Source organism: Hemitrygon akajei, chromosome 2 (genome assembly GCF_048418815.1).
Source record: "Hemitrygon akajei chromosome 2, sHemAka1.3, whole genome shotgun sequence".
Classification (NCBI taxonomy): Eukaryota; Metazoa; Chordata; class Chondrichthyes; order Myliobatiformes; family Dasyatidae; genus Hemitrygon; species Hemitrygon akajei.
The window spans coordinates 37,314,895-37,603,252 of NC_133125.1; the positions used below are offsets into that span (position 1 = coordinate 37,314,895).

The following is a 288,358-nucleotide window of genomic DNA, read 5'->3' on the forward strand; positions in this document are numbered from 1 at the left end:
GATGGACAATGAAATACACATTGGGTGATGGTACGAGAACAGACCCATCCTATATCGGTGGATAAAGATAAACTGACTAAGAGGGAATGAAAACAATTCTAACTATCTCTCTGCATTTGTTTTTAAAGCTTCCTGCCAGAATGTTGCTTTATTCTATTTTAGTATTTGTCTTGTGTTTTGTTGGAATTCAGACTTCTGTTGAGATTCAAGAAGCCACTTATAACCTTGTGATTTGTGAAAATTATATTATTGTTTTGGAAAAAGATGTACTTTATTTGATATGTACTAATTGTGGGCCTATAAGTGTGAGGGAATAAACCTAGAGTGCCAGGCCTCATAATTTTTTCTGTGGAACAAGTAAAATGCCAAATTGATTGTAGTTTGACTCTTGCATCCTTAATCACAATGTAGTGCTTATAAATCTTATTCATTTTGTTCGAATTGACAACAAGATGTTGTTAACGCCCCCTAGGGATAAAAACATATATTTTAATGTGAATGTTGAAGTTAATCATTGGATCTGTATAATTTTACATATTTTAATAATTGTGATAATATTAGTTTTAATCATCCAAGGGATATTAACATGAAGTCTTTGTTTTAAGCATAAGGAAGAGTTCTGTATGTTTTTCATCTGCCATACATTCAAGAGGGTGGTATGTGTTACATAAAATTTTATACTGTTCAAAATGATGATGTAACTGAATCCCTTAGCATGTGGGGTCTATATGTCTGTTAATGTTTGGAGAATGTTTGCAGATAGCAGCTGGACTCTTTCTTAGTATCAGGCACCATTAACATGAGGATGTCCTGTAATGACTAAATTTCTGTTGGTCACTTTTAGAGCTAGGTTGATGAATTATTTTTTCATGTTTGCATTCGGTCTTATTGCTTATGTGTGTAAACCATAATGCCCTTTTGTGAGTTGGAGGAATATTGTGCCCAAAGAATTGGTGGACAGATGGATAAAAAGTGACCATTAAAGTGGCTGATCGCTTAACGAGGGAATGCTGAACACTGTGTTAATGGACACAGGAAGTGTTTGTAAAAAGACGGGCTGTGTTGTGCCAAAAGAACAAAGATTTTGTTTGTCACTGCGTGGCTGTCTTGCCTTCATATTTACTGGGGCACCTTCCCCTGGTTTTGTTGGACTTCATCTGAGGACCAGAAATTGCAATCAGGCCTGTGACCAAGGGGAGGTTTCACCAATGAGTCAGAATTTGGAGTTCACCTGGCGACAGCAATAATTAAGTGGTTTCTAAGAATTGTGAGCCCTGTAATCTTTTTGGAAATCATTGTGACTTGCTACATAGTATTTTGTGTCATTTATTTGTGCTTTCTATTTTATGATAATAAATTAGCCTTAAGTTACTTTGTTGTGTTTGTACACTTATTACCATATCTCCTGGACACTCAAGTAGTTTGGTCTGATCACCCCAGCCCATTACACACTCTCAAACCCATTTTCCTGTCCTCTCTTCATACCCTTTGACACCCAGAGCTATCAAGCACCTATAAACTTTGCTTCAAATATACTCAATAACTTGACCTCTACATCCATCCATGGCAATTATATCCATAGGTTCACCAACCGCTGGCTAAAGGAATACCTTTTCATCTCAGTTCTAAATGGACATCCCTCTATTCTGAGGCTGTCTGGTCCGAGACTCACCCACTATAGGAAACATCCTCTCTACATCCACTCATTCAAGGGCTTTCAATATTCGAGATGTTTCAATGAGATTCCTGCTCATTCTTATAAACTTCAGTGAGTACAGGCCCAGAGCCATCAAATGCTCCTCGTACATTAACTGCTGTATGTACAATACTGTACATAATATAGAAAAAAATAAGTAAATCAATTACAGTTACAATGTGAGAGTAAGCAATCGGCACGGACTAGAAGGGCCGAGATGGCCTGTTTCCATGGTGTAATTGTTATATGGTTACAGTATTTGTATATTGAATAGATTAAAAAACATGCAAAAAACAGAAATACTGTATATTAAAAAAAGTGAGGTAGTGTCCAAGGGTTCAATGTCCATTTAGGAATCAGATGGCAGAGGGAAAGAAGCTGTTCCTGAATTGTTAAGTGTGTGCCCTCAGGCTTCTGTACCTCCTACCTGAGATGGTAACAGTGGGAAAAGGGCATGCCCTGGGTACTGGAGGTCCTTAATAATGGCCGCTGCCTTTCTGAGATACTGCTGCCTGAAGATGTCCTGGGTGCGTTGTAGGCTAGAACCCAAGATGGAGCCGACTAGATTTACAACCTGTACACATCAGACTTCCAATATAACTCGGAGTGCCTGGCACAGAGTCGACTGTACTTCCTCAGAAGGTTGGCGTCATTCAATGTCTGCAGTGAGATGCTGAAGATGTTCTATAGGTCAGTTGTTGAGAGCGCCCTCTTCTTTGTGGTGGCGTGTTGGGGAGGAAGCATTAAGAAGAAGGACGCCACACGTCTTAATAAGCTGGTAAGGAAGGCGGGCTCTGTCGTGGGCAAAGTACTGGAGAGTTTAACATCGGTAGCTGAGCGAAGGGCGCTGAGTAGGCTACGGTCAATTATGGAAAACCCTGAACATCCTCTACATAGCATCATCCAGAGACAGAGAAGCAGTTTCAGCGACAGGTTACTGTCGATGCAATGCTCCTCAGACAGGATGAAGAGGTCAATACTCCCCAATGCCATTAGGCTTTACAATTCAACTGCCAGGACTTAAGAACTTTTTTTAAAGCTATTATTAATGCTTTTTGAGTTAGTGATTTAGATGCATATCATATTATTACTGAGTTAAGTATTGTATGTAATGAGTTTTTGCTACAACAAGTGTATGGGACATTGGAAAAAAATGTTGAATTTCCCCATGGGGATGAATAAAGTATCTATCTATCTATCTATCTATCTACAACCCTCTGCAGCTTCTTTTGGTCCTGTGCAGTAGTCCCTGTCCCCACCCACCATACCAGACAGTGATGCAGCTTATCAGAATGCTGTCTTGCCTTCTTTATAACCACATCGATATGTTGGGACCAGGTTAGATCCTCAGAGATCTTGACACCCAGGAACTTGAAACTGCTCACACTCTCCACTTCTAATCCCTCAATGAGGATTGGTATGTGTTCCTTCGTCTTACCCTTCCTGAAGTCCACAATCAGCTCTTTCATCTTACTGACATTGAGTGCCAGTTTGTTGCTGCGGCACCATTCCACTTGTTGGCATATCTCACTCCTGTACACCCTCTCATCACCACCTGAGATTCTACCAACAATGGTTGTATTAACAGTAAATTTATAGATGGTACTTAAGCCATGCCTAGCCACAGCCGTGTGCATATAGAGTAGAGCAGTGGGCTAAGCACACACCCCTGAGGTCCGCCAGTGTTGATTGTCAGTGAGGAGGATATGTTATCACTAACCCGCATGATGGTATTAATTGTTGAGCTATAGTCAATGAACAGCATCCTGATATAGGAAGACAGATGCTCCCTGTTTCTATTGATGATGAGGACACGGATGTGTTGAGGACCGACAAGTACCTGGGGGTGTACCTGGATGATAGACTTGAGTGGAGCACCAACACAGAGGCTGTGTTCAATATGGGCCAGAATCACCTCTACTTCCTGAGGAGACTGAGATCCTTTGAAGTATGCAGGCCTCTCCTGCACATAAACTACCAGTCTATTGTCCCCAGTACAATCTTCCATGCAGTGGTGTGCTGGGACAATGGCGTCAACATGGTTGATGCCAACAGGCTCAATAAACTGATTAGAAAGACTAGCTCTGTTATTGGAGTCAAACCGGGCACACTGGAGTCAGTGGTAGAACAAAGGACCCTACGCAAAATCCTGGCAGTTCTGGACAATGTTTCTCAGCCAATGCATACTATCTTGGCTGAACAGAGGAGCACTTTTATTAACAGACTAAGATAACTGTACTGCTCCAAAGAGCGCTCTATGAGATCATTCTTACCCTTAGCCATTAGGGTCTATAATGAGTCAACCTATAGCCAGGGGGAGTGATGACCCCCTCTTGTTAGATGGTTTGAAGTAATTTATTCTTTATTCTTTCTTACATCTCTTCTATTATTTGTATATCTGTGCACTAGTAATGCTACTGTGACAATGTTATTTCCTTTGGAATTAATAAAATATCTCTCTATTTATCTATCTATAACTATATTATGACATTACTATTTGACAATTACTCAAAAGTATTTCATTAGTTGTAAGATGCATTGAGAAGCCCAGATGTTGAGAAAAATGCTACGTATGTAAATGCACATTCTTTTGTATTTTAAGGCTGAGTTTATGTATGATAGATTCTCCTCCAATGTGAGTCACAAAAACCTCACCTTGATATTAGATGTGTCCTTTGATGATCGACAGCATAACAGACAAATTTTAAAAGGACAAGTTTGAACCTGCTCTAAATACACCCAGCTTGTAGGGACTATTATTCTATTGCAGATTGTCGGCTTATTTACATAATTACTATGTGCAACTGGTACTAACTGTGCAGTACAATGGCTTTTCACCTCTGCAGACAGCTCATTTTCATGAGTGGATGTATCTTAAAGCTTCCCTGCAGCCCATTTCCTTAACTGATCAAGATCTACTTGCAATTTTTTGTATTTGACTTCACTATCAACAAGATCACCCTAATTTATTGCTAATCTGCCATGTACATTCACTTTCACATTATTTAAAGTTCAAAGTTAATTTATAATCAAAATACACATACAGAACCATAAGACTCATTTTCTTGCGGGCATACTTAATAAGGCCATAATAGAATCAATGGAAGACCACACAAACTTGAGCATTTAACCAGTGTGCAAAAAACAACAAACTGTGCAAATCAAAACCAAAGAAACAATAAATAAATAAGCACGCAAGCAAGCAATAAATATCGAGAACATGAGATGATGAGTCCTTGAAGGCGAGTCCATAGGTTGCGGGAACAATTCAATAATGGGCAAGCGAAGTTGAGTAAAGTTATCTCCTTTGGTTCAAGAGCCTGTTGGTTGAGAGTTAATAAATGTTCTTGAACCAGGTGGTGTAGGTCCTGAAGCTCCTGCACCTCCTCCCTGATGGTAGAAGTGAGAAGAGTGGTTATTCATTACATAAATAATGAATGACAGAGGTCCCAACACCACTATTCTCAGGTTTCCAGTTGGAGAATTGTCCATCAACCATTACTCTTTGTTTCCTATGATCAAACCAATTCTCAATACACCTCAGTAGTTTCTCCTGAGTCCAATGGACCTCATCTTACAGATCAGCCAGGCATGCAGGACCTTGTCAAAGGCCCTCCTAAAGTCCATATAGACAACATCTACTGCCCTACCTTTAAGGGAGGGTGAAGTACCTTAAGGATTATTGTCTAGTAGCACTCACATCTGTGGTGATGAAGTGCTTTGAGAGATTGGTTATGGCTAGAATTGTTGTCTCAACAAGGACCCATTGCAATTTGCCTTTCACCACAATATGTCTATGACAGATGCTATCTCATTGGATTTTCATGCATTCTTGGATCATCTGGACAATACAAATACCCATGTCAAGATGCTGTTTATTGAATACAGCTCAGTGTCTAATACAATCATTCCTACAGTTCTGATTGAATAGCTCCAAAACCTGGGCCTCTGTACCTCCCTCTGCAACTAGATCCTCAACTTCCAAACTGGTAGGCCACAATCTGTGGAGATCAGAAATAACATCTCCACCTCGTAGACAATCAACACTTGTGCATTTCAGGGATGTGTGCTTAGCCCACTGCTCTAGTCTCTCTACAGTCATGACTGTGTGGCTAGGCACAGCTGAAATGCCATCTATACATTTGCTTCCAACACAAATACTACAGGTAGTTACGAACAACTCGTACTTACGATCCGAGGAAGGAAAATGCCTTCCGCCATTTTAAGTCGTTGACGTTGACACTGTGTAACTTTGTATTTGGCTTAAACTTTTCTTAGTAAGATTCACCCTGAACCCCCCCCCCCCCCCCACTGCTTTTTCTGGTCAGCTGGTGGCGCAGTGAGATCAGTGCCGGGCTTGAGAACGGAGGTTCCCGAGTTCGATCCAGTGACAGACCGCTCCCGAGCTCACCGGGTTGACGTTGAGCTCGCAACTCGACCTCATAAAAAAAAACCCACTGCCACCTCCTGTTTAAATTCCCACACGGAATATTGAGGAGGATCAAATACCCAAACCCAGCACAGCCCTCACTTGTCCCATTTAACCTGTCTTAGTGCGGTGGACTTTAGGACCCGGAGAATTCAGTGCGGTGGTCCTTAGGACCCAGTGGACCTCAGGAGCCAGTGGCGGTCGGGACCCGCCGCACGCAGTGTTTCTGTTCCATCGACGGGAAGCGATCAAGATTGAAAATAAAGTGGAAATAATAAAGCCTTTGGAAAGAGGTGAAACGCCATCGGTCATTGGAAAGGTGTTAGGCTACAGTCAGTCAATGATCGGAACAATTATAAAGGATAAAGTGAGAATAATGGAGCATGTGAAAGGCCCTGCCCCAATGAAAGCTGCAATTATTACTCAGCAACGCAGTGTTTTAATTATTAGAATACATACGTTTCTTAAGTGTTTTATATGCATATAAAGGTAAAATATATACTATATACTAAGACAAACGTTTGACTAACTGACGCTAAATAATACTGGATGTACTTGTTCCAACTTACGTACAAATCCGACTTAAAGATGGACTCAGGAACAGAACTCGTTCGTAACCTGGGGACTGCCTGTATTGACAGAATTTCAGATGTTGACGCGAGGGCATTCAGGAGCAGATATATCAGCTAGCTGAGTGGTGTAGCAGCAACAACCTTACTCTCAACTTCAGTAAGACTAAAGAACTGATTATGGACCTCAGAAAGGGTAAGACAAAGGCACACACACCAGTCCTCATATAAGGTTCAGAAGTGGAAAGAGTGAGCAATTTCAATTTCCTGGGTTTCAATATCTCTGAAGATCTATCCTAGACCTAACATATTGATGCAGCTACAAGGAAGGCATGACAGTAGTTATATTTCATTCAGAGTTCGAGGAGATTCGGTATGTCACCAAAGACACTTGCAAATGTCTCCAGATGTGCTGTGGAGAGCATTCTAACTAGCTGCATCACCAGCTAGTATGGGAGTCTAATACACGCGATTGAAATAAGCTGCAGAGAGTTGTAAACTTAGTCAGCTCCATCATAGGCACTAGGCTCCGTAGTATTCAGGACGTCAAGGAGAGATGCCTCAAAAAGGTGGCATCAATCATTAAGGACCCTCATCATCTGGGACATGCCCTGTTCTCATTGCTACCATCAGGAAAGAGGTACAACGATTGAGGAACAGCATCTACCCCTCTGTCATCTGATTTCTGAATGGGCATTAAACCTATGTACACTACCTCATTCCTTTTCTTAAATTTTTGCACTACTTACTTAATTTAACTCTTTAGTATATATACATTTACTGCAATTCACATTTCTTGTTCTATTATTATGTATGGCATTATACTGTTGCACCAAAGACAACAAATTTCACAACATATACCGGTGATTTTAAACCTAATTCTGACTCTATTCCCTTAGTTATCGCTTCAAAAAAACTCCAAAAGATTAATCAGACATGCCTTAACCATGAACAAAACCATGCTATTACTGATCAAGCCTTGACTATCTAAGTGATGTTAGATCTTGTCCCTCAGAATTCCTTCCAGTAACTTCACTACAAATGAGTCAGGTACATTGGACTATCATTTCCTGGCCTAGTCTTGCTAACCTTTTTGAATAATGACATCATATTGGTCACCTTCCAGTCCTCTGAAATTTCACCAGTGGCTAACAATGAAGCAAATATCTCTACAAGGGCTTTCATGGCTTCTTCCCTGGTCTCCTTTATGGTCTGAGCCTGGTCAGGTCATGTGGATTTACCCACCTTATTGTGCTACAAAGCTGGAAATAGAAATTCCTCATAACTTACGTCTAATTCAAGACCTCACTTATTAACCTAATTTCTTTGGCATCCTTGATTCTCTTCTTGGTGAACACTGAGGAGAAATAGACATCAAAAATCTTGGCCATCTTCTGTGGCTCCACACACAGGCAGCCCTGATGGTCTTTGAGAGGACCTAGTCAGTCTCTCCTTAGTCATGCTTTTATTTTAATGTAACTGAAAAACCTCTTGTGATGATATTTAACCCTACTTGCTAAATCCATATCATATTTTTGCCCACCTGATTTCCCCTTTAAGCCTGCTCTTAAACTTTTAATATTTGTCAGATGATTCATGAGAACCCTGCTGTCTAAACACAATATGCACTTCCTTCTTTTTCCTTACCAGAGTCTTGATATCACTTGTCAGCCAGGGCTCACTGAACTTGATTTCTCTATCAATCATCCAAACAGGAACATGTTGCCACTGGATTCTTGATATGACCTTTTTAAAAGTCTCCTCTTTGCCAACTGTTCCTTTGCCTTTAAATACATTGGTCCAGTTGACCCCAACTAGATTATATCCTTAATGTCCTGCTTCAGTTCAGGTCTTGAACCTGTGTACATTGTATTTTTCCTATAATTTTTTTAAAGCTAACTCTGATTCAAGTACTTACAACCAGCTGCTACTTCTTAACTAGGAGGTACTCCATTTAATATTGAGTGGATTCTAAATGTGACCTAGAAGACATTACCAAACAGCAGAACGAAGGAGAGAGATTACTTTCTTTGAGGTTGCACTCCATGTCCTAATAGATAAAAATGAAAAGTGAGTATCCTGCATATATGGGGTTCCAGCATATATTCCAGACATACGTTGCAAAAGGCAGTGGGGGTAGATTGCTGAAGCAGAAGAAATTCAAACTCTGAGGATGACGAAAGTTCAAAGATTTTTTTTTCCATACTGGAGGACCATATACAATCTTGTTCACCTGCGGTCCATGTTAGGCAAATTGCTATTTGTTGCTTATGTTAATGATTTGGATGAGAATCCACAAGGCATGATTAGAAATGAATAAACTTGGTGTGGGCTTCCAGCCAGGTACAGGTGTTGATTATAACCAATGTTTCAATGACAAACTCTGCCATCTTCATCAAGGATCATGCCTGGGCATATCTAGTCCGGTGGTATGTATACCTCCCTAGTCCGTCCCTCCTGATTGGTTTGTCCTCATCCAGTCAGGTTTCTGCTCTCCTACCTTGTTTACAATTGAATTCCATTTCTCATTTAGAGTAAGACTTCTGTCTTTGTTAAAATTCTTTTTCTCCAGTTTTATTTCAATGGCTTCCTTTACCAGGCAGTCCCAAAAGCCTTTGTTTTGTGCGGTCAAAGTCAATCCCACGGCCATTACAAATGCAGTGTTCTGCTACTGCTGATTTCTCCAGGTAGCCCAAACAGATACACCTTTTGTACTCCTTGATGCAGGTGTCCACCGTGCAGATGTACTCCTTGATGCAGGTGTCTGACCAATATATGCTGCTCTGCATTCACAGGGAATCCTGCAAGCACAAGCTGACCTGAGTCCCAGGTCATTGGGTCAAAGATCATTCCTATTGAAGATGGCAAAATTTGTCATTGAAACGCCAGTTATAATCGATACCTGTGCCCAGCTGGAAGCTTGAGAAGAGTTTATTCATCATATACAGCGGGAAAGTACTAAATCCCTTATCACATAGTTAGTAAGTTTACAGATATTACTAATATAGGTGATGCTATTGACAGTGAAGATGGCTATCAGGATTTACAGAGGCATGTTGATCAGCTGGGAAAGTGGGCCTAGGAACAGTAGATGAAATTTACTTTGTTTAAGTGGGAAGTAATTGGACAAATTCATGGATGAGAAAGGCTAATGGGATATGGGCTAAATGTGGGCACATAGAATTAGTTTAGAAGGAAATCTTGGTTGGCATGGACAAGTTGGGCTGAACAGCCCTTTTCCATGCTCTGTGTCCCTATCAGATATGGTAAAATCAAGGAATGCAACTACAAATGCCCCAACATTTATCACTTATTTAGTAAAATTGCTATTGATCAGGAACTCTCCCAAATGCTCATAAGCACTGTAATGACATCATACATATGCCTCCTTTCTTTGGAGGTCAAAGTGGTGCATGATCAGAAGCAGCACCAGTTCAATTGTATGAGGTAGATGCAACCACATCATCTTCTGACAGAAATGATACAAAATGCCATCAATGTATTGGCCATTGCTAGTTTGTGATTTGGAGGTTCAAATGACTGAAGATCGCTGTTGTTGTCATTTTCAAATGTTTCCAATTTATGAACCCAATGATGTGAGCAGTGAACCTCTTACTTTCCATGTTGTGAAAATTAAACTACTACTTATCTGTTTCTCTCAAGAAAAACAACATGGCTGGGCAATCCTAGAAGATCTCAAGGCTGAAGAAGATGAAGATATTCCTAATCTCATGTAAGCTCTCTCTTTTAACAGCTCGGATACTGACAACATACATAAGTAGAGGCAGGATCTGTACAACAATCAGCAGATACAAATGAGGAGCAAAGGTGGCAGCTCCCTAAGGGTAAAATTTCACTTGTGTCTGTGAGTATTCTTTTTTTAAAATAAGATTGCTGATTCCCACATTGGTTCAACAAGAGCTGTAGACAGGATGTGCCAGATAAATGACATTTCCTTTGTGTGGCTCTTCCCGATCAGGATTAGGGGTTTCTTGGTTCTACAATGTCATATTGACAGCATTCTTGCTGTTAGCTACGAGATTAACTCCAGACTAATTCAACTCCTGTTATGCATTCTTCAGCCAGTTGTCCAAGATTGTATTACTGGCTATCGGCATTCTCTTCCACTGAAATTCAAATGCATTCCATCATCCAGGCTGGAATTATTGGAATAGCATTGCTTAGACAGACAAAGGTATTAAGAAAGCAGACACTAAACGGATGCATAAGGTGATACTTTTATTCAATGTAACATGCTAACATTTAAAATTTTATCCTCTTTTGGCTTTTGTGTCAGATGGACACTCTAATAGCTACAGAATGATCTGCATCCAGTATTGCCATTTTGAACAATGGATATGCCGGCAAGTCTTATAAAGCTATATGCTTGCAAAAGAAAAATAAAATTTAGGCAGCTCTTCCTGATTAGAGTGCTACAATAACTTTTTATGTGATATGGATGACCTTGAAATATTGGAAATATTTCTGACCTAACCAAGAAATTTATGGCTTAGTGGCATCAACAGCCACTGGTACAGAAGTTCACTCACTACTTTGAAATTGCAGTTGTGATTGAAAAAGATGTCATGTATCAAGCACAGCCATCTCTTAACACAATTCCACACAGGGGTTTTGGTGAGAGAATATCTCCTTGAAAACCTTTTACTGACCTGACAATCTTGTGAAAGACCTTTCTTCTATTGCAGCTTTTTCTATTCCATGTGCACTCATTCTCCCAGTCACGCCGTATTTAACAGTGAATGTTGAATATTTCCCATTGGGAACAATTAGTTTTCTCAGAAGCCTTTAAGTCAGGACAGACTAATTTAACACCTGACATACTATTCCCCATGTAATTTAATAACTAAAGAATTCTAGAAACATTAATCACTGTTTGCGTTAGCAGAGGTAATCAGGAATTAATTAATTCTTAAAAGTAGATGATGATCTCTTTAAATAGTTAGGGTTTTTTTTCCTGTTATTAAATATATCTGTTCAGCTAAGTGAATTTGAGAGAAGGCATTAATTTGAAACACTGATTTCCAAAATGACCCTCTTCATATCAGATCAGTACCTGATCAGTAAGCATTCTTGGCGAGGTACTACAGTGGTGATCAAAAGTGGGTACCTGGAAAGATTAAGGACCGAACTGGACCACTCTCTTCCACTGTGGAGATTGCGTTTGATATCACCTGGGGACAACACTTCGATCAGTTGACGAGCTCAGTCAATTATTGGAGAAAATTATCCAGAGCTGTCAGAATCACTTCCTGCAGTTTCAGAGTCAATCCTTAGAATCACCAAGGAGGAGGCCACATAACTTGAGATTATTTCACAGCCATAAATTGCTCCTGCCAAACAGAGTGAGGCCCACTAGTCGGGAAAGATGTTATCCAACAATAGTTAGAAATCATCCACAGTGATAAAACTTTAATCCTGGAAGGAGTGATTTTAAAAATTACTATGTTGTGTATTTCTATAGAGTAGTTGTATTACATAGTATACTATATATATATATATATATATATATATATATATATATAAAAACTAGAGAGCAATACATTACACATTTGAGTAAGGATGCATTCTCTATTGAGTTGCAGTTCATAGCTAAGCAGAGAGGAGTGCAGTGTATTTTATATTTCAGCATTATTTGAGTAATATTGTAAATATGTAGTTTGATTAAGCATTCTTTGTTTGTTTACATAATTCATTGTTGGTTATATGTAAGAAGAACATGAATGGCATACATTACTACACCATGACATATGTGAGCACTTCACTGAAGTAAAAAGAAGTCAACATGTTTTCCCAGGCTCCTGTGTTTTTCTCTGGACTAATTTCTGGAGTTACAAAGCATAACTGCACTTGAATATTTTGTACATTTCTGTTTACTACACTATAGGAAGAAAGTGATTGTGTTGAAGAGAATTCATAGGTGATTCACAGGACTATGGCCTGGATTGGAGAACTTCAGTTATGGGAGAGATTGCAGGCACTGGGTTTGTTTTCTCTGGCACAAAGGAGGCGAAATCTTTTTTTTCCCCCATGGGAAGGGCATTTAAAAGGCACAAGTTTAAGGTGAGAGGAAGCAGTTTTAAAGGGAACTTGAGGAGAACTTTTGTTTTTCACATAAATACTAGCTGAAATCAGGAATCCACTGCCAGAGGAGGTGGTGTCATCAGATTTTATCACTACACTTGAGAACAAATATTTGGGCAGGCACTCGAATACGCAAGTCATAGAAGGTTACAGATCCAATGTGGGCAAATGGATTGGTGTAGATGGATTAAAAAAAGTCACAGTGTTTGTGTCCTACAACTCTATGACATTGCAGTTAACAACTCAGATAATACAAGTCTGCATTTTTGCCTTTTTGACGAAGCGTGAGGTTCAAACGGTAACTTAACATTACTTCATTTTCGGTAATGGCGTTTCAATGTGGACTGCAAACGATTTGAGATCCTTACCAATTCCTCAATGCTGTACATCGACTCGCATGCAACCGCTAACGCCGCCTCTCGGTGATTCGAGCAGGGGCTGCCGGGAAGGGCAGGCGCCATCTTGAGAGAGGCGGTTGGAAACCAAGGAGACGGCGGGTGCGCGTGCTGGAGCGCGAGCGCGACTGTCCCCGCGAGGGCGGGGGTATTGGGTAGCTATCACAACCTGCACCGGGTGAGAGTGGAGGCATTTTAACGACCTCTGCGACGGGGTTCTTTGTTGGAGCAAGGAGGGAGGCGACGAACAGGGAGCTGCGGTATGGGGGTTTGGGGGGGGGGGGAGGGAGGGAGGGAGATCTTTCTTAAATTTTGTCTCACCTTAGATCACGGGGAGCAGCGTCCGTCCGCGTGTGCGGGCTGAGGACTCTGCTGATGTCGGCAAGATGCCCGCTGGCGTTGCCTGATGCTTGGATGTGGTGGAATGATCCACTTTGCAGCCTGTCCCTACCACCCCACCCATATACCTCGGCTTCCATTTCTCCACTACAGCTGTTGTATCTCCTCTGCGCCCTCCTCCCCGCCTACAATGGCATTTGCAGCCCTTATCGCGGTCTTGGCATCCCAGCCTCCTCCAAAACTCAACCAGAGCATCTCTCAATAGCCCCCAAAGGGCATCTATCTTGGTCCATATCTAATCCAGAGCCCCTCTCGTCCTTTGAGGTCAAGTGAGAGGATCTCCTTTGACCCCATCTCAAATGTGTATGAAGTTGGTTCCTCTCTGCATTGCAATAGATTGAGTAACATGTAATAAGTAGATTGGTTTTGTAGGTTTCAAGATAACAATTGTCCTTTTCTGTCCTCAAAAGAATCTTTCATTTGCTGGTCAACCAAGCCTCAAACTCTTTTAGTTTTTATTGTTTACTCTTTTTATTATTTATACTTTTAGTCTTTATTGTTTTAACAGAATGTTTGCTGCCCAAGCTGCTACATTTGGAGTCTTTTCATATCCATCTTCACTTCTGTTGTGTTTGAATTGACCTTGAATTCATCTACTTTAACAACTTTATTTTAAAATCTTGAAATATGCTTTATCATGCAATTTTGCAATTATTGAAATTAAAAGTATTATGCTATAAGGGGCTATCCATGCTGATACATTTTGGTGTGTATAACCAGATATCTTACTTGAGTGAGAAAGATGGCATCCTGGACCCTGTTCAATTAGGTTGGGAGCCTTGGTTTTTTGATAAAATGCTTGTGGGTAAACAGAATTGAAGTTGAGGGCAAAGACAAAATTTCCTGATCATATGAATACAATTTCACTTCCAAGCTTAATATCCACGTAGTGCTTGGATAACTATGTTATAAAAGATTTTATTTTGACATAATGGAAGGAGTTACATTAATCCAATGTATGGGATCAATTTAAGGCTATGATTTGGGGCGAGAGGCCAAAGGTCAGCTATTATAAGTGATTTTATAGTTGTGTCGACAAAGCTTCAACTCTTACATATTATGGAATTGGGACAAATTAATGTCATCTTCCTCTTTATTCTGAGTCAATTTTGCTCATCTTCCAGTTGTTTTGGGTTTTGATGAGGCCATTTTGGGTTCTACAAACTCGGGTATAAACTGGAATTTTTGGGGTGAATGGTTAATTTTAGAAATGCCACATTGTTTATGCTGATGTGCTTTACGTAGTTCCAGTGAAGTGACTTGATGATCACTGATACTGTATGAATGTCAATGCATTATTGGGATGTTGCACCTTTTGAAAGGGGTTTTGAGAGCATTATTAAGTTGCTTTCTCTGTCCATCTAGCAACTCTTGCTATGCCTCGGCATGTGAGTGATGAGGCATGCTCAGTTGAGCCATTTTTCTGTGATCAAAAAAGTCCATAGGATGTGAGCAGAATTAAGCTATTTGGCCCTCAGTCTGCTATGTCATCTGATTATGTCTGATTTTGTTTGCCTCTCAACCCTAATCTCCTGTCTTCTTCTCACAATCTTTGATGCCCTTACTAATCTGCTTCAAATATACCCATTGACTGCCTCCACAACTATCTGTGGCAATGAATTCCACAGATGCACCATCATCTGGCTAAACAAATTTCTCCTCATCCTATTTTGAGGCTGTGTCCTCTGGTCCTAGATTCTCTCATTGTTGTAAACATCCTCTGCATGTCCACTCTATTTATTCAAATTCAAAGTAAATTAAAATAGTTTTCAATGAGATCTCCCCCTTCATTCATCTAAAATCCAGCAAATACAGGCCCAGAGCCATCCAAACACTCCTACGTTAATTCTTTGATTTCAGAATCATTCTCTGGACCCCCTCCCATGACAGCACATCATTTCTGAGAAACTGGAGAGCAGTTCAAAACTGCCAGCAATACTCTTATGTGTTCTGATCAATGCCTTACGAACTGTCAGTAAGTCAAAGTGTTGATGTTGTGGAATTTGGCTTGAAAGAAATTTTTGGTTCCCTTCCCCTATCTGTAAATTTGAAAGGTTTTGCAGGTACAGCATTGGTGGGATCTCTGCAGTTCTTTGAGGTGTTTTCAGCAAGATGAATATCACTACTGCTTGGTAGACTGTGAACTTTATGCTGACTGAAATCTTTATCAATAATTGCTTTATTTAGACTTCGTTAGTCCTGACGAAGGGTCTCGGCCCGAAACGTCGACAGTGCTTCTCCTTATAGATGCTGCCTGGCCTGCTGTGTTCCACCAGCATTTTGTGTGTGTTGTTTGAATTTCCAGCATCTGCAGATTTCCTCGTGTTTGCCCTGTATGAGAACTACCAAGTTCCTCACCGACTCCTCAGTAACACACCATTAGTCATTGGCAGCCAACCGGAAAATACCTCCTCTATTCTCACTCTTTGCCTTCTTCCAGTCAGTCAATCTTCTATCCATGCTCATACCTTTTATGTAATACCATGGGCTCCTAACTTAAGTAGTGTCATGTACAGCACCTTGTCAAAGGCCTTCTGAAAATCCAAATAAGCAACATCTAGTGACTCTTCTGTTGTCTATCTTGCATGTTATTTCCTCAAAGAATTTGAACAGATTTGTCAGGCAATATTTCCCCTTTAGAAAATCATGCTGACATTGGCCCATTTTGTTATGTGCTTCCAAATACCCCGAAACTTCAACCTTAGTGATAGATTCAAGAATCTTTCAAACCATTGAAGTCAGGCTGATTGGCTGATAATTTCCTTTCTTCTGCTTCGTTCCTTTCTTCAGGAATGAAGTGACATATGCAATTTTCCAGTCCTCGGGAACCTTTCCAGAATCTAGTGATTCTTAAATAATCATTACTAATATCTACAAAATCTCTTCAGCTACCTCTTTCAGAACCCTGAGGTGTAGTCCATCTTGTCCAAGTGACTTATCTACAGTACCTTCAGGCCTTTCAGCTTACCAAGCACTTTTTCTTAGTAATAGCATCAACAATCATTCTGCCCTGACATTCTTGCTTTTCTGGCATTCTGCTAGTTTCTTCCACAGTGAAGACTGATGCAAAATTCTTAAGTTCTGCTATTTCTTTCCAGCAGTCCAATATCCATTCCTGTCTCTCTTTTACTCTTGATATCAGAAAAAAAATTACATTCTCTTTGTATTATTGGCTAGCTTACCTTCATATTTCATCCTTCGAGGATGTGACTAAACACATTGATGAAGGTAGAGCCGTAGATGTAGTGTATATGGATTTCAGCAAGAGCATTTGATAAGGTACCCCATGCAAGGCTTATTGAGAAACCAAGGAGGCATGGGATTCAAGGGGACGTTGCTTTGTGGATCCAGAACTGGCTTGCCCACAGAAAGCAAAGTGTGTTTGTAGACAGGTCATATTCTGCATGGAGGCCAGTGACTAGTGGTGTGCCTCAGGGATCTGTTCAGGGACCTGTACTCTGTGATTTTTATAAATGACCTGGTTGAGGAAGTGGAGGGATGGGTTAGTAAATTTGCTGATGACACAAAGGTTGGGGGTGTTGTGGATAGTGTGGAGGGCTGTCAGAGGTTACAATGGGACATTAATAGGATGCAAAATTGGGCTGAGAAGTGGCAGATGGAATTCAACCCAGACAAGTGTGAGGTGGTTCATTTTGGTAGGTCAAATATGATGGCAGAATATAGCATTAATGTTAAGATTCTTGACTGTGTGGAGGATCAGATGTCCGAGTCCATAGGACACTCAAAGCTGACAGATGTGTTGACTCTGTGGTTAAGAAGGCATACGGTGCATTGGCCTTCATCAATCGTGGGATTGAGTTTAAGAGCTGAGAGGTAATGTTGCAGCTATATGGGACCCTGGTCAGACCCCACTTGGAGCACTGTGTTCAATTCTGATCGCCTCACCATAGGAAGGACGTGGAAACCATAGAAAGGGTGCAGAGGAGATTTATGAGGATGCTGCCTGGATTGGGGAGCATGCCTTATGAGAATAGGTTGAGTGAACTTAGCCTTTTCTTCTTGGAGCGATGGAGGAGAGGTGACCTGATAGGTGTACAAGATAATGAGAGGCATTGATTGTGTGAATAGTCAGAGGCTTTTCCCCAGGGCTGAAATGGCTAGCATGAGAGGGCACAGTTTTAAGGTGCTTGGAAGTAGGTACAGAGGAGAAGTCAGGGATAAGTTGTTTATGCAGAGAGCGGTGAGTGTGTGGAATGGGCTGCCAGCGGCGGAGGTGGAAACAATAGGGTCTTTTAAGAGACTCCTGGATGGCTACATTTAGCTTAGAAAAATAAAGGGCTATGGGTAAAGCCTAAGTAGTTCTAAGGTAGGGACATATTCGGTACAGTTTTGTGGATCGAAGGGCCTGTATTGTGCTGTAGATTTTTTATGTTTCTCTTTTCATAGCTTTTTCAGTTGCCATCTGTTGGTTTTTAAAAGCTTCCCAATCCTCTACCTTCCCACAATTTTTTTTGTAATATGCCTTTTCTTTTATGCTGTCTTTGGCTTCCTTGTCAGCCATGGTTGCCTCATCCTCCCTTTAGAATACTTTATCTTTGGGATGTATCTTTTCTGCGCCTTCTGACTTGCCTTCAATACACCGGCCATTCCTCTCTGTTGTCATCCCTGCTGGTGTCCCCTTCCAATCAACTTTTTCCAGCTCTTCTCTGATGCCTGTTTACCTCCCTTTACCCCACTGTATTATTGATAGATTCGATTTTATCTTCTCTTTCTCAAACTGTAGGGTGAATTCTATCATATTATGAATACTGCCTCCCAAGAGTTCCTTTACCTTTAATCAAATTGGAGTCATTACATAACATCCATTTCAGAATTGCCTTTCTCCTAGTGGGGGTCAATAACAAGGTGCTCTAAAAGGCCATCGTGTAGGCATTCTACAAATTCCCCTTGGATCCAGCATCAATTTGATTTTTTCCAATTTATCTTCTTATTGAAATCCCCCCCATTACTCCCTTTACGTGCCTTTTCTATCTCCTGTTGTAATTTGTAGCTCACTTCTTGACTACTTTTCTGAGGCCTGTATATAGCTCCCAATCAGGATCTTTTTACTCTTGTAGTTTCTTAGCTGTCCCCACAAGGATTCTACATCTTCTGATCTTGTGTTGCCTCCTTTTAAGGATTTGATTTCTTTTTTTTAATATATACCAACAGAGTCAACCCACCCACTTTGCCTACCTGCCTTTCCTTTTGATACAATGTGTGTCTAGATGTTAGCCTCCCAATTTCTTTCAGCCATGACTGTGATGCTGCCCACAACGTCATACCAGCCAATCTCTAACTGCACTACAAGATTATCTACCTTTTTTCGTGTACTGTGTGCATTCAAATATTACACCTTCTCTTTTCAGCACCCTTTTCAATTTTGCCCCCATATCACACTCCCACTAACTGCAATTTTGCCCTGTCATCTGCCTGATCTACCTCAGTCTCACTGCACAATGCATCGACTTGTATAACAACTGTAATCTTACAGCCATGACTCAGATGACCACAACATTATACCTGCCATTCTCTAACTGTGCCACAAGATTATCTACCTTATTCCGTATACTGTGTGCATTGTAATATAACACCTTCAGTCCTGTATTTGTCACCCTTTTTGATTTTGGCCCCAGTTAAGCTTTAACTTAACCCCACTGAGTGCAATTTTGCCCTATCATCCTCCTATCCTTCCTCACAGCCACAGTACATACCGTATCTAGTGGTACACCAACTGCACCATCCTCAGCCTCATCACTCTGGTTCCCATCCTCCTGCCAAATCAGTTTAAACTCTCCCCAACAGTTCTAGCAAACCTTCCCACAGGATTTTGGCCCCCTCTCCCCTTGGATTCAGCTGAAATCCATCCTTTTGTACAGGTCATTCCTTTCCTAGAAGAGATCCCAATGATCTAGAAATCTGAAACCCTGCACTCTGCACCTCAGCCATTTAGCTGTCAAGTCATCCTATTCTTAACCTCACTGGCATGTGGCATAGGCAGCAATTCAGTGATTACTACCCTGGAGGTCCTGCTTTTCAGCTTTCTGCCTAACTCTGTATATTCTCTCTTCAGGACCACCACGTTTTCATACCTATGTCAGTACAGTATGCGACTTCTGCTTGTTCACCTTCCCTCTTTTGAATACTGTGAATCTGATCCGAGTTATCCCTCATCCCTAATACCTGGGAGGCAACACACCATCCAGGTGTCTCTTTTATGTCCTCAGAATCTGCTTTCTTTTCTACTCTTCTAATTATGGAAATCCCCTATCATTACTGCACTTGTCTTCTGTCCCCTTCCCATCTGAGCCACAAACAACCTGTCACTGTGGCTTCCCCTGGTAGGTTATTCCTCCCCCCCCCCACCAACTAAAAGCAATACAGTTATTATTGAGGTACAGGGGTAATCTGAGGTATCCCTAAGATATGGGAAGTGGTCCGCCTTTTTCAGAATGGTTCTTTATTCAAAGGTTTTGTCATACATTAGGCAAACTTGGTTGAGGATATTTTTTGCACTTTTTCTCTGATTTGTTTTTGTGTTCAGTGAATGGATAATGATGACTTCATGCTCATTCTCTGAATGTGGGCAGTGCAACTTGGTAACTGGTTGAAGTAATATCAGAATCGAGTTTATTATCACTGACATGTATGTCATGATATTTGAAAGAGGCACTGCCTCTTGAAGATTTCCTTGATGTGGTGGATTGTGCCCATGATGAAGCTGACTTGAGTCTACAACACTTATCAATCTCTTTTGATCCTGTGCATTGGAGGCTCCATATCTGGTAGTGATGCACCTAGTCAGAATGATCTCCACTGTGCACCTGCAGAAATTTTCAAGAGTCTTTGGTGACATACCAAATCCATTTAAGTTCCAAATGAAATGTAGCCAAGAGAATATCTGCAGAAGCTAGAAATCCAAGCAACACACATAAAATGCTGGAGAAACTCAGCAGGCCAGGTTTTGGGCTGAGACTTTGACTGTATTCTCTTCCATAGATGCTGTCTGGCCTGCTGAGTTCCTCCAGCATTTTGAACAAAATATAACCGATGACATACCTTTTTTTTCATCAATGTGTTGGGACCAAGAAAGATCCTACAAGGTGTTGACACCCATGAACTTGAAGCTGCTCACCCTTTCCACTGATCCTTCAGCCTCTCAGTGAGGACTGGTTTACAGTATGTTCTCCTGACTTCCTTTCCTGAAGTCCACAATAAATTCCTTGGTTTTGCTGATACTGTGTGTGAGGTTGTTGTGACACCACTCAACCAGCCCAACTTTGTTTTCTGTAAGATTCCTCATTGCCATCAAGGTTTTCTGCCAATGTGAATGCTATCATCAGTCAATGTTGAGATTGCATTGGAGCTGTGCCGAGCCATGCAGTCATAAATGTAGAAAGAGTAGGAACAGTGGGCTAAGCATTCATCCTTCAGATGTTCCTTTGTTGATTGTAAGTGTTGAGGCGATGTTTTAACCAATCAGTAGTGACTGTGGTCTCCTAATAAGGAGATTGAGGATCTAGTTACAGTGGGAGATAGAGGCCAAGGTTTTGGATTTAGTTGTATAATACTAAGTAGATTTTAACATTAAAGTGGAAGCTAATGGTTATATATGGCTTTGAACAATGAAAAGGTCTATGACTGTTTATGGGTAGTAATATGTGCATCAACTTCACCAAAGTCAAAGGCATACCAAATCTGAAGAAACATTTTGGCAGGAAATTGAAAACTTAAAGCAAATTGTATTGCATAGTTTCTCATAATGTCAAAAGGTTAAATTGCCAGTCATAACATGAAGAGTTCCATTTGGGAAAAGTTTAAAGAATTAAAAGTAGATTGGAAGATTGTCAGGAACAGTATCCGTGATTTTTTTTCATGGTAGTCTACTTGAGAGGATAAATAAGTCTTGATCTAAATTCTTAAAAACTGGAGCAGTTGGATCCTGTTGCTAGATGAAAAAGAGCAACTTGGCCTAATCTCCACCTTCCCACACTTGACTGCACATTACAACTCTACAAGTGTAGATCTGACTTTTTAAGCTGTGGGCATTGATGTCTTCATCTCCTTTTGAGCAGAGAATCCCAGATCTTTGCCATTCTTAGAGTTTTAAAAAACAATTATCCTGACCTGTTTACTTAAGTCTAAATTATTGGTAAAGTCTAAAGTTCTAGGTACTGAGCTCTCTGTGACTCCTTTGATAATTGCCTTTCCATCTCAAAAAAACTTCTAAAGCTGCTCGATTTTACTTCCTATCACTGGGACAAATTTTGTACCAATTTGACATTCTTTTTATCAGCCTGCCATTAGCATTTGCCCAAAAGTCTTAATAAAATCCATCAAAATACATCAAATACTTAGCCCTGCTTTTACTGCTCTCAAGAATTTCATTAAGTTGGTTAAACCTTCCCTTAAATCACTGCTGAGTAACCTTCATTAATTGATGTCTTTCAAATTGAAGATTTATAGTGTTCCTCAGAGTTAATAACAATAATTTTCCATCCCCCAAAATTGGCAGTATTTGGCCTTAAACTATTTGGTTTAACCTTTCTTCCATTTCTGAAACAATGGTGCAATGATTGGGTTTCAATCTTTTTGCACTCCTTTGGAAGCCTGGGCAGGTTAGAAAAGATGGTCAGAGCCTCTGTTTTCCTTCCTTTTAACAGGCTGGTGATTTATATACTCACCTTAATACATGTCCTCAATCTGTGTTAATCCATTAAAAACTCATGTTCTTCTTCACCAACAGTGGAATATAATCTTTTGTACAATTAGCCAGAAAGTAATTATTAAGTATGTTTCCTACATCCTCTGCCTCATGTGCAGTTTGCCTTTTTGGTCCTTAAAAGGCCTTTCTCTTTCTCTGATTATCTTGTTGCTTATCTATTGATCAAAAAAGACCTAGTGTTTTAGTTTAAAGCATTCTTTTTCCCCAAGGGTGGAAATGTTAAATACTGAAGGGCATAGATTTAAAGTGAGAGGGGAAAAGTTTAAGGCAAGTTTATTTTACACAGAATTTGGAAGATTCCTTTAATGTGTTGTTAGGTAGATGGTAGAAACCAATACAATTAGACAGTTTAAGAGATATACAAGACACGTGGACAAGCAGGAAATAGAGAAATATAGATTATCTGCAGCGGTGAAGGCATTACAGTTGAATACTGGTTGACGTGGTTTGTCTGCCTGAAAAATCCTTGAAAGTGAGTGTAATATTTATATTCAATACATTGAGCCGGAAATTATTTTAAGATCTCAATTGGTACTTTTAGTAACAAAACTATGGTTTAGAATTTTAAAAAAGGGATAGGCTTGTCTGTAAGCACTCTTGACTTTGAAAACTTTGTTTGTTCCATTCTTCCATGAGCATTTTGTTTCTCAGAAACAAGAATGGTGTTATTAAATATAGTCCGTGAGCCAGGACCCCAAATTTGGGCCACCGGTACCATTTGGGGGGAATATTTCTTATAGTGATTTTTGGCAAGGTATACACCCCTAGTACTAGAAAATATGTGATAGCATTGCAGTGGTGGTAGCTTCTTCAAATCATTCTTTTAGACCATGTGAACAACATGGCCAGTGACTTGAACCAACAGAAGTTGAACAATCTGCTGCAAAGTCCACTCTTGGCTGAGCTGATAACCCTGTGGACAGACTTTCTGGAACACCTCCGTCACAGCAATGCAGAGTTATCCGCATTCTGGATATCATACATTAACATGGTAGAGAACGTAGTACTTCGGCTTTTGCGCGCCTCTCGTGAGGGTGACTGGGAGTTGCACCTCCATGCTAAAAGAACCATGATCCCATGGTGCTTTGCCTATGATAAGATGAATTATGCCAGGTACCTGTCCCCTTACTTTGCTCAGATAATGAACCTCCCAGAGAAGAATCCTTCTGTGTATGAGGCCTACAAGACAGCCCAATTCTCAGTGCAGCTGTCAAGTAACAACCCCTTTGGGCAGATCCCTGTGGACCAGGCTATTGAAGCCATGGTGTACAAAAACACACAGACTCCTGGAGGCACATCACGGTTCAGCCTGAATGCTGGAGCTATCAAGCGTTACTACATAACAGTTGAGCACCGCAGTGCATTCCTGGGACAGTTAAGGGAGACGGTGCAAGGCAGCAAATCAGAGCTTTGTCATGCGGAGCTACAGCGGCCAAGAATCCAGAAAGATGAGGAAGCAGTTTCAGCAGTGGTTAGCCTCATGACATGAATGGGTCAACCCATTTGCAGAGAAGCGGGACCTCATTAGCATCCCTACGGCCAAGGCAGCCCCCAAGGACATTGCCTCTGACCTGATGAAGGTATATGGGATTGGTGAGCAATGCTATGCAACCTTCAAGGATGAGAGACTAGAGGAAGACCCAGCAGCAAAGAAATTTCATGACCCAATGAAAATCAACAAGCTGAAAACATTCAGTGATATGTGTAAGAACAGAGAAGTGAAATCAAATGGGAGGGCAATCATCTTGAAAGCAGATGGGTCTTTGTTTGGATGCATCATAGTGATGGCACAAGGGCGCAGTCTACGTATGGAGGATATCCTTTCTCATCCCCTTGGACCATTGCCCTGGGCCCTGACCACACCAGAAAGATTGCTGAGAAAGACAAATAAAGCTACTTTATTTGCACCGGTGACCCCTGTTTCTATCCAGGGGGTCAGTGTGGACATGGTGGAGGATTACAAATACCTGGGGATACAAATTGACAATAAACTGGACTGGTCAAAGAACACAGAGGCTGTCCACAAGAAGGGTCAGAGCCGTCTCTATTTCCTGAGGAGACCGAGGTCCTTTAACATCTGCCGGACAATGCTGAGGATGTTCTACGAGGCTGTGGTGGCCAGTGCTATCATGTTTGCTGTTGTGTGCTGGGGCAGCAGGCTGAGGGTAGCAGTCACCAACAGAATCAACAAACTCATTTGTAAGGCCAGTGATGTTGTGGGGGTGGAACTGGACTCTCTGACGGTGGTGTCTGAAAAGAGGATGCTGTCCAAGTTGCATGCCATCTTGGACAATGACTCCCATCCACTCCATAATGTACTGGTTAATCACAGGAGTACATTCAGCCAGAGACTCATTCCACCGAAATGTAACACTGAGCATTATAGGAAGTCATTCCTGCCTGTGGCCATCAAACTTTACAACTCCTCCCTCGGAGTGTCAGACACCCTGAGCCAATAGGCTGGTCCTGGACTTATTTCCACTTGGCAGGATTAACTTATTATTATTTAATTATTTATGGTTTTATATTACTATATTTCTACACTATTCTTAGTTGCCGCAGCTGTAACGAAAGCCAATTTCCCTCGGGATCGAAAAAGTATGTCTGTCTGTCTGTTTAGCCACAACCTTGCAGAAAAATGTAGCAGTAGAAGAGCAACTCCCAGGAAACTGCGGCAGTGGTTGATGGAATGAACTTGGTTCAAAGAGTGAAAGGTGATCAAGTTACTTTCAGAGATGTTGCCACAACAATTCTGGGTATGGCTCTGAGGGAAGGCAGTCAGAGTAGCAGAATAGATGTTGTGTTCGATACATACAAGGAGAATTTTATCTCTACGGGGTGAAGAGGCTGGTCATGAGTTGCAAGGTATCACGGGCACACGGATGGTGAGGCAGTGGAGGAGCTTCCTGACCAAAGTTACAAAAATAGTCTCATTAACTTCATAGTCCATGAATGGAGGAAGGCGAGTACAGAGCAAAGCTACAGGAGAAGATTCTGTATGCACTTGTGAATGACAAATGTTACAGAGTCACATCTCAAGACAGTGAGGAGGTGTCAGCTCTTCGGTGTCAACAAGAAGAAACAGATGGCCACCTACTTCTCCATGCTGCCCAAGCTATAAGAAAGGGATACCAATCTGTAGTGATCTGCTCAGAAGACACAGATGTCTTTATCATTTCTTTAGCATTTTGTGTCAAGATTGAGGCCCCATTGTTCCAGAAATGTGGTACTAGAACCTGTACAAGGCTTGTAGACATCAGGAAGGTTGCTTCCACTGTAGGGCTCTCATTGGGTTACACGCATATACAGGATGTGACACTGTAAGTACTTTTGCAGGCAAAGGGAAGACAAGTGCTCTAAAACTTCTGACCAGCAATAGGGAAACTCAGAACACATTCTTAGAGTTGGGTCAGGAATGTGACCTCTCCTCAGATCTGATGGACAAACTGGAGGCATTTACATGTCTTCTGTATGCCCCGAAAGTATCGACCACCAAGGTCAAAGAGCTCAGGTGTCACCTTTTCTGTGCCAAAATAGGTGAAATTGAAAGTCATCAACTCCCACCTTGCAAGGACTGCTTAACAAAACATACACAGCGAGCCAACTACCAGGCTGGTATATGGAGAAGATGTTTGGAGAAAGACTCAAGTGCCAAGCCCTGTTGGCAGAGGATGGAAGATGGAGAGAAAAGTGGAAGCTGAACAGTTGTTGGTGCACTGCATGGAAGGCCAGCCAGGACCTGATGTTGTCCTGGATCTACTGACCTGTAACTGTCCAAAAAAATGTTCACTCCCAAGATGTATGTGTGTTGCAAATGGCCTCAGGTGTACTGACATCTGTAGACTGGCAGACTGTGAGAACCAGGCATCCACCTCAGACAGTGTTGAAAGTTCAGATGAAGACGTGGAAGACTTGGAAAATTATTATGAATATTAATAGGTTATGAAAGTATGGAAAACAGTCTTTGATTAAATATATTCATTTTACAACCAAATGAGGCCTTGGTTATGGCCGTGTGGAACCCCACATTTGAATTATTGTACTGTAATTCTATATGCTATGACAAAAGCTTAAGATTGTTTTGATTTGATACAACAATATGGAAAATATCATGACATTGATAAAACTCCAGAATTCTCTCCAAATGAGGTTTTTTACCTTTTGGGGTAACACTTTCTGCTGCACTGATGTTAATATGGAATATATACAAAAGGTGATTACTTATTTGAATTCCTGAATAAATTCTCTACAAATCCATGTGATTATGTGTCTTAGGGTTTTTATTGACTTTGCCAAAATAAACAACAGACAAATATTTTTCTAAAAATGAAATGATTTACTCTACTGAAATTGGGCACTGTACTGCGAGTGCCACCAATGACATAGTTTTCAATGTAGAATTTTATAACAACATTTGATGAAAAGTGCTTGAACTCAGCTATCATTGTGACAGATTTCAATGTTGAGGGATCATTGATGACAAAATACCACTGGGTTGAATATACATGTTGTACTTTATGTTGACCACTTTTCAGAAATGCTTATTTTAGGGTAGTGTTATAAAATGCATGATAGCACACATAAAACTACCACTGGTGCAATGCTATCACACATTTTCTAACTCGAGAGATGTATACCTTGCCAAAAATCATGATGAGCATTATTCCCCTCAGATGGTACCAACCAACCCTACTGGCTCACGGACTAATATAGATATTTTGTGAAGCTTGATAATTTTAACTTTCTAAGGATACTGGGAGCATTTTTTGTCACACATATGCATAGAGGGACATATGAAAGCATTTTCAGAATGCTCCCTGATTATAAAAAGAGACTGAAGACTGCAGTACCAATGGTGAGGACCAAGAAGCTATGGATAAGGGAGGTGCAGGAGCACTTACAGAATGGTTTTGAGTCAGTGGACTGGACTGTATTCAGAGATTCATCTTTGAGTCTGAGTTCGCGACAGTTGTCACTGACTTCATTAGTACTAATTAATACAGATGATACGAAGATACGTGGAAGGGTAGATAGTGCTGAGGAAGCAATGTGATTGCAGAAGGAGTTAGACAAATTGGAAGAATGGGCAACAAAGTGGCAGATGGAATACAGTGTTGGGAAATGTATGATGTATTTTGGTAAAGGGAACAAAAGTGCAGAATATTATCTAAATGGTGAGAAAATTCAAACATCAGAGGTGAAAGGGGACTTGAGACTCCTTGTGCAGGACTCCCAGAGGTTAATTTGCAGGTTGAATCTGTGGTAAAGAAGGCAAACGCAATGTTGGCATTTATTTCAGGGGAAAAGGATATAAAACAAGGAGTTAATGCTGAGGCTGCATACGATTAAAGGAATTATATTTATGAATCTTAACTAAAGGGTTAGTTTAAAAAAAAGAAAAGGGCTGATTTTAATTAAACTATCAAATGTGCACAAGTTGGAGCTCAACTTTTCACCATATTCACCGATCCTCAATCAATCTTAGCCCCTGGCTTCATATAATCACAGTCCCGCTCTGGGTTGAATCCTTGAACCTGTTCTGTCCAGTGTCTTCTCTTCATCTCATGCCAAACAAAAGCCCCAAGCCCAACCTTCACCAGAGAAACCTCCCCTCAGTTCTACCATCCTAATTGGATGGCACATATTCTTCATCATTCCTTATCTTCAACAATAGCCCAGACAGGCTGAAAGCAGAACAGACTGCTCTTACAGAACTACTAAATGAAATATATACAGCATTACAGTAAAAGTGAATCAGGGTATTACATATATGTGCAAGATGAGCTTTTTACAATATCTCGGTTCATGTGACGTTTAATAAACAACTATCAATACCAACTTTCATGATTTAATTTTTACTTGCTTGTTCTTGACAAATAGCTATATGCCATGTTCTGTGCTGTGTTAGGAAAGGGAATGCAGATCTTTAACTTTTCTTTACATTGCTTTGTATTCATAATTTTAGTGCTTGGAAGAGTTTATAAACTTTCAGATGAAAATGACTTTTTTTTCCCTCTTTCTTCCTCTAGACTCTAGCATAAAATGATTGAATCAACTCAGCTTCGCCAGCGGCGGTCTATGGATTTTGAATCGCATTATGAACATTTGTGTGCTCTCCATGACCTTGTTCCTTTAAAAGCAGTAAAAGCAAACTTAAATGAAGGTGTCCTGGATATTAATGGTGATAGGATCAAGTTGTCTGAATGGGCACCGATTTTCAGTTCCATTGGTATTAACAAGCATTTAGTTTTTCTTGCAATCAGGAGTTACTACCAGCCTGCTCTTGGAGAAACAGGTAAGATAACAAGTAGAAATCAAAACAGAAATATCTGAACTCGGTCATTTAAGCTGCATCTGTGGGAAGAGAAACTATTAAACATTTCAGGTCAAAGATCCATCAGCACAAATGAAAAAGAGAGAAAGTTAATTAGTCAAAGAAGGTGGGAAAGGCAGTGGGTTGAATAAAAGCAATGTCAGTAATATTAAATAATAGACAGATAGAATATACAAATAAAAAATCTAGGGGTACGGAAGAGAAGAATGGCATGTGCAAGTGACCAGGCAAGAAAGAGCAAGTTCGCTGAAGTTTGAGAAGATAATATGGAGTTCTGCAGACTGCACTTGTCAAGATGATAAATGGGAGTGGGATGCTGAATTGAAATGCTGGGCAACCAAAAGCTTCAGGTGAGTTCCATGTTTTCAGTGCAGGTGCTCCACAAAATGATCACCAAATCTGTATCTGATTTCACCAGTGTAGAGGAAGCCACGTTGTGAAGCTGAAAAGTCTGAAGATAGATAAGTCATCTAAACTCAGTGTACTACACACCAGTTTTCTGAAGGAGGTAGCTGAAGAGATTGCAGAGGTATTAGTAATGATCTTTCAATATCACCAGATTCTGGAATGGTTCTAGGGGACTGGAAAATTGCAAGTATCATTCCACAGGCAGAAGAAAGGAAATTTTATACCAGTTAGTCTAACCTCAGTGGTTGAGAAGATGTTGGAGTCCATTATTAAGGATGAGGTTTCAGGGCATATGATAAAATAAGCCAAAATCAACTTGGTTTCCTTGAGGGGAAATCTTGCCTGACAAATCGGTTAGAATTCTGAGGAAATAACAGCCAGGGTAGACAAAGGAGAGTCAGTGGACATTGTTTATTTCAATTATCAGAAGGTCTTTGACAAGGTGACACATGTGGCTGCCAAATGAGATAAAAGCCCATGGTATTACAGGAAAGATATGAGCATGGATTGACTAAATGACGCGAGGCAAAGAGTCGAATGAATGATGCCTGTTCTGAATATCTGCCAGTGTCTATTGGTATTCCACAGGGCTTTGTATTGGGACCTTGTCTTTTCATGTTATATGTCAATGATTTGGATGACAGAATTGATGACTGGTAAAATAACATTTTCCTGCATTGCTTTATTCATTTAATATTTGTTATGTATTTGTCGCTCATTGTTTTGGATTTCCAGATAAGTGGAAACATCAGTGGTATCCCACTTGGGCTCCAGATTTTTGTCTATCTTGAGCAGCATTATGATAAATGGGATGCTGAATTGAAATGCTAGGCAACCAGAAGCTCCATCAGTCCCACGAACAGTGTAGATGCTTCATTCACAAAGTGATCAAGTCTGATTTGCTTTCACCAGTGTGGAGGCAACAATGTTGTGAATACCAAACGTAATCAATAAGATTGGAAGGTGTGCAAGAGCACTGATGTTTCATTTGGAATAGGGTCCTTGAATGTTGGAAATTTGAATGTTGAATGGAGCAACACAACTGCAGAAGGACCCCAAGACAGCATCTATGGAGGGAAATTGACAATTGATGTATTAGGTCAAGTTCCTTCATCATATCTGGGGTCAATGACTGTCCATTTCTTTCCATTGATGCTACATGACCTGCTGAGTTTTTCCAGTATTTTGTGTGTTGCCCCAATTTTCCAACATTGGCAGTCTCTCTTGTGTCTGCATTTCTTTGGAATGTGTTAGGAAACGGGAGTTGCTGGCGGAAATCCTTGCAGTCAAAGGAAGGACTTGAAACTGATCAGTGGCTGATTAGCAGGAGGCAAACAGTAGGAATAAAGGGAGCCCTTTTTGGTTGGCTGCTGGTGACTAGCGTTGTTCCACAGGGGTTTGTGTTGGGACCAATTGTTTTTACATTATTTGTCAATGATTTGGATTATGGAATTGATGGCTTTGTTGCAAAGCTTGCTGGTGATAAGAAGATAGGTGGAGGGGCAGGTATTTTTGAGGAAGTAGGTTGCAGAAGGACTAGACAGATTAGGAGAATGGGCAAAGAAGTGGCAGATGGAATACAGTGTCTGGATGTGTATGCTCATGCGCTTTGGGAGAAGAAATGAAAGGGTTGACTATTTTCTAAATGAAAAAATAAAAAAATCTGAGGTGCAAAGGATTCCCTAATGGTCAAGTTACAGGTTGAGTCTGTGGTGAGGAAGGCAAATGTGATGTTAGCATTCATTTCAAGAGGGCGAGGATATAAAAGCAAGGATGTAATTTGCAAAGGGTCTCGGCCCAAAATGTCGACAGTGCTTCTTCCTATAGATGCTGCCTGGCCTGATGCGTTCCACCAGCACTTAGTGTGTGTTGATGTAATTTTGAGACTTTATAAATCACTGGTGAGGCCTCACTTGGAGTATTGTGAGCAGGTTTATGCCCCTTATTTTAGAAGGGATGTGCTGAAACTGGAGAAGGTTCAAAGGGGGTTCACAAAAATGATTCCGGGATAAAAGGCATGTCATATGAAGACCATTTGATGACTCTGGGCCTGTATTCACTGGCATTCAGAAGAATGAGGGCTGACTTCTTTGAAACCTTATTGAATGGTGAAAGGCCTTGATAGACTGGATGTGGAGAGGATATTTCCTATGGTGGGAGAGTCTAAGACCAGAGGACACAGCTTCAGGATAGAGGGGTGTCCTTTTATAAGGGGAGGAGGAATTTCTTCAGCCAGATAGTGGTGAATCTGTGAAATTCTTTGCCACAGGCAGAAGAGGAGGCAAAGTCTGTATGTATATTTAAGATGGGTTGATAAATTCTTGATTGGTCAAGGCATGAAGGGATACAGGGAGAAGGCAGAAAACTGGGGCCCAGAGGAAGATTGGATCAGCCATGATGAAATGGCAGGACAGACTCAATGGCCTAAACACAAAGCACACTGCAGATGCTGTGGTCAAAGCAACACATTCAACAAGCTGGAGGAACTCAGCAGGTTGTGCAGCATCCGTGGAAATGAGCAGTCACCGTTTCGGGCCGAGACCCTTCGTCAGAACTGGAGAGGGAGGGGGTAGGGGCCCTATAAAGAATGTGGGGGGGAGGGTGGGAAGGAGAAAGCTGGTAGGTGCCAGGTGAAAAACCAATCAAAGGAAAGATCAAGGGTGGGGAGGGGATAGGCAGGAAAGGTGAAGAAGGAATGTAAGGGGAAAACACTGTGTAGTAGAAGAAGGCAGAATCAAGGCAGAGATGTTTGTTGACTTCAGGAGGGCACGGAGCGACCACTCCCTGCGGAACATCGACGGCTCCTCGGTAGAGATCGATAAGAGCATCAAATTTCTTGGTGTTCACCTGGCGGAGAATCTCACCTGGTCCCTCAACACCAGCTCCGTAGCAAAGAAAGTCCAGCAGCGTCTCTACTTTCTGCGAAGGCTGAGGAAAGTCCATCTCCCACCCCCCATCTTCATCACATTCTACAGGGATTGTATTGAGAGCATCCTGAGAAGCTGCATCATTGCCTGGTTCGGAAAGTGCACCATCTCGGATCGCAAGACCCTACAGCGGATAGTGCGGTCAGCTGAGAAGATCAGCTCTCTTCCCGCCATCACGGACATTTACACCATTTGCTGCATCCGCAAAGGAAACAGCATTATGAAGGACCCCATGCACCCCTCATACAAACTCTTCTCCCTCCTGCCATCTGGGAAAAGGCTCCAAAGCATTCAGGCTCTCACGACCAGACTATGTAATAACAGTTTCTTTCCCCAAGCTATCAGACCCCTCAATACCCAGAGCCTGGACTGACACTTTGCCCTATTGTCCTGTTTATTATTTATTGGAATGCCTGCACTGTTTTTGTGCACTTTACGCAGTCCTATGTAGGTCTGTAGTCTAGTGTAGCTTTCTCTGTGTTTTTTTACATAGTTCAGTCTAGTTTTTGTACTGTGTCATGGAACACCATGGTCCTGAAAAGCGTTGTCTCATTTTTACTATGTACTGTACCAGCAGTTATGGTCGAAATGACAATAAAAGTGACTTGACTTGATCATGAGAGAGGTGATAGGCAGCTGGAAGAGGAGGCAGAGTGAAACTGGGATGGGGGAAGGGAGAGGGAGGGAATTACCGGATTGGCATGAACATCGAATTCTCCAACTTCCAATAATTCCCTCTGTCTCCCTTCCCCCATCCCAGTTTCACTCTGCCTTCTCTTCCAGCTGCCTATCACTTCTCTCATGATTCTGCCACTTTCTACTACACAGTGCTTCCCCCTAACATTCCTTCTTCACCTTTCCTGCCTATCTCCTCCCTGCTTACCCTCCCCCACCCCTTGAACTTTACTTTGATCGGTTTTTCACCTGGCACCCACCACCCTCCCCCCACCTTTATAGGGCCCCTGCTCCCTCCCTCTTCAGTCCTGAGAAAGGATCTCGACCCGAAACGTCTGCTCGTTTCCACGGATGCTGCCTGACCTGCTGACTTCCTCCAACTTGTTGTATGTGTTGCTCAATGGCCTCATCCTGCTCCTATAGCTTATGGTCTTGTGGTAATCTATGGACAATCAGTGGATGGGATTGAACCCAGTTCCCTGTTACTGTGAGACACTGGCTTTTCTAGTCACAGAATGGATTTAAAAAAAAATTAGTGTTCAGTGGATTCTGGTTAATTGGGACACATGAGGACCAGTATATTTTGGCCCAATTAAGCAGCTACCCAAATACCTGAAGATTCATGGAAATAGTTAATGAAATACAAAACAAATTAGAACACTATCAATACTACCGTGCTATAAACTGTAGTTCTTAGTTGTGCTCAACAGAAGAACTCTTCCAGTATATGCTGCCAAGTTGCTTTGATTGACTGTAAATGAAGAAAGTCAATGGAGACACCGAGTGCAGCTTCTGGACTGCCTTCATACAATGCTTTTGATGACTGCATCCTCCAAATTTTAATTTTCATTGTAACATTCAAGGTGATTGATAACTTCAAATTTTTTTGCAGTTCCTAACTTATTTCATTTTCACTCCTATAGTTTCTGGCACCTTCAAGCCTGAATGGTTGAAATCACTATGAGCAAAGCAGTTCCGAATTGTCTTGCTGCTTATTTCTCACCAACTGTCAGTGACAAAAAAAAATACTGCTTTTTTGAACACAAACACACACAACTGACACTATTTAAAAACTGCTTGCACTGAGCACTGTGTAATGTTTAATGGCCTCATAATTGCACATGACTGATGCTAGTTAAAAACTTTGGCAACGGTCCCCTGTCCCAATCAAATGGCAGCGCCTTCCAAATAAATGAAGGAAAGCCCAGCTACTTTGTTGATCAGTTTTTGTTCTTTCAAGAGTTGTCCCAAATAAGCAAGCTGCCCCGATTAACTGATGCCCCAATTATCTGGAATCCTCTGTATTGCTTTACTCATCTTTTTAAAAAGTACACTCTGCATTTTCTATGTGGAAATTTCTGTTTATTCTTGTATAGATTCAAACATAAGTGTTATAGCTGTGAATGGTTTATAAGTTAAACTAATTTTTAGGTTAATTGAGTTACCAATAGCTCAGCTGGTGGCACCTTCACTTCTACAAAAAGTATAGGTTAATGTCCAAAAATTCAGGCATTTGAGCAGAAATATATACTTGACATTGTTTAGTGAATTATTTGGAAGTGATGTACTGACGTGGCTTATGGGTTTTGATAATGTTATAGAGAAGTTCAGTCCATTCATTCAGCATTTTATAAAAGATCTCTTGACACTGTTTTGAAGAATAAATTGGTCTGATACACTTGCCAATCATGTTTCCATCATGATTAATGGAAGAAATTGGCAGATCATTATCACATAATATTTCTATGATCATGTGCTAAAATGGCAATTGGGTCACATAGTGGGCATGTGACCTTGGATCAGAATTATTTCATTGACTACATTATTTTGAAATGCTTTTTGCTTATGGAAAGACTTGAATGCAAAGCTGCCAATGTATGGTGTGCTTCTGCTTTTGGATAATTGAAAAAAATACTGGATATTGGGATGTTATGTATTCACACATTACATAATGTCCGCAATAAAAAGATTGATATGTAGTAAAGATGAGCAGCGTGAATGCTCAATGGCAGCTTCAACTTATGTAAATATGTGGGATGGAAAAGAAAGAAGTAAATGCAACTGTGCAACACTTTTCAAGTTCTAATATACTTGCAGTGCCTATAAAAAGTAATCACTCCCTTGCAAGTTTTTGTGTTTTATTGTTTTACAACATTGAATCACAATGGATTTAATTTGGCCTTTTTGATACTGATCAACAGAAAAAGACTGTTCAGTGTCAAAGTGAAAACGTATCTCTCCAATGTGATTGAAATTAATTACAGACATGAAACACAACATAATTGATTGCACAGGTATTCACCCCCTTTAATATGACACACCAAATCATCGCTGGTGTAGCTAATTGGTTTTTAAAGTCACATATTTACATGGAGATCACTGTGTGTAGTCAAAGTGTGTCAATTGATTGTAGTAAAAATACACCTGCTAGTGCAATTGCTAGTGAATCAGTATCCTGGCAAAAACTACACCATGAAGACAAAAGAACACTCAAACCAACTCCCTGAAAAGGTTATTGAAAAGCATACTAGGAAATGGATACAAGAAAATTTCCAAGTCTCTGAATATCCCTTGGAATACAGTTAAATCAATCATCAAGAAATGGAAATAATATGGTACAGCTGTAAATCTGCCTGCAGCAGTCTGTCCTGAAAAACTGAGTGACTGTGCAAGAAGGGGACTAGTGAGGGAGGCCACCAAAAGACCCATGGCATCTCTGGAGGAGCTGCAAGCTTTGGTGGCTGAGATGGGAGAGACTGCACGTACAACAACTGTTGCCTGGGTGCTTCACAGTTGCAGCTTTATGGGAGAGTGGCATGGAGAAAGACCCTGTTGGAAAAAAGTCTGTCATGAAATCTCAGCTAGAGTTTGCCAGAAGGCATGTGGGAGACTCTGAAGTCCACTGGAAGAAGGTTCTGTGGTCTGATGAAACCAAAATTGAGCTTTTTGGCCATCAGACACAAAACACTGCATATCATCAAAAACACATCATCCCTACTGTGAAGCATGGTGGTGGCTGCATCATGCTGTGGGATGCTTTGCTGCAGAAGGCCCTAGAAGGCTTGTGAAGGTAGGGGGTAAAATGAATGCAGCAAAATACAGGGAAATCCTGGAGGAAAACCTGGTGCAGTCTGCAAGAGAACTGTGATTTGGGAGAAGATTTGTTTTCCATCAAGACAATGATTCCAAGCATAAAACCAAAGTTATATGGGAGTAACATAAGAACAACAATGTTAATGTCCTGGACTGGCCAAGACAAAGTGCAGATCTCAATCCATTTGAGAATTTGTGGCTGGACTTGGAAAAAGGCTGTTCACTCATGATTCCCATGAAATCCGACAGAGCTTGAGCATAGAAACATAGAAAATATACAGCACAATACAGGCCCTTCAGCCCACAAAGCTGTGCTGAACATCTCCCAACCTTAGACTGACCTAGACTTTACCCACAGTCATCTATTTTTCTAAGCTCCATGTAGCCATCCAGGAGTCTCTTAAAAGACCCCATCATTTCCGCCTCCAGCACCGCCGCTGGCAACCCATTCCACACACTCGCCACTCTTCACGTAAAAAAACCAACTTACCCCTGATACCACCTCTGTACCTACTTCCAAACTCCTTAAAATTATGCTCTCTTGTGCTTGCCATCTCAGCCCTGGGGAAAAGCCTCTGTCTATCCATACGATCAATGCCTCTCATAATCTTGTACACCTATATCAGGTCACCTCTCATCCTCCATTACTCCAAGGAGAAAAGGCCAAATTCACTCAACCTATTCTCATAAGGCATGCTCCCCAATCCAGGCAACATCCTTGTAAGCAGTATTGTAAAGAAGAATAGGGAAAAACTGCAGTGCCCAGATGTGCAAAGCTGATAGAGACCTATCCACACAGACGCAAGGCTGTAATTGCTACCAAAGGTGCATCTACTAAATACTGATTTGAAGAGGGTGAGTAATTGTGCAATCAATTATTCTGAGTTTAATAATTGTAATAAATTTAGACCAATTTGTAGAAATTTGTTTTCACTTGACATGTAGGAGTCTTTTTCTGTTGATCAGTGTCAAAAAAGCCAAATTAAATCCTCTGTGACTGAATGTTGTAAAACAATAAAACATAGAAACTTCCAGTGGGGGTGGGGGGGGTGGAGGGTGAATAGTTTTTATAGGCACTGTACATACCTCCTTCCACTAACTACGTCCATCTTTTGAGACACATTTTCAAACTTTGATGTATTTGGTTATCCTTTCCTGATAATATGGTGCTTTGTCTGTACATATATTGTATTTTAATCCAGTGAAAATATTTGGAATATTTTCTGCACAGTAGCAATTATATCAATGCATATTCTTAGAAAAGTTAAATATTGAGGTCATGGAAATCTGAATTAAACCAAGTTTTGAAATACTCGGGCCAGTAAAAAGGTCCCCTTGAAATTATCAAAAAATCTGATCCAGTGTTTTGATCTGCCTGATGAGTTCCACACATTATCCTATTTGCACTCTTATCACTGTTGCCAGTAGCAACCCACTTAATGTTTTGTGATCCTTAATTCTTGTTTCAGACCATTTGTAGGTCCAATGGACTGAAACAGTTTAAATAACAGGACTAGCAGTCAAGACTTCTCAACCATTAATGTGAAACTCTAATCCTCTTCTCATGTAATCCATTTGAGATTTAGAACCATAGAACACTAACTACGGCACGGTACCATCCCTTCGGCCCTCCATGTTGTGCCGACCCATATAATCCTAAAAATAAAGTACTAAACCCACACTAACCCATAACCTTCCATTTTTCTTTCATCCATGTGCCTGTCCAAGAGGCTCTTAAATACCCCTAATGTTTTAGCCTCCACCACCATCCCTGGCAAGTCATTCCAGGCACTCACAACCCTCTGTGTGAAGAAAAAAAAAACCAAAAAAAAACCTTACCCCTGATCTCTCCCCTAAACTTCCCTCCCTTAATTTTGTACCTGTGCCCTCTGGTGTTTGCTATTGATGCCCTGGGAAACAGGTACTGACTATCCACCCTATCTATGCCTCTCATAATCTTGTAGACCTCTATCAAGTCCCCTCTCATTCTTCTACGCTCCAAAGAGAAAAGTCCCAGCTCTGCTAACCTTGCTTCATGTGACTTGTTCTCCAATCCAGGCAACATCCTGGTAAATCTCCTCTGCACCCTCTCCATAGCCTCCATATCCTTCCTATAATGAGGTGACCAGAATTGAACACAATATTCTAAGTGGTCTCACCAGAGATTTGTAGAGTTGCAACATGACCTCTCTACTCTTGAACTCAATCCCCCGTTAATGAAGCCTAGCAACCCATAGGCCTTCTTAACTATCCTATCAATTTGTGCAGCGACCTTGAAGGATGTATGGATTTGAACCCCAAGGTCCCTTTGTTCATCCACACTCTTAAGTAATTGACCATTAATCCTGTACTCAGTCTTCTGGTTTGTCCTTCCAAAATGCATCACCTCACACTTGTCTAGATTGAACTCCATCTGCCAGTTTTCTGCCCAACTCTGCAGCCTGTCTATATCCTCTTGTAACCTTCGACAACCTACAGCTCCATCCACAACTCCTCCAATCTTCGTGTCATCCGCAAACTTACCCATCCTTCTGCCTGTACATCCAGATCATTTAGAAAAATCACAAATAGCAGGGGTCCCAGGACAGATCCCTGCGGCACTCCACTAGTCACCGACCTCCAAACAGAATACTTTCCTTCCACAACTACCCTCTGCTTTCTTCCTTAGAGCCAATTTTTTATCCATACAGCCAAGGTTCCACTTATCCCATACCTCATGACTTTCTGGATGAGTCTCTCATGAGGGACCTTGTCAAATGCTTTGCTAAAGTCCATGTAGACCACATCCACTGCCCTACCCTCAATTTCTTTTGTTACCTCTTCAAAAGACTCAGTCAGGCTCGTGAGGCACGATCTTCCCTTCACAAAGCCATGTTGACTATCCATGCGTAGGATGTACTTCTCCAAATGCTCGTAGATCCTATCCTTAAGAATCCTTTCCAGTGGTTTGCATACCACTGACATAAGACTCACCTGTCTATAGTTCCCAGGTTTCTCCCTATTACCTTTTTAAAATCATATTTAGGTCACCATATTTGTCATCTTGCTAACTGCTTGGTGTTACCAGCATTTAACTCTCACCAATTTGTTTACAAGATCATCCAGATTCTGGAAAATATAAACACAAGGAAATCTGCAGATGCTGGAAATTCAAGCAACACACACAAAATGCTGGTGGAACGCAGCAGGTCAGCCAGCATCTATAGGAAAAGCGCTGTCGACGTTTCCTGACAAAGGGTCTCGGCCCGAAATGTCAACAGCGCTTCTCCCTATAGATGCTGCCTGACCTGCTGCATTCCACCAGCATTTTGTGTGTGTTGTCTGGAAAATATAAACTTTTTTCCATTTTTATAGAAAACAAAAATACTCTTCATGACTTCTTTCTACTGAGAATGATGTCATATTTTCCACAATATACTCTATCTTGCCCCGTTACTAAATCTAAGTCCATATAACCATATAACAATTACAGCACGGAAACAGGCCATCTTGGCCCTTCTAGTCTGTGCCAAACGCTTACTCTCACCTAGTCCCACCGACCTGCACTCATAACCCATAACACTCCATTCCTTTCCTGTCCATATACCTATCCCAATTTTTTTTAAATGACAATATCAAACCTGCCTCTACCACTTTTACTGGAAGCTCATTCCACACAGCTACCACTCTCTGAGTAAAGAAATTCCCCCTCGTGTTATCCCCCTAACTCTCAACTCATGCCCTCTTGTTTGAATCTCTCCTACTCTCAATGGAAAAAGCCTATCCACGTCAACTCTATCTATCCCCCTCATAATTTTAAATACCTCTATCAAGTACCCCCTCAACCTTCTACGCTCCAAAGAATAAAGACCTAACTTGTTCAACCTTTCTCTGTAACTTAGGTGCTGAAACCCAGGTAATATTCTAGTAAATCTTCTCTGTACTCTCTCTATTTTGTTGACATCTTTCCTATAATTTGGTGACCAGAACTGTACATAATACTCCAAATTCGGCCTTACCAATGCCTTGTACAATTTTAACATTACATCCCAACTCCTATACTCAATGCTCTGATTTATAAAGGCCAACATACCAAAAGCTTTCTTCACCACCCTATCCACATGAGATTTCACCTTCAGGGAACTATGCACTATTATTCCTAAATCACTCTGTTCGACTGCATTCTTCAATGCCCTACCATTTACCATGTATGTCCTATTTGGATTATTCCTACCAAAATGTAGCACCTCACATTTATCAGCATTAAACTCCATCTGCCATCTTTCAGCCCAGTATTCTAACTGGCCTAAGTCTGTCTGCAAGCTTTGAAAACCTACTTCATTATCCACAACGCCACCTACCTTAGTATTATCTGCATACTTATTAATCCTATTTACCACCCCGTCATCCAGATCATTAATGTATATGACAAACAACATTGGACCCAGTACAGAACCCTGAGGCACACCACTAGTCACCGGCCTCCAACCTGACAAACAGTTATCCACCGCTACTCTGTGGCATCTCCCATTCAGCCACTGTTGAATCCATTTTACTACATCAATATTAATACCGATCGATTGAACCTTCCTAACTAACCTTCCGTGCGGAACCTTGTCAAAGGCCTTACTGAAGTCCATATAGACAACATCAGCTGCTTTACCCTCGTCAACTTTCTTCGTTACCTCTTCAAAAAATTCAATATGATTTGACAAACATGACCTTCCACGCACAAATCCATGTTGACTGTTCCTAATCAGACCCTGTCTATCCAGATAATTATATATACCATCTCTAAGAATACTTTCCATTAATTTACCCACCACTGATGTCAAACTGACAGGCCTATAATTGCTAGGTTTACTCTTGGAACCCTTTTTAAATAATGGAACCACATGAGCAATACGCCAATCCTCCGGCACCATCCCCGTTTCTAATGACATTTGAAATATTTCTTTCGGAGCCCCTACTATTTCTACACTAACATCCCTCAAGGTCCTAGGGAATATCCTGTCAGGACCCAGCGATTTATCCACTTTTATATTCCTTAAAAGCGCCAGTACTTCCTCCTCTTTAATCATCATATTTTCCATAACTTCCCTACTTGTTTCCCTTACCTTACACAATTCAATATCCTTCTCCTTAGTGAATACTGAAGAAAAGAAATTGTTCAAAATCTCCCCCATCTCTTTCGGCTCCACACATAGCTGTCCACTCTGATTCTCTAAGGGACCAATTTTATCTCTCACTATCCTTTTGCTATTAATATAACTGTAGAAACCCTTCGGATTTATTTTCACCTTACTTGCCAAAGCAATCTCTTATCTTCTTTTAGCTTTAATAATTTTTTTCTTAAGATTCTTCTTACATTCTTTATATTCCTTGAGCACCTCATTTACTCCATGCTGCCTATATTTATTGTAGATATCTCTCTTTTTCCGAACCAAGTTTCCAATATCCCTTGAAAACCATGTTTCTCTCTAACTTTTAACCTTTCCTTTCAACCTAACAGGAACATAAAGACTCTGTACCCTCAAAATTTCACCTTTAAATAGCGTCCATTTCTCTATTACATCCTTCCCATAAAACAAATTATCCCAATCCACTCCTAAATCCTTTCGCATCTCCTCAAAGTTAGCCTTTCTCCAATCAAAAATCTCAACCCTGGGTCAAGTCCTATCCTTCTCTATAATTATATTGAAACTAATGGCACTGTGATCACTGGACCCGAAGTGCTCCCCAGCACATACCTCCGTCACCTGACCTATTTCATTCCCTAACAGAAGATCCAACGCTGCCCCTTCTCTAGTTGGTACCTCTATGTATTGCTGCAAAAAACTATCCTGCACACATTTTACAAACTCTAAACCATCCATCCCTTTTACAATATGGGCTTCCCAGTCTATGTGTGGGAAAATTAAAATCTCCCACAATCACAACCCTGTGCTTACTACAAGTATCTGCTATCTCCTTGCAAATTTGCTCCTCCAATTCTTGCTCCCCATTAGGTGGTCTATAATACACCCCTATAAGTGTTACTACACCTTTCCCATTCCTCAGTTCCACCCAAATAGTCTCCTTAGACGAGCCCTCTAATCTATCCTGCCAGAGCACCGCTGTAATATTTTTTCAGACAAGCAATGCACCACCTCCCCCTCTTGCCCCTCTGATTCTATCACACCTGAAGCAATGAAATCCAGGAATATTTAGTTGCCAATCACACCTCTCCTGCAACCATGTTTCACTAATAGCTACAACATCATATTTCCAGGTATCAATCCATGCTCTAAGCTCATCCACCTTTCTTACAATGCTCCTAGCATTAAAATAAATGCATTTAAGAAACTCTTCACCTCTTCTTCTCTGTTTATCCCTAACAGTACAAAGAACTTTACTGTCTTCTTTTTCTTCCTTCTCCCATACATCTGTTCCTACACTCTGGTTCCCCTCCCCCTTCATATCTAGTTTAAATCCACTGGAGCCTCTTTAGCAAACCTACCTGCAAGAATTCATGTCCTCCTCCAGTTCAGATGTAAACCGTCCCGCTGGAACAGGTCCCACCTTCCCTGGAAAACTACCCAATTATCTATAAATCTGAAGCCCTCCCTCCTGCACCATGTCTTCAGCCACGTGTTGCTCTGCACTATCTTACTATTTCTAAACCCACCTGCACGTGGCACTGGTAGCAATCCTGAGATTGCTATCCTGGAGGTCCTGTCCTTTTTATTTAATTTTTATTTTTATTAGTTTTTTTAATACATTTTCTACATAGCTACAGATAAAAAAAACCCCAGATCAAAATGAAGAACATTGATACAGTGCAAAAATAAACATACAATAATAATATGATACAAAGAAAGATAATTGAGAAAGCACCCAAATTGAAGACATGTAAAATTAGTATCCTCCCCAAGCCCCGCAACAAAAAAAACTCCAGACCAACCACAACACAGCATAGAGAATATAAATCAGGACAATCAAACCCCCAAAACTGTAAATACACTTAGCAACAGAAGATATTAATGCCTACTACCAAAAAAAAAAGGAGCTGAAAGCAAGGGACTGAAAAAAAACCTTAGTTAAGAGGAAGGTTATGAAAGTACTCAATAAAAGGTCCCCAGACCTTATGGAACTTTAAATTCGAATTAAGAACTGAATAATGAATTTTTTCAAGGTCTAAGCAGGCCATAATATCGTTAAGCCATTGAGCATGCGTGGGCGGGGCAACATCTCTCCATCTAAGGAGGATTAAACGTCTAGCCAGGAGAGAGGCAAAAGATGATATTCGACACTTAGTCGAACTCAGACGTAAATCTGTCTCACCCCAGAAACCGAACAAAGCAATTAAAGGGTTAGGTTCTAGGTGGTGATTCAGAATATATGATAATGTTATGAAGACATCTTTCCAAAATTTCTCCAAGCTAGGACAAAACCAGTACATATGAATGAGAGCGCCTCGCCCCTTTTGCATTTATCACAAAGCAGACTAATGTTAGGGTAAAATCGAGATAATTTAGATTTAGACATATGGGCTCTATGAACAATCTTAAACTGTAAAAGCAATGGCGAGCACAAATAGAGGTTGAATTAACCGATTTGAGAATCGAGTCCCAAGTCTCATCAGATAAGGAGGTATTTAAATCATGCTCCCATGCCATTTTAATTTTATCCACAGGGGCACGTCGTAGGGCTGCTAATTTATCACATATAAATGATATTAAACCTTTACCTAGTGGATTAATAGAAAGAAATGTCCATAACATTTTTCTCAGGCATTTCAGGGAAGTTAGGGATTAAAGGAGTAATAAAGTGTCTAATTTGGAGATATCTAAAAAAAATGAGCATTGGGCAGATTGAACTTCGCAGAGAGCTGTTGAAAAGAAGCGAAACAATTATCAATAAAAAGATCTTCAAAATATCTAATGCCCTTCCTATACCAATCATGGAATGCTGAGTCATAAGTAGTGGGTAAAAAAAGGTGATTATGTAAGATAGGGCTAGAAAAGGAAAAACCATGGAAACCATAAAATTTCCTAAACTGAGCCCATATACGCAAAGTGTGTCTAACAAGAGGATTAACTATTAATCTGGACAAACTACTAGGGAGTACAGAGCCGAGAAGTGCAGAGATAGATAATTCTTTAGTGGAGCTCAACTCCATTGCCACCCAATTAGGGCACTCGGGTTGGCCATGGAAAAAAGACCAAAAGGTAGCACAACGTATATTGGCTGCCCAATAATATAAACGAAAGTTAGGTAAAGCCATGCCACCCTCTTTTTTAGATTTTTGGAGATAAACTTTATTAATTCTAGAGTGCTTATTCTTCCACAGATATGACAAAATAATAGAGTCTAAGGAATCAAAAAAAGATTTAGGAATAAAAATTGGGATTGATTGAAATAAATATAAAAGTTTAGGGAGAACATACATTTTAACAACATTAATACAACCTACCAAATACATTGATAGAGGTGACCATTGTAACAGACTCTGTTTAATAGTATATGAAAGATTAGCAAAATTTTCACGAAAGAGATCTTTAAACTTCCTTGTGACTGTAATCCCAAGATAAGTAAATTGATTGTGGACTACTTTAAAAGGGAGATCACAAAATGTTAATTCTTGTGCTTCTTTATTAATTGGGAAAAGTTCGCTCTTATGTAAATTAACTTTATATCCAGAGAACAGGCTAAACTGGTCAAGAAGTGAAAACATTGGAGGTAAGGATGTAGATGGATTTGAAAGAAAAAGTAATAAGTCATCAGCATAAAGAGAAACTTTATGCTCAACACCCCCTCTCCAAGTCCCGGTCAGTTCAGGACAATTTTGAAAAGCTATCGCCAAAGGTTCTATAGTCAAATCAAAGAGAAAGGGACTTAAAGGGCATCCCTGACGGGTGCCACGTTTGAGGTTAAATAACTGGGATTTCTGAAAATTAGTTAAAACAGAGGCAGTAGGACACAAATACAGCAATTTGATCCAAGAGATAAAAGTTTGACCGAAGTCAAATTTTTCTAAAACTGCAAAAAGGTAGTTCCACTCTATACGATCAAATGCTTTCTCCACATCGAGGGAAATAACACATTCAGGAATCCCAGTTGGAGGTGAATATAAAATGTTAAATAAACGCCGAATGTTAAAAAAAGGAAGACGGTTTTTAATAAAACCAGTTTGATCATCAGAAATAATAGAGGGAATAACAGTTCCTAATCCATAAGCCAAAACTTTGGCCAAAATTTTAACATCAACATTAAGCAAAGAAATCTGCCTATACGAGGAACATTGTGTTGGGTCTTTACCTTTTTTAATAAAAGAATAATAGATGCCTCATTAAAAGAGGGTGGCAATTTGCCATAGTTAAACGAGTCAGATAATACTGAGAGTAACTGAGGAGAAAGAAGTGAAGAGAATGATTTATAAAATTCTACGGGGAACCCATCAGGTCCAGGAGATTTCCCTGAGGACAATACAGAAATTGCAAAAGATATTTCTTCTGATGATATAGGCGCATTAAGTTTGGCTTTAAAATCAGATGAAAGCGAAGGAATATTCAGATTATTTAAAAAATGATCAATAGAGATATTGTCATTCAAAGATTCAGAGGAATAAAGTCGAGAGTAGAAATTTTTAAATGCGTCATTGATTTCTAAGTGATCCGATGTAAAGTCTCCATTCTCCTTCCGGATCTTTGTAATATGTTGTTTGGCTTTAGAATGTCTCAGCTGATTGGCTAGAAATTTACCAGATTTGTCACCATGAATATAAAAGCGACTCTTACTTTCAAGAAGTTGGCGTTCGACAGGTTGAGTAGACAGAAGATTAAATTTAGTTTGAAGTTCTACACGTTTCTTGTATAGTTCAGGATTCTTAGTTTGAGCATACAGTTGATCCAATTCTTTAATCTGATTAATGAGGTCTAGTCGATCTGCACAGGACTTTCTATTAAGATTTGCTGTATAGGACATTATTTGATCCCTCAAATATGCTTTCATGGCATCCCAGACAATCTGGGATGACACTTCAGGTGATGTATTGGTGTTAAAATAAAAGGTTATCTGATCCTTGATAAATTTTAGAAAATCCTCATCCGATAATAAAAAGTCGAATCGAACTGCCAGTGTTTATTCCTCTGAGGGAGACCAGGAAAATTTAAAGACAGAGTAATTGGGGCATGGTCAGCAATCAGTATACTCTGATAATCACAAGAATAGACAAATGGAATGAGTTGATTATCGAGTAAGAAGTAGTCAATTCTAGTAAAGGTATGGTGAACATGTGAAAAAAAAGAATTATCTCTCTCAGTAGGGTGAAGGAAACGCCATATATCAGAGATACCATAATTAGAGAGAAACGATTGAATAGCTAAGGCAGATTTAGTAAGTGGTCTAGTAACAGAGGACGATCGATCCAAACTAGGATCTAACCAACAATTGAAATCACCACCCAGTATAAGAGAGTATGAGTTTAAGTCGGTAGTGAGGAGAAAAAATGTTCAAAAAAATTAACATCATCAAAATTGGGGGCATACAGGTTTGCTAGTACAACTTTAGTATTGTATAGTTTACCAGAAACAATAATAAAACGGCCATTTGTATCAGATATCTTATTATGGAGTTCAAAAGGAATATTTGAGTTAATAAGGATGGAGACCCCGCTAGCTTTGGCGGCAAAGGATGAATGAAAATGCTGACCCGCCCACTTTGACAAAAGCCGGGAGTTATCAAAACAACGAATATGAGTTTCTTGAAGGAAAGCAATGTCCGCTTTGAGTTGTTTAATATGTGAGAAGACCTTCCTTCTTTTAACAGGGTGATTCAATCCCTTTACATTCTAGCTCACAAATTTAAGTGTATTAACCATTATCCATTGTTAGTGCGTAGAAGGCAGCAGGCATATAAAAAGTCAAGCAGTACAGTAACAGTCTGGGAGCAAAAATGTAAACATAGATTCGTAGAATCAAAACAGAAACATGTCCTGAGTAACAAAGGAAAGCAAAAGAAACAGTGAGTAGTGTTGGAGCTGGAGAACCCACCCCTCCCTCGCAACCCAAAACTAGACGGCTACCAAAAAGAGCAGCTAGCTCTACCAAAAAAATTAACCCAAGTATGACTTCCAGTTCTGTGTCGTTAACAACAGTTCCGTATAAATAGTATAGCAAATGGTAACTGGTTTATGCACTAGAAAACATAATTACAAATAGGAACAACTTCAACAGAAGTATAAAACTTAATATGAAGAAAATCAGAAGAAAACCAAAACTAACCTACCCGCGAAAGATTATAGAAGATTAAAAGAAAAAAAAGAGGGAGAAAAGGGAGAAATTATAGATTCGAAGAGAGTACTTATCAACCATTTACAGAAAAAAAAAGGCAAAACTTAAACCATGAATCAACCAACAGGGAGGCCTTCAATTAAAACTCCAAACCTCCAAAACAAGTTAGAGTCAATTGTAGATCTCTATAAATAAAGTTGTACAAGAATAAAATAGTTTACACAAGTACAGTCTAAACGTCTGCAGGGAAACATTAAACTCAGATTATCTATTTAGAAAAAACGCACCAAGTCCAGGGAGAGATTGTCTACAGCCCTTAGAGTTTCAATAGATAATGACTGAGTTATTCAAGTAAAGTATGAGTCCGGAAAAAATAGCTTTACTACGAGAGGTACTTATCCACCATTTTAGAAGGTCAGACCGGGTTCTGAAGGAGACGGAATGGCCGAAAGACTTCCAACAAATGCCTCAGCCTCCTTCACTGATTTAAACCACTTATATTCTCCAGTAGCAAGCGTAATTCGAAGATCGGCTGGGTTTTGAAGGGAGGGTCTAAGACCACGATCAAAAAGCACTTTCATTACACCTTTAAACTCAGCACGCATCTTCAGAACCTGGGGGGCAAAATCCTCCACAAAACGAATGACTGTATTTTGAAGGGCAAAAGTACCTCTGCGGCGTGCCTCCATAATCAAACGGTTCTTCACCTGGTATTGATGAAAGCACAAAATTACCGGCCGTGGGTGGGAACCCAGAATTGCATGAGGAACGTAGATCCTGTGTGCCCTTTCAAGCTCAGGTGGAGTCGGAAGAAATTCTTTCCCAAAAATCTCACAGAGAAAATCAGAAAAAAATTTCACGGGAGAGCCCTGTTTGGTGGCCTCTGGCAAACCAAGAATTCGTAGATTGCAACGTCTGCTCCGGTTTTCAAGATCTACCATTTTGGAAAAAAGTTTACAATTCTTCTCCTCTAGGCTGGAGCAGAGGGTTTCCAGATATTGGACACGGCGTTTTAAATCTTCAGAAGTTGAGTCGATGCGAGATAAATGTTCAGCATGTTCGTCCACTCTAGCGTTGATCCGATCCAATTTGACATCCAGCCAGTTGAAAGAAGTTCTAAATTCCTTTAAAATATCTTGTCGATGCTGTTCCAAAGCAGCGAGACTGTCAGCCGGCAGAGCCGTAGAAGTTTCCTTTTTCCGTGTTTTAGTACTTTTGGTAGACATTATAAGATAGATGTGTTCGCAGGCAAGTAAAAGAAACCTAATAAAATACCTAACTAAGGTTTAAGAATGGAGACATATAGTGCAAAGATAGGGAGAATGATGGAGCAAAAGTTCGGAGCAGCTAAACAGTTGCCATCTTACCGGAAGTCCAGTCCGGTCCTTTAACTTGGCACCTAGCTCCTTAAACGCACCTTTCAGGACCTCCTCACTCTTCCTACCCACGTCATTGGTCCCTACGTGGACCATGACATTTGCCTGACTGATAGCCTTTTCATTTTGCACATTTTTGTAGACTCATGGAGACTTGCAAGCTTGAATACAAAGGATTCCAGGAAAATCAAATAGAGTTACAGCTGTTGAAAAATCTTAGAGGTAAGACGATGAGTCTTAGGACTCATCTTAGAACCCGAGGATGAACCAATTGCTGTGTACAGGAAGTTTTAAACTTTGTAGGTTGGATTTTCCAGATTGTGTTTTGCATAATTCACAATCAGCACATTAAAATGTTGTAGAGAGTTGATGTGGTTTGAGATGAGATAAATAGCGCCACATAAATTAACAAAGGATGGATGTATCAGAGCAGAGGAAGAATTCACCAACATACTTCAAATACTGTGGTAAGATTTGTGAACCAACAAACAGCATTGAGGCCATGATTGCTCTTGTTTTGCTCTGATGAGCAGGGTATGTCACTTGTGTCAATTACACCAATTTCCTGAAACATGCTTTTGTTCATGCTTTGTTTCAGAAAGAGATTAACGGGAATATAGGAGAAGATTCAAGGGTGCAATAATGCCACCTTGAAGGAGTGTATCATTTTTACTGACTCATAGGAATTGTTACAAAGTGGAGAAACGTGCAAAGTTTGAATTGTTTGAATCAGTACATCGGGAGTACACATACGCCAGCATAGATGGTGGAAGGTAGAGAAGGAATCTCTTAAATCCTACTTGTACCTGACCCTTCAAGCATCACATTCCCCATCTGTGGCAACCCTGCCAGTCCTACATTAATCTCATCAGTTATCTTGGAACGCATGGAACCAGAGTGGAATACAGTAATCTTAGAGTCCAACTCCTTTTCTTTGAAAAAGGAAACCTTAAGACTAAACATAGTTTACAATGAGAAAGAGCATTATTTCAAAGTTTGGATTACCGAACAAATAACATGAATGTTGCAATATCTTATGATTTAGATGTAAATATTCTGAGTTAATTATTCATTGTGCTTCTAATTGTGCCTCTAATTGGCCTTATTGTGAAAATGTTTCTTTGCTTAAAAAGTCTCTGAATCAATCCTTTATCACTATCAAGTTTCTTCTGATGAATTAGCTTCATAACAAAAGCTAGAAAGAAGAGGAGTCATTAAATGAGTTTGATCACCAAAAGTGTACTCATACAATCCTGGGAATTCAAGACTGGTTGAGACTACATTCTGTAAAATCAATAGTGATTTCCCATGTGGTAGCTTGCTTATGATTTGTTCTTGGGGTAATGTGATGCCTGCACCTGTTAGATTATATCGGATACAATAAAGTATTTCAACTCAAGAAAGGTGAGATAGGAAGTTTCTCTAAATGAAATGTTACTCAGTCTTAAACCCACACCCCCTTAACATTTTGATCAGTTTTTAAAGGATGGGTGGTAACAAAAGCACATGAAGTGAAATACTGGTATTTGAAATTTCTTTAAAGAAGTTACTTGCCTGTATTTTTAATAATTTTTAACTCAGAAGGGATAACATTTCTGGGGCAGAGAAAGCTTGTCATGAAAGGAAGTGCATCTACACACTGTGTTAAAAGTTGAATCAGGAATATTTCCCTCATTTTCCAGTTTTTTGTTCCTTTATGGGCTGTGTTCTGTTGTTTCATACCCTCCTTCCTTAAACTACCAACTGCTTGCCTGCCAAAATATCTCTAGAGGCACAATGCAAATTACCAACTCAACACAATTAAGAACAAGACTATTGGGTGTGTGGGATGTATACTTAAGTTGATTGTGAAATAGTATATGTTGGCAATATTTTTCCCCAGTTGTATCTATCAAAATAAAAACTGCTGTCATAGATTGAAAGATTTCTTTTTCAGATTAAATCCAAGTGGTTTCCCATTCTTATATCTTGATTTTGTTTCTTGAAGGGAATGAGAGGCAAAAACAACACTTCAGAAAACGTGTGCCAGCAATACGTTCAAAAAGTTGTACACTTCAACTCTGTGGGTCAATTAGAGACTGTCTGATTGTTTCCAGTGCTTTAAAATCCTTAGAGCTGCAAGGATTACCTTTGAGGCAAGGCGATCTCATAGCATTAACAAAGGTGAGAGAAGTGGACCATAGAGGAAAATATAATACTGGAATCACATTATTTATCTACTGCAGAGCACCTCTAAAAATGGTATTTCTTCTGCTGACTTGATCTATGAATACTTGTGGAAGGCAACTGAATAGTGGATAATAGAAATACTTAAGACATGGGCTTGAACCACAAATTTTAGCTGGTATAAACAAACTTGCCTAACTTGCAGTATTGTAATTTAAGAGTAAGAAAATACTGAAATGTATTTTAGTTTAATCTACTACTTGCTTTAGTTCCATTCCATATCTACCATGTCCATTAAAAGTTGGAGCTTGCCCCTTGTGATATTTAATGGTAAAGGGTGCATGACTTGGGTAAACAGGAGGCTTACAACTGCTGAATGGTTGAATTTTGACTGCATTCCTTGTCCAGGCTACCCTGAACCCTACAAATCCAATTACTTATTATAAAAATGCACAGGAACTGCTTAGTTTGATTTGGTTAACTATATAAGAACTGAGTGATTATAAGACAATTTCATTGATCAGTTTCAGTTACCTAGGAAATTGAAGTGAGTAGCCTGCATTATATTTTGCACAGGTAATATATGAAGGCCATATTTTGTGGTTAAATCATCCTTTTTAATAATTGATCTCGCTGATTTTTATTAAAATTGAGATCCTGCTGTCCTGTGCTGCCCCCCCCCAAAAAAAAACTTCTTGTTCTCTAGCTTCATTTCTGGCTTTCTTCTCATAATGTGTAGTTTGCTGAAATTGTGATAAAAGTGAATGAGTTTCAGTTCAAATCTTGCTAGTAAGTTTATTAATTTAGTTTGCATATAGTACATTTTATTGCATATATCATTCATTTTTTATAGGGCTTATCCAAGACAAAAACTCTGCAGCATATTTCATTAGCTTATTGTCCTATAGGGGACGAAGGGCTAGAAAGTAAGTATTCTGGGTCTTGGTTTATTTTTCCTTTATAAAAATTTTATTATCAGCTTTTAAGGTTAAGTCATATTTTGATAAACTTTTCTTTTTAGTCATTTGCAAGAGTTTGAAGAATTCTGTTACAATCAAAACAGTTAACTTCACAGGCTGCAATCTTACATGGAGTGGTGCAGAACACATCACCCAAGTTATTAAGGCAAGTTTATGTTTTTCTTTTATTGTAACTGTTTTATTTGTTTTAGCAACCATATCAGCTATTTATTGTAATTTAAAATTATATCTGCAATGGTTCACAGTTAATTAGGCCATCAGTTAGTTGGGGCTGCCATTTATGTGAGGCAACTCTTAAAGAAGAATACTAATCAATAAAATATCCAGGATACCTCTTTTTATTTCAGGCACTATGCCACTTAATTGGGACAGTGGACATTTGCTGAACAGTTCCTAACTAGCGTCAGTTGCATGTACTTGTTTGGCCGTTAAACAATACACCATGCTTGGAGTGAACAGTTTTTAAATATTGTCTGTTGTGTGTTCAAAAGCAGTGATTCTTGTCAGATAGTTGGCAAGAAATAAGCAGTAAGATAATTTGGAACTACTTTGCTCTCTGCGTTTTCAAGAATTCAAGCTTGAAGATGCCAGAGATCGCCAGGAATAAAGGTGAAACTATTTCTCACCTTCAAGTTAGGAACTATGAAGAATTTGAAGGAATCGACATACATCTTGAATGTTACAATGAAAATTAAGATTTGGAGGATACTGTAGTCAAAAGCATTGTATGAAGGCAGTCCATTATTTGCACTGATTTTGTTCATTTATGGTCAATCAAAAAAATACGGCAGCATACACTGGATGAATTCCTCCATTGAGAACTATTGGGAACTAATAAACAGTTTTATGGTATTGTAGTATTGGTAATGTTCTAATTTATTCTGTGCTGCTTTTAAATACATACATTGTTACTTGGTTAAACAGTAATTTGTCTTTTTATACTTTAACTATTTCTCTGAATCCGGCTAATTGTGGCTGCCACTTATTTGGGCCAAAATGTACTGATCCTGATGTGTCCCAGTTAACTGGAATGCACTGTATTTGAAAAGGTATGATCTCTTTTTATTCAGCATCAAGCAACAAAAAGGCACAGTGAAGTTTGGGCAGAAAGTCTTCGTTACAGGCATCCTGACCTAGATTGTATGACTGGTTTGCGTCGTATTACCATGAATTGTAACACGCTTATTGGTGATACAGGAGCTATTGCTTTTGCAGAAGCCCTCAGAGATGACCTGTGGCTGAAAGGCAAGTTGCATTTAATAATATGCTGACATTGACAAACTTTAAATATAAAGTTCCTTCAGTTGAAAAAGAATTTCATGTTGTGTAAATGCATATAGATGCAGCATAGTTCTTCAGTAACACTTGTTGGTTGAAGAATTTAAACATAGCATCCCTAAAAAATCTAATGGGAAGCTTGCAGAATTTGGTTTTTATTCTTCTGAATTTACTTCGATAAATTGGTTTGCAGTTAGTTACAGTAATTCAATCCTCTTCTTATTTTACTCAATCTTTCCATGATTCCTCACTCCCTGTCCCCTTCACTTTCAGTCAATGATAGATCTGCATCAGTTCAGGTTTATCAACATCATATGTCATGAATTTTTTTTTGCTGAAGCAGTACAGTGCAATATATAAAATTACAGCACTCTGCAAAAGTCTTAAGCACATTTATATAGTTAGGGTGCCTAAGTCTTTTGCATAATACAGTATTTGTCAAAGAGAGGCGAAGAGTAAGTTTGAATCTGGCAGGAGCAATGAATGTTTGGAATGGGAGGCGGAGTTCTGCGGGAGAGGTGTGGGGCAGGTGACAGGAAGAGTGCCAAAGGTGGGGAATGAGGGTGGCACAGATGCAGACACATCCGACCCTGAGATACTAGACAAGGTACTTGATTCCAAACAGTTGGTTTATTGATAATTACAGAATGTCTCTCTGGGTACTTTCCACTCCCTTCTGCTTTTCCCCAATCACGATTTCTCTCTCGCTGCCCCCTTCCCACTCTCAGTCCACAGTAGAGACATATATAAGAATCAGGTTTATCATTACTCACATATGTCTTGAAATCTGTTATTTTTTTGGCAGCACCAGTACAGTGGCATACATAAAATTACTAAGTACTATGCAACCCAGCTATATACCGGTACATGTGCCCAAGACTTTTGTACAGTACATCAGAGTGTTATGCAAAATCTTTGCTTTGATGAATATTGTTGCTGCAGCAGTTAAGAAGCTCAACACTGTTCAGTATGTATGTTTGTTCCTCGTCTTTTGAGCACTGGGTGCAAAATGCACTGCAGCAGCTTGCCAAAGTTGCACACCATCTGGACTGAGATATGTATTATCATTTTTCATCATTACTTAAAATTTTGCACTTCTGAATTCATGACCACTGTAGGAGACTCTGCAGTTCATGGCCACATTTCAAATATTTTTATTAATGTACATGGCTTATCAGCAATATCCACATGTTGTGATTAAGACCATAGGACAGAATGAGGCTATTCAGCCCATCTATTCAGTTACACCTTTTGAGCATGGCTGATTTATTTTCCTTCTCTTACCTTCTCTCTGTAAACTTTGATGCCCTTAATAATCAAGAGTCTATAGACCTCTGACAATTGGGTATAAATATACTGAATGACTTGGCCTCCACAGCTGTCTGTAGTACTGAATTCCACAAATTCACCACCTTCTGTCTAAAGAAATAATTTCTACTCTCTGTTCTAAAGACCTTTTATTCTGAAGTATGGTTTCTGGTCCTAGTTTTCCTTATTATAGAAAACATTTTCTCCACAACCTCTCCATTTAGGCCTTTAAATATTCCATAGGTTTCGATAGAATTTCCCCCCCCTCCCCCCAAATTCTAGTGAGTATAAGTGCAGAACCATCAAATGGTTCTTAAATGTCATCCCTTTCATTCCAGGATCATTCTTATTAAACCTCCTCTGGACCCACTCAAATACCAGCATATCCTTTTGTAGATATAAGATCCAGAACTGCTCACAATACTCCAAATGTGGTCTGACCAATGCTTTATAAAGCCTCAGGATTTCATCCTTTTATATTCTAGTCCTCTAGAAATGAATGTGAACATTGCATTTGCCTTCCTTACTACCATCTCAACCTGCAAGCTAACCTTTAGGGAACCTGTACTAGGATTCCCAAGTCCTTATTTATTAAATCGATCCATTAGGATTAATTGAGCGAGCTAGCACAGAAGCACGAATGAGGAGAGGCCCTCCGTTGGTCAGAGTTGATTTGGAGAGCAAGTTGTTGCCCATACAGTACGCCACACAGCTGAGGAATGGCAGAGACCGATACAGATTGAAACCATTGGTGTTGTTGGAGTTAACAGTCAGTGTCAAGCTCAACGTCACACTGCCTCAGGGATTCCAGCTGCAGATTTTTCCTCAAGATTTACTCCTGAAGCCTTCCCAATGAATGGGTATAGCTGCAAGGCACAGAGGTTTGAGATAAAAATTTTCCTTCTCGTGGATGAGCTGCCAGCCACGGCTGATGAGCCCCATATGTCCAAAGCAATTGGATTTAAAGCACCAGTAACCCGCCTTTGCCCCTTCTTCTGTCTGTAGTAACGGTATTACCAGGCTTAGTAGCTGAGCCGCACATGAAGGCCAGAAGCTGGACTTGGTTGTCAGAGGCTATTTGAGACACATGCCATTGAGAGCATTTAATAGGTAGCGGGAGCTTATCCCCACTACTTTCCCTGGCTTTGAGAACCTTAAGGAGCCACAAATGGTAAAGCATGAAAAGTAATTGTGTTGAGAGGAAGGGAATTGATGACAACAAGAGAGGAGAATATATATCTGTTGTGCATTTTATAATCTCAAGATATTCTTAAATACCTCAGTCAATAAGTTATTTTTGTGTAATACAGTCACTGTTATAATGTGGTTTAAGGGTAGAAACTGACTTGGTTGGGCAATAAGAAGTTTTTGGCTTGCCTGCCTGGAGCATTTGCTGTTACATACTACACAAAGATTATCTTTGGTGGAAGCGATGAGCACTTCACATCTGACATGAAATTCATATATTGGTGTGTTTTATTTTAATTACAGCACTTGATTTACAGCAGTGTGGCATTTCTAATGAAGGAGCCAAAGCTTTGCTCAATAGCTTACAGTCTAGTACGACGTTAATTATTTTGGATGTTCGAAAAAACCCATTAATCGGTGAGTTTAATATTAGGAATTAATTTACTTATGCCTTTGTTTGTGGAAAAGTTAATTTTAATATTTTGGTGCACCTCAATGGTCTGCTGCTATTGGCTATTGAGCAATAAGGCAACATAATGTTGAAAAAGTTTCTGCTAATTTTAAAGTTAGTGCTATACTTTTCTATGAAGAATTTGATATATTTTACCTTATCTGTAATTTTACTGTAGTCTAGGATCTACAGTGATTCTTATTTATTTTAAATATCCCTAAAAAAAACTTGGTAACAGCAAGGGATTCTTCAAATGCTGGAAATCATGATGAACACATGCAGAGGGCTGGAAGAACTCAGCAGGTCTGGCAGCATCTTTGAAAAGGAGTAAACAGTGTTTTGGGCCAAGATCCTTCATCAGGATTGAAAAGGAAGGGGGAATAAGAAGGTGGAGTGAGGGAAGGAGTACCATCCAGCAGATTATAGGTAAAACCAGGTGAGGGGGAAGGTGGGCCTATGGGGGAGGAGGGATGAATTAAGAAGCTGGGAGGTGATTAGTGGATGAAGGAATTTGATAGAAGAAAGTGGACCATAGGAGAAAGGGAAGGAAGATGGGCAATAGATGAGATGTGATGGGCAGGTGAGGAGAAGAGTTAAAAGGAGAGCCAGAATGGGGAATGGAAAAAGAGGAGGGGGAGAAATTATTGGAGGTTAGAAAAATCAATGTTCACGCCATCAGGTTGCAGGCTATCCAGGCAGTTTGAGGTTTTGCTGCTTCAACCTATGTGTGGCCTCAATGTGGCAATAGAGGAGGCCATGGGCTGATGTGCCGGAATGGGATCACTTGGTAAATTCTGAGGTTTTTACTCATACAGACGGATAAGAGACTGTTTTCTCTGACTAGCCAATAAATCCTGTGAACCAAAAGTTATACCAGTTTAGTATTGTACCAATTGTGAAACATCTTACATTTTTTCCCAAATACTTTGCATTCAACTAAACAGAAGGTCCATATAGATTTCAATAGTTGGTAGGGCACAGTACTTCTAGACTGTACAATTCAGGGTGAAATTACAGTCTACAGTATTATGAAATAGTAGATACGCAGTGTGGTAATGAATTATTGAACCTTTTCTGATAATTAATGTTTTCCAAAATCTAATTAAATCGCTATGTGAAGATTCTTGGATCTTACAGTTCAGAAATCGTCAACTGATAGATTCATTGTAGCCACTACACTGCTGCTGTTTTACTTTACTGCTTTTTTTAAAAAAAAAGTTCTTTGGATGAGTGGAATGTTAACAGCTGAACTTTTATGTATTTTCTTTCCTCAAGCTATGTTGGTTGTATGGTTTTGGTTCTGCAACAATAATATCTGATAGGAAATTTCAGAAATTTGATTGAACGTTGAAGAAACGAAGTGTAACCAAGTAGTCCTCTACTTGGAGCTAACTTAAATTCCCATAATTGATGTACAATATTTTTATTTTTTCTCTGTTCTGGTTTGGTTTGCACAGCTGGGAATAACTAAGCACATCTCCCGGACAGGCTGATGCACAGGTAGCATTGGGACACCAATGTTGCATGAATGGCCTTGTGTTTTTCACCTGCACCATAAGACAATAATGGAGCCAATTGCATGGATTTACACCCACTGAGTCTGTGCCAGGTTAAATCCATTAAAATAAATTAGTGAATAGCTTTTGGGATAAGGGCAGGGCCATTGATCTAATTAAATTAAACATTTTAAATTGTTTTTAAATATGTGCCTATGTTCATTAACTCAAATGTTTTTAATTGTGTTTAGTTGTTGAATGCAGTTTAACCTGCAGTTAAAGCTGTTCTGTTGGGCAATTTGGCCATATGAAGTTCTCAGAATCAGGGTTTAATATCACTGACAAATGTTGTAAAATATGCTGTTTTTGCTGCATTTGCTGATGTGCTCCTCCCCTGTTCTCCCCCCAGCCTGCCATGTCTCCTCCACCCCAGAATGATTTTTGAGTGCTTTCACAACATAGACAAAATTGATTTTAGTTGTCTGTAAAAACATCCCTTGTTTGTTTTTACTGAGATAGCATGTTGTTTCCTATACTGATTATTTTTTTTTGGTAGCATCTCTTGTGTTCTATCGTTGCATCATTTACCTTTTTTTATTTTTTCCTTTTTTGTTTTTGTAATTTAGCAGCAAGAATTTTCAAATGAGGGAATGATGGCCAGTGTCTAATTAAAAAATTCTATCCATGAGCTGGTATAAATTAGACATTTTTAAAATGTGTAAATATTAATTCTAAATGTTGAAGGAGATGATGAAATTGAATTCAATATTTTTAAATGATGCCAATAAAAATATTAAGAATTTAATAATAGAATAGTTGACATATTTTAAGATGTAAATTGTTATTAAGTATTTCATGTAAAACTTTTTCATTTTAAAGAATTTTGATCCTGAATGACCTCATTAGTGGAAACTGTTAATAATGGTACTCCCATTATAAATAATAATCACGTAATAAGTTTTCTGTGAACTTTTAAATGCACCTGAGTAAGTTTTTTTTTCTGCTTAATAGTCCTGCAATTAGATACTTCATGGGAGTTGAGATCACAAGTGTTCTAGAATGTACTTACCGTAGATTTCGCACTACAGAGCGCACCTGATTAAAAGCCGCTGGCTCTAATTTTAGAAAGAAAATCAATTTTGTACTTGTACAGGCCGCACCGGATTTTAGGCCGCACTGGATTTTCGGCCGCAGGTGTCCCACGTTGTAATATGAGATATTTACACAGAAAGATATTACACGTGAGGATTTTTTAACTTTTAATTAAATCCATATGGTAACATAAACAAATACATATTGCAAATGCTTTTTTTTGAACCGTGCCTGTAACGCGGCTACTTTTAAATATACGTTGCGTATACTTTTTTACTGAACAACATTCCAATATCTCCTAACGACTGGTAAAAAAATATATATACTGCAGCCTACCAGGAAAAGTTATTGATCGCCTTTAACTTAAAAGCAGCGTTCGCTCAGATCTAATGCCGCTCGCGTAATGCGCTCGCCCCCGCCTTCCCGTTTATCGCAAACCGGTATCCCACAAGACGCGGCGAAACCGGGTGTGATGTCATAGCATCCCGCGATGTAGTACAGAAAACAAATATAGTTAAAACACTTCTAACTTTAACTAGAATAACAAATGAATTACTAAGTGAAAATATTATAAACTAAATAACTGCCATAAAGGCAGCATAATGCTTTTCTTCGAGTGTTTTCCATGTTGATGAGGGTGAGTACAAATGACTGATTTACAATAATTTAATTGTGAAAGTGCGCTTGATTTATCGTACAATTTCATTGGACCTCTGTGAACTACTCATCAATTTTATTGGTCTACTGTTACGAGGCAAAATGTTTTTGGCGGCATGAAAAAAAATCATGGATTAGCCGCACCGTAGTAAAGGCCGCAGTGTTCAAAGCTGTTCAAAATGTGGGAAAAAAGTAGCGGCTTATAATCCGACATCTACGGTACTAATTGTCTGCTTTTGAATTTGAAGCAAGATCAGAGAACTCACTACTGATTTTTTTTCTGAACTGCTGAAGTCACAGTTCACATAGCATAATTTGTGGCAGCAGTTTGTTGGTTTGTGTATATCATTATAATTCATGCAGCTCAAATGGCACTTCCAGACATTCTTTTATTTTTGTTTTGGATCTATTTCTAAGTTTGAATTGTGTTGAGGGTCCTGTTATGTTTCAATAGCAGGTAAGTAAATGAACTTCAAACTCACTTCAATGATTGCAGTGCCATCTGATGGGGAAATTAAGAATTTCATTGAAATGTCACAGCTTAGGATAAATACTGCCATTATAATTTTTCACATTGTGGGACCAGTAAGCAGAAGAAAAACTTAGGTGCATATAAAAGTTCACAGAAAGCTTATTATATGATTAATATTTAAAATGTGAGTATCATTATAAACAGTTCCTACCAATGATGTAATTAACAAACACAATCCTTAAAAATGAAAAATTTTCCCATGAAAAACCTTTTTTTTTACTGTGTAAGCACTATTAAATTCACAGTTTCCACCTATGTACAAAGAAGTGTGAAGGGCCAAAAACTGCTTCTGATGATCTGATTCAGATTCCTAACCATTCGCCCACATCAGCAGCTCCTCTCCACAGCCCCTCAGCACCCATCTTCACCTGTACTACCACTTTACGCTTACACTTCACACCTTACACATACACTGACAGGTACTGTCCGATTGTGTTTTTGTATGATCTGTTGCCACCTAGAAGAATTTCTCTTGCTAGGAGATGACCTACAAAGCTGCAGTAAAACTCTGGTGATCCACTGTTTATTTGTTTGGAAAATCTAATGGGTCAGGATCTTGCTCTTTGGGCGCTGATTTCTACTCTCCATTTAAGCTTTCTCGGTCCCTGCTTCCCAGGCTTGCTGTGACAGACAGGTTCCTGCTTCTCACTCTTCCTTGAACATAATGAATTTGCTGGAAATTTTAATGTGAAAGACCTTTTTAAAAATGGAATCGAAATCTTTTCAGAGTATTAATTAGAACAACATTCAATAACTGTAGAAATCTGCTTGATCAGTATAATCAACCTCGAGTATGTTGGTTATTGAAGTTTTACTATACTCTGATCAAACTGTTATGCAGTTAGCTTGTGGACTCAGTGCTATTTTAATGCTGTAGTCACCAATGAGAGAAATGTTTCAGATCATTTGTTGAAACTGGAGGGGAGGAAAAAACTGTTTTCATTCCCCCTAACTATTGCTGGATGCTGGAGTATTTTTGTTATATGTTCAGTGGTGTTGAAATTGAAGTGCAGATTCAACCACTAATCTTTGTATAGCTATTAGGCCATCATAATGTAGATTATACACATGACACTAATGGCATTACTTGCAGAGTATATAATTAGTGTGATTAGCAGTCTCCATTAGAACTCCTTAAGATGTTATAAGTGATGACTTCTGATTGTTACAAAGGAAGAAAATTGATGGCACCTCTTCTTTGCTGAAACCATTTGGCTGCTGTACTTAAAATTTGCCTCATCTCTCCATGTCCTCCCTATTCATTGTTAGAATTGTGGCATAAATGGCCACTTGGCATATTGTATCTGCGCTAACAATTTAGTGGAGTTTTACACTTAGTTAAATACCCATTGGTTTCCTTCACGGCCAAATAAATATTTTCTCTTGGGCATTTATCCAGTTTTCTGTGGAAGTTATTGTTGGTGCTGTCTCCTTCATCCTTTTGGTCGGTGCATTCCAGATTTTAATAACTTGCTTTAATGCTTTTCCATGTGCTATCATTCTGGTTGTGAATTGCTTGTTTTTCAATTGCTTGGTTTACAAATACATAACATTAAACAACTTCATCAAATTTCCTGGTTCCATTCTTTTTTTTTTGTTGGACAGCAACCTTAATTGATACAGGTTCTGTGCATAATTTAAATCTTTCCATTTTACACACTCATCCTAAAACCATTGCTGAGAATTGAATGCAATGCCCCTTGAAATACTTTGTATTTATCATGATTTCTTTTTGTCCTTTTATCTGAATTTGTAAGGACAATGATTCTATGTGTCTTGAAGAAACTTATTCTCAATCCTTTGAAGATTTTCATGTATATACATGTTCAGTGTTAATCACACATTCTTCCTACCAACATAAAAACCTGTATTTATCTGCATTTGGTTTCATCTGCCATTTGTAGCTACTTTTAACCATTCTGTCATTGTATATCAAAATCTACTCATATTTTCCTTGCTCTTTTTTTTCCAAGTTTTATCTCACTTACATACTTTAAAATGATCTCTCTTAACCAATCATCAGATATTGGTCCCAACATCTTTCCAGTGGGAGTAGCACAAGATACTGAAAAAAACGATTTGTCAAGGTCTTGCTTTGTAAAATGTATTTTTGTTGTTCATGTTATCTTTGCCCCTTAAATGGTTTTCATTTTGTCAATGTTTTATGTGATACCTTTTGAATGTATAGATTCATAGAGAGGATTGAGGAATTCAACCAGGCTTATCACAGTTTTGTTCAGAGATACAGCCCTTCCCACAAATCCAAGCTGTCTAATTACACCCATGTGACCAATGAATTACTAAACTATATATTTTTGGAATGTAAGAGGAAATTGGAGCACACGGAAGAAACCCACGCCGTCACCGGGAGTACATATGAACTCTTTACAGACAGTAGTGGGAATTGAACCCAAGTTGCAAGCTTGTAATAGTCTTATGCTAACTTCTATGTGAACATGCCACCCAGTTACAGTGGCATGTTCATTAGAGTGAAACCTTTCCCAGGGTGTTGCATGCTTTTGGTGTGATCTTTGTAGGATGCCCATTCCTAGGGAGAGTAGCAATAGTGCTGTATTTCCTCCATTTGTAGACAATTTCTTGTACTGTAGACTGATTAATACTTAAGTCTTTAGAAATGCATTTATTGTCATGGTCCGGTCCGTGGACTCCAGACTCTGGGTCTTCCGGCTGTCCCTTGTTTCATTTGGGCTTAATCATAGGCACCTGATTCTCATCTTGGGGCCGGGAATATAAGTGCCCTGGGTTCAAGTGTAGGTGCCGGTTCGTCTTGTCAGTATCCTGTCCTCGCCTCTGTGGGGTTCGTCTTGTCAGTATCCTGTCCTCGCCTCTGTGGGGTTCGTCTTGTCAGTATCCTGTCCTCGCCTCTGTGGGCAACGCACGCCTGAAGCCTTGCCTGCAACCTCGCCTGTATCGCCATCAAGTTTAGCCACTGGAGTGAGACCTCGCCACGCCAACAGAAGGAACTATCGTTGAGCAGGAACTGTCTCTTTGCGTCCCCGTGTTTAGTGTCCGTGTATGAGTCCAGGCCCTACGTCCTGTTCCCAAGGAGGGGTCTTGACTCTGTGTAAGCCCCGACTCTATGTCCTGTTCCCAAGGAGGGGTCTTGACTCTGTGTAAGCCCCGACTCTATGTCCTGTTCCCAAGGAGGGGTCTTGACTCTGTGTAAGCCCCGACTCTATGTCCTGTTCCCAAGGAGGGGTCTTGACTCTGTGTAAGCCCCGACTCTATGTCCTGTTCCCAAGGAGGGGTCTTGACTCTGTGTAAGCCCCAACCCTATGTCCTGTTCCCAAGGAGGGGTCCCGGCTCTGTTCAGTGTTACCGTGCTCGAGTCCAAGGCTCAGTAGGCAAGCCGTTTGCCACTACTCGAATGGACTGTCATTGTTTGTCAGTCCGTGTCCAAGGCTCCGAGGAGGATCCGGTCCGTGCCCAAGGCTCCGAGGAGGATCCGGTCCGTGTCCAAGGCTCCGAGGAGGATCCGGTCCGTGTCCAAGGCTCCAAGGAGGTTCCATTCCTTGTCCAGGTTCCTAGTTCCCTGTTCCTAGTTCCTCATCCAGGTCCCTCTTTCCTAGTCTAGACCTAGCCCAGGCCCTGTATCCTAGTCTTGTCCGGCATTGTTTCTCCCCCACTTCCCTTGCTTTCTGACACACCAGATCCCTAGTATTTCAGTGTCTGTGTTTTGCTTTGGGTCCATTCCCAACGCCCACCTTATGACATTTATAGCCTTTTCCAGCATCATACGTCTCTACAGTTCTGCTTCTTGCGTCATCTGAAAGTTGTTTTGATCAAGGCATGGTGCGCATAAACAGATCTTTCTTGAAAAGAGCAGGCTTTGTCAGTAACCTGACTTTGTGTGTTTTTGTTTTTATAGGGCAGGGCACCTATACAACCCACACCTCTAATCTCATCTCATTGATTAGAACACCTGACTCCAAATAGCTTTTGTAGAAGTCATTACCCAGAGGTTGACATACTTTTTCCAACAAATACATATGATATTGGATCATTTTTCTCAGTAAATAAACAAGTATAAAGTTTTTTGTGTTATTTATTTAATTTGGTTCTCTTTATCTAGTTTTCAGATTTGTGTCAAGATCTGATCACATTTTAGCTCGTATTTATGCAGAAATAGAGAGAATTCTACACGGTTCACAAATTTTCTAGCACCACTGTATTTCCATTCATAAATCTATTATCTCTTTAATTTTTAGGCAACACTATTGTAAATATCAACTAATTCTGTCAGTTCATTTTTTTTTATTGTGGAGGAAGACATTCAGACTTCAGAATGAGGAAATTAAATGGGAAGATCTTGGGGCTATTCCACATTATAACAGGCGGTGCTGAATGTCTGAAAATGTGTGAAATAGTCAAATCTCCAGGGTATACCCAAGGATATCGTGGGAGGCTAGAGACCAAATTGTGGTAATCCTGGCTGAGATATTTACGTTATTGTTAAGCATGGGTGAGGTGCCATTAGACTAGAGGGTAGCAAAGATCCCTTTATTGAAAACCGTAACACATAGGAGCAAAATTAGGCCATTAAGCCCAATAAGTCTGCTCTGCCATTTGTTCAGGACCAATCAATGTCTGCTATAAATACACCCAATTACTTGGTCTCCACAGCTATCTGTGGCAATGAATTCCACCGATTCACCACCTTCTGGCCAAGAAATTACCACTCATATCTATTCCAAAGATGCATTCTTGTATTCTGAGCCTGTGCCTTTTTGCCCAAGACTGTCCATTATTAGAAATCTCCTCTCCATGTCATCTCTGTCTAGGCTGTTCAGTATTCAAAAGGTTTCAATGAGATCCTCATTCTTCTAAACTGTAGTGAGTATGGGCCCAGAACAATCACACTTCTTGTACATTAACCCTTGCATTCCCAGCATCATTCTCATGAACGTACTCTAGACCCTGTCCAATGCCAGCACATTTCTTAGACAAGACAGCAAAAAATGCTCACAATACTGACATTGTGGTCTGATGAATGTTTTATTGGTTCAGACTTGAGTGGAGCAGCAACAAGAAGGGTCAGAGTCGTCTTTACTTCCTGAGGTGAATGAGGTCCTTTGGATATATAGGGTTCTTGTTCACATGTTCTACCAGTCTGTTGTTGCCAGTACAATCTTCTATGTAGCGATGTGCTGGGGCAATAGCATCAGCATGGGTGATGCCAACAGGCTCAATAAACTGATTAGAAAGGCTGGCTCTGTTATCGGAGTCAAGCTGGGCACACTGGAGGCTGTGGTAGAACAAAGGTCCCTATGGAAAATCCTGGCAATTCTGGATAATGTTTTTTGCCCTCTGCATATCAACTTGGCTGAACAGAGGAGCACTTTTAGTACTAGACTAAGACAACGGCGCTGCTCCAAAGAGCGCTCTATGAGGTCATTCTTGCCCTCGGCCATTAGGCTTTACAATGAGTCAACCTGTAGCTGGGGAAGTAATGACCTCTTCCTGTTAGACTGTTTGAGGTAATTTTTGTTTAATTATTTCTTGCTTCTCTTCTACTGTTTGTATATCTGTATTGCTATATATAGCATTTATAATGCTATTGTGACACTAATTTCCCTTGGGATCAATGAAGTATCTATCTATATAGCCTCAGCATTACATCCTTTTTATATTCTGGTCCTCTCAAAATGAATGCTTAAATTCCATTTGCCTTCCTTATTTACCCACTCAACCTGCAAAGTTAACTTTTAGGGAATCCTGCACTTGGATTCCCAAGTCCCTTTGCACCTCTGATTTCTGAATTTGCTCCCCATTTAGAAAATAGTTTGTGCCTTTAATTTTTTTCTCAATCTGTGACCCTACACTTCCTTATACTGTATTCCCATTCTCCTAATCTGCAGACTCACTACTTCCTCCAACACTACCTGCCCCTCCACCTTTCTTTGTGTTGTTTGCAAACTTGGCAACAAACCCATCAATTCCATCATCCAGATTACATTGACCCCTGTAGAATATCACTAGTCACCGGCACCCAACTAGGAAAGGCCCCTTTATTACCACTGTTTGCCTCCTGCCAGTCAGCCAGTCTGTCCATGCTACAAGTTGAGTACCTCTTAACTGAAATTTCTAAATCCAAAAACCTCCAAAATCCAATTTTTTTTTTGAACAATGATGTGACATCACAAATAGAAAATTCCACCAACTACTGGGAAGGTTACTAGATGACACACAGGTTTTTGCACACCATAGACAGTTCTGAGAGGTGACCTCACATACATAATGAACAGAAGTCAATGGAAAACAGAAAAACTGCATAAAGTGAAAAATTAAGATCTCAATCATGTATTGAAAGAATGGATTCATTGTCGTCAGAGTTAATGTGCTGCTTAACAGTACGCTGATCATTAAACAAAGATTTATCATGACGAACTGAAAATTGCAGGTAATCGTGAATATTCAGCAGGCTGGTTGCAGAAATTTAAAAAAAGGCATGGCATTCAATTTTTTAAAATGTAAAATATTTTGAAGAAAAAGCATCTGCTGATCGCAAAGCTGCAGAGAAATTTGTTGAGTTTGTGGAGATCGTCACTGATGAAAATCTTAACACTAGAACAAGTCTACAATGCTGATTATTTTTACATCTTTAAAGAAACCTAAATAAAAGTGAAATACAAGTATGGTGTACTGTAATCTTTTAATCACAACATGCATCATAGGTGGAGAATAAAAGCCTGCCATTGTTTGTTGTTGTTATTCAACAGCCGATTTAGGTATTTCTCCCAATGCTGCTTTTGTTACCCTGCACACATTATGTTGTCATTATATTAATGGTATGTCATAATTTTTACTGTGGGATGAACAAGTGTAAGACAAAAACTGCGTGAATTTAGAGTCGGAATTGATGGCAATCCCAAACTATCTCATGTAAACCAAAATCCGAAACACTTCCAGCCCCAAGCATTTTGGATAAAAGTTTCTCAACCTGTATTATCTTTTCTGTAATAACAATCGATTCTTATCTTGTTTAGCAGTCTTGTGTGCTACCTTGTCAAAGGCCTTTAGAAAATCTAAGTAAACAATATCCACTGACTCCATTTATCTTGCCTGTTATTTCTTCAAAGAATTCCAATAGATTAAGCAAGATTCCCCCTTGAGGAAACTATGCTGCCTTAGGCCTGTTTTATCATATGCTTCGAAGTACCACAAAACCTCATCCTTAATAGTACTTTAACATCTTGGCAACTTATGACATCAGGCAAACTGGCCTATAATTTCCCTTCTTTTATTTCTCTCCTTTATTAAAGAGTGGTATGACATTTGTAATTATCCAGTCCTCTCAAGCCATTCCAGAAACTGAAATGGGTGGTGTAGAAGACAATGAAAACAGTTTTCAAAAATTCCAGTGGATTCTTGATAAGCTGGGTAGGTGGGTCAAGGAATGGCAAATAGAGTTTAATTCAAATAAATATGAGATGTTGTATTTTTTAAAGTCAAATCCAGGTAGAACTTTCACAATGAGAAGCAGGGCCCTGGGAAGTGTTGTCGAGCAGATGGACCTTTGGTTCCCTGAAAGTGGTCACAGATAGATAGTGTTGCTCTCATTAGTCAGGGTGTTGATCATAAAAGTTGGGAGGTTATGGTGCAGTTGTACAGGTCACTTCTGAGGCTGCACTTGGTGTATTGTGTTCCCTGCTATAGGAAAGATATTATTGAACTGGAAACAATACAAAATAGATTTACAAGAATGCTGCGAGCACTTAAGGAGCTGAGTTACAGGGAGAGGTTGGACAGGATAGATCTTTAGTCCTTTGAGTAGTGGAGACTGAAAAATAATCGTACTGAAATGTATTCAATCATGAGGGGGAAATGGGTGAGCGGTCTTTTCCTACTGTTGAGAAATCAAGATTTAGAAGACGTGCATTCAAGGTGAGAGGAGGAAGATTTAATAGCAACCTGAGGGGCAATGTTTTACACAACAGGTGTATGTGGAATGAGCTGTCAGAGGATTGGTTTAGGCAGCTAGGACAACAACTTTAAAAAGACAGTTGGGCAAATGAGATGAGCTTGGATGGAGCATCTTCGTTGGCCTGGAATATTTGAATTGAAGGACCTGGTAAACTGACTGATAAGTACTAAGAGAGTATTAGTACAACTAATATTTATGAAGCCCTAGCAACACACACAATGCTGGAGAAACTCAGCAGGCCATGCAGCATTTATGGAAGAGAGTACAGTCAACATTTCAGGCCAAAACCCTTCATCAGGATTAAGTCTTGCTTGGATTTCCAGCATCTGCAGCTTTTCTCTTGTTTGTTTATGAAGACCTGTGGGGTTAATAGAAAATTTTAATTATTAAAAATTGGAAGTATTTATTTGATTTTCTTGTGTTTGCACCAAATTGGATGTTAAAATGAATTTCTGAAATCTTTGGAAAGTATCTGAAATTCCAGGGTGCTTCAGTGTAAGGTAGAGTAAAATATTGGATGGGCTTGGTATCAACCTGAGTAATATAAGACCATAAAACATAGGAACAGAAATGGGCCATTTGGCCCATTGAGTCCGCTCCACCATTCAATAATGGCTGATCTTTTTTCCTCTTCTCAGCCCCACTCCCTGGCCTTCTCCCCATAACCTTTCATGCTATGTCCAATCAAGAACCTATCAAGCTCTGCCTTAAATACACCCAAAGACCTGGCCTCCACAGCTACCTGTGGTAACAAATTCCAAAAAATCACCACCATCTGGTTAAATGTGGAATAATGGATTGGGAGAAAAAGCAGAAATGAATACTGGGTCTTTGGAAAAGAGATGAAGAAAATGACTTAATTCTAGTTTTTAGTTTTCTCCCATTGTTAAACTTGAATAGGTTGCTTAAACTCTTTCAGATATCTTGTGTGGCAGCTAATGGTGCTAATTTCTACACTGTTTCTGAAAGTGTGTATCACCAAGCTCGAGAACAACATCTACTGTCAATGAGGCGAGAGATTGCATGATAAGATGAGCCCTTTTCAGCTTTACAATCTGCCTCATTGTGGTCTTGTACCTTATTAACTGCCTGCACTGCACTTTTTCTGTAACTAACATGTCATTCTGTAAACACAAAATGCTGGCAGAACTCAGCAGGCCAGACAGCATCTATGGGAGGAGGTAGTGACGATGTTTCGGCCTGAAACGTCGTCACTACCTCCTCCCATAGATGCTGTCTGGCCTGCTGAGTTCTGCCAGCATTTTGTGTTTTCATTTATTTCAAGCTTCTGCAGATTCACTCGTGTTGCATTTCATTCTGTATTTGCTTTTCCAATGCACTATTATGCAATGAGCTGTGTGGCTGGAGTACAAAATACAGCTTTGCTCTGTACCTTGACACGTGACAATAATCAATCAATTTAAATATTGGAAGTTGCATGCTCTGATGTAATCTGATCTAAAGATGCATGCAGGCAGAGCAATTTGTTGAACCTCTAAGATTGCTTTTTACCAATGGTTACCCTACTCTACCAGCATGTTCAGTGCCAAATTCCTGACTGTCCCCTTGTGTGCTCAGCACTTAAAACATCTGAAAGTTTAACAAAGGTTAATTGTACTGGGTTCTATAAGTTTAATAGGTTGTACAATTAGACTGATAGGTGGTTCAAACTAATTTTATGATGTTTTTTTAAAAAATTAAGGTCAGGAGGGATATAATTAAGTCCATTTGTTTAAATAAATTCTAAACCAAGTCTTGAAAACAAGTGAACAGTATATGAACTCACTTCATTACGTGATCAATGAAGAAACTGATTTGTATATTTAAGAGAAAAACTACTGTGAAAATTTGCTTAGATGAACCTTTGGTTAATGTGTAAATTTTGTAAGCTTCATTAACTGTCATTAATCTTTTTTTAATCCTTCTAGATCAGTCCTTAATAAAATCCATTATTGAAAGAATAATGCTGAATGGAAATGGAACAAACTCAGAGGTAACATTTTTGCCCAAAATAAATCTAACATTAACCCTATGCAGTGGAAAACTGCATTATGATGGCTAATTAAATATCATCATTACAATTGCATTATTTTTAAGTGTTATTCAGTATATAAGACCATGCATGTATTGGTTGAACAGCACTCTGAGATGGTTGTAAAACTAAACCAGAAAGTTTCAAATTGATTGTTTAAAAGTTGTAGAGGCAAAAGATTGATTCAGGAATGAGATGGAAGTGAGTATTCTCTCTTGCTGCTTTCATTAATACATTTAAAGTTTATATCTGATTTGTCTTAATTTGTCTCACTTCTGTTATTCATGCACAAGTTAGTGATGAATGGCAGTTATGGTTCAGATCATAGTCTTCCCATTAATCCCTTAGAAATTGTGCTTCTTCATTAATTCAGTGGTTAGTGTATTTTGCAAAAATTGTTCCTCAGCATTACTACATTGCTCCCTGTCAAGGCTCTAATTTAAGCCTCGTTTGTTTCTTGACCATATTAGGTCCATGTCAGATCATGTACCGTAGATTCCGGACTACAGAGCGCACCTGATTAAAAGCCGCTGGCTCTAATTTTAGAAATAAAATCAATTTTTTAATTGTAAAGGCCGCACCGGATTTTAGGCCGCACCGGATTTTCGGCCGCAGGTGTCCCACGTTGTAATATGAGATATTTACACAGAAAGATATTACACGTGAGGATTTTTTTAACTTTTAATTAAATCCATATGGTAACAAAAACAAATACATATTGCAAATGCTTTTTTTCGAACCGTGCCCGTAACGCGGCTACTTTTAAATATACGTTGCGTATACTTCTTTACTGAACAACATTCCAATATCTCCTAACGACTGGTAAAAAATATATATACTGCAGCCTACCAGGAAAAGTTATTGATCACCTTTAACTTAAAAGCAGCGTTTTCGCTCAGATCCAAAGCCGCTCGCGTAATGCGCTCCCTCCCTCCGTCCCGTTTCATCGCAAACCGGCATTTTCCCACAAGACACCGCGAAACCGGGTGTGACGTCATAGCATCCCGCGATGTAGTACAGAAAACAAATATAGTTAAAACTCTTCTAACTTTAACTAGAAAATGAATTACTAAGCGAAAATATTATAAACTAAGTAACTGCCATAAGGCAGCACAATGCTTGGAGTGTTTTCCATGTTGATGAGGGTGAGTACAAATGACTGATTTACAATAATTTAATTGTGAAAGTGCGCTTGATTTATCGTACAATTTCATTGGACCTCTGTGAACTACTCATCAATTTTATTGGTCTACTGTTACGAGGCAAAATGTTTACGAGGCGGCATGAAAAAAATCATGTATTAGCCGCTCTGGATTAAAGGCCGCAAAGTTCAAAGCTGTTCAAAATGTGGGAAAAAAGTAGCGGCTTAAAATCCGGAATCTACGGTACTTCTTTATCCAAGGGTTTCAAATCTACTTTGCCTGCTTTGTGTTATTTCAGGCCTTCATTTTATTGTTTAGTATGTAGTCCTACTTGCAAATTCTGTAACAAAATTGTTAGTGGAATTACCATCTTAAGGTCAGAGGAAGGGAAGGGAAATGGTTGTAGTTTAACAAGAATTAAAAAACTGCAAGTACATTTGAGATAGGAAGTGGATGAAAATATGTTTAAGTAGGGTAAATGGATTTTGAGTGCAGAAAATGGCACTTCGAGGCATCCGATGCCCAGTTAGTTGATGGAATATATGATTAAGGATATATAATTAAGAGCCTTTAAACATGTCAGAATAGGAAGGCACATTATGAAGATTTGTATTTATTTTTATGTAAAAATTTTTGTATTTAAAATCGTATGTATTTAAATTTTTTGTTCTTAAAATTACTTTGTACTTAAAATTTTTTTGCACTTAAAATAGAGATGTATTGATTAGTTTAATTTTATTGGCAGAATTAGTAGAAGGAAGAATGTGTAACAAAAGAATGAATTATTGTGGATAAGGCTCTTGCAAGCCCCATAGTATACAGTGCCAATAGAAAGTATTCACCCCCCCCCCCCACGGAAGTTTTCATGTTTTATTGTTTTACAACATTTAATTTGGCTTTTTTCACACTGATTAACAGAGAGAAAAAAATACTTCTGTGTCAAAATGAAAACATCTCTACAAAGTAATCTAACTTCATTACAAATATTAAAATACAAAATAATTGATTGCATAATTACTCACCCCCTTCAAGTCAGTAATTAGTCGATGCACCTTTAGCAGCAATTAGAGCCTTGGACATTGGACATTTTCTTGTGTTCATCTCCTGACCTGTGCTTCTCAATGACCTTTTTGTGGAGTTGCTTGGAGTGTTCTTTTGTCTTCATGGTGTAGTTTTTGCCAAGATACTGACTCACCAGCAGTTGGACCTTCCAAATACAGGTGTATTTTTACTCTAATCAATTGAGACACCTTGACTGCACATGGTGGTCTCCATTTAACTAATTGTGTGACTTCTAAAACCAATTGGCTGCACCAGTGATGATCTGGTGTGTCATATTATGACTATGATACCTCTTGAAAAGAAGTATTTGAATTTATAATTACAGTCGGCCCTCTTTATCTGCGGGTTCCACATGCGCGGATTCAACCAACCACTGATCAGGAAAACCCGGAAGTTCTCTCTCCAGCACTCGTTGTTTGAGCGTGTACAGACTTTTTTCTTGTCATTTTTCCCTAAGCAATACAGTATAACAACTATTTACATAGCATTTACATTGTGTTAGGTATTATGAGTAATCTAGAGATGATTTAAAAGTACAGGCAGTCCCCAGGTTATGAACGAGTTCCGTTCCTGAGTCCATCTTTAAGTCCGAGCAGGTACATCCAGTATTATGTAGCTCAGTTAGTAAAACATTTGATTTAGTATACAGTATATATTTTACCTTTCTATGCATATAAAAAACTTATATCTATTTCAATAATTAAACCACTGAGTTGCTTAATAATAATTGTAGCTTTCATTGGGGCAGGGCCTTTCACATGCTCCATTAAAATTGTTCCGATCGTTGACCGACTGTAGTCTAATGCTTTTCCAATGACCAAAGGTGTTTCACCTCTTTCTGATCGCTTTATTACTTACACTTTATTTTCAATCGTGATCGTGATTATTTTCGTGAACAGAAACACTGCAGATTCAGAGCTGCGCCAGGTCCTAAAGTCCACCACATTGATACAGGTTAAATAAGGGACTCGAGCATCCGTGTTTTTTGGAATCTACGGGGGGTTCCGGAACCAATCCCCCGCGGATAAGGAGGGCTGACTGTACACAATTTTAAAAAAAATTCTAAAATAGCTGGAAATTTGAAATAAAAAAAACAAAACAGAAAATGCTGGTGATACTCATTTGGTGAAACTGCAAATATGGACTGAAGAATGTTTCATATTAATGACCCTTCATCAGAATAGCATGTTGGATTGTGGTCTGACATTATGGACAGTGTAGGTCTCGAATGTGTCTGCATAGCAAAGCGGGACTAAAATTAGAAATTTATTGTTAAATCTGTTGTAGAATTAGTCAAGTTATCATAACGATTTATACTCAGCTATAACCCAGTGCTATCCATTAATAGGCTTGGCTGTATGGTGCTCCAGTCTCTTCACTGTAACATAACTAATTGATTTTAGTGTTATTCAATGATATGAGCATGGTTTGAAGCAAGACCTCTATGCATCGGTATGTGGTATCTAGAGCTTAAGTTAGACAAAGAGCTGGTCGTAGACATTTCCCTGAAGACAGAACTGCATGCTTTGCTGCTGATGCCAAGTGCAGTCTTTATTGTAGTGCCAAGCATAGCTGGACCCAGAGGATATGATTGATATCGTTAGCCCTGTGGACCTGTGCCCAGAAAATGGCCCAAGGACCATATTTAGGAAGGAGAGTAAAGTTTCTTTGAGGCTTCAGCTGCAGCCTTCTCAGCATTTTTCTAGTCATTGTATGATGCAGGGCTTTAGGTAAACATGTTCATGATGTCTCCAGATTTTCAAGAGCTTCCTAACCTCCATTACTTTGCCTGGTTATGATTTAATATATCTAGTCAAAATTAGAAAGTTATGAGTAATGGCTTCTCCTTCCACTTCTGCATCTTCTCTACAGTATTCAACAATCAAGCTCTGTAATTTCCTTCAAAGCTCATTAGTCTTTCTAATATTATTTGAAATGGTCTTTTAAAATCAGCCTCTTTAACCAAACCTGAAATCATCCACTCACATATAACCATATAACACTTACAGCATGGAATCAGGCCATCTCGGCCCTTCTGGTCCATGCCGAATGCTTACTCTCACCTAGTCCCACCGACCTGCACTCATAACCCATAACACTCCATTCCTTTCCTGTCCATATACCTATCCAATTTTTTTAAAATGACAATATCAAACCTTCCTCTACCACTTCTACTGGAGGCTCGTTCCACACAGCTACCACTCTCTGAGTAGAGAAGTTCCCCCTCGTGTTACCCCTAAACTTTTGCCCCTTAACTCTCAACTCATGTCCTCTTGTTTGAATCTCCCCTACTCTCAATGGAAAAAGCCTATCCATGTCAACTCTATCCCCCTCAATTTTAAATACCTCTGTCAAGTCCCTCCTCAACCTTCTACGCTCCAAAGAATAAAGACCGAACTTGTTCAACCTTTCTCTGTAACTTAGGTGCTGAAACCCAGGTAACATTCTAGTAAATCTCCTCTGTACTCTCTCTATTTTGTTGACATCTTTCCGATAATTCGGTGACCAGAACTGTAAACATTACTCCAAATTTGGCCTTACCAATGCCTTGTACAATTTTAACATTACATCTGATTTATAAAGGGCAGCATACCAAAAGCTTTCTTCACCACCATATCCACATGAGATTCCACCTTCAGGGAACTATGCACCATTATTCCTAGATCACTCTGTTCTACTGCATTCCTCAATGCCCTACCATTTACCATGTATGTCCTAATTTGATTAGTCCTACCAAAATGTAGCACCTCACACTTATCAGCATTAAACTCCATCTGCCATCTTTCAGCCCACTCTACTAACTGGCCTAAATCTCTCTGCAAACTTTGAAAACCTACTTCATTATCCACAACGCCACCTATCTTAGTATCATCTGCATACTTACTAATCCAATTTACCACCCCATCATCCAGATCATTAATGTATATGACAAGCAACATTGGACCCAATACAGATCCCTGAGGCATACCACTAGTCACCGGCATCCAACCTGACAAACAATTATTCGGTTGGAGGAACAACATCTCATATACCGTCTCATATGAACATCGAATTCTCCAACTTCCGATAATTCCCTCCCTCTCCCTTCCCCAATCCCACCTTCACTCTGTCTCCTCTTCTAGCTGCCTATCACCTCTCATGACTCTGCCTTCTTCTACTACCCATAGTGCTTTCCCCTCAGATTCCTTCTTCACCTCTCCTGCCTATCCCCTCCCCCACCCCTTGATCTTTCCTCTGATTGGTTTTCCACCCTCCCCCTCACCTTCTTTATAGTGCCCCTGCCCCCTCTTTCTTTAGTCCTGACGAAGGGTCTCGACCCGAAACGTTGACTGCTTCTTTCAACAGATGCTGCCCGACCTGCTGCGTTCATCCTGCTTTTTTGTATGTCTTGATTTGACCACAGCATCTGCAGCGTACTTTGTGTTAATTATCCATCACTGCTCTCTGGCATCTCCCATCCAGCCACTGTTGAATCCATTTTACTACTTCAATATTAATGCCTAACGATTGAACCTTCCTAACTAATCTTCCATGTGGAACCTTGTCAAAGACCTTACTGAAGTCCATATAGACAACATCCACTGCTTTACCCTCATCAACTTTCCTAGTAACCTCTTCAAAAAATTCAATAAGATTTGTCAAACATGACCTTCCACGCACAAATCCATGTTGACGGTTCCTAATCGGACCCTGTCTATCCAGATAATTATATATACCATCTCTAAGAAAACTTTCCATTAATTTACCCACCACTGACGTCAAACTTACAGGTGGATAATTACTAGGTTTACTCTTAGAACCCTTTTTAAACAATGGAACCACATGAGCAATACGCCAATCCTCCGGCACCATCCCCGTTTCTAATGACATTTGAAATATTTCTGTCAGAGCCCCTGCTATTTCTACACTAACTTCCCTCAAGGTCCTGGGGAATATCCTGTCAGGACCCGGAGACTTATCCACTTTACATTCTTTAAAAGCACCAGTACTTCCTCTGCTTTAATCATCTAGTTTCCATAACTTCCCTACTTGTTTCCCTTACCTCACACAATTCAATATCCTTTTCCTTAGTGAATTCCAAAGAAAAGAAATTGTTCAAAATCTCCCCCATCTCTTTTGGCTCCACACATAGCTGTCCACTCTGATTCTCTAAGGGACCAATTTTATCCCTCACTATCCTTTTGCTATTAATATAACTGTAGAAACCCTTTGAATTTATTTTCACCTTACTTGTCAAAGCAACCTTGTATCTTAGCTTTTCTATTTTCTTAAGATTCTTTTTAGATTCTTTATATTCCTCGAGCACCTCGTTTACTCCATGCTGCCTATATTTATTGTAGATCTCTCTCTTTTTCCGAACCAAGTTTCCAATATCCCTAGAAAACCATGGCTTGCTCAAACTTTTAACCTTTCCTTTCAACCTAACAGGAACATAAAAGACTCTATACCCTCAAAATTTCACCTTTAAATGACCTCCATTTCTCTATTACATCCTTCCTATAAAACAAATTGTCCCAATCCACTCCTAAATCTTTTCGCATCTCCTTAAAGTTAGCCTTTCTCCAATCAAAAATCTCAGCCCTGGGTCCAGACCTATCCTTCTCCATATTTATATTGAAACTAATAGCATTATGATCACTGGACCCAAAGTGCTTCCCAACACATACCTCCGTCACCTGACCTATTTCATTCCCTAACAGGAGATCCAACCCTGCCCCTTCTCTAGTTTGTACCTCTATGTATTGCTGCAAAAAAACTATCCTGCACACATTTTACAAACTCCAAACCATCCAGCCCTTTTCCAGTATGGGCTTCCCAGTCTATGTGTGGAAAATTAAAATCTTCAACCTTGTGCTTACTACAAATATCTGCTATCTCCTTACAAATTTGCTCCTCCAATTCTTGCTCCCCATTAGGTGGTCTATAATACACCCCCATAAGTTTTACTACACCTTTCCCATTCCTCAATTCCACCCAAATAGTCTCCCTAGACGAGCCCTCTAATCTATCCTGCCAGAGCACCGCTGTAATATTTTCTCAGACAGGCAATGCAACACCTCCCCCTCTTGCCCTTCCGATTCTATCACACCTGAAGCAATGAAATCCAGGAATATTTAGTTGCCAATCACACCCCTCCTGCAACCATGTTTCACTAATAGCTACAACATCATATTTCCAGGTATCAATCCATGTTCTAAGCTCATCCACTTTTCTTACAATGCTCCTAGCATTAAAATAAATGCATTTAAGAAATTCTCCACCTCTTCCTCTCTGTTTATCTCTAACAGTACAAAGAACTTTACTGTCTCCACCTCTTTATCCCTAACGGTGTAAACAACTTTACTATCTTCTTTTTCTTCCTTCTCCCCTAAATCTTCGGTCTGAGTGCTTCCCTTCTCTATCACCTGCCTATCCTCCCTCACGCAGTCTACAAGCTTTCTCTATTTGTGAACTAACCTCCTCTCTCCTAGTCTCTTCAATTTGATTCCCACCCCCAACCATTCTAGTTTAAAGTCTCCCCAGTAGCCTTAGCAAATCTCCCTGCCAGGATATTGGTCCCCCTTGGATTCAAGTGCAACCCATCCTTTTTGTACAGGTCACACCTGCCCCAAAAGAGGTCCCAATGATCCAGAAACTTGAATCCCTGCCCCTTGCTCCAATCCCTCTGCCACGCATTTATCCTCCACCTCATTCCATTCCTACTCTCACTGTCGCGTGGCACAGGCAGTAATCCCGAGATTACTACCTTTGTGGTCCTTCTTCTCAACTCCCTTCATAACTCCCTATATTCTTCTTTCAGGGCCTCTTCCCTTTTCCTACCTATGTCATTGGTAGCTATATGTACCATGACCTCTGGCTCCTCACCCTCCCACTTCAGGATATCTTGGACGCGATCAAAAACATCCTGGACCCTGGCACCAGGGAGGCAAACTACCATCCATGTCTAACACAAAGTTCACTGCAGATGCTGTGGTCAAATCAACATGTATAAACAAGCTGGAGGAACTCAGCAGATCGGGCAGCATCCATTGAAACAAGCAGTCAACGTTTCGGTCTGAGACCCTTTGTCAGGACTGAAGAAGGAGGGAGCAGTGGCCCTATAAAAAGGTGGGGGAAGGGGGATGGTGCCAGGTGAAAAACGAATCAGAGGAAAGATCAAGGGGTGGGGGAGGGGAAGCAGGGAGGAGATAGGCAGGAAAGGTGCAGAAGGAATGTAAGGGGAAAGCACAATGGGAAGTAGAAGGCGGCAGAATCATGAGAGAGGTGATGGGCAGCTGGAAGAGGAGGCAGAGTGAAAGTGGGATGGGGGAAGGGAGAGGGAGGGGATTAGCGGAAGTTGGACAATTCGGTGTTCATACCAAGGGGCTGGAGACTACCCAGATGGTATATGAGGTGTTGTTCCTCCAACCTGAGTTTGGCATCATCATGGCAGTAGAGGAGACCATGTATGGACATATCTGAATGGGAATGTGAAACAGAGTTGAAGTGGGTGGCAACCGGGAGATCCTGTCTGTTGTGGCAGACGGAACGGAGGTGCTCGACGAAGCGGTCCCCCAATCTGCGTCGGGTCTCGCTGATTGTAGAGGAGGCCGCACCGGGAGCACCGGATGCAATAGATGACCCCAACAGACTCTCAAGTGAAGTGTTGCCTCACTTAGAAGGACTGTTTGGGGCCCTGAATGGTGGTAAGAGAAGAGGTGTTGGCACAGTTGTACTACTTACGCTTGCAGAGACCATCCGGGTCTCCTGACTGCGTCCACAGAATCGCCTATCTGATCCCCTAATTATCGAGTCCCCTATTACTACTGCCTTTCTCTTCCTTTCCCTACCCTTCTGAGCTACAGGGCCTGACTCTGTGCTGGAGGCATGGCCACTGTTGCTTCCCCCAAGTAGACTGTCCCCCCCCCCACCCCCAACAGTACTCAAACAGGAGTACTTATTGTCAAGGGGTACAGCCACTGGGGTACTCTCTAATGCCTGACTCTTCCCCTTCCCTCTCCTAACCGTCACGCACTTGTCTGCCTCCTGTGGCCCTGGTGTGACCACCTGCCTGTAACTCCTCTCTATCAACTCCTCACTCTCTCTGAGCAGACAAAGGTCATCAAGCTGCAGCTGCAGTTTCCTAACATGGTGCCTTAGGAGCTGCAGGAGCACCTGGCACAGATATGGATGTCTGGCAGGCTAGGAGACTCCAGGACCTCCCACATTGGACACCGAGAACAGCAGACTGCCCTCACACTCATAATTCCCCCTTTCCTCAAATAACAGGAAAAATTGAAAACTAGAACTACCTTCCCTCGCCTGTTTCCACCTAAGCCCATTGAGCCAAAGCCCTTAAGCCTTCACTCTGCTCCCGACTCACTCTGCTGCTGGCAAACTACATGGCCCGCTGTATAAGGCTATGTTCCTTTTAAACCTTCCATGCTTCAGTTCCCGATATCACACGCCTGCGCAGTCCCGTCTCTCTTAACCCCAATGAGAAGAAGAAATCAAAATGGCTCCCACAGCACTCCCGTCCTGATTCTCAGACTTGATATATGGATAGGTGTTAATTTATTGAAACTCCTATGAAATTTCTTTGGAAAGTTTGCTGATTAAGGGTGCCTTTTGTTGGCTTTCTTTGAAGTTTCCAGAATATTTTGAACTAGAAACCTCATTAGAACATTAATGTGTCAACTACTTGGGAAATGATATATCAGCTTTTTTCATGGTGAAATATTGTTATTTTTCTGTTCTGATTGTTAACCTTGTGCACTTTTCCAGAAGCACAACAAGTGAACTAAGGTTAGGGAGCTTAATGAAGTGAATTCAATTCAAAATTGTTTGTCTTTTGATCTGTGTTACTTCACTGTACCTGCCCAGATGAATGACAGTAGGTCTGAATTGTTGGGCTTGAGATGTTGCATAGATAAGGAAGTGTAAGGCAATAGAGGATAGATAAAAGGATGAGAACTTCCATTTGGTAAAATTTGTGGAACCAAGAAACTCAAGGGTAATGAATGAATATGACTTGAGTTAAAGTCATATCTTTTATACAATTTCTTTTTAAAAATGAATTTGCTCCAGCATTTTGTATTAGAACTGTGCTTGTTGAATAGATGTTAATTTAGCGATCATGAAATAATTACATTATGAATATTACATTTGTCTTTTGAAAACTAGTACAAATGGCTGAATCTAGCATCCTCCAGAGAACATGCTAAACAAAAGCAAAGAAGGAAAACGATAATGCTGGGACATGGTTTAAAAGGAAAAGCAACTATTCGTATAGGTAATTACTTTTATTTTCCAATTAAAATAGGCATTTTTATTCCCCTCAGGAATTTTTGTAATGAAATATTAAAAATGTGTCATGTGAATGTAGTATTGTTTAAATGATTAATTTGTCGATTCACATTCACAATATCATGTCAAAATTGCACCATCATTTGTTTATTAAGGAATGCTTTGTTCCGTAAAGTTTAAGTTCAAAGTAAATTTATAATCTAAGTACATATACATCATCATATACAGTCCTGAGTTTGATTTTCTTGTGGACATACCCAGTAAAGCCAAGAAGCATAATAGAATCAGTGAAAGACTGCACCTGAAAGGATAGATAAACAGCCAATGTGCAAAAGACATAAATTGTGCAAAAGGGAAAAAGAAGTTGATACAATTGAAGAATTTTAGCAAATATTGTTATTTGGTTTATCCAGTTGTTACTAGTTTTAGTTTCTAATTGAAATGTCTGAATTTGCATTAAATAGTTGACTTTTCAAATATTTATACAGTTCCATTTCAAAAACCATTTGCCTTGGCTCTAATAGGTCTTTCTAGAATCATAATCAGGTTTATTATTACTGAGACCCTGGAGTCAAGAGATGGGGGAGATCTTAAATGGATTTTTTGCATCTGTATTTACTCAGGAGATGGACACAGAGTCTCGAAGTGAGACAAAGCAGCAGCTAGGTCCTGAACGCTGTACAGATTATAAAGGAGGAGGTGTATACTGTCTTGAGACAAATCAGGGTGGACAAATGCCCAGGGCCTGACAAGATGTTCCCTCAGACTCAGTGGGAGGCGAATGCATAAATTGCAGGGGCCCTAGCAGAGATATTTAAATCATCCTTAGCAACAGGTGAGATACCAGGATTAGAGGGACAGCTAATGTTATTCTGCTGTTTAAGAAAGGCTGTAAGAATAAACTAGGAATTTGTAGGCCTGTGAGCCTGAACTCAGTAGTTGGAAAGTTATTGGAAGGTATTCTAAGAGTCTGGATAAATGATTATTTGGATAGACAAGGATTGATTAGAGATAGTCAGTATGGGTTTGTAAATGGTAGGTTGTGTCTTGTAGAGTTTTTTCAAGAAGTTAACGGGAAAGTTAATGAAGGTAAGGCAGTAGATGTTGTCTACGTGGACTTCCACAATGCATTTGACAAGGTCCTGCAGAGGAGGTTGGTCAAGAAGGTTCAGTTGCTTGTACCCAAGATGAGGTTGTAAATTGGATTAGGTATTGCCTTTGTGGGAGAAGCAAAGAGTGGTAGTAGATGTTGCCTCTCTGACTGGAGGCCTGTGATGAATGGACTCCTGCAGGGATTGGTGCTGGGTCCGTTGTTGTTTGTCATCTATATCAATGATCTGGAAGGTAATGTGGTTAACTGAATCAGCAAATTTATGGATGATATAAAGATTGGGTGTATAGTGTACAGCTAGGAAGACAATCAAAGCTCACCGCAGGATTTGGACCAGGTGGAAAAATGGGTTGAAAATGGCAGATGGAATTTAATGCAGGTAAGTGTTGTGTTGCACTTTGCAAGGACCAACCAAGGTAGGTTTTACACAGTGAGCGGTAAGGCACCAAGGAGTGCGGTGTTGGGATGTTTTGTTGAAGTTGTAGAAGGCATTGGTGAGGCCTAATTTGAAGTATTGTGTGTAATTTTGGTCACTACCTACAGAAAAGATGTAAATAAGATTGAAGAAGTGCAGAGAAAATTGATGGGACTGGAGGATGAGTTATAAGGAAAGATTAGGTTACGACTTTATTCCTTGGTAGGGTAAATGCAAGCATGCCTATTCCACTGAGGTTTGGTGAGACTACAACTAGAGGTCATGTGTTAAAGGTGAAACGTTTAAGAGGAACATGAGGGGAAACTTCACTCAGAATGGTGAGAGTGTGGAGCAAGCTGCCATCACAAGTGGTGGATGCGATTTTGATTTCAACTTTCAAGAGAAGTTGGGATAAGTATGTGGATGAGAAGCATATGGAGGTCTCTTGTCCGGGTGTAGGTTAATGGGATGAGATAGTTTAAATGGTTTGGCGTGGACTGCATGGGCTGAAGGGCCGGTTTCTCTACTGTAGTTTTCTGTGTCATGAAGTTTGTTGTTTTATAGCAACAGTACAGTGCAAGGCAATATACAGAACAATTATGCAAAGTAGTGGTACTCAATATATTTCTGGTTTCTGTCAGAGAACTGTTTTTACTCTTGAGCCCCTATCTTAAAAAATCAATAATAATCTGTTATTTTACAGCCTAGACTGTCTTCCACTTAAGATCCAGCATCTGAGTGGTAAGACTTCCATCAAAATAGGTTAATTTAATATGTTTGTCTCCTAAGTCCCAGCTCTTAGTTCCTAAATGTTGGGAAATGTACAGTAGGTATAGGAAATTAACAATGCAGGTCAGTCCATAAGTGTCAGAGGTTTAACTTTGTGCAAATTTGTGAAATTTATCTTTGTGCAGCGGGGGGAGGGTGTTCTTTGAAGTAGAAAGAGACCATTGCTATTAAGGTAGCACATCTGTTGATAAGATAACCAGAGATCTATTGTAATGAAAGACACCAAAACAATTACTGAAACTTGGGAGTGGAATCTAGTTCTGCCATTTGCACAAATGTTGGACTTTTGAACTTAATAATGTAATTGTATTTGGCTTGTATGTAGGGATGTCCATAAGTCGAACATTAATAACCTGTGGGCAGCCAGTACTTTTTTGATCTAGTCCCAGTAGAAAAAATAATGTGTTGGTTGATAAATGTAATTCTTGGTATCGTTATGTCAGTTTGTACTAGAATAATCTGTTTCACAGCTTTCTCAATTTAGGTTCTGACAGGACTTTATTTAAGAAGTTGAGTTGAAAATAGTTTTATCTTGTTTAGGTACCTTTTTGGAGACTAATGATAAAAATAAGTCAAAATCAGCATGGTTTCTGCAAAGGGAAATCTTGCCTGACAAATTAGAAAAAGTAACAGGGTAGACAAAGGAGAGGCAGTGGATGTCAGTTACTTGGATTTTCTGAAGGCATTTGATAAGGTGTCACACAGGAGGCTGCTTAACAAGATAAAATCCTATGGCTTAATAGGAAAGATACTGGTATGGATAGAGGAATGGCTGACAGGCAGAAGGCAGCGAGTGGGAATAAAAGGTGCCTTTCCTGGTTGGCTGCCAGTGATTAGTGGTGTTCCTCAGGAGTTAGTATTGGGACCACTACTTTTCATGTTGTCAGTGATTTGGATAGTGGAATTGATGGCTTTGGGGCAAAGTTTGCAGATGATACGAAGATAGGCAGAGAGGTAGGTAGTGCCAAGGAAGCAATGAGATTGCAAAGGGACTTAGACAGATTGGAAGAATACGCAAAAAAGTTGCAGTTGGAATAGTGTTGGGAAATGTATGATAATGCATTTTTGGTAAAAGGAGCAATAGTATGGACTATTGTCTAAATGGGGAGAAGGTTTAAACATCAGAGGTGCAGAAGAACTTAGGAGACCTTATGCAAGACTCCCAGATGGTTGAGCCTTTGGTAAAGAAGGCAAATGCAATGGTGGCATTTATTTCAAGAGGAATAGAGTGCAAAAGCAATGAGATAATGCTGAGTCTTTATAAGACACTATTCAGGCTGCACTTGGAGTAATGCCGACAGTTTTGGGCCCCATATCTTAGAACAGGTGTGTTGTCATTGGGGAGAGTCTAGAGGAGGTTCACAAGGTTGATTCCAGGAATAAAGGAGTTAACATATGAGGAGTGTTTGGCAGCTTTGAGCCTGTACTCACAGGAATTTAGAAGAATGTGGTGGGGGTGTGGTGGAATCTCATTGAAACTTAACGAATGTTGAAAGGACGAGATGGGGTGGATGTGGAGGAGATATTTCCTATGGTGGCGGTATCCAGAACTTGAGGGCTCCACCTCAAAATTGAGGGGTGACCTTTTAAAACAGAGGTTAGGAGGAATTCTTTTTTTAGCCAGAGAGTAGTGAATTTGTGGAATGCTCTGCCACAGACTGCAGTGGAAACCAATTCCATGGGTATATTTAAGGCAGAAGTTGATAGTTTCCTGATCTGTCAGCATCAAAGAATATGACGAGAAGGCAGGTGTATGGGGTGGAGTGGGATCTGGGATCAGCCATGATGGAAAGGCAGAGCAGACTCGATGGTCTGTATAGCCTAATTCTCCTATATGTCTTATAGTCTTTTGTGTTATTATTTGTATATAGGTAGTTTCCTCAAACACGGCACATAAAAAGATATAAACTTGTCATGTAATTTGTTGTTGAAGCTAGTTAGATGTGGAGAAAGCCACAAACATTTTGGTCTGATTTGGATATTAGAGCAGGTGCAGCTGTGGTTGGTCCAGGGAAGATATCACGATTTGGTGATGGAAATTAGTGTAATTTGGAACAGCAATGGGTGGAGAGGAAGTAAGCATTGTGATTAAGCCAGAAAAAAATTCTACTGCAGTTCAGGGTTAACCTCCTAAAGAAACATGATGGACATTAACTGTAGGTGGCTCCAAATTCTGGACTGCACAATTTAGGTCTGGACATGCTGGTCTCCATTAAGTCTCAGTGTATTCATTATGTTGACAGGAAGCATTCATTGTTTATCAGAGAGATACAGCTGAATTTAGCACCTATCATGTCTTTATATGTAATTCACAGATAATTGCTAACCTTAGTAATGAACATTGTGAGAACATGATTAAAATTGGGGGTATGTAATGTATTTGAATGATAGAATTTATTTGAATTTATAGCTTGATAGAATTTGAACACCAGTGCTTTTCCGTGCTTTTGGTTCTCGTGATCTTGATCCGGAGGTTCTTCAAACATTGGGAATGAGGTATAAAACTTAGTGGTTACACTGTTTTCTTAAGTGTTACAAGAACAAAGACCAAACAAAGAAAAGACAAAGAAAAATAAATCATTGTCGTCTTATACTCAAACTAGAAATAAGCAATATTCCAGTGACAGCAGTTAATCTATTAATTAGCCAGCTTCAAGTGTCATGACACCTGCAGAAAAACTGAAAAACTTCTAGAAAAATACAGAATTGGCTATGCTACAATTACTAGAAATTTTACTGATGTATATAGGTGGTTATATAAAATTCATAGACGAGTATTGGAAAGTTAAACTGCAAGGAGCATACAAGAAAAATAACAGTTCTACACCCGAATCTAACAGTTCTTGGTTATTTTGTTGACCTTAAGTCCATCTGTTTGGCCAAAGTTTTAGGGTGGTTTTCAGCATTAGAAGTTTTGTATTAATTCTTTATTTCTCTCTCTAATGTTTTTTAGGGTTTTGGTGGTGCCATACATGTTGTAATGAGAAACAATACAACAAAATACACATTCTTTGTGATTTTATACAAAACAGAAGCATTAGTTTCTCAGACAAAGGGAATAAAAAATAATCACTAGTTTTGCATTATTTTTATTTTCACCATCATCAATTTGAGAATTACTTTTGGGTAAATAAATATCTTTTGGCAGTTAATGTTATTGTTACCTTTTTTAATGTGACCTGAAATATGTACCACAATTTCAGAAATTTTCTATCTACAAATCTGTATTAAAAAGTGAGAACTGGTGTCTTTATGGGAAAAGACCAGTCTTTTACTTTATTTTAAAGTTTATTTACAGAATGAGGGTGTCACTTGCAAGGTCAGAATTTATTGTCCATTCCTAATTATGGTGGCAGTGAGCCACCTTCCTGAATAGCCATAATCCCTCTAGTGAAAGTACATTTCATTTTGTTGCCTAGTAATTTACTGGATTTAGCCTGAATGGCAAGATTGGAACAGAGATTCCCAACTCAAGCTATATGTGACCTTCAGAGAAACCTACTTTTCTTTTGCCCTTCATGGGGAAGGGAATTGTGATAGTACAGTTAGAGCAGCCTTGGCAAGTGTTGCAGTACATTTTTGCAGATGATATTTAGTGCAGCCATAGTGGTAAAAGTGATGAGTGTTTAGGCAGTAAGGGGATGCTAGTTGAGAAGTTAGCTTTGTCTTGGATGATGTTGATCTCCGGAGTTTTGGGACTACTTATCCAAGCAAGTCAAGAGTATTCCATTAAATAACCAAATTCTGTCTGGAAGATAGTGGAGAGATTTTGGTTATTTACTTGCTGCAGGATACCTATTCTCTAATTAGCCAATGGTTGGGGCCTCTATGATAGTCATGCCAGTGAATGTAAGTGTAGGTGGGTGTACTCTTATTTAGAGCTGGTCACTTGGTTGACTCTTATGTGATGGAAATTTCACTTAATATTTATTATTAACCCATGCTTGAATATTCTTTGGGTTTTGCATTTATTAACCGGATAATTTTCTAAGTTGTAAATAGAATTGTGCTGTCAATGTGCTATCATCATATGTCCCCATTTCAGACATAATGAAAGTAAGATAAAGCAGCTGAAGATGATTGGGACTTTGTTTTGCTGTCGCCCACTGAAACTGGGAGGATTGATTTACAACACTCACAACTATTTTCTTTTCGTAGGGTGAAACTCCAACCATTGGAAACTTTTTCTATTAAGCCTGCTGACTTGAGTTTTAATGGCCTTTATATTGCCACAGATGATCAAATGCCCTGATGTCAAAGATGTTAGTCTCATCTTTCCTCTGGAATTCACATTTTTGGTTCCTATTTTAACCAAGGCTGTATCAACATTAGAGTTGAGTGGTTCTTGTAAAAATTCAAACTGGACATCAGTTAGCTGATTTTAAGTGCCACTTGGTCGCACCATAAAAATGTTTGTATCACTCTTGTTGAGAGTAGATGGCAATTAGCCAGATTAGGGTTTTAGGACTTTTCCTGAACAATATCTGGAAAAATTTTCACATTGTTAGGTAGATACTAGTATTATAACTGTTTTGGAACACTTTATTTAGTGGTATTGCTGATTCTGCTGCCTAAGTCTTAAATACTACAGCCTGCTTGTTGTTAGATCCATGAATTGTTGCTGTCGCTAATGTTTTCAACTTTTTTTGGTATTACATGGAGTAAATTGAAAAGATTGAGGACTGACTTGAAGATCTCGGTAAGGAGTTCAAATAGATCATTTACTTAGTGCTTCTGGCTGAAGATGGATGCCTTGTCCATGGCATTCACAAACAGGGCCCTACCAATTTTGGTGATGGATATGTTCTTGGAGTTACTTCTTCCCATTAGCTCAGAATCAGGTTTTGTATCACAGGCATATGTTGTGAAATTTCTTGTTTGGCAGTACATTTCAATACATAATAAAAAAAACTATAAATTACAATGAGAGTTTGTGTGTCTGCATATTGAGAAATCAGGATTGCCTTTGCACTTCTAATATTTTCTTCTGCATAGGTGGCAGCAAACTGATTTTTTCAATGCCTAATTTTACTGAAATTGTTTTGTTTCTTTTATTGCTGCAGTCATTTGGAAATATGGTGGTAAGAAAATAATTCTTGGTATAATTTCATTAATGGCAACATTCTTTTCAAATAAACACATGGTTAAAAAGCAAAAGAGCTGCAGATGCTCTGCATTTGAAATACAGACAAAATTCTTCAAGTACTTGGCAAGTCACTCAGCATTTCTGGAGAGAGAAATAGATTTTTACCTTTTACCTCGATGACTTTTCATCAAACTGAAGAAATTCACATGAATAATAATCAATCTGAAATATTACTTCCAATTTGAAAATCTCCAAAGTTTTTATTTTTATTTCATATACTGTTATTTCTTTAACAAAAATACTTGCTGAAAATCTTAATTGCTAAATGCAATGTTATTTTGAACCATCAGTTTTTTAAGTTTAGAATTTAAATATTAATTATTTGCAGCACTGTAGGAAAGTAGATTCACTATGCCTTGATTCTACAATGTGGTTCAAATGATCAGCCATCAGTTATCTGGGTCAATTCTTAATTTTTAACCAACAAGCGTCTCAAGAAATTTAGCATTTAGAGCATGAACTATTTAATCTATAACCGGATAAGCTATCAAAGTACAGAGAGCTTCTTTGAGTACTTTGTACATTTTCCGGTTAACGATTTGCCAGGGCCAGGTCGGTTAACCAATTGTCACGAGCGGGCCACCGGAGGAACTGTCCGAGCCGGGCTGCTGGTTAAGTCTTTGTCTGGGTCTGCATGCTCATCGGATTGTCAGGATGGTTAACGTACCATTCTGTGTTTGCAGTCTCATATAATGTGGAATTGGGCATAAGTAGTGTGAGGATTTCTGGAAACGGTCATTTTTAAAATTTTATGCTATATTGCAAATTGACCAAATAATGGAGTATATTTGAATTTCCAAATACACTTTTGCTCAAGAACTTAAAAATTAGCATAAAAAGTTTCATGAGTATTAATCTTTGAATAATTTTAGATATCATTTAGTGAATTTAAAGTGTGCGCACTTTTGTCCTGTAAAGGCAAATAGCATAAAATATGAATTAATTGGGCAGCAAACAATCTGCTAGAGGAGTTCAGTGGGTTGAGAGAAAGAAAGGAATTATCGTTGTTTCAGTTTGAAGCTGCATATCAAAATTGAGAAGGGAAATGGTCAGCATCAAGTGGAGAGGGGGAAGGTGAGTCGGAAGCTAGTTGCTTGTGATTGGTGGACCAAGATGGAGTGAAGGATGACTGGCAGAAGGAGCTAGAAAAGGAAGGGAGTATGAGGGATGGAATTACGAAATGGAGGCAGACAAGGAAGGGAGAAATTTGGAGCTCAGAAAGGAAAGCTTGAAAGTGGAGACAACAGCTGAAGGGTGATAGACAGAAAGACTAATGATAGCTGTGCTGGAATCTAACAATTTAGAAAAATGGCCATTGGAAACTTCAGGGTGGAATGAAAAGTGGAAGGGGGAGGGGAAATGTGTACAAAACTAGGAAGTAGAAGGGGCAAGAATGGGTAATGACTGGAGGGATTATGAGAAAGACGATAAAAATAGGGAGACGAGCTGGGTGGGGTTATGGAAGATATGTAAGGGCATCTGAGGGCTACTTGAAATTGGAAAATTAGATGTTCATACCATCAGGCAGAAAATGAGGTGGTGTTCTTTAAATTTGCATTGGGCCATATACTGTTGGAGATGGCTGAGGATGGACAGGTCAATGTTGAAATAGGAAGGGAATTGAAATTGTATGTAACGGTGAGTCAGGAAGGCCATTGTGGACATGCTTAACAGATTGGTCTCCTAGTCTGTGCTGTTGACTTACAGGAGGCCTCATGGAGAACTCCAAATGCAGTAGCTGAGGTTGAAGGAGATGCATGTGAACCTTTTCCTCAGAATTAGGTTTATCATCACTGGCAGATGTGAAATTTGTTTTATGGCAACAGGACAATACAAGACATAAAAATTACTGCAAGTGACGAAAGTAAATAAATAGTGCATGAGACAAACAACAAGGTTTGGAAGGGCTGTTCAGATCTTGGATGGTGGTAAGGGAGGAGGTGGAAGAGCATGTGTTATATCTCCTTCAGTTACAGTAGAAAATACCACGGGTCAGGTTGGATTGAGAGGCCAAGAAGTCATGAGGGGAGTGGTCCTTGTGGGAGGTTGGTAAAGGTGAGGATGAGAAAATGTTTTTAGCCATGGTATCTCCTTGCAGATTGCAGAAATGATGAAGGAAGTGGAATATAAAAAAGAAAGGATTTAGTGCTTTCCGGGTGTATATGACGAGTAAACTTTTCTCAGGCTTCAAGTCAGGTACAGGTATTGATTATAACTATAATCAATACCTGTACCTGGCTTGAAGCCTGAGAAGAGTTTATTCAAATTTGAATGTACTTTCAACTTGGAGAGCTTCTGCCTAACCATACTGCATAGGACAACTTGTTTCTGACCTGTGCTTTAACAGTGGAGTGCAAAGTTCAAGAATGAATAAAAGTTCAGATGCTGGTGTATCTGACCTGCTGTATCACGTATTAGTAAACTGAGCTGAGGGGACAGAGACATTTGGTGCATTGTTTTTCAGTTTTAGACCAAGGATGTATGGCAAATGAATGGAATTGCCAGACTTGAATGTAAGTGCAGTAAGTGGATTGGTATGTAAGTAAAAATGATAAATAAGATGCTTGCAAATGATGTGCTCTGATAAATGGTAGGCAGAAAAGATGAAAGCTTTGGATTGCAGAAAGATAAAGGTGGCCTGCTCAGTTGGGCAGTAAAGTGGCAAATAGAATTTATTTCAGAGAAGTGTGGAGTAATTGCCCACAGAAGGCAAAGAGTAGTTGTAGATGGGTCATATTCTGCATGAAGGCCGGTGATCAGTGGTGTGCCTCAGGGATCTATACTAGGACCCTTACTCTTTGTGATTTTTATAAATGACCTCGATGAGGAAGTGCAGGGATGGGTAAGTAAATTTGCTGATGACACGAAGATTGGGGCTGTTGTGGATAGTGTGGAGGGTTGTCAGAGTTTAGAGCGGGACATTGATAGGATACAAAACTGGGCTGAGAAGTGGTAGATGGAGTTCAGCCCAGATAAGTGTGAGGTGGTTCATTTTAGTAGGTCAAATATGATGGTGGAATATAGCATTAATGGCAAGACTCTTGGCAGTGTGGAGGGTCAGAGGGACCTTGGGGTCCGAGACACTCGGACACTCAAAGCTGCCAAGCAGGTTGACTGTGTGGTTAAGAAGGCATACGGTGCATTGGCCTTCATCAATCGTGGGATTGAGTTTAAGAGCCAAGAGGTAATGTTGCAGCTATATAAGACCCTGGTCATACCCCACTTGGAGTACTGTGCTCAGTTCTGGTCGCCTCACTACAGGAAGGATATGGAAGCCATAGAAAGGGTGCAGAGGAGATTTACAAGGATGTTGCCTGGATTGAGGAGCATGCCTTATGAGAATAGGTTGAGTGAACTCGGCCTTTTCTCCTTGGAGCGGTGGTAGATGAGAGGTGACCTGATAGAAGTGTACAAGGTAATGAGAGGCAATGATCATGTGAATAGTCAAGAGGCTTTTTCCAAGGGCTGAAATGGCTAGCACGAGAGGGCATAGTTTTAAGGTGCTTGGGAGTAGGTACAGAGGAGATGTCAGGGATAAGTTTTTTATGCAGAGAATGGGCTGCCAGTGGTGGAGGCAGAAACGATAGGGTCTTTTAAGAAACTCTTGGATGGATACATGGAGCTTAGAAAAATAGAGGGTTATGGGTAAGCCTACGTAGTTCTAAGGTAAGGGCATGTTTGGCACAGCTTCGTGGGCCGAAGGGCCTGTATTGTGCTGTAGATTTTCTGTGTTATGTGTTCTAATACATTTGAGCCAAGGTGGTTACAAGAAATAGGATATTGTGTGGTGTAGTAGAATCTTTGAGTATATGCTCATATTCCTAAAGATATCTAGACAGTCAAACATAGTGATTTACTAAGGAAGACAGGAAGCTATTTTTTTATTGGGCAAGGCACTAAGATGTATATGAACATATGTATGTCACTTGCCTGATAAAGCTACCTGAAGTCTATTCCACCATTTAGCAATTTAATAAACAATCTGATTTTAACCTTAGTTGCACATTCCCTTCCAACTGTGGTAACTTTTTATCCCCTTTATTTAGAATCTATCTACCTCTGGATTAAAAAATATACCTATATAAAAGCTCTGCTTCCACTGTCATTTGAGCAACATGTTTCCAAAGATTCATGATTCTGAGGGGGAGAAAAGCTGCATCACTGTCTTAAATGGATGATTTTATCCTGATGAAGGGTCTCGGCCCGAAACGTCGACAGTGCTTCTCCTTACAGATGCTGCCTGGCCTGCTGTGTTCCACCAGCATTTTGTGTGTGTTGCTTGATTTTATCCCTACCTTATTTTTTTTTAATGATTAGCCCCCTAGTTCAAGAACTTCCCACAAGACAATGGATATTCTACAATTCTAACCTGTAAAGATGTCTCAGCATCTTGTATATTTCAATCAAGACCCCTCTCACTCATCTAAACTCGAGCAGATAAAGCCTAGCATGTTCATCTTTTTCTTTTAAGGAATGTCTCCCTTTTTAGATATCAATCAAATTAACTGTTCCTCAACTGCTTCTAATGAACTAACATCCTTCCTTGAAAAAGGAGGCAATACCATACAAGTATCCCACACACCCTCCACTTATCAAATCCCCAGCAGCAAATAACATTTTGTTATGTTTCCAAATTACTTGCCGTATTATAGGTAGTATATATAGTATGAGCCATTTCTGACTTGAAAAAAGTCTCTTGCTGTCCTCTCTGTCTATGCCTCTTATCATGTACATCTCTATCAAATCATTTCTCATTCTGTTTTGCTCTAAAGAGAAAAGCCCTAACTCGCTCATCCTATTTTCATGAGACATGCTCTCTAGTCCATGCAACATATTGCACTCTCTCTGATGCTTCCACATCCTTCCAGCCAAGTTTTCCTCCTGACTTTCTCAGCCCACCATGGGGGACCTTGTCAAACATTTTACTAAAATCCATATAAACCACATACAGTCAGCTCTCCTTATCCGCGAATTCCGCATCCGTGAATCGCAAAACCCGGGAAGTGCTCTTCCAGCACTTGTTGTTCGAGCATGTATAGACTTTTTTTCTTGTCATTATTCCCTAAATAATGCAGTATAACAACTATTTTACATAGCATTTACATTGTATTAGGTCTTACAAGTAATCTAGAGATGATTTAAAGTATATGGGAGGTTGTGTGTGGGTTATCATGGATCGGGATCGAAAAAAATCGGAAGTTCTCTTACTAAGTAAGTCGGAACAGGTATATCCGGTATTATTTAGTGTCAGTTAGTCAAACGTTTGCATTCGTATATAGTATATATTTTACCTTTCTATGCATATAAAACACTTAAGAACGTATGTTTCAGCTCCGGGCTTGGGAAGTTCCCCAGTTTGATCTTGTGACAGATCGCTATGGAGTGCACTCTCCACCGTGCCGGGTTGAGGTGGAGGATCAAAAAACCAAAACTCCAAAACCCAATGATTAAACCACTGCGTTGCTTAGTAATAATTGTAGCTTTCATCGGGGCAGAGCCTTTCTCACTTTATCCTTTAAAATTGTTCCGATCGTTGACCGACGTGGCCTAACGCTTTTCCAATGACTGATGGCGTTTCACCTCTTTCCGATTGTTTTATTATTTCCACTTTTTATTTTCAATCGTTATCGTGATTATTTTCATGAACAGAAACACTGCGGATTCAGATCTCTGCCGCTGGGTCCTAATGTTCACCGCACTGAGACAGGTTAAATAAGGAACATGAGCATCCGTGAATTTTGGTATCTGCAAGTGGTCCTGGAACCAATCTGCCGACTGTATACTGTTTGATCTTCATCAGTGTGCTTTGTCAAAGATTTCAGTCTGGGTCGTGAGTCATGACCTGTCCCTCACAAAGCCATGTGACTATCCCTAATCAGACCATGCTTCTCTAGATATTCATAAATGCTCTTTCTAAGAATCCTCTCCAATAATTTGCCCACCACTGAAGTAAGACTCACTGGTCTATAATTCCCAGGGTTACCCCTACTCCCTTTCTTGAACAAGGAATAACATTTGTCACCCTCCATACATATACTAATGCGGCTAGTGAGAATTCAAAGATCATCACCAAAGGCATAGCAATCCCTTACCTGGCTCCCTGTAGTAACCTGAGGTAAATCCCATATGGCCCTGAGGACTTTTTCAAAAGTTCTAGCACATCCTCTTTCTTAATATCAATATGTTCAAGTGTATCACCCTGTTTTACTCTATGCTCACAAATGTCAAAGTCCCCCTCACTGGTGAATACTGAAGCAAAGTATTTATTAGGGACCTCCCCTACCTTCCCTGGTTCCAGGCACCTGTTTCCTCTACTATCTCTGAATGGTCCTACTTTCACTGTGGCCATCAGTTTTTCAGAATGCCTTGAGGTTTTTCTCAGTCCTACTCACTAGCCCTTCTCATGCTCCCTTCCAGCTCTGTCCATTCTTCAGCTCCTTACTGGCTGCCTTATAAATCTCTAAAGCTCTGTCTGATCCTTGCTTCCTAAACCTTATGTAAGCTGCTTTCTTCCTCTGGACTAGATGTTCCACATCTCCTGCCAACCATGATTCCTTCTCCCTACCATCCTTTCCCTGCTTCAATGGGACAAGCCCCCAATAAGTGCTCCTGAAACACCTTCCACATTTTTGTTGTGCATTTCCCTGAGTACATCTGTTCTCAATTTAATCTCCCCAGTTCCTGTCTACCATCATTATAATTCCCCCTCTCCCAATTAAATACTTCCCCATACAGTCTGCTCCAATCCCACTCCAATGCTCCAGGAAAAGTGAAGGAGCTGTAGTCACTGTCACTGAAATGTTCCAAAATTACAGTAACTAACTCATGATTTATGTCTTTAATGTCATGTCAAGAGATGATACCAGTCCAAAATAGAGTCCATGACCAGCCAACAGTTGTGGTAGGGTTCACCAGAGCTGCTACTTTCTCATGGAGACTAAATAAATTTGGCATGTCCCCTTTGATGCTCACCAATTGTTATTAATGCATCATAGCAATCCTAACTGGATGCATCAAATATATGTGTGGCCTCTGCAGAAAATTGTCACAGCTCCGCACATCAATGCAAATCGGCCTTGCCTCCATGGACTCTGACTACACTTCTCACTGCCTCAGTAAAACGGCCAACATAGTCAAAGATCCCACCCACTGTAGGCATTCACTTTTCTCCTCCCTTCCATTTGGGCAAAAGATACAAAGGCCTGAAAGCACATACCACCAGGATCAAGGAAGCTTCTGCCCTACTGTTAATAAAACTATTAAATGGTTCTCTAGTATGATGGACTCTTGATAGTGAAATTTACCTTGTTGTGACCTTGCATCTTACTACCTGCATACTTGTCTACCTGCATTTCACTTACTGTAATACTTTATTATACACTCTGATTGTTTTACCCTGTACTACCTCAATCCACTGTTGCACCGAGTTGTTATGTATGGACAGTATGAAAGACAAGTTTTTCACTGTACCTTGGTGCATGACAATAATATTTAATTACAAAAGCTCTCAGTTGTCTGCAAGGTAAGATGTTAGCATCCATCATGTTGCCTACTAATCAGTGCTTGTGGTTTAACATACAAGCTGTTTGATGCAGCTGGCCCTCCAATATGATAGGACACTCAAGAACACAATAAGCAGAATCTGGCTGATTGTATTCATAAATGTCAGGTTTAGATGGTGATTGTATTGTTTTACAAGTATGGAAACGAAGCGGAAAGTGCAGAGAAAAAATTCATGACAAAAAATTACTAAAAAGTTTCATTACATCTAGTACTATACAAATTAAACCTTTTACAAAATAGTTATTGTTCCCCTTTTAAGATAGGGTCAGAATGCAAAAACAAATCCACCAATCTGATGACCCATATCTGGGCATGATTTCCTCAACCAATCTTTGCAATGTATTCCCTGTTGTGTTCATAGGATTGTTAATTGATTAAATTGTTTATATATTGCTGGTTTATGTATTTAAGAAGTTGGATTGAAAGTAAATCATTTTTTTTCTGTTCAAGGTACAAGGAAGCATGCAGAGAATAAGAGTGCTGCTGTTTCTTCAGATTTTATCCCAGAACCAATGCGACCAGGCACAGAGGGTTATGTGCCTTGGCGTACTGCAGCACGTGCAAATCGATTCAGGTGGCACATTTTATATAATATTTATTTATTTTGTTATTATTTTTGCCCTCCATGTTTTATTCGTCAAATTGGGTGTTATAAAAATATCCATGGCTTGTATTACTAATCCATTGAGATGGGTCTCGTACAGAATGTACTGAATTATCATTTGAATTGACTTGTCATGTATATTGTAATTCTTCATGTTTACATTCTTTAGCAACCACCTCCACCATCTGTGTCATTCTTCCTTTTAAAAAAAAGTGGATCTTAATATGAAAAATGTTTGTGCTGTGATGTGGAGCTTTTCCATTCAAGTTTTAAGTCACACCAGTCACCCTTATTTCATCTTCTGCTCACACAATCCAAAAATCTTCATTTATTTTTATTCATTTATGCAGCATATCTAATTTAGATTTTTTTTCTAAAGCACTTTACCAATTTAATTGGAGAAAAAGTGGTGCTAAAACAAAAGATTTTAAGGATGACCAACTGTTTGGACCAAAGGAGAATTTAATGATGGAAATGAATATTTTTGGAGATAATGCCACATATGCAAACCATGCTTCAACCTTCAAGGTATTATAAGAGACCGGGATAAATGTTCACAGATTCTAGCAGGTGTTGAAGAGCCAGAGGTGATTTCCAAAGTAGTGATGAGCAAGGTCAATAAAGGAAATGAAATTTAGATATTCTTTTTAAAATTTGGAGCCTTTAATGCAGGGGTGTCAAACTCATTTTAGGTCATGGGCTGGATTGAGCAAAATGCAGCTTCATGCGGGCCGGATCAGTCAGACGCGTGCGAACGCAGCTTTCGTTGCCTCCGTTTTTTCAGCCTGCTCTCATGTGTCTCAGTCTCTGCTATAACTACAAAGTGTTTCACTTTACAAATTCCGTTTCTTATGAAGAAGACTGCCGAGCAAGACTGCCGAATAAACACTAAAAACCCAGAAAACCTGGTACCTGAATAAACTCAGCATTAGCCATATCATACGCCATAGGTGCTTCGATTACTGGGGCCAGCTTTAATAGTAATTAGATATTATCTCGCGGGCCAAAGATAATTCCACCGCGGGCCAGATTTGGCCCGCGGGCCTTGAGTTTGACATATATGCTTTAATGGTACGTAAGCCAAAATATGCAAGAGAGAGCAATGTTGATAGATTGGCCTTGTGTTGGGAAGCTGTTTTTTGTTTGCTTGAATGATCTTTGGTCCATTAAGTTGGAAGCTACCCGTGAGACAAAGGCAGTCTGGCTAAACTGGAGCCAATGGCTAAGAGGTGGCTGAAATCTATGGCAACGATAAAAGTGTTGATAGCTGAAGATATTGTTTCTGGCATTCTTTTCCTTGAATTACATTTTTGCTTCTTGAAGTTGTTACATATTATCTCTGATTTATTAACAAAATTAGAATTTACTTATGTTACCTTTTTCCTATAATTACAGTTTAGATCCACTACTCTTCTGAAGATATTAAAATTCTGCTGGGATGTGATTTCCTGTCTTAGCTAAGTTTTGGCCTCCTTAGTTAAGAAAGGCAATATTTTTCTTCAAGGGAGTCGATAAAAAGTTCACCGAACTGATATATGAGAAGAGAATCAGAATCTGGTTTAATATCACCAACATATGGTGTGAAATTTGTTCTCATTGTGGCAGCAGTACAATATAATAATAGAAAAAAAAACTGAATTACAGTAAGTGGATCTATTAAGTAGTTGAATTGAATAAGTAGTGCAAAAATAAAAATAAAATAGTAGTGAGGTACTGTACATGAATCATTGAGTGTGTGCCTTCAGGCTCCTGTACCTCCTTCCTGATGGTAATAATGAGAAAGAGGCATGCCCTGGGTGATGGGGGTCCTTAATGATCAATGCCGCCTTTTGGAGGCATTGCTCTTTGAAAATGTCCTGGATACTATGGAGGCTAGTGGCCATGATGGAGCTGACTAAGTTTATAACTCTGTAGCTTATCTCAATCATGCCCAGTAGCCCCTCCCCCCCATACCAGTCAGCAATGCAGCCAGTTAGAATGTTCCCCACAGTACATCTAGAAATTTTCGAGTGGCTTTGGTGACACTTGCAAGTGTGCCAGATTGGGTCAAATGGGCCTGTACTAAATAAAGTTTATTAGAATGAGAGGAGATTATCTTAAAATAAACAATATTTTAAAAGGGCTCAATGAGCTGAATCAGGGAGGATATTGCACCAGAGCTTACAGTCTCGGGTAGCATTTACTACTGATATAAAGGAGAAATTTTTTCACTTGGAGGATAGTGAATCCATGGAAATCCCCATTGTGGAATGCGTTGGTGACCAACTCACTAGAAGTAATTAAGAAAGTAGATTTTGCAGGTATGGGGAGAGCACGGGTATTAACACAGATGGATTTTGAATGATGAAGTGGTCTTATCGTTTACTTCTGCACCTATTTTATAATGTTCCTACAAACTAAGATTTATAAATTTTGTGACAATAAAAAATTCGTAGCTTATCTTATTTGAAGCATCGCTTTCGGTTTTAAGATGGTGCTACTGAAGGGGAGTGACAGCTTGCTGGTAGTTCAAAAGGCAAGAAATTTGACTAAAAACATTATTAATAGCACCTTTTCTGAACTAAATTGTGGTGAACTATCACTGCAAACAATGAAGAGGCAAACGAAGATGAAGCTGATTGGAGGAAGGAGCCATGCTAGTGCGTTGCAAATCTGAAGTGTAATGTGTTTGAAATGGGGTCGCAGATGGAGATGGCGTTAGAGCAAGCGATTCAAAGAGGAAGTCCATCCACCTAACCTGGGTGCAAAGTTGGATCACTCTAAACGCTGAGCTGATTTAGAGAGGTCGAGAACAGCTTCAGGCTGGGTGGCAAGGTCTAGGCTCAGAGCACATCACTGCAACGGGGCCTGGGTCCTCATGTGAGGCACAAACCAGTGTTCGGATAATTTAAACGCCGGTCCAGATAGACTGGAAAGGCAGGGTATTGGGGCCTGGATGTGTGGCTCAGGTAGATTTCGCTCACTCTCGCAATGTTTACTCCTCTGTCCATGGTGCTGAGGCTGTGAGACTACCCCAGCTGCTTCATGTTTGCAAGCTTTGCAGCAATTTGCCTCGTTAATAGGTACTGCGACCAAGGCTTTGGGCCTACTCCAGCTGCTCTAGGGATTTGGATCCAAGGACTCAAATTGGTTCAGTATGCTGTTGCTTGCTTCTTTTGTTTGCCTGTTTTGTGTTTTTTCTCTTTTTCTGTACATTAGGTGTTGATCTTTTTTTAAATTAGGTTCTTTCATGTTTCTTGCTCTGTGGCAAGCAGACAGATCTCAGGGTTGTGTAATTTATATATACTTTGGTAATAAATGTACTTTGAATCTTTTTGAATCATATGAAGCATTACTTTTTTTGTCACAGCACCCTGAGTGACTGTAATGAGGATAGTGTAACTCCAACAAATGTTATCAGGCCTATTAGAGAGGTTATTTGCAGTTGAGCTGGTTGCTTAAGTTTATTGTTTTGGCTTGTAGATTAAGGATTGTTGTGTGGATGTTTTAAAGTCAAAGTTGAGTTTGTTGTCATATACACAAGTACAAGTATGCATTGTTGCAATGGAAAACCTTGCAGCAGCGTCGTTGGCACACAACATTGGAAACCTTATGCTCATAAGAAAAACAAATCAACTAATACAAGAAAAGATCAGCAAACACAGTAGTGGGTCATAGTATTGTTTTACTGAGGTGGTGATTTGTGCTTTAGTGTTAGTTCAAAGAACTGAATAATTGAAGGGAAGAAACTGATCTTGAATCTGGTGGCATGGAACTTAAAGCTTCTGTACCTCCTGCCTCTTAGTAGCTGTGGGAATTGCCACTTTAAGGGAGCACCTCATGTAGATGCTTTCAATGATGTGGAGGGTGTACCTGTGATCAACTGGACTGAATAAGCTGCAGCTTCTTGCATTCCTGAGTACTTTACTTGCCATACCAGACAGTGGTGCAACCAGACAGGATATTTTCAGTAGTATATCGATAGAAGATTGTTGGAGTGTTCTGTGATGTGGCAAAACTTGACCTTCTAAGAAAATAATGATGCTGGCATGACTTCCCTGTGATTGCTTCGATGTGCTGGCTCCAGGTCATTCAATATGTTGACCCCCAAGACAGGCCATAGTGGGGTGTGTCAGGAATGGACAGGAGGAAGAGTATAGGAAACTGATACAGGACTTTGTGATATGGTGCAACTCAAACTACCTGCGTCTCAATATCACCAAGACCAAGGAGATGGTGGTGGACTTTAGGAGATCTAGGCCTCATATGGAGCCAGTGATCATTAATGGAGAATGTGTGGAGCAGGTTAAGACCTACAAGTATCTGGGAGTACAGTTAGACGAGAAGCTAGACTGGACTGCCAACACAGATGCCTTGTGCAGGAAGGCACAGAGTCGACTGTACTTCCTTAGAAGGTTGGCGTCATTCAATGTCTGTAGTGAGATGCTGAAGATGTTCTATAGGTCAGTTGTGGAGAGCGCCCTCTTCTTTGTGGTGGCATGTTGGGGAGGCAGCATTAAGAAGAGGGACGCCTCACGTCTTAATAAGCTGGTAAGGAAGGCGGGCTCTGTCATGGGCAAAGTACTGGAGAGTTTAACATCGGTAGCTGAGCGAAGGGCACTGAGTAGGCTATGGTCAATTATAGAAAACCCTGAACATCCTCTACATAGCACCATCCAGAGACAGAGAAGCAGTTTCAGCGACAGGTTGCTATCGATGCAATGCTCCTCAGACAGGATGAAGAGATCAATACTCCCCAATGCCATTCGGCTTTACAATTCAACCGCCAGGAGTAAGATATGTTAAAGTGCCGGGGTTAGGACTCAATGTATTTAAGTAAACTACTTAAGAACTTTTTAAAAGCTATTATTAATGCTTTTTGAGAGGGTGTTTTTTAGATGCATATCATATTTTTACTGAGTTAAGTATTGTATGTAATTAGTTTTGCTACAACAAGTGTATGGGACATTGGAAAAAATGTTGAATTTCCCCATGGGGATGAATAAAGTATCTATCTATCTACTGTTGACCCTCTCAGCCATTGATGCACCAATGTAGACTGATGCATGTTCATCCTCCTTCCTTTTCATCAAGTCAACACTCCATTCTTCAGTTTTTGCTGACGTTGAGAAAGAGATAGTTGTTGTAGCACCACTCAATCAGGTGTCCTAGCATGCTCTTGTGTGCTGACTCATTAACATCTGTAATTCATCCAACAATGGTGGTAATGTCTGGAAAACAAAAAATATATATATTTTTGGAAAGGTGGATATGGCTGATGACAAAATTTGCTAAGTGGTAGATATGTCTGTTTATCAATCTGTTTATGTGATTTCTAATTGCTTTCCTTATTGTTAATAGGAGTATTCATCAGGGCTCGTCACTCCAAAATAGAATGTTTCAGGTAATAGTATAACAGTAAATTATAGCAATTCCTATATTCTAAACATGTATGTTATCAAGTTCTTTGACTGTCTTTTGTGCCCTGAAACTATTGTCAAATAAGGTCAAAATTAACAATGACCCTCAGCAAAGAATTGTTCCAACTCTCAAACAAAATGCTGCTGAGAAGTGTACATTCTGATAATAACATTTTTATCACAGTACAAAGTACTATTGGATCACAAAAATGGCATTCTCAAAGTTAATGCCGTTTAGATAAATTCTTGTAAGTGCTTACTAATTTGGAAGTTAGAAATACACCACAAGAATCTTTAGTGAGATTGAAAAAGGTGTAGTGTCTAAATATCAGAAGCTATGGCCATCAATGTTGGGGTGTGGAAAGAGTTATTGCAAAAACAATTCATGTCTAACAATTGGAAGCTTTAGAGCGATTTGTTTTATAGGTAGAGGAAACTCAATATATATAACAAGTCCATGAAACATTTTGAGGGGGAAGGGTGAGCAGCCAGAGACCATTTCTATGCCTTACAAATGACATAGGCAGGAGCAAGGATAAAGCCGTGTGAAGGGATTTTAGGGAGCTAGGTACAGAGTTTAAAAGTAGGATTTCCAGGGTTATAATCTCAGGATTAATTTCCATCCCGTGTGTTAGTGAGATAAAAAATAGATACATACTGCAGTCTAATACATGGCTAAGGAGCACATGGCAGCGAGGAGAAGTTCAGTTTTATGCATCATTGGGTTCTCTTCCAGGGCAGCTGGGATTGGTACAAGCAAGATGGTTTTCATCTAAACTAGAGGGGAACTACTGTCCTACTCAGGGTTTAAACTGAAGCGACAGAGTGATAGAAACCACAGCAGTGGGGCAGTAGGTGGTAGGGTTGAGGGCAAGAAAAGCAGTATGACAAGTAGGATTGAAAGGAAAATCAAAGTTCAAAATACATTTCTTGTTTAAAACATGTATATAACACCAAATACTAACCTGAATCTCAGGGCATCTGAAGGACAGCAAGGGCATCGTAATAAACATGGTGGAACTGATGGACTAAAATGTGTTTTTGTTAATGCTCAGAGTAATTATAGAAAAGGATGATGAACTAAAAATCTGGATCAGTACATGGAATTATGATGTTGCCATTACAGAGACCTGTTTGCGTGAGGGACAGGACTGGTAGCTCAAATTTCTGAGTTTCATTGTTTTAGACATAGTATGGAGTTTAAAAAAATAGAGGGATTACATTACTGATAAGGAAGAACATCACAGCTATACACAGAGGATACACTGGAGGTCTTATCACAGAGGCAATTTAGGTGGAGCTCTGAAATGAGAAAGATGCAGTTATGTTAATGGGATTATACTGTAAAGCCCAAGTGGGCATCGGGAAATGGAGGAACAGGTATGTAGACTGATTATAGAAAGGTGCAAAAACAACAGGTTTGTCATAGTGAGGTACTTTAACTTTGCAGTGTTGATTGGAAATTCTTAATAGAAAAGGATTAGATGCACGGGGATTTTTTTTAGTGAATGCAAGAGGGGTTCTTGAAACAGTGGAAAGACCAACGAGGGAAGTAAATGTACTGGACTTTATTTTGGGAAATGAGCCTGATCAGGTGATAGACTTGATAGTGTGTGAGCATTTTGAGAATAGTGACCACAACTCATGTTTTAGTATAGTTATGAGTGAAGATCAGGTATAGTGAAAAGTTGCTATGTTGGGGGAGGGCAAATTTTGACAGGGCAAGACAGGATCTGAGGGACATTGATTGAGAGTAGCTGCTGCCGAGCAAGTGCACTCTGGCATGTGGGAGTTGTTTAAAGATCAGCTGATCAAAGTTCAGGATCATCATATTCCAGTAAGGTAATGGAACACTGGATGAACAAAGAGGTCAATAATTTAGGCAGGAACATAAGGGAAACATATATAATGTTTAGAAAACTGAAATCAAGCTGGGTACTTGTGGAATATAAAGAAAGCAGGAATGTGCTGAAGAAGGCAATTAAGAAGGCCAAAAGGGGCCATGAAATGTCCTTGGGATACAAGGTGAAGGAGAATTCCAAAGCATTTTATAATTGTGTTAAGGAAAAAAGAGGATAACTAAGTGGCAAGTAGATCCACTGAAGGATAAAGGAGGGAATTTGTACTTGGGAGTCAGAGCAAATGGCTGAGGCATTAAATGAGTACTTTGTGTTAGTATTTATTGAGGAAAATGACTTGGAGGGTAGTGAAGGCAGAGTGTGGCTTACTAATGTAGTGAAAAATTCTGAGGTTAGAAGGTAGCGCTGGGTCTTTTGAAAAGCATTAAGATGTTTCAGATCCCAGGGTTTGATAGTATATATCTCAGAATACTGAACGAAGCAACTGAGGAGATTGCTGGCGCTTTGACAAATATCTTTGTGCCTTCATAAGCAATAGGTGGGGTCTCAGAGCACTGGACGGTAGCAAATGTGCCTTTGTTCAAGAAAAGAAATAGGATAATCCAGGTAAATTCATGCCAGTGAGCCTCTTGTGAGTGGTAGGGAAGCTGTTTGAGAGGATACAAAGTGACAAGATTTATGTGCATTTGGAAAGGTGTGGCCTGCTTCAGGACAGGCAGCATGGCTTTGTGTAGGGCAGGTCATGCCTGACAAATTTTATCAGGTCTTTTGAGGAGATGACAAACACATTTGAGGGTGTTAACCTCTGTGGATTTCCGTAGGACATTTATTAAGGTCCCCTGTGGTAGGTTGATTCAGAAGATAAAGATGTATGGGATTCAGGGTAAATTGCAAGTATGAATTCAGAACTGGCTTCCCTTTTGAGGACAGAGTACAGATAGAAGGCTGTTATTCTGACTGGATGTCAATGACCAGTTATGTTCCACGAGGATTGGTGCTGGGCCCTTCTTTTGTTTGATATACAATTGATGATTTGAATAAAAATTTAGAAGGGTGAACAACAAATTTACAGATGGCAGCAAGATCGGGGGGGAGTTGTGGGTAGTGTATGAAGGACTATGAATGCACTGGGAGAGAGATCAGTACAGATTTGGGCAGCAAAGTGGCAAATGGAGCTTAATCCAGAGGAATGTGAGGTGTTGCACTTGGGGTGGTCAAATGAAAGTAAAAGAGTACATTTAATGGTAGACCTATTAATAACACTGGACAACAAAGATTTTGCTTCCTCAATACTTTTGCATGTATCTTATGGATTTTCTGCTGCTGATCATGAAAACCACCACAAAATTTCCCTATCACAGACCATTTTTAAAAAAAAACACCTACATTTCTTAATTCCTAATTCAAGTCAATTAAAATGTTGCCCACAACACAAGATGAAAATTTCCTATCTTGTCCAGGCATGCCTGGGCATGTTTAGACAAGACAGATGCTGCATGGCAGGACAGATTTTAGAAAGGCTTTAAATTTCCATTAAGGATTTCAATATTTGAAACAGTAATTCCCAGAATAATTGATGCCAAGATTAAGGAGGGCATTTTTGTTGGCACACAAAACAGGTCATCAATGACAGGCAATTAGGACCAGAGAAAATCACATAGAAGGCACTTAAGGATGTTGTTGACAATTTTTTGGCAACTACAGAGCTCCAGGTTACATGGAGCTGGTTGACAACATGCTTCAAGCAAACAAAACCATGAAGTGCAACATGTCACTTAAGGATTCATTTTTTGCATTCCCATTTAGACTTCTTCCTTACAAATCTTGGCGCTGTCATTGATGAGCATGCTGAAAAGTTTCACCAGGATATGGCGGTCATGAAGAAATGGTATCAGGCAACGGGAATCCATCAGTGCTGGCTTATCATTGTTGAACACTTAAGCAAGAAGCCTCAGAAACTAAGTACCAATGAATATCATCCACAGAACATTTTTAGTTTAGTTGAACTATTGCAAAGTGTCAGCACCATTATGCATTTAAAACACATTATATTCAATATAAGTTAATTTCTTGTTTCTCCAAATTCCTACCTGATAAAAGTAGTCTGAAATTGTATTTGTGCTCAGCTTCAAAGAATCTATCATAATCATCAAAAAATTTCTGAGGAAGCAACACTTTCAAAAAAATTTTGCTGTCCAGTGTAATTGAGGTACAGAGGGGTTTTGGGGTCTGGATCCTTAGTTCATTGAAATTGGCTATCCATGCGGCATGCTAGCCTTCACTGGTAGGGCTGTCGAATACAACAGGTTTTTAGATAAATAAATGAAATTGAAGGAAATTAAGGGATATGAGTGACAAACAGCAAGAGGACATTTAGTATAAATTAGCATCAGGATCAACAAAACCTTGTGGATGGTATTGGCCTATCCTGTGGTGTAGTGTTCTGTGTTGTAGAACAACACTGATTATGATACTAACTTCACTGAACATAGCAGTTACTGGACTTGTGCTTTTTTTAAGGATATAGGCTTAATGAAAAGGAAAAAGACTAATGAGGGTCTGTGGATGAATTTACTTCTGATTACTGCGATTTGAAGAGAATGGGGTCCTGATGTGTTTATTGCAGCGGAACTTTATAGGAGCTAGCTTCTTGAGTTTGAATGTGAGAAAGCTCAAGCCAATAAATGAATAGCTCATTTTGGGCAATATAGTGGCATGAGTGATGACATCTGTGGCAGCTGTTTTGATGTGATTTTGTTACAATAGACTTGCGTAGTCCTCAAAACCAATGAATGTGTTCAGAAATTCAGCTTGGATTGAAGTGGACAAAATAATATTGTCTTGACTGTGATTAGGGAAGGGAATGGAATTGTAAAGGTGGTTGCTGATGAATATTAATCAAAGCATCAATCTTGTTGAGGTGAAGCTAAATTGAGGCTCATCCAAGACTGGATAAAAACATTGCCTTTTTTCTTGTATTTGATTTTCTTTTATAATATTAGTCCTAACTTTTCTTTTTAAATGCTCTGTTCATTAAATTACTGTCACTAACATTATGTTAAGCCTTCTTTGACATATTAAGCATAAATCATGATCTGAACATAAATCATGATATTGTTTGTATTTTCAGAAGTTGCTAATTTACTTTGAGTTTGTATCCAGTATCTAATTGGCCAGCACAGAAGCAATTTGAATAGTGTACAGTAGCAAGATAGCGTAACTCCTTTTATTTCCCTCCAGCAAATTTTTTTTATTGCAGTAGGTAGCACGGAATGAATTGGGTTGGGGTTATGTGCTAATCTCTAATTATTCTGAACTGTAAGTTATTATTTGTTAAAATAGAATTATAGCTTGTTTGTTCAAGTTTTATTTACCTAACCGTAGTAAAGTTTGAAAAGATTCTTTAAACACTAGACCAAAATTTAGGTTTTCTTGTAGCAACGGTATAAGAACAATTAAAAATAATGGCACTATTTTGTTAATAATCACTTGCTTTGATTTAATAATCATACTGAATTGTCAATTCTTTTAAGTGCAGGCTAGCAATCCAGTGAAGGTAACTTTGGAAAGTGCATCATCTTCAGATACTGAAGAAACTGTCTATACTCCTCAGCAATTGTTGCAAATGAGTACTGTGGGAGATTCATCTGATGCAATCTCAGTGCAGCAATATAATTGCTTAAAGGTATTTGCATATCTCAAAACAAAAACTCATTATTCATATTCTTAAGACAAAATTTCCTTGTTCAAATATTTAAGTCACTTTTTATCTATGCTTATAATCTTCAATCTTCAGTCTTTGATATGGATTACTGAACATTTTTGTAATTCAGAAGTAGGCAGAGAATTTGCTGTACACTGAAATAGTCATGGTAAGATTTTATAGTTTACTAAGCTAATGTTAAAACTTAGATTAACAGTTTTTTTTAGAGTTAGAACTCTCATAAGTACTTGGGTGCTTTTTGTTATTTGTAAGGGTTTTTCAAGAAAGTTACTCTTGATATTTATTAAAATATTAAAGTAAATGCAATTTGTTAAATACTATAAATTTAGAGATCAGAGAATTAAATGGACTAAAATACAGCAGAAGTATTTTTGTTAAAAATGAGTTGCTAACTTATGCCACTTCAGATTCGCGTCTTAAATGCATTTTCTCACAGTAGCTCATGATTTGATAGACAGCAGTTTCAAGGTATCATCCAATTAGCTGTTGCATGTTTGTACTTTGTTCATCTGCTGACCTAATTCAGCTTTGTTAACCTGTACTTCCTAGCGCTGGCATGTAGTTTGAAGTCAAGGCTGCTGGATGGCTGTTGGATTACAGGACATGTATTGCTTTGTTTGTAATATGCGATATTTGAGTTAGAATTTATGTTGGGGAAATCTAGATAATCCAGTTAACACTTTAAACTTTAAGGTACTAATTTTAGTCTGAGAAGCATAAGGGAAGGTAAATGAAATCCATAACAGGAATTGGATTTCTCTTGAGAGCAGGATAAGGTCTTTGTTGTCCTGGTTGAGTGAAAGAAATATTTGGTTTATCCAGGATTTGTATTTGTTTTGTTGCTGGACAAGTAGGTAAATGATACAGAACTGAGCCCAAGTACAATTGAATATTGACAGGGCATAAAAGAGTTACTTCTGTAACTGGTTGGTGATGTTGAAGTATGATTTATTAACTTGGAGCAGAAAAGGCTAATTTAAAAAAAAACTGAGTTTAGCTCTGATTAGATGACCCACAACCATATACAGAATTGTGTACTTGTATAGAATAGATAGATTATTGTCTACTATGAGGTAGTATTACTTCTTTATCCTCAGCTTTAGAGGAAACCCAAGCTACTGATTGGAGTATCTAAATCAAGCCTAAACCAGCCTTTTTTATGCCATGGACCAATACCTTTAAGCAAGAGGTCCACGGACCCCAGGTTGGGAGCCCCTGATCTAAATTGTCTTCCATCTGTTGATACCATCAAGACCTGTCAATTTGATCATTGAATTTCTTAAACTTTATTATTGAACATTCAAGAATCAGTTACAACATTTTGTTTCAGATGGAACTGGAAGAATGTCATTTAAGGCTGGAAGAAGAAATGAGAGCACGAACAAAGGCTGATGCTCGATTAATGGAGGTAATGGGAAAGTGAACTTCTTCCTATCCTCTGGTAAATTACTTTGTAGTTCATTTAGCATGATTAGCAATTGGAATTTGTAATTGTTTTCTTTAGCCATGCTTGTAAGTGTAAGCATCTGGGATTTGGATGAAGAAGGAATATGATTGAGCACAGTTTCTATACTTATGATACTTGTTTAATTTTTTGTCTCCTGTCATAAGGCCAAAGCAGAGTTATGAATTTTGAATTTATTCTTGTGACCAATATTATCTTGACTCTGTGGAATTTTGTACATACTTAATTCATTTTCAGCACATCAGGTTTTTAAAATGTTTTGCATTCAAATTGATTAACAGTAACAAAGTTGAATCAAACTTTTGACTGTAGTTTCAGAATACTCAGCGTTATGCTCTAAGAGGATAACTAAGGAGCGAGTAGATAACTCAGGGAAAATGGAGGGAACGTGTGCTTTAAGGTGGATGTGGGTCAGGTCCCAAATTAGTACTTTGCGTCAGTATTTATCAAGAAAGACATGAAGGATAGGAGCACCAGTATGGAGCATGCTAATTTGCTGGGGCATAAGGGAAATAGGGATAAATCTGGAAACTATTAACTTGTGAGCCTCAAATTACTGTAAAGATTTTTTAGGGATAGGATTTATAAGTGTAGCAGCCTGGGAAAGATTTTACTGCTAATGTAATGGTCTTTCTGTAGAAGCGGTGTTTGGGTTATGGTTAGAGATAACGGTTGCTTTGGAATGTGAGCCATCCCATGAAGGGGGAGTGTTTTCATGTTGTGTGGTTGACACTGGGGTGAGCTAGGTCTTTTGGTTTGGCAGGAGATGAAGGGAGAAGATGCTGGAGGGAAGAGGTCATAGGACTCGACCCAGAATGGGGTCATGATCCGAAGTGCGGGGAGATCGAAGGAGGATGGGCGAAGGGGAAATTGTGAGTTCCAACTTGTGCACATTAGACTGTTCCATTAAAATGGGCCCTTTTGTGTTTTTTTTTTGCTTTAATTGTATGTGGCGTACTGTCTGTTACTTTGTGGTACTTATTTGTAACAGGGTAGCAAATCACACAGCATCCACACAAACAGGGAGTTTCAAGGTGGGCTCGCGCCTCAATCTCACATGCTTGGCAGGGCCAGAGATTGTTATCCCTAGACTTGCGCAGCTGACGGAACCAGAGTGTTTCATAAGCATTTGGAAAACCACAGCCTAATTAGGGAAAATCAGCATTACTTTGTATGGGACAAGTAAGTCTTAATTACTTGATCGAGTTTTACAAGAAGGTAACAAAGGTTATTAATGAAGGTCGAGCTGTCAGTACTGTCTATGCGGATTTTAATAAGGCATTTGACAAAGGTCCTCCATGGAAGGTTCATCCAAAATATAAAAATGCATTGGATCCACAATGAATGACAATTTGGATTCAGTATTGGCTTGCCAATAGAAGACAGGATAGTGATTGATGGAACTTTTACCAGCTGGAGGTCTGTGACTTGTGGTGCTCCACAGTAATCCGTGTTAAGACCTCTGCTATTTATCGTCATATACAAATGAGTGGGTTAGTAAGTTTACAGACTGTTGTGGTATCACGAGAGGGTGAATAAACTTGGGTTGTTTTCTCTGGAGCATCAGAGGCTGATGGGAGATCTGAAAGAGTCTTACAAGAGGCACAGAGTGGACAGAGAGCATCTTTTTTCCCAGTATTGAATTGTCTAATACAAGGAGGCATGCACTGAAGGTGGGGGGGGAGGTGAATGGGGTAATTTTATTACTCAGTCGTGGATGCCTGGAATGTGCTGCCTGGTATGGTGCATCAGAGAATTTTAAGAGACGTTTGGATAGGCACATGAATGTAAGGAAGATGGAGGGATACGGACGTGGTATAGATAGGAGGGATTAGTGTTTGGGTGTTTTTGATTTGCTTCTTAGCTGGATTGGCACAACTTTGTGGGCCGAATGTCCTGTTCCTTTCTGACTAACAGACCCCAATCTGTTAAGTTAGACAACCTCTCCTCCTCCACTGTCACCCTGAACACCAGTGTGCCTCAAGGCTGTGTACTGAGCGCTCTTCTGTACTCCCTTTTCACCTATGACTGTGTTCCTGTACATGGTTCTAACTGCATAATCAAGTTTGCAGACGACACCACGGTGGTTGGCCTGATCAGAGGGGGTGATGAGACGGCTTACAGTGACGAGGTCCAGCACCTGGCCGCGTGGTGTGCCAACAACAACCTGCCCTTGACACCCAGAAGACCAAGGAGATCATTGTGGACTTAAGGCATGCTTGGAGCCACACTCACATCCCCATCTACATCAATGGAGCTGTAGCGGAGCATGTATCAAGCTTCAGATTTCTTGGTGTCCACATTTCCGAGGATCTCATCCGGTCCCTGAACTCCTCCATCCTGATCGAAAAGGTACAACAGCACCTTTATTTCCTGCGGAGCATCAAGAAAGCTCACCTCTATCCCAGGATACTGATGGACTTTTACCGCTGTACCATTGAGAGCATACTTACCAACTGCATTTCAGTGTGGTATGGCAATTGTCCCGTATCAGACCGCAAAGCACTCCAGCGTGTGGTGAAAACGGCCCAGTGGATTATCGGCACCCAATTGCCCACCATTGAGAACATCTACCATAAATGCTGTCTGGGCAGGGTGAAAAGCATTATCAAGTTCAGCATTCAACACCATAATTCCATCCAGACTCGACAGGAAGCTCAGAGACCTTGGCCTTGACCCTGCCTTGTCCAGCTGGATCCTGGACTTCCTGTCAGATCACCGGCAGGTTGTAAGAGTGGGCTCCCTCACCTCCACCTCTCTAATTCTCAACACAGGAGCCCCTCAGTGCTGTGTACTAAGTCCCCTCCTTTACTCCTGTATACTCATGACAGTGTCACCACTCACAACTCTAATCTGCTAATTAAATTTGCCGACAACACTACATTGATTGTCCTAATCTCAAACAATAACAAGGTGGCCTACAGGGAAGAAGTCATCTCTCTGGCACAGTGGTGTCAAGAAAACAACCTCTCCCTCAGTGTCACAAAAACAAAGGAGCTGGTTGAGGATTACAGGAGGAATGGAGACGGGCTAATCCGGATTGACATCAATGGATCTGGGGTTGAGAGGGTAAACAGCTTTAAGTTCCTTGGCATCCACATTACCGAGGACCTCACATGGTCTGTACGCAACAACCATGTGGTGAAAAAGCCACACAGCGTCTCTTTCACTTCAGATGGTTGAGGAAGTTTGGTATGGGCCCCCAATTCCTAAGAACTTTATACAGAGGCACAATTGAGAGCATCCTGATTGGCTGCATTGCTGCCTGGTGTGGGAACTGTACCTCCCTTAATCGCAGGATTCTGCAGAGAGTGGTGCAGACAGCTCAGCGCATCTGTAGATGTGAACTTCCCATGATCTAGGATATTTACAAAGACAGGTGTGTAAAAAGGGCCCAAAGGATCATTGGGGACTGGAGTCACCCCAATCACAATCTATTTCAGCTGCTACCATCTGGGAAATGGTACTGCAGCATAAAAGCCAGAACCATTGGGCTCTAGGACATCTTCTTCCACCAGGCCATCCGACTGATTAACTCACGCTGATTTGAGTGCATTTCTATGTTACATTGACTGTTTTGTTTACTGTGAATTATAAATTACTATGATTGCACGATACACATTTATACAGAGACGTAACATAAAGATTTTTACTCATGTATGTGAAGGATGTAAGAAATAAAGTCAATTCAATTCACTACAAGATCATCTACCTTATTCCATATTCTGTGTGTATTCAAATATAACACTTTCAGTCCTCTATTCATCACCCTTTCCGATTTTGTACCCCTGTTACAATACAACTTATCCCACTGTCTGCAATTTTGCTGTATCATCTGCATGTCCTTCTTGACAGTCTCACTACACGTTGCATTTAGTGGTATAGATTTTCGCTGATGTTAGCCATTATCATCTTGGGAAAAAGGCTCAGGCTGTCCATTCTTATCTATGTCCCTTATTATCTAATCCACCTAAATCAAGTTGCCTTTCCTTTGCTCCAAAGAGGAAAAATCCGAGCTTGAGCAACCTTTCCTCAGAAAGCATTTTCTCTAATGGAGGTAGCGTTCTAGTAAATTTCCTTTACACCTCAGAATCAGAGTCAGGTTTAATATCATGGACATATGTTGTGAAATTTGTTTTGCTCGTATACAATAGTGAGGTACTCTTTCTCTTAGAGATCACAGGTCACCAGATGCTGCAGAGATTTGCACAAGTGTAGTTTTATTCTCCCTTTCAAGCATGCCTAAAAGGCATTGAGCTCATCTGGGAGTGAAGCATCACAGCCATTTGTGATGTTAGGTTTCACCTTGTAGGAAGTAATGGCCTACAAGCCCTGCCAGAGTTTCACTCTTAAAATAGCCTTCTGTAGTCCTTACCTGGACATCTTGAAAAGTTCTGGATCACCGGTCTTGAATACCACAGGTTTAGCCCTTAGCAGACTACAAATCTCCTGGTTTATCCACAGCCTTTGGTTTGGGTATATTGTGTATTTTCTCACAGGCACACACTCATCCACATAGGTGTTGAGGAAGTCAATGACAACTATGGTGTATTGAGACTTGAAGATGAATCCCTGAATATTGTCCAGTCCACCGACTCAAAGCAGTTCTGTAAGTGCTTCTCTGCCTCCCTTGACATTACCTTCTTGGTCCTCATCACTGGTGCTGTGGTCTTTAATCTCTGTCTGTACATTGGGAGTAGAAGCCTAGCGAGATGATCGGATTTTCCAAATTGCAGGTGTGGAAAGACGGTAAGCGTTCTTGATGGAGTGTGACAGCTGTCAAGTACGGTGGCTCCTTTGTTTCCATAGGTGATATGTTGGTGGTAGTTGGTCAGAGATTTTTTCAAGCTGGCCTGGTTGAAATCCCCACAGTGACAAGGAAGGCATCAGGGTATACTGTTTCATTACCCCTAATCACAGCTCAGCTCCTCCAGGGCCTGCCTGACATTGGCTAGGGGTGGGGTATACACCATTACCAGATGATGGAAGAAAGCTCCCTCAGCAGATAGATGTTCCAGATCGGGTGAGCAGAACTGAGACAGAATTGCTACGTCTATGCACCATGGTGAGTTAATCATGAAACATACTCTGACTTAACTATCCTGTCTTTGTGGGAAATGGTGAAGCTCTTTGGCTGCAGTGTAGAGCCCAAAATGGTGGGGGTAAGCCTTGTTTCTGCGAAGCAAACTGCACAGCAGTCCTTGATGTCCCTCTGGTATTGACACCTTCTAGTATCTGATACATTCTATAAAGCTTCCACATCCTTCCTCTGATGAAGTATTGAGAAATGAACACAATATTCCAAGTATTGTCTAACCAGAGTTTTATAGAGTTGCAATGTTATCTTGCAGCTCTTGAACACAATCCTCTTCACTAATGAAGGCCAATACACCCTGCGAATTCTTAACCACCTTATTAACTTGCATGGCAACTGTGAGGAATCTAAGGACTAGGACCCCAAGATCTCTCTATTCTTCTAAAATAACATAAATCAAAGGAAGTCTGTAATTTACTAGTTAAATTCTATTAGGTAAGCATTTACATTATGGGTCTAAAGGTATTGCATATGCTGGAAAGCCCAAATGTTCAGTGGTCATTTTAGACCTCATGAGTGGTTTCAAAGAAGAAGACTGTTTATTTCCTGTCTCTCATCTGATCTTTGTTCTGTATTGTGCTTCCCTTTTCTCTTAATGAATTAATGCAGAAGTTCCATCATGGATTAGATCTGAGCTTTGTTATACGTACACCAATCATATACCAATTTGTGATGGAACTATGTACTATGTATCCTACAGTAGATTTTTGATGAAAAACATGTTGAAAATAAAGGAATTTAATAATAAATTTTAACTGTAAATGTTCACAAGTGCTAAACCTCATGACTGGATTGAATATTTTAATCTAGAAAGGAAGTTTTAAGAAAATCATTAAATAAAAAGAATAGAATAAGCAGTACAAAAGCAAGCCATTCAATCCAATGCAACTTGTATTCTATTTCTTTGGTATCACCTCCCATCCCATCATTTACTTTACCCCTTTATATCTGTTCTTATTTTTTTTCAATCACACATATAGTCCTTTGCTCCTTGGGCTGTTTGACCACGGTAATACAATAGCTGATTTGTCTTGGCCCGGTATCTTTCAATAACTTAGCAATATTGATATAGTTCACATTTAGAAATTAGTATGGCAGATTGTTAGTTAATAATTGCAAAAAAGAAAAATTTGATGCTCTAATCTCCAAACTTCTAGAATGAATTGTAAAGTAATAAAACCATAAGACATTGGAGTAGAATTAGGCTATTAAGCCCATGAAGTCTGCTCTGCCATTTCATCTTTGCTGATCCATTTTCCTCTCAGTCCCATTCTCCTTTCTTCTCCCCATAACCATTATAATAAACTGATTTCATTTAAAATTAACAGTTGATCTGAAAAGCAAACACTGCTTGTAGAAGAGAGTACCAAGCTTCTACCAGTTAAAAGTTGTATCCTTGTTTCAGATTTGAAAAGCATGGCTCAAATTATAGTTTAAAATCTCCAGATGCTCAGCCAGCTGAATTTCCTCTTAGAAGAGTCTAAACTATCCATCTAAACTACTTCCTGTGACAGGAATTTCTACATTAAAACATTTTGTAAGGAAATAAATTTGTTCATATTTCTGTATTGGATTTCTTAATTGAACCAGCTATTCTTTCAATATCAACCAAAATTAGTTTACTGTTTCCTCAGAAGTAGGCCATATTTGCCCAATATGTCTGTCTATTTGCCCAATATGCCAGTTTTTGGAACAATTTCATATCCTACTACTTTTCTCTGTGATCTATTTTCCCCTATTTCCATCAAAATACCCCAGATTCTACCACCGGGGCAATTTACAATATCCACTTAATCTACTAACTCATAGGTTTTTGGGATGTGGAAGGAAACAGGAATTCTCTGGGGAAATGCATGTGGTCACTTTGTTGCAAACTGCACACAAAGCCAGCATTGGAGGTCAGGACTGAACTTGGGTTCACAATGTAACCTTAATGTTTCCAAGAAAGTGTATTGCTTTTCAGTTGAATATATAAGACCATAAGACATAGGCTGAATTGCCTAATTCTGCACCTATCAAGTCTGCTACACCATTTCATCATGGGTGATCCTGAATCCCACTCAACCCTATACATCTGCCTTCTTGCCATATCCTTTGATGTCCTGACCAATCAGGAAACTACCAACTTCCGCTTTAAATATACCCATTGACTTGGCCTCCTCAGATTCACTACTTCCTGGCTGAACAAATTCCTCCTTACCTCTGTCCTAAAAGGTCACCCCTCAATTTTGAGGCTGTGCTGTCTAATTCTGGATACACCCACCATAGGAAAAGTGCTCTCCATATCCATCCTATCTAGTCCTTTCAACATTCTGTAGGTTTCAATGATCTCCCTGCATCCTTCTAAATTCCAATGAATACATGCCCAAAACTGCCAGATGCTGGTCACATGTTAACCCCTTCATTCCCAGAATCATCCTCGCGAGCCTCCTCTGAACCCTTTTCAATGACAACACATCCTTTCTGAGAAATGGGGTCCAAAACTGTTGACAGTACACCAAGTGCCATCTGGCTAGTGTCTTATAAAGCCTCAGCATTATCTCCCTGCTTTTATATTCTATTACCCTGAAATAAATGCCAACATTGCATTTGCCTTCTTTATCATAGACTCAACCTGTAAATTAACCTTCTGGGAATCTTGCATGAGGACTCCAAAGTCCCTCTACACCTCTGTATGAATTTTCTCCTCATTTAGATGATGGTCTGCACTATTGTTCCTTTTACCAAAGTGCATTATCATACATTTCCCAACACCGTATTCCATCAGCCACTTTTTTTGCCCATTCTTTCAAATTGTCTAAGTCCTATTGCAATCGCATTGCTTCCTCAGCACTATCTACCCCTCCACCTATCATTGTGCCATCTATAAACTTTGCCACAAAGCCATCAATTCTGTTATCTAAATCACTCACAAACAATGTGAAAAGTAGCAGTCCCAATACTGACCCCTGAGGAACACCACTAATCATTGGCAGCCGACCAGAAAAGGCCCCGTTAATTCCCACTCATTGCCTCCAGTCTGCCTGTATATTTATATTTTTCTCTTTCAATATTTTTATTAATTTCTATATAGAAGAATAGAGTACAAGAAGATATATATTATAAGTCAAAAAAAAGATAAAATATTATCAACTACAACATATTTGAGTCACACTTGGAATCTCATTACCCTATATTCATGTAAATTGAATTAAATCTTAATATTGAAATGTGATAATTTTAATATACAAAAAAGTATCTAAGCCCAGTATATTTATATTTTTAAATATAAATAAAAAATACTCCTTCCAGTCCAAACCAACAAGGTTTATGGTTATGTTGCAGTAGATATGTGGCTCTCATTAGTAAGTGATCTACTTTCATGTTGTTTTCAAGAAGAGTTATTGGTTTTGATTTTCCAGAAAAGGATTTTTATGGGGGATGGTTGGTCCCTGAAGAGTGTTGTGGAACAGTGAGGCTTAGGAATACAGGTATATAGTTTGCTGAAAGTGGCATCACAGGTAGACAGGTGAAGAAGGCATTTGCATGCCAGCCTTCATCAGCCAGGACATTGACTATTGGAGTCGATATATTCTGTAACAGTACAAGACACTGATGAGGCCACACTTGGAGCATTATGTACACTTTTTGTTGCTCTGGTTAAACCAGAAAGATTTAGACTTTTTTATTCCATGGATTAGTATCATTAAGTAAGGGGTTGGTGGACTCCTTGTTGGTAACCCCTGATTTAGAGGTTGCAGCCAGGATTTGAGGGACTATATTTGAGGATTTATAGGGACAGTCTGAGCAGGTTAGGACATTATTCCTTGAAGTATTGGAGATTAAGAGGTGACCTTAGGTGTATAACGTCATCAGGGGAATAGACAGAGTGAATGCACTGTCTTTTTTTGTCCAGAGAAGGGGGAAAAAAACTGAAGGGCATAAGTTGAAGGTAAGACGTGAAAAATTTAAATTGGACCTGAAAGGTAACCTCATGGAAGATGGTGGATATGTGAAATCGAGAGGAAATGGTGAGGCAAATAGAATTACTTTTAAAAGACATTTGGATAAATACATAGATCAAATCAGAATCGGGTTTATTATCACTGTCCTAAGTGAATTTTTTTGATTTGCAGTAACAATACAGTGCAAAGACAATATAAATTACTCAATAAATAGTGCAAAAATAGAAATAATGAGGTAGTGTTGCCTGTGATTTTCAGACTCTTGTTACTTTTCCTGATGGTAGTAACAAGAAGAGGGCATGTCCCAATTGGTGAAGATCCTAAGTGGTGGATGCAGTTTTCTTGAGGTACCACCTCTTGACGTACTAAATGGTAGGGAGGGTCATGCTCAAGATGGAGCTTACCAAGATTATAACTCTGCAGCATCTTGTGATCCTGTGCATTGGAGCCTCCATACCTGGCTGTGATGCAACCAGTCAAAATGCTATTCAATATACATGTATAGAAATTTGCAAAAGTCTTTGGAAGCATAACAAATCTCAAATCCTAATGAAGTAGAGCTACTGGAGTGTCTTCTTTGTGATTGCATTTACCTTTTGGCCCAGGGGAGATCCTCCCAGATGTTGATTTCCTTTCCACTGCTTACTCCTCACTAAGGACTGGTGTATATTATTGTGGTTTCCCTTTCCTGAAGCACGCATCAATTCCTAGGTCTTGCTGATGCGGAGTGTCAGGTTATTATTGTGTCACCATTCAACTTGCTGATCTGTTTCACTCCTGTACATTGCCTGTCATTACCTTCTGAGATTTTACCAACAATAATGGTGTTATTTGCAAACTTTTAGATGGTATTTGAGCTGTGCTGAGCCACATGGTCATGAATGTAGATAGAGCAGAGCAATGAGCTAAGTACATATCTTGGAGGTTAGCAAGAAAGAGATAGCATTGATCCATACTAACTGTGGTTTCCCAATGAGGAAGTCAAAGATCCAGTTGCTGAGGAATGGAGATCCAGGTTTTGAAGCTTATTGATTAGTACTGAGGGGATGATAGAGTTGAACACTGAGATACAATCGATAAATATCAGTCTAGCTTAGGAACTGCTGTTGCCTAGGTGCTCTAAAGCACAATGGAAAGCCAGTGAGATTGTATCTGCTGCAGACCTGTTGCAGTAGTAGGCAAATTGTAGTAGGTCCATGTCCTTGTGCAGACAAGAGTTAATTTTAACCATCACCAAGCTCTTAACATGGTAGATGTGAGTGCTACTGGTTGATAGTCATTTAGATAACTCACCCTGCTCTTCTTGGGCACCGGTATGATTCCTGCCCTTTTGAATCATGTCAGAACCTCAAGACTGCAACATTGACCGACTGAAGATGTCCTTGAACACTCCAGCCAATTGGTTGGTACAGGTTTTTGGCACCCAGCTAGATACACCATAGGAACCTAATGCCTAGTGAGGTTTCATCCTATTGAAAGATGCTGTGACATTTACCTCCAAGATAGAGATCACAGGGTTGCTAAATGCTGTGGGAATTAGCTCAGGTATAGTGTTGCTCTCCCTTTCAAAGCATGCATAAAAGGCATTGGATGTTGGGGAGTGAAACATCCCTGCCATTTAAGCTGTTGGATTTCATCTTATAGGCAGTAATTGCATGTAAACAATGCTGCAGTTGTCATACATCCAATTGTGTCTCTAATTTCACACAGATTTGCCAAATTTGTCCTCGTATTGTCCAGCCTGTAGGTTGTACCTGGACATCTTGTCGGATTATAGATCACCAGTCTTGTACGCCCGATCTGGCTCTCAGCAAACTGAGTATCTCCCGGTTCATCCAGGACTTCGGAGTTTGCAAAACTCAGTATGTTCTCAGAGGAAAAACTTATCCATGCAGGTCTTGATGAAGTCAGTGATGGTCATGGCATATTCATTCTGATCTGAAAATGAGTCCCTGAATATGGTGCAGTCCACCGATTCAAAGCAGTCTTGTAAATGCTCTTCTGTGTTTTAGGGATATGAGCAGGTGCTTGCAAATGGGACTAGCTTGGGATGAATACATTGGTATGCATATTTGAGTTAGGCTGAAGAGCCTGTTTTTTGTCTGTATTACTCTAGCTCTATTAATGAAATAAATAAATATTGGATATGATTATCAAAATCAGGAAACAGGGTGCTATCTTAAAAATGTTTGATACAAGTTAGTCTTCATTGTTTATCTTCCTGTAGCTTGAGATTGAGAATACTCGGCTTCGGAACATCAATGTATCTCTCTCTGATGCTCTGCATGCACAATCAACAACTGGTACCATTCTTGAGGATGAAGGTGTGCTTGAAAGCATTGAAGCTTCTTTCCGGAAATTTCATGCCTTTTTAGATCTCTTGAAAGATGCCGGGTAAGTAGTGCTATATTTCTTGTATTTCCTTCTTTTCATAAAATTAATGTTTGAAGAGTCGCATTGTCAATGGCATACTGTAATCATACTTATTGCACAAATTTATTTCCAGTATAATTTAATTAATTCCTTAATTACTGACAGTTTTGATTATCTTTGCTTGCTTTCATATTATCAAGTAGATTTATCAATCTAGAACAAATATTCAAAACTTATGTCTGATCTTGCCAATAACATTTTTAAAAAAAATTTGATCAGCAAGCGTTTTTCTCTCCACTCCTTTCTGAATGATTGAACTTTGACTGAAAGTTGTGGTATAAAGAAACTTTTCTGAAAAATCAGGTTAATGGGTGGTCTGAATTGCATCCACAGCAACTTGCCCCCATTCCCTGGGAGGCCAATCTCAGTTGCTTTTTGACAATATAGTGGAGTAATATAAAGAGTGTAAAATAAAATATTAATAATGGTTATTAAACAAATGTTTAAAAATAGAATCAACGAGAAAACTTTTAACTAAAAATATTTGGGTAAAACATGTTGAGCAACCTGGACAGCAGACATGTATACAGTTGGCCCTCCTTACCCGCGAGGGATTGGTTCCGGGACCCCTCGTGGATACAAAAAAAAAGCGGATGCTCAAGTCCCTTATTCAGCCTGTTTCAGTGTGGTGGATATTAGGACCCGGCGGCAGAGCTCTGAATCCACAGTGTTTCTGTTCAGGAAAATAATCACGATCACGATTGAAAATAAAGTGGAAATAATAAAGCGATCGGAAAGAGGTGAAACATTGGAAAAGCATTAGGCTATAGTTGGTCAATGATCGGAACAATTTTAAAGGATGAAGTGAGAAAGGCCCTGCCCCGATGAAAGTTACAATTATTACTAAGCAGCGCAGTGGTTTAATTTTGGGGTTTTGGGTTTCTGATCCTCCACATCAACCAGGCACAGATGGAGAGCACACGAGGGAGCGATCTGTCACTGGATTGAACTCGGGAACTTCTTTCCCAAGCCCGGCGCTGAAACATATGTTCTTAAGTGTTTTATATGCATAGAAAGGTAAAATATATACTATATACAAAGACAAACATTTGACTAACTGATGCTAAATAATAGCGGATGTACCTGTTCCGACTTACTTAGTAAGAGAACTTCTGATTTTTTTTCGATCCCAATCCACGATAACCTACACACATCCTCCCGTGTACTTTAAATCATCTCTAGATTACTTATAATACCTAATACAATGTAAATGCTATGTAAAATAGTTGTTATACTGCATTGTTTAGGGAATAATAACAAGAAAAAAAGTCTGTACATGCTCGAACAACAAGTGCTGGAAGAGCACTTCCGGGTTTTCTCGCTTCGCGGTTGGTTGAATTCACGCATGCGGAACTCGCGGATAAGGAGGGCCGATTCTACGTCATTTATCGATTACAGCTCAGCATTTAATACCATCATTTCCTCAAAACTAATCAGTAAACTCCAATACCCGGGTCTCAATACCCCCTTGTGCAATTGGATCCTCGATTTCCTCTCTTGCAGACCCTAGTCAGTTCAGATTGGCAAAAACATCTCCACAATCTCCATCAGCACAAGAGCACCACAGGGATGTGTGCTTAGCTCCCTGCTCTACTCGCTTTACTCCTATGTCTGTGTAGCTAAGTACAGCTCCAACACCATATACATGTTTGCTGATGACACCAGTATTGTGGAACATATCAAAGGTGGTGATGAAGCAGCATACAGGAGGGAGACTGAAAATTTGACTGAGTGGTGTAATAGCAACAACCTTTCACTCAATGTCAATAAGATCAAGGAACTGATTGTAGACTTCAGAAGAGGAAAACCAGAGGTCTATGAACCAGTCCTCATTGGGGGATCAGAGATGAAGAGGGTCAGTAACTTTAACTCCTGGGTGTCATTGCCCTGGAGGACCTGTCCTGGACCTATCATATAAACATAATTGCAAAGAAAGCACGATAGCACCTCTGCTTTGCTCAGGAGACTGCGGCGATTCGGCATGTCATTGAAAACCTTGGCAAACTTCTATAGATGTGTGGTGGAAAGTGCGCTGGTTGGCTGCATTACGGTCTGGTATGGGAACAACAATGCCTTTGAGTGGAAAATCCTATAAAAGGTAGTAGTTTCAGCCCAATACATCACGGGTAAAGCCCTCACAACCATTGAGCACATTACATGAAACGTTGCCGTAGGCTGCTCAACCAAGATGGTGCCGTGTTGTGTATTTTGAATCAGCATTGTAATTTTCTGCTTCTCTCTCTACTTTCTGCACTTCTCTTGCAAGAAGCTGAAAGTTACATCAGGTATGATTGATTGACTCTTTTGAACATCGGAAAGATGGCATTCAATCATAACATGCCACCTTTCTACCACTGGGAACCCCTGCTCGCATGAACCATGGGAGGTTCATTCACCACATCAGCATTACTGAGGAAGTGTTGCCAAAGGCGAGAAAGAAGATCTGGCATCTTAGTTAGGTTAAGACGTTGCACAAATTGGTCACCGCTTCCCAGCATACTCCTGGCCAATGTACAGTCCCTGGACAACAAGTTGTGTGAGCTGAGAGCCAGAATGTCCTACCAATGGGAAACAAAGCACTGTAACACCTTGTGCTTTACTGAAACCTGATGAAGGAAATGCCAGACCAACCCATTGGGTTCTGTGTGTTCCGAGCAGACAAGTCTAGAGACCTCTCTGGGAAAAGTAAAGGTGGGAGAGTATGTTTCATGGTGAACAATGCTTGGTGCGACCCATGTGATGCGCACACCCTCAAATCCTTTCGCTCCCTAGATCTGGAGTACCTTGTGCTGCTATGTCGACCTTTCTGGCTGCCTAGAGAATTCATGCCTGTTATTATTACAGCTGTGTACATCACACCACAGACTGATACCAACCTGGCTATCAATGAACTATGCAAAATCGTCAATATCCATGAAACCACACACCTGCTTTCATCATCGCTGGAGTCTTTAATAAAGTGTTGCTGACTAGAACTTGCCCAAAGTTCTGCCAACGCATCAAGGTGAGCACACGGGGAGGAAGCATACTCGACCACTGCTACTCTCCTTCCACAATGCCTACAAAGCACTTCTTTGCCCTCTGTTTGGAAAGTGACCATTCCTCCATCTTGCCATAGATACACACCTACAGGCAGAAATTGAAGCAGGAAGCGGCCATAGTGAAAACTATCTCCTACTGGTCCAACCAATCAGACTCAATGTTACAAGGCTGTTTTGATAGTGTCACCTGGGAGGTATTTTGAGCTGAGAACATCTCCGAATGCACAGAAGTGATCAGAAGTTTCTTCCAGAAGTGCATTGTAGATATTGTTCCCCAAAAATCAGTCCAGGTCTACCCAAACCAGAAGCCATGGATAATTAGTTTGGTGCGTGCTGCTGTCAGTGCAAGGGATAGAGCTTTCACCTCTGGAAACCAACAGGAGCTCCAGAGATGCCACTATGATTGATGCAGAGCCACCAAGGTGGCAAAATGGCAACACAGACAAAATCCAGTCATAACACTGACAATGACACATGCAAGGACTGCATACCATCATGGACTTCAAGAGGAAACCCAATTGTACAGCCAGCATTGCTACATCGCTGCTGGATGAGCTAGATGTTTTTTTTATGCTCAATTCGAGGTTGATAGGACTGAACCCCCAAGGAGAGCTGCTGATGAGACCTGCACTTTGGTCATCCTCCAAGTATGTGCTGAACAGCTGGCTGGTATGTTTACAGACACTTTTAATATCTCCCTCTCAGAGTATAACGCCCTCCTGTTTCAAATAGTGCATCATTGTTCCTGTACCTAAGAAAAACAAAGAAACAAAGTAGCATGTCTGAATGATTTTTGCTCTGTCGCACTCACCTCAATTATAAGCAAATGCTTTGAGAAGCTGGTTAAAGACTACATCTGCAGCATGCTACCACCCACACTGGACCCCCTGCGATTCGCCTACTGATGGAACCAGTCTACCGATGACGCCACAGCCAAGATTTAAATAAATTCTAATTCTAGAAAAGCAGCATCCATCATCAAGGATCCTCACCATCTAGGCCATTCTTTTTTCTTGCTGCTGCCATCAGGTAGAAGGTACAAGTGCCTCGGGACTCGCACCATCAAGCTCAAGAACAGTTACTACCCCTCAACCATCAGGCTCTTGAACAAAAGGGGATAACTACACACATTCTATTTCTGGTGTTCCTGAAACTGATGGTTTCATTTTAAGGAATTTTTATTTTGTTATTTCAAGCTCTCGTTATTTATTTATATTTATATTTGCATTTGCATGGTTTGTTTTTTATTGATTCTGTTTAAAGTTGCTGTTCTATGGATTTGCTAAGTATGCCCACAGGGGAAAAAAAAATCTGAGTTGTATGTGGTGATATGTATGTACTCTGATAATAAATTTTACTTCAGACTTTGAGCTTTGTTGCTGTCCTGTTTTCCTTTCTTTCACCCATGGCCATGCAATCTTCATTCAGATAAATGAGTTTAGAGATTTTGCAGCAGGTCTGATCTAGACATCACCTGGCATGTGTCAGGCAGAGCTTGATTTGTATATTTAGAACTTTATTCATGTATGAGTCTGAAAATAAACAGCACTTGCATTGTGAAATGTTAGCTATTCTGTGTGGAATGCTTGCAGGACCCAGCCAACACTAATTCTGAGGGCTTTAACCTAGAATTGGCCAGTAATATCCTGTCTTCAGTATCCCTTCATCAAACAGCCTATAAAATCTGATTGGCATTATGTTTTTCATTTCATTCCTATCACTTCCATTTCTGCATCACCTCAAGCAGTAAAGATGGAAGCACTTTTTGAACTAATCATCCTTCAACTTTTTGTTTCCTTTCATCAAAAAATAAAATGTGTAATATAAATTGTGCTAAATGTATATCAAAGCTTATATCATAAGCTTATCAAAGCTTATGTCAAGAAAGGATGTGTTAAGGTACTTCTTACCTCCGCTAGCCTGCAGGTGACCATTGGGCAAAGTGTAGCACCTGCTTAGCTCCCTCGATCAGGGTCACACTAAGCCATGGGAGCAGGTGGTGGATGGTCATATAAGCAGCTGGTGCATATCACAAGTCCTGATTATGTGACTGCAGACCCCAGGCATACAATCTCTGAAGAGTGTTGGTAATTACTGGGGTCACCTGTCTTGTAAAGACACTCCCCAGAAGAAGGCAATGGCAAACCACTTCTGTAGAAAATTAGCCAAGAACAATCATGGTCAAGACTATGATCACTCATGTCATACAACATGGCACATAATGAATGACCCATATCATCAAGACAATATGGAAGCGGGTCCTTTTACTCTCCAGGTCCATGCCAATCAGGAAGCACCCACCTACACTAATGATATACTAATCCCATACCTTTTTTCTATCATTCCCATCAACTTTATTTATTTACCTGCGCTATACTTTCTCTGTTACTGTAGCACTATATTCTGCACTCTGTTTTCCATTTTACTACCGAGATGTATTTATGTTTGGATTGCATGCAAAGAAACTGTTTTCACTAATTTTTGGTACATGTAACAATAATACTCCAATTCCATTTCCCCTGATTCTGCCACTAACTTGTATAATTGGAGCAATTTGCAATGCACTTAGTAACCTACCAAGTTGCATGACTTTGGAATGTGGGAGGAAATACAAACATCCAAGGGAAGTCCGTGTGGTCATAAGGAGAACTTGCTAACTCTACATAAAACTAGAATGGTATAGAATTGGTATGGAAGTTGTCCTGTCCAAGACCAGAAGAAGCTGCAGAAGATTGTGAACATAGCACAGCACATCACACAAACTAATCTTCCATCCTTGGGCGCACTTTACACTGCACGCTGTCGGAGCAGTGCTGCCAGGATAATCAAGGACACAACCCACCCAGCCAACGCACTTTTTGTCCCTCTTCCCTCCGGGAGAAGCTTCAGGAGCTTGAAGATTCATACGGCCAGATTTGGGAACAGCTTCTTTCCAACTGTGATGAGACTGCTGAACGGATCTTGACCCGGCTCTGGCCATCTGGACCTGACTTCCACTACCTTACTTTCCCTTTTCTATTTTTTAAATTATGATTTATAATTTAAATTTTTATTATATTTACTTCGATTTGTACTCCAGGGAGCACGAAGTGCAGAATCAAATATCGCAGTGATGATTGTATGCTCTAGTATCAATTGTTTGATGACAATGAAGTAAAGGTCTGGATTGAATTGTGGTCACTGAAGATGTGAGGCAAAGGTTTTATTAGCAGTGTCACATTGAAAAGGTTTACCTTTTGTCCAGCAACTTAGGTTTGCTTTTTATCTTCCTGTCACAGCTAGGTTTAGAAGTTAATTCCTGACATTTTTTTTCAAGCTTCTTCAATATGAATGCTGGAAACCACTTAATACACTCCCTTCATATTGTCCTCTGTTCAGGTACAGTGGCATGCAAAAGTTTGGGCATCCCTGGTCAAAATTTCTGTTACTGTGAATAGTTAAGTGAGTAAAGATGTAACATTCTTTTCAACATTTTAAGCAAGATTAGTGTGTTATTTTTGTTATGTACAATTTTTAGAGTGAGAAAAGGAAAGGAGCACCTTGCAAAAGTTTGGGCACCTCAAGAGATTTGAGCTGTCAGATAACTTTTACCAAGGTCTCAGACCTTAATTAGCTTGTTCAGGCTTTGCCTTGTTCACAGTCTTCATTAGGAAAGGCCAGGTGATGCAAATTTCAAAGCTTTATAAATACCCTGACTCCTCAAACCTTGTCCCAACAATCAGCAGCCATGGGCTCATCTAAGCAGCTGCCTAGCGCTCTGAAAATTAAAATAAATAATGCCCACACAGCAGGAAAAGGCTATAAGAAGATAGCAAAGTGTTTTCAGGTAGCCATTTCCACAGTTTGTAATAAAATTAAGAAATGGCAGTTAACAGGAATGGTGGAGGTCAAGTTGAGGTCTGGAAGACCAAGAAAACTTTCTGAGAGCACTGCTCATAGGATTGCTAGAAAGGCAAATCAAAACCCCCGTTTGACTGCAAAAGACCTTTAGGAAGATTTAGCAAACTCAGGAGTGGTGGTGCACTGTTCTACTGTGTAGCGACGCCTGCACAAATATGATCTTCATGGAAGAGTCATCAGAAGAAAACCTTCCCTGCGTCCTCACCACAAAATTCAGCGTCAGAAGTTTGCAAAGGAACATCTAAACAAGCCTGATGCATTTTGGAAACGAGTTCTGTGGACTGATGAAGTTAAAGTAGAACTTCTTGGCCGCAATGAGCAAAGGTATGTTTGGAGAAAAAAGGGTGCAGAATTTCATGAAAAGAACACCTCTCCAGCTGTTAATCATGGGGGTGGATCGATCATGCTTTGGGCTTGGGTTGCAGCCAGTGGCACGAGGAACATTTCACTAGTAGAGGGAAGAATGAATTCAATTAAATACCAGCAAATTCTGGAAGCAAACATCACACTGTCTGTGGAAAAAAAAAAGCTGAAGATGAAAAGAGGATGGCTTCTACAACAGGATAATGATCCCAAGCACACCTCAAAATCCACAATGGACTACCTCAAGAGGCGCAAGCGGAAGGTTTTGCCGTGGCCCTCACAGTCCCCCAACCTAAACATCATCGAAAATCTGTGGATAGACCTCAAAAGAGCAGTGCATGCAAGACGGCCCAAGAACCTCACAGAACTGGAAGCCTTTTGCAGAGAAGAATGTGCGAAAATCCCCCAAACAAGAATTGAAAGACTCTTAGCTGGCTAAGGAAAGCGTCTACAAGCTGTGATACTTGCCAAAGGGGGTGTTACTAAGTATTGACCATGCAGGGTGCCCAAACTTTTGCTTCAGGCCCTTTTCCTTTTTTGTTATTTTAAAACTTTAAAAGATGGAAATAAAAAAAGTAATCTTGCTTAAAATATTAATGAAATGTGTCATCTTTAACTTTATGCCTTTTGGAAATGACGTCATCTTTTACTCGCTTAGCTATTCACAGTAACTGAAATTTTGACCGGGGTTCCCAAACTTTTGCATGCCACTGTATATATTGTTTTTTAAGATGGCATTTTTGGAAACACATGCTGATATTTAGCTATTTCTGATAGAAAGAAACTTTCATCATTATGTAACACGAGTGAATCTGCAGATGCTGGAAATAAATAAAAAACACAAAATGCTGGCAGAACTCAGCAGGCCAGACAGCATCTATGGGAGGAGGTAGTGACGACGTTTCGGGCTGATGAAGTGTGAATGGTACGGTACCATTGTGATTCCCAATAGTGATTGAGAAGCTTGGCTTTCAAAATATTGTACTTCTGTATGTACCTATGTGCTGTCTAGCTGTGTGATTACTGTGCCAGTATGTAGCTGAGAGTTGTCAGGATTACCCTGCACTTACATCAGTAGTTAGTTTGACATTTAGCAGGTTTCTCTTGCCCTGAAATGTTGACTACATCATCTTCTGAAGGTTTCCAGGAAATAATAACAACCACCCTGCTTCAAACAAAGCAGGATTAGCACTGACTGCAAAGATCAATCTTCTCATAATATCTGGAACATGTTTTCTAATTAAATTCTTTTTCTCTGTTTTAAGAAGTACTGCTACTCTTTATTAATGTTATTAAAACCTTTGATGTAATGTAGAAACAGTCATTTGTGATTTATAACTATACCAGACATGTTTCATGTCATCACTGTTGTGTTCAGCTTCATTCTGTGATGGATTATTAATTTCTTTTTTCTCCAAAGATGAGCTGTAAATATACAACAGCTATAATGATGGGCATCCATCTTTTAATAGTCAATTTGTCTTCATAAGGAAAGTGCAGATTAAAGTAGTACGATATAAGTGCTAGAGCTCTTCCCCAAATGTTCTTTTAGCCATAGAGGAATTAAATTTATGGAGTACTGTGTTGTTTCATACGATAAACCACAGATGTATAATACATACATCATTTTTTGCAGACTTGGGCAGTTGGCTGCTATTGCTGGAATAGACCAATCAGACTTTGGTTCTATGGGACAACCTCAGTTGTCATCTACAGTTGGAAATAATAAAACAAAAGATAATATACACTCTGAGACACCCCAAGCCACGCAGGTGAATGAAGTTCACATCTTTTTTAAAGCATGAGCATTTAATTAATATTTTGTAAGTTTTTTATTTTATGAAAAGTTTCAGTACTGATGGTATTCTGTTTTACTTTAATTTAAACAATTCTCAAGACAGTATTTTCTATAGCAGCTATTCACATTTTTGTAAAGTATTTCTATTGAGCTTTCTATTTTGAAGCGCAGTAGCACAAACGTATCTTTTAACAAATGGCTTTAATTTTCTATAGTTCACATATCAGTATTCCTTTTAGCTTCATGCTGCAGATCAAGCCTTTTTGAAACATTCTGAATCTGATGTGATCCCCAACACTTCGACAAGTCTGTCCATTCAGCTAGCAAATCAATCAGCTGACGTCTGCCACAAAAATTTGCAATCTGTTCACTCAAACTCTGAGAGGGAATGTGGTGATAAATTTCAAAATTTACAAGTAATTGGACATAATGATAAGACAAATAAGCAACTTTCCACAAGGATAAATGATCAACTACAAATACAAGCGACAGGAAAACTGCTGGATTATTCTGAAGATGACGGTTCCAATGGTTCAGGCTCATGTGGCACACATAGCGAGAGGAATCCTAACAGCAGAAAATCAAAAGATGTTATGAAGAAAAATAAAGCACACAGCCTTTCTGTATTTGGAACTGATGGTTCTTTGACGCCAATGAGAGGGAATAAAAATGAACAAGTAACTAATAATGAAGAGTTTTTTAAAAAGTGAATTAAAAATAAATGTTCCTGTAAATTTTTATTCCATTGAATCACATCATAAGGCAGATGGAGATTTTTAGAGGTTATTCTTATACTCTGCAACTTTTTGAAAGTGGATGATCTATTTAAAACTTAAAATTTACTTCATTGGACAGATAATTTTTTGACTTTTACATTGTGGCTGGTAAAATGATAATCAACCCTTCAATTTGCAGCCATTTCAAGCTGTGTGAAGAACCATGAGTATCTGATGTAACGGCTGAAATTTCTGGGAATTCTTTGCCTATGTGTCTGGCCTGAATGTTAACTTGGGAATAGTGTTATATGAAAATATCAGAAAAGTAACTGAAAGTGGGTTGTTGGCTTCAGGAATTAAAGCTATCTGAAACAACTGATTTTAAATTTTCCACTTTCCTGACATCAGTTAATAGCCATAATATACCTTTGTGGGGTTGAAGAAGAGCTGACATTAGCAGGATTGTAATTAGTGATTATTATTATTATTATTATTATTATTATTATTATTATTATTATTATTATTATTATATAACTCTTCTGTGTCTTGTGCTTTCCCAGCTTTTAGAGTCCTTCTCTAGTGAATCTTTAGGTATGGGCTGGTGGATGGTGAAATCAGCAGAACTGAGTCCCACAATGAACACAATCCACAAGGATAGCCATTACTCTCAAATGAGGGTCTTACTTTCCACAATGAACACCTACATAGTAAGATGTATATAATAATTCTTAAAAACATAAATTCAGAGCATTTATTCAAACCCCTTCATACGGTATCACCTAGGACTAATGGATGCCATACCTCTACCTGCCCAGAACTCAGGATTGTTGCATTATTAGTCTATTTTAATGTATTGGCAAAGAAGAGTTAACCACTCTTAAAAGTTGTCTTTTTAGCTTTCCTTCTCATCCCTTGACCTTGAATTACATCTTGACAAAAGAATTCAATAAAAGGGAGAATTCATACATATCGTATATCTACTTAATTCATTTATTTGTATTTTCCTGGGAAATTGTAACAACTTTTATATGTGCACATTGTTTTTATAATTCATATGAGATTGCAAATCATAATGAATTAAAACACTAAATATTTTCTGGGAGTTTAATGTTAAAACTAAATGATCAATTGGTTAAATTACTCTAGCATTTTGGTATCAAGCAAATGTAGTATCAAATGTTATCATAAAACACAAATTCTGCTCAGAACATGTAAATTTATTTTCTATTTTTAATGTTTAATCACTAAGTAAAATTTGTCAGAACTGAAATGATACATAAACATAATAAAACATGGTTCTTAATTTTCATTAAGGTATTAAACTATTAATGAGAATATTTCAAGGTTCTTGATTTTTTTTTGCAAATATTACTACTGAGTTTGATGCTTTCTAAAAGAATATTTCCTTCAGGTTACCTCCTCTACAGTTACCTCTACAGTTTGTTAATGTATGATTTTGAAGTGAAATACTGGATAGACAATAATTTGATGTCTTACTTATTCTCAAGTTTGGCTGCAGACTGTCAATCAAATTATGAATAGTAGCATATCATGTTTAAAGGCAAAAATGCTTATTGACTGTGATTATCATCCTCCAACAAAGAGCCTGTTAATTGTGTAGTTTGTATATTTCTGATCATTTGTCACACCTTAATTCAACTCCACAAGTGCAAGGTGGTTGATTATTTAACACCTAATTTTAATCTGCTTATCGGTGAATTTTTATTCATACTTCAGAAGTTTGATAAGAAGAAAAAAATAGCTTTATTAATTAAAGCTTTTTCAGTACCAGAGTATTCCAAAATTCAAGGAGTGCTTTGCTTTAACTGAGTAGAACATAATTTTTTATCCAATACAGTACTGGTCTTCCACATCTTACAAAAGCCTGCCTTGCGTACAGATTACACACGCCAGTGAGTGTTTGGGAGACTGGTGGCACATATTTACAAACTGCTGTGGGCCTGCAGGCATCTTCTGTTCAAAGTTCAAAAGTAAATTTCATTATCAGAATGCATATATTTCACCACATACAACTCTGAGATTAATTTTCCTGAAGGCACACTCAACAAATCTATAGAATAATAACTATGACATGATCAATGGAAGATCAAGTAGAGTGCAGGAGAAAACAAACTCTGCAAATGTAAATATAGATAAATGACAATAGATAATGAGAACATGAAATAACAGGATAAAGAGTCCTTGAAGTGAGATCATTGGTTGTGGAACATCTCAATAGATGAGTGTAGTTATTACCTTTTGTTCAAGAACCTGATGGTTGAGGGGTAGCAAAACTGTCTTGAACCCCATGGTGTGAGTCCCAAGGCTTTTGTAACTTCTACCTGATGACAGCAGTGAGAAAAGAGCATGGCCTGGGTGGTGAGGATCTCTAGCAATGGATGCTACTTTTCTACAACTATGTTTCATGTAAATGTGTGTGTAAATTTTAGTTGCTGGTTTACCATCATGTCTAATAATGTCTGTTTTTTAAAGACAAGGCAGATATTGGTCAAATATGGGAGCATAATCTCTTTTAACAGATGACACTGCACATCTTCAAATGTCAGCACTTTTTATTTACTGCTCAAAATTTTGATTGCATTCACATTTGTATCCAAATTTGATATTCACAGGGCACAGAATCTACAGTAGTACAGCTCAGGAACAGGAACTTCGGCTAACAATATTTCTGCTGGTCTGTTAGTTATCAGTAGCAACAAAGTACTGTTACTTACAGACCATAAAGTGTTAATTATCGCTTTCAGTAGTTGACCACATGCTCCATATGCAAAAATCCTGGGGAAATTAAAATATACATAAATGGGATAAATCTATCCTTGGGCATCTACCTCAATATGCTTGCCTTATAATTATCTTAAATCTTAATTGTCTAATAAACTACAAGTTCGAAGTTAATGGAATCCTTTTTGGATACAGTAGTATGAAAGTAATTTTTCAGTTTGGTTGGGAGTTTTCTGAAGTTATCTGGGAGCATGAGACACATTAGGTTCCCTCTTGAGTACATTGTGCTACTGTTAACTGATTGTGTTACTTTGTAAGAAGTTGCAAGTTTGCACTTTTCGCCCTGGACCAAGGAAACAATGGACCCTGGAGCATTTGAACAACTGATTTTAATTGAATATGATTATCAAAATGACAGACATGCTTGTAAAGGAAAACATCCCTAGATTTCACATGTGCATAGTTTCAATATTACAAAAATATGTCCATACAGGTGTATTGGGGACTTAGTAGGTGGAATTACCATATGTATAGATTTTTAAATGTAGAATAATATTCACTTTACAGAGACCATAGTCTTAAAGAAGGAAAGAGAGAGAAGTCTTAAATAATTGTTATTAAGTATGTGGCAGTTATTTGGAAGCTTGGAGGACCAGAACTGCTTTTTAAAAAAAACCTCTAGGTTGCACAACTGGAAGAGTTTTGAAAGTGTGGGTAAGCATTTTAAAATTGAAGTGTTGCTTAATTGGGAATCAATGTAGATCAACAAGCTTAGGAGTGATGAAGAAATAGGCTTTTCACATAAACTAATCATTCACCTGACAATTTGACATGCCGCAGGTTCCCTTCACCCCTGACACTCCCTCCTCCCCCTCCCCACTAGTCATAAGCCTCCGATATGGTAAAATAAATCCAGCATCACCCTCTGCTTCCTGCCCTCAAGCCAATTCTATATCCAATTAGATATCTCTTTCTAAATTCCAGAAGATCTAACTTTCCGTATTAGAGGTCTTGTATAGACCACATCTGTGGTCCATATAGACCACATCTATCACTCTGCTTTCTTGGTTATTTCTTCAAAAAATTCTAATTTGATCTCCTATGCACAAAGACTTTATTCATTCGAGAGTAGGAGACTGAGGGCTGACCTTATGGAGTTATATAAGATCATGAAGGGTCTTTTACCCACTTACTGAGCTACAGCGCTTAGTAGGCCATTCTGGCCCTTAGAGCAGTTTCGCTCATGAACCCCTGATTTAATCCTAGTCTAATCACGGAACAATTTACAATGACTAATTCTAGTATGTCTTTGGACTGTGGGAGGAAACCAGACCAGCCAAAGAAAACCAATGTGGTCACAGGGAGAACGTCCAAACTCCTTACAGGCAGCAGCAAGAATTGTACCCAGATTGCCTGTACTGTAAAGTGTTGAGCTAACCACTACACTACCATACCACCCCCAAAAAATGGTAAATACACACTCTTTCCACCTGGAAATGAGGCTAAAAGCTAGAGAGTATAGCTTTAAAGTGAAGGGGGAAATTATTCATGTGGAGAGAGATGTCATGATCTGCCAGAGGAATTGGTTCAAGCAGGTATAATAATAGTACTTGGACAGGTGCATGAATAGGAAACATAGAGACGGATATAAGCCAAAAAGGTCTGCTTCTTTGCTGTATTACTCTGACTCAAGGATATTATTTTGTGAATCTGAAGAGAACTCTTACAGGACCACTGCAGCAGGACTCAAAAAGTTCTGTCTATGATGATCAGAAATTTTGGAGAATAGATTTTAAGACTTTGGATATTAGAGGATGATCAGAAATGGGATTATAGCTTGGAAGGAGAGAAAGGTCAAAGTGTTTCTTTTAAATTTAAGTGAGAGGATTATAAATTTGTTAGAGAAGAATATTTCAGATAGCCAGGATATGAAGTCAGGTGATCAAGCTCTAAATAGTCTCACGGATATAAGGTCTGCATCTTATGTAAAATATTAATTCACAAAGAGCATGAGTTGGAGCTCAACACAAAGCTTAAGAGAGGTATAGTATGAATACAGGATTAGGGCAAAGGAGAGCAGGAGAATAAGTAACATTGGAAATTATGTTTTTGTCTTATTTTTAAGCATAAAGATTACATTTTCTCTCCTCAGTACCCTGTTTCTGAAGTGACAGTTTATCACTTTACTGCCACTTAAAAATAAACATTTTTTGTTGGTTAACCCTTCTCCAGAAAATTCACATAATCCTATACAATAATTTGGCTAATGAAACATTATGCCAACCATTCACATATCCTGGAAAGAATTTTTTTTCTTAACAAAGATTGTTAAAAGTTGTCAGTCCTTAATAGTAAGTGTACTCTGGTCAGTGTTAAATGTGGCATTTAAGGGTCCTGTTCTCTTTGAAATATAATGTAGGTATAGCAGGTACTTTAAACCAAACCAAAACTGCTGCAAGACTAAGCCAGGAGTTTGACACTGCAAGTCTGATCCTTTATTATGAAGCCAGCAAAGACAAACAATCTTGTGGCAATTTAAAAACAACTAATGAAACCAAGTTAGTGATGCAACAAAGTTAGCGGTTGAACTCATGTTTTTAAGCGAAGTTAACAGTACAGTTAGTGTTCAAATAACGTCCCAATTCACATAATTAAGTGGTCAAACTAAATTAGCAATTGAATAACAGTCAACCAAAAAAAAATCATTCTCTGTGGCTCAACCTCTCTCCAGTAGACTAAACTAAACTAACTAACCTTAAATATGAATACATAACTATAATAACTTACTTTTACCACACCCAACCCGCATGACAGATTACCAGAGTAAACATGCCACAAAATACAATACAAACAGAAAATTGGTACATTGCTCCAACAGACAAAAAATAGATACATGACTCCAACTTTCCAGCTCCTTAATTATTAGACTATAATAATTACAACTACATACTACTAAAATAGGAGACATGAATTCTTCAAGGATATACATCTTAACATTTATAGAAATGTCCTCTTTCTTCTTTCTTCTTCCAGTTAATTCATATTATAGTCATCTAGGCCAGCTGTTACCAGCACATACTTTAACCCAGTAGAGTGATTCTTACCACCACTCTCTGTCAAGTCAAAGTCATGAAGCTTCTTTTTTTGAATTAATTTTTAAAGCATTTCTACAAAACAACTACAAACAAAAAACCCAACTACAAAATGAAAATTAATAGTGCAAAATAAACGTATCAAATATATAAATCATAACAATAAGGAAAAAGCACCGAAAATAAAATCATATAAAGTTAGTATCCTCCCCACCCTCCCACTACAAAACTCCAGGCCAACCATTACAATATGTAAGAAGAAATTAATTGGAGTGTTTGACCCCACAGAGTTGTACATACATATATATAAAATTATAATGCCTACTACCAAAACTATAATGTAATGAAGCTTCTAAAGCTGTAGCTCCTCAAACCTCTGCCTCCTGTAGAAGACAGGGCTTGGTTGTAGGCCTGTCCAGACAACTGATCACGGTCTTGATGCACACCTGCCACACAAATCCTCTTTTCTCTGGAATGACATGAATGACTTCCCACAATCCATGAGTTTCAAGGTGCTGTCTCCTGGGAGGAAATTGTGTTTTATACCTGACCACTTCTGACATTCGTGTAACTGTGGTATATACACCTTGACCCACCATTTCCAAAACAAGATTGACATAACTGTATTGGATCTGTTTCCATCTACAATGAGCATAAATGTCTTCCTTCTGGAACTCTCCTGGTGGTAAGGATGGTAAAGTCATCAGAAGCAACAGATGGATTGGTGTTAATGCTTCCAAATCATTGGGAATAGAGGATGCTTTACTAATTAGACAACCATTGATAACAGCCTCCACAAAGGTGAATTGAGGATCTTTCTCACAGACCTGATGTTCTCATGTTGCTCTTCTAGTATCATACGTAGCACACCATGTTTGTTGCTTATCCACCTTGTGAGTCAAAAGCTGTCTTTAGCACAAATGGATACAAGATCATGACTTGAACTGCCAAACAAAAACTCATCCAAGTTCAGATCTGAGATCCTACTTACTGTCAACTCTGGCTGTGTGCTGTCTCCTCCATCACCACGGTCTCCTTTCAGTCGTCCATTCACAGTCCAACCCAACATTGTTCGAATTGCACAGGCTCTATCATTAACACTGCGAATCACTTGCAACGCCTCCAATGCTTTGGCACTTTTCTCCCTATCAGTGGCTCAGTTTCTGAATCCATCTCTGGCAAATGGATTTGTTTCAGGTGAGAGCAGCCCTGGAAATCGCTCTGTTGTGGAATGTTCCCTTTGTGGACAGGCGTATTTTCCTGCATATAGACGTTAGGTAGTTCACAATAGTTTTCACCATGTAAGTCGGCCACTTCCAATCCTGAAATGAAGTAGCTGCTCATGATATTCTCTTGACCCATGGTGTGTAAGGGAACCTGTGTCCTTTTCCTGCAAGGCTGAGCTTATTCATGAGGCCCACTGTACTTTCTTGATCTTGGAAAGCACAAGTAAACACTGCCTTGTTGTTAGGCCTCACTGGTACTGGAACTATGGGAAGTTTACAATTATGATCGCCAGCCCCCGTAAGACCATTAGATACCAGAGCACCACTTGCTGCTGTGTCCGATTCTTTCACAGCTTATTTTGTTCCTGCTCCCTTTTTGTTAGAGTGAATATCAAGTATGCTGGGGTGCTTGCCACTGCATACCTTGCTGATATGTCCTGTACACAAACAGCCAAAGCCACCATTTTCTTTTAGGAAGGCAATCTTCTCACTATGAGCCCTTTTCTCCAGCTGAGGTTACAAATCCAACGTATGTTCACATTTGCAGGGCAGACAAACCCCTATGGCTGATGAAACCATTTCTTTTCCATTAGTTCCAGGTTCAGTTTTAGCTTTACTTCTCACAGTGGTCCCGGTAGTTGCAAAGCTGCTTCCTTTAGCCTTAGATGAAATTGTGACTTAGTTTTGTTTACACCATTGTTTATTGCAGGTGATGTGGCATCCTGTATAGTCCCAAACATGGGGTGTTTAGCAATCATTACTTGCCTTTCAATAAAATTAACAATTTCAGTGAAAGTAATCTTCCAATTTTGCCTTCCTTGCAGTTCACAGACCACTATTCTCCATTTATCCCTAAGCATATAGGGCAATTTCTTTACAATAATTTTATCATATTAGCAGGCATGTCCAGCTCATACATGTACTGCACTTCTTCCATGGCACTGCAACAGCCTGTAAGAAGAAGAAGAGCTTTCATGTCTTCAGGTTTGATAGGTATCTAAGAAAATCCCTTTTGCATGATCGCGGATGCAGTTTTCTGTTCATTACTAGAATGTTCCTGTAGTAAAGCCTCAGCTTTTACATATCCTTTCTTAGGGTCAACATGCTGGCAACTTCTGACATTTTCTAGGGCGACCTCTAGTGTACTGTTCAAAGAAATGGAGGCTGTCATTATGGCTGCCAGTCTTGACTTCAACACTTTTCAAAAGTGTTCATGAATACGTGACACTGCAATGGATCTCCAATGAAGATTTGAATCTCTTTTAGGCAAAGTTGAAATGCATTGTTGTTGTACCAAAAAGTGTGCTATTTCATTTTGCTTCCTCATAATAACAATAATACTATTCTCACATCTATTATCCGAAAAAAGAATGTTTCCATGCTGTAAGTAAATGTCTCCATGAGCTGTTCGAGCTGTTGGATACAACATATGTTCAGGGTGCCTCCATAGTGCAGACAGAGAATAAACATCCTTAATGACCTCTTGAGGGTCTTATTCATGCTTCACAGACACTTCAGAAATGAATAAATCATCGTTGACATTAGCTGTTATAGTATTTCTTTGTGCTTTTTCAATATAGGAACTCACACCATAAGACTGTCCTGCTGGAGCACCTAAACATTTGCTTCACTTGAAGCCCTTAATACATTAACTTTGGCCACGTGTGTCAGTTTCTTCCTTTAACTTAAGCTGCTCCTTCCTTTTCCACTGATTTTCCTCTTGTTCTTCCAGCATATGTTTGTCCTTCAATAATTGTTGCTTTGTAAATAATGCAGCCAAATCAGCTTCTGCTAAGGCACCGATGACCCCTGTTTCCATCCAAGGGATCAGTGTGGACATAGTGGAGGATTACAAATACCTGGGGATACGAATTGACAATAAACTGGACTGGTCAAAGAACACTGAGGCTGTCTACAAGAAGGGTCAGAGCTGTCTCTATTTCCTGAGGAGACTGAGATACTATAACATCTGCCGGACGATGCTGAGGATGTTCTATGAGGCTGTGGTGGCCAGTGCTATCATGTTTGCAGTTGTGTGCTGGGGCAGCAGGCTGAGGGTAGCAGATACCAACAGAATCAACAAACTCATTCGTAAGGCCAGTGATGTTGTGGGGGTGGAACTGGACTCTCTGACGGTGATGTCTGAAAAGAGGATGCTGTCCAAGTTGCATGCCATCTTGGATAATGACTCCCATCCACTCCATAATGTACTGGTTAGGCACAGGAGTACATTCAGCCAGAGACTCATTCCACCAAGATGTAACATTGAGCGTCATAGGAAGTCATTCCTACCTGTGGCCATCAAACTTTACAACTCCTCCCTCAGAGTGTCAGACACCCTGAGTCAATAGGCTGGTCCTGGACTTATTTCCACTTGGCATGATTAACTTATTATTATTTAATTATTTATGGTTTTATATTGCTATATTTCTTCACTATTCTTGGTTGGTGTGGCTGTAACGAAACCCAATTTCCCTCGGGACCTCTGGAATTTTGAACACCCGCGAAGATCTCCTGTTGTACTAGCTTTGCTGACCTGTGAGTAAACTCTATGAAGTGCTCTGCTCCCAATGCTGATTGTACCTCTGGAACTGTTTGCTGATCAGGAAGCTTGACATTATTTCTCACATTGTCATGGTAAATTAACGATATACTGAGACCATTTAGAGAAGCTACACACGCAAAAATTTACCTGTCTCTTTTTCATCTGCATCAGGGAAGCAGAGACAGAGAAAGAAGAAATTCTGACCTCAGGCTTTCATTTATTTGGAACTTACACCAGTGACTGGAAAAATGAAAATGTAGCAATTTTGTTGAAATGAGGGTTGTGAAATAAATGTGGTCATTCAAGAAAGTGGTGGAAAAATGTACAAAGATCAATGGCAAGAATGCAATTAACTCTAACTTGGAGAAACATGGATTGTAAAGGGATATCCAATGTAGATTTGTTAAAGATAAAACATACCTGACGAATCAGATACAGATTTTGATAAAAGAAAGGGAGTACTAATGAAAACGGTACAGCAGACCCATAGAGGGACCTTTTATCATGTATTCAGAAAATGATGCAATTAACTATTAAAGGAAATGTGGTCCCTTAAGTGCAAAAGTGGCCAAGGATAGAGGGCTAAGAATAATGATGGTTAGATGATTTTCTGATTATGAGTAATATGCAATTGGTTCTCTGGCCATCTGTATTAGTTTTTTTTTCAAATGTAAATTATCTGGTACTGGTTATAGAGAGCACATTTTCCAAGATGGCATTGGTAAAAAAGTAAAAAGTAGGCAGGATGTGAACAAACTTTAGAACGTAGATCAGAAAATGGACAGACACACAGAAAATGCAATTGCATATGTATTAAATAATGGACGGGGAGAAACTAAACAGAGAGGTAGTATGAAACAGAAACAGCAAGTGTTAGGACTATTCAACACATCATGCAGTGTACCAGCCTGAAGTGGCACTTTATGTCGGTGTGCTAAGGTCCTGGGAAACAAGCTCAAAATCAATCAACAAACAATTGAGGCCGTCCCTGCAAGTGCTCAAAATGTGAAACCACAGTTTAGCTATTGCACACCAAGAGGGTGGAACCAGTATAAACTTGAGCTGAAAGTATTAAGTGACATGTAACTGTGATTTGCATTCTAAATGGAAAATGACATCTTACAGTGCCATGTACTGCATTAAATCTAAATGATCTGCATTATACTTGTATTAGCTCTGTTTAATTATACTGAATCTTTACACTTTTCTGAATAAAGTATATTTTTGATTAAAATAATCAGGAACGGGTTGCTTAACATAGATCAATTCTTTCAAGAAACTGACTCATGCATAATACCTTGGGTGGTTTCCTTCTGTCTTGTAAGATGCACTATTTTGGTTTGAATATTCCGCTGTGTAGTAGAGAAAGGTAGAGGAATAGAATTGTATAAGTGGCTGAAGAACTGTACTTTTGGAAAGCATTATATATCAACTTTCACATATTGTCCATACAATTGTGTTTCAATATGCCTGCAAGTAACAACACCATGGTAGGGCGACACTATCCTGCTCAAGGCGTCGGAGTTCAGAGTTCAGTTCTGATGCTGTCTGCTCGTGAATGCGTAGGTTTCCTCCAGGTGCTTCGGTTCCCCCCCACATTCCAAAGACGTACGGCTCAATGGATTAATTAGTCTTTGTAAATTGTCCTGCAATTAGGTGAGGGTGAAATAGGTGGATTGTTTTGATGGTGCCGCTTATTGGACTAGAAGAGCCTGTTCTGCAAACTGTCTCTAAATAAGCACAATCGAGACTTCTTTAACAGGTTAAGCAAGATGACCTGACTAGTAATTAGAAGTTGGAAAGGAACATGGTACAATTGAATAGTATATACCACATGCTGTTTACAATCAAATTTAACAGTGGACTGGCCAGTTGACATGCACTTCTGCAGTCAAACTATATTGTTCTCTGAAGTACATTTTAGCAGATCTATCATTCAATTAGTGATCTTTTCTCCACTCTGGCTATACACTTATTGTGGTTAATGTAATTTTGGTTGTGAACAATAATAGTTGCTTTAAGATTGATATTTTAAGAACTGTGTCAAAAGGGCCTCAACATTATTTGCAAAAAGGCATGCAACAAAGAGCTTTGAAATAACAAAAACGGGCTTTTGTCACAAGGGGACGTGGAGACTGGACCCAAATGCAGGACGCAGGCACTGAAGTACTAGGGGCAGGACAGGAACAACTAAAGGATAGAATAAGATGGGGAGACCTTGGCATGCAAAGGTGATCCTGGGGTTCAGAGAGAGTTCATGGCAAAGGCAGGACCCTGGAGTTCATGGCAAAGGCAGGACCTTGGGTAGGCTAAAGGATGGGTCTATGGGACAAGGAATGCTGGGAGGATAGCCCCCTGGGCGGGCCACATAACTTCTGGGCAGGGCCTGGCCTCCCAGGCAGGAATACAGGGGTCTGGGCAGGTGCAGGGCACAACCCATCAGAAGAGAGGGGTAGGAAAGGGTCAGAGTCCCCTGCCGGGCAACGGCAGTCCGGCCTGCTTACCTGACAGAGGCAAGGGATCAGAAGGGAGCTCGGTACAGGGTGACTTTGAGAACGGACTTACAGAACTAGATGATTAACAGTGGGTATCTAAGCCAGGGTTGAAATGGGGTAGATAGGCAAACCAGCACATACAAGAGGAACAGGACAACCCCCAACTAGACTCAGTCCCAGAGCCCCTTATATACACCTGCCAGCAGATAGGTCTCAGGTGCGCCTCCTTAAGCCAAGATGATCCTATTTGGGCTTAAGGGTGAAGGGAGGGGTGGCTACAAGACCCGGAGTCCGTGGACTGGATCCAGACCCGGAATGCGGGCCCCGGACCGGACCATAACAGCTTTATTTTGAGCTTCTCCAGCTTAATGCGTATTTATCTGTACACTTTGAAAGTGGACGTTGTTTAATGCCAGAAATCGATTGTTAGTGATCCATTCGAGTGGACATTCTCTCTTGTGAACTTTTAAAAATCTAGACCAAGTCACTCCTTAAGAAACAGACACATAGCTGGATGTGAAGATGCTGTTAGCAGGATACAAAGATTATTTTGAGACAGTTTGATGCATCATCAATAACTCTCTGAGATGTGAGGCAAGGTATCGGCTTTTATTGACTGGAAGAAAGAACAAGCAGCAATTGACCACCACACTACATCCTGGAGACTGAGCGGCAGGACTCAGGCCCCAATCGCCTTTATACCGGGTCTGTGGGAGGAGCCACAGGAGCAGTCCAGACAGGTATATGTAGTTCACCACACAGTTGCATGTCGTTTTTTTGGGAATCCACAGAGAATATAGATTCCATCCACGTATACCACCTGATTATTAATAGGAAAAATTAGGGAAAGTAAAACAATATATTACTGAAAAATTGCTTCTTTCTTATTGGTAAGATTTCAGTGGTTATATTTTATAAACATGATTAACTCATTTACATTAATCTGTAGAATGTATAATCAAAATAAACAGAGCAATTTATTATTTAACCTGCTCACATGACATTAACCGGCACGGTTCACTTGGCGCGTGTAAACACGAAGGCTGGTGCAATCGATGTCTTTCTTGCACAAAGCTGCTCCGATCAGGCGGGTTCCTGGCGCTTGAGGAGCTGTGCTATCCAATTGGATTGCCCGGGAGTTTGGGAAGAACCAATTGGAAAGCGCTGAAAACAATCGGTTTGTGAGTGCCCAATCAAAAGTGCAGTGTTACAGTGACCGTGCAGATTTTTTTTTGTCAATTGGAACGAAGGGAAGGTTCTCCGCAGAATCTTAAACACGGTCCCAATGGAAGACAGTCGGAAGCACGTAATTAATTTTGCTGCTGGCCCTTCCAAGCTCCCACGACCGGTGAGTTGCTTTTCGTGTGCATATGTGTCTCTCTCTATGCTCCCCCTGCGTTTGAAGCTGAAAAGTAGTTTTTAAACGATTTGAAACAGGCAGTGGAAAACTGCGCTAGAAGTCTGTGAAATATTAAGTTCTTGAATGGAGCTATGCGTCTGCACCAGTTTTCAACTGCGCGTTGAGGATTATGGTTTAAAACTGCATTTCGCTTCGTGACTATATTTACTACTGTGGCTTCTTTGACCCTACTCGTTTAGGAGTTCTGGTCTATTTCCTCTGTAGTAAAGGTATGATAGAGACTTTTGAATGGCTACTAATTGGTTACGCTTTATGCACTGCTATATGCTGCTGAGCGCATTAAGAATAAAGTTATGTAAGAATTCTCTAGTTTAACTTGCAAGGAGAATGATAATGAGACTATCAATGCCCGCCGTACAATAGAGGTACTTATAACTAACTGCAATTCCTGAAGCTCCCACTAGGAGCTGCATAGTATAAATTGTTTTTCCTGCACGGGATGTTTGTTGTATGTAGTCTCCTCTGAATCAACTTTATGACCATCTTATTAGATATGAACTTCAAATTTTATGAGCTTTTTCTGCTATTATGAGTAATTGGACACGTTTTCTTAATTTTAAGACTATTATTGTTGAGCTAATTGAGTGATTTTTCTTTTTTATGATTATACTATATAACACAATTTCTCTGGCGTTTGTTTTAAAGTTTGGGCTTTTGTTTCCTGATTTGATGTCTAATAGAACAATTCTGTCATATCTTCTCTCTTTTTATTGCTGCAGATTGCTGGTCTGACCAGCAGCAAGGGGAAAATCCATGCCACAGATCCAGCGCATGCTCTGTCATCTGGTGTCTTTTGACATCAATTTTGGCCTGGCCTCAATGTCTTTTCTACGTCAGTTCCCTGAAACCCTCAATTAGAACAGTATAGCACAGGAACTGGCCCTTTGGCCTACAATATTATACCAAACCAATTAAATTAGTAGTCAAGTAGCAAATTCAACTAATCTCCTCTGCATACAAATGTTCATACCCTTCCATTTTCCTCCCATTCATGTGGCCATCTAAATGTCCCTAATTGATCTGTCTCTACCAGACTCCAGACAGTGCATTCCAAGCATCCACGACTCTGGTTTTAAATAAAACTTTGCTGCTCAACCTTAAATACATACCCTCTGGGATTAGACATAGCAATCTTGAGATGCTGTGTGTTTACTCTATGCCTCTCAGAATCTTATAACTCTCTATCAGATCTCCCCTCAGCCATGGCTGTTCCAGAGAAAACAGCCCAACCACTTATTATTGCATACCAAGCGGCATTCTGGTAAGCCTTTTCTGCACCCTCTTCAAAATCTCAACATACTACTTATAATGGGGCAAACAGAACTGTATGTGTTGTGTACTTGATATTTGAGTAATATGTAATATAGGGTCTTGTTTACATAATTCATTGTGGGTTATGTGTAAGAAGTACTGCATGTGAATGGCATACGTTGTTGCATCACAACATCAAAAGTGAGCACCTCACTAAAGAAAGCTAAGTACTCGAGTATCCCCGGCTCCCATGTTTTTCTTTCGATTGGTTCCTGAAATTACAAAATATAACAGTGGCGATGAGAAAGGTTTAAAAACTAACTTGAGATGACTACTTATCTGTTCTTTGCCGGGGGCTTAGATGTTCAAGTTCCATTTCTTTGGAAGGGAAGAAAGGAGTTGAGTTTTTTTTTGGAATAAAAGGCATGCAGGAAAGGGACGAAATTCATGGGGCCAGAAACGGTAACTTATGGGTGGAAAAATAACAGAACTGGCTGGCTGCATTGGGAAAGATAGACATGTTCGATTGCACAACAGATAACTGGATGGTGTATACTGAACAAATTAAGCTGTATTTTAAAGCAAATGAAATGGCCAATGAAAAGCAAGTGCCAATATTACTGACTGCAATAGGTGGAAAAGCATACAGTTTGCTTTGAAGTCTGACTACTCCAACCAAACCAGCTGAAATGAGTTTTGCTCATATTGTGAATGTAATGCAGGCACATTTAGAACTTAAACCATTGTTGATTGCAGAATATTTTGGGTTTCATTAGCAGATTCAAAAGGAAGGGGAGTCCATTTCAGCATATTTATTTGAACTGAAGAAATCCATGCATTGTCATTTCAGTGATGGGCTTAATGATGCACTGAGAGATTGTTTAATTTGTGGAATCTTACGGGAAAACAATCAAAAACTGCTCCTAGCTGAAACAAAACTTACAATTAACAGAGCAGTTAAATTGCTGTATCAATGGAAACAGTTGCTAGAGCTGCAATTGAGTTATACTCAGGAATGAAAGTGAATGTGAACAAAATCGCAACTTTTAAACAGAAACATACCTGGCTGAGCAAATTGTGTTACTGTTGTGGAGGTGGCAGGGGCTTGCGTACACCAGCCCAATGCAAGTTTAAAGGTGAAATGTGCAAGAAATGTAATAAAATACGACACATACAAAGAGCGTGTCAGCCAGACAAATAAATGGACTGCACAGGGAAGAGAAAAGATTTTAAAAAATCAAGTTGCAGTATGCAAAACTCCAGATGCAGCTTAACTGGAGTTGTATAAAGCTGCAACATACTTCCTGATGTATGAACTCAATGCCTCAAATAACAAAGGCAAATATGCTTTCTTGACCACCCTATTAATCTATGTAGCCACTTTCAGAGAGCTATGAACTTGGACTCCCCAAGATCCCTATGCACATCAACACTGTTAAGGATCTTGCATTTAGTAACCAAGGTGCAACACTTCACGTTTGGCTGGGTTAAACTCCATCTGCCATTTTTCTGCCCATGTCTGCAACAGTCTATCTTGCTGTATTCTTTGCCCGTCAACAACACCACCAATCTTTGTATCATCTGCAAACTTGCTAACCCACCCATTTATGTTTTAAATCTATTTAAATACATGATACACAGCAGAGGACCCAGAACAGATCCTTGCGGAACACCACCTATCACAGATCTCCAACTAGAATAAGTCCCTTTGACCACTACTGTCTTCTATGAGTAATCAAATTTTGAATCCAAATAACTCATTGACCATGACTGCCATGCATGAGCCTCCCATGAGGGACTCTGCAAATGCTTTACTAAATTTCATGTGGATAATGTGCACAGCTCTACCTTCAATCATCCTTATCACCTCATCATGAAACTCGATCAGTTTTGTAAGAGAGAACTTGCCCTACACACAGCCATGCTAGTTTCCCCTACTTAGCCCATGGTTTAGCCAAATGCTCATAAATTCTATCTCTAAGAATTCCCTCCAGTAACTTCCTTACCACTGATAGGAGGTCTGTAGTTTCCTGGAGTATCCTTAATTCCCTCCTTGAGTAATGGAAAAACAGTAGCTACTTGCCAGACCTGAGACCTCGCCTGTGGCTAGAGAGGACATGAAAATATTGGTCAAGGCACCAGCAATTCCTTTGGCCTCTCTCAGTAATCTGGTCTATATCCCATCAGGCACTGGGGGACTTTAAGAGACCCAACACTACCTCCTTTGCCTCAATGCCTTGGCACATCAATACACTCAGCACCCGATCTCCCTATCCTCCATGCTCTTCTTGGTAAATACCAATGTAAAGTACTCATACAGGACATCACCCACCACCTCTGCATCCAAGGAAATATCTTCCCCCACCCACCCTTATCCTTGAGTGGTCTTGCCCTCTCTCTGTTTATCCACTTGCTCTTGATGTATGTACAGAATGCATTAGGATTTTCTGTATTCCTACTGGCCAAGGACTTTTCATGGTCCTTCCTTGCTTTCCTAATTCCCTCCTTCAAAGATTCAAGGGACATTTGTTATCAAAGAACATAAAAATTATACAGCATCCATGGAAACGAGCAGTCAACGTTTCGGGCCGCGACCCTTCGTCAGGACTGAAGAGGGAGGGGGCATATGTAACTTCTGATCTTTCTAATCCATGATTATAAAAGTAATTGAATGTATAGCCTGTGTAATGACTGGGTAAGTAGATAGCAATAAATTATAATAAGGCCTATATATTTCCTTTTTATTTCTTCCTGGGACTTTTACAGTCGGATGACCTTGTATTGTTTTGTAAAACATTTGTTCACTGCCAAATGCATTTTGATGAATTGCCATTCTTATGCCTTCATTTTACCTTGACAGCTGCCTTTTGTTTGTCTTTTAAACTCCAGCATGAGCCGATGCTGCCAGATGTGTCTGTTCAATTTTCTGAGCCATTCCTTCAGAATTGACGATGACTATCTCCCACTCTAGTTTTGTGAATCTGAAGTGGCAAATGGGGTTGATGGGGTGTGTAGTGGGTAGCTTACATGGGGCTTCTGTACACTCAGTGCATGGACTTGAAGCTCTCAATGTCAAATGCTCCTCCTCTACTTCATGTATCCATGGGCTAGAGATTCCCAGAAGCTGGCGAGGACGACAAATTTGAGCACATCCTCGATTCTTTTCCTCTGTCTGGCCTGGTTATCTCTTCCTAGTTTCTTAGTACACCGTGCTCTGGTGGCAATCAGAGAACAGACTACTTGACTTGGTTCTGTGCTACACAGAAACATGATGATGATGGCATCTGTCTGTCTCAAAGGGCAATGTGCTCAAAGTGGCTCTGGAAGATCCTTTCCAGGGTACAAGCCTGGGTGGAAGGTATGGAGATCCTGGGATACCCAGTCATCAAAGTCCCCTCTCGGCCTCATTGCTGTAGTCCACAGGAAAGCTAAGCATTACATTTGGCACCAGCTTGGCTGCAGGAGGAGCAGGAAGGATGTTCAGTGATGTCCTGCCGCCTTGGGCACTCCACTTAAGTTTTTCTGTCTGGGTTCGCTCCTATAGCCTTTGTCACTCCTGAGGCTGCCCATAAGGTAGTGGGGCTATTTACCTATAGCTGGGGATCCATTTCACAAGCACCAGGCAGTGTCCACACACCAGCGGGCCTGCGTGCCTTATTGTGTTCTTATTGAGGCAATGCAAAACCTAGATTATATTTGGTGAGGGTTTTTATGTGGCATGTAATATTTTTGCCACAAGTATTGGTGACCAGCAAGAGTGAATCTATCCATTTAGTCTTGATATTTGGCAGGACTCCAATCACTGAGTCCCTTCCATCAATATCCTGACATCATTGACCACAAACAATACCAGCAGCAAATAAATACTGATTAATATAGCCTCACTATTAAATGAGGTTGTTAATTAGTATAACCTCATTAAAAGTGTTTACAAGAGCAAGTCAGAAGTTGGACATCCTGTGGTAAGTGACTGGCCTCCTGATGAGAAGCAGGCCGGTATGTGGAGTACAGGTGTTCCTTGTTTAATCAGATGAATTCCTGTGCTTTTTTTCTACATGTGCAGAATGTTTAATTCAATTAACTGTATGAATCGTTCCTCTTTTGAAGTATGAGTTGAACTCCAACAACTTACCAGAAGCTCGGCATCAGCAAGGACAAAGCAGCCATATTTATTTGGCGTTCCAATAAGCCCTTCTGAACATGTTCATTCCCTTATGTAATATAATTGCAGCCATCTGAGCCACCTCCAAAATGCACTGCAGTTGCCCGCCCTGGCTAATCTTTAAGAGCATCCCTCTTGCCCATGACCTCATGCACCAAGAAGGATGAGCAGCAGGCACAAGGACCACCACCACCTGTTGGTTCCCTTCCAAGCCTGGCATTACCTTTATTTTGCAGGTTCTTCATTGTTACTGTATTTAAACCCTCGAGCTTGCTGCCCACCAGTACTGTGAGCATATCTCCAGGGCACTTGGAAATAAATGCTATTACTCACTCCTTAAAAATAAAGCTTAAAAGAATTTGGGAGTGGGGGGTGATATTGTCCTAATTCACGTTCATATTCACTCAATTTTTAAGGGAATGAAGGATTCAGTCAAATTACAGGGTGCGTAATTTGTGTTTTGTGGGTACTTGTAGGAATCCAATTATAGGATCAAAATATCTTTAGAAGCGCGACAGTTGGTATGGATTTAAGGAACAGTCTATTTGAAACTTTTGAAGCTGTGACAAGGTCAGAGGGTAGTGCATATAATGTGTGGACTTCAGCAAGATGTCACATGGCAAGCTAATCCAACAAAAAGTAAAAGCAGATGAGATTCAGTGGAGAAATGGTGGCAGGCTATAATACTGTGAGAGGAGGTGTTCATATCATTGCTTGTGGCTGTTGCCATAATTGGCTCATTGTTGTTTTTTTGTACCAATATGTACGTAGTTAAAAGCTTGTCTGGTATATAGTTATGCAGATCAGATCATTACACAGTGCATAGAGCTGGAATAAGGTAAAACAATATCAATCTTACCTTTCAGCCTATATCTGCTAAATTCAGATACCTCTACGTTTGTGAGCATTCACTTCATCTCTGTCCCTCATAATTTTATGTATCTCTTTTAAGGTCACCCCTCAGACTTCCACGTTCCTGTGGAAAACAATTCCAGTCTCTCCATGTAACTGAAGTCTAAGGAACATCATTGTAAAACCTTCTGACATAGTCTGACATCAGTGGTGGGGAAAATGCTAGAGTCGGTTATCAAAGATGTGATAACAGCACATTTGGAAAGAGGTGAAATCATCGGACAAAGTCAGCATGGATTTGTGAAAGGAAAATCATGTCTGACGAATCTTATAGAATTTTTTGAAGATGTAACTAGTAGAGTGGATAGGGGAGAGCCAGTGGATGTGATATATTTAGATTTTCAAAAGGCTTTTGACAAGGTCCCACACAGGAGATTAGTGTGCAAACTTAAAGCACACAGTATTGGGGGTATGGTATTGATGTGGATAGAGAATTGGTTGGCAGACAGGAAGCAAAGAGTGGGAGTAAACGGGACCTTTTCAGAATGGCAGGCAGTGACTAGTGGGGTACTGCAAGGCTCAGTGCTGGGACCCCAGTTGTTTACAATATATATTAATGATTTAGACAAGGGAATTAAATGCAGCATCTCCAAGTTTGCGGATGACACGAAGCTGGGCGGCGGTGTTAGCTGTGAGGAGGATGCTAAGAGGATGCAGGGTGACTTGGATAGGTTAGGTGAGTGGGCAAATTCGTGGCAGATGCAAATTAATGTGGATAAATGTGAGGTTATCCACTGTGGTTGCAAGAACAGGAAAACAGATTATTATCTGAACAGTGGCCGATTAGGAAAAGGGGAGATGCAATGAGACCTAGGTGTCATTGTACACCAGTCATTGAAGGTAGGCATGCAAGTACAGCAGGCGGTGAAAAAGGCAAATGGTATGTTGGCATTCATAGCAAAAGGATTTGAGTACAGGAGCAGGGAGGTTCTACTGCATTTGTACAAGGCCTTGGTGAGACTGCACCTAGAATATTGTGTGCAGTTTTGGTCCCCTAATCTGAGGAAAGACATTCTTGCCATAGAGGGAGTACAGAGAAGGTTCACCAGGTTGATTCCTGGGATGGCAGGACTTTCATATGAAGTAAGACTGGATCGACTAGGCTTATACTCACTGGAATTTAGAAGATTGAGGGGGGATCTTATTGAAACGTATAAAATTCTAAAGGGATTGGACAGGCTAGATGCAGGAAGATTGTTTCCGATGTTGGGGAAGTCCAGAACGAGGGGTCACAGTTTAAGGATAAAGGGGAAGCCTTTTAGGACCGAGATGAGGAAAAACTTCTTCACACAGAGAGTGGTGAATCTGTGGAATTCTCTGCCACAGGAAACAGTTGAGGCCGGTTCATTGGCTATATTTAAGAGGAAGTTAGATATGGCCCTTGTGGCTAAAGGGATCAGGGGGTATGGAGAGAAAGCAGGTACAGGGTTCTGAGTTGGATGATCAGCCATGATCATACTGAATGGCGGTGCAGGCTCGAAGGGCTGAACGGCCTACTCCTGCACCTATTTTCTATGTTTTCCTGCACCTTCTCTAGCTTACTGGCATCCTTCCTATAGTGAAGTAACTGGAAATGCACAGACCTTCTGTTATTAAATTTGGGTTTACTTTGATGAAGCGATAAGGGAAGCTCTAAATCTTAAATTTGATTCTGCACACAATATATCTCAATTTTAATGGAATATCTTTTGGACTTCTGTGGTGCTAGGCCAATACATTTTCTGGACTATTAGAAAACACTCCTAAACGTATCTCAGCACTTTTAATTTGCATTTCTTTTTCCAGATGTTTTATAGCAGTATAATTTTTCATTGAACCCAGTGAGTTTCAGGGCAACATGGCAGCCTGAAGCCCAGTGAGCCTGATGTATTTTATGTTGAAATCTAGTGAATAACCTAATACTTTGGATGATGTCATCTGTTACAAAAGGTGCATTTGATTATCATTGGATGAAATTGGCAAATTGGTGCATAAGACATGGGAGCAGAATTGGGCCATTTAACCCATTAAGTCTAAGCTACCATTTCATCATGGCCGATCAAATTTTTCCCTCAGCCCCGATTTCCTGCCTTTTCCCGTAGCTGTTCACGCCCTGACCAATCAAGAATCTATTTCTGCCTTAAATATACATAAAGATGTCCTCTACAGCTGCCTGTGACAAAGAACTCCACATATTCACCACTCTCTGGCTGAATAAATTCCTCTTCATCTCCATTCTAAAAGGACCCCCCTCTATTCTGAGGATATCCTCTGGCCTTAGACTCTCCCACTAGAGGAAATGTCCTCTCCACATTCACTCTATCAAAGCCTTTTACCACTCGATGGGGTTCAATGAGATTCCCCCCTCATTCTTCTGAATCCTGGTGAATACAGGCCCAGAGCCATCACATGCTTTTCGTACAGCAAGCAATTCAATCCTGGGCAAACACGAGGAAATCTGCAGATGCTGGAAATTCAAACAACAACAACACAAAAAATGCTGGTGGAACACAGCAGGCCAGGCAGCATCTATAGGGAGAAGCGCTGTCGATGTTTCGGGCCGAGACACTTCGTCAGGACTAACCGAAAGGAAAGATAGTAAGAGATTTGAAAGTATTGGGGGTGGAGGGGGAAATGTGAAATGATAGGAGAAGACTGGAGGGGGTGGGATGAAGCTAAGAGCTGGAAAGGTGATTGGCGAAAGTGATACAGAGATGGAGAAGGGAAAGGATCATGGGACGGGAGGCCTCAGGAGAAAGAAGGGGGGGGGGGGGGGGGGAAGCACCAGAGGGAGACGGAGAACAGGCAAACAACTAAATATGTCAGGGATGGGGTAAGAAGGGGAGGAGGGGTGTTAACAGAAGTTAGAGAAGTCAATGTTCATGCCATCAGGTTGGAGGCTACCCAACCGATATATAAGGTGTTGTTCCTCCAACCTGACTTTGGATTCATTTTGACAATAGAGGAGACAATAGACAATTCAATCCTGGAATCATTTTTGTGATCCTCCTTTGAACCCTGTCCAGTTTCAGCCCATTCTTTCTGAGTTAAGGGGCCCAAATCTGCTTACAGTACTCCGTGAGGCCTCACCAGTGCTTCATAAATCCTCAACATTACATCCTTGCTTTTTATATCCTAGTCCTATTGAAAGGGAATGCTAACATTGCATTTTCTTTCCTCACCGCAAATTGACCTTTAGGGAATCCTGCACAAGGACTCCCAAGTCCCTTTGTGGCTCAGGTTTTTGAATTCTCTCTCCATTTAGAAAATAGTCAACTTTTCATTACTTCTACCAAAGTACATGACCATATACTTACTGACACTGTACTTGTTTGCCATTTCTTAGCCCGTTCTCCTAATCTGTCTAATTCCTTCTGTAGCGCTGCTGCTTCCTCAAAATTACCTGCCCCTACGCCTATCCTAGTAAACTTGGCCACAAAGCCATCAATTCCATCATCCAAATCATTGACATATAACGTAAAAAGAATCGGTCCCAACACAGACCCCTGTGGAACACCACTAGTCACTGTTAGCCAACTAGAAAAGGCTCCATTTATTCTCACTCTTTGCTGCCGGCAATGAGCCTCTGCTTTATCCATGCTAGAACCTCTTCTGTAATACTGTGGGCCCGTAGTTTGTTAAGCAACCTCATGTGTGGCACCTTGTCAAAGGCCTTCTGCAACTCCAAGAGCACAATATCAACCAATTCTCCTTTGTCTATCTTGCTTGTTATTTCTTCAAAGAATTCCAATGTATGGGGAAAGATAGAACTCACTTCTGCTAACATACTCTTTTTGTGTTGGTATTATTGGACTGAATATTCCTTGTGTAGTGAAGAAGTGGCGAAATGACATCATATTGGTAGAAGTCATTGCTTTTATAATTCACTTTGGTTTTGTGCTGGTGATGGTACTTAAAAGGGTTCTTGTGCCTTTCCAGGTCTTGCTTCAAGCACAAAAAGAGCTGCTGGATTACAATGGACTGGGAATTAGTGTTCTAGGTAAGACCTAAAGTATTTGATTTATCTTGATGCAATTTGGCAATTACTTTCTAACTCCATTCTCGTCTTTAAACAGAAATGAGCCACAGATCAGCAGACTTCCTCAAAATTGTCAACACTGCAGAAAATGACTTGCGAGAACTACTGTAAGGGGCAAGTGTACTTTATCCTCCTGGTGCAGTTAAATTCTTACAATGTACTCTGCACTCCATGGTTTATCATGTAGAAGTATTTGAATTTTGTTGGATGTAATTGGTAAATTTTTACAGATTTTTCCACTTGTGGGGGGGGGGGCGGGTGGAAAGCAGTATACACTGGTGCTGAAATACTTTCCTGTGTTGGCATTATTGCACGAAGTCACGTGTGCTGCTACATCTTTCTTATAAATGTGTTTCTGATTTCACACATGCTTATTGTGAGGTGATTCAGGGTGGCAATCAGAAGATCGTGTATCTGCTGTTCATCCTTGTGGGGCACATACTGTCCAGCAGGCATGCCTCTGGTCCTTTGGGTCATTCGCAGCCAGATATGTTAACCTAACAATTTGAATGAGATGGCTAATTTTGCGTTGAAAACCTATGTGAGGCTGAGTTAACATAAGAACCTGAGAAACAGGAGCAGGAGTCGGCCATCTGGCCCGTCGAGCCTGCTCCGCCATCCAATAAGATCATGTCTGATCTGGCCATGGTCTCCTCTCCACCTGCCTTTTCCCCGTAACCCTTAATTCCCCTATTATGCAAAAATCTATCCAAACTTGTCTTGAGTATATTTACTGAAGTAGCCTCCACTGCTTCATTGGGCAGAGAATTACAGATTCAACATTCTCGGGGTGGGGGGGGGGGGGGGAGTAGTTCCTCCTCATCTGTTCCAGATCTACTCCCCTGAATCTTGAGGCTATGTCTCCTAGTTCTAGTCTCACCTACCAGCGGAAACAACTTTCCTGCCTCTCTCTTATCAATCCCTTTCATAATTTCATATTCTTCTCTCAGATATCCTCTCGTTCTTCTGAATTCCAGCGAGTACAGTCCCAGGCAGCTCAATCTCTCTTCATAGTCTAACCCCCTCATCTCTGGAATCAACTTGGTGAACCACCTCTGCACCATCTCCAAAGTCAGTATATCCTCCTTCAAGTAAGGAGACCAGAACTGCACACAGTACTCCAGATGCGGCCTCACCAGTACCCTGTACTGTTGCAGCATGACCTCCTTGCTCTTAAATTCAATCTGTCTAGCAATGAAGGGCAACATTCTGTTTGCCTTCTTGATAACCTGCTGCACTTGCAAACCAATCTTTTGATTCATGCACAAGCACTTGCAATTCCCTCTGCACAGCAGCATGCTGCAATTTTTTTTTTTACCATTTGAATAACAATCTGCTCTTTCATTTTTCCTTCCAAAGTGGATGACCTTTCATTTACCAACATTGTACTCCATTTGCCAGACCCTTACCCACTCACTTAACCTATCTATAATCACTCTGTAGACTCTCTGTATCTTCTGCACAATTTGCTTTTCCACTCAATTTGGTATCCTCAGCAAAGTTAGATACACTACACTCGGTCCCCTCTTCCAGATTGTTAATGTATTTTGTGAACAGTTGCGGGCCCAGCACCAACCCCTGCGGCACACCGCTCACCATTGATTGCCAACCAGAGTAACAGTGTTTTTAAAAAAATCTCAATACTTTTAATTTGTCTCTGATACTAATTTTTTAACTAAAACTATTTTTAAAATATTTTAATCCTTTGGTGAGCTATTTTAAAAACAGTTCAAAGGCCTTTGAGCACAACAAGCTGTCAGATGGGCCAGCAAGGTATTGCAGGTGTAGGCCTCAGCATCTATCACCCAAGGCCTAGTTACGATTCATAGTGTTCTCCATTTCACTGGAAGGGTTTTGGATGTGGAGAGTCGGGGTGTTTGGTCCTCTACACCTGTGCAAGCTTTGTGGTGGGCTGTGGGTGACCAGTTTGGGTGCTGGACTCCACTAGCATTTCACCTTCTCTACAATATTCACCTGTAGAATTGAGGTCAACTAGTATACTGGTTATAAGAAAAATATTTACTAGAATCATAATGATCATGCCGTCTGATGGATGCACTTTTCAACTTGTGTGTTTTTGGTAATAATTTTATTGGTTAGGTTATTTACATATTCACTATCATTTTAAGGGATGAATGGCTTTCTCCTCCTCCCCCCCCCCCCCCCAAAAAAAAGAATAAATCAGGACTCTGACTCCCAGTTTGGATGTAAAACATATATATATATATATATATATATATATATATATATATATATATAAAAAAGTTGTTCAAAGAAGGGAAGTTGCCCAAATGAACACCTTTCCTTGTGACTTTCTTCTATTTTTGCATTGTTGCTTGTGGGATCTGAGACTTGGGTTGTACCTTGTACTGAAAGAGCAGCCATATTTCAGTTATAGCATATTGGTTGTACAAGCTATTAATGATGCTGTTGGTGGAACACTTGTATATTTTGAATTGATTTTCTGCAAACGTGAAGTTTATTTTCTTTGTTTTGAAAATTACATTGAAACAATCACTTGGGGTAAAATAGTGACTTTTTGTATGAAAGAGAACCATTATCTTCAGCCTCTGTCTTGTGTATGTGTCTTAATATAGAAAAATCCCAGAAAACTACAAGGTGATTTTTCTCCAGGGAGGTGGAACTGGCCAGTTCAGCACTGTACCTCTAAACCTTATTGGATTGAAAGAAGACAGGTGTGCAGATTACATAGTTACGGGAAACTTTTCTGCTAATGCAGCCAAAGAAGCAGAGAAATATGGAAAGGTGAACATTGTCCATCCCAAGCTTGATGCATACAGAAGTAAGGACTTGTATTTTGTCTGTGGAATTCTGGCTGATCTATTACAGCTATCATTGTATATTGACCAAAGGTTTATTCTCTTGTTCTTCAGGTATCCCTGATCCACATTGTTGGAATTTGAACCCTAATGCCTCTTATGTTTATTATTGTGCCAATGAGACTGTTCATGGTGTGGAATTCCCCTTTATCCCAGACACAAAGGGAACAGTGCTGGTCTGTGACATGTCATCAAATTTCCTTTCAAAGCCAGTGGATGTCAGCAAGGTAAGTCCTAACCTTCTATTCTCATTTACTGTTTCCACTATATTACCATGGGGGCGGGGCGGGGGGGGGGGGGGGCGGTGGTGGGGACAAGTGTTTGGCACACTTCTTCTGTTGCGTAGACAGAACATGGAGCAACTTCGTGTTTTATATAGGAAAAATGTATTCAAGTCAAATTAGATGGGTGCCAATAATTGTAAGTGGCCACTGAGTGTATGTTTAAGGTCTTCTGCTGCTGTAGCCCAAACACTTCAAGTTTTTTTATTGAGAGTTCAGAGATCTGCTTCTACACATCACTGTTGTAACACGTGGTTATTTGAGTTACTGTCTCCTTTCTGTCAGCTTGAATCAGTCTGGCCATTCTCCTCTGATCTCTCTCATTAACAAGGCACTTTTGCCCACAGAACTGCAGTTTACTGGATGTTTTTTGCTTTCCACACCATTCTCTGTAAACTCTAAAGTTTAATCAAGAGGATTAGATGGGCAAAATTTCTTCAGTGTATCAATGAGGGATTCCTGAAATGGCCTTTAGAGAGGGAGAAAGCGCACTAGAACTGTTTTTGGGAAATGATTCGGGCCAGGTGACAAACCTGATAATGGGTCAGCATTATAGGAATAGTGACCATAACTCCTTTTTAAGGTAGCTATGAACAAGGATAAAATTGTGAAAGAACTAAATTGGGGAAGGTCAGACTGTGATAGGATAGGACTGGAGCTAAGGGGTGTTGATTAGGAGGTGCTGCTGTCAGGCAAGTCCATGTCTGACGTGCGAGTCGTTTAGAGACCAGCTGATCGGAGTTCTGGATTGGCACATTTTGGTGAGGACACGGATGGTAAGAGAACCTTGGGTGACTCTGTCCTAAATTTAGTCAAGAAGAAAAAGGAACGTACAGTGGTATGCAAAAGTTTGGGTACCCCGGTCAAAATTTCTGTCACTGTGAATAGTTAAGTGAGTAGAAGATGAACTGATCTCCAAAAGTCATAAAGTTAAAGATGAAACATTCTTTTCAACATTTTAAGCAAGATTAGTGTATTATTTTAGTTTTGTACAATTTTAGAGTGGGGGGAGAAAAGGAAAGGAGCACCATGCAAAAGTTTGGGCACACCAAGAGATTTGAGCTGTCAGATAACTTTTACCAAGGTCTCAGACCTTAATTAGCTTGTTAGGGCTATGGCTTGTTCACAGTCATTGTTGGGAAAGGCCAGGTGATGCAAATTTCAAAGCTTTATAAATACACTGACTCCTCAGACCTTGTCCCAACAATCAGCAGCCATGGGCTCCTCTAAGCAGCTGCCTAGTGCTCTGAAAATTAAAATAAATGATGCCCACACAGCAGGAGAAGGCTATAAGAAGATAGCAAAGTGTTTTCAAGTAGCCATTTCCACAGTTTGTAATGAAATTAAGAAATGGCAGTTAACAGGAATGGTGGAGGTCAAGTTGAGGTCTGGAAGACCAAGAAAACTTTCTGAGAGCACTGCTCATAGGATTGCTAGAAAGGCAAATCAAAACCCCCGTTTGACTGCAAAAGACCTTTAGGAAGATTTAACAGACTCAGGAGTGGTGGTGCACTGTTCTACTGTGTAGCGACACCTGCACAAATATGACCTTCATGGAAGAGTCATCAGAAGAAAACCTTTCCTGTGTCCTCACCACAAAATTCAACGTCAGAAGTTTGCAAAGGAACATCTAAACAAGCCTGATGCATTTTGGAAACAAGTCCTGTGGAATGATGAAGTTAAATTAGAACTTTTTGGCCGCCGTGTGCAAAGGTATGTCTGGAGAAAAAAGGTGCAGAATTTCATGCAAAGAACACCTCTCCAACTGTTAATCATGGGGGTGGATCGATCATGCTTTGGGCTTGGGTTGCAGCCAGTGGCACGGGGAACATTTCACTGGTAGAGGGAAGAAAGAATTCAATTAAATACCAGCAAATTCTGGAAGCAAACATCACAACGTCTGGGGGAGAAAAAAAAGCTGAAGATGAAGAGAGGATGGCTTCTACAACAGGATAATGATCCCAAGCACACCTCAAAATCCACAATGGACTACCTCAAGAGAGGCAAGCTGAATGTTTTGCCATGGCCCTCACAGTCCCCCGACCTAAACATCATCGAAAATCTGTGGATAGACCTCAAAAGAGCAGTGCATGCTAGACGGCCCAAGAACCTCACAGAATCAGAAGCCTTTTGCAGGGAAGAATGGGCTAAAATCCCCCAAACAAGAATTGCAAGACTCTTAGCTAGCTACAGAAAGCGTTTACAAGCTGTGATATTTGCCAAAGGGGGTGTTACTAAGTGCTGAACATGCAGGGTGCCCAAACTTTTGCTTCGGGCCCTTTTCCTTTTTTGTTATTTTAAAACTGTAAAAGATGGAAATATAAAAAGTAACCCTGCTTAAAATATTAATGAAATGTGTCATCTTTAACTCTATGCCTGTTGGAAATGAGGTCATCTTTTACTCGCTTAGCTATTCACAGTAACAGAAATTTTGACCGGGGTGCCCAAACTTTTGCATGCCACTGTAGAATATGGAGAACAAGTCAGGTACAGACCAATAGGCACTAAGTGCTGTGATGAATTTAATAACTTCCCAAACAAACTAATTCTTTTTGCTGACACAGTCCACATCCTTCCATTTCCTGTTCATTCATGAGCCTTTTGAATACCTCGGATTTTGCTTCCAGCAACAGCATATTCCAGGCACCCACACTTTGTGTATCTAAAATAAAAACTTGCCCCACACATCTAGGAATTTGCCCTCTCTCACCTTGTATGCATGCCCTCAAGTATTAGATCTTTTTAACCCTGGGGAAGCTGGTCATCCTGTCTCCTTATCAATATACCTCAGTCTAATAAACCATTTTCAGAACTCCCCTCAGCCTCCACCACTTCAGAGAAAATAATTCAAGTTTGTCCAAATTCTCCTTGCAGCACTTGCCCTCTAATTCAGTCAGCATCCTAGTAAAACTCTTCTGCACCCTCTCTGAAACCTTGACTTTCTTCATGTAAATGGGGTGACCAGAATTGAATGTAATACTCTATATGTGGTCTAACTTGAGTTTAATAAAGCTGCAATGTAATTTCCCGACTCTTGAACTTAGTTCTCAACTAATAAAGGAGAGCTTTCCATATGCCTTCTTTACCATCCTGTCATCCTGAAGCATCTCTCCTTGTGTTTGTATTCCATTCCTTAGCAATAAACTATAGCATTCTGTTAAGCTTAAATGCCTGCTGTACCTACACATCAGCTATTTGTGGTTTGTGCACTAGGACTCCCAGATGACTCTGAAAGCTCATGCCATCTGGATAGGACAAAATTTAAACGTTCTTTCCCATTCATTCTAGTATTCTATCAAGTTTACAAAACTACTTCAGTTTCTGGGCTTCTCTTTCTGGAAATCTACCACTTTCAATACAATAGTATCGATAGTGTTTTTACTTGTATTCTTCTATGGAAGGATTTCAGTCCCCACTTTTATTTGGCTGTATTATAATAGTTGTCTAATTCAGGAGTTCTACTTCTAATATTTGCTTTGTACTGACATTTGAGCTGGATACCCAATCCAAGTGTTACTAGAATCACCCCTTGAAATAATGATCAGCGATCTGTATTTACCTTTATTGTCTTAACGGAAGAACATGTGACATTGTACAACCAATACATGTGTGCACTTCAGTTAAGTTTTCCTGACCTTGCATGAACAGTCAGACCAGAAAAGATTTTACCAGTTTAAAAAGGAATTTCTACTGCTGGCCACATGTTCCTCAAAGTCCAGTTTCGAATCTCCACATCTGTGGGGCACCTCACATCTGTGATAGTTGTTATCCTACAACTATAAAAGTGTCTGCTTTTATATTCATTTCTTACCAATTCAAATATTGCATTCCTCTATCATCGAACTTTATTGGCTCTGTTCCATGTTCCAGGCCAGCATCCCTTTATTTCCTCCTTCCCAGCAAATGACAGTTGGTAATTTATGGCTCTTTGTTGTCAATCAACTTGAATCACACAGGTCAACGTTCACAAACCTGTATGTTATAATCCAGCCAAAGAATATCTCACAGATAATGCCTTCTTTGGAAATGATCCCTAGTTCAGCAGATTACCAGAAGCATCATTGTGTCTCCTTTAAACCACTGATCAAGTCAAGCGACTGATTCACAAAATGGAGAACAGAATGTCTTCATAAAATGGCAACCTCCATCCCCAAGCACCCAGCAAGAACAAAGACGATTGGGGTGCCTGCTTCCACTGCCCTCAATTCATTCAAATTTATGATTTGTAGATGATAGTTCTTTCTGGCCGACCCAAGGCTGACAGGGCCTGACTGTGTTGGGTTCCAGTTGTATAGTGTTACCATAAGGCCATGTGCGAACTACATTGAGAGCAAGACGTCTCCCTACATTGAGGTGCTGGGAGTGGGTGAGGAGGTGGAACCAAGAACTTGGTTAACTGGTTACCTTGAGATGGGCAGATAGGAGTGAACTAGGGTTGGCTCTCCAATGCTAATTCCAGCAGTGAGGCTCACTGAAAGCGGTTGAATTGTTAGAGACATGAGCCAGCAGCCCTTCCACAGAATGACTGGATGTGGTTGTCCCCCTCCTTGCGTCACTGACACCAACAACAAATGTAACCACTTGCCCTAGGATCTATGCCCTTTTGTTTTGATAACGGAACCATGAGGTATCTATCTTGACTATGATTTTCGTAGAATATGAAATTATATAAATTATATATATTTATAAAATATTATAATATTTAAATCTATATAATGTTTAAAGTGCATGTATGCTGTATACTTGTTTACTATTCTTTTGTTGCCAACTCTGTTTACTCCACCTTGGTTTCTAGTTAAAGCTAAAAAGGTACAGTAAATAGACCTCAACTTTTGGTATTCCTCAACTTTTTTTAAACAACCCAATAGAATGTGGCAATAAGTAGAAAAAGACTTGTGTTTAGTTCAAGAGCTTCCTATAATTGTATGGTGGGGGGGGGAAACAAAAATTCAATTCAACAGGATCTTGTAGAAGTGTTCCTGACCTCTTTCCCCAGATGCTGCATTTAACTCTGCAACAAAGACTGCTGTTGATCCAGACACTCTTTGCTCCAGGTCTGGGGCTAGGTGGCCTGGCATTTGGAAAAGGTTCTAAGTACCTGGGCAGAGTTTTGTCCAGTGAGGATCAATACTGTTGAGCATATTCATTGTTGACAGTACTTGTAGAGCCTAGCAACAGGACTAGCTGTATGGAATGATTTTAAAAACCAATGCAGTTCTCAATACCGATACTTCAAAAGGTACAAGTTTTAAATATATGCACACTCATTTAGTATGAAATTTGTTTCCTTACACTAATAACTTGCTGGATATTTCTGAATATTTGGACTTTCTAGACTTTGGTATAGCAGAAAACCAATCAGTTTCTGGGCAGCTGACAGCTGCTTGCATTTTTCTAAATTGGTTTGTGGAAAATTGCAATGAATTTAAAACTAAGCCTTGTATTAATCCACTTAGTAAAACTCTGAAAATCCGCCCTCTGATTTCAGAAATCCAGTGGCTCAGCATCTACCTTCCCTGGTGGTATTTGCTACAATCCTCCTTTACTGAAAAAACAAAGTGGTTTGGTGTATTAATAAACTAGAATATCTGTAAGTCTATGGAAATGCCAGAACATTCCATCTGATGGTCTGGAACCACAGAAGTATTAAATGTGCTGTATTAATGGAGTTTTACTGTTGTCTGTTATTAGTAATTAGGTGCAAGGCTAAAAGGCAATGAAACAGTAAATTTTATTCTCTTCTGCAGTTCGGTTTAATTTTTGCTGGTGCACAGAAGAATATTGGCTGTGCTGGGGTGACTGTGACAATAATCAGAGAGGATCTTCTGGGATATGCACTGAAAGAATGTCCAGTAATTTTTGACTATAAAATGCAAGCAAGCTGCAATTCCCTGTACAATACGCCAGCTAGCTACAGGTAAATGGCTTGATTTTTGGATTAATTGTTCTTTGTACCAATGCATGCTAGTCTCTTTAGATAGGATAGCAGCTTCTGTGTGTTTTATTTGTAATGAGTAGTGTTTGATGTCAAATTAATGTTGAGGAAATTGTAGCTCTTGGTTATTTAAATAGTGTTAATGACTCTGGGCAAGGAGTTGACATTCTTAACTGCAGTACCCAAAAGTTTTACCACCTCATCTTTGGCTTCACTAAAATAACACCTCAGTCTTACTCTTTGTATAATACATTAATAACTTGAATTGCTGTGACCCTGTAATTCATGCAAAACTAAAACTCAAAATAACAAGATTTAACCCTGTGGTAAGTTAGGTACCCCATGAACAATTAATGATGCATTGTTGCTAATGGCTTCCTGGTACTGGTATTAATTTCATTGTGTGCATACAGTAAAATCTCACCAAGAACTTAGTTTTTTTTGGCATTTTCATGAAAGCCTTTACGTGCTGTCAGTCCAATCTTCCTCCTTTTTGTTTCTCCTGTTTCTGACTTGCTATTTTGGATTCATAAAGTCACAGAAAAGTACAGCACAGAACAGGTCCTTTGGCTCATCCACTCTGTGCAGAGCCATTTCAACTGCCTACTCCCGTCGACCTACACCAGGATCATATCCCTTCGTACTCCTACCATCCATGTACCTGTCTCAACTTCTTTTAAAAGTTGAAATGCACTGGCGGTTCGATTCAACTTTACTATCGGATGATGATTTCGTAAAATTTATTAAGGACCAGATAACCTTTTATTTTAACACTAATACATCACCTGAAGTGCCATCCCAGATTGTCTGGGATGCCATGAAAGCATATCTGAGGGGTCAAATAATCTCTTACACAGCAAATCTCAATAGAAGATCCCGTGCAGATCGAGCAGACCTCATTAACCAGATTAAAGATTTGGATCAAATATATGCCCAAACTAAGAACCCTGAATTATACAAGAAGCGCGTTGAACTCCAAACTAAATTTAACCTTCTGTCCACTCAACCTGTCGAACGCCAACTTCTCGAAAGCAAGAGCCGCTTTTACATTCATGGGGATAAGTCTGGTAAATTCCTAGCCAATCAGCTGAGGCGTTCCAAAGCCAAACAACATATTACAAAGATCCGGAAGGAGAATGGAGACTTTACATCGGATCATTTAGAAATTAATGACGCATTTAAAAATTTTTATTCTTGGCTTTATTCCTCTGAATCCCTGAATGACAATATCTCTGTGGATCAATTTTTACAGAATCTGAATATCCCCTCACTTTCATCTGATTTCAAAGCCAAACTCAATGCACCTATATCACCAGAAGAAATATCTTCTGCAATTTCTGCACTGTCCTCAGGGAAATCTCCTGGACCTGATGGGTTCCCTGTGGAATTTTATAAATCATTCTCCTCACTTCTTTCTCCTCAGTTACTTTCAGTATTATCTGACTCGTTTAATTACGGCAAATTGCCACCCTCTTTCAATGAGGCATCTATTATTCTTCTTTTTAAAAAAGGGCAAAGACCCAACAGAGTGTTCCTCGTACAGGCCGATCTCTCTGCTCAATGTTGATGTAAAGATCTTAGCTAAAGTGTTGGCTCATAGATTAGAAACCGTTATTCCCTCCATTATCTCTGATGACCAAACAGGCTTTATTAAAAACCGTCTTCCTTTTTTTAACATTTGGCGTCCATTTAATATTTTATACTCTGTTCCAACTGGGACTCCTGAATGTGTTATCTCCCTTGATGCGGAGAAAGCATTTGACCGTATAGAGTGGAACTACCTTTTTGCAGTCTTAGAAAAATTTGACCTCGGCCAAAGTTTCATCTCTTGGATCCAATTGCTGTTCCTGTGTCCTACTGCTTCTGTTCTAACTAATTTTCAGAAATCCCAAGTATTTAATCTCAAACGTGACACCCGTCAGGGATGCCCCTTAAGTCCCTTTCTCTTTGATTTGGCTATAGAACCTCTGGCGATAGCATTTCGAAATTGACCGGGATTTGGAGAGGGGATGTTGAGCATAAAGTTTCTCTCTATGCTGATGACTTATTACTCTTTCTCTCAAATCTGTCTATATCCTTACCTCTAATGTTTTCACTTCTTGACCAGTTTAGCCAGATCTCTGGCTATAAACTCAACTTACATAAGAGTGAACTTTTCCCAATTAATAAAGAAGCACAAGAACTAATATTTGGTGATCTCCCTTTTAAGGTAGTCCATAATCAATTTACTTATCTTGGAATTACAGTCACAAGGAAGTTTAAAGATCTCTTTCGTGAAAACTTTGTCAATCTTTCATATGCTATAAAACAGAGTCTGGTACAATGGTCACCTCTATCTATGTCCTTGGTAGGTCGTATTAATGTTGTTAAAATGTATGTTCTCCCCAAATTTTTATACTTATTTCAATCTATCCCAATTTTTATTCCTAAATCTTTTTTTGATTCCTTAGACTCTATTATTTTGTCATATCTGTGGCAGAATAAGCACTCTAGAATTAATAAAATCCACCTCCAAAAATCTAAAAAAGAGGGTGGCATGGCTTTACCTAACTTTCGCTTATATTACTGGGCAGCTAATATACATTGTGCTGCCTTCTGGTCTTTCTTCCACGGTCAACCCGAGTGCCCTAACTGGGTGGCAATGGAGTTGAGCTCCACTAAAGAATTATCTATATCTGCACTTCTTGGCTCTGCACTCCCTGGCAGTCTGCCCAGATCAATAGCTAATCCTCTGGTTAGACACACTTTGCGTATATGGGCTCAGTTCAGGAAATGCTATGGTTTCCAGGGGTTTTCCGTTTCTAGCCCTGTCGCACATAATCACCTTTTTTTTACCTACTACGTACGATTCAGCATTCCATGTTTGGTACAGGAAGGGCATTAGACATTTTGAAGATCTCTTCATTGATAATCGCTTCGCTTCTTTTCAGCAGCTCTCCGTTAAGTTCAACCTGCCTAACGCTCACTTTTTCAGATATCTCCAAATCCGACACTTTACTGCTCCTTTAATTCCTAACTTTCCTGAAATGCCTGCGAAAAATGCTATGGACCTATTTCTTTCCATTAATCCACTAGGTAAAGGTTTAATTTCAATTATCCGAGATAAACTAGCAGCCTTACGACAGGCCCCTGTGGATAAAATTAAAATGGCCTGGGAGCAGGATTTAAATATCTCCTTATCCGAGGAGAGCTGGGACTCAGTTCTCAAATCGGTTAACTCAACCTCCCTTTGTGCTCGCCATTGCCTCTTACAGTTTAAGATTGTTCGTAGAGCCCATATGTCTAAATCTAAACTATCTCGATTCTACCCTGGCATTAGTCCGCTCTGTGATAAATGCAAGAGGGGCGTGGCCTCTCTCATCCACATGTACTGGTTCTGTCCTAGCTTGGAGAAATTCTGGAAAGATGTCTTCACTACATTATCGGGTATTCTGAATCAGCACCTAGAACCTAACCCCTTAATTGCTCTGTTCGGTTTTTGGGGCGAGACAGATTTATGTCTGGGTCCGACCAAATGCCGAATACTATCCTTTGCCTCTCTCCTGGCGAGACGCTTGATCCTCCTTAGATGGAGAGATGTTGCCCCGCCCACTCATGCGCAAGGGCTTAATGACATTATGGCCTGCTTGGACCTCGAAAAAATTCATTATTCAGTTCTTAATTCGGATCTAAAGTTCCATAAGGTCTGGGGACCTTTTATCGAGTACTTTCATAACCTTCCTCTTGACTAGGGTTTTTTTTCTTTTCTTTTCAGCTCCCTTTTTTTTCTGGTAGTAGGCATTATTATCCTCTGTTACTAAGTGTATTCACAGTCTGGGAGTTTGACTGTCCGGACTTATACTCTTTATACTGTGTGGTGGTTGGTCTGGAGTTGTTGTTGTTTTTTTTCTTGTGTTGTGGGGCTTGGGGAGGACACTAAGCTCACTTGTCTTTAATTTAGGTGCTTTTTTGTTAAACTCTCTTCCTCTGTAGCATATTGTTATTGTATGCTTAATCTTGCACTGTATTAATGCTCCCCATTGGGATTTGGGGTTTTTAATTTTGTAAAATATTTTGAAAAACTAATTTAAAAAAAAAAGAAGTTGAAATGGAGCTCGCATGCACCACTTGGACTAGCAGCTCATTCTACACTCGCAGCCCTCTGAGTGGGAAAAGTTTCCATCCATGCTTCCCTTAAACTTTTCACCTTTCACCCTTAACCCATGACCTCTAGTTCTAGTACCCCCCAACTTCAGTGGAAAAAGCCTGCTTGCACTTGTCCTATCTATGCCCCTCATTTTGTATACCTCAGTCAAATATCGTCTCAATCTCCTATGTTCCAAGGAATAAGGTCCTAAGCGATTCAGTCTTTCCATTTAACTTGGGTCCCCTGGACCCGGCAACATCCTTGTAAATTTCTCTGTGATCTTTCAACCTTATTTATATCTTTCCCATAGGTAGATAATCAAAACAATACTCCAAATTGGGCCACCCTGATGCCTTGTACACCTTCAGCATAGCATCCCCTCTCCTCTACCTGTACTTTGATTTATTAAGGCCAATGTGCCAAAATCTTTCTACGACCCTATTTACCTGTGACACTTCCCACAAATTATGGACCTGTCTTCCTAGATCTCTTTGTTCTACCACACTTCTCGGAGCTCTACCGTTCACTGTGTAAGATCTGCCCTGGTTGTATAATTACTGAAATGCAACACCTCACATTTGTCTGCATTAAATTCTATCTACCATTTTTCAGCCCTTTTTTCCCCCCCAGCTGATCCAGAACCTGCCGCAACCCATGATGGTCTTCCTTGCTGTCCACTACCCACCCAATCTTGGTGTCACCCACAAGTTTGCTGATCCAGTTAACCACATTATCATGCTGATCGTTGATAATTGACGAGCAGCAATGGACACTGCACCAATCTCTCCACTAATCACAGGCCTCCAGTCTGAGAGGCAACCATCTACTACCCCCACAAAGCCAATGTCTAATCCAATTTGCTCCCTCATCTTTATTTTGCTTCATTTTACTTCATCTTTTCTAATTCCTGGTCATTTTTTTTCACCTTCAGTCTGATGAGTATATAGTTGCTAGCCCAGTTTCCCTCTTCTATTAGAAAGGACATGCTACACAAACGTAATTACAAAAAGAAAAGAATCCTTGTACAGTTAATTTGCAAATTCCATTTGGATGATACTTAAAATGATAGGTACTTGAACTGCTTCATAAATGACATGCCTCTAAAATGCCCAACAGTTGGGCAAGTTGCCCTGTTTACAGGCAGTCCCTGGGTTACGTACGGGTTCTGTTCCTGAGTCCACCTTTAAGTCGAATTTGTACGTAAGTTGGAACAAGTACATCCGGTATTATTTAGCGTCAGTTAGTCAAACGTTTGCATTCGTATATAGTATATATTTTACCTTTCTATGCATATAAAACACTTAAGAACATATGTTTCAGCGCCGGGCTTGGGAAGTTCCCGAGTTCGATCTAGTGACAGATCGCCGGGTTGATGTGGAGGATCAAAAATCCAAAGCTCCAAAACCCAATAATTAAACCACTGCATTGCTTAGAAATAATTGTAGCTTTCATTAGAGCAGGGCCTTTCATATCTCCATTATTCTCACTTTATCCGTTATCCTTTTAAAATTGTTCCGATCGTTGACCTAATGCTTTTCCCATGACTGATGGTGTTTCACCTCTTGCCAAATGCTTTATTTTCACTTTATTTTCAATCGTGATCGCTTCCTGTCAATGGAACAGAAACACTGTGGGCGGCGGGTCCCGACCTCCGCTGGCTCCTGAGGTCTGCTGGGTCCTAAGGACCACCGCACTGAGACAGGCTAAATGGGACACATGGGGGCTGTGCTGGGTTTGGGTATTTGATCCTCCACAATATTCCGCGTGGGAATTTAAACTGGAGGTGGCAGTGTTTTTTGTTTACGAGGTCAAGTTGTGAGCTCGCCATCAACCCAGCACATATGGTATGGGAGTCACTGGATCAACATCAACCCGGCATGGGAGAGGTCTGTCACTGGATCGAACTTGGGAACCTCTGTTCTCGAACCCGGAACTGATCTCACTGCGCCACCAGCTGACCAGAACGTTGGGGGAGGGGAGCGGGGTCAGGGTGAATCTTACTAAGAAAAATTGAAGCCAGATACAAAGTTAAACACTCAACACAGTGTCAACAGCAACGACTTAAAATGGCGGACGGCATCACAATCCGACTTAAAATGATGGGTGGTGTCGTGATATGACTTAAAATGGCGGACGGTGTTCTCCTTCCTTGGTTCGTAAGTACGAGTTGTCTGTAAGTCAGAAGTTCGTAACTTGGGGATTACCTGTATTTGTCTGTGGTATAAAGTATTAAGTCAACAGATGGCACTTATGAGCAACATCGCTGCACATCATAAATCTACTAGATATATTTCTTCTGGACTACGAGCACTGCAATCTTTGGAGTCTTTGTGCAGAACACCCTAAAGGTTAACTTGCAAGTTGAGTTGGTGGTGAGGAAGGCCATGTTAGCTTTCATTTCACGAGGTCTAGAATACAAGAGCAAGGATGTGATGCTGAGGCTTTATGAGGCACCGACGAGGCCTCTCCTTGAGTATTGTGAACAGTTTTGGGCCCCTCATCTTAGAAAAGATGTGCTGGCATCGGAGAGGTTCCATAGGAGGTTAACAAAAGAGATGGTTGTTGACTTCAGGAGGGTGCGGAGCGACAACTCCCCGCTGAACATTGACGGCTTCTCGGTAGAGATTGTAAAGAACACCAAGTTTCTTGGTGTTCACCTGACGGAGAATCTCACCTGGTCCCTCAACACCAGCTCCATAGCAAAAAAAGCCCAGCAGTGTCTCTACTTTCTGCGAAGGCTGAGGAAAGTCCATCTCCCACCCCCCCATCCTCATCACATTCTACAGGGGTTGTATTGAGAGCATCCTGAGCAGCTGCATCACTGCCTGGTTTGGAAATAGCACCATCTCGGATCGCAAGACCCTGCAGCGGATAATGAGGTCAGCTGAGAAGATCATCGGGGTCTCTCTTCCTGCCATCACAGACATTTACACCACACGCTGCATCCGCAAAGGAAACAGCATTATGAAGGACCCCATGCACCCCTCATACAATCTCTTCTCCCTCCTGCCGTCTGGGAAAAGGCTCCGAAGCATTCGGGCTCTCACGACCAGACTATGTAACAGTTTCTTCCCCCAAGCAATCAGACTCCTCGATACCCGAAGCCTGGACTGACACCTTGCCCTATTGTCCTGTTTGTTATTTATTGTAATGCCTGCACTGTTTTTGTGCAGTCCTGTGTAGGTCTGTAGTCTAGTGTAGCTTTCTCTGTGTTGCTTTTTTTACGTAATTCAGTCTAGTTTTTATACTGTGTTTTTATACTGTAACACCATGGTCCTGAAAAATGTCTCATTTTTACTATGTACTGTACCAGCAGTTATGGTCAAAATGACAATAAAAGTGACTTGACAATGATGATTCCAGGAATGAGAGGGTTATCATATGAGGATCATTTGATGGCTCTGGGTCTGTGCTCACTGGATCTCAGAAGGATGAGCGGGTGAATCTCCTTGAAACCTTTTGAATGTTGAAAGGCCTAGATGGAGTAGATATGGAAAGGATGTTTCCAATGGTGGGTGAGTCTAGAGGGGCGCCCTTTCAAAACAGATTCAGAGACATTTCTTTAGCCAAAGGGTGGTGAATTTGTGATATTTGTTGCCACATGCAGCTGTGGAGGTGAGGTTGTTGGGTGTATTGAATACAGGGATTGATAAGTTCTTGATTGGACATGGCATCAAAGATTATGGGGAGAAGGCCGGGAACTGGGGTTGAGGAGGGGGAGAAAAAGGATCAGCAATGATTGGCTCTGCAGACTCGCTGGGCCAGATGGCCTAATGCAAACTATAATTTTCCCTTTAAGAAATGTACTTTTGAACAGTCTAAGCCAATGGTCCCAATGTGAGTGATATTGCCCTTGGGGATGCTGGGAGTTTCTAAGGGGGCAATAAAGATGAAGGAGGGAGGTCTGGTGGGGAGTGGGGAGAGACACTCGGTAACAATAGGGGAAGCTGAGGGATTGTAAGCTTAATTTAAGAAATGAATTACTTATTATAAGCATTTGATCCTCAGTGCCTTATTGATTATCACCTCTTGCTAACCCACAGTTCTCTTAGACAATACTTGAAGTATGTTATATTTGTTGAAAAGTAACATGATGTTTCTGTATTTGACATAAGAAATCTGACCTGAAGCAACTGTTATTTCTGCGCCTGGCCTGTGCTTTATAGGTGTTCGCTACTGTACTAAAGTGTTAGTATGATTCCTGTACTATGTAGTGATGCAATTCCTGTGAATTAGTGTATGGTGTTCAACGGGGTAAAGGTCAGAATCTGGCCTTTTGAATGGTTTTGACTGCATTTCTCTATCCCATTGCCCAATTAAAATAGCAATTCCTCACTTTATGTATCTTGAGGCAGAGAGTCAGGTTTTGGTCTGTGCTATTGTGTTGTCACAACTTCCCCTTTATTGATCGCAGCGCTTGAGGTTGGATGTAAATAAAAGTGACTGACTGTGGACAAAAATGGCAGAAGTAGACTGAATGGAAAAAATGTAGACAGTATATTGTGGAGTATCTGAAATATGTGTACCAGCACAGTGTAACTGACAGCAGCCAATGTTTTGTTTTAAATGGGACAATGAATCTGTCCAGGCTCCTTGGACGTTCGAAGAGAATACACTCCGATAAAGCAAACAAGAACCTGGCTGATTTTCAATCACTTTGAAAACTTTCAGAAAAGGAAAACATGTCAAAACTCACTTGCCAGCACTTCACAACAGTGATGGTTGGGGTGCTTCAAATATCATTTCATTGCTAAATCACAAAAGCCCCACACAATTGAAGAGCTGGTTCTGCTGCTAGCAGGGGAAGTTCTGTGTAAGGTTTACATGAGTCACCAAACCCAATAATGAAAGGGATTCCTCAGCGAATACTCTGGTCAAAGACGAATAGATGAAATGCCAGTGAATGTGGATCAATAGCAGGATGCCATCCCAAGGTTACTTCCTTGAAAAAGTTGTTCTGTAACATATTTACTATTTATTGTGTAATTCAGACATCTGTTACAAAAATGAGGTCAGCTGCAAAAATCATTAAATTTTATCGTTTAAACATGTTATCAAAGCGGTAAATAAAATCAAGTCGCATGCTCTGAATTCTTGACTGTTTTGAGAGTTTTGTATTGAGAATGATGAACAGTTTGAATGTTTGCTGTTGTGCACAGAAATCACATGGCTCTCAAGAGGAAACTGCCTGAGCTGCTTTTGTGCACTCTTTTGAAACTGATAAGGTCTCTGAAGACTCAAATGCTTTGTTCAGTAATTGACTCAAGAATATTAGTCATGACATTGCATACTTGTCAGAATTGTTTAAAGTTTAATGAAATCAATTTTCAGCTACAGGGATACTATATGAGTCTTATCCAAGTCAAACCAGTTGTCTCTGTATCTCTGTCCAAGTTGACACTGTTACATACCCCGTGACCAGGTAACTAAACCAGCAGAAATGGAGTTGGAGTCTGGTATTACTGTAACTAAAAGTGTTTATTAGTGAACTAAGTGATACAGTACTATAAAATGCAAATATGCATATAAAACAGGTTAGCAATGGTATACACAGAAATTACAATGATATATACAGTGTAGAAATAGGAATCAAAACCAAGCTCTATCGAAGTCTAGGGGTATATGAATAGTCTTAAGGTGATGCAGAGTTCAGTTCAGTTTAGTTTAGGTTGAGGTAGTTGCTGGTGTACCGTTGGGGAGAGAGAGAGTGAGAGGTGATGCAGTTGCAGGCAAACCTTCCGTTGTCATCTTGTCCTGTTGTGGTCACCGACTGTGACCCCTCCGTACCAGGCCAGACCGTTCTTCAGTGGTGAGCTTGTCACCCAGGTGAGGGTGGACACACGCACAAGCCCCCACCGGTCTGCTTACACACACTGAGCCTCCAAACCTTCACCTTCACGTGGGTGCACAACGCTCTTTCAGTGTCCCGTGGTGTGTCTGCCTGTGTTTCAGCAGACTTGTTTTTTAATTTCCACTGTCAGGGTACCAGCCAGCCATCCATCCTGTCCATCACCTGGTCCCGCCTTGCTGTCTCAGCAAGAATCTTACAAGCAGGCAAAAGTGTCCTTGGAGCAAAAGTAAATAATCAGCCATGGAGTCATAACTTTAAATCTTTGTGTCTCTCCCCTCTCTCCCCTCTCTCCCCTCTCTCCCCCTCTCTCCCCTCTCTCCCCTCTCTCCCCTCTCTCCCCTCTCTCCCCTCTCTCCCCTCTCTCCCCTCTCTCCCCTCTCTCCCCTCTCTCCCCTCTCTCCCCTCTCTCCCCTCTCTCCCCTCTCTCCCCTCTCTCCCCTCTCTCCCCTTCATTAGCAGCATAGTTCACAGGGGGGTCAACTCTGGACCCCATCTCAGCCTGGTTTGCTCATCACACATCACACCCCAACCCTTAAAAGAATTTTTACGGGGGGAAAAAATTCAATAGTAAGGCAAGTTACAGTCTAATATAATACATAAGTAGTCATTAATCAACAGAGTAACATGGATATAATTTCAAATCTAACACCTAGATAAACAATCAGCAATTACATTATCAGTCCCCTTTACATGTTTTTAGCATAGGTGTATATTACAGAGTTTGAGCCAATACATGTGTGATTATCATGTAACACATTACAGAAGCGTATACAAATACTAATCTCTATTTCACTTAAACTTAACATTCAGTCAGTCTACCATGATTTTGTCTTTATCTTTCAGATATTGTGTCACAAAAAGTAAGTCAAATTCCTGCAAAACCAGATCCTGTTATTCAAAATGGCGTTTGGTCAAAATTGCCCCTTTTCCACTTCGAAGCAGAGCACTTAACCATCACATGATCAGCTTGCTTACCAGCTCGGCTATTGAAGGAAAGGCCTTCATAGACCCCCTGCACAGGTGCTAGCTTATCACCAATGTTTTACAGACTAAGCCCATTTTCTGAACTCCCAAACAACTCATTAATTTTATCTTCAGGATCTTTAAGTCTATTAGATTCCAGTATAACACCAGCAGATGATCCCTCTTGGTCAAAACAACACCAAGTTTTGCCTCTCCAAATCACATACTTGAACAACATCACCAAGTTGTTTATCTTTAAATTTCAAAACAAACTGTAACAGATTAGCAGGCACCTTGTTACCTAACCACTGTCCCTTCATCATGGTTAATGCTTCTAAAACAAATCCAGACTTTAAATTTTCCTTATTCAAAAGTTCAGTAACACTTTTCTCAATATCTTCACTAATATTTACATCACCAGCTTATCATCACTAACTTTTAGAACACCTTCTAACACAAGTGACTGAGAATCCTCAATTTCCATTGGTGCCAGGGTTAACCCCTTACTCACTGAACCAAGTTCATCTGACACAAAAGGACTTCATTCCTTTTTAACCAAGTCAGACACCTCAGACCTTTCCTGAGTCTCAACACAAGGTTCAGTACCCTGTGAGTCCACAGGTACTTCAACAACCTGAACACAGGCAAATGGGACATCTGCTTCTTCTAGGCTTTCAATACCAATCCCAGTTTCAAATTCTAAGTTCCCTTGATCCTTCCAGCTACTCGCTGGGGAACTCCCATCGGAAGTAAACTCAATCTTGTGGATTAAAACAACCTCATCAGCTAACCCAGCAGACTCCCTCAAGGTAGCGGCATCCTTTTCATCTCGGAATGCCCTTATATCATCGGGAAACACACTTCTTAAATTCTTCAACTGTAAACAGCTCTTTCAAGCTATATAAATCATCAGTGTCCAACACTGGACCTTCCAGCTGCCACATCTGTTTCTCATCTTTGCTCTGTGCCTTTACAAAGTCGTTCCTTGATAATGGTAAATCCGTCTCATCCCTCTTAGCTTCACTGTCCTCTAACCCCCTCTGATACAGGGACGGTAAAAACGTTTCAGCTAAATCAAGGTCCGTTTCAACTACATGAGTGTTTGTTTCAGCAGCCTTTTTCGCCATGCTTCGGGTTACTGTGCAAGCGGGATAAACTTCAGAATCTGTGGGCGGGTCCTCAGCACTTACAGGCTTACTCGTGAGCTGAACTGTTGGGATCGCACCCCCCCCCCCGGCCAGGTCATTCCTGAGTAAGACATCCACATCACGTATTGGGAGTACAGACCGCTCCCCGATCGTTACTGGTCTGGATACCAACTCACACTTGAAAAAGATTTTATGCAACGGTACTGCCTCGGTCCCTTTTCCAACCCCTTCTGTCACCACATCACCAGTCTTGGTCTCAGCACTGAAGTCCAACACACTGTTTAGGATTAAGGACTGAAAAGCCCCAGTGTCTCTCCAGATTCTCACCGGCACTGGGGTTGACTCCTCCTTCACAGATACCAACTCGTTCAGAAGAAATTTCTCCCATCCCTCCTGAACTCAGCTTGGCTCCTCCTCCTCTAGTGGCATCTCAGCCGGCTTAATGCAGGCAGTTGGGGTTGACGCCTTTCCCTTTCCTGTCTCTTTCTTTGGAGCTAGACACTTAGATGCTATGTGGCCAGCTTTCCCACAATTATAACAGGTAGAGCTAGGAAACTTCCTTCCAGTCTGCTTTTCCTCCTCCTCACGCTTTCCACTAGTCCCCGGCTTATTCTCTGACTTAGCCGGTGGGCTCTCTCTACCATCCTTACTACCCCTCTGGTAGCTCTTACTTGGGGGAAATTTTACCATGTGGGTTAAGACATACTCATCTGGTAACTTGGCAGTGGCAGACAGAGTTTCTGCCTCCTTCTCGTCCAAGTACGTCCGCATACCCTCAGGGACGCAGCTTTTAAACTGCTCAATCAGCATCAACTGTTTTAATTTGTCCACATCCTCACTGACCCCTTTTGAGGCGCACCAACACTCAAAGTACATGTGCATTTCACGGGCAAACTCTAAATACGTGCAGTCTCACGGCTTTCTCAAATTCGGGAACCTTTGCCGGTATGGCTCTGGAACCAACTTGTAAATCCTCAGTATAGCCCCTTTTACTTCATCATAATTCTTTGCCTCATCTGCAGACAACGCCAAATAGGCTTGCTGAGCCTTCCCCTTAAGTACACACTGTAACAGAACAGCCCACTTCTCCTTCAGCCAGTCTTGATTCATAGCAACTTTCTCAAAATGGAGGAAGTACCTATTGACATCCATCTCCTCGAGTGGGGGTACCAACTTAACCTCCTGACTAACCTTGAACCCCCTGGCTGGGTCTACCACATGTTCCCCATCCTGCATTAACTTTAACTTTTTCAGCTCAAACTGCCTCTCTTTCTCCCTTTCTTCTCTCTGCCATTCAGCCTCTTCTCTTTCCTTCTCTGCCTCCAGCTTCCTTATCCAGAACTCATGTTCATACTTCATTTTCTGTGCCTGAAGCTGAACCTCAGCCTCAGTAAGCGCTTTATCCTCAACAAACATCTCCAACACCTCCTCTTGGAAGTTCCCCTCGGCTATGTAATGATGTGCTATTAACAGCTGTACCTGAGCCGCCTTCGTGCAAGTGGTCACCTTAATCTTTAACTTCCGAGCAATTCCCACCAGGGGTTGGATCCGCCACAAACTTATTAACCTCAAACTCCACTTCTGCTGTTTTCCTTCTTGGTTTTCCACACAACCAAATCAGATAAGGGAATTTACCCCAATCAATTCAACATCCAACCAATTGATATTCAAATTCTGGACGAGCCCCCAATTTGTCACATATCCCATGACCGGGTAACCGAACCAGCAGAAATGGAGTTGGAGTCTGGTATTACTGTAACTAAAAGTGTTTATTAGTAAACTAAGTTATACAGTACTATAAAATGCAAACATACATATAAAACAGGTATATACAGAAATTACAATGGTGTGTATATATGTATATACACAATAGTATATACAGTGTAGAAATAGGAATCAAAACCTAGCTCTATCAAAGTCTAGGGGTATATGAATAGTCTTAAGATGATGCAGAGTTCAGTTTAGTTTGGGTTGAGGTAGTTGCTGTTGTACCGTTGGGGAGGGAGAGAGTGAGAGGTGATGCAGTTGCAGGCAAACCTTCCATTGTCTTCTTGTCCTGTTGTGGTCACCGACTGTGACCCCTCCGTACCAGGCCAGACCGTTCTTCAGTGGTGAGCTTGTCACCCAGGCGAGGGTGGACACACACACAAGCCCCCACCGGTCTGCCTTCACATACTGTGATCCTCTGATCGATTCCCCCGAATCGATCCTCCAAACCTCCACCTTCCTGTGGGTGCACAATGCTCTTTCAGTGTCCTGTGGTGTGTCTGCCTGTGTTTCAGCAGACTTGTTTTTTAATTTCCACTGCCAGGGTACCAGCCATCCATCCTGTCCATCACCTGGTCCCGCCTTGCTGTCTCAGCAAGAATCTTACAAGCAGGCAAAAGTCTCCTTGGAGCAAAAGTAAATAATCAGCCATGGAGTCATAACTTTAAATCTTTGTCTCTCTCTCTCACACATCTGCAGCAGGATGCCTCCCCCTTCTCCTCCTCCTCCTCCTCCTCCCTCTTCTTCCCCTCCCTCTTCTTCTCTCTCTCTCCATAGTTCACAGGGGGGTCAACTCTGGACTCCATCGCAGCCTGGTTTCCTCATCACACATCACAACACTATTTAAGTGCAAAACTGCCATCACACCCTTTTCCAATTTCTGAGCCCCTCTGTGTTGGAAGAGAAAGAAAGGATAGCAGATGATCAAATAAACTGTGCCCACCTGGGTGAGTTGCATGAAGACATGTCAGAGAGATTTCAGGATCTTCTCTCGATCCAAATTCCAGATTGGTTGTTAATTCCTCATTACAAGTGTTCAGGAATAGAATTATCAGGAAGGATGGAGGAAGAGCTCATCTTGCTATGAAATAACTGAGTTGAAGACTTTTTGTTGCAGAAAGAAATCTCTGAATGCTATCCTGCAATGAGGGAAAAAAGATCAGGATTTTCTTTACTACCTTTAGAACATCATATTTAGTGGAGCATAGTTTCAGTGCAGTTGTCCAACTTCTTTCGAAGCAATGGAATGGACTGCAAGTTTAGGAATCAGACTCCTGAGTGACATTCAAATGTTGAGAAGCCGATACCACTGCACCAAGCTTATTCATCTCATTAAAAGGTGAAAAAGCAATGAAGTTCTAAATAGTTGGACTACTGATATACACTCTAAAATTGTTTTTAATTTAATTACTTAATTTTATTTGTGGCTTTGAATAATCTTTGCAAATACTTGTCACTGCTTTGAGTTTACAGTTCCCATTTTCTTTCACTGCATTTGTAAGTTGAAGCTTTTATAGTTGTGGAATGGCTGGAAAGGGAGAGGTTTGGTATGTGGTCTTAGAGCTGACAAGCACAAAAGTTTAGGAACCACTGAAGTAAATGAACTAGGCTTTTTTTTTACATTCTCCTGATGGATTCGGCAAACCTGACTCTGACTCTTGGGAATGTGGTTATAACATCTTTAGGACGAAGGCCAGCCTTTGCTTGGACAGACTTTAGGCCAGATTAAAGTGTCGAAGCTCTAGATAGGGAAATGAGCGGGTGTTCAGCCCCACTACTCCACACCAACCAAGATCTCCTACCTGAGCCCATTTTTCTACCCCACCCCCTTCTGACTATTACTATTGGATGGGAGGTGCTGGAGTCTCAGGTCCCACACCACCAGGTTCAGGAGCAGTTGTCCTGCAACTATTGGTCTACTGAACTGGCTTTGCTTACCTCAGTGCTGAACCCACTCTGCAGCCTGTGCGCTCACTTTTGGGAACTCACCAGTTCATGTTCCATATATTTATTGACTTTAAAAAAATATTTGCAGTATTTGTCCTTTTGCATTTTGAATGATTGTCATTCTTTGTGTGTGTGTGTTTTTTTTGTGGATTCGACAGTTTCATTGTTGGCACCTGCAAGAAGTTGAATCTGAAGGTTGTACATGGTACACATACTTTGAAAATCAAGTTCAAACTAAATTGTTATCAATTTCTAAGATATTATAGATACAAAAATTGGTATTTCTGACAGGTGACTTCCTGTCTATGCTTCCTCACAAGGCTGAGGAATTCAATACACCTGTTAATATTACATTAACTTTAAAGCAACACAGTCCTTCTTTGCTTATCTTTAATGCTACCAATATTGAGTGGATTTCCAAGTGTCCTGATTAGATAATGAATGAACGTGGTAGTAGATGGGAATGTGTCTCAAAATCAAAAATTACTACATTAACAATGATAGGATTTATGTTTGTTGGGACGCAGTCTGAGGCAGACTAGAATGATTTCTTAAGCTGTTGTGCATGTTTTATCCGCTTGGTCAAAAGACAAAAAAAAAAATTATCTTCTGTTTAAGTTGACATGAATGATGCACGTAGCCATGATTTCTATCTTTTCACAGATGAGGCAAATGAAACTTAAGGTACAATAAATGTTTTTTCTTTTCAGTATTTACATTATGGGATTGGTCTTGCAGTGGAGTAAGAGTTCTGGGGGCGTTGAAGCAATGGAGAAGAACAGTGCCACCAAATCAAAGCTGATTTATGACATCATTGATGGATCCAGTGGATTCTATGTGTAAGTGGGTGGATTTTATTGATTTCTATTTATGCATGTTGCATGTATGATTTTGAGGTATACTAAGTTTTAAGCTGTCACCATGATTTTCCGAGTAGCTGGTGAGTAAGTGAGTGGAATATGAAGATCCAGAGGTAGTCTTTAAACCAGATTGTAGAACTTGGCAGCTAATAATTTGGATAATGCAAAATGATTGAATGCAGCTTTTCAGAGTATTTCAGCAAAATGTTTATTTTTGTTAATGGTGTACTGCAGGTAACATTAGGTTGCCTATGGAAGATATTTCCTAATTTGTCTGTCTTCCAAATTCTAAATAATACAGTGCCAGTCTCTCCTCATCTGTAAAGTTGGCCATTACTGGAACCTTTTATGGGAGATGGGTCATTTGTTAAGAAAAGAAGCCAAAACCGCACATTATACTCCAGTTGTAAACCCACAAAGGTCCTAATAAAGTTTCCTAACTCTATCCACTAAGGTTCATATCATTTTTCCCTCCTAGTCATTTCTACACTGGCATGTTGCCTTTCCAGTGACCTTGTGTGCAATTACACCAAGGACATCAACATTATCTAATATGCCTGCATTTAACAAATAGTGTGCTTTATTGTTACACTTATCAATAATTATCTCACATTTGAATTTATCTGCATGTTCTCACACACTTGCTCAGCTTGTCACTATTCCCTGGAAGCCTTTTTATATCCTCTATTCGCAGTTTCATTTTGTATCATCATCAAAACCTGGATATTTGTCGCTTTCTAGCTCTATTGCTGAAGTACTGTAGATTGTAGGGTGGGGAGGGGGTTCTTGTACCAGAATACTGAGTCCTCCAGAAACTACCTGCTGCTCTGCAAATAGTCCATTTATTCCCACTCTTCGATTACTGTCCAATGACGAGTACTCTGTTCACGCCAGTACCCCCAGTTCCTCATACCTCAAACCCCTACAAATTAATCAAGCATGAGGTTTTCCTTCATAACTTTCATGTTGAATTTGCTTAGCCCTAATATTCTTTCGCAAGGTGTTCTGTTATTGCCTCCTTTTTTTTTGTGTAAATTCCAGCATTTTTCTTACTAGTTGTGTTATGGTAATAAGTTTTTCTCTCTTGTATAGGGCCTCTAATCCTCAATTATTGGTAACCAGAAACCAAACCAACCACCATCTCTAAAGCCACCTCCCTCAAATCTCTGGGTTGTATATTGTCAGATTCTTGGGATTTATCAGCATGATAAATTTGCCAATTATTCTATTGCTTTATTTTTTGACTAATACTTAGTTCTCTAGCAAATCTTGCATGTCATTTTCCATGAAGACAGATGCACAGCACAGTAAAACTTAATGCAGCGCACGAGACTGGATGTTATTTCTATGAGTAGCACTGCTCATTTTAAGTGACTTTTTAAGACATTGCACAGTATTATGACAAGTTTTCATTTGAGGCAGTCCAAGTTTAAAGCGAGAATCTGAACCAGGTTGCTGGTGAGTGGAAAGGAGGAATGGCAGATGTTACCATGTGAGTCAGATACTAAATCATCAGGGAGAATAATTCAGAAGAGGTGTGTTTAGAAATATTCCAACCTGGAACGTTTAACAATTAAGTGCTGACCATTCTACTTACTAAGAGTTCTTCTCTGTGATCCTGACTGCAGTTTACATACTGCCAAAAGCTGATGTTAATCAGGCGCTTGAGGTAATTGAATGCTGCTATAACCAAACAAGAAACTGCCCACTCCTATGCATTTCATTTCATAGGTGGGGACTTCAGTCAGGCTTGTCTGAAGAAATCTCTGCCCAATTATCAGCATTTAACCTGCAGCACCAGGGGTCCCAACACAGTAGACCGCTGCTATACTACGATGAGGAGCGCCTACTGTTTCATGGCTAGACTGAATTTTGGTAAATCTGATCACTTGGCTGCATACAGGCAGAGGCCAAAGGCAGTCTCCAGACGCAAGGACACCAAAGGGGTGGGTGGCCGTCTGAGGGAGTGGAGCTGCTTTGGGATTGCCTTGAGTCGATGAATTGGCCATGTTAAAGGACTCGTCTGTGGATTGGAATTAACACACCAAAGTTGACACAGACTTTATTAAAGCAGTTGTAGATGAGTGTGTCCCCATAAAATCATTGAGTCTTTCCCAACCAGAAGCTCTGGGTAAACCTGGAGATCTGCAATCTGCTGAGGGCCAGATCAGTGGCTTTCACATCTGGCAACAAAGTAAGATACCAGTGGTTCAGGTGCAATCTTTGGAAAAACCTTCTCATGTGCAAAGTGGCAATGCTGAACCAAATTTGAATCACTGATGGATGCTCAATGTCTATGGCAGGGCTTGAATGCTATTATCGCTTACAAAGTGAAACCAAGCCACATTGTGACAGCAGGGCTTCCTGTCCTGACAAGCTCAATAACTTCTGCGCTCACATCGACTGTCAAAACATGGGAGCATCATGAACTCACACAGCCCCCCCCCCCGATGACCCTGTGATTTCAGCCTTTGAGGCCGACATTTGAGCATCCTTCAGGAGGGTGAACACAAAGAATCCAGCCCAGAAGGGGTACCTGGCCGAGTCCTAAAGACCTGTGCTGATCAACTGTCTGGAGTGTTCACTGAGATCTTTAACCTCTCGCTTCAACAGTCTGAGGTACCCACGTGCTCAAGCAGGCTTCAGTGACATCTGTGCCTAAGAAAAATGTGGTAACCTGCTTCAATGACTGTTGTTCAGTAGCACGTACATCTACTGTGATGAAATGCTTGAGGGGATTGGAACATATCAACTCCTACCTGAGAAACTACTTGGATCTACTCCAATTTGCCTACTGCCACAACAGTTCCACAGCAGTTGCCATCTCACTGGCTCTCTATTCAACCCCTGAACAAATGGACAGCAAAGGTGCATACATTAGCTTGGTATTTAATACTGTTCTCCCCTCAAAACTAATCAATCAGCTTCAAGACCTTGGCCTCATGCCTCCTTGTGCAATTGGCTCCTCTCTTTCCTAACTTGCAAACCCCAGTGAGTTCAGATTGGCAACAACATCTCCTCCACAATCTCCGCCAGGACAGGTACACCACAAGACTGAGTGCTTAACCTCCTGCTCTGCTCACTTTACACTTATGACTGTGAGGCTAAGCACAGCTCCAATGCCGTTTTCAAGTTTGCAGATGAAACCACTGTTGTTGGCTGAATCAAAGGTGGTGATGAATCAGCATATAGGAGGAAGATTGAAAATCTGGCCGAGCGGCTCCACAGCAACAACCTCTCACTCGGTGTCAGCAACAGCTGATCATTGCCTACAGAAGGAGGAAACCGGAGGTCTTTGAGCCAGTCCTCATTGGGGCATCAGAGGTGGAGCGGGGGTCAGTAATTTTAAATTCCTCAGTGCTATCATTTGGGAGGATCTGTCCTGGGCTCAGCATGTAAATGCAATTGTGAAGAATGCATGGCATCACCTCTACTTCTTTTGAAGTTTGCAAAGATTTAGCATGACATCTGAAACTTTGTCAAACTTTGATCGATGTGTGCTGGAGAGTACTTTGACTGGTTGGAAACACCAATGCCCTTGTTCAGAAAAGCCTACAAAATCTAATGGATATGGCTCAGTCCATCACGGTTAAAGCCCTCCTCACCATTGAGCACAGCAATACAGAGCATTGTTGCAGGAAAACAGCATCCATCATCAGGTCCCCCACCACCCAGGCCATACTCTCTTCTCAATGCTGCCATCAGGAAGAAGGTACAGGAGTCTCAGGATCCATGCAACCAGGTTCAGGAACAGTTATTACCCCTCAACCATCAGGCTCTTGAACCAGCGGGGATAACTTCACTCACCCCATCACTGAACTGTTCCCCCAAAATATGGATTCTCTTTCAAGCATTCTTTATCTCATGTTCTCGATTGTTGTTGCTTGCTTGTTTTTTTTTTTACGTTTGTATTTGCACAGTTTGTCTTTTGCAATTTGTATGCCCATCCTGTTGGGTGTGGTCTTTCCCTGATTCAGTTGTGTTTCTTGGATTTACTGTGTATGCCAACAAGAAAATGAATATGCTAACATGTATGTATTTTGATAATTTACCTGAATCTTGAAACCATCAGGATTTTGGAAGCATTATGTAGCCGATTATCAAAGTGTTTATTGTAATTGTATAATCCCTCTACCATTTCCTTTTTCTGCATTTTTAGAACTTCATACCTCTGTCTTGTTGGTCCTTGGCCTCCAGTTCTTAAATGCTTCTAATCCTCAGGGCTTCTACTATTACTGTCAACTTCTTAAAAATTATTCGTTTTGTTTAGAAGCTACAATAGAACTCTGATTTTAACTTTGTTTCCAATGATTATGTATTTAGTTCACCTGATTTTAGTTTCCAGCATTCCCTTTATATCTGCAAAATTGCGTAACATTTTTCAAAGATAAATGACCTGGGGAGTTAATGGGAAAAATATTGAATAATTGGATAATATTGAGATTCAGTGCATGTTTAATTTCTTTGAGCAGCCAGAGATAAATGATTTTCAGTTTTGGATTTTTGTTTATTAAAGCAAATGTTCTTGTTTATCTGTGTTGTATTCTAATTGCTAAGCAATACCTGTCCACTGTTATATCTGTTTTTTTTTCTAGTCAGTCTAGGCCAATCATCCATTTGTGCCTTTATGGTTACCTCTGATGAATGAGGGAGGATGTTGGAAGCTCTAGTATTAATGGGAAAAGTCATTTGTAACTCCATTACTTTTAGGTGTCTGACCGATTCAATGTGCAGAAGCAGAATGAACATCCCATTACGCATTGGGAATGCAAATGGAGATGGTATCCTTGAAAAAGAGTTTCTTGACCAAGCTGCTAAAAATAACATGATATCATTAAAAGGCCATAGGTAAGTAGTTCAATCAAACTCTCTTCTAAATCCCTCTTTGTAAATCTGGCATTCTCAAAAAAAGGCTGAAGTTGTAGGGGAATCATTTTATCAAGTACTCCTTTATATACATAACAACATTAAATTCTGTTTCTCTGCCTGTATTAGGTCTGTCGGTGGAATTCGAATTTCCCTGTATAATGCTGTGATGGTGGAAGAAGCTCAAAGACTGGCTGACTTTATGATCAACTTTATGAAGGAACATCGTGCTTAAAACATTTCTTTCAGGCGCCATGCACCAGTTTTAGTTTGACCATTGAACAACCTTCATTTCTATAATGTAGACAAGTATCTATTTGTTCTTTTGAGATACCTGAATGAATCTTTAATGTAGTGACTGAACTGCCTGGAAGTAACATGGGTTTTCTAAGCTCTTTCTGTTGGATCATCAATTCATCATATTTAGCTTCTCTTTTACCCAACAGTGAACTTTGATTCATAGCAGACTTACTAATGCATTATCCCATAATTAGGGTCTTGATCTGTGGCTAATCTTTTTTTATTTTCTCAAATTCTGTCTTTTTTTTGGCAACCACATTTCTGGCTGAATTGTGCCTTTGGAACTCAATGAAAGTGTTAAATGTAACATTGAGCAACAATACAAATGCTGGACATAGACCATAAATGTCACTAATTTTGTGTAGAGAAAATAAGGAAAGAAAAATATAAAATCGTCAGAGCTGAATGTAACAATATTACAGTAAAAATAAAGATGAACTGAATTTGTTGTTCAACATTTTTTTAAAATCCATGATATCCTAATAGAAACATAGAAAATAGGTGCAGGAGTAGGCCATTCGGCCCTTCGAGCCTACACCGCCATTCAGTATGATCATGGCTGATCATCCAACTCAGAACCCTGTACCTGCTTTCTCTCCATACCCCCTGATCCCTTTAGCCACAAGGGCCATATCTAACTTTCTCTTAAATATAGCCAATGAACTGGCCTCAACTGTTTCCTGTGGCAGAGAATTCCACAGATTCACCACTCTCTGTGTGAAGAAGTTTCTCCTCATCTCAGTCCTAAAAGGCTTCCCCTTTATCCTTAAACTGTGACCCCTCGTTCTGGACTTCCCCAACATCGGAAACAATCTTCCTGCATCTAGCCTGTCCAATTCCTTTAGAATTTTATACGTTTCAATAAGATCCCCCCTCAATCTTCTAAATTCCGGTGAGTATAAGCCTAGTCGATCCAGTCTTTCTTCATATGAAAGTCCTGCCATCCCAGGAATCAATCTGGTGAACCTTCTCTGTACTCCCTCTATGGCAAGAATGTCTTTCCTCAGATTAGGGGACCAAAACTGCACACAATATTCTAGGTGCGGTCTCACCAAGGCCTTGTACAACTGCAGAAGAACCTCCCTGCTCCTGTACTCAAATCCTTTTGCTATGAATGCCAACATACCATTTGCCTTTTTCACCGCTTGCTGTACCTGCATGCCCACCTTCAATGACTGGTGTACAATGACACCCAGGTCTCGTTGCATCTCCCCTTTTCCTAATCGGCCACTGTTCAGATAATAATCTGTTTTCCTGTTCTTGCAACCAAAGTGGATAACCTCACATTTATCCACATTAAATTGCATCTGCCATGAATTTGCCCACTCACCTAACCTATCCAAGTCACCCTGCATCCGCTTAGCATCCTCCTCACAGCTAACACCGCCGCCCAGCTTCGTGTCATCTGCAAACTTGGAGATGCTGCATTTAATTCCCTTGTCTAAATCATTAATATATATTGTAAACAACTGGGGTCCCAGCACTGAGCCTTGCGGTACCCCACTAGTCACTGCCTGCCATTCTGAAAAGGTCCCGTTTACTCCCACTCTTTGCTTCCTGTCTGCCAACCAATTCTCTATCCACATCAATACCATACCCCCAATACCGTGTGCTTTAAGTTTGCACACTAATCTCCTGTGTGGGACTTTGTCAAAAGCCTTTTGAAAATCTAAATATCCAACATCAACTGGCTCTCCCCTATCCACTCTACTAGTTACATCTTCAACAAATTCTATAAGATTCGTCAGACATGATTTTCCTTTCACAAATCCATGCTGACTTTGTCCAATGATTTCACCTCTTTCCAAATGTGCTGTTATCACATCTTTGATAACCGACTCTAGCATTTTCCTCACCACCGATGTCAGACTAACCGGTCTATAATTCCCCGGTTTCTCTCTCCTTTTTTAAAAAGTGGGGTTACATTAGCCACCCTCCAATCCTCAGGAACTAATCCAGAATCTAAGGAGTTTTGAAAAATTATCACTAATGCATCCACTATTTCTTGGGCTACTTCCTTAAGCACTCTGGGATGCAGACCATCTGGCCCTGGGGATTTATCTGCCTTTAATCCCTTCAATTTACCTAACACCACTTCCCTACTAACATGTATTTCCCTCAGTTCCTCCATCTCACTAGACCCTCGGTCCCTTACTATTTCCGGAAGATTATTTATGTCCTCCTTAGTGAAGACAGAACCAAAGTAGTTATTCAATTGGTCTGCCATGTCTTTGTTCCCTATGATCAATTCACCTCTTTATGACTGTAAAGGACCTACATTTGTCTTGACCAATCTTTTTCTTTTCACGTATCTATAAAAGCTTTTACAGTCAGTTTTTATGTTCCCTGCCAGCTTTCTCTCATAATCTTTTTTCCCTTTCCTAATTAAGCCCTTTGTCCTCCTCTGCTGGTCTCTGAATTTCTCCCAGCCCTCAGGTGTGCCACTTTTTAATAATTTAGCATTACTAGGTGCGAACTGTTAAAGTTTCAAAGGTACATTTAACGTCAGAGAAATGCATACAATATACATCCTGAAATGCTTTTTCTTCGCAACCATCCACGGAACTAGAGGAGTGCCCCCAAAAATGAATGACAGTTAAATCTTAGAACCCCAAAGTCTGCTTTAGCTTCCTCCCGCACGTAAGCGACAGCAAGCAACAATCTCCTCTCCCCCACCTGGCAAAAAAAAAAGCATTGGCACTTGCCACCGAGCACTCAAGTGTAAACAAAGCAACAGCAAAGACACAAACTTGCAGCACTCCAAAGATGACTAGTTCACCCGGTATCTGACATACCACAGGCGCGCCCTCTCTCTCCCCCCTCTCTTCCCCCCTCTCTTCCCCCCTCTCTTCCCCCCTCTCTTCCCCCCTCTTTCTCTCCCCTCTTTCTCTCCCCTCTTTCTCTCCCCTCTTTCTCTCCCCTCTTTCTCTCCCCTCTTTCTCTCCCCTCTTTCTCTCCCCCCTCCCCCTAATAGGAGAAAGGTGTTTTCGTTTCACATCAACATTTCTAATTCGCTGGGGGGTAAAGTTTCATTGTAATAGAATTGAGCAGAAAGGAACTCCAGTTACAAATTAGAATATATATCTAGAAAGTTAAATCCAGCATTGTATGGCCACTAAGGTGATTCCCTTAATTTTATCACTGGTCATGTGTGTGGGAAGTGCAATATTACTGCAATAGTGCATTGTGATTTGACTGAAGTTAATGGGATATCATGTCATAGTAATAAACCCTGGTAGCAAAATACAGTGGACTTTCACAAACCAGTGTGTTTAGCTGCACTGAAATGGTGGAGAATTTCTCAGCACTTCCTTGAGGCAAAACTTGAGGTTGCATTGTTGCTGCACATCACAACCTTGGCAAGTTTCATGTCCAAGATTCTTTTCCACTGAATTTGCACACTGGTGTTTGTTGCCTTGCATAGTCTTAAGTAAACCAAATGCAAGCTTCATGCAGTTATTCCTCTTAAAAATGTACAAGATAGTTTGTGGTTGAGGGTCTGTGATATATTTGGTTGTTTCTAACCTGTTTAAATGGTTAGTTGCTTTTTTAATAGTTTGGATATATTTTTGTGGTCACTGCCAAAATTCTGTCAAATTGTCACCCCAGCCCTTTGGAAAGCATAGTCACACAACCTGAAATCCCATTATTCAACATACTGGTCTGCACTTAACAAGCACCTACTTGCACTCATCCTACAGAAATCCCATTTTATTCTCTCCATATTCCCATTAACTTTCCCCAGGTTCTCTCACTTAACTGCAATAGAGAAAAATTACAGTGTCCAATTGCTCACAAATATGCTTGCTCACAATGCTTGGCAAAACAACACAGAACTCAACAAAATAGAGCATAGGCAACAAAATGACAACAAATCCACCCCTTTTCACACACAGTCCTCCAACCTGAGGCTCCAGTCTCCAGGTTTTGGCTTCTGGTTTTCTGAATGGCTCTCTTGCTTTGATCTTTTGGTATAGTCATCTGGATTAGCCAGTGATGGGATCCTGAACTTGGACTCACCTGCCCTCTTGTCTCCAGCTTGCATAGACATCTGATCCTGGAGCCCACTGACCTGGGACAACCTGATTTCCACAGACGTCCCTTATCACACGTCCACATTGCTGGCTTTTCAGTGTGGCATGGAGGCCTAGATTTGGGGTGTCCTTCATCACCCATCTCTGTCACTGGCCTTCAAATGCAGAGTGTGGAGAGGTATGAGTTGCTGGTCTTTGAGTGCGGAGCAGAGGCCTAGACTCTGCTCTGACCTCTAACTCCTTGTCCTTTAACCCCAGTCTGACGCCTAACTCTCCTCTCTTGCCCTAACCATCCCTACAAACCTTGGGGGAGTGGGGGTGGGGGGGGGGGGTAGAAGCAAAACTAAGTCAGAGCCACGACCTTGATATAGACTGCAGCTCAGTGCCATCTTGACCAGAAGCTTTAACTGGAGTAGAAGTATTAAGGAACCAGCTATAGGGAAATTTACTAACCTAGCAAAAATTTCTTTCTGGAAAATATTGAGCTGGTATTGTATTTTGCTTTTAATTTACCTTTGCTATCCATAGGAGGCAGAAGTATGTTATTTGGCTTTTTCTTTTTAAAAGCATGCTTTGACATTCAATCTTAGCTGTTTGTCTCAACACAATACTCCCAGACTCTTCTTTTGATGCATTTTGTGTCAGGTAATCAGCTAAATTAAATAAAATATATTTAATGACTTGCCCTTATTGTTTTCTGTGGTAGAGCATTCTGCAGATTCATCCTCTTGAAGGAATTTCAACTGGTCCCATTTCCAAGTATCTTGTTTCCCCAGCTTGAGATGCTTCCTCGATATAGTAGCTGAGTCAGGAGAGCATCAGCACTACTTCAGGCCTTTCAAACTTAAGGCTTTCTGATGCTGCCTTACTTGTGATGTGATTAATGAGAGGAAAAGAAAATATAAAAATTTAGTTAAAGGGGAAAATATCTCAAAGGAGAGAGAGAACACATTCTGAAACAACATGGGGGTTGTTGGGAAAGAGAAACTCACTCCTTTGGATGTATAGGTAGCAGAATGCTGAGTTATATTGGAGAACTACACCTTGGACGCTTCAATCTTTGATGTCATTATTTGCCTAAATATCTGCTGGATAAGGAGTGTACATCTGTTTGCAATATGTTGAAAGCAAGCCCTAATGAAGGGTCTTGGCCTGAAGTGTTGTGTGTTTATGGATGCTGCCTGACCTGTTGAGTTTCTTAAGCAGTTAATGTGCATTGCTCAAGATCTGCAGCATGTGCAGAATCTCTTGTGCACTAATCTGTGTGCTCCCTTTCAAAGCAGATAACCCAAATACTTAAAAGTATTTCTGGATGTGGCTTTGTCCTTTTGAGTTCAGAAAATTTCAACATATTACAGACTCTACTGCTTCAAAGGAGCAGGAACAAATTTGGAATTGGTTTATTATTATCACGTACTGAAGTACAGTGAAAAGCTGTTCATACAGATCAATCATTGCTTAGTGCATTGATGTAGTACAAGGTAAAACAATAACTGAAAGTAGCATAAAGTGTAACAGCTACAGAGAAAATACAGTGCAGGTTGACGAGTACACAGTGATAATCAGGTAGATTGAGGTCAAGAGCTCAACTTATCATTACTATTACTATTAATTACTATTCAATAGTCTTATAACAGCAGGGTAGAAGCTGTCCTTGAACCTGATGCTTTTGTGCCTTTTTTTCTATTCTGCCTGATGGAATGGGGTGAAGAAGGGTCCAGGTAGTTTGGGGTTTTTGATTATGTTGGCTGCTGCACTATGCCAGCGAGTATAGACAGAGTCCATGGAGGTTTCTGTGATGTGTTGGACTCTGTCCACAACACTGTAAAGGGAAAGGATGTTAACATGAACATTAACGTGTGGATAGTCACAGAAGCTTTCTCCCAGGGCTGAAATGGTTGCCACAAGAGGACACAGTTTTAAGGTGCTGGGGAGTAGGTACAGAGGAGATGACAGGGGTAGGTTTTTTACTTAGAGTGCTGAGTGCGTGGAAAGGGCTGCTGGGAACAGTGGTGGAGGAGGATACGATAGGGTCTTTTAAGAGACCTTTGGATAGGTACATGGAGCTTAGAAAAATAGAGGGATATGGGTAAGCCCAGTAATTTCTAAGGTTGGGACATGTTCGGCACAACTTTGTGGGCCAAAGGGCCTGTATTGTGCTGTAGGTTTTCTATGTTTCTATGACACTGTTACTAAGCTCTCTGTCTCCGTCCTATACCCTGACTCATTGTTATTTAGGTGACCAAAATTGCTGTAATGAAATCAGATCACTGGAGAGGAACCTGTAGCAAATAAAAATAGTACTGTTATTGCTTTTGTAAATGTTGTTACATATGAGTCTTGTGAATAACACAGCTTGTCAATGGCCACCTGTGTGTCCTCTTTCCCTTCCAGTACCGTTAGTGTCCTATGTCTAATGGATCTAGCTAGTCGTCTTGAATTGAAGGGACCCTAATTGCTTTTTGTGCATTTCTTCATTTAAAAATATTCAACACAAAGTCCCAACTATAAGGGCTGTGACAGTTTGGGTCACCCTTTTCAGATTTTCCTTTTAATAGGCATTGTTAATGGACATCTGTTAGTTCTATGCTACCTTAAATCCATTATTTATCCTGTATGCCAGTAATATGAGAAATGGAGATAGTAAGCTTGCTCAGATTTTCATGTGCCTTTTTAAATGTACTTAAGTAAACTCTTAATCTTAAAAATGTTTTCATGCTAGAACACAAGGTAACTAGTTTTAATGTATACAGGGATTATTGCACTTCTATTTACTCACAGAAGGACGTATTACACTCCATCTCGTATACTGACCATGAATTTAAATGGTCAACTTAAGTTTACTCAAAATCCATTCTAAACTATCTTATTGTTGTGTTTTGATTTAGAAATTTCTATGTTTATTAAATTCCGATGCAAGTATCTTGTAGTTATTTAAGCAGACACTGGAGGGAGTCAAAGACCTGCTAGTTCTGTGAAAACTTGCATGTCAATATTCAACAATTCTGTTCATGTTTTTTAAATCAATGCAAACTTAATATTGTTTTATGAATTTCTTCAAGCTGAGGAGGCCATTTTATGTATTGATACTTTTCCCTTCTTGCATCCTGATAATTTTAATACCTTGGGCTTGCTTTTGCACTGTTTTGTATTCAACATCTGGATTTCACAATGGAAAGGCATTTATTTTGACGTTATGAAAAGGAGAATAAATAAATAAGATGGAGCATCCATCCAAAATGCACATCAATTTCTCCCCCTTCTAGAGGAGGTTTAGACCAAATCAAGCAGGCACGAGGATGTCTTGCACAACTTTCCATGATTGTGGTTGCTATATTTGTGGCCGCTGGATGGCATAAGACTCAAGCCAAAGCAGCCCTTTGGATGTTTGCTTCTTTGTTAAAGGGTAGTTGTCTGTTGCTGGACACTGATTTTTTTGGTTTCCTTCCAGTAGTAAACTTACCTTTTATGTATTCGCTAGCAACATGGCAGAGTGTTCAGCTAAGTTGGTAAAGATGGCAGGTGCAAAGTGTTTTTGGTGCTACCTGCTTGATGCAAGTCTTGTTCCTGTGCATCAGCTGTTAGAGTGTGGATAATCCAGCAAATTACAGACAGGTGAACTTTATATTAATGGGAAGGAAATAATTGCACAGTAGATTCACAAGGAGAGGACTTAGTCATATTTGGAAACTAACTTATTTGTGATAATCAGCATGATTTGTGTGGGGGAGATCATGTTCTAAAGAGTTGATTGAGTTTTTTGAGGAAGTGAGAAGTTGATTGATGAGGGTTAGGGCAGTGGATGTTGTCTATAAATTTAGGGAAGCATTGGACAAAGTCTCTGACAATAAGGTAATCCACAAGATTAAAGCACATAGGATTTGGTAGATGGGATACAACTTTGGTGTGTCCATTGAAGAATGCAAGGAGTGGTGTTATTCAGACTGCTGATCTGTGACCAGTGATACTCTGCGAGCATCAGTCAGTACTGAGACCTCTTTTGTTGATGCTGACACAAAATATTTTCGACAAAAGTCTTGGTGGTCTGGTTGGTAAATTTGAAGATGACACAAGAATTGACAGAGTTGTGGATAGTGAGGAAAATTGCCAAAGGATTGTCAATGCATTTCCCACACAAAACAGCATGATATGTTGGGGGAGCTCATCCCTACAAAGTTGATTGAGTTTTTTAAGGAAGTGAAGAAGATGATTGCTGGAGGATCAGGGCAGTAGATGTTGGAAATCTGGGTGGAGAGATGGCAGGGGGCATTTACTCCAGGCAAATGTAAAGTTGCATTTTGTGACATTGAGTGCAAAAGGAAATATAGTTACCAAAGTTAACTAACTAGTTTGTGTTAACTTGATCTTTAACTTTTCTTTTAAAATAATACCAGCTGTCCTCTTATAAGGCTTGTAGAGCCTGAAAGGAAGGAGCAGCTGTTGTAAGGATGTCTATAATCTCCATCTTGGTTCTTTCAACAGTCAGGATGTATTTCATTCAATATTGAATTTATTTATCTTCAAAGAGGATAACCCTTTTGATAGTAATTCTCTTCAAAGTTCAAAGTACAAGTATGTCACCATAGAGATTAATTCTCATGCAGGCATACTCAATAATTCCTAAATAGAATAATAACCATAATAGAATCAATGAAAGACCGCACCAACTTGTGTGTTCAACCAGTGTGCAAAAGTCAACAAACTCTGCAAGTACAAAGAGAAATAAATAATAAAAATAAGTAAGCAATAAATATTGAGAACATGAGATGAAGACTGCTTGAAAGTGAGTCCATAGGTTAGGGGAACATTTCAATGATGGGGCAAGTGAAGTTTAGTGAAGTTATATCCTTTGCTTCAAGAGACTGATGCTTGAGGAGTAATAACTGTTCCTGAGCCTGGTTGTGAGAGTCCTGAGATTCCTGCACCTTCTACCTGATGGCAGTAGTGAGAGCATGAACTGGGTGGTGGGGATTCCTGATGGTAGATGCTGGTTTCCTGTGACAAAGCTCTGTGTAGATGTGCTCAATGGTGGGGAGAGCTTTACTTGCGATGGACTGGGCCGTATCTGCATCTTTTTGTAGGATTTTTCATCCAAGGGCATCGGTGTTTCCATACTGGACTGTGATGCACCAGACTCCTATGTCAAAGTTTTAGGTGTTATGCCAAATCTTCGCAAACTCCTAAAAAAGTAGAGGCACTGCCATGCTTGGTTTGTAATTGCACTTGTGCGCTGGGCCAAGGATAGGTCCTCTGAAATGACAACAGCGAGGAACTTAAAGTTGCTGATCCTCTCCACCTCTGATCTTCTGATGAGGACCTGGCTCATGGACCTCTGGTTTCCTCCTCCTAAGATAGATAATCAGCTCCTTGGTCATGCTGACATTGAGTGAGAGGTTGTTGTTGTGGCACCACTCAGTTAGATTTTCAATCTCACTCCCATATGCTGATTCATCACCACCTTTGAATTGGTCCATGACAGTGTTGTCATCAGCAAACTTGAATATGGCATTGGATCTGTGCTTAGCCACACAGTCATAAGTGTAAAGCAAGTAGTGAAGGGGGTTAAACACACAGTCTTGTGGTGCACTTGTGCTGATGGAGGTCTTGGAGGAAATGTTTTGCCGATCTGAACCAACTGGGGTCTGCAAATGAGGAAATCAGGGATCCAATTGCACAAGGAGGTATAAAGGCTGAGGTCTTGCAGCTTATTGATTAGTACTGAGGGGGTGATAATATTCAATGCCAAACTGTAGTTGATAAAGGGCATCCTAATGTGTGCATCTTTGCTGTCTGGATGATCCAAGATTGAGTGAAGAGCCAATGACTGCTGTGGACTTGTTGTGCCAGTAGGGAAAATGGAGTAGATCCAAGTCACTCCTCAGGCAGGAGTTGATATGTTACGTGACCAAGCTCTCAAAGTATTTCATCACAGTGAATGTAAGTGCTACTAGATGATAGCCATTGAAGCAGGTTACCAACTTCTTCTTAGGCACTGGTATAACTGAAGTATGCTTGAGGAAGGTAGGTACCTCAGACTGCTGAAGTGATAGTTTAAAGATCTCAGAGATCACTCCGGACAGTTGATCAGCACAAGTCTTTAGAACTTGGCCAGATACCCCATCTGGGGTTCACCTCCCTCAAATCTGCTTGCATGCTGGCCTTGGAGACTGGTATCACAGGATCATTTGAGGTTGTGATGGTTCCTCCATGTTTTGACACTCATAGTGAGCATAGAAGGCACTGAGCTCATTTGGAAGCAAAGCTTGCTTTTACTTTATAAGAGGTGATAGCATTCAGGGCTGTCACAACTGCCGAGCATCCTTCATTGATTCAGGTTTAGTTCAGAATTGCCACTTCATCCATTAGATGGCTTTCCAGAGATCATACCTGGACCTCTTGTAACATACTTGGTCATCAGACTTGAATGCCTCTGACCTGGCCTTCAGCAGATTGTGGATTTCATGGTTTATCCAGGGCTTCTGGTTGGGGAAGACTGTATAATTTAGTGAGAACACACTTGTCTTAATAACGTCTGTGACAACCATAGTGTATTCATTCAGATCCACAGAAGAGTCCTTGAACAGGGCCCAATCTACCAACTCAAAGCAATCACGTAACTGCTCTTCTGCCTCCCACAATCACCTCATTGTTGCTCCAATCTCTAGAGTTTAGCTCTTTAGCCTCTGCCTGTATGCAGGTCAGAGAAGAACGACGTTTTCTTCTTCTTTTTGTGGCTGTTCGCATTAATTGTTTCTGTGTGTTAACTTTTTGGTATTTACCTCTGTCCTAAATACCACTTTGCAGGAACCCCCTGACCTTCCACCCAAAGCATGCTGAGCACTTCCAACTAATTGATTGAGGATTAATGACAACTGGCAGTAAGAATGTCCCCAGAGATCAATCACTTTTTTCACTTGACAGGCTAATGATTATTTGCCCATTCCTGGTTGATTACTTTTGGAAATGGAAGCTTCTGAAGCCTTTAGATTTTAATTTCAAATGAGGCAATGCTGCCTTTAAGTGTTTTAATTCTTGACAAAATAATAGATAAAAATCTGTTTCCAGTTTAACAAAACCTAGCTGAATATTAGTATTTCATTCATGTATTTTGGTCCCTTTACTATGAATGAATAATTTATTCAAAGTATTCAGTGCTGAGTGTGACTTAATTTGATCAAGTGGACGTTTTGTTGTTTGCTCTTAAAATTTGATGACCCATGATGTTGCAGTGGTCAGCTATGATATGCCAGAGTTGTACAATAAAGTGCCTCTCATGCCCTATTCAGGATATTCCAAAACACTTAACAATTATTTGAGCACATACACCATTATATTGTGGGAAACAAGAGATTCTATTTGTGCATGTTAAAATCCCACAATTGGCAAAGCCCAAATAATCTTATGGTATTTGTTCATTAATGTTGATTAAGATATAATTATTGTATCAGGGTAACTTTGCTGACCTAATTTGAAAGAAGATGTCTTACAGTACCATTAGTGAATAAATCAAGTCATAAACATGAGATTTTGCAGATGCTGGAAATCTAAAACAATGCACACAGAATGCTGAAGGAAGTCAGCAAGTCAGGCAGCATCTATGGAGGGGAAACAAACAGTTGGCTTTTGGGGCAGAAACACTCATTGTTTATTCACCTCCATGGATGCTGCCTGACTTGCTGAGTTCCCCCATTGTTTTGTGTGGGTTGCTTGAGTGGGTTAGCTTTCTCATGCAAAATACAACACCTTGACACAATGGCATTCGTTCAATATTGCACTTGTGCATCAGTGCAGATTTCAGGCCTCACGACTCTCCTGTGGGACCAGCGGATGATACCTTCAAACTCATGATGAGACCAAACCAGATTATGAATTCACTGCAAGATATTTCTGTGTCCTGGAAGGTGGAATAAAATCAGATAGTAAAGCCTAAGGTGCTGTTGCAATCAGCTTAACGTCCAGATCCTTGTGTCTGCCTGCTCTACTGCTGGTTTCCTAGCATTCTTATGAAGATGTTGTGTAGTGGTGGGGCTGAGCAAGGGCTGGAATTTTCTCTTCATCCGTTACTATTGTTGTAGAGAATGGAGTGAACAAATGCAGGACACTGGCACAGAGATTGAGTTAGGATGCAGATGTGGGAGTGGCTGGAGCTGAACAGCAACAGGAGGGTGAACAGGAGAGCAGGAGGCAGGCAGAACTTATCTTGACATGGAGCGTAGAAAGGCAAGTGGTAGACAATACTTATCTTGACATGGAGCGTAGAAAGGCAAGTGGTAGACAATACTTATCCTGACATGGAGAGACAGAGTTACACAGGTAAACCTCGGTACTGAAGTAAAACACAATCCTAAGTGGCCGGGAGTGTTAATTACCAAACTGGCTAAAACAACGATCTGACAACTATTGGGTACAAAACCTGGGTACTTATGCTGCAGGTCTTGATGAAAACCAGGTGTGCCACCATCAAAGGAAATGAGGAGAAAATGGGGAATTAACAGTTGGGACTGTGATAACTATTGCCATCGTAACTTGGAACCACAAGGCAAATCTAGTAATATTCTCTGGGGTATCATGAAATATCTGAGTGGATGGCAAAGGTCTAAAGCAAAATTTTCAGCTGATTTGGCCATCTCCATCCATACTTCACCACAGTAGCAACCCTCCACACCATTGAGGATATCTTCGAAAGGTGATGCCTCAAGATGTAGCTTCCATCATTAAGGACCCTCACCTTCCATGTGGTGCTCTCTTCTCATTACTGCCATCAAGGAGGAAGTACAGGAACCTCAAGAGCCTGTCAACTTAATGATTTAGAAATTCCTTCTTCCCCTCTACAATCAGATTTCTGAATAGTCCATGAACACTACCTTGTTATTCCCATATTTCAGTATTTATTTTTGTAATTTATAGACATTTATAGATAATTGTGTTTGTATTGTAGTGTTGCCACAAAACAACAAATATCACAGCATATGTCAGTGACAATAAATCAGATTCTGATGTCGAATACTTCGCTAGGACTCTTTTACATTACTTTAAAATTTCTTCCTGCCTTTGCTTCTGTTGCAGGGATGGTCACATTGCCAGGATTTTTTCTTTGTAGGAATAGTTCCATTATTAACATGTAATTAGTTAATTTAATATGAACTGGCAGTACAGAAAGCTATAATATCCATTATACCCATGCCTACTCCAGAAAGGGCTATGCAGTTACTTTTGTTTAGTCACGCAGTCATAGAAAACTTCTGTTTTGTCATAGTCATCAACTACAGCACAGAAACAGGCCATTTGGTCCAGATAGTGCGTGCCAAACTATTAGTCTGCCAAGTCTTATTAACCTGCACCTGGACCTTAGTCTTCCATACCCCTTCCATCTTTGTACCTATCCAAAATTTTGCTTAAATGCTGATATTGAACCAGCACTCACCACTTAAGCTCATAGCTTATTCTACACTGTCACCACCCTCTGAGCGAGTAAGTTCCTTCTCATGTTCCTTTTAAACAAGTTCACCTTTCACCCTTATTTAAAGGTAGCCTTTGTTCTCTTAAATACAAGTTAGATCATATTAGATGAATATTACGTCTGGCATTTATCATTTAAAATGTGAAGTTGTTGATGCCAGGAATCCTGCTAGCTATCCTTCTTGCATGCCAAAGGAACCCCCGCCTATGAAAATGTTTTGTGATCATTTTGGTTTGAAGCGATGGGTGAATGACATGTCTGTTCTATTTTGGCAGGAAGAGAAGAATCTAATTAATGGTCTTATAAATACTATTAATTTTTCCATCTAAAATCAAATCAATTTGTTACTAAACTGTTCATCTCCTAGCACTCTCACTGCTGCAATTGTAGATCTCTCTAAATCTTCAATTTCATCAGAGGAGGTTCTGAAGCCACTGGCACAAATTTTCAATTTACTAAAAAATTGGAAGAATTTTTATAATTTGTTTGCGTGATTGTGGAGTTTGGCAGGAAAACAATTTGCTTCAAATTAACGCTGTCGAACCTTGCTGCGGTTTTTCATTTTCTGATGACTGTGTGTCAATTTCAGTAGTGTTTCATGAACTTTGTTATTTGGTCTGGCTGTCTTATTAATGGTACTGTAATAAATTTGTAATTTCACTATGTCTATGTCTATTTCCACATTCCTGTCCTTCAGATGCCTCATCCCCTCTGGCTCATTCTTCTCTGGACCCCTGGCATTATCTGATTCTTAGCTAATGTGGCTATTATTCAATTACAGTGCACCATGGAGACTTCCCCTATCCTCTGCCTCAGTTGCCAATATTATAATTAATAATACCTTGAGTTAAATAGTAGTACATAATTATCTTCCTGCAAGTAAACAAGTAACAAAACATTTCATAGGAAGTGTTGCACAAAATGAAGTCACTTTTGGAGCATTAGTAAAGAGTTAGGAAGAAACCCCCAACCCCCTCCATGCAACAGATTTTTTCGAATTTTCATGCTGCCATATTTCAGAGTGCACTCCACAATAAATGAGTCATTAGCACTTGCTCAGGGGTGGCTGAGCCTCAGTGGTGTTCTGATGTATCATTGAGGCAATTTATGATAAAATTCCTTTGTAAACAATGGGTGTGCAAGCTTTAATTGGAGCCTGATTTAATTATGTGTAAAAAGAAATGGAATGAACCAAACCAACAGAAATACAAATTGAAGCTACCTGGTGTACTGCACATTGTTGAAGTCTGCAAATTAGCGTGACTGAGGAGTTCTCTCTGTCGTTCCTTATCATTGCATTTAACTGAGATCTAATTGTGACTGTTCTTTATGTTGGCAGATGCTACTGCTGCAGAACAACAGCCAGACAGAGTTCCTTGATTAATGCCTCCAGCTGTCATATGTCCCATTATTTGTACATTTGCATAACTTAATGCTTTAGGACGCGGCAGAATGGATACTTAATTTAATGTTTAGCAGACTCCTGATAGCCGAATAATTCAAAACTGTCATGTGAGGTCAGTAAAACAATAATAAGGCAATGCATTTATGATTCTGCATCTCATTAAAGTTCTAACACAGAATAAATAAAGAAAATGCTAAGAGCAGTTAGGTACTTAAGCTTTAATGCCCAATAAAAATAGGGTTGGTGTGTATTATTTTCTGCTCGATTTAGAAAGTTCTGGTAAACTCCCTAACATGCCTCAATGTTCTCAGGTCAATTAACATCTGAAAAAAAAGAATGTGATCTCCCTTTAGGTAGGACCCTGCATCTCGATCCTGTGATGACAATATTGTATCTTTCTGATTTATGTTTGATTTCAGTTGAAGTAAATTAGTTGCATTCTATTAAGAATGTGTTCTTTCTCTTCTCTTTCCAAAAGGCCAGAACCAGAGGTATATACTGAAATGCTCTAATATAAGCACTGGGATTCTGGAAGTCTCTTGTTCAAAGAACTAATGCCCGTGTGTACTTTCATTGTGAATATTAGCTGAGTTTAATCTTGTTCTTGCTGAGCGTCTTTACCTCTATAATTTCAGATGGGGGCCATTGAACAGGGGTGAGAAATGAAATACTGCTTAATATTTTCCCCTCCCTAATCTGAAGTTAGTGGTAAAACACTTGCTCAACTGTAGACCAGGCAAACTGCAGGTGACCTTCCCATATGACTCATGTGCACCCTGCCTCAATTCATTGAAATAATGCCCAGGAGTTTACCAGCATTTGCAAAAATGTGTTAATCTACAGCTACATGGCATGCAAAGCCTGTGTAGTCATGGAGGTTGCTGACCATTGATGGTGAGGGGAGACTGGTGACTTTCTCACTGACAAAACAAACCCGCCCATTAGCAAGTCAGGGTGAGATGGTGGGGCCACTCCCAGGGAAGGTTGATGAGTCTTCGGAAAGTCATTGATTTGGGATGAAGTCAGTGGGGTCAGGGAAGGTTGGTGAGTCACAGACTCGAACAGGAAGAGGGTGGTTTCCACAATATCTGGGAAGACTATGATGCCAATTCAAACTGCACACTTACTTGCACGTGCTCTATATCCCTCAGTTCGTGGGACTGTATGAATGCATCTTAAAAATTGTTAATATAAAGTCAATATAACGAGTCTTGGGTGGTGAGTGAACCTGGGGAGGTTATGAATCGGGGGGACATCAGTGAGATTGAGGAGGTAGTGAATTGGGGGAGGTCAGTGAATTAGGAGATGTTGTTGAAACAGTGGGAGATCACTGAGGAGGAGTGTAGTGAGTTTGAGAGATTTGTTAGTTGGAGGAGCTTGTGGGTTGACAGATGTTTAGTGAATTGGGAGAGATTGGAAATGTCATTTATACCTTTGCCTCCACAGATACTGCTTGGTCCACTGAATTTCTCCAGCAGCTTATCTTTGGCTCTAGATTCCAGCATCTGACGTCTTTTATGTCTAGAAGTGGCCAGTTGAACTTCTGGAACAGCACAATTCGACTCAGAAACCAATGTTTTCCATTCCAGATAAGATTGATTTTCATACAGTTACCACTGGAAAAAGTGAGGCCAGATCAATTTTTTAAGCTATTTTTTTGAAAAGATCTTTATCTGTTGCATTGCTGTCTATAATACACCTATTTACACATCATGTGACTCTTTCACTACTCGTTTTCATTGCTACTGTAACAGTTCCACATCAAGTTGTTTATTTTTTTTGTTTGGGCTGTACACTTTATGAAGTTTATATGCAATGTACACAGCAAATGTACTATCCCGAAAAGACACAAAGGACATTTTCAGGCTCATCCATTCATTAATAAATGTTTTTGGAGCAATTTCTCTTTGTTATTAAACTTCAGGGAAAAAAAATCACCACATTATTTTTTTTCTAAAAAAGCATATAAAAATGAACAGAAATTTTTCAGCAATCCTAGTTTCCATTGCAATGGTAAAATCCCTGTTCTAAGACTATAGGTGACTGGATTTCTGTAAAGATTGTTGCAGTATTCTATTGCAGTTTTGGTAGAAGCCTTTGCATATGTGCCTTAACAGTATTTTTGGCAGGTATGTCTGTATGAAGAGGCACTCTTCCATTTTGCCTACAATTGAAGTCACTTTTCTTTTCAGTTGAAGACATCAGTTGTGTCAGAAAGCAGAAAGGGTGAAAATTATTTAAGTAGCCAGGTAGAACTGGTTTCTGACTTTCCTTGTTAAAACTATGCCCTTTATTCAGATTGCAATAAGTTTCATACCTTTCACTTCAAAGTGGATTAAATTTGTTAACATTTTTACTGGAGGTAAATAATGCCCTAAGGTTCTGAGAAAGTGAAAAAAATAATCCACATGTGAACCTTTCATAGAATACAAGTGCCTGTGCATGATTCTAACCTACGGTACATCAGTAGACATGGTATTACTGCTGAAGTGCCTTTAAAATCCTTTTCCTTCATCCCATCCACATTAAGAGATGGTACTGTAATCAGTTGACACCAAATGTGTATTTTAAAAAATTCTGAAAATTGGTGGAGACAGAAGATCTTGAGTTACTGAGGGGGGGGGGGGGGGAAACCACGGAATAAGATTTTTTAACTTTCCTCTTCAATCTATTCAGACGTAAATTTATTTAAAAATCTTATCCAAGTTATAGCTTGTCCTTGATGTCTCTTTTGCTATAATTCATTTAAACTCTATTCTGGGGAAGGGGTGTGCGTGTGTGCGTTCCAACAAAAATCAGATTGTGTATTTTTTGTTTGAACCACCATATTAAAAAATGACATTTCTAAATGGATAAGGTAGACCCTATCACTTTGTTGCAGGGTCAGTTTGGACAATTCATATGCACCTTAAATTCCATCAAAATTGCATTCTTAGAGCATTCCTGGCTTCCTTGTCCACTTTTCCATCTCTAAGATTCACTCCCATTCTTATGTCACCTTCCCATGCTCCTGTGGGCGATTCAATACTTGCCCCTTTACCTCTTCTCTTACCAACATCTTGGGTCCCAAACAGTCCCTGATGCACCATCAATAACTCTCAGAGACGTGAGGCGAGATATAGGCTTTTATTAGCTGGAAGAGAGCAGGCAGCAGCAAGAGACCACCATACGACATCCTGGAGACTGAGGCTGGGGCAGTGCCTCCAATCGCCTTTATACCGGGGTCAGTGGGAGGAGCCACAGGAGCAGTCAGCAGGGGGGCGTGTCCAGACAGGTATATGTAGTTCACCACAGTCCCTTTAGGTGAGGTAGCAATTCTCTTGCACTTGTGCCAATCTGACTGTGGTAGGAGTCCATGTGGTCTTCTTTATACTGGAAGTCAAACATAAGTTTGGTGATATCCTGCAGGGGATGTCACTTTAATTCTCTATTCCACTCTCCCTGTCTGTCTGTGACCTGTTTTGTAATGATGTAAAATAAATGCTTGAGGAACAACATTTCATCATCAGGCTGAGCAAACTGTGACGTTCCAGAGTTCTCTTGCTGCAGGTAACCCATTTCCACTATCAGGCCATTTCTGTTGAATGTGATCCACCTGTGTCCAAGTTTTCTCTCTAGCTTGAGTTGATCTTCTGGGCATATCCTACAATTCTGCACTTCACAACTTCTAAATTCCTCTGTGTTCTTACTTTCTATTTATCCTTACTTGACAACTTTTATGTTGGGGGTTTCAAACCTATTTTATATCATGGAGCCTTTACTAATAACAGATCCCATGTTGGGAACTCCTGCTTTATGTACTTTTGTTTGGTTCTCTCTCTCCAAATGCCTCTGTTAATCAATGGTCTGATGACCTTGTTCACAGCTTCTTTGCATTGAAACCCTGGCAATGCCTTTTCAAGAATATACCTTTTGTCCGGTCTGTCCTCCCACACCTTTTCTGTGACTGAAAACCCACTTGCTCTCTCTTTTTCCCAGATGTGACAAAGGGTCTATCGCCTGAAATGCTAACACTATTTCTTTTTCCACAGGTGCTCCTAGAGCTGTGTATGTTTGCCCATTTTTTATTGTTAGTAGGAGCCTGTGCTACTCTCGGTGTTTACCCCTAACAAAAGCCTTGGTCAAAGTTACACTTTTGCTTTAATGCATCATGAAATGTACTGTGATAATGCGGCATTCACACAAAATGGCAGCCAACAGGAAGGAGAGCAGGTGGAGTGCAAAATGACAGCAATTCTATTTTGATTCTACACCAACTTTGAAGCTTAACATCTAAAGAGTAGGTTTTAAAACCTGCTCCCCTTTTTCTTTCTCCTTTTTTCTTCTTCAATTGTTCCTCAAGTTGAGGAAACTTTCTGTAATGAGTTCTTTAAGCCTGTGTGGGGTGCCAGAGTGCACTGGGCTCTGAGGTTATAGGAGCACCTAAAATGGATAATTGTTGCTTAATGACAGTCATAAATCGTCTAGAGTTCACTGTGTTTTTCTTGAGCAACTTGCTCTTTGCAATGCGGTCTCCTGGTACCTTGTGTTTAAGCTTGTTAAGTTTATTTTGCCAGGGTCAAGGATTCTGTGTAACTTATATTTTTTAGGCAGATGCTCAATTAGTGCTAATCACAGGGTCCTAGCTTTGAGAATGTTACTTTTCGCAGTGTCGATCAGCTGAGCCATTGATGTTCTTTAGGAATGATTATGAATAAACCCTCATCTCTACATGAGAACCTGTCATTCCAATGCACTTGGGTTCCAATAATGGCAGTGCACATCGTGACACATTCACTCCAGTTTTGAAATGTGCCAACGTAAGGGGCCCTGAGGGGATGTTAGCATGCATCATGGTGAACAAAAACAAGTGAGGCAGAATGTAGGTCAACAGTGATCCGAAAGTGCTGTATGCCATGATGGGAGATAGGAATAGCTGAAAAGGATTTAAATTTAGTGAGGAGGGTGACCGGGCAGTTGTGGCATTAGGAATAAAATCACCTGGCACTCGCGTAGGCCATTGGACTGGGGTGATATGTCACGGTGTGATCTATCCTAACACCAAGGTTCTGCACCATTGCAGCCGAGGGGTCTGATATGAATTTGGGACCACGGTTAGAGGACATAACAGATGGGGTGCCAAACCAAGCAAGCCAGGTTCTGACGAATGCTCGAGCCACATCTGCGGCCTTCATCGATGCTAGAGGATCAACTTCTGGCCACCTGGTGGCACGGTGCACCATGGTAAGGAGGTGAGTGAAACCACCGGAGGGTGGGGTGGGGGAAGAGATCCAAAAAGGTCCACATTAACATTATCGAGCTGTCACACAGGGATCTCGAAAGGTGCCAGTGGCACCTGAACATGACTGTAAATGTTCCCTGCTGGCACTCCATATGGGCTGCAGTTCAATCACGCACGCCCTTTCTGAGACTGTGCCATACAAATTTTAGCGCAACCAGTTTCTGTGAGGCCTTCTGGCCTGGATATGAAAGGCCAGATATGGAGTCAAAAACTGTCCACCTCCAGTTTGCGGGCACGATGGGGTGAGGCAACTGCTTGAGACGTTGCATAGCAGAGAAACCTCAGCTTCACCAAACGTCGTGTCAGCTAACCGCAGGCCTGTACTATTGTTCAGGAAGCTTGGACCTCTGGGTCAATAGCTTGGTCGGTTGCCATGCTGGCATAGTTAATCCCTACGTGTATGGCCTCATTGACTGGCCGTGAGAGGCAATCAGCCACTACATTACTTTTCCCCCTGATAAGTTGTATATCTGTTGTGAACTTGGATATGTAGGCCAGATGGCATTGCTAATGTGCAGATCAAAGGTCTGATATTATGGCCGTAACATGCATAAGGAGTTTGTGGTCAACAAACACTGCAAAATGCTGATCCTCTGGAAGTAAATGAAAGTGGTGGACAGCCAGATAGAGACCAAGAACGCAAGGTCAAACGTGCTGTATCTCTTTTGGGGGATAGAGCTAGTGGCTGAAGAAGGTGAGCTGCAGCCACATACCTCTGACCAACTACCCACAGCATAGTCTGAAGAATCAGTAGTAATGCTATGGGTACGTTGGAAAGTAGGTGCGTTTGTATCATCAAATGCCCTGGTCATGTCCGCTGACCGATCAAGCACTTGATTTGCAGTATTGCCTTTAAGCACACTATTCAGGAGGAGCATAAGTTCAGCAATGAATGATAGAAATTCACCATGCCTAAAATCTTATGTAGTTTTTTAGTGGTGTAGGCAGTGGGAAATCCATAATAGTGGCTACTTTTGATGGGAGGGGTTTCACACTTTCTGTGGAGATGTGATGGCCGAGAAAGTCAATGGTTGACAACCCAAACTGGCATTTAGCAAGGTTAATAATCAATCCATGTTGGCTTAAGCGCCTGGAAAGTGTGCAGAGGTGGGATATTTGTTCAGATTTGGAAGCACTGGTGACAAGTATGTCATCCAGGTAAACAAAAAGAAAATCTAATTAAAATTTTAATGCAGAGTCTGTTAGCTGTTGGAAAGTCTGTGCTGCATTTTCCAGCCCAAATGGCTTGCACAGAAACTCAGAGGCCAAATGGGGCTTTAACAGCTGGTTTGGGAATGTCCTCCTAGTACACAGGAACCTGTTGGTAGTCCTAAACTAAATAGAATTTGGAAAAAAATTAGCTTTCTGGATAAACGTGCTGGAATGTCTTGGATGTCTGAGACTGGGTAATGATCGGGGTAGTGACCTCGTTAAGGCATTGGCACATGGATGGAGGCTACCATTAGACTTGGGGACCACATGGACGGGCAAAGCCCAGGTGCTGTTTGACTGGTGTACAACGCCAAGTATTTCTGTGTTTGCAAACTCAGCCTCCATGGTTTCCAGCTTTTCTGGGCCCAGTCTACGCACACGGGCATAGACTGGTGGGCCAGTTGTGTAAGCGTGGTGCTTGACCCCATGTTCTGTGACTGTAGTAGAGAACGTGGGCTTGGTGAGGTTTGTGAGTTCGCCCAGCAGTCGAGTAAACTCACATGTATTGGTGAGTCGTTGTGAGGAACTTACCGGGAGAGCAGGGTAACGACCCAAAGCTGTTGACCTCCACAAGCTGGCATTTTTTAAGATCAACTCCTTGGGCACACGGGAAATCAGCACAGCGCAGAGGTCTAGCCACTTTAGTCACGATAAAGTCTCATGTAGCATGTCGCCCACTGAAGCAGAATGTCACCCATCGTGTCCCATAGGTCTGGATCCTGCTGGTGGGCCCCCAGCAGGGTTTGGTCGCTCTTTGCCTTCTCATCAATAGCTGATGATGCTGGCAGCACACTCACTTGAGCACCCATGTCACACAGGAAGCATCGACCTGAAAGGGTGTCTGCAATGAACAGTAGACGGCCTCGGCAGTTGATACCACAGCGTCCGCAGATCTTTGATGTCCCGATGCGCTGTGTTACGAAAACCCCGTAACCAGGTAACTTACCAGCAAAGATAGATGGATCAGCTGAGTCGGATGCTACTATTTTCAAACGTTTTATTCAATAAGGGCACAAACGTATGGTTAATACAAACATTCAAATCGTCAAAACTCAATCTAAAACACCGGTGTAATCATAATCAATCAGAAATAAGCTCTTTCGTTGTCTAGGGTATATAATACTGAGTCCAATTGGAAATATAAAGAGTCACTCTGAAGTCTGCAGGCTTTTCCCTTTTTGGTTTCACGTGTTGGAGAGAGAGAGAGATTGTTAGGAAAAGATAACACTTGCCGTTGTCTTTATGAATCAAATCCTCAGCCTCAGGGGATTTGGCTTCCCTGGTGTTAAATAAAAGCGATCTTCCGTTGGTTCCAGCCACAAACCCCGCATTCGGAATTTAACGCACGTGGCTTATTTCAAAATGGCTTCCCGTTCCCATGGGAAGCGGTATCGTGCTTCTTGGTGTCTCCTTGGTGCGTCTGAGGGTCGTCCTCTTTCAGACCCTTCTTTATACTGCCTCACGGGATCTCAGGTGTCAATCAGGTTGCAGGTGATGCAATCTCTCTCTCAACCAGCCCACTTTGCCCGAGGGCTTTACAATGTCCCTGCGAGTTGGCACGTCTGCAGTTCCCAGGTGTCTCCTGAGAACAATGCCACAGTCACCAGCTTTTGTCCCAGTGGAATGTCTTTCCATTTCCTGTGTCCATTCAGCCTGTCTCTCTCTCTCTCTTTTGGGTCATTGACCCCCCTTTTCTAGGGCTCTTGCAATTCTCACAAAGGAGGGGGCTGGTATCATAACACCTCCCCTCTTAAAAAGGTTTTTACCAGCGGTTAAAACCCAGTGGTACAGTCTTACAGAAATTTTGAATCTAATACAATACAGAAGCTTTTCTTTTCACTACAGAGTAATACAGTTATACATTCAAGTCAGCATCTAAACAGTTAACAAGTACAGTGCCCCTTTCCTTTAATACCTTAACCTCATGTGCCCTACTAACGCCTGGTAGCATCAAACTTCAGCTCAATAACCACCTTATTTATTTATTGTTTTCAGCCACAAAACTGCGGAGGTGTGATCTTAGCTTAGGTGCATCTACAAAAGTTTATGTGAATACTAATCGTTTCGGTCGGTTTACTTCGCCGGCAGGTCTCCAAAGGTCTGTCTTTATTATTCACAGGCTTTGGCGCAACCCGTAAAACCTGCTTTGCTGTTTAAAAAAAAATGGCATCCCCATTAACCGTCACCTCTTTTCTGGCGAGTCCCCCCGTTGGGACTTTGAGTAATTTGGCGTGGTGAACTCCCGCCCGCCTCGTTCATCGGGGCTATTTTTTCCAACACCATGCCCCAAACTGTCAAGACCCTTCAGGCTATTTGTTTTTAATTCCAACTCCTCTTTCAGGTAGCATTTCGAATGCAACCTCTTCACACCCCACCCTGGCGTAACAATAGAGTGGGGGGCCCCGCTATTTCCCGACTCACTCTGTGAGCGATCTGCCAGGTTTAAAATTTCTTCCTTCGACTTGGGAACTACAGACCCTCCTTCAACAACAATCCTCATTCCCCCCTTAAATTCGGCATTAACCTTGGCCCCACTCTCGAACACAAACACCGTGGAACTCACACTTCCCACGGTTACCAAGGTTAACCCTTTTCCTACTGAACCAACCCTATCTGATCCACAAAGACGGCCGCCCCGTCCCCCTGAATCAAACACCTCAGACTTCCCCTGAGCTCTGTTACCAGGTTCAGCACCACGTGCGCCCCCATCTTGGACACACTCAAACGAGACATTGGCCCCTTCCAGGCTTTCAATACCCGTACCTTTTTCAAATTCTAACGTCCCCCGATCCTTCCAACTACTCTCTAGGCAGCCCCCCGTTGGGGAAGGCGCAACCCTGCGAGCTGAAACAACCTCCTCGGCCATTTCAGCTGACTTCTCCACAGCAAGGATACCCTTCCTCTCTAAGACTGCCCTCATTTCACTCTCGGGACCATCGAGAACACCTTTAGAACTCTGAACTTCTTCAAACAATTCTGCCAAACCAGACAGATTAACCATGTCCAACTCTGGACATTTTAACAACTTTATCCGTTTCTCAACTTTAGTTCCTACCTCTAGGACCTTTCTCTTCACTAAGGGCAGGGCTATTTCCTCTCCCTTACCCCCTTTTACTATACTGCTTTCTGTTTTACCACCCTCGGAACCCTCATGGTACAGGGTCGGTACAAACATCTTGGCCAGATTACTGCTGGCTTCATTTAAACTGTCCTCTTTCTCAGCCGCTTTTTCCGACAGGCTGCGAGTGACCGCGCATGCGCGATGGCTTTGGGACTCTAGGGGCGGGGCCACCGCACTCGCCGGTCGGCGGGTCGGCATCATGGCTGCCCAAATCCTCCCTCCTGCTAACACACTTTGTAACAACGCGACCCACTGCTCTTGTGGCCACTTCTGGTTCACTGCCACCGTTTCAAAAAACAAGAAATAACCATCAACATCCGTCTCTTCGAACGGAGGTACTACTCTCAGCTCCCGACTAACATTAAACCGCTCTCTCCTTAGCTCCTCCCTCTCTCTTTCTCTCCCCGCTGCCGCTCTCTCGGCTGCTGCTAACTCTCTGATCCGAATTTCATGCTGTCTTTGCCTCTCAGCTTGATTCTGCTCGTTTTCCATCTCTAACCCCTTCGCCAAATTTAACAAGTCTGCTTTGGTGCTCACCTCTAGCGCCGCCACAGTCGCGCTTTCCATAAATTCACACACGTCCATCTTTGCTGGTTTTTCTGTCTGGCTACCTACGTACCAGATCCAAATTATTTTGTTTTGACTTACAATCCCGATTGACTGACCTCCCCCTTTTTGGTGTCAAATCCCGGACGAGCCCCCACTTGTTACGAAAACCCCGTAACCAGGTAACTTACCAGCAAAGATAGATGGATCAGCTGAGTCGGATGCTACTATTTTCAAACGTTTTATTCAATAAGGGCACAAACGTATGGTTAATACAAACATTCAAATCGTCAAAACTCAATCTAAAACACCGGTGTAATCATAATCAATCAGAAATAAGCTCTTTCGTTGTCTAGGGTATATAATACTGAGTCCAATTGGAAATATAAAGAGTCACTCTGAAGTCTGCAGGCTTTTCCCTTTTTGGTTTCACGTGTTGGAGAGAGAGAGAGATTGTTAGGAAAAGATAACACTTGCCGTTGTCTTTATGAATCAAATCCTCAGCCTCAGGGGATTTGGCTTCCCTGGTGTTAAATAAAAGCGATCTTCCGTTGGTTCCAGCCACAAACCCCGCATTCGGAATTTAACGCACGTGGCTTATTTCAAAATGGCTTCCCGTTCCCATGGGAAGCGGTATCGTGCTTCTTGGTGTCTCCTTGGTGCGTCTGAGGGTCGTCCTCTTTCAGACCCTTCTTTATACTGCCTCACGGGATCTCAGGTGTCAATCAGGTTGCAGGTGATGCAATCTCTCTCTCAACCAGCCCACTTTGCCCGAGGGCTTTACAATGTCCCTGCGAGTTGGCACGTCTGCAGTTCCCAGGTGTCTCCTGAGAACAATGCCACAGTCACCAGCTTTTGTCCCAGTGGAATGTCTTTCCATTTCCTGTGTCCATTCAGCCTGTCTCTCTCTCTCTCTTTTGGGTCATTGACCCCCCTTTTCTAGGGCTCTTGCAATTCTCACAAAGGAGGGGGCTGGTATCATAACAGCTGGCACTGAAGAAGTTGCAAGGTGGTCAGCACTTCCTAGCGTTCCTACAAAGTGAGTGTGGTAAAAACGCACACCAGGTGTGTTTTTTCCAACAGCTGCGGGCATGCTTATGTTGGGGGCCTTGCTGACTGGGCTTATTGAGGTAGAGAAGGGAGGAGGAATGATGCATCATTTTAGCAAGCTCCCTATAGACCTTTATGGGTGTATTAGCAAGGGTTATGAGAGCTTCAAGTCAAGTCACTTTTATTGTCATTTTGACCATAACTGCTGGTACAGTACATAGTAAAAATGAGACAACGTTTTTCAGGACCATGGTGTTACATGACACAGTACAAAAACTAGACTGAACTTCGTAAAAAAAAAACAACAACAACACAGAGAAAGCTACACTAGACTACAGATCTACACTGGACTGCATAAAGCCACTTGCTGCAAGAAGAATTCTTTAAAAGTGGAACAAGGATGGTGAGACAGCATATGGTCCATTAGTTCCAAAGGCTTACCCTTGCTGAGGGCATGCAAGGAGAGGAACTGTTTGGCACACTCAGACTCTGACAGTCCAAAAGCTTGCAAAAGGTGAGTTGTAGGCGATCAGTATTTGTGTTGAGGCGCATGCTCAAGCAGCCATGGAATTACTAAGTGACGCTACCACATAGTAAAATTTGGTGTCATTGGTGGAGATTTTTCGAAGCTCAGCCTGCATAAACCAAGCGATGGCATTTTTCTCCCAAAACTCCAGCAGCTTCAAAGTGACTGCATTGGCCAACAAGTTTAATAACTCTGGAATTGTCGGTTTTGAGTAATAAAATGGCGGAGACATTTTGTGTTTCAGAATAGCCGTAGCAACTCATTTATTGAACGCCAAACACTGACCTCAAAGTGTGCTAAAAACCCTTTAAGTAATTATATCATTTCATCAGATAAGCCTGTTAAAGTGAAACTCCAACTCAATATGGTGGTTGTGAATTATGTACATTTCAACCAGTTACATTACCCTACCATGGCAGTAGAGGAAACCATGGGCAGGCATGTCAGAAGGGGAATGGGAAGCTGAACTGAAATTGCTGTACTGTACTCATGTATATTTTGACCCTTACAGGTATGATCAAGCTTCTCTGTGTGTTACATACTGAACATAATGTAAGGCGGCATTCTGTGTAGTTGACTTACAAGCAAAATAAACAGCAGTTCCTCACCTTTCTGTCTCTTGTGTGTGTTACTCATGGCCACCCAGCTTCCCAGAACTGCAAACATAACAATTGGGACATCCTGCCTCTAGTCTTGGTGGACAAGGTGAAGATTCTTGTCAATATGTCCTCCAATCTGCACCAATCTCTCCAATGCAGACAAGGCCACACCAGGTTGTACCTGTGGCACTAGATATAATGGCTAGATGGCTCTGAAAGACTCTAGAAGTAGTGCCTCACTTGAAAGAACTCTCTGGAGCCCTGAATGTTGGCGAGGGAGGAGGTGGAGGAGTTGTAAGAGCAGGTGTAGCACTGGTCACTCTTGCGGGCATAAGTGCCAGGAGGGAGATCAGTGGGGAGGGATGAATGGACAAGGGAGTCATGCAGAGAGTGATCCTTATGGAAAGAAGAGATGGTGGGGCGGGCGGGGGAATGGTTGGGGACAGGAAAAATTGGTAGCATCACTTATTTGGTAGAAGCACATCCTTGAATCTTTGTTCACCTGGCAAGTCCCTTCCATGATAGAGCTTAAGTAGACTCTGTTATGAAAATCTGGTGAAAGGCTCTTGAACTGTGTAGTATGCTTAACAAAGCTAATTGAGAGTAACTCGGGCCTCACTAGTGTGGTAATTGCCTTAACGCTGCTTTTATATTCCTCCCCGTGAATTTGGAGGGTTTTGCAGAGATAGAGTAAGTGGTAGTTTTCTAGTGTCCTGTTCAAGTGCCTGTGTGACTCCAGAATTACTAATATGGTTGACCACTAAAGTGCTTCTTCAGCAGGGAAGTTGGTGTGGAATTAAACATCGGCATTTCCAGAATCTGGTGAAGAGGTAACAAAAATGTGGAGCCAAACACTTACTTCATACTTAACTGTCATGTATCATAATAGCACGATCATTCAAAAAGATGCGTTCATTGTTAGCTAATACTGTGGATCGTGTGATTATAATAATATAAACTTGTTCACAATTGCAGAAGATAAAATTAAATCAATTTTTCACTTACAAGAGAGTTAGTTAAATCAACCAATTGAATGTATTTGTTGTTGCAGGGCAATTCTTCCCTCTTTCCATCAGTCTAGAGGATGTGGTGATTATAGGCAAGGGAACTGATGGATGGCACAAGGAAGGTGCACTCTGGACTAATTGCTAGGCCTAATGAAGGGAAGCTGGTAGATATGACATCCTGCCAGTGTTCCGTACTTCCTAGTACAACAACACTTCCTAAGTGATGCATTCCTCCAAGAGGACCACAACCTTGTTGAAGAGTTTGGAGGCTTGCGTGCCTCAACGACCTGAAGAGCTATGATGGCTAGAGTCAAGGTCTTGTGCTTTGGCTTTTCATAGGGTCACCTATGCCAAACTGGTCAAAGGGTAGAGGCCAGGTGAAGAGTGGTCCATTGGCCCTCCAGGTTGTGGGGTTCAGCTCAGGGCTAACAATCCAGACTGGTCAAAAAATTGTTGCAGAGTAGCAATGAAGAACGCTTCTTTGTTTGTGATTGGCAGAGATGCAGGACCTTCATTGCTGCCCTAAATGCCAGCTGCTTAATGGACAGTTAGTAATAAGTAAGATGATGCATTAAGATTAAGAAGTCAGTAGTGCAAAACTGAAAGCATTTTGAATCATTCTGCCATTTATTTTATAGGATTAGGGAATAAGTATAAACAAAAAAAGTGACATCACCATTATCTTTCTCCACCCTTCCTTCTCTGATTGCTGTGACCATTATAAGATTGCTCAATAAACTGCTCCTAACTGAAGCTAAATGATTGGTGGCTGGCCAACTTGAATCAGTCCATTTCTTGCTTGCAGTGGGTCAAAAGACTGAAATGTAGGCTCTCTGCATTAAAATTAAAATGGGAAGCCCACATACATCACATATCACAGCATTTCACTTTGAACTTGAAGTTTGTCTGTCACAAGCTGACCCAATTTTACAATTATCATTATCATCGCCATTATTACGTGCTGTGTCATATGATGTAGGCGATCATGGTCTTGACCATGATTGTTCTTGACAAATTGTTCTGCAGAAGTGGTTTGCCGTTGCTTTCTTCTGGGTAGAGTCTTCACAACACGGGTGATCCCAGCCATTATCAATACTCTTCAGAGATTGCCTGACATCAGTAGTTGCATAAACCAGGACTTGTAATATGCACCAGCTGCTTTTACGAACATCCACCACTTGCTCCCATGGCTTCATGTGACCCTGATCGGAGGGGGCTATGCAGGAGTTACACCTTGCTCAAATGTGACCTATAGGCTAGCAGAGGGAAGGATCACCTTATACCTCCTTTGCTAGAGACGTATCTCTACCCCACCACTCTAAATTAAAAGAGGGGCTGGAATTCATTGCAAATTTTAAAGCTTAGCATTGGAGATTTGGACAAACCATCACTGCTTTCAGTAAAATTGGCAATAAACTCTGCTCAGAATTATGCCAATTCCCAAAATTATTATTTCTTTGTTGATTGCTCGGTTACCTCTTTAAAATTGCCACTCAAAGTTTGAAGTGCTTTGCAAAATCCAGAAAGACCAGAGCATTCTGAGTAACTAAGAATGCTACATGATTATTCTACTTTCCCTCAGATCAATTGCAGACAAGCCCCTTTGCATTAAAGATTATAAACTAAATATTCTATAGAGTCAGGCATTTTAGTTCAGCTTAGCCCTTACACTTTTAATTATTTTTTGATTCTCAGTTTGGTTTATTAAATAATACTCACTGTAAATTTTTTAATTGCCCAGATAGTTCTTTATATATTAAAAACTATATTTGTAAAAAGCCCAGATAAACTTGCATTCCATTAGGTTGCTGGAAAAAGCTGCAAATCTGATAATTGGATATACTCAAGTAAGAATTATTAAGAGTGAAGTGATGGATGTTTTAAAACTAAGGTAAAAAGTAATAAAACATTTAAATAACCTCTCTGCAAACTGTTGAAATTTATTATGTCATATAAATTTAACCCAAATTTTGTAATATTAATTTAACACTTACTTTGAGTACAGCTGGGAAAAAATGCAAATGTTTGTCTTCCATTCCATTCTTAGAATACACCGAATAATTAGTGGAAACAAAATGCATATTAGCTCCCGCCGAGCTGACTGTTAGGCATGTTACCCTGCATTGACCCAATCCTGCTAAACTAATTATTTTTGAAGTTTATGGTTTTAAATAATCCCACAGTATAAAACTCTTCCCTCTTCAACAGAGGTCTGGCGGCTCTAAATCCTTTTTTTTAATACTTTGTTGCTTTTTTTTAAGCAAGGGCTTCTCTAAGCAGCCATAATCCCCCCAGTGTTGAAAACTTGAAAGACCTTGAACAAATCAAGGTTCCTCCATGGAGAATTTTGCTAATCCTGCGCTTAGCTTCGAACAAGGAAATCCACTTCTTCACCAAGCACCCACTACTATAACTAATTCCTGACTTGAATTACAAGCAAATTACTCCTCATTAATTGCAAAACACTATCTCAAGCAAAGCTGCTAAGGAAAATTACGGATTTCTTCCATATTGGAACATCATTCTTCTTATGTGGAAAAGCAATTGAGGTCAAAGGGTCAATTTGATTATGTACCAACTATATGTAGTGGTGCTGTCAAGAAATGCTTATTGTGGATGCCATTTACTGTGGAGTGCACATATTCATTAGGAACACTAAACAGTACATTGTTCCTGGAGCAACACTGCTTTAGTAAATGCACATTCAATCAGTACTGAACATTAACAATCTCGATAAATTTGAAAAGTGCGTGGCTGTGAAACTGGACTGCTTAGTAATGTTTATTTCAGTGCCATGGTCATTGAATTGCTTTCAGGTTTGATCATGAATTGCAAGTGCACAACTTTAACAGGGCTTGCTCTTCACGGCATATTATATAACACAGACAAGCAGGCATGCTTGTAGTATGAAGAATAGGCAGTGGATTACATCAGTTCTTGCTCGGCACTCATTTAATGCCAATCCCTCCACAATCACCCTGCTAATTCTATATGCTAATTATTCACAAGAAACATAATACTTGACAGTAAGCAAGATGCTCTATTCCTGTAATATTTAAAGGGATCCTTTATGATTTGAGAATATGTTGTTGACTGAGTTGGATTTGAATTTGAGGGGAGATTCGCAATTTATTTCTTTGAACTTTCCACAGTGAGAAGTCCTGCATCCAGACATTACATTTATCTTGCATCAGACAGCGGAGACCTCCTTTCCCACCGTCAAGATGGGATTGTCTAAAGATCTGTCCTCTATTCACAAGCTTCTAACTTCCCTGAATGTGCCACAAAAAATGGATACTTTTAAAATGAGAGAAGTGCAACTTCTTGCAAAACTCTCAAGCAGATGAAAGGTATGTGGAAGAAATGTTTTTGCTATTAGACCACTGCCATAGTGCTATATAGTTTATTTTATATTCTGTGTTTTGTGCCCAACCTTTCTCATTTTTTTTGTGTGCAAAGGAGGGTGATTTGGAGGTCAATGTGCCTGTTACGTTTTTGTTCGTTTTTTTGTGGGGGGAGGAAGGATTTGGGGGTTGATGAATATGCTGCTGTTCTTTTCTTTCTTGGTTTTGTGGCTATCTGGAGAAGAGGAATTTCAGTGTTGTATATTTTGATAATAAATGAACCTTTGACTTTGATATATGACTGTCCAAGTGCCTTTTAAATGTTCACTGCTCTCTAGATGGAAATTTTTTGATTTTTGTTTACTTGATGAATCCTCCAAAATCTGGGGATTTGGGGACAGCGCTTATCTGCAGCTTGACAGGGAGTCAGACTTAATTATTTTTCACTTGGCTACTTGTAAATGCAAATACTTGTAGAAGCTGGCATGTACATCAGAATGAGAAGCTTCTCAAGTTTGTCTTTCTGGCTGAAACAAGTGCTCATCAACTGAATCCATCTGCTATACAGCCCAGAATAAACTGCATAGTTCATTATTTGGAGATAACCTATTTTTGTTGATGTTCAGTAGACCTGTAGACATGGTAGAAACATTTTCCAACAGTGTGCAACTTACCCGGAGACCTATATAAAAAAAATCTGTTCTACCCAAATCCCATACCTTTCACTTAGAATCCCTGCTATAACAGACCACAAACTAAGCCAGAACCATGGTGTTGTGATGGACTCTGACTTAAATTTTAACTGCCACATTAAGACAATTACAACGTCAGCCTACTACCATCTTAAAAATATAGCAAGAGTTAAAGGGCTTATGTCTCAGCAAGATCTAGATAAACTTGTCCGTACATTTATTTTTAGTAGGCTTGACTACTGTAATGGTGTTTTCACAAGTCTTTGTAAAAAATCTCTCAGACAGCTGCAGCTCATTCAGAACGCTACTGTTAGAGTCCTCACTAAGACTAATAAAGTAGAACATATCACTCCAGTTCTCAGATCGCTACACTGGCTTCCCGTCCATCAGAGGACTGACTTTAAAATATTACTACTGGATCATAAAGCACTGAATGATCGAGGGCCAAAATACTTCTCCGATCTCTTGCTGCATTATGAACCTTCCCGAGCTCTCAGATCATCTGGGGTGGGTTTGCTTACCGACCCCAGGGTCAAAGCTAAACATGGTGAAGCAGCTTTTAGTCACTTACACCACATATCTGGAATAACCTTCCAGAGGGTCTGAAGTCTGCTCCAACTTTAAGCTCTTTTAAATTGAGGCTTAAAACTTTTATTTTCCCCTTAGCTTTTAGTTAGAATCTAATGCACTGTAACGCCTATTTATCCTATCTATTTTTTTTGTGTGAATTCATTCTCTTATATATTTTCTGAAATTTGATGTTTGATTTTTATATCTTGTTCAATGTAAAGCACTTGGAACTGCCGTGCGTTTGAAAAGTGCTATACAGGCAGACTAGCTTCCTCTGGTGCTCTGTCCTTCACAATATATCCATTCTTCCACGCAGATAATGAGCAACTACTGAAAATGCGGCCTACGACCACAGTGAGAAGTTCAAGCGATCAGACTCCAGATCATGACCTGAATCCCATCTCTCATCCAGAAATGTTACTGACCAACCAAACACATTTCTTAAAATACAGATTGGCTGATCCTGTTCTGCCAGGACACTTTAAGCAAATAGTGAGCTTTTATAAAACATTAATTCTGTCACAAATGGAGTATTGTGCCCAACTATGGGTTCTAGATTTTAGAAGTGATGTGTAGGCTTAAGGGAGGGATATAGAAAAGATTCCAGGGAAAGGTACTTCAGTTGTTTGAATAGACTGTTAGCACTCACAATGTTCTCCTTGAGACTGAGGATCTGATAGAGATATTTACCATCATGAAGGTACAGCCAGGAGAGAGAAATTATGCTGATTGGTGGAGAAATAGTGGGGATAGATTGCAGGGGAATGGCAAATGAATTATGAGGACATGAGGATTCTATTTATATAATGCAGATGGATCATTTCTAGAATGATTCAAAGCAAATTGGAAAACTATTTGACCTTAGAAGAATTTGCAGGTCCGTGGGGTGAGGATGGGGTAGTTGTGCATGAGGGATCGTTCTTATTTAGAGATGCTATAGATTTGACAGGCCAAATAGTCACCTTCCGCAACTGCTCTATTGTTCTCTGACTTAATAGGTATCTACCAGTGTTGGTAGAGACATTGTCTGTGATACATTCCATTAGATTTCATTACACACCGAGTTAGGCACTCAAGTCAGAGAAGACAAGACTCCTTGAACAAGGCAGACACAATTGGAGGGCCTCTGACCTCTGTTTTGGATGCATACAGAGCTACGAGGTTCAACCAGTCTCCAGCAATACACTTCAAGGAAATAAAGATGTCAACATCTCTTTGCTTTCCCCACTTCCACACACCAGCCCCACAAATCCAGACATGCTTTGTCCAGTATTCACTGTTCAGCATTGATCCATGTGCTGATTGAAAATTGTTCCAGAAGTCGCTTCTGCCATGCTGGCTAATGATGGGCTTGCTTGAAGTGTGTGGTCACCTTCCTATGGAGTCATTGCTTTCTGGTCCCAGGTCACGTGCTGTGATATCTGCAGCTAGCTTCTGATCTTCAGGTGCATAAAGATGAACGTATGTTTGTAAGTCTCCCTCTTGACCCCGAGCCACTCCAGGCTGTGAGCCACGGGCAGCATTGGACGAACCGCTTGGAAGGTGTGTTACAGTTAACAGGTGGAGGGACTTGTGTTTCGAGTGCACACCGAGTTAAGTAGTTTATCAATTGTTTAATCTTGTTGGACAGATTTAACAAGTCTATTGAATGTTTAGTGTTGTAGTTGCTATAGTTTGGGTGACTTGGATGAGCACTTGTTGGACTTGCATGTGAGTAAAGTGTTTTGTTGCTTGTTTGTGAATAAACAGTTGCTGTACGTACCCGCCATCAGTGTCTGCTGTTTCACCTACCAAACCCGCGAATCTGCTTCCGTACAGCACCATGGTCTCACAGGGTAACAAGTCATTCACCACTAAATATGTCTGCATGTTGACCTATTAGCAAAATTCCTGAAATACCTCCCATTAAATTTTCTTTTAACTAAGCTCCCCAGTCACTGGAGTTGTTTCCCCATCATTTACAATTCCCTGAGATGGTTTGAAAACTTCAATCAAATCATTTTTACATTCCAAGGAATGCAACCCCATTTTATTTTACTTTAATCCTTTAAATATTGTTCTGATAAATCCATGATCCACTCCTTTGAGGAATAGCATGTTCATCTCACAAAGAGAGCAATTGTTGATAGCTGTGCAGTATCTCAAGTCAAGTCAAGTCAAGTCAACTTTTATTGTCATTTCAACTATAACTGCTGGTACAGTGCATAGTAAAAATGAGACAACGTTTTTCAGGACCATGGTGTTACATGACACAGTACAAAAAACTAGACTGAACTATGTAATTAAAAAAAACAAGACAGAGAAAGCTACACTAGACTACAGACCTACACTGGACTGCATAAAGTGCAGAAAAACAGTACAGGCATTACAATAAATAATAAACAGGACAGTAGGGCAAGGTGTCAGTCCAGGCTTCAGGTATTGAGGAGTCTGATAGCTTGGGGGAAGAAACTGTTACATAGTCTGTTCGTGAGAGCCCGATTGCTTCAGAGCCTTTTCCCAGACAGCAGGAGGGAGAAGAGATTGTATGAGGGGTGCATGGGATCCTTCATAATGCTGTTTCCTTTGCGGATGCAGCGTGTAGTGTAAATGCCTGTGATGGCAGGAAGAGAGACCCCGATGATCTTCTCAGCTGACCTCACTATCCGCTGCAGGGTCTTGCGATCTGAGATGGTGCAATTTCTGAACCAGGCAGTGATGAAGCTGCTCAGGATGCTCTCAATACAACCCCTGTAGAATGTGATGAGGACCTGGTGGGACCTGGGGGGTGGGAGATGGAGATGGGAGATCTGTGGTAAGGGAGACATAGCTGAAGAACAGAGATTTGGAAAAGTCTGAGTACTTCCCAGCATTCTTTATTTTTATTTCAGATTTCCAGCATCTGTTGTTTTGATAATCAGCTTAGCACCAGAGCAGCTCAATCTGTTATCATACTTCCTTGTATCCTGATCCCATTAATATAACGGCCTATGTTCCATTATTACTTTCTGTACTTGTCCATGAAATATTCGGTTTTAATCATCCACAGAAGCAAAGTTTTTGAAGGACACTGGAATTAACAAAGACAAAAAGAGAGAGGGTCTTAAGAAAAGAGACAGACAGAAAATGTTCAAAAAAAGATCATTAACTTGAAACATTAACACTGGGTCTTCGTCCATAGCTGCTACATAACTTGCTATTTCTAACGTTTTGTTTTTTATGTAAAAAATCAACATTAACTACTGAAAGAGAGTTTTGGTTCTAAAATTTAATTTTCAGGGCTAGAGAGGCTGTTTAGCTGTAAATTTAGTTTACCATGCCATGAATATTTATTCACTGCTAAATGTGCCTACACTAACATTTTATTGTGCCTGTCAATGGATTTCTTTCATGTCTACCATTCTTTCAATCAGTTTGATGACAATAATTTTCCTTATGATTCACACATGAGTAGCTTTTATAATAACAAGCTTTATTATATTGACTGGTAATGATATTCCATTTCTGTTAGATGACAAGACGACATTCAAATAATGAAACCTTGTTCCTAGCCTCCTACAACTTTGAAAATGTGCTCCCACTGAAGAAAGTAATACTATTTATTCGAAGTCTTGGAGCAACCAACTCTTAAAGCTTGCCACATGGCTGCATTATACTTGACCTTGAGAATGTTTTGTTTTGTAGGAGATGCAGATTCTAATTATAGTCCATAATTTAAAAAAAAAGCTTTATATTGTGCGCAAACACAAGAGATTCAGAGTAACACGAGCAAAATGCTGGAGGAACTCAGCAGGTCAGGCAGCATCTATGGAGAGGAATAAGCAGTTGCCATTTTGGGATACCACCCTTCATCAGGACTGATGAAGGGTCTCAGCCTGAAACGTTGACCATTTATTCCTCTCCATACATGCTACTTGACCTGCTGAATTTTTCCAGCATTTTGTGGGTATTACTTCGTAACGCGTTTATGTAAAATGTGTTTTGCCAGTTCACCTGGGGACATATTTTTAGATATTTACTGCCCAATCTAACCTTTGCCTATGTGTTATAAGCTTTCTTTATAATGAAATAAGAGTGTAAGGTTATCTGCTTTTATGATTGGTGCTGATTTGGCAAATAATATGTTATCAGGGAATACGGTAATCCATTGCCTTGGTTCGGAGTCTCTTCATTTCAAGTTGAATATTGTTCATTTGTAAAAACATGCTTACATTTTTCCTTTCACCAACTTTCAGTATTCCCAAAGCTGGAAACATTGAAAAGTTTGGACACTTAGACCATAAGACTTTAAGACATAGGAGCAGAATTAGGCCATTTGGTCCATCGAGTCTATTCCACCATTCAATCATGGCTGATCCTTTTTTTCTCCCTTCTCAGACCCACTCCCCTGCCTTTTCCCATAACCTTTGATGCCGTGGCCAATCAAGACCCTATCAATCTCCACTTTAAATACACCCAATGACCTGACTTCCACAGCTGCTTGTGGTAATAAATTCCACAACCCTCTGGCTAAAGAAATTCCTCTGCATCTCTGTTTTAAATGGACGCCCCTCTATCCTGAGGCAGTGCCCTCTTGTCCTAGACTCACATTCTTTCCACATCTACTCTGTCTAGAGAATTCAATGGGACCTCTCCCCTCATCCTTCTAAATTCCAGTGAGTACAGACCCAGAGCCATCAAATGTTCCTCATATGATAACAGTTTTGTTCCCAGAATCATCCTTGTGAACCTCCTCTGAATCCTCTCCAATGCCAGCACATCTTTCCTTAACTGAGGGGCCCGAACCTGCTATCAGTACTCAAGGTGAGGCTTCACCAGTGTCTTAGAAAGCCTTAGCATCACATCCTTGCTCTGATATTGCAGACCTCTTGAAATCAATGCTAACATTGCATTTGCCATTTGCTATCAACTGAATCTGAAAGTTAATCTTTAGGGTGTTCTGCACAAGGATTTCCATGTCCCTTTGCATTTCAGATTTTTGGATTTTCTCCCAGTTTATAAAATAGCCTGCACATTTATTTCTTCTACCAAAGTGCATGATCATGCATTTTCCAACATTGTATTCCATTTTCCACTTTCTTGTCCATTCTCCTAATCTGTCTAAGCCCCTCTGTGGCCTTCTTGTTTCCTCAACACTACCTGCCCTCCACCAACCTTCAAATCATATGCAAACTTGGCAACAAAGCCATCTATTCCATCATCTGAATCATTTATATACAGCATAAAAAGAAGTGATCCCAACACGGACCCCTCACTGCCTCCTTCCAATCAATCTAACCATATTAGTATATTTCCTGTAATACCATGCATTCTTAACTTGTTAAGCAGCCTCATGTGTGGCACCTTGTCAAAGGCCTTCTGAAAATCCAAATATACAATGTCCACGGCATCCCCTTTATCTATCATATGTGTAATCTCCTCAAAGAATTCCAACAGGTTCATCAAGTAAGATTTTCCCTTAAGGAAACCATGCTGACTTTGTCCTATTTTGTCCCGCGTCACCAAGTACACCATAACCTCACCCTTAACAATTAACTTCAACATCTTCCTAACCACTGAGGTCAGGCTAACTGGTCTATAATTTCCTTTCTGCTGCCTTCCTCCTTTCTTAAAGAGTGGAGTGACATTTGCAATTTTCCAGTTCTCCGGAACCATGCCAGAGTCCAATGATTCTTGAAAGATCATTACTAATGCCTCCACAATCTCTACCGCTACCTGTTTCAGAACCCTAGCTGCAGTTCATCTGGTCCGGGTGACATATATACCTTCAGGTCTTTCAGCTTTTTGAGCACCTTGTACACTTACTGTACAACATTACTTCAATATTCCAACAGCGGCTTTAATAGGAAACTGAATGGGAAGTTATGTTATCTCAGTATGAATTTTATTAGTGAGGACTGCTGCAATCCGCTCTTGGATAGAGGTGCTTGAAAGAAGCTTTAGAGGTTCCTTGTTTAAATATTAATATTCAATCTATCCAATTACAAAGGAACATAAAATCTTGGCCAAAATAATGAATATTGAGGAGATAAACTTTGAACATTTATGAAATATGTTTTCATTTAACATCTGGTAGGCTTTGAGCTTATTTAGATCTGATGCAGGAAAAAGCCCAACAAACTGACCCTGCAAAATGTAAGAGAGATTCGTAACCTCTTGGCCCTCTTGGGTGCAATGATGGAGAAGAACTGGTTAGTACAACAGTTTGTATTTCATTCTCTGCAGTTGATTCAAGAGATATTGGATTCTGAATCACTTTAGTTATGTGGGACATGCTATGTAATAAGGAGAAAATGAGTTATTATTCACTGTTCCAGCCATTAAATGCATCACTGTGCTACACTATGTTCTACAACTAAAGAGAGACTGGAGGAAAATAAAGAATGCAGCATCAAAAGAAACAAACACTGCTGTAATGATTACCTCATTTCCCAAATGCTCCATCATGGGCACTAGCCTCCCCAGCATCGAGGTCATCTTCAAAGGGTGATGCTCAGAAAGGAAGCATCTATCAGTTATGGCCCCCCATCATCCAGGAAATGCCCTCTTCTCATTGCCACCATCAAGGAAGAGGTACAGGAGCCTGAAGACACAGACTCAACATTTTAGGAACAGCTTCTTCCCCTCCACCATCAGATTTCTATATGGACTGTGAACCCATGTTATTTTTGTCTTTTTTGCCACTACTTAGAAACATAGAAAACCTACAGCACAATACAGGCCCTTCAGCCCACAAAGTTCTACCAAACATGGTCCTACCTTAGAAATTACTAGGTTTATCTATAGCCCTCTGTTTTTCTAAGCTCCATGTACCTATCCAAAAGTCTCTTGAAAGACCCTATCATATCTGCCTCCACCACCGCTGCCAGCAGCCCATTTCATGCACTCACCACTCTCTGAGTAAAAAACTTACCCCTGACATCTCCTCTGTACCTACTCCCCAGCACCTTAAACCTGTGTCCTTTTGTGGCAACTATTTCAGCCCTGGGAAAAAGCCTCTGACTATCCACATGATCAATGCCTCTTATCATCTTATACACCTCTATCAAGTCACCTCTCATCCTCTGTTGCTCCAAGGAGAAAAGGCCAACTTCACTCAGCCTATTCTCATAAAGCATGCTCCCCAAACAAGGCAACATCCTTGTAAATCTCCTCTGCTCCCTTTCTATGACTTCCATATCCTTCCTGTAGTGAGGCGACCAGAACTGAGCACAGTACTCTAAGTGGGGTCTGACCAGGGCCCTATATAGCTGCAACATTACTTCTCGGCTCCTAAATTCAATTCCACGATTGATGAAGGCCAATACACTGTACGCCTTCTTAACCACAGAGTCAATCTGCGCAGCTACCTTGAATGTCCTATGGACTAGGACCCCAAGATCCCTCTGATCCTCCACACTGCCAAGAGTCTTACCATTAATACTATAATCTGCCATCATGTTTGACCTACCAAAATGAACCACTTCACACTTATCTGGGTTGAACTCCATCTGCCACTTCTCAGCCCAGTTTTGCATCCTATCAATGTCCCGCTGTAACCTCTGACAGCCCTCCACACTATCCACAACACCTCCAACCTTTGTGTCATCAGCAAACTTACTAACCCATCCCTCCACTTCCTCAACCAGGTCATTTATAAAAATCACGAAGAGTAAGAGTCCCAGAACAGATCCCTGAGGGACTCCACTGGTGACCGACCTCCATGCAGAATATGACCCTTCTACAACCACTCTTTGCCTTCTGTGGGCAAGCCAGTTCTGGATCCACAAAGCAATGTCTCCTTGGATCCCATGCCTCCTTACTTTCTCAATAAGCCTTGCATGGGGTACCTTATCAAATGCTCTTGCTGAAATCTATATACACTACATCTACTGCTCTTCCTTCATCAATGTGTTTAGTCACATCCTCAAAAAATTCAATCAGGCTCATAAGGCACAGCCTGCCCTTGACAAAGCCATGCTGACTATTCCTAATCATGTTACACCTCTCCAAATGTTCATAAATCCTGCCTCTCAGGATCTTATCCATCAACTTACCAACCACTGAGGTAAGACTCACGGGTCTATAATTTCCTGGGCTATCTCTACTCCCTTTCTTGAATAAAGGAACAACATCTGCAACCCTCCAATCCTCGGGAACCTCTCCCGTCCCCATTGATGCAAAGATCATTGCCAGAGGATCAGCAATCTCCTCCTTCCCCTCCCACAGTAGCCTGGGGTACATCTCATCTGGTCCCGTCGACTTATCCAACTTGGTGCTTTTCAAAAGCTCCACCACATCCTCTTTCTTAATATCTACATGCTCAAGCTTTTCAGTCTGCTGCAAGTCATCACTACAATCACCAAGATCCTTTTCCACAGTGAATACTGAAGTTCATTAAGTACCTCTGCTATTTCCTCCAGTTCCATACATACTTTCCCACTGTCACACTTGTTAGGTCCAATTCTTTCACATCTTATCCTCTTGCTCTTCATATACTTGTAGAATGCCTTGGGGTTTTCCTTAATCCTGCCCACCAAGGCCTTCTCATGGCCCCTTCTGGCTCTCCTAATTTCATTCTTAAGCTCCTTCCTGTTAGTTTATAATCTTCTAGATCTCTAACATTATCTAGCTCTCTGAACCTTTTGTAAGCTTTTCTTTTCTTCTTGACTAGATTTATCACAGCCTTTGTACACCACGGTTCCTGTACCCTACCATAACTTCCCTGTCTCAATGGAATGTACCTTTGCAGAACTTCACACAAATATCCCCTGAACATCTGCCACATTTCTTTTGTAGTTTTCCCTGAGGACATCTGTTTCCAATTTAAGCCTCCAATTTCCTGCCTGATAGCCTCATAATTCCTCTTACTCCAATTAAACTCTTTTCTAACTTATCTGTTCCTACCTCTCTCCAATGCTATTGTAAAGGAGATAGAATTATGATCACTATCTCCAAAATGCTCTCACACTGTGAGCTCTGACACCTGACCAGGTTCATTTCCCAATACCAAATCAAGTACAGCCTCTCCTCTCGTAGGTTTATCTACATATTGTGTCAAGAAACCTTGCAGAACACACCTAACAAACTCCACCCCATCTAAACCCCTTGCTCTAGGGAGATGCCAATTGATATTTGGGAAATTAAAATCTCCCATCACGACAACTCTTATTATTACACCTTTCCAGGATCTGTTTCTCTATCTGCTCCTTGATATCCCTGTTACTATTGGGCGGCCTCTAAAAAAGCACCCAGTAAAGTTATTGACCCCTTCCTGTTCCTAACCTTCAACCACAGAGACTCCATAGACAATCCCTCCATGGCGTCCACCTTTTCTGCAGCCATGACACTATCTCTGATCAACAGTGCCGTGCCCCCACCTCTTTTGACTCCCTCCCTGTCCTTTCTAAAACATCTAAAACCCGGCACTTGAAGTAAGCATTCCTGTCCCTGAGCCATCCAAGTCTCTGTAATGGCCACCACATCATATCTCCAAGTACTGATCCATGCTCTAAGCTCATCCGCTTTGTTCACAACACTCCTTGCATTAAAATAGATGCTTCTCAAACCTTTGGTTTGAGTGCGTCCCTTCTCTATCACCTGCCTATCCTCCTTCTCGCACTGTCTACAAGCTTTCTCTATTTGTGAGCCAACCTCCTCTTCCCCAGTCTCTTCAGTTTGGTTCCCACCCCCCCAACAATTCTAGTTTAAACTCTCCCCAGTAGCCTTTGCAAACTTCTCCACTAGGATATTGGTCCCCCGGGATACAAGTGCAACCTGTCCTTTTTGTACAGGTCACACCTGTCCTAAAAGAGGTCCCAATGATCCAGAAATCTGAATCCCTGCCCCTGCTCCAATCCCTCAGCCACACATTTATCCTCCACCACATTCTATTCCTATTCTCACCATACTTATTTAATTTAATTTTCATATACAGCATATTTCTTACTGTAATTTATAGTTTTTATAATAATGTATTGCACTGTACTGCTGCTACAAAACAACTAATTTCACCACATATGCCGATGATATTAAACTGATTCTGACTTACCATATAGATTTTTCTTGTTGCTTGCTGTTTATTTCTCGTTACCTGCAGGAAGATGAATTTATTATATTAGAGAAACTATTGTTACTAGAAATGAGTAAGTGGCATATGACAAGATTGAAATCTGTTCAATTTAGTTATAAATAATTGTTCAATTAATTTATTTTGTGTGAGTATCATTTCATATTGAGAAAGGATAAGGGATTTTACTTGAAAAACGTGCAAATGTGTTAGTTGAAAATTTTGAGAATCTGTATGCAAGGTATTCTTTTATAGTATAGTGCCAATGATGGAGCATTTGGGAAATGAGGTAAACGATCGACTTGTAAGGGCTTGCATTCAATCTTCAGCATGCAATTGATTGCTCATGCCTGCTAGAAGGCCTGGGGAGGGGCAGAGGCCTGAATGTTAAATGAGTTACCTGTATAAATGGGAAGAGGATTGAACTTGATTGGATGGATATCTCATTGCCTATTGTTATACAGTTAACTGGATGTACTGTAATTTATTTTGCTTCCATAAAGTGACTGATGCATAAACATAGTGCATCTGTGTTTCATCTGCCGTATCCCTTTTTCAGAGGTACTACACGTTCATGTTGTAGCACATAACAGAAACAGATCAAACATGGTGACCTTAACACTAGGACCGTTAGACTATAAGACATTGGAGCAAACTTGGGCCATTCACCCCAACAAGTATTCTCTGCCATTCCATCGTGACTGACATATTTTCCATCTCAACCCCATTCTCCTGCCTTCTTCCCGACACCTTTGATGCCCTTGCTACTCAAGAATCAATCAAATTCTACCTTAAGTATAAGACCATAAAACATAGGAACAGATTTAGGCCATTTGGACCATCAAGAATGCTTTCGCCATTGCATCATGGCTGACTTATTAACACTCTCAAAATCATTCTCCTGCCATCGCTCTATAACCTTTCATACCATGACTAATCAAGATCAACCTCTGCTTTAGATGTGTGCATTGACTCGGTTTCCACAGCTGTCCGAGACAATAAATTCCACAGATTCATCACCCTCTGGCTCAAGAAATTCCTCCTTATCTCTGTTCTAAATGGACGTCCGTCTTTTCTGAGGCTATCTCTCTGGTCTTGGACACACTTACTATATGAAGTATCCTCTCCACATCCACTCTGGGCCTTTCAATATTTATTAAGTTTCAATGAGATTTCCTTTTATTCTTCTAAACTTCTGCAAGTAGAGGACCAGAACCTTCAAACACTCCTCATACTTTAACCTCTTCATTCCCAGAATTATTCCCATGAAGTTCCTCTGGATCTTCTCCAATGTGAACACATCATTTTTTAGATAGGGGCCCAATACTGCTCACAATAGTTCAAGTGCAGTCTGACCAATGCCTTATAAAGCCCCAGCATTGCACACTTGCTCTGATATTTCAGTCCTTTTTAAATGAATGCTAATATAACATTTCACTTCCTTAGCACTGACCCAGTCTCCAAGTTAACCTTTAGGGAATCCTGCATAAGGACTCCCAAGTCCCTTTGCAACTCTGACTTTTGAATTTTCTCCCCATTTAGGAAATAGTCTATACCTTTATTCCTTTTGTCAAAGTGCATGACCATATATTTCCCTATATTCCATCTGCCACTTCTTTACCCTTTCTCCTAGTCTGTCCAATCCTTCTGCAGACTCCCCGCTTCCTCAACACTACCTGCCCCTGCACCCATCTTTGTATCATCCTCAAACTTGGCCACAAAGCCATCAGTTCCATCATGCAAATTATTAACATAAAACTTGAAAAAGAGCAGTCCCTATACCGATTGCTGCAGAACACCACTAGTCACTGGCAGACATCCAGAGCAGGCAACCTTCATCCTGAAGTCACCCAGTTTTCCATCCATGCTAGTATCTTACCTGTAATACTATAGATTCTTACCTTGTTAGCAGCCTTATGTGTTGCACCTTGTCAAAGTCCTTCTGAAAATCTAAGTAAGTAATATCCAGTGACACTTCTTTTGTCTATCCTGTCTGATATTTCTTCAAAGAATTCCAACAGATCTGTCAGTCAAGATTTCCCCTTAAGGAAACCATGCTGACTTTGACCTATTTTATCACATGCTTCCAAGTAAACTGAAATTTCATTCTTAATAATTGACTCCAACATCCTCTCAATCACTGAAGTCAGGCTATTTAGCCTATAATTTCATTCCTTCTGCGTCCCTCCTTTCTTAAAGAGTGGAGTGACATTTGCACTCCATTCAGAATCTAATGATTCATGAAAAATCATTACTAATGCCTCCATAATCTCTTCAGCCACCTCTTTCCGAACCCTGTGGTGTAGTCCTGCTGTTCCAGTGACTTTATCTACCTTCAGACCTTTCAGCTTCCCAAACACCGTGTCCTTAGTGAGATCAACTACACTTACTTCTGCCCCTTGACACTCCTGAATTTCTGGCATACTGTCAATGTCTTCCACAGTGAAGACTGGCACAAAATACTTAGTAAGTTTGCCCGGCATTTCATTGTCCCCCATTACAACCTCTCTAGCATTATTTTCCAGCAGTCTGATATCCACTCTTGCCTCTCTTTTACTCCTATAGATCTGAAAAAAAATGGTATCTTATTTTATATTATTGGCTAGATTTTACTTTCATATTCCGCCTTTTCCTTCTTGATGACTTTTTAAATTGCCATCCGCAGACATCCCACCCTGCAAAAACTCATTTCAGGGAGGTAGCACCAGCACCACCCCTCTCCGGTCGACCTCCAAGGGTGTATGTATACAGGACATTTGATTATGAAAGAACACAATTTCTTTGATCACATATTGTCAGACTTCGGTTTTCTGCTGAAAAGAACCGTGAAATACTTGAGCAGCCTTCCCTGCACTAAGCCTCCCTAATATGTTGTAGTCCCTAAAAGAAATAAAAGCATAAAGTGTACCTTTATTATATTGTCTTATGCAGAAAATGTGGTATTAAAATATGTACTTATATTATATTATCATGGTGTCCTTTTTTTATTCTATTACAACTTTAAGCAAGTCTACAGGGAGTTTGGCCTCATTACATAGGACATCAATAGAGTAGCTCCTTAGCAGCTAGCTAGTTAGTTTAAATAACGTTAGCTATGCTAATGAACAAACGAAACCTGTTAAACTCACCTCAACATGTCTTTTACAGTCATTTAACCCACCATGGGCAATAGAAACATTACTGTTGTAAACAGTGCAGCGAGCAACACTGTCATTATTTTTGACCCCTATTAGGCAGGGGTACACTTTAGTGTAGTCTGGGGTGAAGTACGTTTTATATTTTCATTTTTTGGAACACTCTGCCATGGTGCTGCAGACACTAAACTGAACTGATGGAGAGGGAGAGGGAGAGGGAGAGGGAGAGGGAGAGGGAGAGGGAGAGGGAGAGGGAGAGGGAGAGGGAGAGGGAGAGGGAGAGGGAGAGGGAGAGGGAGAGGGAGAGGGAGAGGGAGAGGGAGAGGGAGAGGGAGAGGGAGAGGGAGAGGGAGAGGAGAGAGAGAGAGAGAGAGAGAGAGAGAGAGAGAGAGAGAGAGAGAGAGAGAGAGAGAGAGAGAGATCGATCGACTGTAAAGCCCACCCACAGAGAAAACTGATAGGTCTACCTAGCACAAAGAGAGACCAATCAGTATATCCTCTCCCTCTCCCTCTCCCTCCCTCCTGTTCGCTTGCTCTCAAAAAAAAAATAAAAAATCGATATCCGGGATATTGTATATAATTTGCGGGTGTCAGGGAGCCGCTATCAATATGTGGGAGGCTCCTGGAACTTTCGGGAGAGGTGGGATGTCTGCATCCATTGGTTTTTAAAAGCTTCCCAGTCCTCTAACTTGCCACTAATTTTTGCTATATTATATGCCCTCTCTATTGCATTTATGCAGTCTTTGATTTCCTTTGTCAGCCACTGTTGCCTTATCCTCTCTTTAGAATACTTCTTCATCTTTGGGATGTATCTATTCTGCACCTTGCATTGCCCCCAGAAAGTCCAGCCCTGCTGTTCTTCCCTTCCAATCAACTTTGGCCAGCTCCTCTCTCATGCGCCTGTAATTCTCGTTACTCCATTATAATACTGATACATCTATCTTCTCCCTCTCAGACGGCAGGGTGAATTCTATCATATTCTACTTTCTGACTCCCAAGGGATTCTTTACCTTAAGCTCCCTAATCAAATCTGTTTCATTACACAACACCCAATCCAGAATTGCCTTTCCCCTAATGGGCTCAACCACATACTGCTCTAAAAAGCAATTTCATAGGCATTCTATCAATTCCCTCTCTTGCATTCCAGCACCAATCAGATTTTCACAATCTACCTGCATATTGAAATTCTCCATGATTACCAAAACATTGGCCCTTTTACATGCCTTTTCTATCTCCCTTTGTAAATTTATATCTCATATCCTGGCTGCTGTTTGGAGACTAGTACATAAAATTCCCATCAGGGTCTTTTTATCTTTGCAGTTTAACTCTATGCACAAGGATTCTACATCTTCTGATCCTATGTCACCTCTTTCTAAGGATTTGTTTTCGTTTTACCAACTGAGTCACCTTACCAACTCTGCCTACCTGCCTGTCCTTTCAATACAAAGTGTATTATTGGATGTTAAACTTCCAACTATGATCTCCTTTCAGCCACAACTCATTAAGGCCCACCTGCCAATCTCTATCTGCACTACAAGATCATCTACCTTATTCCATATAGAGTTTGTATACAAATAATACACCTTCAGTCCTGTTTTCATCACCCTTTTTGATTTTGCCAACCATGTTACACTTCAAATCATCTCACTGACCACAGTTTTGCCCTATCGTCTGCCTGACCTTCTTCACAGTCTCACTTCACACTCAATACTTACTGCCACATCTTCAGCCCTATCATTCTGATCCTCATACCCCTGCTAAATTAGTTTAAGTTTTCCCCTAGCAAACCTGCCCACAAGGATCTCAGTCCCCCTCTGATTCAGTGTAACCCGTCCTTTTTGTACTGTCATACCTTTCCCTGAAGAGATCCCAGTTATTCTGAAATCTGAAATGCTGCCCTTGCACCAGATCCTTAGCCACTCATTCATCTGCACTATCATCCTATTCCTGCCCTGACTAGCACGTTGTTCTGAGAGTAACCAGAGATTATTACTTTGGAGGTCCTTCTCTTCAGCCTCTTCCCTAACTCCCTATACTCATTTAGCAGGAACTCTTTCTCTTTTCTACCTATGTCATTAGTGTCAGTGTGCACCATGACCTCTGGCTGCTCACCCTCCCTCTTGAAAATATTCTGCAGCCACTCTGAGAGATCCTTGAACCTAACACCTGTGAGGCAACACACCATCCTGGTGTCTTTTCTGTGGCCACAGAATCTCTGGCCTGTCTCCTTAACTATCATCTCCTAAAATCATCACACTACCTGACTTTACCCTTCCCTGCTGAGCTGCAGAGATAGCTGCAGTACCAGCTGACAAGCTGCTGCTGTAGTGCCCTGATAGATCATCAAGATCATCAGCAAGATATACTTGTTGCTGAGAGGAACAGCCACAGGAGAATCCTGCACCAAATGCTTTCTCCCTTATTTCTCCTGATGGTCATCCACCTACTATCTGAAGATTGCAAGATTGCACCCTGGGTGAGAACATCTCATCTATCACGTTTTCAGCCTCCTGGGTGGTGCTGAGTACATGCAGCTCCAGCTCCAGTTTCTTGACCTTGTCAGGAGCTGAAGTTGGGTGCACAATGACTTGGCCTCCACAGCCATTTGTGGTAATGAATTTCATCGATTCACCACACTCCGGCTAACAAGATCCCTCCTCAGCTCTGTTTTAAAGGTATGTCCTTTTGTTCTGCCCTCTGGCCCTAGAGCCTCCCACTATGTTCAATCTATCTAGGCTTTTCAATTTTCAGGGTGTTTCAATGAGATCCTCCCTTATTCTACTAAACCAGAGCTTCCTGAACAGACAAGAGAAAATCTGCTGATGCTGGAAATCCAAACAACACATGCAAAATGCTGGAGGAGCTCAGCAGGCCAGGCAGCATCTATAGAAAAAAGTACAGACAATGTTTCAGGAACGGTTTCAGCCTGAAGCGTTGACAGTACTTTTTTCTATAAATGCTGCCTGGCCTGCTGAGTTACCCCAGCATTTTGTGTGTATTGCTTCCTGAACTTTTTTGGGTTACCTCCCCCTTGGCTCTCAGACCACAAACCCAGTGCCCCCCCCCCACTCATTTTCTAGCCATTAGATAAAATTATAGAGAATTCATATTTACAATGAAAGAAAATAGAAACTGCAAATTAAAGCAGTGACAAACAATGGCAAAAATTATTCAAAGCCATAAATAAAATAAATAAAATAAAATTAATTTCTTTATTTAACTAAAGTTAAAAAATCCTCAACAATTTTAGAGCATACATTAGTTATGCAACTATTCACTACTTCATTGCTTTTTCATATTTCAATGAGATGGATGGGCTTGGTGCAGTGATATCAGTTTTTCAACATCAGTCTGCTTCATTGCTTTGAAAGAAATTGAGCAAATGCACTGAAACCACACTCCACTAACTATGATCTTGGAAAGGCAATAAAGAACATCTTGACCTTTTTCGAAAGTGCAGGATAGCATTCAGAGACTTCTTTTTGCTACCAAAAGTCTTGATATGAATTTTTGAACTTTGACTTCAGTTCAAAGTCATTTTAAGGCTAGATTAGTTCTTCCTTTATCCTTCCTGTTAATTCCTCATTACAAGTCTTCAGGAGTAGATTTATTATCCAATCTGGAACTTGTGAGAAGATCCTGAAATCTCTCTGATATGTTCTAATGGCACAGTATACCTGAAGATCATCATCTGTATTCTTTTTTCCCTCTTCCAATTCAGAGAGCTTTGGAAATTGGAAAAGGCCGCGATGACCAATGTTGCACTTAAATAGGGTTAATTTGGTCAGAAGTGTGGAGCTGACTGAATTGACTGATAAGATTCACATCATTTTCTTGCAATTGAAGATTGATTTCAATGAAATTTGCAAATAATTATAACAAATTAGCAATGTCACGCCTAATATTCTTGAGTTGATTACTGAATGAAGGATTTGAGTCTTCAATCAATTTTATTACAATTTCAAAAAGCACAGACAAGTATCTCAGGCAGTTTCCTTTTAAGAGCCATCTGACTTCTGTGTGCAAGAGCAAGTGTTCAAACTGTCCATCATTCTCAATACAAAGCTCTCAAAATATTTGAGAACTGAGAGCATGGGGCTTGATTTTATTTACCGCTTGATAACAGTACTTAATGATTTGAGCAGCCAATCACTTAGGTATTTTGCGACAAGATGTTGTCTGTGAATAACACAGTGAATGATAAATATGTCCAGTACAGCTTTTTTCAAGAAAGTAGTAATCCCACTGTGGCATCCTGTCATTTGATGGTTGCACAAGCAAGAATGTTGGTGAGTGGAATATCTTTCTCTTTGAAAAATTGCTCTTGAACAATGATTTAATCTTGTATGAAGCAAACAAAAGCAAGGAGCAAAGATTTGTTGCCTGGCAAAGCTCACTCATCCAACTACAGAGAAAATTCTGCAGTGTCAACACACACAAAGTGCTGGAGGAACTCAACAGGTCAGGCAGCATCTTTGGAAAAGAGTGCATAGATGATGTTTTGGGCCAAGTCCCTTCATCAGGACTTGAGAAGAAGGGGAGAAACCAGGGTAAGAATGTGGGGGGGGGGGGGGTGGAAGAGGAGGATGAAATACAAGGTCGCAGGTGATAGGTGAAACTGGGAGAGGGATAGTTGGTGAAGTAAAGAGCTGGGAAGTTGATTGGTGAAATAAAGCCTTTAATTCCTCAGCAGCCCTCCCTTTCTAAATGAGCACCCTCACAGACTCTTAACATCTTTATTGCCCCCTTAGTGATTTCCACAGCCCCGGCTCATGATATCATTCAATTTGAGAACCATTTTTCTAAACTCCTGCAAGTACATGCTCAGAGTCATCAAATGTGCTCATTCATTAACCCTTTCATTCCCAAAATCATTCTTGTAAACTTCTCTGGACCCACTCCAATGCCAGCACATCCTTCTTTAGATATGGGGCCAAAATCTGCTCACAATGCCCCAAATGTAGTCTGACCAAAGCTGTATAAAGCTTCTGTAAACTTAGTCATAACCTTACAGTAAATTAGGGGTTTAGCTCATGACTTTATAACACCTTCATCTGGCTAGGTAGAAAATCATCTTGCTTTGCAATAAAATAGACTCACAATTTCAATTTGGCAACTTCGGTTATAACAATTAATTTAGATGTTGTGAAAGATTGAAGTTGGAATAGAAATAAAACAGCTAGTCATTATGCATTAAAAGAAAACACCAGAATGAATTGCATTATTTACAAGGTGGGCAACCTCCTGATTTTCTTTCACACTATCCATTATCTTAATTCCTTTCAAAGTTAATTTGATAGGTGTCTAACAGGTGCAACAGTGACATTTCTGTGCATATCAACATTAGGGCTTTAGATATGAGAAAACACAAAATCTTTCATTTAAAGTTTTAGTCTAACTATGGCTCATCATGTACTACTTACATCATGTTTGTTTTGGTTTTAATTTTTGGTTTATTTAGGGAATGTTTCTTTGGTCATTACAATTGCTCAGTAATTTTAGATCATGAAAAAAATTTTCAGGAAAATATACCAATCTTAGGTTCCTTTCATAAATCATAATCAAATTCTGAACAACATAAATAACACCTGCACTTTGGAAGTCAACAATCGCCACTAATTGTAACTAATCAGTGTATTTATTGCCTCTAGTTAACCAGCCAAATCACAGACTAGCATATTCAATTACATGCTCTCAAAGTGATGAAAGTGATCAGTGGTCTGCATTTGAAGCAGAGATTCTCATAGCAAAGTGCATGGATAGTATTACAAAATAAAGGCAAGATCAAGGAGCTGGTTGTAGACTTCAGGAAGGGTAAGATGAAGGAATATGAACCAATCCTCATAGAGGGATCAGAAGTAGAGAGAGTGAGCAATTTCAAGTTCCTGAGTGTCCATATCTCTGAGGCCCTTAACCTGGACTCAACATATTGATGCAGCTATAAGGAGGGCAGAACAGTGTCTATATTCCATTAGCAGTTTGAGAAGATTTGGTTTGTCAACAAAGAGACTCGAAAACTTCGACAAATGTAGCATGGAGAGCATTCTGACGGGCTGCATCACTGTCTGGTGTTGGGGAGCTACAGCACAAGATTGAAGTAAGTTGCAGAAACTTGTAAAATTAGTCAGCTCCATCATGGGTACAAGCCTCCATGATATCCAAGACATCTTCAGGCAGTGGTGCTATAGGAAGGTGGCATCCATCATTAAGGATCCCCACCAGCCAGGACATGCCTTCCTCACACTGTTACCATCAGGAAGGAGGTTCAGAAGCCTAAAGACACACACTCAGTGATTCAGGAACAGCTTCTTTCCCTCTGTCATCTAATTCCTAAATAGACTTTGAACCCATGAACACTGAGTCACTGGTTTTTTATTCTTTTTTAGGAAACATGGAAAACCTACAGCACAATACAGGCCCTTCGGCCCACAATGCTGTGCCGAACATGTACTTACTTTAGAGATTACCTCAGATTACCCATAGCCCTCTATTTTTCTAAACTCCATGTGCCTATCCAGGAGTCTCTTAAAAGACCCTATCGTATCCACCTCCACCACAGTCGCCTGCAGCCCATTCCACGCACTCACCACTCTCTGCGTAAGAAACTTACCCCAACATCTTCTCTGTACCTACTCCCCACACTTTAAACCTGTGTCCTCTCATGCTAGCCATTTCAGCCCTGGGAAAAAGCCTCTGACTATCCACACGATCAACACCTCTCATCATCTTATAGCCCTCTATCAGGTCGCCTCTCATCCTTAGTCGCTCCAAGGAGAAAAGGCCAAGTTCACTCACCCTATTCTCATAAGGCATGCTTGCCAATCCAGGCAACATCCTCGCAAATCTCCCCTGAACCCTTTCTATAGTTTCCACATCCTTCCTGTAGTGAGGTGACCAGAACTGAGCACAGTACTCCAAATGGGGTCTGACCAGGGTCCTATATAGCTGCAACATTACCTCTCGGCTCCTAAATTCAATTCCACAATTGATGAAGGTCAATACACCGTATGTGTTCTCAACCACAGAGTCAACCTGTGCAGCAGCTTTGAGCGTCCTATGGACTCGGACCCCAAGATCCCTCTGATCCTCCACACTGCCAAGAGTTTTACCATTAATGCTATATTCTGCCATCATAAAATGAGAGATGGGGGCGGGTCTCATTAAAAAATGACACGAAGTTGTTTATTGTAACCATTGTAACCATTGAGAAAAATGTCTCGCAATGGCAAGAGCATTGCAAAGCTGTTGCACAGCCATGTGGGGATACTAGTCCCCATCTCAAGTATTATGTGAGGCCAGCTCATTATTATTATCATAAAATGGAGAAGGAGATATACATGCTGGAGAATAATGAACTGTTTCAAGTCTAATGAATAAAGTGCCAGTAGGCTAAATTAATTTGAATTAGTGATATTTAATTGGCATTGCAAGGCATACAGTATGGTAAAATATATTCTTCCATCAACCTCCTTATAGTTTAGAATAATTTCAGAAATGTGTTCATGAGAAATTAATAAAAAGGTGACTTAACACAAGCCAAAATATTCTACAGGCCCTCCCCAGTTTATGAATGACCAACTGATTACAACCTGTCCTTATAAACAGATTTGTTGGATGCTACAGGCATCTTTTGCTACGTGGGACTTTCCACACAGTTACATTTCTGACTTGCAAACTGTTCAGGTTATGAACCGTTCACAGGAATGGAAGTTGTATAACTGTTGAAGCAATTTTGAAAACAGCCGTATTTGCACAATGAACCCCTGGGATTATTCACAGAAAATTGTTATGTTTTGTAACTCCAGAACATTAATCTAATTACAAGAAAAAGACAGGAGCTCCAGAAATGTGAGTCTTTGTTCGTTTTTTACTTTGCATGTTTCCTGTGGTAGCCTGATGACGTATGCAATTCACATTTTTTTAATATAACCTGTAATGAATTATTTAAAAACATAAGAATGCTTAATCAAACAATATATTTACAATATTACTCAAATACTACTGAAATATTAAATACACAACACTTCTCCATGCTTAGCTGTAAACTCCAACTTAGTATAGAATGCATCTCAACTACACACACAGTTATTACATAAGACAACTACAGACATCCACAGTGTAGCAATTTTTAAATTGCCCTACTGAGACCTAAAGATTTAATCACTGTGGAGGATTTCTTACTCTTGTGGGATAATGTCTTTCCTGACAAAGGAGATCACTCTGCTTGGCAGGTCAGACTTGTGAAACTACCTCAGGTTCTGGGGCCTCCTCCATGGAGTTGACTCTGAGACTACAGGAAGTGGTTCCTACACTCTGGCCACCTTTCTTCTCCTGTTATCTTCTTTCTTTGCAACTTCTTGTCTTTCTTTTTCTACTCTCTTGTATTTTTGCATTTGCTAATTTCTCGAGAAATTAGGTCTTGTTTATCCTCTTCCATTTCCATTGCTCTTATGTCACCCTTCTCTTTCCTTTCCTTTTTCTTTTTTCTAAGATGTGCATCTTGATCTTGGGAAGGTGCATTTAGTACACCCTTGTTAATCTTTCTATTGCTCCCTTTATACTCTGATCTCTCCTCTTGGTTTCCTCATTCACAACATTATCTGATGACCCCCTCTTTTCATGTCTCCATTAACTTCCTTTCCTTTTGGCCTTCCATTCATCCACCTGGGCTTTGGTCTTTGTATCTGCTTTTGCAAGCAGCTATTTGTCTCCCACTAGAAGTTCATGCAATAACCGTAATGCACACGGAGCAGATTCTGGTTCCTTATACTCACAAAAGCTGAATGCTTGCAACTTTCCTGTAGCTCCTTGAACTCTCCAGCTTCAAACCAAGCCAATTTTCACAAGTAACTGCCTCATTAACATATAAGAAGCTTTCTCAGATATGTTGCCTACAAAAACTGTTGTAGTCAGATCACTTTCCTGTGAGCAGCATGGTCCTTCCTTTGTCCAATATGTTTCCCAGCTGGAGGCACAGAGGTTGGCTCCAATACCTGATTGTCCAATGTTGTGTAATGCTTCATGGTATACAGCATGGAGACAGTTGTGGCATCATTAAATACTTCCCTTAATTTGCTTTTGGTTGATGCAATTGCAGGGGAGTGACATGCAAATGATGGATGGACCAGCAATCATGTTGTAGTTGTCTCAGCCAATCCCATACCCACAATGCTGGCTCTCCTGTTTTTATCACATATGAGCTCAATGTGGCTTGTTGGTTGTTGTATTTCACTGGTATGGATGTCATTGCCACAGGAATAATCTTTTTGCCGGTATTTGATATCTGCAGGCTTCAGTTTAGTATCTTTGAAATGCTGGACAAACTGATTTCATTTTGTGGAATGACTGAAACAGCCGAATCAGTGACCAATTCCATTTTAATTTATTTGTCATTCACTTCTGGTATAAGCCATATTGCTTGTCCATTGTTAGTTTTCACATTGTAAATCTCAATGCTACTTAGCTCTATGCCATTCTCATCAGTATCAACTTTTTCATTAATAGCATGCAGGTAGTACTCTTTTTGAAACTGCAACTTGGCTTTTTACCTTTTTCTCTTCACTGTGCAATCCATTTATTTTTGTCTGCCTGACACACTCTTTGTATGCGTCCTATTTTGTAGCATTTTCTGCAAGCTTTAACTTTAAACTTGCATTGGTCTCATCTATGTGAGCCCCTGCCACAACAGTAACACAATTTGTTCAGCTAGTCTAGTTTCAGTTTAGATATTGCAATTTTGTTCATGCACACTTTCATTCCAGACTGCAACTAGGTTGCATCTCTGTCTGTGGTTTCTATTGATACACCTATTTCAACTGCTCTTTTAAGTATAAGTTGTGCTTCAGTAAGGAGCTGTTTTTGAATGATTTCTTTTAAGATTTCACACACTAAATGATCTCTCAGTGCATCATTAAACCATTACTGAATTGATACTACTCTGCCAACTTCTTCAATTCTGCCATGTACTCTGAAATGTAATCTCTTTAGATTCCACTTATGAAACCTGAAGCAATCTGCAATCAACAATGCTTTCTGTTTTAAATGTTCCTGCATTACTTCCATGATAACAGCAAAGCTCATTTCAGCTGGTTTGATTGTAGCAGTTAAATTTCTTTTTTTTGTAGTGATTTGAATTCTTGCTTTTTATTATACCATTGATCCATACAGTGTTTACAAGGCAACAATAAAATCAAGGAGCTGTGTCTTCCCTTGTTGTGTGTATTATATCCCTCAAAAATTTATCCTGGTTTATAATTTCTGGTCCAAGGGCCCATTCACAATAGGTCCCAAAACAGCCACAGCTTCAATCTCAACTCGACCTCCCCATGGCAATGCTGCAACCTGATAGGTTGCTCTGGCTGGAAAGTCACTTCTAAAATATTGCTTGTAAACTTCATTAAATTTCTAAGCAAATTATAGGCCTTTAAACCCAATGCTTTCAGCAAACCTGGCACTTGCTTCTCATTGGCTATTTCATTTGTTTCAAAATACTGTTCAGTTAACTCAGTATACATAAGCCAGTTGTCCTTTGAGCAAGCAAATGGGTCAGTCTTTCTGATGTAGCCAGCCATTTTTGCTCTTTTTTAAATGATTATTATCACCCAGTACGCACTGTTTATGAACCCATGAATTCTTCCATTTTCAGTTTTTTAAAACTCGATCATCTTTCGTTTTGCAAATAAATGTGCAGCTCCAAAGAAAAAAAAAGATGCACAGTGTTTTCAATGCTACCACTTCTTATAGTGATTTTTTAAAAACTGGAACGTCTTGCTGTCCTTCAACAGGTAGATAGTTGTCTCGGGTTTGTTTAAAACTTCCTTTTTCATGACTGCCATGTTCTTGTAGCTTCAAAATATTAAAACTTTTTGGAATTAAAAACATGGCAGTCCGAATTGTGAATCTAACTTCATTTTTTTACTTTAGCAAGATGTGTGCATATTGCATGACGTATGCAATTCACATATTTTTGTATATAACCCATAATGAATTATTTAAACAAACAAGAATGCTTAATCAAACAATCTATTTACAATATTACTTAAATATTAAATACACAACAAAAATAAATCACTGGAATACCTTGAGTAGTTAATTAAGAGATAATGAAAGTTGACAATGTGTAAATGATTACCTAGTACTGTGCTCCAATATTAATTTTATTAAAAAGCTTAATCACCTGCCAGATGTCTTGAATGAATTTGAAAAGATTAAAATAAGTATTCATTAATCCCAGGTTCCTTCAATTTTTTAAACTTGATTTCCATTGTAACTCTGCAAGGTATCTTGTAGATATTTCCGTCATCTTTGTATGTCATAGAAGATCTAATCTTCATTTGCAAAATAATTGCACTCTGAAAAGTAGACAAAACCCCATAAAGAATTTCATTTTGATTGAAAAATCAAGCCAATAATGAATAATATGAGAGCATGGGTGAAGGTGAGATTAAGGAGGGGAATTTATACTCTCGGGCGTGTTGGAATTAAGAAGGAAGAGGAGCTGGGTGAACTGACAAGCATGAAGGTAGATAATGGAATCTACCTCAGAACACTGAGGGAAGCAAGGGGCCTTGATGGAGATCTTGGATGAAGTTCCAGAAGACTGGAGTAAAGTCAATGATGCTCTACTGGGTAAGAACAGTTACAATGACAAACCAGGAAATTATAGGCTGGTGATTCTTACGTCAGTGGTAGGGAAATAGTTATAGGTTTGTGCTGGAGAGGTTCAGTCTCACAAATCTGATTGAGTTTTTTGAGGAAGTGGTAAAGATAATGGTGAGGGTAGGGCAGTGAATGGTGACTATGTGAACTTCAGCAAGATATTGTTGGCTATTCCCTGAGATTAAGCCATATTGGATCTATGGTGGGGTTGGTAAATTAGATCCAAATTTGGCTTGGTCATGGAAGAGAGAAGATTGCGATTGTGAGTTTTTTCTGATTGAAGGTCTATGACCAGTGGTGCATCATAGGGACCTCTGTTGCTTGTTTTATATATATATATAATTTGGATGAACTGTAGTTCATTTCATTAGAATGTTTTCAGAATATTCAAAAATTTGCTGACTTCTTTAACATGAGGAAGATTGTCAAAGGATACTGCAGGATATAGTTAAGTTTGAAATTTGGGTGGAGGAGTTGCAAACTGAGGTTAATCCAGACAAACGTGAAGTGATACATTCTGGTAGATTAAATGCCCATGGAAAATGTATAATAAATGACAGGCCTCTTAGGAGCATTTATATACAAAGAGATTATGGGTCCAAATCCTTATCTTTCAAGTGGATAGGGGCTTATGGCATGTTTGACTTCATTGGGGCATTGAATATAAAAGTTGTGAAGTCATGTTGCGGCTGTATAATAATTTGATTAGACCATATTTGGAATATGTGCGCAGTTCTAGTTACCAGATTTCAGGAAGGATGTAGAAGCTTTAGAAAGAGTGCAAAAGTGGTTCATCAGGAAGTTGTTTAGATTAGACCATACGAACCATTACACATAAGAGCAGAATTAGGCCATTTGGCCCTTCATGCCTGCTCTGCCATTTCATCATAGCTGATCCAATTTTCCCCTCAGCCCCAATTTCCTGCCTTCTCCCTGATTCCTTTCATGTCCCGACCAATCAGTCTATCAACCTCTGCCTTAAATACACATAAAGACTTAATCTCCACAGCTGCCTGTGGCAAAGAATTCTACAGATTCACCACTCTCTCGGTAACAAAATTTCTCCTCATTTCCGTTTTAAAAGGACACTCCTCTATCCTCTACCTTAATCTAGATAAACACAAGAGATTTTACAGATGCAGAAAATATAGAGCAATACTCACAAAATGCTGAAGGAACTCAGCAAGTTAGCCAACTTCTATGGAATGGATTAAACAGTTGATGTTTTGGGCCAAAACCCTCCAACAGAACTAGAAAGGAAACGGGCAGAAACTAGGGGTAATGTCAGACCTGTTGAGTTCCTCCAGCCTTTTGTATGGTAAGCCAAAGGACCTGTTATATGTTCTGTAATAGTCAAAAACATGGTCACATATTAAGAACTACCCAAAGATGTGGAGAAATTAGTTACATAGGCTCAATGAGAAGATTCCATCAGCTGGAAATTTGGTTAAATGAAGCCCATGTGAGCAAAGATGATGTAAGGAGAACGGGAATTCACCAAAAGGCCGTAGTTCGAAGAATACAGAGTGTTGTAGTGCTGGAGAAAGTTACAAAGATGCATTAATGCAAGGATTTTAATGCATAGATGAGAATTTGTAATTTACTATAAAATTAATAAGCAATAAGGGTTTGAACTAGGTGCTGTTCAGTTTAGGATATGGGGAGAACAAGTTTGAGCTTACGAAAAGTAGAAAATGGGGTCCAGCTGAAGGAGCATTGGATTAGCTGATATTGGAGGCATGAAGGAGGGCGCTGGCAGCATTTGGGCTGAATCAGGTGCAGATAAGAATTCTATTTTGTAGGTAATGATGCTGGTCTTTGTGAAGGAGAAATATGAGATCACGAGCTCAGTCCAAATTCAATTAGAATGGCACTGTGAAAAAAGTTAGATTGATATAAGGACATATTAATATATTTAACAGCATTTGTAGAGGATGATGACTTTGGTTTTCACAGTCTTTAATTATAGAAAAATGTATTCTATTCAGGACAAGCACTGTGTCTGACAACACAGAGAGATCAAAAGAACTGGTGGTGAGGTTGAGTTGGCTCAAGCGGGAAATGTATGCTGTTTTGAACCTTTGAACTATGCTGCTGAGGCTAAGCAAATAGCTGGGCTCCCAGAGTTGATCCTAGGGATCACCTAAAGAAATAGAGAGGGGGAACAGGTGAAGAAGCCATTGTGAGAGAGTAAAGCAAGATTTCGACATGCAGCTGGGATTGGGAACTAGGACTACAGCTGTACTCAGCAGTGGGAAAGCAGTGGGTAGCAGAGAATTTTTTTTTGATGTAAAAAAACCAGAATTGCAAAACTAACAGTAGCTTTGAAATATTGCACTAGATGGCAGCAATGATCTTCCAGAACTCTACTTTAGTTCTTACCCTGTATACTTACGTATCAATATAAATGTCCCATTATTATGTTTCAGTTGAGCTGTCAGTTGTCATTTGATTAAAAGCAAGTAATTCCCAGCTAATCGTGCCACGCCAGTTTGTAATGGTCCTTTTCCTACTTTCTCCATACTAGCACATCTGCCCCCACTTTCTTATTGAAGCATAAATGCTTTGTTAAGAGTTCTGCAGAAATGATCAGATTTGTAGACTTTTCTTCAACCGCTAGAAATTCTGGTTTGTGAATGGTTGCATGAATATACTAAAAAAAAGTACTCTCTCAAGATGAATGGTCCACATCCTCAGGTCACACACCACAATAACTTTGCAAATGTAAAAACTTGCAAGCAGATCTGTGTATCAGGAGTCTTGGAGCACAGATATGTGAATGTTATGTTGCTCATACATCCATTCCCAAATACTTTCTTGTGGTTGTTGCAGCTTGGGGGTAAGGCTGGGTTAAAAGTGACAGTCAAAATCTTACTTTTAAACCTTTCTCTTTGTCTGTTTGCATTAAATCGATTGGTGCGTAACAAACACTTACAAATCATAATATGATAATGACCAGATAATCTGTAGTTCAACCACAATGAGAAAAGAAATGAGGGTTGGCATGGAAATTAGGGATGGCTCCCCTATACTTTGAAATACTACTGTGAAATTTATTTATGCCCTCTAGAGAGAGCAGCTGGACCACGATTTCCTGTATCATCTGAAAATCCGGGATTGTGCAGAAATATTGGCTTAAATTTGTGTGCTCTGTCGTTGGACTGAAAACTTTTAATTGAGAGTTGAAAGACACAGTAAAGTGATAAGCATTTTAAGCCCTGAATGCAGTATAATTCGTTTTGTAACCTTGCAATATTAGGTGGCATGAATAGCTACTGTATATTGATCTATAGAAAAATGTAATTTATTTAAGGGTAGAAGGACTGGAAGAGATATTGCACATGCAATTAATAAAGGAAATAGAAATTGCTTAGCTCAAGTGCTGTTCATAGAGCAGCATTTGAGGAGTTCTGCCTCCAGGCAAGTTTTGATGTTCTGATGATTCTTCATCTTTGATGTCATTACTGTCATTCATTTGAAATGTTGATAATGCAAAACAATGAAACAAATAGAAATTTGGTTTCAAATATAAAATTCTGACATTACTGCAGGAATCCACAACAGTACGTATAGAGTAGAGGGCAGAAATGGTACGAGGCAGTGAATGAGGTGTGAGCCCAGTGATGACGCCATCATAGAATGCCTTGAATGCTGAAAACTAAAAGCACAAGGAAACATATGGAATTGACATATAACAGCATTGCATTGACAATTTTGACAGATAATCATGAATATTAAAGGTTGAAGAAGATGTTAATCCTCAGACACGACAGACTCAGTATTTGAAGAGAAAGAACAAGGCTGATATGTTTGAAAATGTCTTCAACAAAAAGTATCAAATTGATGGTTCTGCTCACCTTCACCTAAGGTCCTCAATCAAAAATTCCTGCATTGGTCAGTTGTGTTATATACCAATACCGTACATCACAGAAGGAAGGGGCTGAGTGCATTGGACACAAGAAATAACTTTGAGCTCTGATGTCATCCTGTCTGCAATGCTGTGGATTCAAACTCCTTTAATCCAATCGTCCTGTAATGTTATTTCACTTGGACATCTGTATATATTTGTCCAAATTTATCTTCTTCACGTGCAACAGCCTATGCTGCCAGCATCTAAACTACCAAAAAAAAATCTAGGGTAGTTATGACTTTCTAATGTCAATTATAAATCAGGACTAGATCGACAGCTTTGTTGCCCAAAAGGAGCCACGAGCTAAGTGTAGGGAGATAACTCATGTCTCAAAGCCATCATCCTCTCATTTACTATGCTAGGGAAATATTGTAATGTCAGAGGTTTGAAGGAATGATGCATTAAAAAAGCATGTCAGGTTCCAGTTGCATCCAGGAAGGAGTTTAAAGCTGTGCTGACATTGATTGCAAAAGCAATGTTGAGGCATTTAAATTTCCCACCTGATTTCCTGCCTAAGCATTTCTGGCTCACCACTTTGCTTCAAAAATTGCAAATGTTGGAAATCTGAGAAAAAAGACAGAAAATGCTGGAAATACTTAGCTACTCAGCTGATCAGGCAGCATCTGTGGAGAGAGAAAGTTAACTTTTCAAGTTGGTGACTTTTTGTTGGAGCAGTTGCTATTTTTTATCTCATTACCTCTCCTCCGTCTTATGGCTTGTTCCTTACAACTTTACTATTATTTCTACAAGTATTTTTCTTCTAATGTTTGCTGTTAACAGAAGGAAAAATGCTTAAAACTAGCAAATTTCTCTGAGGTTCTGTGCATAGCCAAAGAATTTCCTACATCATGTTAATGTGTTGGAACTAGTTCAGAACAAATTTATCAGAATAATACATGGAAAGAGTGGATTCGCTTATGAGGAAAAGCTTGTGTCAGCTGAAGTTTAGAAGAGGGAATGTGCTATGTTTTGTAACTTCAAAACATTCAACTAATTAAGTCTCAGGAATCCAAAAAAGCAGGTCTAACTTTAAGTTTACTGTAGGCAAGGAGCGCACGTATCATATGCATTATGATGTATGCAATTCACGTATTTATACATATAACCAATAATGAATTATTTAAATGAACAAGACTGCTTAATCAAACAGTATATTTTCAAGATTACTCAAATATCTCTGAAATATTAAATACATAACACCCTTCCCTGCTCAGCTATAAACTGCTTAGCTATAAAGAATGCATCTCAACTATATACACAGTGTTTTATATAATATAACTAAAATATACAGAATTCCACAGCATAGTTAATTCTAAGTTGTCCCATTCTTGCCTAAAGATTTAATCGCTGTGGAATGGAAGCTTTCTTACTCTAGTGGGATAATGTCTTTCCTGACAAGGGGCATCACTCTGCTTGACAGGTGAGACTTGTGGCTGTGAAAACTATCTCAGATTCTGGCACCTCCTCCGTGGAGGTTGTAGGAGTCGTCTCTGAGACTGCAGGAAGTTGTTCTGACAGCTCTGAGCACCTTTCTTCTCTTTTTCTCTCTTTGGATCTACTTTGATCCCTTTTTCTTTCTCATGTTCCTTCTCTCTGTCACATTTTCTTTCTTATTCACACTCTATCTCTCCATCTCTTCCCTCATTTTTCTTCTAGTTTATGCATCTTGAAGGTCTATTTAAATCACTGGAGTATCGTCTTATTAATGCTTCTATTGCTCCTTTTACGATCTGATCTCTCCTTGTGTTTTCCTCATCCACATCATCTAATGAATCCTCTGTGTTTGATTCTCCACTGACTCATTTCTTTTTGCTTTCTATTCATCCAGTTGGGCTTTGTTCTTTGCATCTATTTTTACAAGCAGCTTTTTGTCTCCCATGCAATAACCTTAATGCACTCAGGGTAGTTTCTGGTTCTTTATACTCGCAAAAGCTGAATGCTTGCAACTTTTCTGAAGCACCTTGAACTCTCTTCCAGCTGAAAACCAAGGCACATTTGGCAAGTAACTGCCTGATTAACATATCAGAAGCTTTCTCAGCTATGTTGCCTACAAAAACGGTTGTAGTTGGACCACTGCTTTTCTCATTTTCACGATTCATCTGAGCAGCATGGTCCTTCCTTTGTCCAAAGTGCTTTTCAACCAGAGGCACAAAAGTTGGCACCAATGCCTGTTTGCCTTCTGTTGGGAAGTGGTCCATGGAATTCGGCATGGTGTTGTGGCATCATCCAGTTCCTTTCTTGATTCACTTTCATATGGGTTCTTTATAGCGGACATGGCATGCAAATTGTGAATGAATCTCCAATCAAGTTGTAGTTTCCACAGCCAATTACACTCCCACAATGCTGGTCCCTTTGTTGTTGTATTTCACTGTTACAAATGCCATTCCCACAGGAGTTATCTTTTTTTCAGTATAAGTTGTTACGGTACGTCTCCAGCAGCAATGAATATTGAATTGAGACAGGGTTTTTTTTTATAAACAAATAAACAATTTATTAAACTCTGCTCAACAAAAATGAAAAGTAAATAAACGACTAACTTAACCGGAAGTTAACTGCTATATGGCAACTCAAACAGTTCTTAAAGCGATAAATGCGAACACAATTCTGAAAGTGGTAAACGTGAAAGTCCACATGATTTATACAGTCAATTAGGAGAGACTTTCCTGAAGTAATGAATTCCTTGATGATGTGATGTTACTGCTGATCCTAGCCGAAATATGCCGTGCCTGAAAGACTCATGATGAAGGAAATAAAAAATGGCTTAAAGGAACTGACCTTTTCCTTGGCAAATAACGCTGCCCCAACCCTTTCTTCTCTTACAGCAGGGATTATCTCGGATGCAGGTTACTATTTCCTTGAACGAAGATCCAATAAGGTCGATCCTGTAGTAAACCATTGAACTGTACTCGATCCTTTGGGTTCCTGTACTTCAGTAAAATCTTCACTCTCCAATTCTTAGGACTTTAAAATTAAATCAAAGATACATCAAACATAGCTGGCAGTGATTTTAAAACCTGCCGGCACAATGATTATGTACCTTACAGTAGAAATTAAAACTCCACTTTAAAAAGGAACTGTGTCATGGAACCAAATACGCAGCATAACGGAGTAACTGACAACTTAAACGACATCTCAACACAAAAACTCCTGCGTCACAGCAGGCTTCCCAGTTTTATACCTGTTGAGAACAGGTCATCACGTGACCTCAAACTGGCGGGAAAATTACATCATGTGACCTCACACCATCACAAGACCATCACATCATGCTCACCAGATACTCAATTACATCATGGTCATGAGACAGTCACAAGATACCCATGGGGTATGTAACAAAGTTCTTAGTTGGATAGCTGCAGGCTTCAGTTTAGTATCTTTGAAATGCTGGTCACACTCATCTTCTGGCATAAGCCATATTGCTTGTCTTGTTAATTTTCACATTTGTAAATCTCAAATCTAGTCAGTCCTGTGACACTCTCACCATTATCAGGTCTTTCATCAACAGCATACAGCTCAATGCTCTTTTTAAAACTGCAACTTGACTTTTTAGCTTTTTCTCTTCCCTGTGCAATCCATTTATTTTTGGCTGCCTAACATGCTGTTTGCATTTAGCCTACTTTATTGCAGTTTCTGCAAGTTTCGTCTTTAAACCTGCATTTGTTTGGTGAATGTGAGCCCCGAGCATAACGGTCGCACAATTTGTTCAATCGCAAACAAGAGAAAACCTGCAGATGCTGGAAATCTAAAGCGACATGCACAAAATGTTGGAGGAACTCAGCAGGCCAGGCAGCATCTATGGAAAAGAGTAAACAGTCGATGTTTTGGGCTGAGACGCTTCGTCAGGACAGGGGAAATAAAAGATGAGAAGTCAGAGCAAGAAGGTGGGGGGAGGGGAGGAAGAAATACAAGGTGATAGGTGAAAATGGGAGGGGGAAGGGGTGAAGTAAAGAGCTGGAATGTTGATTGGTGAAGAAGTAAAGGGACAGAAGAAGAGGGAATCTGATAGGAGAGAACAGAAGGTCATGGAAGAAAGGGACGTGGGAGGTGATGGGAAGGTTAGAGAGGGAAGCAGGAAGGGAGAATGGTGATGGAGAGGAGGGGGGTGATTACTGGAAGTTAGAGAAATCAATATTCATGCCATCATGTTGGAGGCTATCCAGACGGAATATAAGGAGGCCATTAGCTGACGTGTCACAATGGGAATGGAACATGCAATTAAAATGGGTGGCCACTGGGAGATACCGCTTTTTCTGGTGGAGAGAGCGTAGGTGCTCGGCGAAGCTCTCTCCCAGTCTATATCGGGTCCCACAGGAGGACATGCTGGGAGCACTGGACACAGTATAAGACCCCAACAGACACATAGGTGAAGTGTCGCCTCACCTGGAAGGACTATTTACGGCCCTGAATAGTAGTGAGGGAGGAGGAATAAGGGCAGATGTAGCACTTTTTCCACTTGCAAGGATAAGGGCCAGGAGGGAGATCAGTATCACGTGGTAGTGTGATGATGTATGCAGTTCATGTGTTTATACATATAACCTGTAATGAATTATTTAAACGAACAAGAATGCTTAGTCAAACAATACATATACTGTACAAAATTACACAAATATTTCTGAAATATTACATACACAACAGAATCGAATGCTTTCCTCTATTAAGATGGCAGTGCATTCAATCACAGCGGCTTCTACAGGGTCAAATAAAAGTGTTTTTTTTAAAGTATTTTTTATGATCATAAGAGCTTGCTGAATATTAAGAACTTAACGTACTGTAGATCTACTCCATCGGCAAGTTGCTCATTGGTGGAAAAAACAGGAAGAGCTGGACTGAGCTGCTGTCTCCATCAGAGAGGCATCAGAGGATTCGGTGCGCGAAGGCGGTGTGCAGTCTAACAGCGAGTTATCATCTTAGTCACTTTTCTTGGCGATCGCCAGACCCCTTTGGACATTGTTGATGTGGAATGCTGCAAGTCCGATTCACTGACTTATTGGCAAATGGCGGGGCTGATGGCAATGGGAGCTGCGTGGCCTGGGTCATACCAAGGACTAGGCCTCAAGCTGAGGTCTCGCCTGTTTACAGCCACCCAGGAGAGAAGTGTCAGAGTCGGCGCACTCTACTGGAGGGGGTGTGGCTCGGCATCCAAGCTTGAGTCGGTGCTCCCCCCAGTGTTCACTCAGCAGAAGACAAGTGGTATTGTGTTGCTGGACCATTCATGGACTCAGGTTCTTGGACTATATTTTTTTGTGAAGCACTCTGGTGCACAAGTTGGAGCTCATCTTGAACTTCTCTGACACTCACGTGCTGGGCCCTCAATCAATGTGAAAGCACACACCACCTTCCAAACATCGCTCGCAATCCATCTTGAACAAACTGCAGCATCCATAACCATGTATCGTAATCACTTTACCGAACAATAGTTCAACACAGACTTAAACACACAACCCACTGGATCAATGCTCAGGGCAATCACACAGCATCCAACAAAATCGATCCTGGATGATACCCCCACAATGAAACACTCTGGTTTCCTTGGCTGCGTAAGTCTAGGGAAGACAATCTCCGGCCCCGCCAAGCCTGTGCAATCGAGGCATGAGCCCACCCCAAAACCCCCTGTTTACCTGGATGCTCTGTCAAATTGTTACAAATTAATGCCATGAAATAACAAACAGTACACTGCATACAATTAAAGGAATTGTATTTATAAACCTTAACTGAGCTCATCTTGAACCTCTCTGTCAATCACGCGCTGGGCCCTCGGTCAACATGAAATCACACACCACCTTCTGAAAATCGCTCGCAAACCATCTCGAACAAACGGGTTTCCCACCGGATCGTACGCTACGACCGGCTCTCTCCAGCATCTTCTCTCTTCACTTCCTCTCGAACAAAAGCCTAAAATCAACCTTACTGCCCCTCACCACGAAAAACCTCCCGTTAATTGGATGGCACACATTCCACATCATCCCTTATCTTCAACAATAGCCCAAAGCAGAACAAACAGCTCTCACAGAGCTGTACAAAATGAAACACATACTGCGTAACAGTAAAGATGTGAACCAGGGCATTACATTTGTATGACTGTATTTTATTAATATCTTATATTTGCTTGGTATCTTATGTCAGCTTGTGCTGTGTGTGACCGTTGGTACTGTAATTTGCACCCTGGCCCCAGAGTATTGCTGTTTTGTTTGCCTGTATTCATGGGTATTCATGTATGGTTGAATGGCAATTGAACTTGAATTTGAATGTGAAGCTGTTTGAACCATAAAATCATGAGTGGTCTTGATAGATTAGTCATGGAGAGAATGTGTCTTCTTGGAAAGGAAACTAGAATGAGAGATCACTCTTCTAAGGGAGAGATGAGGCAACAACTTTTTTCCCTGAGAGGTTTGTGAATCTTCTAAATTTTCTTCTTCTACAACTGGTGGAAACAACATATTCCAGCAAGATCGTGCCAGTGACAAGTGGAGATATTCCACAGACAGCTCACAAATCTATTAGACACTCTTCTTTTAAATACACTTCTGCACTGCATCAATTGCAGGCTGTAATTTCCCTTTTAAAGATGAATTTTTGAGCTGACTAAATGATCTGGCGCTTCAGCGATCTCCTGGGGGATTCGGTGTGGGATAATGCCGGAAAGTGCAGCTACAACCATCACTGTGGGTGTATGGTGTGTCGATTCCCAATGGTGGAACGCAGACCCATGTTTGGCTCCATTACTCCGCACCGATGAATGCATCGAGTGGACACAGACAGGCGTCGAGCGCCGTCTGCCTGTGTCTGACCTCTCTTCTCGCTGCTGCCGTCGGGCGAAAGTTGCTGGAGTCCCGAGTCCCATTCACGGGGTTCGGGAGCAGCTTCCTCCCTGCAGCCATCGGGCTACTGGACGAGCTTGGCTCACCTCAGAGCTGAACACACTCTGCAGCTGTGGACTCACTTTCGGGAACTCTGCAGTCCACGTTCCTTGTGCTTTTATTTACTTTTTTAAACTCTTTCATCAAGGCACTTTGGTGCTGAACTGACGCAGGGATCCTGGACCAGCTTCACTCACCTCAGTGGCTCTGTGTCTGTGGACTCACTTTCAGGGACTCTATTTTCCATTCTTTGTGTGATTTGTTCTATTTTCATACTTTGGATGTTGCGTGGGGTTCTTCTTTCAATGGGTTCCGTTGCGTTTCTTTGCTTTGTGGCTGCCTACAGAAAGACAAATCTCAAGGTTGTATACTGTATACATACTTTGATAATAAATGTTCTTTGAACTGTGAATATTTTAAAGTCAGAAACAGATGAATTCTTGATGATTAAGTGTGTAAACGTTTACCATGATACAGTAGATGGGAAAATGGGTTTGAGGTTGCAATCAGATTAGCCATGGTGTTATTAAATGGTGGAGCAGGCAAGAGAGGCCGAATGGCTTTCTCCTTCTCCTAATTCATATGTTTGCATGTTCGTATAATTCAAATGCTGTTGACTTCTTATTTCATCAATGGAATTAAAACTCTTGACGGAGCTTGTTTAATAACGTTATAAATCTACATTGGCTTTCTTTGGAGACACACTGCTTTCTCCCCTCTCACAGGAGCATATTTTTACGAATTATAATGATGTAATTTTCATCAAACACGTCTGAAAATGTAATGACAAGACCAATGATTCCTTGCCAAGTTTGATGTCAGTCAAAGGGTCAATGCTGTTTGATGTGTTTTAACAATAAATTAGAATAATATTTCAGGCCAATGACATTTCATAATGCTAAGATTTGAAATGGAAGTATAATATCCTGAAATTTTTCAGTTGGTAAGAATTAATTTTCTTTTACCAATGTTTTTGCCTTCAAAAAATGTAATATCCTTATTCCAAAAGTCATTTGAAGTGATCAATAAATTAAATATCAGCCAAAACCTTACTGCAAAAAGCCTTACTTCACAAATACTGTATAATTTCTTCTCTCCTCAAAAAGTCTCAAGCTGTCAATTATATCTAACCTTAAACCCAGGAACATCTTTGTGAGCAGTGTACCTATGGTAAAACCAACAAACTAGAATAAAGTTGGAAAAACTCAAGTCAGGCCAAACATTACTGTCTTCTTTTTGAATTATTAAGTTAAGTAACTCAAGAATATCTGTTTGTGTTGCATTTCATGGGTTCCTTGGTTTGCCCCTGTCAAGCAGATAATATTGGTCGAGTACACGAAGCTGCAGCATAAGACTGTAATAATGAAAAATGTTGGCAAAGACAATATCAATTGTTATTCAACAGTCCCATCAAAGATTACTTTTTTGTCAGCTGCTTTCAGGAAATGTATTTTCCATCAGATATGATTGGATTCCTCTTTGAAGTGCTCCATTCTCCTGGTAGATTTAATGTGACTTTCAGGCATTTTTCAGTCCCTTGGCCTCAGAGGCAGCTCAGAGAGGCACAACAAGCCTTCAGAGATTTATCCTCAAAGGCCGACACTGTCTGCCTGATTTATTGTGACTTTAGGAGACAGCTCTAGCATAGCATGTGATTTTTTATCCTTCATTCTCACCACACTTTACAATTCATCGGCATGCAACCAGTCCAACCTTCAGCCAGTAGCTTTCTGCCCACTTACAGAAATTTGTTTCTGCTTGCAACAGTTCAGTGGAAGAAACACATTTAATTGTTATATTTTAACAATACAATTAGCAATATTTATTCCTTATCAGTCCATGATGATTTTTCTCTCTATATAAATAAATACGGGTTACAATAAGGAGATTTGAGAATGCTTATTGAATGTGGAAAACTCCACATATGGTGTTTATCATTGATCTGTTGCTAAAACACTTGAGGAAATATGTGTTGATGTTTAAACAGTACTGTTGGATGTCACTTGTTTAATTTTCAGTAATAATTTTGCTCATTACCTAATTGCTGGAAATTCATGATATACACATATAATAGTTCTATTTATGGACCATATCGATATGTGTATCCTCATTTAAGATGCTTAGATTGATTACTTGCAACAATATTCATAGATAAATTGTCTACTCATTTCTCAGCAGAATGTTAATAATGTCTTATACATCAGAACAAAAATGAAAACTGTTTCGTGTTCTTTTATACTACAGTTTTTAATATATGTTTTCTTCAAATTTTTATCAAACCTAATTAAAAAACAGGCCGTTGTGATTATAGACACAATGTGTGTCTTTCAGACTGTAATAAATCACAATTCTGGAAATTGCTGTACAGTAACAAGGTGAATTCTTTTAGAAAACCTACAGCACAATACAGACCCTATAGCCCACAAAGTTGTGCTGAACATGTCCCTACCTTAGAAATTACTAGGCTTACCCATAGCCCTCTATTTTACTAAGCTCCATGTACCTATCCAAATGTCTCTTAAAAGACCCTATTGTATCCGCCTTCACCACTGTTGCTGGCAGCCCATTCCACATACTCAGCAGTCCATGAGCAAAAAACTTACCATTGACATCTCCTCTGTACCTACTCCCCAGCACCTTAAATCTGTGTCCTCTTGTGGCAACCATTTCAGCCCTGGGAAAAAGCCTCTGACTATCCACATGATCATTGCCTCTCATTATCTTGTACACCTCTATCAGGTCACCTCTCATCCTCCACCACTCCAAGGAGTAAAGGCCAAGTTCACTCAACCTATTCTCATAAGGCATACTCCCCAATCCAGGCAACATCTTTGTAAGTCTCCTTTGCACACTTTCAATGGCTTCCACATCCTTCCTGTAGTGAGGCGACCAGAACTGAGCACAGTACTCCAAGTGGGGTCTGACCAGGGTCCTATATAGCTGCAACATTACCTCTCGGCTCCTAAATTCAATTCCATGATTGATGAAGACCAATACACCGTACGCCTTCTTAATCACAGAGTCAACCTACACAGCAGCTTTGAATGTCCTATGGACTTGGACCCCAAGATCTCTCTGATCCTCCACACTGCCAAGAGTCTTCCCATTAATGCTATATTCTGCCATCATATTTGACCTACCAAAATGAACCACTTCACACTTATCTGGGTTGAATTCCATCTGCCACTTCTCAGCCCAGTTTTGCATCCTACCAGTGTCCCGCTGTAACCTCTGACAGCCCTCCACATCATCTACAACACCTCCAACCTTTGTGTCATCAGCAAACTTACTAACCAATCCCTCCACTTCCTCATCCAGGTCATTTATAAAAATCACGAAGAGTAAGGGTCCCAGAACAGATCCCTGAGGCACCCCACTGGTGACCGATCTCCATGCAGAATATGACCCTTCTACAACCACTCTTTGCCTTCTGTGGGCAAGCCAGTTCTGGATCCACAAAGCAATGTTCCCTTGGATCCCATGCCTCCTTACTTTCTCAATAAGCCTTGCATGGGGTACCTTATCAAATGCTTTGCTGAAATCTACATACACTACATCTACTGCTCTTCCTTCATCAATGTGTTTAGTCACATCCTCAAAAAATTCGATCAGGCTCATAAGGCACGGCCTGTCCTTGACAAAGCCATGTTGACTATTCCTAATCATATTAAAACCTCTCCAAATGTTCATAAATCCTGTCTCAGGATCTTCTCCATCAACTTACCAACCACTGAGGTAAGACTCACTGGTCTATAATTTGCTGGGCTATCTCTATTCCCTTTCTTGAATAAAGGAACAACATCCACAACCTTCCAATCCTTGGGAACCTCTCCCATCCCTATTGATGATACAACGATTTTGCCAGCGGCTCAGCAATCTCCACCCTTGCCTTCCACAGTAGCCTGGGGTACATCTCATCCAGTCCTGTTGACTTAATCAACTTGATGCTTTCCAAAAGCTCCAGCACATCCTCTTTCTTAATATCTACATACTCAAGCTTTTCAGTATGCCGGAAGTCATCATTACAATCACCAGATTTTAATGGGAAAAAATAGTTCAGGGCAGATAGATCTTCAGCTGGACATTTGTGTGGTTGTAATCAACTTGTGAAGGGGATAGAAACAACTTTTCTGAGCCTTCACTTGTCATTTGTATAGAATAATAAGTAGTGAATTTTAATTATAAAATTACAATTTAATAAAATTACAGTGAATGTCAATTAATCTGAACAGAAAGGTATATTAGGGAGTATCAGTAAATTCCAGGTAGAAAAGGCTCACATTTGACATTTGTTATTTGCTATGGTATAGTATTTAATAATAATGTTATCTTATTGTAGTAAGCTGGTTCTTTGAGAACAATGGGAAAGTTGATGTGGGATCAAGGATAATAACATTCAAGTGATTTATTTGTATCTTTCTCCTGTGCTAACAAGTAGTGAAATTTTTAGAAACAGTAACAAACTCTGCCAGTAGAATCAGTTACAGAGGGATGAAGAGTTTAATTTCTCACGTCTTCGCTCACAGACCTGCGCTCAATACAGCCAGCACTCTCTCAGTTACTGGGGAGTACTGGCAGGGAATGAGTACTGTACATGGTTTACAGTGGCGGCTGGGAAAGTTGGAAGGGGGCATGGCAGAACCCTCCTCTGGGTGGGGGTGCTGGTGGAGTGGAATGAGACTGGCTCTCGAGGAACAGCATGAACAGGATGGAGATTTCCTCACGCAGGGTAAACTTACGGCAGGGAAGCTGCCAAGTAGAGGTGCCCTTAATGAACGCCTGCACTTTTGGGGACCCTCAGTCTCTTCCAGTTGCGAATGCAAGAAGTCACATTGTTCTGAAGTAAAGGTTCCCATTTGTCAGTTGAACATTTTTTTAAAAGTTCTCTAAGGCAATAGTGGGTATGCCATATATGGGATGTCTCAGTAGACACAGCTTGTGTGGATCCTGAGGCAATGTTTCTTCAAGAAACATTGATCCTGACTTTTATTTTGAGAATGCTGCAGGCAATTATGCGAACTGGTAGTTTTCAGAGGTCACGGATGTGACTGAGGGAGACCTGGAGTCAGCAGAGTCAGTGTTCCTGCAGGAAATATTGATCAGAGGGCCTCTCCCTCTGAAGCTTCACTTGTCTCTCTGAAGCTTTACTTGTCACATGTATGTTGAAATGTCAAAACATACAGTGAAATGCATCGATTTGTGTCATTGTTTGTGATGTGCTGGGGGCAGCCCACAAGTGTCACCACTCTTCCCGTGGCAACCAGCACCCCACAGCTGACTAACCCTAACCATGTGTCTCTGGAAGGTGGGAGGAAACAGTGGTGGGAATCAAACCCCGATCAGTGATTGATGCCGTTGTAGATCAATTGCGCTAACCGTGCCACCTTACAATCCATAGTTCTACTACTGTGAATCCATGACTCCCAAGGATAACCATAAATCTCTTGTTAATATTATCTACTTTTATTGCAAAGAAAATCTGGATTTAACGTTCTCCCTTTCATCGCCATGTTATTCACCATAATCCTTATCTCAATGCTGTGCCACTTTGGATGCTTTAGATAGATAGATAGATAGATACTTTATTCATCCCCATGGGGAAATTCAACTTTTTTCCAATGTCCCATACACTTGTTGTAGCAAAACTAATTACATACAATACTTAACTCAGTAAAAAAATATGATATGCATCTAAATCACTATCTCAAAAAGCATTAATAATAGCTTTTAAAAAGTTCTTAAGTCCTGGCGGTAGAATTGTAAAGCCTAATGGCATTGGGGAGTATTGACCTCTTCATCCTGTCTGAGGAGCATTGCATCGATAGTAACCTGTCGCTGAAACTGCTTCTCTGTCTCTGGATGGTGCTATGTAGAGGATGTTCAGAGTTATCCATAATTGACCGTAGCCTACTCAGTGCCCTTCGCTCAGCTACCGATGTTAAACTCTCCAGTTCTTTGCCCACGACAGAGCCCGCCTTCCTTACCAGCTTATTAAGACGTGAGGCGTCCCTCTTCTTAATGCTTCCTCCCCAACACGCCACCACAAAGAAGAGGGCGCTCTCCACAACTGACCTATAGAACATCTTCAGCATCTCACTACAGACATTGAATGACGCCAACCTTCTTAGGAAGTACAGTCGACTCTGTGCCTTCCTGCACAAGGCATCTGTGTTGGCAGTCCAGTCTAGCTTCTCGTCTAACTGTACTCCCAGATACTTGTAGGTCTTAACCTGCTCCACACATTCACACATTATTAGTAAATAACAACACATGTTTTGGCTAAACCACTGTGCTACTCTACTGAGTACGATCTCCATGTAACTGTCTGAGCTCCTTATCATCCCTGGTTGTACTTTCTCTTAGAGGTTTTGGTAGCAGCATCGTGAAGCATGGACCCCATTTTTCCACTGTTGTCTCATTCAAGTTCTCTTTGGTGGTTACTCTGTGATGTCTCCAAAGCCCATTGTACAACGCAGGTTTAATCAGTTTCTTGACCTCCCTCCTGAGCTACACTGTGATCCCTTCAAAAACACCGTCCCTCTGTGTGAGAGACTTACAAATGTGTCTACTGGTTTACGCTCATACCTCATCAGGCAACAACATTCTAGACTCAGTGACAATCTAGGTTCCTCAGGGTTGTTGCTTTCATAATGTAGATAAACAGAGTAAAGTAACGAACAGAACACCCTATGTAAAGGTAAGAATTCTCAATTCAATGATTGCTTCTGGGTACAACAATGTAGGAGGTGTCATATTATGTAATAGAAAGTGGTTCTTAGTTGTACCCTACACATAAATGCTATGGATGCTCAGTGCTCACAAAATTTCACACCAAGAGGACCATATGCTGCAAGTGATTGGTGTTATCTCTCCCAGAAATGATGTGTGATTGGTTAACACTACATTAGCAAAATCTGGGTGTCTGCATAATTCCAGTTTTAAGACCATAAGTCACAGGAGTACAATTAGGCCACTTGGCCCATCAGGACTGCACCACCATTCCATCATGGCTGATTCATTATCCCTCTCAACTACATATCCTGCTTTCTTCCTGTAAACTTTGATGCCCTGACTAATCAAGAACTTATCAACCATCACTTTAAATACAGTATACTTAATTACTTGGCCCCCACAGCCGTCCATAGCAATGAATTCCACAGATTCACCACCCTCTGGCTAAAGAAATTTCTCCTTATCTCTGCTCTCAATGGATGCCCTTCTATTCTGAGACTGTATCCTCTGGTCCAAGACTCCCCCACTATAGGAAACATCCTATCTATATCCACTCTATCTAGGCCTTCCAATATTCGATAGGTTCCAATGAGATGCACTCTTATCTAACCTCCATCAAAAGTACAGTCCCATAATCATTAAATGCTCCTCAAACACAAACTCTTTCATTCCTGGAATCATTATCGTGATCCTCTTCTGGACCCTCTCTAATGCCAGCACATCCTTTGTTAGATAAGGGGCTCAAAACTGCTCATAATGCTCCAAGTGTGGTCTGTGTAATGCCTTATAAAGTCTCAGCTTTGCATCCTTGCTCTTCTGTTCTAGTTTTCTCGAAATGAATGCTTATATTGCATTTGCTTTCTGTTTCCACTAACTCAACCAGAAAGTTAGGCTTTAGAGAATCCTGCACAAATCCCTCTGTACCTCTGATTTTTGTATTTTCTCTGCATTTAGGAAATAGTCTAAGCCTTTATTCCTTCCACCGCTTACACTTCTCCACACCATATTCCATCTGCCATTTTTTTGCCCATTCTCTCAATCTGTCTCAGTCATTCTGCAGACTCCTTGCTACCTCAACACGACCTGCCCCTTCACCTCCCTTCATATCATTCTGCAAACTTGGCCACCAAGCCATCATTTCCATCATCCAAATTGTTGACGTATAATGTGAAAAGATACAGTCCCAGTACCGACCCCTGTGAGCAGAATGGGCCCCATTTATTTCCACAGATTTCCTCCGCCAGTCAGCTAATCTTCTATCCAGGATAGTATCTCTCCTGTAATACCACGGGCTCTTATCTTGTTAAGCAGCCTCATGTGTAGCACCTTGTCAAACGCCACCTGAAAATCCAAGTAAACAACATCCATTGACTCTCCTTTGTCTACCCTGCCTGTTATTTTCTCAAAGGATTCCAAAAGAGTTGTCAGGCAAGATTTCCCCTTAAGGAAACCATGCTGACTTTGGCCTATTTTATCATGTGCCTCAAAGCACCCTGAAACCTTATCCTTCATAATGAACTCCAACATCTTCCCAACCACAGAAGTCAGGCTAACAGGGCTATAATTTCCTATTTCTGTTTCCCTCCCTTTTTAAAGAGTGGAGTGACATTTACAATTTTCCGGTCCTCTGGAACCATTCCAGAATCTAGTGATATTTGAAAGATCACTGCAATGCCTCCATGATCTCTTTGGCTACCTCTTACAGAACCCTGGGGTGTAGTCCATCTTGTCCAGGTGACTTATCTACCCTCAGATCTTTCAGTTCCAAAGCACATTCTCCTTAGTAATAGCAACTACATTCAATTCTGCCCCCAATACTTTTGAATTTCTGGCATACTGTTAGTGTTTTCCACAGTGAAGACTGACATAAAATACTTATTAAGTGCCTCCATTTCTCTGTCCACTGTTAGTACCTCTCCAGCATAATTTTCCAGTAATCCTATATCCATTGTCACCTCTCTCTTACTCTTTGTATATCCGAAAAAACTTTTGGTATCCTGTTCTATATTGTTGGCTAGCTTACTTTCATATTCATCTTTTCTCTCCTTATGGCATTTTCAGTTGCCTTCTGTTGGTTTTTAAAAGCTTCTCAATCCTCTAACTTGCCGCCATTTTTGCTATCTGATATTCCCACTCTTTTGTTTTTATGCTGCCTTTGACTTCCTTATCGGCCACGTTGGCCTCATCTACCCTTTAGAATACATCTTCATCTTTGGGATGTAGCTATCTTGCACCTGCTGCAGCCATTGCCGTTCTGCTGTTATCTCTGCTAGCATCACCTTACAATCAACTTTGGGCTGCTCTTCTCTCATACCTCTGTAATCCCATTTACTTCACTGTAATACTGATACATATGATGTTATCTTCTCCTTCTCAAACTGAAGGGTGAATTCTATCATATTATGATCACTGTCTCTTAAGGGTTCCTTAGCCTTAAGCTCCCTGATCAAATATGGTTCATTGCACAACACCTAATCCAGAATTTCCTTTCCCCTCATGTGCTCAGCCACAAGCTGCTCTGAAAGCTATATTGTAAGCATTCGGCAAATTCTTTCTCTTGGGATCCAGCAACAACCAGATTTTCCTAATCTACCTCAATATTGAAATCCCCCATGACTATTGTAAAATTGCCCTTATTAAGCAAACACGAGGAAATCTGCAGATGCTGGAAATTCAAACAACAACATACACAAAATGCTGGTGGAACACAGCAGGCCAGGCAGCATCTATAAGGAGAAGCACTGTTGACATTTCGGGCTGAGACCCTTCGTCAGGACTAACTGAAAGGAAAGATAGTAAGAGATTTGAAAGTAGTGGGGGGAGGGGGAAATGCAAAATGATAGGAGAAGACCGGAGGGGGTGGGATGAAGCTAAGAGCCGGAAAGGTGATTGGTGAAAGTGATACCGAGCTGGAGAAGGGAAAGGATCATGGGACGGGAGGCCTCGGGAGAAAGAAAGGGGGGGAAGCACCAGAGGGAGATGGAGAACAGGCAAACAACTAAATATGTCAGGGATGGGGTAAGAAGGGGAGGAGGGGCATTAACAGAAATTAGAGAAGTCAATGTTCATGCCATCAGGTTGGAGGCTACCCAGCCGGTATATAAGGTGTGGTTCCTCCAACCTGAGTTTGGATTCATTTTGACAATAGAGGAGGCCATGGATAGACATATCAGAATGGGAAATGGACGTGGAATTAAAATGTGTGGCCACTGGGAGATCCTGCTTCCTCTGGCGGACTGAACGTAGGTGTTCAGCGAAACAGTCTCCCAGTCTGCGTCGGGTCTCACCAATGTGTAAAAGGCTTTTCATTCCAGGATGAAGGAGATGTCTTCCTTTTTTAAACAAAGGGGCTTCCCTTCTTCCACCATCAACTCTGCTCTCAAACACATCTCTCCCATTTCCCGCACATCTGCCCTCACCCCATCCCCCCGCCACCCCACTTGGGATGGAGTTCCCCTTGTCCTCACTTACCACCCCACCAGCCTCCAGGTCCAACGTATAATTCTCCGTAACTTCCGCCACCTCCAACGGGATCCCACTACCAAGCACATCTTTCCCTCCCCCCACTTTCTGCTTTCCGCAGGGATCGCTCCCTACTCGACTCCCTTGTCCACTCGTCTCCCCCATCCCTTCCCACCGATCTCCCTCCTGGCACTTATCCTTGTAAGCGGAACAAGTGCTACACCTGACCTTACACTTCCTCCCTCACCACCATTCAGGGCCCCAGACAGTCCTTCCAGGTGAGGCGACACTTCACCTGTGAGTCGGCTGGTGTGGTATACTGTGTCCTGTGCTCCTGGTGTGGCCTTTTATATATTGGTGAGACCCAATGCAGACTGGGAGACCGTTTTGCTGAACACCTACGCTCAGTCCGCCAGAGAAAATAGGATCTCCCAGTGACCACACATTTTAATTCCATGTCCCATTCCCATTCTGATATGTCTATCCATGGCCTCCTCTACTGTCAAGATTAAGCCACACTCAGGTTGGAGGAACAACACCTTATATACTGGCTGGGTAGCCTCCAACCTGATGGCATGAACATTGACTTCTCTAACTTCTGTTAATGCCCCTCCTCCCCTTCTTACCCCATCCCTGACAATATTTAGTTGTATTTTTTTCTCCCTCTCTCTCTGCCCATCACCCTGCCTGTTCTCCATCTCCCTCTGGTGCTCCCCCCTCCCCCTTTCTTTCTACCGAGAACACTTACAGTATTCCCTTCTTGTGTACATTCAAATATTACATCACCCTTTTTGATTTTGTCCCATGTTACACTTCAACCCATCCCACTGATTGTAATTTCACCCTATCACCTGCATGATCTTCCTCACAGTTTCACTACACAATGTATCTGCCCTATCCTCTGCCCTCTCACTCTGGTTCCCATTGCCTGCCAAATTAGTTGAAGTCCTCCCTAGTAGTTCTAGGAAACCTGCTCACAAGGATATTGGTCGAGCACCTCCGCTCCGTCTGCCACACCAGACAGGACCTCCCGGTTGCCACCCACTTCAACCCTGCTTCACATTCCCATTCGGATATGTCCATACATGGCCTCCTCTACTGCCATGATGAGGCCAAACTCAGGTTGGAGGAGCAACACCTCATATACCGTCTGGGTAGTCTCCAGCCCCTTGGTATGAACATTGAATTCTCCAGCTTCCGGTAATTCCCTCCCTCTCCCTTCCCCCATCCCACTTCCACTCTGCCTCCTCTTCTAGCTGCCTATCACCTCTCTCATGATTCTGCCTTCTTCTACTACCCATAGTGCTTTCCCCTTACATTCCTTCTTCACTTTTCCTTCCTAACCCCTCCTTGCTTCCCCTCCCCCACCCCTTGATCTTTCCTCTGATTGGTTTTTCACCTGGCACCTCCCCCCCTCCCCCCACCTTCTTTATAGGGCCCCTACCCCCTCCTTCTTCAGTCCTGACGAAGGGTCTCGGCCCGAAACGTTGACTGTTCAGTTCCACGGATGCTGCCCAACCTGCTGAGTTCTTCCAGCTTGTTTGTACGTGAGGATATTGGTCCCCTCTTGTGCAGGTGCAACTTTGTTTTTATGTACAGATCATTCTTTCTCCAAAAGAGATCCCAAAGATCCAGATACCTGAAACCCTGCCCCCTGCACCAGATCCTCAGCCACTTATTCATCAGTGCTATCATCCTTTACCTGCACTGACTAGAACGTGGTGCTAGGAGTAACCAAGAGATTACTACCTTGGAGGTCCTTCTCTCCAGCCTCTTCCCTAACTCTCTATACTCATTGTACAGGATCTCCTCACCCTCTCTACCTGTCATTGGTGCCAATGTGCATCACCAGCTGTGGCTGCTCATCTTCCTTCCTGAGAATATTCTGCAGCTGTTCTGAGTCATCCTGGACCCTGGCACCTGGGAGGTAACACACCATCCTGGCCAGAGAATCTCCTGTCCGTTCCCCAAACTATTAAGTCTCCTATAACTATCGGTCTGTCTGACTTTACTCTCCCTGCTGAGTCTCAGAGCCTGCCACAGTGCCACTGGCTTGGCTGCAGTTGTGCCCTGATAGATTATTCCGCACCAGCACTATCCAAAAGAGTCCACTTGCTGCTGAGGAGAATGGCCACAGGAGAATCGTGCACTGACTGCCTGCACCCCTTACAACTGGCAGCCTGCCGTCTGAAGCTTGCACTCTGGGTGTGACCCAGCTTAGTTAAAGGCTCATCTATGATTCATTTTACACATGTACAGATGAATTTCTCGGCTGTAAGGAGATCAAGAAAGTAATATTTTAATCATGACAGAATTGATGAAAACCACCATGGCAGCTGTGAATCAGAAATATAAATAGTAAAAGAAACATGCAGTGAGTTAATCAAAATACAGAATGTTAATACATGTTTCTTTTTCAACTGAATGTTGCTAAATATGTACTTGTACATTTTCGCCCTGTACTCTCCTGTATTATATTTCTCTGTCATGCTATTAGGCAGGTTATCAAGTATAGAATAAAAAGAACAAAGTCACCCCTGCAGTATAGTCTAGAGGTCATCACTGGTTTAACTTTCTGACCAGAGCCAATCCAGGTCGGTGCCTTTTACTCCACCAGAGCTAAAAGTGAAGAACGTCCTTTTCCAATCCATTGCTTTCTTCATTAAGTCTCTGATGCACTATTTCAGCTTCTTCTTACTCAGCTTATGATAGATTACACTAACTTTGTCAAACAACTGATTCAGCCTCTTGTTGCCATGGCATTTGCGCACAGGAAGGGGTCTGTTTCAGTCTCTTTGCCCATTCCCTGTGACTGATACCTCACCCTCCTGATAGGTCTAACCTCCAGATATTACCACTATGATTTTCCTGTATATAACACTAGTTTCTCATTTCTGACTTTCCTCTCCCTCCCATTAATTTTTATATTGCTAATAAGTTGCTATGAGTTCAAGGTTCCCATGAAGTAAGAGCAAATAAAAATAATATATCTACATTGTACTAAATTCAGTACATATTAAAATGACAACTCTACTGCAAACCAGGTTTTATGCAAAATCCATTATAATAGAGCAAATACATTTGCAATTACTTTTTAAGTGATATAATGATAGGACGTTTAGTGTTTTACATTCTCTGCAACATATTATCTTTAACCTGCCACCCAGTGAGCTCCTGATTGTGAAGAAAGGATAGATATGAGCACAAATTATTTAGAAATTCTTTCAGTAACTGATATTTATAAAGTCTAAAATAAATAGTTACACAAACATTAAAATATTTCACAATGATCAATCATATATTAGTTGATTTTTTTTCATCTAATTTATTTGTTAAAGTTCCTGCCTCCTCAGGCCAGAGATTTTACTTGACAATTTTTACCGTTGCTGACTAGATGGAAACACGTTGGATTTGGACTGTGAAATCAGGTGCTGTGCATTAGGACTGATTTCTACACATGTATTAGCATTGTTCAACCAACTGCAATAATAGATCTGTTTGTTTACATTAGTTTAAGACATAAGACATAGCAGCATTATTTTAGGCTATTCAGCCCATCAAGTCTGCTCTGCTATTTAATCATTGATATATTATTCCTCTCAACTCCATTCTCTCACCTTCCCCCAGTAACTTTTGATGCACTTAATAATCAATAGACAGACAGACAGACAGACATACTTTATTGATCCCGAGGGAAATTGGGTTTTGTTACAGCCGCACCAAGAACAGTGAAGAAATATCGCAATATAAAACCATAAATAATTAAATAATAATAAGTTAATCATGCCAAGTGGAAATAAGTCCAGGATCAGCCTATTGGCTCAGGGTGTCTAACACTCCGAGGGAGGAGTTGTAAAGTTTGATGGCCACAGGTAGGAATGACTTCCTATGACGCTCAGTGTTACATCTCGGTGGAATGAGTCTCTGGCTGAATGTACTCCTGTGCCTAACCAGTACATTATGGAGTGGATAGGAGTCATTGTCCAAGATGGCATGCAACTTGGACAGCATCCTCTTTTCAGACGCCACAGTCAGAGAGTCCAGTTCTACCCCCACAACATCACTGGCCTTACGAATGAGTTACACCTATCAACGTCTGCTTTAAATATAGCCAATGACTTGGCCTCCATTGGCAGCTGTGACAATGGATTCCAAAGATTAACATATTAGGCATGGAAACCAATGAGAATTATTTTGAGCATAATGTAGAAAGAATATGACTTAGCCCTCCTAAATCTGGATTGCTTTAACCATGCCCACTTATGATGAGAGATTTTGTTTGTATAATGCATTTATACTGCAAGGCTGTAAACAAACTGCAACAATAGATCTGTTTGTTTGCATTTTCTTTGTTGATGCTCAGCTGTTTTAAGAAAATAATTGAGGAAAAATTAGGGGGCAAATTTCAAAAAGCTTATTTAAGTGCAGTGGCTTAGAAATGCAATCATATAATATAATCTATTTCTAGACATGACATGATTCTTGTACATCTCAATCAAATCTTTTTTCACACTTCTTCACCTCAAGAAATGCAAGCCACAATTCTTCAGTCTAAGCTTTTAATAGATGTTGCATTCTTGATATACTTTCTAATTGTTTTTGAGCTCCTTGCATGGGTCCTCAATGCCTCAACTTATGAACTGCAGGACTGCCCATTCTTTATCATCGTCTCCCTAAACATTTCCTGCCACTTTTAAAGATTTGTGCATATTTGCCCGCAGATGAGTAGTATTTGGGACAGTGTTATTTATTCTATATTGTTTCCTTTTATTCCTCCTGCATCATCTCACATACCTCACATTATATTTCACGTGTGATGTGCTTTGTTTTCCACTGCTCTGTCCTAGAGTGGCTCACAGATGCTTATCATGCACTCGTACCTCTTTTGAACGTGCTATTCCCAGTCCTTAATCAATAAAAGGCAAAGAGAAGAACTTTAATAATTTCCTTCCAGTTTCCACCAACCCAAGATGCATCCCATCTGGATCAGGTGGAATTGGCCATCATCATAAGTGTCAGGAAATGTAAAGGAGATCTGACCCAAAAGCAGTGCAGCGGAGATGATCCAGCAGTGAATGATTACTTCAATAACAGACAACAAAATAACAAGCCACGAGGGGTCACAAAACAAGAGAGAACAGAAACTAAACACAACAGGCAACAAGGCAGGGAGACTTTAGGTGGGGAAGTGAAAGCTAGGAGCAAGCAGTAGAGGACATCTGATTCAATAGGTGTACAAGGACTTTTGGATGAGAACTGGGGTTGCAGATGGTGCATCTGGAATGAGCGACAGGTGAATCCTGTTCACTGGGTGGAGACTGGAAGGTGTACTGGATGGATGAACTCTAACATTTATAATCCCTCCCTCCCATCTCACTCCATCTTTCTCTCAATATTTTTCTCTTTGCCTCCATCTATCATCAACTTGCCATTGTCTTCCAATTCTACTCACCCTCCCCTCCCCTCTCCAACCTGATGCAACCTGTCCACTACCTTTCACCCCTCCTCAATCCACCTATCAGCATGGGATTCTGTGTCATTACTCCCCCTCCTTTGTATACTGCCCGACGTCCCTCTCCCTTCTCAGTTACACTGTTACCTGAAACAACAACAGTCCCTTTGCAGCCAACAGACTGAGTTTCTCCAGCAGGTTGGTTGTTGCTCCATATATAAGCTCCTGTATCTTCACCCTGGGACTGCACGGGCTTCCTCTGGCTCCAGTGGCATCCTTCCATTAGTAAATTGGTTTATTATTGACCCAACCATCAATGCAGGTAATTCCATTGCAAATCTGCATTGATGTTGCACAAGGGAAAATATCAACAAAATGCAGAATAAATTGCAACAGTTACAGAGGAGGTATAGTGCTGGCAGATGATAAGGTGAAAGGTCATAATGAGATAGATTGTGAGATCAAGAGTCTATCTTATCATATTAGGGGATCATTCAATAATCTTATAACAGTGTTACGAATGCAGCAGCAATGAATATGAAACTGAGACAGGGTTTAAAACAAATCCTGAGATTTATTAACCTCTGCTCAAAACTTAGAAAAGTAAACAAATGACTAACTTAACCAGAAGTTAACAGTTAGGCAGCGATATCTAACAAATAGTCAAACTTAGAAACTGTTCTTAACGAGTTCTCATCCAAGCACAGACTTAAAGTGATAAATTCAAAAGTCCATATAACCATATAACCATATAACAATCACAGCACGGAAACAGGCCATTCCGGCCCTCCTAGTCCGTGCCGAACTCTTAATCTCACCTAGTCCCACCTACCCGCACTCAGCCCATAACCCTCCACTCCTTTCCTGTCCATATACCTATCCAATTTTACCTTAAATGACACAACTGAACTGGCCTCTACTACTTCTACAGGAAGCTCATTCCACACAGCTATCACTCTCTGAGTAAAGAAATACCCCCTTGTGTTTCCCTTAAACTTTTGCCCCCTAACTCTCAAATCATGTCCTCTCGTTTGAATCTCCCCTACTCTCAATGGAAACAGCCTATTCACGTCAACTCTATCTATCCCTCTCAACATTTTAAATACCTCGATCAAATCCCCCCTCAACCTTCTACGCTCCAATGAATAGAGACCTAACTTGTTCATGTGATTTATACAGTCATTAAGGAGAGACTCCCCGAAACAACGATTCCTTCGAAGTAATGATGAATCTGCCGATCCCACAGCCGAGGGATGCCTTGTTCGAAGAAATCACGAGGAAATAAAAGGAACTGACCTTTTGTCTGGAGGGTGGTCACTGCACAAACCTTCCTGACCTTGCAGGGGTTGAACTCAAGTGTGCATGCTACAATCCCTGAACGAAGTCACAGAGGTCTATCATTCCCCAAAACCGCTGAATGACATTAACTTTATCCAATCCTTTGAACTCGGATAACTCTGGTAACGCCTTCACTCTCAGATACTGGACTGTAAGGGAAAAATGAACGTTCAACAAACAAAACCGGTGGAGCCTCCACAATTCTGACCGGCAACAACAACGTTACACAAAAATTAAAATGAGAACTGCGTCACAGATTGCGGGCTTAGTTTAAATACTGTTTGGAACATGCCATCGCGTGACATAACATCACCCCACGGTCATGAGACAATTACATCATCCCACTCACAAGACTGTTATATCACCCCACTGTCCCATGTTCAAACAGTGAATATGTAACAACAGCAAGATAGAAGCTGTCCTTTAAGGCTTTTGCCCGATGGGAGGAAGAAGAAGGAAACTGTCCAGGGTAGGTGGGATCTTTGATTAGGTCAACTCTTTTACTGAGGCTGTGAGAAATATAGACAGAGTCCATGGAGGCGAGGCTAGTTTTCATGATGTTCTAGGCTGCATCTGCAACTCTCTGAAGTTTCTTGCAGACACAGGCAGAGCAGTTGCCATACTAAGATGTGGTGCATCCAAGCAGGATGCTTTCCATAGTGTATTGATTAAAAATTGGTGAGGATCCAAGGGGACATGCTGAACTTCTTTAGCCTCCTACAGAAGTTGAGGTGCTAATGAGCTTCCTTGGCCATGACATCGATGGAATTGGACAAAGACACACTATCCTCAGTACTTGGAGCTGTCAACCCCCTTGACCTCAGCACCCACAATGTAAACAGGAGCATGTGCAATGTTCCAACAATTCACCCTCGTGACCCCACGTCAACCAACAGCACTTTTGTTTTGCTGACATTGAGGGGAAGTTTGTACTCATGACATCATGTCACTCGGCTCTCTATCTTCTCATTGTTATTGGAGATTTGCTCCACTACAGCGGTGTCATGTGCAGACTTGTAGATGGGGTTAGGGCAGAATCTGGCCACATAGTTGTGAGTGTATAGGACGTAAGGTAGAGGGCTGAGGATATAGTTTTGTGGGGCACCAGTTTTAAAAATAATTATGGTGGTGGTCTTGTTGCTTATCCTTACTGACAGTGTCAGGTAGTCAAGCATTCCATTGCAAAGGGAGGTGCTGAGTCCCAGGTCCAGGAGTTTGGAATTGAGTTTGCTTGGATTTATAGTATTGAAAAATATCTCAAAGACATGCATTTGCTAGGTTATTTGGACACCATAAGTTGGCTCTTTGTGAAGATGAGTAAGAGAATCTGGTGGGAATGAAATAGGTTTTGTATAAATGGCCACTTGATGACTGGTGTGGACTCAATGGGCTGAAGGGTTTTTTCTGTGTTGTATGACTCCATGATTATAAAGATATTAAAATCAAATAAAAGCTTTCATATTATTTACTTAAAAAGGTAATTTTAAAACAATAAATAAAACCAGCTGAACACAAAACACTGAAATAATAACATCATTACACAAAATACAAATAGTTAAAAAGAAACACTTACCTCAATCTTCCCTCTTGTGCCACGTCATTTCTGTTTGTATGAATGGCTTGTGCTTTCAGTACTTAGTCTTGGCCAGCAGAGACTCTGCAAACAGTTTCCCCACTGTAAATGCTGGGGAGTTCCGGTTACTTCATGCTTCATTGTTGGACTCATGCCAGGTTTGACCAGTGAGTTTAGGACTTCCCAGTTTCCACTAAAGTCCTGGATGTTCTGGTGCTTATGCTGAGAAGTACTGGCATTCCTGTGTTGAACTGTCAACAAACTGTGGCCCAATGTTGTTGGAAATAATTGCACGAGGCAGTCTGTTGAAATACAGGCTGGTCCGAGGAGCTTTGTGGTCTTGGAGTCTATTTCAGAACAAGGCGGGAAGACTGTTCAGGAACTTCCTGACATATCAGGTAAAGTTGCATGTTGCTAGAACATTGTCAAGAAATTGCACCATTGCACACATGGAATTACCTAATGCTGAGCTTGTGAAATTGCTCCGATGTACCACTCTCTGTAATCCTGACCTTGACCAAAGTTACAAGTGTCCTAATATAAGTCGCATTCTCTGCTTCTTCCTGTTCCCCAGCTCTTCAAATCAAGATATTCCACCACTTTTTAAATGCCTACTGCTGTTCTGGGTGTTCTGGGAGGCATTTAGATTGTACTAAGAACATGCGTCCAATTAGCTACTGTATAACTAATTTGCTACTAACTTTTTAAATTATGTCTTAAAATAATAACAGTTGAAATAAGTCTTGTCCATTGTGACATGAGGAGAATCATTTCCTTTGACTTTTCCCCTCTCAGTCACATCGAAGAAACACATTTGACAGTTTCAACAAATTACTATTTGCTCTTGAACAACTATTTCAACGGAGATCTCCAAGGACTGAATCTGCAGTTCATATTACAGTGAATGCAAAATCCCTGTCTTCCTGAAAATTTGTTCTTCATTTCTAGAATTTATACCAGGCCATCTAACGAGCCACTGCTTGGTATGCAGTATTACCTAGTGATGGCCTCATAAGGAAAATAAGGTTAGGATTTTCATGGAACTTGAAGCAGTACGGTCAGTTTGCATCAGAAAGATTATTAAATTTTTAAATAGTATAAAATTGCTTCTGATATACTAAATTATCATAGCAACAATAAAGTTAATTATATTTTAATTTTATTAATATATCAGGGTACAATGATATGAAGGCTACAGAAAATGATGTAATATGTAAGTGCATTGAAGGAGGTTGAAGATGACATAGATGGTTAGAACAACTCAGTATGTATGGGGCTGGGGGGGATAGGGATGATTCGTGTGACTCCTGAGTGGTGAATCTTGTTGTCTAATATTGGATATGAATAATATTTGTTGCTTGAAGGTTGTTAGTTCCTCAGGCACAGTGTCCATTGTATGTAGTGCTCTTGCATGAAGAGGAAATATCTTGTTTTAAACTCCTTGTATTTCAGGCAATTCTCATCACATTCTGCAGAAGGACTTCTTTTAGGAAGGAATGGAGTAAACATACATACTGTATATATATTTCTTATGTCAGCCACCTCTGATATTTGGCGATGGTACATCCTGTGCAGTGGCTTGTCCTGCCATGGCCTCTGGTCCTCTGGCTCTGCTTCACCCACTTCCATTTCCATGTCCCCTGCCTGCTGTCTGAAGTATCCTCTAGCAGGTTGTCCTTAGGGGCCATCTTCCTGACATACTCATGGATGTTTCATACTTCTTCCAGGACAGTGGCCTTGACACCTCCACGTCTCCATCCTCCTTTATTCCGGCGGGTGTACAGTCACTCAATGTTGGACTTCGGGTGGGATCCGCCATGTATTGTTAGTAGTTGATGGGTGTTGATGTCAGCAGCTTCCAGTTTGTTCCTTGGCCAGCACACTATTGTGGCTGGGTATCTCATGACTGGTAGGGTGAATGCGTTGATGACTCTGATCTTGTTCTTCCCATCCAGCTGGCTTTTTTGAACCTGTCTCACTCTTTGGAGGTGCGTGGATGTTGCAGCCTTCCTTGTGTTCATGCACCTGCAGGATCCCCAGGTACTTGTAGCCTTCAGGTAACTCGACTCCTTCAGTCTTGATGAGTTTGCCTCTTTTCATAACTGCTGGTACAGTACATAGTAAAAATGAGACAATGTTTTTTCATGGTGTTACATGACACAGTACAAAAACTAGACTGAACTATGTAAAAAAAACAGCGAAAATAAAACTACACAAGACTACAGACCTACCCAGGACTGCATAAAATGCACAAAACAGTGCAGGTGTTACAATAAGTAATAAACAGGACATTAGGCACAGTAGAGGGCAGTAAGGTGTCAGTCCAGGCTCTGGGTATTGAGGAGTCTGATGGCTTGGGGGAAGAAACTGTTACATCGTCTGGTCGTGAGAGCCCGAATGCTTCGGTGCCTTTTCCCAGATGGCAGGAGGGAGAAGAGTTTGTATGAGGGGTGCATGGGGTCCTTCATAATGCTGTTTGCCTTGCGGATGCAGTGTGTGGTGTAAATATCTGTAATGGTGGGCAGAGAGACCATCCAGCTGCACTTTTCCAGTCCAAATGACATCCTGATGTCTCTGCTGTACATCCATGTCAGGAAGTCAATGTCTCTCTAATGGCAGGGCTGAGGGATGGCACAGGGGCACTGCTCCTGGCTGCAAAAGAACAGACGCTGAGCACAAGAGCAATAGAAGCAGGGATCTATCACACCAGACAAGACCCAAGATGCAGACTGCACAAGGAATCTGCTGAAACCATCCAGCACATAGTAACAGGGTGCAAGATGCAGGCAGGGACAGCATTCACTGAACGGCACAACCAAGTTGCAGGAATTGTGTACAGGAACATCTGCACTGAGTATGGATTGGACACTCCCCAGTCCAAATGGGAAACACCCAAGAAGGTAGTTGAGGATGACAGAGCTAAGATCCTGTGGGACTTCCGAAAACCGACTGATGATCAGGTACTGGCCAACTAACCAGACGTAGTGATACTGGACAAGGAACAGAAGAAAGCAATATTAATAGATGTGGCAATCCTGAATGACAGTAACATCAGGAAGAAAGAATATGAGAAGCTGGAGAAGTACCAGGGTTTGAAAGCAGATAGAAAGGATGTGGAAGGTTAAAGCCAGAATAATCTCAATGATGATAGGAACACTTGGAGCTCTGACACGTGGACTGGGAGAGTGGCTCCAACAAAACTCTGAGATTTTGGTTGAGAAGAGCGCACTACTAGGAACAGCAGGACCCTCAGGACCCCAGTCCTCTGGTAGAGGACCCAAGATTGAGGGAAAAATGCACAGATACACCACCCATAAGGGGTGTGATAAAAGTATATAAATATCTAGCTCTGGGGATGAGGATGGAAAGCAACTACAGTAAGAAGTAGCAAAGTTATTTGGTGTAACTAACTGTGACAAGAGCAGGTGCAATCATGAGCAGAAGGAAGAAAGGTGGTGCACACAAAATGGATTGCAAATAAAATAACAGCCTCATAGCTGTAACCCTTGACCCTTAGTCTAACAACACCATTCACTTGGAAAAACATGTATGTTCTTATGGTGTATGAATTGAAACGCTCCAATATTTTGCTGTATCCTTTGAGATTTCCTGTGCACTGACTTGGTCTTCCATTTTGTGCCATGCACTGCTCATACAGCTATGAGCCTGTTATTTTATTTGCTACTTCTTACTGCCATGGTTGTTTTCCTTCCCCATACCTAAAGTGGGATATACGTGTGTGTATATACAGGTATGTATATATATTAAGATAAGGCGGGTGTAGATTTGTATTGGATCGAATATTAGATGTTTTCAGTAATTACTGAAAGAAAAAATTTTGTCTTCAGAACTTTGCATGAAACAGTACAAACTACCTCAAGAAGAATGCATAATAAATTCTGAAAATTGAGATGCTGGGAATACTCAGATAGGTTGTCAGCATCTATAAAGGATAATCACTGCTTGCTGTTTTAATTCCAACAAAGAGTCTTTAGCGTTTTTCAGACCTTGATTGGTCTATTTTGCAGTTCCAGCGCTTTCTGCTTTTACTTTCAAAAGAATTAAGCTGGGCCTGTCAGCAGCAACTAGCACTTAAATTCCATTTATTAATGTAGTAAGACACCTCAAAATTGTCCTCAAATGGAGCAAATTATTGCATCTGCCAGAAACAGTGGAAGGTTAGGGGGCAGTAATCAAAGGCATTGTCAAAGAAGTTAGACTTGAGGAGGCTGTCAAAGCAGGATCTAAATGAAACATGGCTGATTAGTTTGTGAAGAGAGTTTCAGAGCATGATGGCTAAAGGTAATGCTGCAGATGTAGTGGGGGGGGGGGTGCTGTTTTGTTTGGACTTAGAAGCGTAAAAAATATATGCTGGAAATCTGTTCTAAAGGCTCTTGCATAAACTGAAAGAAATGGTAGGGAGAGACAATTACGAAAGGGTGAAATAAAGGAAGACTTGCATTTTGTGTAACGTCTTTCATCCCTGCAGCACATCCTGAAGAATCTGATAACCACTGAGGTACTATTTGAAGTCTAGTCACTGTTTAATGTAGGAAACATGGCAGCTGTGGTATTTAGTGTGTACAGAAGGGAAAGGAAACATAACATAACAGAAATGCAGAATGCCTTCAAAGCATGTAGACAATTGAACAGCCAACTGATATGCATTTTGCCCAACCTATGAAGTGTAGGGAATACAGATGTTAGACTGATAATGGCTAATCTATGTTAATATTTTAATGATGCAGCATGAGAGATAAACGTTGGCTTGCACACCAGGCCAGCACACTAGCTCTTCTTTAATGCCATGCCTTTGGACTTGTATATCTAACTGAAATGATATATAGTCGTTGGTGTAACATTTTATTCAAAAGACTACACCAGCAATACGGCAAGGCCTCTTCAGTACTGCACTGAAGTATAAACTTGGGTTATGAACTCAGGTTTCTGTAGTGGGACTTGAACCCAAAATCTATTGATTCAAAATTAAGACTGTGAACTCTTGAGGTTACACAAGGATGGCTCTGGATCTTTAAAACAAAGTGGTCAGCTGAGATCAGCAAAGCCAGGGATGGCATTTGAGAGTGTCTTAGTGTGTTAAATGACATTGGGGTTGTCTTAAATATTCATACTACTTCAAAGATGCATTTAATGTCAGAGAAATGTATACAATATACATCCTGAAATAATTTTTCTTCATAACCATCCATCAAAACAGAGGAATGCCCCAAAGAATGAATGACAGTTAAATTTTAGAATCCCAAAGCCGCCCCGCTTCCCCCTCCCACGCGTAAGCAGCAGCAAAGCAACGAACCCCCTCCTCCACCAGCAAAAAAAAAGCAACGGCACCCTCCACCGAGCACTCAAGCATGCCCCAAAGCATCAATAAATACAGACTTGCAGTACTCCAAAGACTACTCGTTCACTCAGCATTCGACAGACCACAGACTCTCTCTCTCTCTAATAATGGAAAAAGAAATGCCTTCATTTCACAGCAAGAGGGAAGTCATAACAAACAACTCACTGATTTACGATGTTAAAAGTCCGTTGCGTCGCTTTCACTGAGCTCTGTGCCCAAAGAACTCTGGTCTCTGCGCACACAGCCAGCAGCTAGCTCGCTGCTTTCAATGTTCCATCTTCCACGACACACCGAATTCCTGCAGAGGCACCGACCTCCGGTCCGCCCACCTCCAGAGTCATGAAATTCCAGAACTCCAAAGGTGAGCTAATCTCCGAGGCCGCATCCTTGGCATATTGAATAACGGCTGGTCGTGAAACCCCGAGAGCGGGTCCCATTCCTGCAAAGAACCGAAGTCAGCGGGTAACTACAGGTCAGGGTCTTCAAAAAAACCGTGAAAGGGAAAAATAGAAATATTGAAGATAGAAATAGAGCTGTTTCCGAAGATGCAAGCAAAGGAGTCGCTGTTAGGGGCTAAGCTTCTCCTCCTCCTCCTGTTATACTTAGAAATATGTCACTGCTTTGTACCATAAATAATATACTGCAAAAGTGATGAAACATGGACTATTCTTGAAATATCCATGTCCTAAGCTTAGTCAAATAAAATCTTATTTATTCATTGAGATAGAGCGCGGAATAGGCCCTTCGGGCCCTTCGAAGGGTCACTTCCCCGCCATTCCCCCAACTTAATCTAAGCCTAATCATGGGATAATTTACAATGACCAATTAACCTACCAACCAGTATGCCTTGGGGGAGGAAACCAGAGCACCCAGAGGAAACCCACCTGGTCACAAACTTCTTACAGGCAGTGGCAGGACTTGAAGCCAGGTTGCTTGTACTGTTATCCATTGTGCTAACCACTACACTACATGCCATACCTTACATGCAAATTGTTAACAGAAGATGAATATAGTCATTAGCTCTGTAATGAGTATATCCTACACTCCCTCTGCCAGAAGAAGCGGGATCTCCCAGTAGACACCCATTTTAATTCCACCTCTCATTACCATTCCAATATGTCAATACATGGCCTCCTCTACTGTCGTGATGAGGCCACATTCAGGTTGGAGGAACAACACCTTGTATTCCATCTGGGTAGCCTCTAACCTGATGGCATGAACATTGATTTCTCAAACTTCTGGTGATGCCCCTCTCCCTTCACCTTCCCCATCCCCTTTTCCCTCTCTCATCCTTGCCTCTCCTTGCCTGCTCATCACCTCTCTGGTGCTCCTCCCCCTTTTCTTTCTTCCATGGCCTTCTGTCTCCTCAGACTCCAGCCCTGTATCTCTTTCACCAATCAACTTCCCAGCTCTTTACTTCATCCCTCCCTCTCCCAGTTCCGTCAATCATTTGTGTTTCTCTCTCCCCTCCCCCACTTTTTAAATCTACTCCTCATCTTTTTTTTCTCCAATCCCGCCAAAGGGTGTTGGTCCAAAATGTCAGCTGTGCTTTTTCCCATAGATGCTGTCTGGCCTGCTGAACTCCTCCAGCATTTTGTGTGTGTTACCTGTATTCAGTATTGTTGGTTCTGATTTTGTAGTATTGATTCAAAGCTTACACTTTAAGGTGACCACAGTTGATAACCATCTTCTCTCTGGGCCCAAAGCTTCATTACTCCAGTAGCCCCTTTGTAGCATTGAAGTTAATAATTTTAAATAATGCTTCTGTGCAGATTTGAAAACAAAACATGGGGTTAGTAATGCATTAAATTAAGAAGCTGTCTGCTTTAAGTAAATATAAAGAAACCAAGCTACAGGTATATAATAAAGCAAGCAATGTAGATATGTTTATTTGCACACATTGTAAAAACAATTGATTAGCACCTTCTGCCTTCTCACTGGTACCCAATATGGAATCCAGGTAAAAGCTGTCCCTTTAAACCAGGGATTCCCAACCTTTTTTATGTCATGAACCTCTACCATCAACTGGGAACTTCTGCCTTAAACTAATGAACTTTCAGTTGCCAGGCCAAATAGAGAAGAACTCATACTATTAACCATCGTCCCTTGACATTCAGTGACATCACCATCACTGAACCCCTACTATCAACTGTTTAATCCATATAAACACTGTGGCTACCAGAGCAGGTCAAAGGCTAGGAATCCCGTGGCGTGTAACTCACTTTCCGACTCCCCAAAGCCAGTTCACCATCTACAAGGCTCAGGTCAGGATTGTAATGAAATAGTTGTCACTCGCCTGGATGAGTGCAGCTCCATCAATACTCAAGAGGCTTGACACCATCCAGTACAAGGGAGCGCACTTGATTGGTACCCCTTCCACAAGCATCTAATCTCTCCACCATCGACAAACAGTTGCAGCAGTGTGTACTAGCTACAAGATGCACTGCAACAACACACCAAAGTACCTACGGCAACACCTTCCAGACCCACAACCACTACCATCTAGAGGGACAAGAACAGTAGATACCTGGGAACACCACCACTTGGAAATCTCCCTCCAAGCCACTCACCATCCTGACTTGGAAACATATCACCGTTCCTTCATTGACACTGGGTCAAAATCATGGAATTCCCTCCCTAACAGCACTGTGGGTGTCCCTACACCTCAGGAACTGCAGTGGTTCAAGAAGGCAGCTTATCACCACCTTCTCAAGGGAAACTAGGAGTAGTCAATACATGCTGGCTTAGCTGCTGATGCCCACATCCCATAAATGAAAAAATAAAAAATAAATGGAATACATGTCTCTTTATGTTATATGTCAATGATCTGGATGACTGAATTGATAGCTTTGTGGCCAAGTATGCGGATAATATGATTATAGGTGGAGGGGCAGGTAGTGTTGAGGAAGCAGAGAGGCTACAGAAGGACTTAGACAGATTAGGAGACTGGGCAAAGAAATGACAGATGGAATAGTGGCAGGAAGTGTATGGCCATACACTTTGGTAGAAGAAATAATAGCTTAGACTATTTTCTAAATGGAGAGAAAACTCAAAAATCTGAGGTGCAAAGGGCTTTGGGAGTCCTTGTGCAGGATTCCCTAAAAGTTAATTTGCAAGTTGAGTTGGTGGTGAGGAAGGCAAATGCGTTATTAACATTTGTTCAAGAGGACAAGAATATAAAGCAAAAATGTAATGTTGTGTCTTTAGATAGCACTGGTGAGGCCTCACTTGGAGTTTTCAGCTCCTCATCTAAGAAAGGATGTACTGACATTGGAAAATATTCAGAGGAAGTTCACAAAAATGAACGGCTTGTCATATGAGGATCATTTGATGGTTCTGGGCCTTTACTCACTGGAATTTAGAACTATGATGGGGGATTTTATTGAAACCTATCAAATGTTGAAAGGCCTTAATGGAGTAGATATGGAGAGGATGTTTCCTGTAGTGGGGGAATCTAAGACCAGAGGACCCAGCTTCAGAATAGAGGAACATCCATTTAGAATGGAGATTTGGAGGAATTTCTTTAGCCAGAGTGTGGTGAATCTGTGGAATTTATTGCCATAGGCAGCTGTGGAGGCTGCCTTTATGTATATTTAAGGCAGAAGTTGATATTTTTTTGATTAGTCAGGGCATGAAGGGATACGGGGAGAAGGCAGGAGATTTGAGTTGAGAAGAAAGTAGATCAGCAATGATAAAATGGTGGAGCAGTCCCAATGGGCCAAATAGCCTAATTCTGCTCCTACATCTTATGGTTTTAATGTGAAAGTAATTGAACTGGATTTTTTTTTTGCACTGACGAATAAGATTTCCGATAATCCCATCTGATCAGATCTAAATCCACAGGTGCCATCCCTGAAATCAGATTCAAATCCCAATACTTCCCTGACAGTTGAAACACATTCTGCTCTTACCCAAACACTCTGGTGAACTTAGTTTTGTCAAAGAGGTGGCCTCTAAGAAATGTTTCAAAGAAAGAAAGAACAGAAAGAATTGGACGTTTACATTGGAACTTCCAGAGCCTAGGGGCCTAGTTAACAATGGTGGAATGATTACTGTTTGGGACTAGCAAAATGCCTGAATTGGAGGAGTGCTGAGGTGTCAGAGGGTTACAAAATCAGAGAGAGGGCAGACAATGGAGGAAGTGGAAATTATGGATGAGATTTTGGAATTGGAACCCTACTCACTTGGGGGCCAAGTTAGGTCAGTGATCATGTGGTGATAGGTGAAGGAGACAGGTGCCATTTAGGAATTTGGCAGAAGAATTTTGGGCCACCTTGTGTTCATAAAAGGTGTAAGACAGGAGGAGACCAGAACTGCATTGGAATGGCTTGACCCAGAAGTAACAACAGTATGAATGAAGGTCTCAACAGCAGATGAGCTGAGGGTAGTGGAAGTCTTAATGATGATGTGAATAAGTGAATAGAAGCTTAAGATGGCAACCAATATGTCATTAAATTTGTGCAGCCTGTTTTGAGTTCAGACAATAACCAGAATGGAATCAGTGGATAGAGAATGGGGCCTGATAGGGGACGAAAGACAATGGCTTTGGTCTTCCTAATGTCCATTTGGTGAAACTGGATTTGTCTTCCTCTCACTGGAACCTGATTATAATCCCTCCATGTTTAATGGCCAAGTTTGTGGTGCAGGCTTGAAGGGCCGAATGGCCTACTTCTGCACCTATTTTCTATGTTTCTATGTTTTCACCAGGGAAGAACTAAACTCTGGATTATTTCTCTTTTATTTTTTTTATCTCAAAGAACAGTTGTAGCACAGAGCAAGGCTATTCAGAAGATTCTGTTTGCACTAGAACAATGGATTAGATCCATCTGCTGGACCTTTCTTTGAGAGCTACCAAAAAATCTGCAGGCTGTTTATTCCAGATTCTAACCACATGTTGCATGAATCTTTTTTCCTTTGTGCTGCTTTTAATTCTCTGCCCCTTTATTTTATGTTTGTGACATCTAGTTCTTGATTCCTGCACTAAAGCTAAATCTCCAACTCTCCATTCTGTCATCATCCCTTTTCTATCGAAGTTCCACTTGCCTTCTTTACAGGAACCAGTCATAGATTTGTTCTCTATGCTTGTTAATCATCCCAGGAAGTATTCTCATAAATCTTTTCTGGATTCTGCCTTCACATATTTCCACCATTGAACTGACTGGAATGGAACACAATTCTCCATACAAGGCTGAACTAAAGCTTTATGAAAGACCAGCATGACCGTTCATATTCCAAGATCCTTTGATGCATCCTAGAATTGAGCATTCAGCCCTGACATTTACAATTATTTGCACATATATATCCTCAGGACCCTTTGCTTCTGCACCTTTTAAAGAATAGTGTCCTTTATTTTATCAAACCTCTTTTCATTCTTCTTACCAGCATCTCACATCTCTCCACATTAAACTGTTATATTTGATTTGAAGTTTCTTTTTTTTTTGTAATTTATTTTTTTATTGAAGTTCATCATCAAACAAACATTTCCATAAGATGTATTTCAGACATTGTACATAAATATCATATAATCATATATATCACAAATCTCCACAAAGTATTTATCTGAGGTATACACTTATAGAAAAGAGTGGAACGAAAAACCAAGCAAAAAGAAAGAACTATGTACAAGTAGGGAGTGATTTTTTTTTTACAACAGATTCATTGATTTGTGAGAATAAAATCAGGCCTATGAGGCATTATGTAATTAAACCATTTTTCCCAGTATGTAACAAATTGTTCCAGCTTATGATTAACAGACGCTGTTATCTTTTCCATTTTGTAAATGTCCATTGTAATTTCCATCCATGTATTTAAAGTTGGGCTCTCCTGTGATAACCATTTCCTAGTAAGAGTCTTTTTACCAGCCACCAACAGTATATTCATTAAATATTTATCTCTTTTCAACCATTCTTGAGGTATATATCCAAAATATATGGTCTTACTCTCCAAGGGTATTTCACATTTAAAGATGTCTTGTAGGGCATTGTGTAACCCCCTCCAATAGTTTTTGATAACAGGACAGTCCCAAAAAATATGATAATGATTTGCATTTTGATTTCCACAATTTCTCCAGCAAACAGGAAGGCTACTATCATAATGGGATTTCTGAGAGGGTGTAATAAACTATCTTATCAAGTTTTTCCATCCAAACTCCCTCCATTTCTGTGAACTGGTACACTTCCATTGAGATCTCCATATTGTTGTCCATTCTTCCTCAGATATAATTATCCCTCCTTCCTTCTCCCATTTTGTTTTAATGTATGAAGTCGAATGTATTTTAAGATTTGACAACCTCTTATACATGCTTGAAATGATTCTACTACCATTATCTGAATTATATGTTTTTCTAAAGAACTCTATCAAGCATGTATTATAGAATTATAATACATATAGTTACATTTTTAAGCATCTTATTAACGTATTGTCGCATCTGTAAATACCGATAAAAATCTTGTTTTTCTAATAAGTGTTTCTCTTTAAGCATTTCAAAACTGAACAGTGTTCCTTCTTTCATTATGTTGCAAAGAACTGTTATTCCTTTAGCTGTCCAGTCCTTAAATCTAGCATCCAATTTATTTGGTGTAAAATCCGAGTCATATGCACGCCATTTAAGAATTGCAATATCTCCCTCTAGATTATATTCTTTTATAGTAGTTTTCCATATTTTAAGAGTTGATTTCACCCATGGGTTATCAATAGTATTTATGTACCTTTGCAGGTTGTTATCAGCCAAAATTGCTTGTATGGGGATGGGAAGTACCCGCTCCTCAATGTTTTTCCATTGAGCATCATATGATGGGTTGCACCAACATATCACAGCTCTCAACTGTGCTGCAAAATAATAATCTCAAAGAGAAGGCAAGCCCCATCCCCACTTTTCCTTTGCTAACTGCCAAGTTTTGAGATGAACTCTGGGCCTTTTACCCTGCCAAATATACCTTGATAACATCTTGTTCCATTCATTGAATTGATTTTGATTAATCTCTATTGGTAGGGTCTGAAAGAGATATAATAGTCTGGGCAGTACATTCATTTTAATAGACTCAATCCTTGAACTGAGACTGAGAAAAGGAATCAGGTTCCATCTTGCCACATCTTCCTTAATTTTTTAATATAAAGGCTGATAATTACATTCTGATAATTTTGCCAAATCTTTTGGTATAATGATGCCCAAATATTTGAAAGGCTCTGTGTGCCATGCCCAGGGGTATCGAATTTCAATTTCTCTTGGTGGGCTATAGTAATATTAAAGTAATTGGGTTTTATCTATATTGATCTTGTATCCTGATAATTGACCATATTGTTCAAAGGATTGCATCAATTTAGGCAAAGAGTATGTTGGTTGCCCTAGATAGATCAAGATGTCATCCGCATAACAAGCTAATTTATGCTCTGTCCCTTTAATAGTAATTCTCCTGATATCTTCATTCTGTCTGATGTATTGAGCTAATGGTTCCAGATATAATGCAAAGAGTAGTGGTGACCATGCACAACTCTGTCTCGTGCCCCTTTCAAGGGTAAGACTATTTGATAAATATCCATTGATTTTAATCCTAGCAGCAGGATTGTCATATAATGTCTGTATAGTTTTAATAATTGTGTCTTGGAAACCAAATCTATGTAAAACTCTGTAAAGGAAATTCCAATGAACCAAATCAAATGCTTTTTCAGCATTCACACTTATCACTATTGCTTCAATTTTATTTTTTTGTATATGATCCATAATGTGGAGTGTCCTTCTTATATTGTCTTGTGTCTGGCGTTGTCGTATAAAACCTGTCTGATCATTACGTATCAGTATGGGTAGAAACTCCTCTAATCATTTGGCCATGATGGAGGTAAATAACCTATAATCTACATTAAGAACGGGTATTGGTCTAAATGACCCGCATTCCATTTTATCCTTGCCTTCTTTCGGTATAGCTGAGATTATCGCTTCCTTCCAACTCGGTGGCATTTAAGCCTTTTTTAGAGCCCAGTTCAGTGTGGGGAGTAAAACAGGAATTAACTCATTTTTAAATTCTTTGTACCACTCTGCCGTATACCCATCTGATCCTGGTGACTTGCTTAATTTAAGCCTATTAATTGCAGCTTTTAATTCAACTTCAGTTATATCAGCAGTCATCGTTCTATTTTGTTCTTTGCTTGAAGTGGGTAACTCTAGAGAATTCAAGAAGGTGTCAATTTGGGTTATGCTTCCCCCTGGATCTTTGGAATATAGAGTTTTGTAAAACACTTCAAAAGCTTCTTGAATTTCACTTAGCTTATTTTTTTTTAATCATTTTTGTTCTTGGGTCCCTAATTCTATGAATTGTATTTTCTGCTATCTTTTTTTTCAGTTTCCACGCCAGTATTTTCATAGATTTCGATCCACTTTCATACTGTCTCTGTTTCAGAAACAATAAGTTTTTCCTGATTTCTTGCGTAGCCAAATTATTTATTTCATCCCTAATTCTTCTAATTTCCCCTAATGTATCTTGTGCCAAATTCAATTTGTGTTTTTTCTCTAGTTCCTTCAGCCTATTTTGTAATTCCTCTAATGTTTTATTGCTTATTTTTTTCTTATATGAAGATATCGCTATAATTTTCCCTCTTAAGACCACCTTCAGAGTATCCCATAACATGGGAGGTGAAACCTCTCCATTATCATTAAATTCTAAGTAGAGACCAATTTCTTTTTTAATTTGTTCCTTAAAGTATGGATCATTGAGTAGACTTGAATTTAGTTTCCAAATAGTATTCTTTGGTTGTAGGTCAAAATCAACAGATAAATATATAGGTTCTATTGTCCCAATTCCACAGGTGTTTATTTTGTCTTTGTCTTTTCCAAATGTTATGAAATAGTCTATTCTTGTATATACAGAATGGGGAGCAGAATAATGAGTGTAATCCCTTCTGTCAGGGAAAAGGTCCCTCCATATATCAATTAAACCAACATCCTCAAAAAGTGTATTAACTTTCTTGTGTAAAGATTTTGTTTCATAGGTTTTTCTATTGGAAGAGTCTAAGTTTGGTTGTAATTGTAAATTTAAGTCTCCCCCACATATCAGGAGACCTTCTGTTTCTGTTACCATAATATCAGTAATTTTCTGAAAGAAACCAATATTACTTCCCGGGGGTGCGTATATATTCAATAGAGTAACTGAATTGCTGTCTATATTCCCCCTTACCAGAATATATCTGCCCTCTTTATCTCCCATTTTGAATACTTTTTCAAAATTTACCGTACTTGAGATAAGAATAGCAACTCCTCTCCTATGTCCTGATTTATATGAGGAGAAAAACAGATTAGAGAAGCCCGTGCTCTTTAGTTTTTTATGCTCATTATCACTTAAATGAGTTTCCTGTAAATATACTACATGGGCTTGTTCTTTTTTCATTTTGGATAAAATTCTCATGTTTGATTAGATTTAATAGCCCATTGACATAAAAAGAAATGAATTTTACCTTGTCCTTAGCCATCTGTATTTATCTGTCAATGTATCATTGAAATTAGAATAAAACTTAATTGATCTACTCCCTGAACAAATAAGAACCAAGAAACACAAATAATAACAAAAATGGCAATGAACGTGTGATTCCAAGGCTGAGGTCTCTAGTAGATGACCCTGTGTTGAGCTAGAGGAAATGTCTAGCTGTGGGGGATAACCCCTCCTTGTGAGTTGAGGGCCCCCATTGCAGTATTCATAAAAGTCAGTGAACAAATCCATTACACAGAAAAGGTTTCCCTGTGTACTCCTCCTATATATACATATATATATATATATATATATATATATATATATATATATATATATATACATATGCACACACACACACACACACACACACACACACACACACACACACACACACACACACACACACACTCACTCATTACATATATGCACATATATATATTCTCATTTTGGTGGGGAAAAAGGAGTAAGTGAGCGAATAAAGAATAACAACCAAGTAATATAAAATCCACATTATAATTTGTGTTTCTTGAGATAGGTATATCACCATGTACTTTTGCTTCTGTTTAGCTTCTCAACATTTTAAAAGTTAGCCAAACCTTATGGCTCTTCTGAAAGGGGTGAGGACTGTCTTTGGGAAACGCCCGGTCTCTTCCTGATATATTTCTCTCGGCCTCCTCCCGTCTCCTGCCTTCTCGATTCTCGCACTATTTCCCAAGTGGAGCGGGATAATTCCTCAGTCAGGCTTTCCCTCGTTTTGGTCATGCTGACGGGCAACCCTCTGGCCATCGTGTCTGTAGACGCCTCTTCCACTGTCTGGTACAACCGCGTCCCGTTGTCATAAAACACTCAAAGTTTAGCAGGGTATGGAGTTTGAAATCTAATCTTATTTTGCTTTAGTACTCGCTTTACTTCAAAGTATTCTTTGCATTTCTGGAGGACCGCGGGGGGGGGTAATCTTGGTCGAAATATATTAATTTATCATCGACAAACACTCTCTTCTTACCTCAGGCCCTTCGTAGAATCTCCGCCTTGGTGCTGTACCGAAGGAATTTAATTATTATTGAGCGTGGCTTTCGATCCTTGGTAGGTTTTAGGACTAACGCGCGGTGCGTTCTCTCAATTTCCAGCTCCATAGCCGGGGGAAGCTCCAGTGCGTCCCGCAGTAACCTTCTGACAAACTCCATCATGGACGAGCCCTCTGCTCCTTCAGGAACGTTGTAGATTCTGATATTTTTCCGCCGTGATCTTCCCTCCAGGTCAAGCAGTTTACCTTCTTGGAAATATATAATTTTTATTGTCTTGCTCAGTATCCGTTCCACATTTTGAATGCGATCTTCCACCTTCTCAATTCGAGTCTCTGCCACCGCTACTTTTTGATTAACGCTGGTGAACTCTGACTTAATATCACGGAGCTGCTGCTTTATATCTTTCTGGACCTCCATTACTTCTTTCAGGATTTTGAAGACATTTGCCGTTTCAACTGAATGAGGCCTGGCGGCTGCCTTGCTCACACGCGGTCGGGTCGTAGAGCCACCCGCTGGCACTCCTCTCGGACGCAGGCTCCACAGTGTCGCTTTTTAAATTTCCGTTCTTTTTCCCCATTCTTGCCCCTCTTTTCAGTTCAAATATTTTTTGAAAAATATTATATTTGACGGGTTAATGGGACTTTATACGCGTTTTTCCAGAGGAGCTAGTGACAAGCTGCCATTCTTGACAATGACGTCAACGGAAAAAACCTTGATTTGAAGTTTCATCATCTTCATTGCAATTTACAATACTACTAAGTTTTATGTCATATCCAAATTTAGAAATTGTGGCTTGTATTCCCAAGCCTAGGATATTAATATTTAAGGTTAATAAATAATGAAAAATATTACTTTTTAAGGATATGTTTCAAGACCTGGTGCGTGCTTATATAATTGCTGAATAACCTGCAGGGTGAATTTTTTGCTTTGGAAGTAACAAATTGGATGTGAGTATTTTCTGGACTCTAGCCACTTGTGATTTAGAATTTAGTTGGATTCTTCTGATTCCATTAACACTGTATCACTATACCTCAGCAAGAGTTTTGTTTAGCTAGAAAAACAACTCATTTCTGACATTAGTTTTAAAAAAATATTTTTATCTAAACTGACAGAGATCTATAACAGACATGAGGTTTTCTTTAACAATTGTACCAATGAAAATTATTTTTGATGGCTTTTCAGTTCTTCGCTGTTCTCATTTCCTAAAGTGCTATAGATGGACAGTTCTAATTACAGTTTGATCCACACAAAATGTTGGAGGAACTCAGCAGGCCAGACAGCATCTATGGAAAAGAGTAAACAGTCAGTGTTTTGGTTAAGATCTTTCTTCAGTACTGTTTACAATTTACAGTATTGGAAATCATTAACTGCATATTGAACTTCATAAATATGTTACTTATGTGATCTAAACCAGCGTGTGAA

At 40.4% G+C, this 288,358-nt stretch overlaps 2 protein-coding genes and 4 long non-coding RNA genes across 13 annotated transcripts; 3 read left to right on the forward strand and 3 right to left on the reverse strand.

Annotated features, from left to right (window-relative positions):
• Positions 1-4,159: 4,159 nt before the first annotated feature.
• Positions 4,160-13,393, reverse strand: LOC140740866 (uncharacterized). The gene is made up of 3 exons (XR_012101950.1): positions 13,165-13,393; positions 11,823-12,045; positions 4,160-5,086 (listed from the first exon to the last, which is right to left on the reverse strand). It is a non-coding gene; the product is annotated as an uncharacterized lncRNA (long non-coding RNA).
• Positions 13,250-130,691, forward strand: cep78 (centrosomal protein 78). 4 transcript variants are annotated; one of them, XM_073070405.1, is made up of 17 exons: positions 13,250-13,369; positions 28,345-28,610; positions 50,368-50,543; positions 51,400-51,472; positions 51,568-51,671; positions 52,597-52,771; positions 55,604-55,717; positions 69,402-69,466; positions 79,873-79,981; positions 87,374-87,391; positions 95,470-95,593; positions 100,964-101,006; positions 106,420-106,566; positions 107,936-108,013; positions 119,337-119,503; positions 128,483-128,618; positions 128,884-130,691. In XM_073070405.1, exons 2-17 carry the CDS (start codon positions 28,358-28,360, stop codon positions 129,352-129,354), a joined length of 2,253 nt encoding a protein of 750 aa, XP_072926506.1. In that variant the 5' UTR covers positions 13,250-13,369; positions 28,345-28,357; the 3' UTR covers positions 129,355-130,691. The 4 variants fall into 4 exon arrangements, with proteins under 4 accessions (XP_072926506.1, XP_072926523.1, XP_072926515.1 ...); XM_073070414.1 differs by having other exon boundaries at positions 13,366-13,451; XM_073070422.1 differs by lacking the exon at positions 87,374-87,391.
• An 11,359-nt stretch (positions 130,692-142,050) lies between these two features.
• LOC140740889 (uncharacterized) lies at positions 142,051-142,585 on the reverse strand. Its single transcript, XR_012101954.1, has 2 exons — positions 142,458-142,585; positions 142,051-142,280 (listed from the first exon to the last, which is right to left on the reverse strand). It is a non-coding gene; the product is annotated as an uncharacterized lncRNA (long non-coding RNA).
• Positions 142,586-142,655: 70 nt separating this feature from the next.
• LOC140740869 (phosphoserine aminotransferase-like) lies at positions 142,656-184,550 on the forward strand. 5 transcript variants are annotated; one of them, XM_073070489.1, is made up of 10 exons: positions 142,692-142,808; positions 143,600-144,141; positions 153,124-153,184; positions 153,261-153,337; positions 155,821-156,026; positions 156,118-156,290; positions 162,092-162,261; positions 178,792-178,920; positions 183,652-183,789; positions 183,937-184,550. In XM_073070489.1, exons 4-10 carry the CDS (start codon positions 153,312-153,314, stop codon positions 184,040-184,042), a joined length of 948 nt encoding a protein of 315 aa, XP_072926590.1. In that variant the 5' UTR covers positions 142,692-142,808; positions 143,600-144,141; positions 153,124-153,184; positions 153,261-153,311; the 3' UTR covers positions 184,043-184,550. The 5 variants fall into 5 exon arrangements, with proteins under 5 accessions (XP_072926554.1, XP_072926590.1, XP_072926562.1 ...); XM_073070461.1 differs by having other exon boundaries at positions 142,693-142,808; positions 153,261-153,330; XM_073070453.1 differs by lacking the exon at positions 143,600-144,141 and having other exon boundaries at positions 142,656-142,808; positions 153,261-153,330.
• A 31,061-nt stretch (positions 184,551-215,611) lies between these two features.
• Positions 215,612-218,715, forward strand: LOC140737360 (uncharacterized). The gene is made up of 2 exons (XR_012101117.1): positions 215,612-215,698; positions 217,271-218,715. It is a non-coding gene; the product is annotated as an uncharacterized lncRNA (long non-coding RNA).
• Positions 218,716-219,695: 980 nt separating this feature from the next.
• On the reverse strand, positions 219,696-229,093 carry LOC140737356 (uncharacterized). The gene is made up of 4 exons (XR_012101116.1): positions 228,883-229,093; positions 226,964-227,005; positions 223,357-223,516; positions 219,696-220,003 (listed from the first exon to the last, which is right to left on the reverse strand). It is a non-coding gene; the product is annotated as an uncharacterized lncRNA (long non-coding RNA).
• Positions 229,094-288,358: the final 59,265 nt, after the last annotated feature.

Bases quoted from the DNA above. Each gene is read 5' to 3' on its own strand.
- LOC140740869 (XM_073070453.1), top strand. From the start codon at position 142,746: ATGGAAGACAGTCGGAAGCACGTAATTAATTTTGCTGCTGGCCCTTCC. The intron at 142,809-153,123 runs GTGAGTTGCTTT...GTGCCTTTCCAG, and splicing joins CTTCCAAGCTCCCACGACCG to GTCTTGCTTCAAGCACAAAA. The intron at 162,262-178,791 runs GTAAATGGCTTG...TTTTCTTTTCAG, and splicing joins AATACGCCAGCTAGCTACAG to TATTTACATTATGGGATTGG.
- cep78 (XM_073070405.1), top strand. From the start codon at position 28,358: ATGATTGAATCAACTCAGCTTCGCCAGCGGCGGTCTATGGATTTTGAA. The intron at 69,467-79,872 runs GTAACATTTTTG...TTTGAAAACTAG, and splicing joins GAAATGGAACAAACTCAGAG to TACAAATGGCTGAATCTAGC. The intron at 108,014-119,336 runs GTAATGGGAAAG...ATCTTCCTGTAG, and splicing joins CTGATGCTCGATTAATGGAG to CTTGAGATTGAGAATACTCG.